Genomic DNA, 288,358 nt, shown 5'->3' with positions numbered 1-288,358 from the left:
GCATAACGACCGCCCCGTTTAACGATGAATCCGCATAGCGATGCGGATTTTGCAATCGCAAAAGCGATCGCATTGCGATGTTCCCTATGGGCCCCATTTTCACCCAGCTAACGGGTGGGTGCTTCGGAAGGACCATGGGGAGCCCTCCCCCATGCTCCTTCCGAAGGGCCCGCCGGCCAGCTGGAGGAAAATGCCAGCCGGCGCTTCGGAAGGAGTGCGGGGCAGGGCTCCCCAGCCGTCCTTCCGAAGTGCCTACCGCAAAAATGCCGGCCGGCGCTTCGGAAAGAGCGGGGGAGCCCTGCCCCGCACTCCTTCCGAAGTGCCCGCTGTGAAAATGCCAGCGGGCGCTTCAGAAGGAGTGCGGGGGAGGGCTCCCCCGCCATCCTTCCGAAGCGCCCGCCGGCCAGCTGGGGGAAAATGCCGGCAGGGGCTTTGGGAGGACCACGGGGGAGCCCTCCCCCGCGGTCCTCCCAAAGGCCCCATTTTCGCACAGCTGATCGGCGGTTCCAAAATGGCCGTCTGGTTTTCTGGATGGATTCCTCGCTTAAGAGGCACCGAAAATGGCCGCCCCTATGGAGGATCGTCACTGAACGGTGAGTTTTTGCTCCATAGGAACGCATTAAACAGGGTTTAATGCGTTCCTATGGGATTTTTCTTTCTGTTTAGCGATGTTTCCGGACAGCGACGTTAATCCTGGAACGGATTAACGTCGCTATGTGGGGCACCACTGTATGTTGAAATCTTCCCTCCATGAGCTTAGATGGTAAACCATTAAGTCTCATTAATGTGAAGGCTCTTCTGGTCTTTGTTGTCACTGTGCTAGTCAGCAAAGATGATACTGTAAAGGCATTATTAGTAACAACATTGTATTTGCCTGAATAACTCATATACTCTTGAAGTTTTATGTCCCAGGTTCTTTGTTTGTGAGCATTCAGTGCTACATGCTTAATGTGGGGGACCAGGAACCCGAGGCGTGAAAGATTATACCCAAGTATTTGTAGCTGGAAACCTGCTCTATGGGATGCCCATTAATAACCCAATTGTGTTTCACTCTTCTTCTGCTATGAGAACTTTGGTCTTCTGGTAATTAATTACTAACTGCTCTCGATTACAGTAGGAAGAAAGCTCCCTCAAGAGTATTCTCAGTCCCACACATGTTAATGAGAGTAGAACTGCATTGTCTGCATAAAGCAGCATTGATACATGATGTGAGTGCAGCTTGGGGGGATGAAATTCAGGCTTAGATAAACCTTCAACTATGTTATTAATGTAGAAGTTAAACAAGGTGGGAGCCAGTATACATCCCTGTTTGACCTTGTTGAAAACTGGGATTGGATAGAACTCCAGCTGTATTACAGAGGACTCTCAGGTGGGTATCTTCATATAGTCACCTCATTAGCAGAAGCAGCTGTCTGTCTATGTTCGTGGATTCAAATTTGGCCCAGAGTTTATTTCTTGGGATAAGATTAAAGGCGGACTTAAAACCAATAACAGCTGCATACATGGTGCCTCTTTCGGGGGAGGAGTATTTATGAGCTAGATGTTGTAGGGTAAAGTCCTGATCCAAGGTGGACTTTCCTGGCCTAAATCCTGCCTGCACATCGACCAATATATTTTCTGCTTGAAGCCAGTTCAAGGGCCTCCCCAGTAGATATCTTGCATACAACTTACTGATAGCACTGAGTAGGTTTATTGGATGGTAATCAGCAGGATCTCCTCTATTGCCTCCTTTAAATATTGGTACTATAATGCCTAATCCCCAGTCCTCCGGAATAAACATTAATCCAGGAAAATAGGGAGGCCATTACTGGGGCCCACCAGTCCAAGTTGGCCTTCAACAAGTCTACTGGTATATAATCAGCACCAGGGGCTCTATCTGATTTTGTTTGGGAAATTGAGGAGGAAATTTCACCTTGGGATACCGGGGGGCAATTTGGCTTATTTTTGTAAATTGTGGAGAAATCTGAAGCACTCTCCAGATGCATAGCATAAATGCTCTGGAAATATCATTCCAAGACTGTGGGGAGGATGCAACAATAACAATCGAGTTTGAGAGAATAGCCCCATGTATGCCCTGCCACAATCCTCTAGAAGGAGGCTGAATCCTTAAGTTCAGATGCTAATATCAGACCTTCCCATCTCTCTCTCTGGTATTTTAATCTCCTAATCAAGGCCTTATAATTTTTCTTTAGTATGAACCAGTCTGGAGGAATCTTAGCCAGCTTCTGTGTTTTGTACCACCTGTATAGGGCTATTAGATCATGCTTTCCTGTTTTACATTATGTATCGAACCAGGATTTAGAGTGGATGGCTTGGGAGGGTCTAGGCTTTAACTTCCTTTATGTCAGATAAGGTTGCAGATGATTTATCAGCCCTTTATAGGCCTCTAGGGCAGCTGAGATTGAGTTGGGTAATAGGATGGAATTACCAAATTAGGAGAAGGGCTCAGTTAAGGGTGACCATTTCTGTGGAACACTTTACTCTGACAGCTGTTATTTCAGCTGTCCATGTAAGGGCCAATTTCCTATCTGCAAATATTTTGGCAGCTCTGCAATTGATTGATATGGACAGAGAAGTGATCACTCTCAGGGCAGCATTCCACACCAAATTCACTTATTAAGTCTACCAGATCCTTGGAGACCATCATGTAATCAATGGTTGAGGTTCCCATTGTTGAGATGTACCCATTTAGTAGGTTTAAATCCAGGTTGTTGGCCATCTGAATTAAGCACAGACCTGCATAATTACATCCTAGGCCCTTAGACTGTCTTGAGTATAGATATCAGGAAGGGATACAGTCCGGGGGCGGAATCATATTAAATCGAAGATAGATAGCCTCATCATTTTCTCTAGTCCTAGCGTTAAGTTAAAATGCCCTAGCACCATTAAAGAAGCTGTTGGATATAATGAAAGCAGGCTATCATTATACTCTGTCAGTTTTGCCCAGAGGTCTTTGGACTGAGTATGGACTGCTGCAGGAGGATATAAACATTGGTGAGCAATAAGGGCTCCATAAAAAAATTTAAAATGGCTGCAGGTACTAGGTTACAGGTGGGCTATAGGTTAGCAATTGATATCTGCAGCTTCGTTGTTGTAAGAATGGCCATGCCACTTTTTAAGTGGCCCCTTTTTTCACTGGCAGCTGCTTTAAGGGTGTGAGTCACAAGACCATCTAATATTAGTTCTCTTTGGGACCATGTATCTTATAGTAATAAAATGTCAAAATTAGAGACATGCTCTATAAAGGCAGTATCCCCAACCTTGGTTTGCCACCCTGTAATATTCCAAGACAATATTTTTACAATAGACTTCCTGTGATGAATTATACCATGTTCCTGGGTTAAGTGCTGTGGAGTCTCCTTATCTATACCACATGTTGGGGTTGGCTCCTAACCAAGCACTGCATTATGCGCAACCTGGTTGTATAATCCCGCTTCATTTACAGCACTAATATCCACAGTGGTTAAAGGAGGCACCTGAAAAGGATAACATCCCTGTTAAAGTTCTGAAGTTCTGTAAAGAGATCATCACCATCGAACTGTATGAAGTCTTTTGTCTTTCCTGGAGGGAAGATGGAGTACCACAGGACATGAAGGATGCAAACATTGTCACACTGCACAAGAACAAAGGAGACAGGGGCGACGGCAATAACTACCATGGAATCTCTCTTCTTAGCATTGTAGGGAAGCTGCTTGGCCATGTTGTACTGAAGAGACTCCAGGTGCTTGCAGACAGAGTTTATCCAGAATCACAGTGTGGATTCTGAGCTAATAGATCCACCACTGACATGGTATCCTTCCTCAGACAGTTGCAGGAGAAATGCAGGGAACAACAGCCACTCTTTGTGACCTTCATAGATCTCACAAAGGCCTTTGATTTGGTTAGCAGGGATGGCCTCTTTGAAATACTCCCCAAGATTGGATGTCCACCTTGACTCCTTAACATCATCAGGTCCTTTCACAAAGGAATGAAGGGCAACGTAGATCCAAAGCAGAGTGAAACAGGGCTGTGTCCTTGCGCCGATCCTGTTTGGGATCTTTTTTGCTATCATGCTGAAGCACGCCTTTGGAACTGCAACAGAAGGCATCTATCTCCGGACTAGATAAATGGAAAGCTCTTTAACCTTTCTAAATTGAGAGCAAAGACCAAAGTCCAACTGAAATGCATGTGGGACTTCCTCTTCGCTGATGATGCAGCTATTGTTGCCCACTCAGCTGAAGACCTCCAACAACTCATGAATCATTTTAGCAAGGCCTGCCAAGACTTTGGACTAACAATCAGCCTGAAGAAAACACAAGTCATGGGCCAGGGTATGGACTCACCTCCCTTTATTACCATCTCCACGCAAGAATTGGAGGTTGTTCATGACTTTGTGTACCTTGGCTCAACAATATCTGACACTCTCTCCCTAGATGTTGAGCTAGATAAACGCATTGGCAAAGCAGCTACCATATTCTCAAGACTCACAAAGAGAGTATAGCTTAATAAGAAGCTGACAGCATATACCAAAATTTATTTATCTATTTATTTATTTATTGTACTTATATCCCACCCATCTGGTCAATCGACTACTCTGGGTGGCTAACAACAGATAAAGATAAAACAATTTAAAATATAACAATAATATACAGCTCAATATATTGCTCAAGATGAAAAAGAAAAAAGAAAAGATAAATCAAATAGTGGCTGGAGGGAAGGCCTGCTTAAACAGCCAGGTTTTCAATTGGCATTTGAAAATGCCCAGTAAAGGGGCCAGGTCTATAGAGCCTGTGTCCTGAGCACACTCCTGTACTGCAGTGAGTCCTGGACCCTTTGTGCACGGCAGGAGAGGAAGCAGAACATGTTCCATATGCGTTGTCTCCAACGCATTTTTGGTATCACCTGGCAGGACAAAGTTCCAAATAGAGTAGTCCTAGCTGGAATTTTTAGCATGTATACATTACTGAAACAGTGACTTCTACATTGGCTTGGGCATGTTGTGAGAATGGCTGATGGTCGGATTCCAAAAGATCTCCTGTATGGAGAATTAGTGCAGAGAAATTGTCTCAGAGGGAGACCACAGCTGCGATACAAGGATATCTGCAAGCGGGATCTGAAGGCCTTAGGAATGGACCTCAACAGATAGGAAACTCTGACATTGGAGCATTCAGCCTGGAGGCAAGCGGTGCATCACAGCATCTCCCAATTTGAAGAGACCCATGTCCAGCAGGCCGAGGCAAAGAGGCAGTCCCCAAAGCAGCAAAATCAGGGAGCTGGACAGGGGACAAATTGCATTTGTCTTCAGTGTGGAAGGGATTGTCACTCTTGAATTGGCCTTCTCAGCCCCACAAGATGCTGTTCCACGTCCTTCATACAGAGTACATTACCATAGTCTCTTGAGACTGAAGGATGCCTAACTTAAAGGAGGTACCTGTGGAGAGCTATCAACCCTGTGTCAAATCATTTTGTTTAGAACATAATTTCCACCACTAAATTGACACTTCCAGGCCTTATTAAAATTTGGAACTGCTTCGAAGTTTCGATCATCTATCCTCATCTGATTGGCAGTGGGTCTCCTCCTCATCTCATTGTTTCCTCTAAGCTTTCTACTTCTATTTCTTGTATACCTGCATCTGTTCCCAATAAGAACAGGGATAGGGATGCCCTATCAATAGGAATGTCCACTATGGAATCGAAATTTGGAGTGTTTGGTGTGCAGGCTCTGAGTGCACCAGCGAGAAGGGACAGGGTCAGCAGACATTAGGTGTATGTCATCCTGGCCTGTATACTTGAGCTGGTAGATGTTTCCATTTTGCTGTCTTGTGTTGTTCTTTCCTTCTCCTCTTGCCCTCACACTTGCCCTCACCAGATGTGCTGTGGACTCTCTAATCCTTTTTTGATCGTTTATCACTTTAGATGTAAATTATTGATGTCATGCTTCTTCCTTGGGGTGGACATGGTTGTTGTTGTTTAGTCATTAAGTTGTGTCCTAGGCCCTCCTGTTTTCCACTGTCTCCTGGAGTTTGGTCAAATTCATGTTGGTAGCTTAAATCACTGGTTCTTAACCTTGGGTTACTCAGGAGTTTTGGATTGCAACTCCCAGAAGCCTTCACCACCAACTGTGCTGGCTGGGGTTTCTGGGAGTTGCAGTTCAAAAACATCTGAGTAACAAAGGTTAAGAACCACTGGCTTAAATGACACTGTCCAACCATCTCGTCCTCTGTCATCCCCTTCTCCTCTTGCCCTCACACTTTCCCAACATCAGGGGTTTTTCCAGGGAGTCTTCTCTTGTCATGAGATGGCCAAAGTATTGGACCCTCAGCTTCAGGATCTGTCCTTCCAGTGAGCACTCAGGACTGATTTCCTCCAAAATGGATAGGTTTGTTGTCCTTGCAATCCAGGGCACTCTCAAGAGTCTCCTCCAGCACCACAATTCAAAAGCATAAATTCTTTGGTGGTCAGCCTTCTTTATGGCCCAGCTCTCACTTCCATACATCGCTACTGGAAAAAACATAGCTTAGACTATGTGGACCTTTGTCACCAAGGTGATGTCTTTGCTTTTTAAGATGATGTCTAGGTTTGCCATCACTTTCCTCCCAAGAAGCAGGTGTCTTTTAATTTCGTGGCTGCTGTCACCACCTGCAGAGATCATGGAGCCCAAGAAGGTAAAAATCTGTCACTGCCTCCATATCTTCCCTTTCTATTTGCCAGGAGGTGATGGGACCAGTGGTCCAGATCTTAGTTCATGGTCATGGTAGAATCTAATAATTTGAATAGGGGATTGAACTTCAGACCCCTGACTTTCTTACCCATGTGTTTCTGATCCACTTTGAAGTTTACTGTCTTTCACTTAGTTTTCCTTTCCTCTGTTATTTCAGCGGGTAAAGTTGCCCTGGGGGTGTTAGTCACCTTCTTATTACCAACTGAAGGTTCCTTCACTGTATAAGCATCAACTCCCACTATTAGGGGCCCTGTATCAACCAACAGGTTCTGATTTAAGAGCCCTGTGTTGACGGACAACACCTGATTTAAGGAGTCAGTTTGACAGTTTTAGGGGCAATGGGGCTTTTACAAACTTCTGCCAAGGGGCCTATACAGAGGAGCAGCTCCTCCAGGTGATTCTGTTTATAGTTTCTGGAGATAGACTGTAATAGTCCGTGTGCCCCAGGTCATAAGTGAAGTTGTCCTCCTTTGTCTGTCTTGCAGGACCTTGCGGAGTCATTGAGGGGTGTTCAGTTTTTGTCAGATGGCTCAACATAACAGTCATCAGTTATTTTATTTCTTGGAGAGTATTTCTAATTTCCACTAGGGATGTCTGCATCGAGCCGACATTGTTTTCCCTCGCTGCAGTTAACTTACCTTGATGTGCTTGAATAACTGTGGAGGTAGCTGTGGCGTTCAGCTCTGCTCTCACCTATCCGTCACAGCTGGGCAGGGGAACCTCAGCCAATGAGAGGACAGAGGGTGGTGCAGAAGTGGGAGGAGCTGGGTTATATAAGGTGTGCGTGATGTGTGAGAGGAGATCAGATCAGTTTGGAAGATGAGTGATTAGAGAGATTGATAGAGAGTGAGAAAGAGCCTGTCAGTGAGGAAAGTCTGTGTGAGTTAGTGTCTTATAAACAGTGATTGACAACTTGATTTTATACATGTGATTTACTCCTTTTATTTTGTGTAATCAATAAACATCTTTATTTGTTTAAAAGAAACACTTGTCCTTTTGATTTTAAGGATAGGTTGGTGGCAGCAGTTTTGAAGGCAGATAGTGAGCATTCTTGGAGGCCTGCATGGGTATAGGCTTGAGAGTGGCCCGCTACAGTAGCTACAGAGGATGCAAACCTTTGGAGGTGGGGCTTTGTTACGGTGCTGCCAGTAACTCCAGAGAAGAGCTCTCTGGAAAAAACTGGAACCGTCCGGTCTGGGATCCCCTTTTTGAAATGGGGATTGAAGGAGAGTCTAGAACAAGTCTCTCTGAAGCAGATGGTGAGCAGCAGAAGGAGAAGAATGGGAGGCAGACCCGGACTTCTTCCCTCTGAAGAAATCACCATGCATGGACCGGAGCGGGCACCATTTTTGGCACTGAGCTGTGAGGAACCCTTTACCGGGGGAGAGGAGAGCAATCAATATAAACTAATAATATATAACAAGTAAGTAAGCTGAAGCCTCTGATTTATGAAACAGCCTCATTAAGCTGAAATTAAGAATGAAAATATTTGGCTGAAAGAAGAAAAGTGGTGGTGAGTTTATCTTATCAGTCTGACTCAAAAGCGAAACCAAAGCTTCTCCAAGTGAACTCTTAAAACACCAGGCTGATTCCAAAGCCAAGAGAGGGAGACGGAAAAATAAATCTTATGTTACTGGAAAAGAATCCCAGATAGTAACACCATCTGACTGGATTTAAGAGACTTGAGTGTGGTGAATGTAGTTTGGCTGGGACAAGTTTCTCTTCACCTTTCCCTGGATTTTGTGAACTGTAAATAATAGAATTTGTTGGTTCTTGGGAGAAGAAGGGAGCTACGTGGCGTATCGAGGGGTTAATGAAGATCGCAAGATGGGCTTCAAAGACAACTACTGGACAGCTTGAGATTTGGTGATTGTTGTTTTGTCTGTCGGATTGCAGACTGCATGTGAAACTGATAATAGAGCTTGCTGACTCTGTATTTGCTGGGTTAAAAGTTAATCTTACATTATAATATTTGGATAAAGAATGGAGGGAGATCTAAGGGGAGGTTTATGAAGAGGGGTTTGGATTGTTGATAAAATTGTGGAAACTGTGGAAGGATATCTAAGGGGTGATTATTGTAGTTAAGGGTATAGTACTGTCTATACAAACCCCAAAGCCTGAGATGGACTACAGAAATTCAAGAGAACAAATGGAGACTGGCTCTGTTCAATCCCAAAGTTTTGGAACAGCGGCACAAGAAATAGAAAAGGAATGGCAGATTAATATGCATAGGATAATAATAATAGGGTTTCAGCAAGTGAATGAAAATCTTAGCAAAATAGAAGAATTGATGAAAGGGATGAAATAGGGGACAGTAGATGCCAAACAAAACTTAAATGAAGCTGTACAAACTTTAGAACCGTCTGTATTAGACATGACTCCAGGTAACATAAATGGGATAGAGAGTTAACCAGTGACCTATGCAGCTTCCAAAATTAAAAAGCATTATGTCAAAAATCTCAAGGAAACAGAGATACTGAAACCAGAGAATCTTATGGTGAAAATATGGGAAGTGAAAAAAATGGATATTCTGTCAGATGGGCTGAAAGACTGTTTAATTCAAAAGGAAACTGAACGATGGGATGTATGGTATAAATGGCAGCAGTTACCAGACAGTGTTGGAGTAACATAGAATAAAACTAAAATTAAATAAGATAAAAGCAGGAGGGTAATCAAATGGTGAAAAAGCAAAAAGTTGATTTGTATTTGTAATATGGATTAATCGGATGATGGTATATTTTATGTTCTCCTATCCCCCAAACCCTTTTTCCCTTTTCCCTATTCCCCCCTTATTTTCTGTATTCTCCATCCCTGTTCTTAAATAAATACTTAAAATGGAAAAAAGGGAAGTGGTGCAAACCTTTGACTCTGATGTAGTAGTTTTGTAAATGGGCAATTCTATAATGGAGGGCTCTGACCAGGGTGTTTGTGGGCTACCTTTGAAGTTAACAGCTGGGCCCTTCATCGGGCTCTCTGATAATATGATGGGGGGGGGGGAGACATAAAATCGGATTGACTTAGATTACCAAAATCCATATACACTCTGCTATTAAGCTGGCTTCTGTTTAAAAGCTAGCCTCCCAGAGTCTGCTCATCTTTGAGAAAACATTTTGGTAAATCTGTTTATGGTGTTTGGGATGTTTCACCATTTGCTGGGTGGTGAACACCCTTGTTCTCTGATACTGGGGCTGATGTGGGAATTAACTTGGAGGGCTCTTTGGATATCAGAAAGTCTGTAATTTGGGGTTGTCGTGCCTTCCCTGTTACCGAGTTATGTTCACCTCTATCAATTTAGTTAGTGATATATCTTTGGGGAAGTTCCAGAGGGTAGATGGAGATAATAACGCCTCTATTCCAAAGCTGCTTCTGGTACAAGGCTGGGGCCTCTCTACTTCTGTGTGCATCACAAATAGGAGTGATGGTAATCGGAGTGGTTTCCTTAATCCGACACAACATTGGAGGAGAGTCAAGTCCAATTCCAAAGATTCTGCCAGTTCCATATCAGACAAAACTCCTCTAGTCCTCAAGGTCATCTACTGACTAGCAGGACAGTCAGGGGAGTGTATCAGCCTGGTTTGTAAGCTTTAAATTTAAGGAATATCTTTATCACCCAGGCCTGGAGAGTTACAGAGCTTCTGATATTCAGGATATGACACAGCTGGCAGTTTCAGAGTTAGATTATGAGGAAGGACAACAAATGACAACAAATCCTCCTGGCTCCTGGATACATCAAGGCAGACAATGGAATAAAGTAGATAAAGTGAAGTAATTAAAGTAATTAAATTACATCCAGATAAACGCTGCAAACTGCACCCCACTGGAACTGAAAGTACCTCATAGAATTCTGTGAAGCCAGCCATCTATTCATTGCAAATCCATGTTCTCCCTTTGAAAACATATGTGCACAGCTTGGGGATGCTCCTGAATTCATCTCTCAGTCTGGATGCCCAGGTTTTGGCAGTGTCCATGAGTGCATTTGCACAACTGAAACTAGTGTACCAGCTATGTCTATTTCTTGAGAGATCTGATCTGGCCACTGTGACACACACCCTAGTTACCTTCCTGGAGAGGGCTGATCTGGCCATGGTGACACGTGCCTCAGTTACATCCCACCTGGATTACTGTAACATACTCCATGTGGGGCTGCCTTTGGAAAATATCAGGAACTTCAGTGGGTCAAAAATGTGGCAGCCAGATTGTTGACTGAGGCTGGTTAGAGGGATTGCATAACCCCCTGTAACAAAAACTGGATAGGCTGCTGATCCATTTCTGAGCACAATTCAAATTGCTGGTTCTAACCTATAAAGCTATACATAACTTAGGTCCAAGCTATTTCAAGGACTGTGTCTTCCACTATCAGTCTGCTCTGATGTGAAGATCACCATGAAGAGGCCTTTCTCTTGGTCCCACCACCTTCACTAGTGCTTTTGGTGGGGATACAGGAGAGGGACTTATTTGTTGCTGCTCTTGACTTTGGAACTGCCTTTCACAGAGGGCCATACTAGCTCCATCCTTGCTGTCCTTTCACAGGCAGGCAAATACCTTCCTTTTCAGGCAAGCTGTCCCGCAGTAACTGAGTGCCTGAGTGGGATTTTTAACTGAATTGTTATGCCTTACTGTTTTGAATGTGTTTTATGTATTGCTTTTGTTTATCATTCTCAGAGTGGTATTTGTTTGATCCCCTTAGTATCTGGATATTTATTTTTATCTTTAAATAATATATGTTAGATGCCTTGGCTCTTTTTAAGAAAAAAGGCAGGATAAAAATATTTTAAAGAAATAATAAATACATGAATAAATGACTAAACAAACAAACAAACAAACAAACAAACAAACAAATAAATGTACATATGGCCAACCTCATGGCCAAGAAATTAGATAGACTATATAACTGGAAGCAGAAGATGGAGAATTTGTATTCTCTTTGTAAAAACAAAAGCAGAAAAGGCTCTGGTACAGACCATGAACTGTTACTATCAAAAAATTAGAGTAAACTTCATGAAGAACAGTAAAATAATCATGTAAAGAACACATCTGCATTTCAAAGGTCAATCACCCATGAGCCAGAAGAACTGTGGAATGAAAACCAGTGTTGAGTTTGTGCTAGCTCCTAGACTTTCCAAGTCAAAATGAATTGCCAATAATTCTTGACTCAAGAGAGAGTTCAAATGGTTACTGTTTTTATTTAGATAAATAAAAAGCATGACGGAAGTCATGCCTCCAACACAACCATATGTTGTACAAGAAGACTAGGACTTTTATAATATTGGTTACACAAAGGAATGGGAGGAGAAAGGGAGAAATGGGTGGTTCATGACCTACTGGCAGAAAGGATAGGGTTACAGAGAAATCCAAAACTTTATGGGAGTGGGAATCACAGAAAGGATGGATTTTTCAACAGGGTGGATCAACAGGGTGGGTCTATAGACAGCAATTATGGAAATACATGGTTACATTGTTGTATTCTATTGACTTCATTATCTTGCAAAGAGGTTATAAGGTTGGAGACTTTCAAGGTGATCGGAAATAATGTTTGTATAGAAAAAGGTATTGTGCAATAAGACTGTCCAGGTGCCGGAGTTCAATTTGCATAGGATTGGTCCTATTTGCCTAGGGGAAGAGAGACAAAAGCCCAGCTGTGTCTGTTGGTGGAAGGAAAAAACCCTGCTGTGTCTGTTTGCTCCTCCAATCTAGATTGGAAGGTGAGATAACCTGCCCTGGCCAAGGAAAACCTGGCCAGCCTTATTCCTTTACAGAAACTCTTTGAGGGAACAAAAACATGTACATGTATGGATAAATCTGGCTGTGTTTTATCTTTCCAAACTGTATTCTGTGTGATCTGATTAGAGGTGTGTTCTTCTTGCATGTTTAATGTAATGCCATGGTCCCTTCACCACGAATATAATCAGGAAGAATACAGTACACAAAAGAAATGCCACAATAGATGACTACTGAAACTCTTAGAAGAAGTAGCCATTTTAGTAAAGTAAAATCCAATGAAATGAAACAAACAAAAATGGAAAAAAACATGTGACATCCTAAAGATTGAAACTCTTGACATTAATAATAATAATAGTTGATATGTGGTTGTTAACCCAATCTTACATAATACTAAAAGATATAATACAATAAAACCTTATAGAGATATATTAGTAAAAAGATACAGGGTTTACATAATAAATCACTTACAGAGTACTATGTATGACTTGCAGAACTAAAACGTCTGGGAGCCATACATCTGTGGGTGAGCATAGCAGCATTACAAAATCTGGCAACACAATTTGTGGTCTGTAAAGACCTGTCTGAAAGAAGTAGCTTCACATAGAATTCAATAGGCCTCCCCGGAAATTTGTGAATAACAGAATGAATAAATTTCTTATGTAGTTCTTGACAGAAAGTGCAGCATAGAAGGACATGGGTCACAGTTTGTACTTGGTTGTTTTTGCAGGGACATAAGCACTCTGAAAATGGGTTATTTTGTAATTTCCCATCCAAAAGTTTAGAAGGGAGCATATTCAGTCTAGCTAATGTAAAAGCTCATATTATCTTTGTGGACATTCAGCTAGAAAAATATGAAGACATTGTGAATGCACTATATGTAACCACACTGCTTGTACCCATCCGGCTCACATGATCCTGAGGTTCTATATTCCAAATCCTACATTTGACTGCTGCTTTGGCATTGGTGTACGTGGTGGCGCTGCAGGTTAAACGCAGAAGTCTCTGTGCTGCAAGGTCAGAAGACCAGCAGTCGTAAGATCGAATCCACACGACGGAGTGAGCTCCCATCGCTTGTCCCAGCTCCTGCCAACCTAGCAGTTCAAAAGCATGCAAATGCAAGTAGATAAATAGGTACCACCATGGTGGGAAGGTAACAGCCTTCCGTGTCTAGTTGCGCTGGCCACTTGACCACAGAAACTGTCTTCAGACAAACGCTGGCTCTACGGCTTGGAAATGGGGGTGGAACACTGTACCCTAGACTCGGATACGACTGGACATTTGTCAAGGGGAACCTTCACCTTTATCTTACCTTTGGCATAGCCCGTCGCTATAAGGGTATTGGGAGAGAAGCCAATTTGTTGTATTTCTTTGACTACAAAGGATTTCTAGCCTGACTGGAAAGCATCCAAAAGGGTTAATGGTGCCAGACCTTCGGAGAAAAATATAAGTTTTAACCAATAGTTAATCATAAGAACATTGACCCATGTTTTTATGGAAATTAGACTGGCCTCCAAGCAAAGGGCTACATTGGGGATACAGGAAGGCATGGCCAAAATTGATCTCAAAAAGTTGGTCTCCACAATTGACATTGTTAACTCTTGACACTGTTAACAACAGTAAAAAGGTGACAGAAATAAGATTAGAATCCTATATGTAACTTTTCATAGATTTGAACATATAGGCAAAGAGAACAATTGCAACAGTCGTTGCCAAAAAAAAAAAAAAAAAAGAAAAAGAAAAAAAAGAAGGGGAAACCCATAAAGGAAAACCAAGATATCTCCTCTGTACAATGAAGGAAATAAATGGAAATATGATCAATAGGGGAATATCTTTTTTGATCAGGATAAAATAAAGAGACAATGGAAACAATAAACTGAGTTGATGGCTGTTGTGGGTTCTTTAGGCTCTTTGGCTGTGTTCCGAAGGTTTTTCTTCCTGACGTTTCGCCAGTCTCTGTGACCGGCATCTTCAGAGGACTGAAGTAGGAACTCTGTCCATGCTCTGTTGCTGTTTGTTGGATAGTTGAGTATTTATAGCTCTGGGAACAGATTTTGTCCTTTTCAGGAGATAGGATGACCAGCGTGTTTTTGTTGTGATAAGGGGAGAGATTATCTGTCACTGTGGTTGATGGGTGTTGTTAGCTGGTCTTTTTTGTGTGCAATGATCCCCAGTCCTTGTGGCTGGATAGAGTTCATTGACCTTTTGCAGGCTGTATTATTCACTATTGGAAGCCAGGCCTTGTTTAGTTTTAGGCTTTCTTTTTTGTTGAAGTTCTGTTGATGTTTATGGGTTTCAATGGTTTCCCTGTGCAGTCTAACATAATGTTTGCTGGTGTTGTCCAGTATTTCAGTATTTTAAAATAGAATTTCATGTCCAGCTTGTTTTAGGGCATGTTCAGCTACTGCTGATTTTTCTGGTTGTTTTAGTCTGCAGTGTCTCTCATGTTTTTGATTCTGGTGTGAATGCTGTGTTTTGCGGTTCCAATATATACCTGTCCACAACTGCAAGGTATCCGGTATACTCCTGCAGTGATGAGGGGGTCCCTTTTGTCCTTTGCTGACCGTAACATTTGTTGTATTTTTGTGGTAGGTCTGAATACTGTTTGTAGTTTGTGTTTTTTCAAAAGTTTCCCCATGTGGTCCATGACCCATTTGATATATGGCAGAAATACTTTATTTGTGGGTGGCAGTTTTTCCTCTTCAGCTTGGTGTTGTTTCCTTGGTTTGATGGCTCTTTTGATTTCATTCTTGCCTTCGAGAATACAATAAACTGAGTTACTACACAGAGCAGAAAAAAACCTTTTCATGAAGAAGCTGTGGTTTTAGAAAGTGAGGTGAAAGTAACTCTTGAAGAATTCGGATGAATACATTACCAGGAACAGATTGGAATGCCAATAAAGATGTTGTATTGCACTAACAGGAAGTATTTCCTACTATTCAATTGGTTCCGGTTCTGGTCTGAGGAAGGAACAGCGTTTGTATCAAGTTCTGCTCCCTTTTTAATCTTTATTTTTTAATACTTACGAAGTATTCAACTGCTCAAGTTGATTCATTAAAAGAACTTTGCTTCTTCATCGTGGCCTCTGTGAATGCACACATATGAGTATTGTCTGTGCCTGCACTGATGATCTCTGAAGATTCTAGAGCTAAAAGTAAATTTTATGGTGTGATCTCCCATGAGGCAATGCTCCTCCCACTCACCGTTCCCCTCAGTTCTTTTTTTTCGTCGTGCTGAAAGGTTCTATGGAAGAGAGAGCGAGAGCGTGATTATTTGGCCTTTGTGCTGCTAAATACCAATTAGCTACTTCAATTTCCAATCAACAACTTTTTTGTTTGATCTCCAGTGAGTTATCCTATTTGATCGACCTTTTACTTCCTCAAGCCCTTTCCCCCCTTCCCCCAGGACTTTCAACCATCCCCCCCCCCGTTTTTCCTACCCTTTATGGCTTCAGCTCTTTTAAAGCACTGAGTCAGTTGCAATAGCAGAAATCCAAAACCCCAAAGGAACAAGCTAAGAAGAAAAAGGAAAAACCTGTTACCAAGCCTAAAAAACCTAAATCAGTTCACTTGGATCCACCCAGAGAGTGCCCCACCCTCTCCTATATTAGAAGAATCTTCTATGGAAGCTCCTGCGTCTGTGATGGAAAGGGACGAGGTGCATATTCCATTAGCACAATCTCCAGCCATGCCTGGTAGTTTCTCTTCCTCCACTGGCCATGTTGGGAATGAGCCGCCATCCAGTCCGGCCACTGCCCATTTGAGCCTGATTTCAGGGCGGGCTTTCGACACTGAGCCATCTGAACCCGAAACTCCTCCTTGATCCCCAAAGAAACATAAGAAGAGGAAGCATGTTGACCCACCAGCTCCACTATCTCAATTTGGTCAGTGTTATCAAGTTCCCATTTTTTCCAGTGTATCAACAACTTGCGTTCCAACAACTCGGCATGGACAACTTCTTTCCCTTTGCTAACCAATTCCAAATGGAAGCATATCAGGAATTTTCTCAGACAACTCCAGCGAAAAGATCCCGTTATGAATCTCCGCCACACTGTCCACAGATTCCACCATCAACGATGACATCTAAGCCTACAGAACCTCTCTCAACATTGACATCACTCTCAACATCAAAAAAAGACACTCAAAATCTTCAACTGTACTATCATCGAAGCAACCTAAACATTCTTCAAAGGATCGCCATGTTACACCAACTTCGACATCAAGAACTGCACCATCTAGAACATCTCAAGCTACTTCCCACTCAGATTATGATTCTTCATCTGCTCCACCAGCCTCAGATCACGACACTGACGAAGAATCATCACCAGAGTCTCCCGCCAATATCTCTACACCCGATTCTGATCCTACTGATACACGACCATCCTCCCCATTGAAGGATTTAACATCATACTCCAAGCTGGTTTCTCGAATGGCCATTGTACTCAAGCTCAAGGTTGAAGAACCCCCTTCCCCTGAAGCAGATATCATCTTTGATGACATCCATACTGAGAAGTCACAGCCTCTGAGCCTGGCATACGTTCCTGCCATGAAACAAATAATTAAAGATGCCTGGGACACACCTCCTACAAATTTGAAAATGACCAGATGCACTGACAACATGTACAAAACCCATGATCCTGACATGGAATTCCTAGCAAAACACCCAATTCCAAATTCCATCATAGTTGAATCCAACTTAGTAAAATCCAGAGGTAAACCATCAATTTCATCAACTAATAAAGATGGAAGAAAACTCAGTATCATAGCCAGAAGAATTTGTTCCCTGCAGTCTTTCCTACTCAGAGCAGCTATCAGGCAGCGATGGGTGCCTACCAACGGCACCTCTGGGTGAAAATCCTGCCCATCCTTGAGTCTGCACCTGAATCCATCAAAACAGACCTTATGAATGCCCATGCTGAAGCTACCTCCCTGGCAAAGCAACAGAAGATAGCTGTCAGATATGCTGCTGAAGCTGCCTCTAAATCTTTAGGCTCTTCTATAGCTATTTCTAGACACACTTGGCTCAGGTCTATATCTGTTAACGACGATGCTAAACATAGAATAGAGGAAGTTCCATTTGATGGCATTGGTCTTTTTAATCAAAAAACAGATGACACCATGGAAAGTCTTCACAAAATTTGCAAAACAGCTAAGACTTACATTAACCAATCTTCCTTTTGTTCCTACAAGCCACATTATAGATCTTCCCAATACTATCAGCATCCCTTCCAACCATTTCAAAGATACCAGTCATATTGACCCTTTGGACAGCAACAATCTGACAGACCCTTCTTGACACCGGGACCGTTGACCCCAGCCGCCCGCGCTCGGAACCAGCAACAACAGTGCAAACCCCTGGCGAAGGCACTGGGGAAGGGTAAGGGCTATTGACGATATTGATACCCCAATTAATGTTCCTCAAAGTCTTGATAACTCATTTTTCTCAAGACTGAGGCCTTTTCTCCTATTCTGGGAATACATAACAAATGACAAATGGGTGCTTAATTTTATTTCATTTGGTTACCGTATTGAGTTTCAATCTCTCCCTCCCTTGGTCTCCGTCCATTCCTCGATCTCAGGAACCTCAATACCTAAATTCGACCTCGAAAATTTTGAATGCTCACACTTGACACCATTACCCCCCATCTTTCACAGGGAGAATAGTTTGGCCTGATCAACCTCAGGGATGCATATTTTCATTTATCCATCCATCCCACCACAAGTACCTCCGCTTCCACTTCAACAATTCGGCTTACCAATTCTGCTACCTCCCATTTGGACTCTCTATGGCTCCAAGGACATTTACAAAGTGCATGGCTCCAATTGCCACTCTCCTTCATCTTCAGGGTATCCACATCTATCCTTACATCGACGATTGGCTCATTGTAGCACACTCTCATCTCGACGCCATGAGAGCCACCTGCACTACCCTACTTACACGCAAAACCTTGGTCTCCAAGTCAATCATTCCAAATCCCATCTGGAACCATCTCAAAAGGCTACCTTCATCAGAGTTGGACTCGATTCCATACAAACCAGAGCATTCATTCCACAAGAAAGAATTACAAAACTAAAGCATGCCATAGCGTCATTTCGACCTCGAGCTTTGGTCATGGCTTGGCACACCCAACATCTTCTGGGACACATGTCTTTGACAACCTCAGTCATCCAACATGCAAGACTCAAGCTCAGATCTCTTCAAGTGTGGTTCCTTGCACAATTCGATCCGCAAACAGACAACCATTCCAAACAACTACAAGTAACACCAGAACTCTCGTATCAACTTAACTGGTGGACCACACTGTCCAATCTGTTGGACACTTGTTTCGACCTCTTCAACCCACTGTGCAAATCACAACAGATGCCAGTCCCTCAGGATGGGGTGCTCATTGCCTGCAGTACAAAATCCACAGACTCTGGACGAGATCAGAATTGACACTACACATAAATCACTTGGAACTCATGGCAATCATAAAAGCCTTCCATGCCTTCTTACCACTTATTCGAGGCTGTGTAGTCCAACTGGCAACAGACAACATCACTGTCCTCTTTTACGTCAACAAACAGGGGGCACCCACTCCTCCTCCCTTTTGTACCTTGCAATGGACCTCTGGGAATGGTGCTACCAGCACCATATTTTCCCAATAGTGGTACAGATCTCCACAGAGAAGTACCTAGCAGACCATCTGAGTCGCCTGACAATGAGATCGCATGAGTGGGCCCTCAAAATGTCGATCTTCCACCTCCTCTGTCACTGATGGGGAACACCAGATGTCAATGTCTTTGCTTCAAGATCGAACACAAAATGTATGACTTATTGCACTCGAGCTGGGACCGATGCCAATTCCGTCAGCGATGCTTTCATGGTCAACTGGTCGAGAGGACTTCTTTATCTCTTTCCACTGATTCCATTGATACAATGCACTGTAATTCACACCCACCATTTCCATGCAGATGTGATTTTCATAGCTCCCTGGTGGCCGAGGCAACCATGATTCCCTTACCTCCGATTGATTGTGACAGACACGTTCCAGCTCTTTCTAAGTCCTGATCTTCTTACTTTGAACAATGGGATGGTCTACCACCCAGATCTATCATCCCTTCACTTGACGGCTTGGAGGATAATCTCGACCTTCAGTCAGTTATAGATCGAGCTCGAAAACCATCTACTAGACTCCTATACAACAACAAATGGACGTCCTTCCTTAAATACACAAAAGACAATAACTTACCTGCCATACCTGTTTCCATCAAAAAACCTACTTACTTACCTTCTTCATCTCTTCAATTTTGGCTTGTCGATTCCAGCTCTCAGAGTTTACATTGCAGTGATCGTTGCACATCAACCTGATGATTCCTCCTCTGCAAGACTTTTTTCTCATCCAGCTGTAAAGAAGTTTCTCAAAGCACTTAATAACACCCGCCCCCCACCTCAATGCATTACCCCTCAATGGTCACTACTAATCGTTCTGAATGCGCTGATGTGAACTCCCTTTGAACCCATGGCCACATTCAACCTTAAACTACTTACCTTAAAAACAGCATTTTTGGTAGCTGTCACTTCAGCCAAAAGAGCCAGTGAACTCGCTGCCCTCCAGTCAGATCCTACCTTCATTCAATTTCATCCTGAGAAGGTGACTCTCCACTTTGAAGTTTTCTTTCTCCTGAAGATTGTGACTGATTTCCATTCGACCTTCCTTTTTCAAATCCCCTCTAGAACACATGCTCCACAAAATTGACGTTCCTTTGAATAGAACTAAATACTTCAGGCCCACAAACAGATTGTTTGTCTGTTTCTATGGACCCAATAAGGGAAGTCCAGCATCGTCTCAATCTATCTCCAGATGGATAGTGCAAGCTATATCCCTTGCTTACCAGCTGTCAGGAAAACCACCATCTGACCAACTCAAGGCTCATTCCACCAGATCACTTTCCACATCAATTGCCTTCTAATGTGGCACAGACATTCCAGATATCTTCCATGCTGCAACCTGGTCCACTCCATCAACCTTTGTCAAGCACTACCGGCTAGATGTCAGAGCACGCACTGATGTTGGTTTTGGCAGAGCTGTATTAGCTTCCTTCCTACCGTGACATCCCACCTGCCGGTAAGTGAAGCTTGCTAGTCACCATATGTGTGCATTCACAGAGGCCATGATGAAGAAAAGAAGGTTACTTACCTGTAACCAAAGTTCTTTGAGTGGTCCTCTGTGAATTCACACTACCCACCCATCCTCTGTCTGTCGTGTTGCCTTAATAATTCCATAACTTTTGCCTGGCAGACATATCCTAGGAACTGAGGGGAATGATGAGTGGGAGGAGCATTGCCTCATGGGAGATCACACCATAAAATTGTTACTTTTAGCTCTAGAATCTTCAGAGATTGTCAGTGCAGGTACGGACAATACCCATATGTGTGATTCACAGAGGACCACTCAAAGAACTATGGTTACAGGTAAGTAACCTTCTTTTCTCGGTGGTGGCTGGAACCAAAGAGAGCAAGAAGCATTGAGTCTCCCCGGGGGAGTTTTCCAGCAACACAATGTTTGGAAAGGACTGAGATTGCTTCGAGGAAAATTCAAGGCCATACAAGAACTACACCGTAATACTGTGAGTTATTTAGAAGATATTTAGAAGTCAAGTCGGGAGTTGCCTGAGCTATCTGATAAGGAGACATCACATAAGGCAAGGTACTAAAGAAATAGAGAAACTGCACTATGATCTCCAGATGGCTCTAACTTTCCTGGTTGCAGGTGTGATTCAACAGCACGTATAAACACTACCAATAGTCATTACTAGAGTCCAGAAAACCTGTGCTGGAAGTAACAATGCTCCCAGAAGTAAAAGTCAAAGGGCTATAGTAGACCTCTGTGTGCCTTTAACCTCCATTAGTCAACAGGACTTTTCCAGTTCGGCTGGGTAAAGGTTTTCAAGGGAATTTGTCTCAAGTACTCCATCTATCTTAGACAATCAAGATTTGAATGTGATCACCAGAGATTTCTAAAGAAATGATGTGGCTGAATAACTTTCTGGCTACTTGATTTTCAATTGGTCAGTGGACACAGGATTGCAGGAAAGGTCATCAATTCTATCAATGGACTTGCCTGAGAAAAATCCAAATTTATCAAACACCAATCCAAACAATATATCCCTAGAACAACAAATAGACAAATCTTATGGGCCTGATAGTGAAGACATCAAAATTATCTACACTTAATTGCGTGACCAGTGGTTCCTATCTGCAAAATCAACTCAAAGCATCTTCAATAAACTGCATGCACTACATCAAGAAATATCTGACCTGAAAGCAACTTTCCAACTCATAGCCACCCTGATAAAAACAGGGATTTTGACAGCAGCACCCCCCCCCGGACATTCCCTAACTCAGACACAATCTTCCACCAACCAGGAAGTGAGACTCGTTCATTAGAAACAAACAAGAACAATCCTTGCCTAACTCAAAAAGAACAGCATCTTATACAACAGTTGGAGGACATAGAGTTGGCTGCAAACTCTGAAAAGGGTCCAGAAACCCAGGCCAAGAACTATAAGGCAAGAAAAGCTGCTGAGGACCTGAACTTAACCCTTTCAAATGTAGACTTCATAGTAATTGATGAATAGCAAATGTTATCCCAGACGTACGCCTAATTTCAAGTCAACTGCAAAGTGAAACTTACAAAGACCATTTAAAACAAACAGATAGCCGTATGCTGCAAATCACAGGGGTACTTTTGATGGGAGGGTAATGGCTGATGAATTTCAACATGATGTAAATTTAAAAAGGATTCCAAAATCACAAGAAAAATCAGATAGAACTGTTGAGCCCTCTTCTAATTATGAATATTCCAGGTGCAGGGGAAATGCCCCCAACCACGCTGGCGTTGCACCCCCTGAGCCTAACTTAAACTAGAGAGGGAAAGTATGTCCACCTTTTGTATCTGCCCCCATAATATCCTGATTAATCAACCCCATGGTTTCGTAAATATATGTAACAACCAGAGAACACAAAAAAGGAGAGGCTCCAAGGATTGGTGTCAACAAGTCTTCCAGTAGTCACAGAAGAGCAACCTACCCAGTCACTTCAGAACTTCCAGTAGGTCTAACTCTGAATGGCACTTGGAAAACAGATATGCCCCTCTAGCAGCCCTCTCCCAAGGTTGACTAACATCAGATAAGATACAATGTTAGTCTCTGAACTTTTTATCCTGGAATATTGCAGGATGGAAGAATAAATTGGTTGACTCAGATTTCATACAGTACCTTCAGTCGTTTGACATAATTTATCTGCAAGAGACCTGGCTTCTGGAGAAAGACTCTTTAAGTTTACAGTGATATAGGACATGGGAATTCCCAGCTCAAAAAAATTCAACTTCAGGCCGAGGAAGGGGGGCCCTGGCTATTTCAATTTCCTCCACTACTGGCTTGAAAGAAACAGAGATAGCTGAAGTAAACTCTAGCTATTGGCAAGCTCTAACAATACACGGCTGCAAACCAAGTTCTTTGATCTGTGTCAACGCCTATCTCCCACTGAGAACAATTGGTTCTGCTTCAGACACTTGGGCTGAATTGGAGGACCTTCTTGATACATTATTTTCTGAATATCCCAACTTTTTTTTTAATAATTTGTGGTGATTTCAATGCTAGAATAGGAAACAGTGTTTGTATGATGGAAAAAGCCATCAGCTTGGAGCTTGAAGAGGATAAAAGCACCTCCTGAACCTCCCAAGACAAGTTAATCAGCAACTATGGCAAATTCCTCTTTCAATTGACTTATAAATTACATCTTGTATGCCTAAATGGTTCTCACCTGGACATCTCAAATGGCTACTACACTTTTCTAACAGATAAGGGTGCTAGTGTGGTAGACTATGTTATAGTATCTTCTGCCGTTCTCCCTTATATATACTCCCTAGCAAATGATGACAGGCCAGAAAGTGACCATCTTCCCCTTAGAGTGTCTTTACGATTCCAACAAAATCAGTCAGGGGTATTAACAGACCACAAAATGCTGGGCCATGTTTTAGGTGAGAAAAGTTTTAAATGGTCTATTAAAACTGATGACAGTATAAGGCAGATGCTGAGCACTAATAAGTTCCAAGAGCTATGACAACATGTTCTTCTGGGGGCCCAGAAGAGGTCTACAAGGATATAATTCTTGCACTTAAACCACACCTAACCATTACACATGCAGAAAGAATGTCTGAAGCTCAATGGTCCCGGTTCGTCAGGGAATGTAAGACCAAGAAAAAAGAGCTGAGCAGAGCAACAAGACAGGTGAAACATATTGGCACTGATGAAGCTACAGCTTTCCTGCAACATCTACAGAGAGAATATAAATCTTTACTTAGAGGATAAAAGAAGGCTTTCTGTTCTGATAACTGGAATTCTTTGGGCCAGGCCCTCACTGAAATGACCCTAAATGACCCTAAATTCTGGAAGCAGAGAGAAAGAAAGCATTTGAGATTGCCAACTCCATCACGCCAGAGGTATGGGTCTCCCACTTCAATCACATTTTTGGAGATAGCATTCATACAAACATTACACATGAGACTCTAATTCCCCTGAATGGTCACCTGTTTCCCCCACAGAAATTGGGGACCTGATTCAAACTCTTTGGAATGGCAAGGCTCCCGGTGCAGATATGATCCCTGTTGAGGTTTTTGCTATCAACATTCAGTGGTGGTCTCCCATTCTAGCCAGTCTATTCACCTACATTACTAGTACAGGCAACCTTCCCACAGGCTGGCAAACAAGCATTGTTGGGCCAATTTTTAAGAAAGGCAATCCTCTAGATCCTTGCAATTTCAGACCTATCAGTCTCCTCAATGTGGCCTCTAAGCTTTATGCCAGGTACCTCTTGAATAGGCTTTTAGACTGGGACAGCAAGCATTCTATCATTTTCGAAGAACAGGCAGGCTTCAGAAAAGGCAGAAGTACAATAAAGTCTTTGACATCATGTAATTAGTAAATACACCAAGCCTCCAAACAAATATCTTTATGCTGTCTTTGTGGATTTTTCATCAGCCTTTGGTCTGATAGAGAGAGAACGCCTATGGTGTAAATTGGGAAAACCAAACAGACAAGCGGCTCCTGTGGCTCGTATGACAACTACATAAAGAAATATGACACAAGTGCGTTTAGGCTTACAGGGAGCTCTATCACAACAGGTTTGCATTAGCCGAGGGGTGAAACAAGGTTGTATTTTAGGACCTTTTCTCTTCAACTTTTATATAAACAACCTTATCCCTCAAATGGCTTCCCCCACATTCTTTTCTCCAACCATTGGCTGTAGGAAGATCTCAGTACTGTTTTATGCTGATGATCTCTTTTTGCTATTTTTGAATAAAATTGGTCTTAAAAGAATGTTGTCCAAATTTGGGCAGCTCTGTAAAGAGGAATGGCTAACAATCAACTATACCAAAACAAAGATTATGGTCTTAGGGAAGAGAGTCCCTAAGCATAACTGGTCACTGGATGGGCATGCTATTGAGCAGGTACACTCATTTAAACATTTGGGCCTTCAATTTTGTGAGAAACTCTCCTGGAGACAGCATTTGAATGCTACCATCTTATTGAGTATCAGATCAATAGGGCAATTAAAAAGATTTTTCTATGGCAGAGTAGGCCACCTGGTAAATCCTGTTCTGAAGGTGTTTGTTGTTAAAATCCTAGCACAAATGTTCTATAGGACAGAACAAATTCATGAGGCTGATACTGGGGCTCCCCCCAGGAACTTCCTTGGCTCACCTCAGAGCTGAATTAGGCCTACCCTCAATTGCTGCTAGAATTGATCTGGCTTATTTTAGATATTGGCATAGACTGAACAGTTTGGAGGACCCCTCCCTGACAAAGTGTTGCTGGTTAGAACAACTAAAGTCTGGTGGATGGGCACAACAATGTCACCAAAAATTAAAGGTCCACAACCTTCTGATGGAAAAGTTCCTTACTTTAAGCTCTCGCAACCTTAAGAATTGGATCTTTGATCTTGATGCTAGTCAGGATAGAGCAGTTATCGTTGGGTCCCGTTTTTCTACCTGGTATCTCCAACTACAGGTGACTCATGCAAAACCAAAATATTTTGCGTCATTGACTTTTCCCCAGATTCACAGAACTTAGGTTTGGACAGATGGCCTCAGCATACCTCGAAGGGAGATATAAAGGAATCCCAGTTGAGTAACGAAAATATGTTTTTGACTACAACCAGACTGAGGATCTAATTCATTATCTACTGTATTGTCCTCTCTATAAAAACCCTAGAGGAAGATTTCTGGTACCCATCATTCAGATGCATTTTAACTGTACCACCATTGAAACAGTAGTAGGATTGCTTACTGATACACAGTTGCACATTACATATACTGTAGCACAATTAGCACTAGCAGCTAAGAAGCTGAGGCTTCGATTTGTCAAGGATCGTAATACCACGTAAACATTGAATACAGTGACTGACATTATATGTTATGACAATATTCTTAGACCGGGTTTTATTGGTTTTAATGTAATTACCTGTTTTAATTGGATTTTATATGCTACAGTAGTCAGTACATTGTAAAGGTCTTTGGCCAGAAACAATAAAGTTTATATGTATGTATGTACAGTACTAGTCAATTGAAATCTGGCTTCCTGTAACTTGTGCCCATTGTTCCATGTCCTGCACTCTGGAATTACTGAGACGAGATCCTGCCTTTTCTCTGTATGACAGCCTTTCAAGTATTTGAAAAGTGTTCTCATATCACCCCCAGTCTTCTTTTTTCAAGGCTAAATACACCCAATTCTTTCAGCCTTTCCTCATAGGGTTTGGTTTCCAGTCCCCTGATCATCCTTGTTGCCCTCCTCTGAAATTGTTCCAATTTGTCACCATCCTTCCTGAAGTGTGGTGTCCAGAACTGGACACTATACTCAAGATGAGGCCTAACCAGTGCTGAATAGAGGGGACTAACACCGTGCGGGATTTGGAAACTATTCTTCTGTAAATGCAATCTAAAATAACATTTGCCTGTTTTGTAGCCATATCAGACTTTTGGCTCATATTTAGCTTGTGATCTACGACAATTCTAAGATCCTTCTTGCTTGTGGCGTTGCTGATCCAAGTATTGTTACTGTGTGTTTGGTTTCTTTTTCCGAAGTGCAATACTTTGCACTTATCCCTGTTGAATTTCATTCTGTTGTTTTCAGCCTAGTGCTGAAGCCTATCAGTTTGAATTTTGTTTCTCTCTTCCAGGGTATTAGTTATTCCACCCAATTTGGTGTCATCCACAAATCTGACAAGCATTCCCTGCACTCCCTCATCCAAGTCATTAATAAAAATGTTGAAGAGCACAGGACCCAGGACTGAGTACCCCACTTGTTACCTTCTCCCAGTCTGAGATGGAGCCATTAATCATCACCCTCTGAGTATGATTACAGAGCCAGTTGTGTATCCATCTGACACTTCATCTGTCCAGCCCACTTCTAGTTAGCTTGCTAATCAGGATACCATGGGGCACTTTGTCAAAAGCTTTGCTGAAGTCAAGATATGCTATGTCTACAGTATGCTACCAGGGAGATTACCCAATCAAAAATGTGAGATCAGATTAGTCTGGCAGGATTTGTCCTTGACAAATCCGTGTTGGCTTCTAGTTATTACTGCACTGTTTTCTAGGTGCTTGCATAGTGATGATTATATAATTTGTTTCAGAATTTTCCCTAGGATTGACATGAGGCTGACTGGCCTGTAGATCCCAGGTTCCTGTTGTTTACCCTTTTTGAAGATAGGGTCAGCATTAGCCCTCCTCCAGTCATCTGCCAACTCACCTGTTTCCCATGATTTCAAGAAAATAATGGGCCGCAGTTCTGAGAGTTCTTTGGCCAATTCATTCAGTACTCTTGGAAGAAATTCATCCAGCCTTGGAGATTTGAATGCATTCAAGGTGGTAAGGCATTACTTGGCTATTTGTTTATCAATCTCTAGCTGCAATCGTGTTCCCTCCACTTGCACTTCACAGTTGTCTGGAGGTTCATGGTCTGTGCTATGGGAAAAGACTGTGCTAAAATAGGAATTGAGCACCTCTGCCTTTTCTTTGTCCTCTGTTATCATTTTTTCATTTCCATTGAGTAGCCGTGCCACTATTTCTTTTCTTTGTCTTTTGCTTCACACATACCTGAAGAATGCTTTTCTTTTGCTTTTAGTGTCTCTAACTAATCTCAGTTCATTCTCAGCTTTTGCTCTCGTAATGCCATCTTTGCATTTCCTTGCTACCCTTAGGGAGTTTTCTATAGTTAATAATAGATTATCTGTAAATAAACTAATTTTAGTCTTATCTTTGGTCCCTATACCACAAATTAATGTATCTTTTCTGATAGAATTCACTAACATTTCTATAATGCAAATAATATTGAGGAAAGGGGGCATCCTTGTCTTGTAACCTTGCCTAGGGATATCTGCTCTGTTACACCGTCATTTACTATTACAGATGCAGCATTTCCCAAATATAACACATCTAAAGTTTTCCCAAAATTCTAATATTTCTAGTATCATTTTAAATGTTGGTCATTGCATGCAATCAAAAGTCTTAAAAGCAGTAAATATCTTATCATCTTGGTTAATTAAGGAAATAGGTCTATAGGCATCTGGATCTGTTAAATCTTTCATCCCTTCTGGAATTAATATAATTGCTGGGTGCTTCCATGATGCCCAAATCATATCTCCCTTCATTATATTGTTGTAGAGAGACTCTAGATAAGGTAAAGGTTCCCCTCGACATTTAGTCCAGTCTAAGGGGTGGTGCTCATTGTGAGCAAACACGGGTCCAAAAACACGTGTAAGCCTGGACAGAGAGCAATCAGGAGTTTGCACATGCTAAAATGGGCTGAATGAGTCCAAATTCAGCTAGCCAAGATACAACACTCCTTCTCACAGGTCTGCCCACATAAGAACACCCTAGTACTCTCAGATATTATTATGAAAAGGTCAAGTGGGCTTTGTAGTCCTTAGACTTAACTTGCACCACTGACAGGACTCTAAGTAAGCTAGGCCGAGGCAGCACTCTCAGATGACCCTATGACAAGTGTACTGTTCAGAAAACCAATTGAGTTTTATAATCTTTATTTTATTAAAGAATAAGCATGTTACTAGGTATCAAAGCCAAATTAAACCAAAACAAATAAACTAGCATTGTGCTGGTAAGTTACAAAGATGTAGTGAGGCAAAGAAAACATGAAAAATAGAAAAGTGTTCAAAAACCTTACAAAAACACAAAAAGCCATTAAAAAGAATAAAAACAGTTCCACTCCAGGAAATCATTAGTAAAAACAAAATAATCCAAGTAGGTTATAAAAAGGCTATAGTCCTCAGTGATCCTGTAGAACAAGAATCCTGTACTAAAAAGAAAAATTCAGTAAAAGTCCCATTATCCTTAGAAAAGTCAAATCCAGTAAATGTACCATAGTCCTTACAAAATTACAAGAGCATAGTCCATATGGAGTATTCCAAGAAAAGAAGTCCATAAAGAATATTCCATAGAACAGTTCATAGAAAATAGTCCATGCATAGTCCTTAGGGAAAAATCCCATAAGTCCAAGGATAATCCAGTATAGTAAAGGTTAGTCCCATGTGTCACGAATGACTGAAGGATCGGTCTTGAAAGACAATGTCCATAGGCAAAAAGTTCCTTTTTCAAGAGTAACTGGCAAGGGCCCATCGCACCTTCCCACGATGTCATCCAATCAGAGTTTGTTACTAGGCAAACAGTCCTGTTGCACCACATGACTTCTTTCCCATAAGCACCAGATGTTATTTGGGTTACGGTGGTTTATCAAAGAGTCACAACAATTCCCATCTATCTAATCACACCGAGTCCTTTCTCAGGCTCTCAGAATAACATTCTCTCTGCTCGCCTAGAAAACAACTTGTCAGCATAGCAAAGATACTTTATACAAAGAAACAAGATGGAACCTCTCTGGCTTATTTCTTAATTACAAAACCCATATGCCTTAAAAGATTTTAACTCAAAAACCCATCTCATCACACTCATGTCCATTTCCAAGCCATAGAGCCAAGGGTTGTTGTGGGTTTTTCGGGCTTCTTGGCCGTGTTCTGAAGGTGGTTCTTCCTAACGTTTCGCCAGTCTCTGTGGCCGGCATCTTCAGAGGACAGCAAACTGAGCACAGTTTGCTGTCCTCTGAAGATGCTGGCCACAGAGACTGGCGAAACGTTAGGAAGAACCACCTTCAGAACACGACCAAGAAGCCCGAAAAACCCACAACAAGCATTAGATCCCGGCCGTGAAAGCCTTCGCGAATACATAGAGCCAACGTTTGTCCGAAGACAGTTTCCGTGGTCATGTGGCCAATGTGACTAGACATGGAACGCCGTTACCTTCCCACCGTGGTGGTACCTATTTATCTACTCACATTTTTACTTGCTTTCGAAGTGCTAGGTTGACAGGAGCTGGGACAAGCGACGGGAGCTCACTCCGTCATGTGGATTCAATCTTACAATCTTATGACTGCTAGTCTTCTGACCCTGCAGCACAGAGGCTTCTGCGGTTTAACTCACAACACCACCAGGTTTAGCTACTGTATCAATATTGTTCTAAAACGTTGTCACATACAGCACTGATGGTACCTGTCTGTCATGGGTTTGGAGGGAAAGTTCCATCCTATGGGGAGTGGAAGGCGGGACATCAGGGGGGAGGAGCTGTACTGTATATATATTGGGGGGAAGTCCATCGTAGGGAAGCTGACGTGGAGAAGTGGAGTTGGAGTCTGTGGGTCAGACTGGGTACAACTATTCGTCAGACAGTACATACCTGATAGGTTCAGGTTTCTATCTAGGTAGCCAGAACTGATAGGTTCAGGGTCTGTGCGTTACCTTAAAGTGTTCCGTGAGAACCAATCTGTTGTATGTGTATGATTGGGACTACACCAAGTTCCAGTATCCTATTTACCTGATCCTTTTATTTACCCTGTTTGTTTTTTCAATAAACCTTGTTCTTTTGTTTATTAAAATCCATTCCTGGTCTGGGTGACTTGGTAGAGCGAATGGTTGGTGGCAGCCTAACTACAGGGTGGGATACTCCAGTAGGTCTGGGGTTGTTACATTTATTGGTGTCCAGCGGGTGGGATACGACGGGTCCAGTTGCCCAGTGGTCCAGCAAAGCCTTGGCTAGTGTGCCCAGAGCAAGGGGGGTCTAGTCAGGGAAAATCTGAGGGCGCGTAGGTAATCTTCTAGGCTTACCTCACGGGGAGGTAGGCTAGTGGAAGAACGTGCAAACTCAGATTGGGGGACTAGATTAGGGAGCTCTGAGGCAACCCGTTTTGGCGGGAAAGGGCTGAGGCAAAGCTGCGTGAAGTAACAGTGATCTAGCCTGTCTGCTGAGAGGCCTAGCAGAGGGGGTGGATTCTGCCTAGCAACAGTTGCAAGTTGGTGCTGGAGGGACAGCAGCAGTCTATAGAAGGCTGTTTCTGAGGCAAAAGGAAAAAAGTCGTCGTTTTATTTTGAGGCGTGACTTTTGAAGGCAGCCTGTTCTGGGGGGATTATGCCCTTGACTCGAAGCCAAATGGCAGAAATGGGGGAAGTGAGAGAACCACAGGGAGACCAAGGTTCTGAGGAGGAATTTGGCTCAGTGCAGGATGAGAGCACGGGAGAACTGACCTCAGAACTCAGAAAAATGCTCCTAGCCCAACAGCATGAACTGAGGGTGAGGGAAATGGAGGAAAGGGAAAGGGAGAAACAAAGACAATTTGAAATGGAAAGGGAAGAGAAACAGAGACAGTTGGAGTTAGAAAGAATGGCGTTTGAGCTGAAGAAGCTGGAAATAATGAGTAGAAATAGGAATAACAATAATAATGAGGGGAACCCAGGGAATGGGGAAGGCAGCTTGTCTAAAACTGACTTGAAGAAATTCCCTGTGTACAACAAGGGAGATTGCCCTGAGGTGTTCTTTTCCCTCGTGGAAAGAGCGTTTGTGGACTTCTCAGTAAGGGAAACCGAGAAGATGACCATTATGCGATCTTTAATCAGTGGCAGCCTGGCAGAAATCTATGCAGAGATGCCAGTGGAACTGCTGAAAGACTTCGCTGAGTTTAAAAAACTGGTGTTTGCCCGGCATGGGATAAATGCTGAACAGCTGAGGCAAAAATTCAGGTCACTCACAAAAAAACCAGAGCAGACTTTTACCCAAGTGGGGGCCCAACTGGTGAGGTTGCTAGAGAAATGGCTGTCTCAGGAGGGGACAGAGACCTTCCAGCAGCTCAAAGACCTGATAGCGCTGGAACAATTTTATTCAGTCCTGCATGGGGAACTAAAGTTCCATGTGAGAGAGAGGAAATCTAAAACTGTGACAGAAGCGGCAGAGATCGCAGATTTTATTTCCCAAATAAGGAAGCCCTTAGGTGCTGAGGGAAAAACTGTGGGTAAGCCCAAAGAAACCTACAGCAGGTACTCTCAGGGACCAGGGAAAAACCAGCAAGGGGGAGGGGCCCATGTTGAAGGGAAGCCCTCTGACATGAAACCACCAAGACCTCAGATTTTGGAGGGAAAACCAAAAACAGATGAGAAAGACTTCAAGTACAGCAGAAAATGTTATTTCTGTCAAGGAAAGGGCCATCTAATCTCAGGGTGTGAGAAATTAAAGCAGCTAAAGGGAAATTTGCCTCATGATTTGAGTGGAACCAAGCCAAAAGCTGTGTTCTGTGTCCAGACAGAGCAAAGCTCCTTGCCACTGAGGGAGCCTGTTGCCATGGCGACTCACTCTGGACCAGTTACATCTGCTGATCAGGCTGGGGAAAATGGTCCTCTTGTGGAGATCAAGCGCTGCTTACTAGTTAGGACAGATTCGCAATTGTTTGAGACCGCTGGGGTGGACGTAGGAATACTTGACCATCAGTATAGGGGGCTAAGGGATACTTGTTCCGAGGTGACCCTGTGCCATCCAGACATTATTCCTAGGAAGCATATAATCCCAAATGAGAGCCTGAAGGTGGCAGGGATTGAGGGGCAGGTGATCTCACTGCCAGTAGCTGAGGTACCTGTGAGCTTTCAAGGCTGGAGGGGAGTTTGGCGTCTAGCGGTTTCATCGACTCTGCCAGCAGCCGTGCTCGTGGGAAATGACCTGGCTGAACATGTGAAACGGGTGCTAGTGATTACCCGCTCACAAGCTACCACGGGGACAGTTCAGGGGGGTACTGAAGAGCCCGAGGCTGAAGCAGATGAGGGTAGTCCCGAAGCTGTGGCAGAAACCTTAACCACAGACAGCAAATTTGGCCAAGAGCAAAAGGCAGACGCCACTCTCTGAAAGTGTTTTGAAAAGGTGACAGACACCCAGTTAACACCTGAAACCCCAGTGAGATTTCACGGGAAAAAGGGAATTTTATATAGAGAGACCCTGATGAATATCTCAAAAGGGGGAGATGGGATCAGAAGTCAGCTAGTGGTACCTGAAAAGTATCGCCCCATGATCTTACAAAGGGGGCACTCTGACATGTTTGCTGCGCACTTGGGGGTGAACAAAACACAGCAGAGAATCACACAAAATTTTTACTGGCCTGAAATAGGGAAGCAGATCAAGGAGTTCTGTAGACAATGTGATGTGTGTCAGAGGCAGGGGAATAACCGTGACAGGACCAAAGCGAAGTTGTGCCCTTTGCCTGTGATTGACACCCCGTTCAAATGTATAGGAGTGGATATTGTGGGACCTTTGCCCAAGGCCACAAAGAGGGGGAACCGGTTCATTCTCACCATTGTGGACCATGCCACGAGGTACCCCGAAGCCATTCCCTTGACTAACATCGAAACTAACACAGTGGCAGATGCCTTGGTGGGGTATATGTCCAGGATGGGATTTGCCTCAGAAATAATCACAGATTTGGGCACCTCGTTTACATCAAAGCTCATGAAACGGTTATGGCAAATCTGTGGAATTAAACACAAGGAAACCACTGCCTATCACCCCGAAAGTAATGGGTTAACGGAGAAGTTCAATGGGACTCTGATGCGCATGATTAGGGCTTACTTGGCAGAGAATCCAAACAATTGGGACCAGAAGCTGCAATCCCTTTTGTTTGCTTACCGATCAGTGCCCCAAGCCAGTACCGGGTTCAGTCCGTTTGAACTTTTGTTTGGGAGAAAAGTAAAAGGTCCACTTGATTTAATCAAACAGAATTGGGAGCAGATCACCCAGGATGACCCACAAGATGTTGTGACGTATATAGACACTTTAATGAATGACCTGAAGAGAAACCTAGAGCTAGCAGCAGAAAACCTGCAAGCTCAGAAGGTCAGACAGAAAACCTGGTATGACCAGAAAGCCAGGGAGAGGCACTTTAACCCAGGGGAGGAAGTGCTTTGGCTTAGGCCCTGCAAAGAGAACAAACTGCAGCTCAAATGGGCAGGACCATACAGGGTCATTTCCAAGATGTCGGACCTGAACTACCTTATAGAACAGGAGGAACACCAAGCACGGAGGGTGGTACATGTGAATGCCCTGAAACCCTACATCTGGGGAAGACATTTTGTTCTGTGCACTGACCACTCACCACTGCAGTGGTTAAAGACAATGAAAACCCATAATAGTAAACTTATGAGGTGGGCTTTAAACCTGCAAGATTTTGACTTTGAAGTGAAGGTGGTCAGAGGGGCAATGAACTGTGTTGCTGACACCTTGTCAAGAAGACCCGACGAGTGAAGACGGCGAAGAAACCATGGACTGTGTATATTTTGGTGACCAAAAGTTAAATGTACCTGTTTATTGAACAAGCTTGGTTTGTATTAATAAAGGTAACTTAATGTATTGCAAATATTAATGTTTAAATGCATAAGTGATATGTTTGACCTAGAGTGAGTAAGTATGGGTTATGGGATTGTATTATAATGTATAACTGTTTATGTGTTTTGATCCTGGTTGTTTTGTTGGAGAAAAGCACTTTAGCTTTTCCCCCGCAAAACAACTTATAAAGGGGGAAGGTGTCACATACAGCACTGATGGTACCTGTCTGTCATGGGTTTGGAGGGAAAGTTCCATCCTATGGGGAGTGGAAGGCGGGACATCAGGGGGGAGGAGCTGTACTGTATATATATTGGGGGGAAGTCCATCGTAGGGAAGCTGACGTGGAGAAGTGGAGTTGGAGTCTGTGGGTCAGACTGGGTACAACTATTCGTCAGACAGTACATACCTGATAGGTTCAGGTTTCTATCTAGGTAGCCAGAACTGATAGGTTCAGGGTCTGTGCGTTACCTTAAAGTGTTCCGTGAGAACCAATCTGTTGTATGTGTATGATTGGGACTACACCAAGTTCCAGTATCCTATTTACCTGATCCTTTTATTTACCCTGTTTGTTTTTTCAATAAACCTTGTTCTTTTGTTTATTAAAATCCATTCCTGGTCTGGGTGACTTGGTAGAGCGAATGGTTGGTGGCAGCCTAACTACAGGGTGGGATACTCCAGTAGGTCTGGGGTTGTTACAAACGTCTTATAATATTCCATCTGTTCCAGGTTCTGTACTATCGTCTCCATTCGGTGACCACACTGATGTTTATTTCTAAGGAAGATTCAGTGGATGAAATCCAGTTGCATAGCTACAATCACACCAAAGGCAGAAATGAAATCCATGTAGCTTTTCTGCAGTTGCATTCCACAACTAGTCAAAAGAGGAACTACATAACCAATTGTGTAAATGCCTTGCACAGTTCATGTTGCTGGGGCAAAAACTTGCCATATTTATGATGGTGTAGCTTTGCGTTATTCCCTTCAGCATAAATTTCCCTTAGCACAAATCAGCCACATTTGTAGTGCAATCCTATACATATATCTGCAGAAGTAGATCTCACTGAGTTTAGTGGGCATCATTCACCAAAATTAAGTATATTTTTCTTGTGTTCCCCCCCCCCCCAGTAAGTTAAATTAAATCTTAGTGTTAAGCCACAGAAAAATGTAGCTTACATATGGTAACTCTGGCTGGATCATGCTCCATGTTTTTATGGTGCTATTTGGTTCAACATTTTGTTTCAGGGTGAGTTGCAGATTCCAAAGGATATTGGCTGTCTTGTAATTTTAGGTATACCTTAAAACCATGAAGCTTTATTCCCCTTTGGAGAATTCCTTTAGTTACAGGCTTTGATCTTTGTTCTCAAGAAACTGGTACCCAAGATGCATATAAAACAGGCATTAAAGTGGTTCTCTACCTTACTTTTCTTCATTAGCCATCTACCTTACCACCCACCACTGCTGTGGATTTGAAAGACTCCACATAATTGAGTCTGTAAATTAACAAAGACCCAGACAGCTGCAGAAACCAAGCCCTATTTAGGACATTAGCTCTAATGTTCTCATATTAGCACGTTAAAGAAGCAGAAGGGGAGTTCTTAATTATGCCTCTTTTTATGAGGGCATGATAAATTCTTTTCCTGGCCTCTTTGCAGTATCAATTGATATTTCTGTCCCAGTTTTGAATTAATACAGGTAACAACAAGAACAGGAACCAGCAAAAGTTCCTTGGGTTGAGTAATTGTTCCGTCTATCTGAAAAACAGCTGTAAGCAGTAATGAATCTAGAGCACACTTTAGCATGCTGTTCAGCATTCTAAACTACCAGTTATTCAGCATTACAAACTGACAGCTTGTAAATGTAAATTTTATTAAACACACAGTAATGAAAATTTGTAGGTTTCTGTCACTTTGAATAAAAGGCTTGCACCTTTTAAATTACAGTTTGTACAAGCACAGGACCAGAGCTAGGCAGCATTCTTAAAACAAGTCTTTTAAAAGTTTCATTATTTACACTCACTGATGCAATGTCCTTTTCAGGATGCAGATGCACATGTGGGGATGACAGCCTTGTATTCTGTGGCTTTAAAAATATTGTAGCCAGCACAGAAACATTGATCTTGTAGCCTTAGAGGAAAAGTTGGGAACAGCTTAACTTCAATGAGCCCTCAGACATTTCCAAGGAACTTCTTCCCTGTAGCCCTTCCCAATCTCTAGTTTGTAGACTGTGACCCCATAGCCATCAGACCAATGGTCAGGGATGACAGGAAACATAATGTAGTAACATCTGGAAATCTGAGGCTGGGAGACTGCCACAAGAGCTTATAATTAAAGTATCTCCATATTCCTTCAGTGTCTATTTCCCTATTTCCTGTTCCAGCAGAAATCTTCCCAGCAGATGGAACAAGGGTGTATCTTTGCTTTTTACTCTAGCAATGTTTATAGTATTATTCTGGTTACTCACTGGATTCTAGTTGAATAACAGACCTTCAGAAATGACAACACCTTAGCATTCTATTCTAAATGGTTCACATAACTTTGCTTATTCATGAGGAAGAAGTCCACCTAGATTGCTGCACATGGACTATAGGAGCTGCAGTGGACCTTGATTTTTTAAAAAAGGGTCTTCTATTGATTTATTGATTTCTGCCCCACCTTTTTCCTAAAAGAGGACACAAGATGGCTTTCACAATCCCCACGTGGTGCTCACGCTACGTGTCCCTTAGCTGCCACCAGTTGATTACATCAAGAATACCTGTTATTAATAATAGATGTCCAGGCCATCTGTCATTTTAAAAGAACCAAATAGAAATTGTTTATTGATACAGGTGTTGACAGAACAAGCAATATTGTTGATTCTTAAACATTCTCCTTTATCCACTCTCAATCACGACACTCCTGCCCAAATTCCTAAACTCCCTTGCAATCTCTCTATCTCAAAATCCTATCTAAACTCCTCCTCCTGCTGCTGAGTCTCTTATACCTCGTGACTCTGCCCCTCCAGCACTCCCATTGGTTGATGCAGATATCATATGAATATTCATGACCTAGGCGGATGCCACAGTGGCCTTCATCATTAAAACACAATATTAAAAGCTAGAAGATCAAGATCAAAATCAATTAATTGTCACCGTATACACATACAACAAAATTCACAAAGAACACTTAGAGACCAGACCAAAACACACACACACCCTCATAACAATCCCTAAGTCCCAAAACTCCATCAAAGAGCTCATAGTATCCACACAATATACAACACAACAGACCAAGTAATAGTAACACAGTCCAACAACTCACGGCTGATGATGCTTATGTTCCTCGTTAAGTGCAGTTATAGCTCTAGGATAAAAACTGTTCAAAAAGCATGTCGTTCAAGTTTTAATTGCTCTGTATCTTCTGTCAGACGGCAACAGTTCAAAAAAGTTATAAGCAGGGTGGGAAGAGTCTTTGAGACTATTAAATGACTTCCTCAAGCAGTGAGATTCAAAGATGTTATCTAAGGTTGGAAGCTGAAGTCCAATAATATTTTAGGCAATTTTAGTAATTCTTTGGGAAACTTTTTAATCCATTTCAGAGCAACCCCCATACCGTGAGATAATGCCGTATGTTAGGACATTCTCTGTGGCACTATGATAGTAGGACAGAAGTATCTCTATGTTGAGATAGATTGATTTTCCTAAGTGCTCTCAAGAAGTACAGCCTTGTGTGTGCTTTCTTTACCAGCTTATTAGCATTTATAGACCATGAGAGGTCCTGTGAAATGTAGATACCAAAAAATGTAAAACTACTAATCCTCTCCACCTCTTCAGAGATGCATATTTACCATGTACAGTGGTAAATATACATATCTTCCTAAAGCCAATTATAAGTTCTTGTTTTTTTGGTGTTAAGTACAAGATTGTTTTCTTTACACCATAGTGTTAGCCCTTGTATTTTTTTCTAGGAGCAGACTCATTGTAAACAGTACATTATTCAAATATTAAAAACTATTAATAATATTAGAATCATAGAATAATAGAATCAAGTCCAATACCCTGCTCAATGCAGGAATACAATCAAATCATATCTGCCAGGTGATTATCTAAGTTTTTCTTAAATGCCTCCAGTGTTGGGGCACTGACCAACTCCTGAGGTAACTGGTTCCACTGTTGTACTGCTTAGAAAGTTTTTCCTGATACAGTATTCAACCAAAATCTGGCTTCCCTTAACTTGGTTGCGTGTCCTGTACTCTGGGATGATTGAGAACAGATCTTGCCCCTCCTCTGTATGACAGCCTTTCAAATATTTGAAAAGTGCTATCATATCACCCCTCAGTCTTCTTTTCTCAAGGCTAAACATGCCCAATTCTTTCAGCCTTTCCTCAGAAGATTTGGTTTCCAGCCCCCCGATCATCCTTGTTGCCCTCCTCTGAAATTGTTCCAATTTGTTTGCATCCTTCTTGAAGTGTGGTGTGCAGAACTGGACACAATCCTCAAGGTGAGCCCTAACCAGTGATGAATAGAGGGGGAACTAGCACCTCGTGAGATTTAGAAACTATACTTCTATTAATGCAGCCTAAAATAACATTAGCCTTTTTTGTAGCCACATCACATTGTTGGCTCGTATTTAGCTTGTGATCTATGAGAATTCCAAAATCCTTCCCCTTTTTAGTTTTGCTGAGCCAGGTATCCCCCATCTTGGTTGGGTTTCTTTGGTTTCTTTTTCCAAGGTGCAGTACTTTGCACCTCTCCCTGTTGAATTTTATTCTATTGCTTTCGTTCCAGTGTTCCATCCTATCAAGTTCATTCTGAATTTTGTTTCTGTCTTCTAGGATATTAGCTATTGTTGAATGGAAGAAATAGAGATATCAATTTACTGCTGTTAATATTTAATACTGAAAGAAGTACACATTTTGAATCAATATGATTAATTCATTAATCAAATAGATGTGAATAAACAGTGGAATTTACGGATAAAAGCATGTGGATTGTCACCATTGCCCCTAATGGCAAAATCAGTTATAATAAATTGTGTGCCCTCAAGTTGCCTTTGAAGTTCTCTTTGACATTTTAATGCCTTCTGCAATATTCCATTTTTACTCAGATGGACTACAGATTTCAGGACACAATTGTTATCTGAGAATGGTGAACATCCTATATGGCTAAATAGGTCACAACAACCAGGTTCCTGTTGAGAGTTCTGAGAACTTGCTTAAATTCCCAGTAAAAATGTCCAGTGGAAGACCAGCTCTCTAAAGTCAGATTTAACTATAGAAGTCCTCCTTTTTCTGTTCTGCTTAAGTTCCACATTCTCCAAAGACTAGCCATTTATGAAATAAGACTAAGGAGGCTATCTTTAGGTATAAAGCATAAAAAGGTAATTTGCTCTCTTAAATTCCAGTGAATATCGTAGATTATCATGGCTCAAAATTGATAAAAGGAAATAGAAGGAAAAAGTAGTAAAAAGAAGTTTGTTTCGTCAGCCCACAAGGCTTGAGAAGATGGCTTGAGAAGATCATCAAGCTGCAGAGTTGCAGCCAGGGGTTGTTCATCTTGCAAAAGGTAAGTACTGGCTTCTAAAATACATGTGGAGGAGAAAGGGGGAAGAAGAGTGGAGTTTCTCCAGCCCCAAGAAAATGAGCCACTCTGATTAATCAGCATGCAAACAAAAACAAGCAAGTTATAGTTTGTGAAAGAGGCCCCTCCTCGCATATGTTGAAATTTGCATCAAGATTGTTAATTAGCCAACAGTTCCTTCTAGACCAACCAATTGCACAGAACAGGCTCACATCTGAAAACTATTGATGTTCACTCTCCTGTGGATAACATAGATTAAAATGATTATTTGTTATTGTTTAGTTGTTAAGACATGTCTGACTCTTTGTGACCCCATGGACCACAGCACGCCAGGCCCACCTGTCTTCACCAGCCTCCCAGAGATGGGTCAAATTAATGTTGGTAGCTTCAGTGACGCTGTCCAACCATCTCATCCTCTGCTGTCCCCTTCTCCTCTTGCCTTCACACTTTCCCAACATCAGGGTCTTTTCCAGGGAGTCTTCTCTTGTCATGAGATGGCCAAAAGTATTGGAGCCTCAGCTTCAGGATCTGTCATTCCAGTGAGCACTCAGGGTTGATTTCCTTCAATATTGACAGGTTTGTTCTCCTTGCAGTCCAGGAGACTCTCAAGAGTCTCCTCCATCACTACAATTCAAAAGCATCAATTCTTCGGTGGTCAGCCTTCTTTATGGTCCAGCTCTCACTCCCATATATCACTACTGGAAAAATCATAGCTTTGACTATGCGGACCTTTATCGGCAAGGTGATGTCTTTGCTTTTTAAGAAGCTGTCTAGGTTTGTCATTGCTTTCCTCCCAAGAAGCTGGTGTCTTTTAATTTTGTGGCTGCTGTCACCATCTGGAGCCCAAGAAAGTAAAATCTGTCACTGCCTCCATATCTTCCCCTTCTGTTTGCCAGGAGGTGATGGGACCAGTGGCCATGATCTTGGTTTTTTTGATGCTGAGCTTTTTTGCACTCTCCTCTTTTACCCTCATTAAGAGGTTCTTTAATTCCTCCTCACTTTCTGCCATCTGAGTGGTATCATCTGCATATCTGAGGTTGTTGATATGTCTTCCGGAAGTCTTAATTCCAGTTTGGGATTCCTCCAGTCCAGGCTTTCGCATGATGTAGTCTGAATATAAGTTAAATAACTAGGGAGACAATATACAGCCTTGTAAGCGAGGAATCCGTGCCAGAAAACAGCGGGTGGCCATGTTTTTCCCGCCGGCCATTTTGAAACCACCGATCAGCTGTGCGAAAATGGTCGCTTTGCGAGGATAGATCATCGCAAAGCGAAAATACCCCATAGGGAACATCGTAAAGCGATCGCAAAAGCAATCGCAAAAAGTTAGTGGCAAAGCAATTTCATCGCTAAACGGAGCACTTGCTAAGCGAGGCACCACTGTACAGCCTTTTCGTACTCCTTTCCCAATTTTGAACCAATCAGTGCTTTCATGTCCAGTTCTAACTGTTGCTTCCTGTCCCACATATAGGTTTCTCAGGAGGTAGATAAGGTGGTCAGGCACTCCCATTTCTTTCAGAACTTTCCATAGTTTGTTGTGGTCTACACAGTCAAAGGCTTTTGCATAGTCAATGAAGCAGAAGCAGATGTTTTTCTGGACCTCTTTGGCTTTCTCCATGATCCAGTGCATATTAGCAATTTGGTCCCTAGTTCCTCTGCCCCTTCGAAATCCAACTTCTGGGGGTTCTCGGTCCACATACTGCTGAAGCTTACCTTGTAGGATTTTGAACATAACTTTGCTAACGTGTGAAATGAGTGCAATTGTCCGGTAGTTGGAGCATTCTTTGGCACTGCCCTTCTTTGGGATTGGAATGTAGACTGATCTTTTCCAGTCCTCTGGCCACTGTTGCCTTTTCCAAACTTGCTGGCATATTGAATGTAGCACCTTAACAGCGTCATCTTTTAAGATTTTATGTAGTTCAACTGGAATGCCATCACTTCCATTGGCCTTGTTGTTAGCCAAGTTTTCTAAGGCCCACTTGACTTTTCTCTCCAGGATGTCTGGCTCAGGGTCAGCAACCACACTATCTGTGTTGTCTGAGATATCAAAATCTTTCTGGTATAATTCCTCTGTGTATTCTTGCCACCTCTTCTTTATATCTTCTGCATCTGTTAGGTCCCTACCATATTTGTACTTTATCATGTCCAACTTTGCACGAAATGTTCCTTTAATACAATGAACCCTTGACTTACGGAATTAATCCGTATTGGAAAGGTGGCCGCAGATTGAAAAGCCTGTAGGTCAAGGGTCCATTTCCCATAGGAATGCATTAAAAACCATTTCATCCGTCCATCTTGGGTGGCCCTGCATGGCATAGCCCATAGCTTCACTGAGTTATTCAAGCCCCTTCGCCACGCAAGGCAGCAATCCATGAAGGTGAAATGCCAAATACCTGCTTAAAATGAATATTTTGTCTGGCAACAGAAGAACAGCAAGGAGGGGGGCAAAAAAGCTTGCTGAAGAGGGGCATTCTATAATCTGGGAGCAACCACAGAAAAAGCTTTGTCTTGTGTGCTCACTAGATGAACATTGTCACGCACCCCTAGTTCTCCTGTTAGTTTTTCTACACACCCAGGTTCCCTTTCAGGCACGACATGTACTTTTCACCCTTTTTCACTGCCACCAGAGGATATGTTCCTCTCTGTACCAAATATGACTATTAGATCAGTGTTGTCAAATATAACAATGTTTATTTATGGGTTTGTAAGTAAATCATATAAAGAAAATCATGGGTGGTCTTTTATTATTCATTCAACAAACTTTGCTTTGATTACATTTATGTTTGCTTATGTAGGTTCACTTTAATTACTATATTCAACTATTTATTTATGTCTTAGCACTTTTAACTCTTTCCAGTCTTAACCACACTAACTTTCCAAGTTCTTGTTTTCACTCCTTCCGTAACTATCCCTCATAACTCTTTCAATCTCTCTCTCTATATCTCTCTCTTCTTTTCTCTAACTCTTTAACTGCCCTAACTGGCTTTAACTGTCCCAAACTGTCTTTTTTTTCTGCTAGTTCCATTTATTCTGCCCCTCCTGTCCTGTCATAGGTTCCCACACTAGAGCTCTAACCTGACTGACAGGAGTGACGTGTGAGCTGTCCATCACAAACATGCAAGGAGTGTCTAAATGCTAAGTTCTAAAATCATTTAGAAGTTAGAATGATGGCATTCATGTTGGACTGTTTAAAATCTTAAAAGATGATGCTGTTAAGGTGCTAAACTCAATATGCCAGCAGGTTTGGAAAACTCAGCAGTGGCTAGAAGACTGGAAAAGATCAGTCTACATCCCAATCCCAAAAAAAGGGCAGTGCCAAAGAATGCTCCAACTACTGTACAATTGCACTTATTCCACACGCTAGCAAAGTAGCAGTATGTGGACCAAGAACTCCCAGAAGTACAACCTGGATTTCGAAGGGGCAGAGGAACTCAAGACCAAATTTCTAACATGCGCTGGATTATAGAGAAAGCCAGAGAGTTCCAGAAAAACATCTACTTCTGCTTCATTGACTATGCAAAAGCCTTTGACTGTGTGGACTACAGCAAACTATGGCAGGTTCTTAAAGAAATTGGAATCCCTGACCACCTTCCCTATCTCCTGAGTAATCTATATGTGGGATGGGAAACAACAGTTAGAAGTGGATATGGAACAACTAATTGGTTCAAAATTGGGAAAGGAGTACAATAAGGCTGTATATTGTCTCCCTGCTTATTTAACTTATATGCAGAATACATCATGCGAAAGGCTGGACTGGATAAATCCCAAGCCGGAACTATGATTGCCCGAAGAAATATCAACAACCTCTGATATGCAGGTGATACCACTCTGATGGCAGAAAGTGAGGAGGAATTAAAGAACCTCTTAATGAAGATGAAAGAGGAGAGCACCAAAATGGTCTGAAGCAAAACTATCCATTTTGAAGGAAATCAACCCTGAGTGCTCAATGGAAGGACAGATCCTGAAGCTGAGGGTCCAATACTTTGGCCATCTCATGACAAGAGAAGACTCCCTGGAAAAGACCCTGATGTTAGGAAATGTGAAGGTAAGAGGAGAAGGGGACAACAGAGGATGAGATGGTTGGGCAGTGTCATCAAAGCTACCAACATGAATTTGACCAAACTCCGGGAGGCAGTGGAAGACAGAAGGGCCTGGTGTGCTCTGGTCCATGGGGTCATGAAGAGTCGGATGTGACTAAATGACTAAACAACAACAACAACAGTTTGGCATTTACATTCAGATACTTTACGAGATGCTAGATGGTAGTCATTGTATTTTCATATCTGTATATGCTTTTATACATTTTAATTCTTGCTTGGCAATGATGTTTATTTATTTATTTATGAAGTGTTATATTTGCTGCTTTTAAATGACACAAGTTGTTTTGAGTCCCTCGTACATAATGAAATCAGTATGAATGTATTCAATCAAACAATCAATCAATCAAACCCATACCTCATAGTGAAGATTGGGAGCAGTGATAGATTGCATTTTCCCCGTCGGTAGCACAACTTCCTGCTGTCCTGCCATAATTGTTTGTCAGCTACTGTCAGTGCCTTGCTATCAGGGGGTGAGCTGGATCAATTTTCAACAAGTTCTCTAGGTCTCTATTGAGTTGAAAATATGAATGATCATCATGTAACCTCACTTCTGGGGCAGGGAGCAACTGATAGGTGCTTATATATCCACATGATTAGTCACACTCCTGAGTGAACTGGCTCTTGTACTGATAGCACATATATATGACAAATGCTTTGTGTTTGAGTGAAAAGTGGTTACCGGTGAAAAAATGGAATCAGCTTCTTGGATTTTCTTCTGATTGCTCTTTGTGGATGGCAGTGAGTGCAAGATGGTATCTTGTGGATAATCTTAGCAGCTGAACATCAACATTCAGGATGCCTTACTATGCAAATCCTTTTTGCTGCTGGGAAAATTGGCAGAATATTGCACAGCAATATCAGGCTATTTCATGGTGTTTTGAATTGTGGATACAGAAGAACATTCATAAACCATATTCCTGGTACGGGAAGCATGAATCAGTCTGGCCCATTGTCTTAGGCACAAGTGTGTCTTTTCCCATCCAGGAGAGATTGGCAGTTCTTTTTTGACTCAAAATACAATGCGGCTAGATCAGAGGAAACCTGAGCACGTAAGCAGCGGAACATTAGACAAAAATTTTTTGGGGGAAGCCCAGTCCTTGTTAGATGCAAGCCGTCTCTAGCTAGCAATCCTTCTTCCAGGAAGCTTAGCCCATGGTCCCAAAAACCAAATCATTCTTGTCAACACCATCATCTTAGCCAGTCTTTCACCCAGAGGATCTTCCTTTCTCTTTTGATTCCTCTTCCAAGCACCGGTAGGATGGATGAAAAAGCGATATGGGCCCCAAAGTCCTTGAGTTTCCTTTCCAGAGCTTCAAAGTTAGATGTGATTTCTCGGTAGCTCCTCTTGGCTCTATAATTTGTTCCCATGTGGACAAGAAAAAAGGGATATGCATCTGTAGATTTTAGGAGTGATGGCAATCTTTCCATCACATCCCTTATCTGTCTGCAAGGGAGACAACATACCTGGTGAGCCCATGGATACTCCCAGCAAATTTCAGTCTCAATTCCACAACTACTCTCTTCTTCTTCTTTTTGTAGGGTGTGCGTTCAGTGACTATATTCTGCTGTGCTTCAGGCTTACTCATGTCCCCCTGTGGGGTCTCCTCTGAGTCCTGTCTGACAGACTCTTCTTCAAGTAACTGAAAGTAGTTTTGTAGTTCCACTGGGAAAGAGTGTCTATTTTTGCTCCCAACTGTGATTCTTTTCCATGGTGGTTCATCCACTATGTTTGTAGCCTCTACAGCATTTTCTTCCAATGCAGTGTTTTGTTTTTCTCCCATCAGCAGTGTCCCCTCTGCCAGCTGCTGCTGCTCAAGAGTTCTATCAGTGTAGGCTTCATCTTCTCCTATAGCCTTGAGTGTGGCTACCTGCTGCTCCAGGTCTCTGACTTTCTCTTCTATCAGTGTCACCAGTTTACACTTGTTACGTGTATATAGCATTTTACACTCAGGAAGAAAGACAAACATAGCACAAACTTTGCAGGTAACCACAGCTGTTTTGTCTCCACACTCCATAATCCCTTCTAGCTTTTTTACTTTCAACTGTTTATGATACATATCCCTCTTGTTTTGTTAGTTTCAATGTAGTTGTACATATACCCAAGGAACCAAAAAAATTGTTTGGGGCCTCCCCCAGTAAACTCCCTGTTTGCTCTCCTGTTCATGGGCTCTGGTCATGAGCTCCCTGGGTCTGCCTTTAGCTTTATTTGTCAGCTGTGCTCTGCCCGGAGTCAGGAATCAAAAGGCCCTCCCAGAACTCACAGCTGTTACTTCAGCAGTAGACTTCAGCAGTAATCAGGACACTCCCCTTTCTCTTAGACCAATCACATGGCTCTTCCTGTTAAGGACACACCCTTTCCTGTTCTACTGAACAAACAGCTCTTTAAAGTATGTGGCGCTTCTGTCTGGGCAATTCCTAGGGGTTACTTCAGGCCCTTTCTTGTTGTTACTCTAGAGTAAAATCCACTTACCTCTCTGTTTTTGTCTCCTTGGTCTCCTTCCTGTCTCTCCCGTGGCAAACTCCCTGATTGCTCTCCTGTTTGTGAGCTCTGGTTGCGAGCTCCCTGGGTCTGCCTTTAGCTTTATTTGTCAGATGTACTCTGCCCAGAGTCAGGAATCAAAAGGATGATACAATCTTGATGTCAACTTTGTGTCTGAGTTTATGGAGAATTTTGAAAGCCCTAGCCTCGTATAGCTCCAAAGAACAACTATTGATTAATTATGAGAAGATAAAAGATTATGATTATTAGCAGAAGATGAAACAAATACAGATGACTTTAAATGGGAACATCATAGAGCAAGTATCCTGTTACAATTGAGGTATGATATTTCATTCCTCAGGGTCATGGTCCTCCCATTTGAACCATGTAACATCAAGTGCACAGTACTGAGGTTCTTCTACACTAAGGGTAGACGGTATGTACCATCAGTGATTCAAATCTTCAAAGCTAAAATTATAGCCCAAATTCTTTATGGGGCTCAACTGTTCACATATTCTAATTTGAAGCCATTGGAAATAGTACAGACAATGATTCTGAGAGGGATCTGTGGCGATTTCCTCTGAAGCCCCTATCCCCCCAGGCCTTCACAAGGTTCTCGCTCTTCTTCCTACCTCGCTGCCATCAGGTATTACTGCCTTAATACCATTTAATCATGGAGACATGTGTGCTTTTAAAACTTAAGTCATTTATTAGATTAGGGAAGTTAATATATGATTAATATTCAAGAGAAAAATCACAGGCTGCTAATCACTTATATTTGAATCAAACTGCTATAACTTTAAACCTCTTTTAACTCTCTATTCCATTCAGCGTTCTTACAGATCTCTAACTCACTCTTAGTTCACTTTTAAGTTTCACACTGTCTCTCTCTACCAGAAACTCTCTCAGCCTACAGCCACCAGTCTTTATATCCATCTCCCTCCCCCCTTGGCTCTGCCTTCCGTCCTCTCATTGGCTCCTTCTCCACTGTTCTGCGGTGACAGACAGGTCAGGTCAGGGCTGTTCGCTACAGGATCTTTGTGCCATCTCTATGTATCTTGAATGTTACACTGTGATTGGAGGCAGGGTTAGTTTCCATCACAGCATGTGCTCTGGCCCACATGTATTATTACCGGTTGAAACTTATTTTTGCTTCAACAGGTTTGGCACCCTTGATATTAGCAAACATCTTCCAATCAACTTGGAAGAGGAATCTATCTGCTGAATTACTGAGGCTGTGCTTCTCCCAGGTGTCCTCTTAGCGATGGGCCATGCTAATGCCAAGACAGCCATCAAAAAGAGTCTCTGGGATGTCGAGTTCCAAGAACATTTAGTGGTGCTGGACAAAGGTCATCTTGGTTAAATGTACTTCCATCTAGACTACTAGAAAGTAAATATCAGGGTTTGCCAGTCACTAATCATGCATGCCTTTGCAATGAGGCGGAAATTGAAAGTGCTGATCATGTCCTCTTAAAGTACACTTTCTATCAAGATATTTGGAGTGATGTCCTCCAGCCTATATTGCAACAATTTCAAGAGAGGTCCAGAGAATTTTATGTTGTACTTTTACTCTCGGATAAGAAATCTAATATAACTAAAGCAGTGGCAATGTTTTTTGTGGCAGTGTTGCTGTTCCCTCCCTGCATTTTATCAGAAGTCATTTCAAGTCTTTGCTATTTTTTTGCCAGTAAGATAGTGTTATTTGCATATCTTAAATAACTGACCTTTCTTTCATCAATTTTCACTCCTCCATCTGAATCTAGTTAGTTTGAGAGGTGTGGTTTGCTGTCAATGAAGATGGCGACATAGAAGATTAGATCCACTCTAAACCTGAAAAAAATAAGAGTAATTAAGCCTGAAAAGTTGTAAACAGAAAAGGAAAATACTTAGACCTGCATATTTATGGGGAACCAAAGAAGATACTAAAACTAAATATGTTGGAAATCAATGCAAACTAGGAGGATCAAAGAAATTCAACTGGGTCATCGGAAGAGTTGGAGAATGAATAGGAGGCATCTGGAAAGAAAAAGGGAAAGGGGCAGAAAGAAAGAATGAAGGGGCAGAAAGAAACTAATGAAGCTAATTATGAGATGAAGCTGCTTATAAACCAATTAAGAAAAGATTTACAAAATGATAATGAAGTGTCTAATCATACCCCTAAAACAAAACCCTCTCGGAGGTTAAATCAAGCATCAAATCAAAGTAGAACAAATTGCTGGTGCTGCTTTTCAGGTGGCATAAAGTCTACAATCCGTAATGTCTTGTATATCCACAAGAGAACAGGAAGCAAAACTAACCAAGAAAAAGTTATCCAGTGTTGGATAACTTTAATATAATTTCATACAATATGAATACTCTAGACTCACCAGCTAAATGCTATAGAATTATGAAAAACTATTCACAGTCTGGGAGCAAATGTGGCATTACTACAGGAAACGCATCAGAAAAAACAAGGATTTATTTATTTATTTATTTGATTTATATCCCACCCATCTGGTCTGGTCGACCACTCTGGGCGGCTTCCAATAAAAGTATTTATAGTAAAACATAATAGTATTACAATCAATCGAAGTACATACAGTAATAGAACAAATAAGGAATGAGAAAGAGTTAAATATTATCAGGATATTATCAAACATACATTTTTAGGAGATCAATATACTGTAAATGGAACAAATAAATCAAGAATAGCCATAATTTTTATGAAGAAATCTAAATTTGAGGGATCCTGAGCATAGATATTGTGATGTGTCCCTTGCGTGCCCCAAATTATTTCACTAGCCTAAGGCCTGCCACACATTTTCTCCTTTATGTAGTCACCAGTTGATCTCTGTCAACACCCTTTAATTAGAAAGATTGAGGTCCAAGCTGAGTATAAAGTTGAACTAAACAGGTTTATTGGTTGCACTTCGCTTAAACTGATTCTTCACAGACTTTAAAGTATTCATTAGATTAATAACTCTTAACTCTCTTAACTTTCTATTAGTTCCACACTCTTAACTGCCTTCCTTAACTCCTCACTATAGGACACTCTCTAACTCCCACAGACTAACTTCTACTTCAGACTCCCATCTCTTATTCAAACTGGCTAAAGTAAACAACTCACTCCCAAAACTCCCAACAGCTTCCACTGGAACATGGAAATAATCTCCTACATGTGACAAGGCAAGGTTGAGGGAGTGAGTAAAAGAGCCAGAAGTAGTATGGGCCCAGTCCTGCAAGGCAGTGGGAATCCAAACCAAGCTCCCCCAGTAAGGCTGGCAAGTATTGTTGGGCACAGGACTTACTGCAACATCACATTCTGCCTTTAGTAGGTGTGGCTTTGCAGGTTTAGGAGAATGTCGATGTATCTAGCACTACCGAATACCTTGTTTCCCCCAAAATAAGACAGAGTCTTATACTAATTTTTGCTCCAAAAATACATTAGGGCTTATTTTCAGGGGATGTTTTATTTTTTTCGTGTACAACAATCTACATTTATTCAAATACCATCATGCCATCTTCTGGTTGCTGCACAATGAATCCCTGGTGGAGGGTGGGGTTTCACTTAACTGGGACTTATTTTTGGGATAGGGCTTATATTAGGAGCATCCTGAAAAATCATACTAGGGCTTATTTTCAGGGTAGGTCTTATTTTTGGGGAAACAGGATAGTTCAGTCCTGCCTCTGAATTCAAAGAAAGCACAATTTCTCTGCTCTAGCTCTCTTTCCTGAATCTGTTGGGAGCAATTAGTCTGTTTTAGGCGTGTTGCTGAGACAGCCTGTCAGTTTGGTGTTATTTGCTCACTCTAAGTAAACAAAACATTTTTATTCTTTGTCACTGTTACTTATTGAGACCATAAGTGCAAGTTGATGAGAAAAAGGAGTCGACTACTCTGTGGGGAACCTGAAGCTATTTCTGTTCTGTGAATCCCTGGACTTCTGCAGTAAACTAACAAGTACTGTATTATGTAATACAAGTTTTTGGATACTGCAGTTTCTTTTACTTGTCCTTTTCTGAAACATAAGTCCTTTACATTCAAAGCAACGCTCGCATCGCTTTTTCCTCCTAAGCCCCGCTCATACTGTGAATAGGAGAACATTCCTTCCTTCTTTCCCGCCACCTTTCACCCTCCATAGGCCTTAGTTACCGTGCTGCCTTTATGAAACCAGGCCACTGCGACTCTTCATTCCAGGCCTTCGGACTAAACCATTAGTTTAGAGAGAAGGGGGAATACACACTGTAGCAGAGGACAAGGAGCAATGATTTTTGTTTTTTGCTTTTCCGCAGAGCTTTTTTTTATTTTTAAGCTATCGAATTCTCTATCTTCTGCAGGAAGTGGCTCGTTTTTATGGCGCTGTTTAGCCGCCCTCCCTGGTTCCTCTCCCCTTTCCTTTTGTGTGTGATAGTTTAGTCTAATATTGATCTTAGCGAAATCAACGGGGGGAGGGCGGGAAGATGGCGGTGTCGTTTTAGGTGTTGATTGAATGATCGCGGGGGTTTTCCTCTTCGTCAGTTAGCGGCGCTATGTCGGACTCCGAGGAGGAGGAATGCTCTGACCGGCAGCTAAAGTTCGTGGTGTTGGGCGATGGCACCTCCGGCAAGGTCAGTCAGTTACCCACGGAGCAAGTGAGCATGAGGTTCACCGCGTTAATTTCAGCTTCTCTGCCATCAAATTGATATGAATTTGAGAGCCACAGTCTTCGATGTCGCCCCGGAAAATATGTAGTGCGAATCCCACACTTTCAGGGATATTTGAGGTTGGGCTAGTTATCTCCACTCGTCTCCCAATATAGAGTTACGCCTTTTTAGGGAAATGTCAAAATTATAAGAAGACGAGCTTATGTGAACTGCTTAGAACAACTTAAAAACACTTACGAACGCATAGAAGGTAGTGAAGAGGTATTGTAGTACGCCGAAGCATTACTGTATGACCCTACGTTCTCGAGGACAAGAATAATGCTATAGTGGGATCACAAACGGGGTAAGGGCTGTAATGGGCAGCTGTTCTTTACAGATGTTTATTCAGGATGAACTCGTATGTTTGCAAAAAAGCTAGTTAGATCCTTGATACCTACTTCCTTTCCCCCCCAGAGACTCCTTTGCAACTAGACTGGGCAGTTCTAGGAAGCTGTGTCTTGCTGCAGCAGAACTCTCACATAAGGTGTGGGAAGACTATGTTCTCCATGAACTTGTCTCAATTCCCACTGAATTCATTGAGATTAAAGTTTCTAATTTCAAATACAGAATTGGGTTGTATACAATAAGCATAGGTCTGAGGTCTCTGGTTGTTGACTTTTGAGTAGATATCTATTACTCTGGAGTTCAAACTCTGTTTTTCAGTACTGTATTGAAAACAATAACAATGAATATATTTGTATATTAAAACCAGTTCAATTCATAAAAGTGTAGAAGGGAAGACTAAACATAATAAATTCAGGACTTTTAATAATGCATAAAGGAGAAAGCAAATAAGATGGTAGCAAATAGGAAATAAAATGGTATATTTACAGAGATACAGAAACTCAGTTGAAATATGTCTTTGGAAAAAGGGAACATAAAGTGGGTGCAAAAGAATCCTTCACTCCCATGGAGAAACATTCCCTTCTGCTTGCAATCTGAAGTATAGTGCCAACATAAGATTACCATCTGTGCACACATTTACACTGAAATAGCACACCTTCTAAAATGACAGTGTTTTTGGTATTTTTTTAGCACTTTCCCTTTAAGTATGCTAGTTTAGGAGTAACTATTCCTTCGTTCGTTTAGTCATTTAGTCGTGCCTGACTCTTCGTGACCCCATGGACCAGAGCACGCCAAGCCCTTCTATCTTCCACTGCCTCCCGGAGTTGTGTCAGATTCATGTTGGTTTCTTCGATGACACTGTCCAACCATCTCATCCTCGGTCGTCCCCTTCTCCTCTTGCCTTCACATTTTCCCAACATCAAGGTCTTTTCCAGGGAGTCCTCTCTTCTCATGAGATGGCCAAAGTATTGGAGCCTCAGCTTCAACATCTGTCCTTCCAGTGAGCACTCGGGGTTGATTTCCTTTAGAATTGATAGGTTTGTTCTCCTTGCAGTCCAGGGGACTCTCAAGAGTCTCCTCCAGCACCACAATTCAAAGGCATCAATTCTACGGCGGTCAGCTTTCTTTATGGTCCAGCTCTCACTTGCATACATCACTACAGGAAAAACCATAGCTTTGACGATTCGGACTTTTGTTGGCAAGGTGATATCTCTGCTTTTTAAGATGCTGTCAAGGTTTTTCATCGCTTTCCTCCTAAGAAGCAGGCGTCTTTCAATTTCGTGGCTGCTGTCTCCATCTGCAGTGATTATGGAGCCCAAGAAAGTAAAATCTGTCACTGCCTCCATATCTTCCCCTTCTATTTCCCAGGAGGTGATGGGGCCAGTGGCCATGATCTTAGTTTTTTTGATGTTGAGTTTCAGACCGTTTTTTGCACTCTCCTCTTTCACCCTCATTACAAGGTTCTTTAGTTCGTCCTCACTTTCTGCCATCAAAGTGGTATCATCTGCATATCGGAGGTTGTTGATATTTCTTCCGGCGATCTTAATTCCAGCTTGGGATTCCTCCACTCCGGCCTTCCGCATGATGTATTCTGCATATAAATTGAATAAGCAGGGGAACAATATACAGCCTTGTCGTACTCCTTTCCCAGTTTTGAACCAATCAGTTGTTCCATATCCAGTTCTAACTGTTGCTTCCTGTCCCACATATAGGTTTCTCAGGAGATGGATAAGGTGGTCAGGCACTCCCATTTCTTTAAGGACTTGCCATAGTTTGCTGTGGTCCACACAGTCAAAGGCTTTTGCATAATCAATGAAGCAGAAGTAGATGTTTTTCTGGAACTCTCTGGCTTTCTCCATAATCCAGCGCATATTAGCAATTTGGTCTCGAGTTCCTCTGCCCCTTCGGAATCCTGCTTGTACTTCTGGAAGTTCTCGGTTCACATATTGCTGAAGCCTACCTTGTAGGATTTTGAGCATAACCTTGCTAGCGTGTGAAATGAGTGCAATTGTCCGGTAGTTGGAGCATTCTTTGGCACTGCCCTTCTTTGGGATTGGAATGTAGACTGATCTTTTCCAGTCCTCTGGCCACTGTTGAGTTTTCCAGACTTGCTGGCATATTGAAAGTAGCACCTTAACAGCATCATCTTTTAAGATTTTAAATAGTTCCACTGGAATGCCATCACCTCCACTGGCCTTGTTGTTAGCCAGGCTTTCTAAGGCCCACTTGACTTCACTCTCCAGGATGTCTGGCTCAAGGTCAGCAACCACACTATCTGGGTTGTCCGGGATATCCAAATCTTTCTGATATAATTCCTCTGTGTATTCTTGCCACCTCTTCTTGATGTCTTCTGCTTCTGTGAGGTCCCTTCCATTTTTGTCCTTTATCATGTCCATCTTTGCACAGAAGGTTCCTCTGATATCTCCAATTTTCCTGAACAGATCTCTGGTTTTTCCTTTTCTGTTATTTTCCTCTATTTCTTTGCATTGTTCATTTAAGCATGCCCTCTTGTCTCTCCTTGCTATTCTTTGGAAGTCTGCATTCAATTTTCTGTAACTTTCCGTATCTCCTTTGCATTTTGTTTCCCTTCTCCTCTCTGCTATTTGTAAGGCCTCGTTGGAGAGCCACTTTGCTTTCTTGCATTTCCCTTTCTTTGGTATGGTTTTTGTTGCTGTTTCCTGTACAATGTTACGAGCCTCTATCCAAAGTTCTTCAGGCACTCTGTCCACCAAATCTAGTTCCTTAAATCTGTTCTTCACTTCCACTGTGTATTCATAAGGGATTTGGTTTAGATTATACCTGAGTAGCTCAGTGGTTTTTCCTACTCTCTTCAGTTTAAGCCTGAATTTTGCTATGAGAAGCTGATGATCAGAGCCACAATCAGCTCCAGGTCTTGTTTTTGCTGACTGTATAGAGCTTCTCCATCTTTGGCTGCAGAGAATATAATCAATCTGATTTCGATGTTACCCATCTGGTGATTTCCATGTGTCTTGTGTTGTTGGAAAAGAGTGTTTGTGATGACCAGCTTGTTCTCTTGACAAAACTCTATTAGCCTTTGCCCTGCTTCATTCTGAACTCCAAGGCCAAACTTTCCCATTGTTCCTTTTATCTCTTGACTCCCTACTTTAGCATTCCAATCCCCTAGAATGAGAAGAGCATGTTTCTTTGGTGTCAGTTTTACAAGTTGTTGTAAGTTGGTCAATTTCAGTCTCCTCAGCAGTGGTGGTTGGTGCATAAACCTGGATTGTTGTGATGTTGAAAGGTCTGCCTTGGATTCGTATTGACATCATTCTATCATTTTTGAGATTGTATCCCATTACAGCTTTTCCCACTCTTTTGTTGACTATGAGGGCTACTCCATTCCTTCTACGGGATTCTTGCCCACAATAGTAGACATGATAGTCATCTGCGTTGAATTCACCCATTCCTGTCCATTTTAGTTCACTGATGCCCAGGATGTCAATGTTTATTCTTGCCATCTCCTGTTTGACCACCTCCAGCTTACCAAGGTTCATAGCTTACATTCCAGGTTCCTATGCAGTATTTTTCTTTGTAGCATTGGACTTTCCTTTCACTTCCAGGCACGTCCACAGCTGAGCGTCCTTTCGGCTTTGGCCCAACCACTTCATTAGCTCTGGAGCTACTTGTACTTGTCCTCCGCTCTTCCTCAGTAGCATGTTGGACGCCTTCTGACCTGAGGGTCCCATCTTCCAGCGTCATATCTTTTAGCCTTTTGTTTCTGGTCATGGGGCTTTCTTGGCAAAGATACTGGAGTGGAATTGCCGGTTCCTACCCCAGGTGGATTGCGTTTAGTCGGAACTCTCCACTATGACCTGTCCGTCTTGGGTGGCCCTGCACGGCATAGCCCATAGCTTCTCTGAGTTGCTCAAGCCCCTTCGCCACGACAAGGCAGCAATCCATGAAGTGGATCCCTAGTGTAGGGATATTCAACTTTGTATGCCTTTTTCTCTTTTGCCTTGGGAAAACAATTGGGTGGGGTAGGGAGAGCCTTAAAAAGCCAAAAATCACTGCCAAATTGATACCAACATTTCCAGTCCTGGCAACATTGATCTGGAGGCCATTTCTCTCCCCCAGTTTGTGGATCCTGAAGGCTTTTCCAAGGCAAAAGGAGCATTAGCGAACCTCAGCCTGAGAGGAGGCATAGGAAGCTTTCAGTGTGTGGGGTAAAGTTGCACAAAAGGATGTTGGCCACTAGTCTGTAAAACCACATTAGAGTGATGTATTAACAGAGTAAGTATTCCAGATCCACAGAATTTTATGACTGCAGAGTAAAGCAGTTTCCTTTATGATCTACCGTAATCCCAAATCTTTTCCAAACAAGGAGGTCTTTGCTGATCCTCAGAAGTTTGCGGGAGAATTTGCTAAGTGCAAAGATAAGGCATTGCTAAAGAGAAAGTGGTAAGAACAAGAGGACACAAAGTACAGGCACAATGCTGCTGATAGTTCTGATAAAGAGTAGATATTTTAAAATTAATCACTGAATGAAAAGTGAGTGCTCGTTGAGTAATTGAATCTAATCTAGCTGGGATTTGCAGTGGGATACTCTCCACTGCAGTATATAGTGAGTACAGGGTTTTTAATTCGGATGCCTTGAGAAAACATAAAAATAAAATAATAATTATTAGAGGGCACCAACACATTTTTGGGTATATCTAGAAGAGAATTTGTGCAATTGCTAGACTGATGTTTATGCATTTCTGTTTTTGAGCAAAATCTAAATTATAATGCTCTCTTGTTGCATGTATTTTTAAAAGCAGAAGCAAGGGATGGGCTGGTCACATATCTAAGAAGTCATTTTTTCATTTTGCACTTGCTGAAGGTGCCCCTTAATTTCATGGAGGGATATTGGCCAGAATCCTACTACTGTAGTGTGTAACTTCCGATGGTTAATTATGGCTAGTAGTATTATGGTAAACTCACAAATATGATCAGAAGCAATGCTAAAGCTGCTCAAAATAAGGCAGAAACTTGGAAGTTTCTTTCATGGGAATATACAATGCACAGGAAAATGGAAATCAAATTATGGCATAGCACCGGTCCTTCTCATACCTGCTGTAGCATAGACAAAAGCATCAGTAATACCAGCTAGACGTCTCTTTAATTTTTTTTATGGGGTGGAGGTAGAGGTCTCCAAATTCCATAATTCTCCATTTTGGGAATTCCATCTGCTGGACCTACACATGACTTGTGTTCACCTGGAGAACAGCCAGGTTGGAAGGCTTCAAGGTCTAGGACAGGCTAAGCTCTGGCCTACCTGATGGTTAGAAAAGGAAGTTGGCCCTGGTGCATATCCATGCTCTTAGGCATGGATATACCAGGTAGAACTCCCAGAATGGAGATGCCTGCATAAATGGCACATGCATAATACAAGGAAGATGTATTAACAGTGACACTACCAAAATGTAGCATTTGGAAGGTCTAGGAAAGGTGCTGAACCTTGAAGAAAGACAACTGTTGAGCTGAAATTATCCAGAAAACATTTTTTTTTAAAAATATTCTGACACGGCCAAAGAGCCTGAAAAACCCACAACATTATTCTGACATTCTTCATTTTACATTCCCCTAAAAATAAAAAGTTCCTTAAGTAGAATTATTTCCACAATTAATCTACTATTTTTTGTGCAGCTACCTATTTCTCCCATTACAGTGCTTGAGTGAGATGGCTTGGAATCTTGTTCCTTGTTTATTTTATTTATTTATTTATTTATTTATTTATTTATTTATTTATTTATTTATTTATTTATTAAATGTATACCCCGCCCCTCTAGACCATGTCTACTCGGGGTGTTCACCCTCGTGCCCCTTGCTTGACCGTCAAGACTCAGAGCACACGAAGGCAAACAATCCCCTCTTTTACACTGCTGCCACCAGGTGATCACTAAATCACCATTACTTCAGGAAGATGAAGAGTCAGGTCCAGACTTCAAAGTCTCTTAAATATAACTTTTGTTTATTGATTACAGAAATAGATAGTGATTCATGAATATCTTCTTTAGGTAAATTTATTATTAACGACAATCTTCTATCCACTCCTAACTCTAATCACTCCACAGATTTCCCCAAACTTCACAATTTATCTCCTTCTCCACTCTTTCACTCTATTCATACTCCCTCTGACTGACCCTCTTATCATATCTCTCTCAGCTCCGCCTGTCAGCAACATGAATGCATGAACAATTAACAGAACATGAACTAATTTATCATAGCAGGGTTCCCCAAACAGTTTATATGTGCAGGTATAACCAAATTGCAAATATCATTTTTCAACAGCTGGCTAAATTTTTTGGATTTACTTACCTTACACTTGTATTGTTATGGAACTCAGTGTTTTGTTGTTTACATGTTATCAGGTTGCTTCCAATTTAATGGCGATTCTTGGAGTGACCTTCCTAGTCTTGTCACCATTTAAAAGGGTAAATCTGGGTAGCTATCAACCAATAAGCTAGGTAAGCTAGTACCAGGAAAAGTTCTAGAACTGATGATGAAGCAGCCAGTTTCTGAGCACTTTAAAAATAAATATTATAATTTCTAAGTCCCAGTATGGTTTTCTCAAAAGCAAGTCACGACAGAGTAATCTTATGTGTCTTTTTGATAGAATCACAAGTTTGGTAGATGATCAGAGTACTGTAGAGCTAGTGTCTCTTGGTTTCTGCAAAGCTTTTGATTAGATTCCTTATGATATTTTACCAGCCATATTGGTAAAAAGCTGGCTAGGTGATGTTGCTGATCAGTGGATCTGTAGCTGGGCAATACTCAAATAATGTTCACCAGAGATTTCAAGTTACCATGAAGAGAAGTGACAAGTGGAATGCCTAAGGGTTCTATCCTGGGCCCAGTATTGTTCAACAGCTATATAAATGGTTTGGATGAGGACATGGAAGAGATGCTCATAAAACTTGCAGGTTTTATCGAAATGGGAGAGGCAGCTTATTCTTTAGAAGACAAAATCAGCCTTCAAGAAGATTGGAGAACTGGGCTAGAAAAAACAATGAGTTTCCGTAAGGAAAAATGTAAAGTTTAAATTGAGGCGGGAAAAGCCCAATGTAGAAATATGAATTGGCAGCTGGCTTTGCACTTACTGTACTGTACATGTGCTAAACATGAACCAACAGTGTGATGTAATGGAGGGAGAGAGCAAATGCAATATCTGACTGCATTAATAAAAGTATACTGTACTGTCCTAAGGAAAGTAATAGTATGAATACTCTGCTTTGATCAAACCTTCCCTGGAATAATATGCCCAGTTTTGGACACAACCGTTTAAGAAGGATTGACAAGCTGATGCATATTCAGAGAAGAGTAAGATGGTAAAAGGCTTAGGAATGAAGTCCTGTGCCAAATGCTTGAGGCAGCTCAGCATATTTAGCTTGATGAGAAGAGATATAATAAGAATAAAATATCTTTAGAACTGGGATGTATGGCCTGATAAACTGGTACACAGACAGCAGCCTAGTAATTGCCTGGATGATAATGTTAATAAGCAGCAATCAAATTTATAGCTTAAATTAGGCTGTTTTCAGGTAAAATAAAGAAATTAATATGTGGAATCTGACCAGGTTATTTGTGCTGGGTAGTATCAGAAAATAATGATGAAGAAAGATTTAAATGATATTTGTAGATCTTATGAAGAATTCAGATAACTAATTTATCATAGCAGGGTTCCCCAAACTAGCATCAACAGTTTATATGTGCAGGTATAACCAAATTGCAAATATCATTTTTCAACAGCTGGCTAAATTTTTTGGATTTACTTACCTTTTTTCATATTATGAATTATAGCCACCTGCAGTTTTAGAAAATGAAACTGCAATACTGTACTGGGACAAGCAAGTTATCAGAGATAGAAAATTTTATTTTAATAAACCAGGTATTATAATTTTGAATAAATAATAATACATTCCTTATAGAATGTCAAGTTTCATCAACAGGCAGCCTCAAAAGTAGAGAAAGTGCAAGCATTGCAAAATACCAGACATTAAGGCAAGAAATTAAAAGAATATGGAAGCAAAAATAAGTCATCCTCTTCCCTTACTAATCTCAGCTACTAGAGTCGGTCCAAAATCTTTGGTTACTAATTAAAAAAAAATCACCAGGTGCTGATTTGCTTCTTCAAAGTCAAAAGTCAGTGATTTTGAAGACATATCTCATTTGCAGATATTTAGGATTCCTAGTCTTTAGGCCTGACAGCTCAGAAATAAGAAGTACAAGATGATGATGAAAACATGCAGGGTGGGTTTGATTTAAATCATTTAAATTTAAAAATCAGGTTTTATGATTATTTAAATAAAATGATATTTTATTATTTAAATTGTTATTTAAATTGTCATTTAAATCAATTTGATTTTTAAAGAAAATAACTGGTTTTCATCTGCCCAGGTCACATTCCATTAATTTATTTTTGACTTTTGGAGATGTTTTCCATGGTTTTCTATCAGAAGTGGCTTATTGTTCCCTTTTACTTGGAGCACCCTGGCACCCTGTCTTATTTTCGGGGAAGTATGGCAGAAATGGGAAGGTTAATTCGAAGAGCATAGTTGTGAGAGCAGATGATATGGGAGTTTTCAGTTGCAGCCAGTGATTATCAGGCTAGCACAGGATAAAGTGGGCTAAATCTCAGTTCCTATAGTTGGGCCTAAGGGAAGTTGTAGTTCTTAAATATTAGAGAAGAGTGAAAATTGCATTGATGAGGGGTTCTGAGCTTCTAAGAAAGAGAACAAGGATTATGAGGATAATTATGAGGAACAAGGATTCTGTCAATGATAGAAAATGCACAGTGGCTAATCCTCGTGGTTTTAAGGGAAAGGGACAATTGGAAGACTGACTTTTCTGAACACTTACTTTGGTATATCAGATCTTGCTCATGCTCTTATCTCTGAGACTTTAAGAGTCCAGATGGCTGTCACAAAGACTCCACTGTACATTGTTGTCTTGGTAAATTACATTAATGAGTCCAAGGAAGGCAAATATGAGGTATGGCAGAAGGAAGGAGAAAACATAAACCATGTCCAAATGGAGTTTGATTGCAGTCCTTTCTACTGGTCACTAGAGAAAAGGTTCTTGAAATGACTGGTATAAAGGTAGTACTTCTTCCCATTTAAATCAGGAGTAAGCAATGTAAGCAATATATCTCCAGATATTGTGGGACTTTAGTTACCTATGTTCTGTAGCACCAACCATGTCATATAAGATTGATGGAAGAGGCAGTCAAATAGCATCTTGAGGGCTTTGCCCATCTCTGGCCAGCATAAATAGAAAAGAGAGTATGGAATAGAAATCTGTAGTTGGAAAAGGACCTTCAGAAAATAGATGAGAATTTTCAAAGATACCTTTTCTTTTATCTGATTAGAGCATTCCTAAAGAGAAGCATAAAAACTTTGGTGGTATCTGGGGAAAGGAGAAACTTCTACAATACAGAGTTCTACATCTTGGACGCCATCTTGCTGCAGCCCAGGACCCAGAGCACCTACACCATTGGTGCAAGTGTCCACCAAGAGGCCTGGAAAGCAAGAGGAGACACACAATTTCCAGGATTGTGGGACCCAAATGGAGACTCATTGAGGTGGTGGTGGAGACCTTATGGGTTGTGGATTATCTCATTCTCAGTTTCAGTAAACGCTACTGTGTTTTAATCTCCTCATCTCAAATCTGTGGAATAAGGAGTGGAGGAAGGATGCAACACCGAATATGCAAGGGTTGCCAGGGCCAAGACAGAGTAATCTAGAAAAGACCCTAGGCTCTGAAATGTAAAGTGAATTTCAATTCAGGGTAAAACTAGGCATGTGCTCTCAGTTTAGCAAACAATTTCAGTGTTTTTAGCAAAATGATAGCTGGAATGCTAGGACTTTGGCAAATGCACGAACAGTGAGCTCTAGACTTTTTATAGTCTTTTCTAAAGGGAAGAGACATGGTGACACAGAAACAGCTTTTTTATAAGTACAGATCATTGTGCAGGACAAACAGTACGCAGTTGGCTGAGCCAAGTGAGAATCAACATCAATAAGGTATTGTCCTGTACCTGTGGGACAAGGGTATTTGCAACGTAAAGGATTGTTGTTGTAGTCGTTAAGTCATGTCCAACTCTTCGTGACCCCATGGACCAGAGCACGCCAGGCCCTCCTATCTTTCACTGCCTCCCGGAGTTTGGTCAAATTCATGTTGGTAACTTCGATGACACTGTCCATCCATCTCATCTTCTATCGCCCCCTTCTCCTCTTGCCTGTGGGGGCAGGAGGCAGAGGGCAAAAGGGATGGGAGACAGGGGGCAGTGGTGGGGGCTTGAAGCCTGGGAAGCCGAAAGCCGGCAGTGGACGCAGAGCAGCTTTCGGCTTCCCAGGCTTCAAAACCCCCTCCGCTGCCCATGGGGATAGGAGGCATAGGGCAGCAGGGTCGGCTTTGAATTTCCCACCCTTCCCCCTGCCTTTTGTAGGTCGAAGCTCCGGCCGCATCGAATGAATATTTTGCGGCCGGAGCTTTTTGTATCTCAAAATTTTCGTAAGTAGGGACCTTCGTAAATCGAGGGTCCACTGTAGTTCCTTAAATCTGTTCTTCACTTCCACTGTATATTCATATGTGATTTGGTTTAGATTATTCCTGGCTAGCCCAGTGTTTTTTCCTACTTTCTTCAATTTAAGCTGGAGTTTTGCTATAAGAAGCTAATGATCAGAGCCACAGTCAGCTCCAGGTCTTGTTTTTGCCGACTGTATAGAGCTTCTCCGTCTCTGGCTGCAGAGAACATAATCAATCTGATTTTGGTATTGCCCATCTGGTAATGTCCACATGCAGAGTTGCCTCTTGTGTTGTTGGAAAAGAGTGTTTGTGATGACCAGCTTGTTCTCTTGACAAAATTCTATTAGTCTTTGCCCTGCTTTGTTTTGAATTCCAAGGCCAAAACTTACCTTTTCTTCCTTTTATCTCTTGACTCCCTACTTTAGCATTCCAATCCCCTTTAATGACAAGAACATCTTTCTTTTGTGTCAGTTCTAGCTGGTGTTGTAAGTGTAGAATTGGTCAATTTCAGCCTCTTCAGCATTGGTGGTTGGTACATAAACCTGGATTACTGTGATGTTGAAAAGCGTCCCTTGGATTCATATTAAAATCATTCTATCATTTTTGAGATTGTATCCCAGTACAGCTTTTCCCACTCTTTTGTTGACTGAGAGGGCTACTCCATTTCTTCTAAGGGATTCTTCCCCACAATCGTAGTTATGGTAATTGTCTGAATTGAATCCACCCATTCCTGTCCATTTTAGTTCACTGACGCCCAGGATGTCAATGTTTATTCTTGTCATTTCCTGTTTGATCACATCCAGCTTGCCAAGGTTCATAGATCTTACATTCCACGGTCCTATGCAGTTTGTTTATTTGCAGCATTGGACTTTCCAATCACTTCCATGCACGTCCGCAGCTGAGCGTCCTTTCGGATTTGGCCCAACCACTTCATTAGCTTTGGAGCTACTTGTACTTGTCCTCCGCTCTTCCTCAGTATCATGTTGGACGCCTTCAAACCTGAGGGGCTCATCTTCCAGCGTCATATGTTTTAGCCTTTTGTTTCTGTCCATGGAGTTTTCTTGGCAAAGATACTGGAGTGGCTTGCCATTTCCTGCTCCAGGCGGATTGCGTTTAGTCGGAACTCTCCACTATGACCTTTCCTTCTTGGGTATCCCCGTACGGCATAGCCCATAGCTTCTCTGAATTACTCAAGCCCCTTAAGTATTGTAGCCTCAGCTTCAGGATCTGTCCTTCCAGTGAGCACTCAGGCTTGGTTTCCTTTAGAATGGATAGGTTTGTTCTCCTTGCAGTCCAGGGGACTCTCAACAGCCTACTCCAACACCAGAAGTAAAAAGCATCAATTCTTCGGCAGTCAGCTTTCTTTATGGTCCAGCTCTCACTTCCGTACATCACTACAGGGAAAACCATAGCTTTGACTATTCGGACTTTTGTTGGCAAGGTGATGTCTCTGTGTTTTAAGATGCTATCGAGGTTTGTCATTGCTTTCCTCCCAAGAAGCAGGCGTCTTTTAATTTTGGGGCTGCTGTCACCATCTGCAGTGATCATGGAGCCCAAGAAAGTGAAATCTGTCATTGTCTCATATCTTCCCTTCTATTTGCCAGGAGGTGATGGGATCAGTGTCCATGATCTTAGTTTTTTTGATGTTGAACTTCAGGCTGTTTTTGGCACTGTCCTCTTTCACCCTCATTACAAGGTTCCCTAATTCCTCCTCACTTTCTGCCATTAGAGTGGTATCATCTGCATATTGGGGGTTGTTGATATTTCTTCCGGCAATCTTAATTTCGGCTTGGGATTCCCCCAGTCCGGCCTTTCGCATGATGTATTCTGCATATAAGATAAATAAGCAGGGGGACAATATACAGTGGTGCGTAATAAAAAAGCCCATAGAAACACATTAAAATGCTCAGCGGAGATCCTCCATAGCGCGGCCACTTTCGCTGCCGGCTAAGCGAGGAATCCGTGCCAGAAAACAGCGGGTGGCCATGTTTTTCCCGCCGGCCATTTTGAAACCACCGATCAGCTGTGCGAAAATGGTCGCTTTGCGATGATAGATCATCGCAAAGCGAAAATACCCCATAGGGAACATCGTAAAGCATTCGCAAAAGCAATCGCAAAAAGTTAGTGGCAAAGCAATTTCATCGCTAAACGGAGCGCTCGCTAAGCGAGGCACCACTGTACAGCTTTTTCGTACTCCTTTCCCAATTTTGAACCAATCAGTGCTTTCATATTCATTTCTAACTGTTGCTTCCTGTCCCACATATAGGTTTCTCAGGAGGTAGATAAGGTGATTAGGCACTCCCATTTCTTTAAGGACTTCCCATAGTTTGCTGTGGTCCACACAGTCAAAGGCTTTTGCATAGTTAATGAAGCAGAAGTAGATGTTTTTCTGGACCTCTCTGGCTTTCTCCATAATCCAGCGCATATTAGCAATTTGGTCCCTAGTTCCTCTGCCCTTTCTAAATCCAGGTTGTACTTCTGGTAGTTCTCGGTCCACATGCTGCTGAAGCCTACCTTGGAGTATTTTGAGCATAACCTTGCTAGCGTAGGAAATGAGTGCAATTGTCCGGTAGTTGGAGCATTCTTTGGCACTGCCCTTATTTGGGATTTGGATGTAGACTGATCTTTTCCAGTCCTCTGGCCACTGTTGAGTTTTCCAAACTTGCTGGTATATTGAATGCAGCACTTTGACAGTGTTATCTTTTAATATTTTTAATAGCTCCACTGGAATGCCATCACCTCCACTGACATTGTTGTTAGACAAGCTTTCTAAGGCCCACTTGACTTCACTCTCCAGGATGTCTGGCTCTTGGTCAGCAACCACATTATCTGGGTTGTCCGTGACATCGAAATCTTTCTGGTATAGTTCCTCTGTGTATCCTTGCCATGTCTTCTTGATGTCTTCTGCTTCTGTGAGGTCCCTTCCATTTTTGTCCTTTATCATGTTCATCTTTGCGCAAAATGTTCGTCTGATATCTCCGATTTTCCTGAACAGATCTCTGGTTTTTCCTTTTCTATTTTTTTCCTCTCTTTGCATTGTTCATTTAAGAAGGCCCTCTTGTCTCTCCTTGCTATTCTTTGGAAGTCTGCATTCAGTTTTCTGTAACTTTCCTTATCTCCCTTGCATTTTGTTTCCCTTCTCTGGTATTTGTAAGACCTCGTTGGACAGCCACTTTGGTTTCTTACATTTTGTTTTCTTTGAGATGGTTTTTGTTGCTGCCTCCTGTACAATGTTGCAATCCTCTTTGCAAGGTTCTTCAGGCACTCTGTCCACCAAATCTAGTTCCTTAAATCTGTTCTTCACTTCCACTGTGTATTCCTAAGGGATTTGGTTTAGATTATACCAGAGTAGCCCAGTGGTTTTTCCTGCTCTCTTCAGTTTAAGCTTAAATTTTGCTATGAGAAGCTGATGATCAGAGCCACAATCAGCTCCAGGTCTTGTTTTTGCTGACTGTATAGAGCTTCTCCATCTTTGGCTGCAGAGAATATAATCAATCTGATTTCGATGTTACCCATCTGGTGATTTCCATGTGTCTTGTGTTGTTGGAAAAGAGTGTTTGTGATGACCAGCTTGTTCTCTTGACAAAACTCTATTAGCCTTTGCCCTGCTTCATTCTGAACTCCAAGGCCAAACTTTCCCATTGTTCCTTTTATCTCTTGACTCCCTACTTTAGCATTCCAATCCCCTAGAATGAGAAGAGCATGTTTCTTTGGTGTCAGTTTTACAAGTTGTTGTAAGTTGGTCAATTTCAGTCTCCTCAGCAGTGGTGGTTGGTGCATAAACCTGGATTGTTGTGATGTTGAAAGGTCTGCCTTGGATTCGTATTGACATCATTCTATCATTTTAGAGATTATATCGCATTACAGCTTTTCCCACTCTTTTATTGACTATGAGGGCTACTCCCTTCCTTCTATGGGCTTCTTGCCCACAATAGTAGATATGATAATCATCTGAATTGAATTCACCCATTCCCATCCATTTTAGTTCACTGACGCCCAGGATGTCAATGTTTATTCTTGCCATCTCCTGTTTGACCACCTCCAGCTTCCCAAGGTTCATAGATCCTACATTCCAGGTTGCTATGCAGTATTTTTCTTTGCAGCATTGGACTTTCCTTTCACTTCTAGGCGTGTTCACAGCTGAGCGTCCTTTCGGCTTTAGCCCAACCACTTCATTAGCTCTGGAGTTACATGTACTTGTCCTCCGCTCTTCCTCAGTAACATGTGGGACGCCTTCCGATCTGAGGGGTCATCTTCCAGCGTCATATGTTTTAGCCTTTTGTTTCTGTCCATGGAGTTTTTTTTGGCAAAGATACTGAAGTGGCTTGCCAATTCCTGCTCCAGGTGGATTGCGTTTAGTTAGAACTGTCCACTATGAGCTGTCTTTCTTGGGTGGCCCTGCACAGCATAGCCCAAAGCTTCACTGAGTTACTCAAGCCCCTTCGCCACGACGAGGCAGCAATCCATGAAGGGGGATCAAGACCATGTCAAAGATTTATTGGAGATCATTCAAAATCACCATCTCATGATTTGAATTCAACTTTAAAAATTACATTGCACTAATAGGCAAGCCTTCTGATAAATAAACATTATTTTCTTGTGCAATTGGAGTAACAACAAAAAATTGACTACCGTACGAACTCAGGTATTTCCTTCAATTTCAAAAGAATTATCGCACTCAGGAGTATCATACTGTTGAGAATCCTGTAGAACAAAATACTGACAGTGAAAATGATACAGTAATTTAAAAAAAAAGGGGGGGAATGATTTAGGGACTCATGTTATTTCCTCTCCAGGGTCAGATGTGAAAGATAACTCACCTCTCCTTCAGAAGACATTTCTTCATATGATGATCTTGTTGAGAGAATGGCTAAATCTTTTCAGTTGCAAGTAACAAAACCAACTCCTGCTATACTGTTTTTACAAGAGTTCAAAAGAGTTCAAATATTCCCATAAAATGGCATTGGAGACATTAACAGACGTAATAACTCACTTGTAGAAGAAACAATCTACAATTTCACCCACATGTGGAATTCCAAACTCTATTGTGGAAACAACTCAGAATAAAATAGGACAGGAATGCAAAGAGTTCCCATAAATGAGGAGGGGGAAAAGCTTGATATTTGAGGCAGAAAGTTATATTCATCAGCTGTCTTGCACATGCAGATTTCAAATTATCAAGCAATGATAGGTCCTTACCATGAGTTTATTTGGGATCATTTCAAATCTCTGAGAACATTGTAAGCCGCCCAGAGACCTCTGGGTAGTGTGGGCGGCATATAAATTGAATAAACAAACAAACAAACAAACCTACCAGCAGACAAACAAAATCTTGCTTTTTTCCTGAAGCAAAAGGAAAAAAGCATTAGCAGCACATCAAATACACTCTGCAAGACACGTAGTAGATTGTGCTGCTAAAAGCATGGCTGCAGCAGTAACTTTTAAGAGAACATGCTTGGTTGCGATCATCTGGGTTAACAGAGGAATTATGATTTCATATAGAATACAACAACCAATGACTATATGTAAATCTTGAAAAAATATTATAGCAAAAAAGATGGGAATTAACACACAGCGTCCTTCATACACGAATATAACCCCTATTTATATAACAACACTTCAGATTGTAGTAAAAATTCTGGTTGGATTCCTCTGGTAGGTCCAATCCTTTTGAGTACCTGAAAGGCAGAGAAAATATCATCAGTGCACACAAAGTTGTTATAGGATTGGGTTTTATTGGCAATAACCTGCAGGCTAGGAGAGGACTGGGGCAACAGTCAAAATCATCCCAATTCGGGTGGGGGGAAGGATACCTTTATAGTGGTCCTATCCCATAAAAAGCATAGATCACTAGACCAAATGTCTAAACTTCTTGAACAGTTTGCAAACAAATTGTTCTTGTACTGATGTTTTCAGCCTTGTGACGAACTGTGATATAGTCATACAACCATCAGAAATATACTGATTACATGATTACAAATAGATGTTTGGTATTTTTGGAAAAAAGAGTTTTCTGTAAGCGCTTCCGCTAATCTCTCATGTAAGAAAATCAGTTCGTCCTACATCCCATGTTTCCCGTTGTTTGGGGACCCTTCTTATTTCTTTCTCCCTGTCTCCTTGGTTCACAGCTGAGAGAGGGGAGTAGCATCCTTGTGTTTTTGAAGAGGTCTTGTCCTGGCAGTTTTGGCATTGGGAAGATGAATGAAAATGGCCAGTGCTTGCTGGAGTTTTGCTGTTATTATGGTCTTTGTGTCAGCAACACATTCTTTAATACGAAGCTTCAACACAAGGTTTCCTGGAGACATCGAAGATCCAAGCATTGGCATCAACTCTATTTATTTATTTATTTATTTATTTGTTTGTTTGTTTGTTTGTTTGATTTATACCCCACCTATCTGGACCAGTGGACCACTCTAGGCGGCTAGAGATTTGATCCTCATTAGACGTTCCAGCCTTCCTAGTATTAAGATCACATGCAGTTACCAGAGTGCTGGTTGTGATACTGATCACTCCCTGGTGTGTAGTAGAAAAATGAAGGAAGACCATGTATTGACATCAGCAAGACTCGTGATCAAAGAAAAGTGGAGGAATTTGCCCAAGCGCTTGAGGAAACCCTTCCAGGCCCAGCTGAACCTGAACGATGGTAACATTTCAAGAATGCTGTGTATAACACTGCCTTGTCCACATTTGGCAAGAAGACCAAAAAGAGGGCCAACTGGTTCGAAGCATTCGGAGGAGTTGATGCCAGCCATCAAGGATAAGAGGAGATCTCTAGCAGCATATAAAACCTATCCTAGTGAGTACAACTTGCAGGGTCTTTGAGCTACTCATAGCCAAGTCCAACAGGCTGCCAGGAGATGTTCCAACGATTATTGGCTTCAGCTCTGCTCTCAGATACAGATGGCAGCGGACACAGGTAACATCAAAGGAATGCATGATGATATCAAGCAGGCTTTAGGTCCAATACAGAAGAAATCTGCTCCCTTGAAGTCTGCTACAGGCGTAATCATACAGGACCGAGCATGGCAGATGGACTGCTGGGTGCAGCACTACTCTGAGCAATATTCCAGAGAGAATGTAGTAACCGAAGAAGCATTAAATAACATTGAGTGTCTGCCTGTCTTGGAAGGTTTGGACAGCAAGCCAACTTTAGCAGAAGTAAAAGCGGCCTTGGATTCCCTTGCCTCTGGCAAAGTACCTGGAAAGGATAACATCCCTGTTGAAGTGCTGAAGTGCTGTAAAAAGATCATCACCATCGAACTGGATGAAGTCCTTCGTCTTTGCTGGAGGGAAGGTGGAGTACCACAGGACATGAAGGATGCAAACATCATCAGATTGTATAAGAACAATGGAGATGGGGGCGACTGCAATAACTACCATGGCATCTCTCTTCTCAGCTTTGTAGGGAAGCTGCTTGCCTGTGTTGTAAGCCGCCCTGAGTAGACTTTGTCTAGAGGGTCGGGGTATAAGTCCAAATAAAGTAAAGTAAAGGGACTCCAGGTGCTTGCAGATGGAGTTTATCCAGAATCGCAGTGTGGATTTTGAGCTAATCGACTGACATGGTATTCTTCCTCAGACAGTTGCAGGAGAAATGTAGGAAACAACAACAGCCACTCTTTGTGGCCTTCGTAGATCTCACAAAGGCCTTTGATTCGGTTAGCAGGGATTTTTAAAATACTTTCCAAGATTGAATGTCCACCTTAGCTCCTTAACATCATCAGGTCCTTTCATGAGGGAATGAAGGGCACTGTAGTTTTTGATGGCTCAACATCAGATCTCTTTGACATCCAAAGTGGAGTGAAACAGGGCTGTGTCCTTGTGCCAACCCTGTTTGGGATCTTTTTTGCTGTCACGCTGAAGCATGCCTTTGGAAGGGCAAAAGAAGGTATCTATCTCCGGACTAGATCAGATGGAAAGCTCTTTAATCTTTCTAGATTGAGAAAAAAGATCAAAGTCCAGCTGAAATGCATGCTGGACTTCCTCTTTCCCAATGATGCAGCTGCTATTGCCCATTCTGCTGAAGACTTCCAACTCCTCAATGATTCATTTTAGCAAGGCCTGCCAAGGCTTTGGATTAATTATCAGCCTGAAGAAAAGACAAGTTATGGGCCAGGGTGTGGACTCACCTCCTTCTATTACGATCTCCATGCAAGAGTTGGAGGTTGTCCATGAATTTGTGTACCTTGGCTCAACAAACTCTGACACACTCTACTAGATGTCGAGCTGGATAAACACATGGGCAAAACAGCTACCGTGTTCTCAAGACTCACAAACAGCGTATGGCTCAATAAGAAGCTGGCGGCATAGACCAAGATCCAGGTCTATAGAGCCTGTGTCCTGAGCACACTCCTGTACTGCAGTGAGTCCTGGTCCCTTTGTGCATGGCAGGAGAGGAAGCTGAACACGTTCCATATGCGTTGTCTCCGACGCATTTTTGGTATCACCTGGCAGGACAAACTTCCAAATAGAATAGTCCTATATTGAGGTGGACTTTTTAGCATGTATACATTACTGAAACAGCAATGTCTACATTGGCTTGGGCATGCTGTGAGAATGGCTGATGGTCTGATTCCAAAAGATCTCCTGTACGGAGAATTAGTGCAGTGTGATTGGGTTCATCTTCTGCTGGGTGCAGCCCCTGATTCTCCTTGATGTCCTCTGTGAATCCATACTCATGGGTTATTCTGCGGCTGAGAGGAAAAGTCGGAGGCTTCTATAGCTTTAAGAGCTCTGTGCCGGGGGACCCACGGAGATTACATCACCACCCCGGCACTGAGTACGCCAGTTCCATTTCCTGTCGCCACTGTGTGCAGCACGGTTGGAGCTTCATTTGACCTCCCGTTTACCGAACTTGGATTGGACTGACTATTCTTTCTCTTAAGGTACTGTTAATTGAAAAAGAACCTCCATTTAAGCGTTGTGTCGAATGCAATGAGAAATTCTTAGTGAAAGACGGCCATTCAAGCTGCCTCTTTTGCCTGGGGGAGGGCCATAAGCTGGCTTTGTGTGCCTCTTGCAAGGCCTTTACAAAGCCCACATTGAAACACAGGCAGAATAGGCTTACAGCCTTCCTGTGGTCCAAATCCTTGGACCCACCTGCCATGGACCCTCTGAGAGCGCCGCCGTCTGAGGCACTTCCACCGTGCTCTCCAACGAGATCCAGTAGAGCTTATTCTGGGTTGAGGTCCACTGTCTCCGCAGCCGCATTGAGACCTGCCTCAAGCCCAACAAAGACCAAGAAACAACGTTCCGCTACTCCTGCAGCTTCAGCTCTAGCCATTCCTGCTGTCGAGCTCAAAGAACTGCCTTCTGAGCTCATTCCACCATCGAGCCCGACAGCTCCGGTTTCTCCAGCTTGAAGCTATCCAGCTCAATCTCCCAGGGTCTCTCCTCGAGGTCGTTCAATGACTCCTGTACCTGAGCCTACAGAACCAGCCCGGAAAAAAGGAGGAAAACCAAGCATTTGGAGCCCCAAGAAAAGAGGTTACCTACCTGTAACTCTGGTTCTTCAAGTAGTCCTCTGTGAATTCACACTAATGGGTTAATCTGCGGTGGAGCAGAGCAGTCTTCGGTAACTTCCACAGCTTTAAGCACTTAGTGCTGGGCCCTTCCCTACACCTGGCTATATAACTCCGCCTCTGGCCCAGTGCTTCAGTTCTTAAAGAACCGACCGCCGCTGCCCAATATGCCATGGCACACATGACGGACAGCGGGGAGGAGGGCGGGACGTGCGAATTCACAGAGGACTACTCGAATAACCAGAGTTACAGGTAGGTGACTTCTTTTCTCCTTCGTGTTCTCTGTGAATACACACTAATGAGTGACTAGCAAGCTGACTAACCCGGAGGAGGGTCGTCACGAAAGTGCAGAAGCCAGAACAGCTCGCCCTACTGCAACCTGAACCTTTAAGCTGGGCAACCAGGTGATGGGACGAGATGAAGGGAGAAGGTGTGGCGTACGTGGCAGCGTGGTAGACATCCACGACGTCCACGTGACAGAGAAAGGCCATTGAGGATGCTACTACTCTAGTAGAGTGAGCTCTCACTGATCTTGGAAGAGGAGTTCATGCCAAACCAAAGGGAAGGCAGATGGACTGGACCATCCAGCTAGACATGGTCTAAGAGAAAACCGGTGCTCCGAAGGAGAGCCAGCAAAGGTGACAGAGAAACATTGTGAGGCCCAAAAAGTGGTCGTGCAAGGCACACAATATGGCAAAGCACGCTGCACGTCTAGAGTGTGCAGAGCTGTCTCCAGCAGTGAAGATGGTGTTGGGAAGAAACCAGGAAGGAAAACTGGCTGGTTCAAATGGAAGACAGAAAAATACTGTAGGCAAGGAAAAGACTGGCCGAAGGGGTACTTTGCAGAAAGGAGGGCCAGCTGCTACAGCAGCTAGTCCTCCAGCCCTGCAAGCTAAGGGTACTGCCAGGAGAAAGGCAGCCTTGAGGGTTGCCAAAGAACTATCTGGAGAGACCACTGAAGTGTCAGTAGCCCATAGGCAGGACGCATATTCTCCAGGCCACGGAGAAATAGCTTGCAGGTAGAACGGGCCAGAGCCAGGCAAAACAAGTGAAGGAGAAACTGAAGGAGACTGTCCAGAGACGGTGGCCTAGTAGGCCAATGTTGTCTTGATGCAAAGGGACAGAACACCTGCCCATATCAGGAGTAGGTCAAGGTGGTAGAAGGTATGCCAAGATGATGGCACACATCCATTACTGTTGGGGAAGACTCCCAGCCGACAGGTAGGGGAGACCGACACTCTGTTGAACCAACTGCCTGTGTCCTGAGATCATAAGTGAGGGACCATGTTCAGTGTGATGTATCCTGCAGGTCCCAGGAGCAGGATCGAGAACCAAACTAGCAACACAACCAAGCAAGACGGTTGCACACCCATGGCAGGCCCGAACAACCGACCCTGAAGAGGGGAAGGGTGAAATCAGTGTAGGGGCCCCCATGCCCCTAGGTTAGGGAGGCACCTCCTAAGGAGGTGTGGCCAACACCAGCTCAGGAGCCAAACATGGCACACTAAGAGCCTCGTGGCGCAGGGGCTAAAACGCTGTACTGCAGCCAAAACTGTGCTCACGACTCGGGGCCCAACCCCAGGCAGCGACCCAAGGCCAACCCAGCCGTCCACCCCTCCAAGGCTGGCAAAATGAGCACCCATCTCGCTGGGGGGCAATGTGCAGCCCGCATAACCAACCTGTAAACCGCCCAGAGTGCCCGAAGCACCATGGGGCGGCACACAAGCAGCATGCTCTGCTATGCTTTTGCTTTACTACTAGTTCGATCGAGATGCGAAAGCATCCTTGTCTGGAGAACCCCATCAAAGACAGAGGCAAAGAAAGATGCAACGGTCAAGAGCCCACTTGTATACAGCCATTGGATAAATGTGGCAAGCATAACAGCATTCCGAAGAAGGCGTAACTAGAGAGTGACCTGGATCATCTGACTCAGAAGCCCAAAAGGCCATAGTGAGTGCTAGGAGTTTCAGCACAATAATATACAGTCTGGTTATCATCAAGGACCAGTGGGCAAGGGCAACGTGGTGGAGTAGGCATGCCCCCCCACAGCCTAGCGGGCTAATATCAGCTACTGACTAAAGTAACTGGATCAGGAGATCAAAGGGTCTCCCTAACTGTAGTGGGGGAAGCGTCCACCAGTCCAGGTGAGCAGCGTCTTTTGGAGTCACCTGGAGCAACACGGAACGGTGGTTGCAAGGTACCTGAAAGAGAGAAAGAATTCAGGATTAAAGGGACTGCAGCCTCAGTCAAGTGAACTGTCCCACAGCTGCAGTAGGTGCCATCAGTCCAAGGAATCGCTGGACCTGTAGGGCAAGGGACCAAGCGCTTGAAGAAAAAGAAGCACAACATTCAAACATTGCCACAAGGTTTTTGTCAGGAGAAAATCCTGCTACAAGAAAGCATCCAAAGGCATATTAGTACAATTTACACCATGTGTAACGTACAAAGTCAGCTTCACTATGTTGACCTATAGTCCTCACACTGACCAAAGGGACAGTGCCCAGGATGTGTGCTCACCAGCCTGTGGTTTGGACTCCAGTGAACCAACCATGGGTAAAAAGTGATTTCCCCAACTGAAAACCTGAGAGAATGGTACAGTCCAACCAGATGCCTGCATGAAAACGAGTGTTGCGGGCCACTCTGATGCCTCTACCAACTCAGGCCTCCCAGAGTGCTCACTACTCTTCTTCTACTGCTGCCACCAAAGTTTATTCAGTAATCAAAAAGGATAAGTGTTTCTTCTAAAACAACAACTGTGTTTATTGATTTGACAAAATAAAAGGAGTGAATCACAGGTAGTAAATCAGGTTGTAAATCAAGTTTCTCATTTAATGTACCTCACACAGACTTTTCCTCACTGACTATCTCTCACAAATCTATCTCACTCTCTCAACCAATTTCTCTCATCTCCCAAACTCCAACACTCTCCCTCTTACACATCACACACACCCTTATCTAATCCAGCTCCTCCCCCTTCTGCACCACCCTCCGTCCTCTCATTGGCTGATGTTCCCCTGCCCAGCTGTGATGGACAGGTGAGGGCAGAGCTGTATGTTACAACGAGCATCTCACGATAAACCAATCCCTTGGACGTAACTAGTAGATAACAGAGTCCAAGGAAACCAAATTGGAATTGTGTAGAGTTATAAAGAATTCAGGCTCCAAAATCAGAGGCAAACTAGGGCTGTCAAATGCTGCCAGAAAGCTTTTGCCTCGGCACCTGGTTTTGGAAATAGCAGCCACCTGAAGAAGCCTTCTGATAAATCAGGTCCAATATACCCAAGGGCGTTACCCCAGACAGGCAAAGCACTGACATGCAGGACTAGCCACAGGAGCTGAAGGGGCTCATTGTATCCCCAAAGGGAAACTCAAGCCTTACCATATGTCGCTGGCACATCTACAGCCTCGGTGTGCAGCTCCCTCCAGAAGTCGCAGCTACATGAGCAGGCACACGAAGGAGGGTTGGTGTGCGGCACTCACACACAGAGGCGCTTCCCATGTCAGGAGGAATCACTGACAGTCAGGGAAGGTGACCGGGGCAACAGGAGGCCCTTCTTCTCCTAGGGACCAGGCATACAGAGCCCATACTCCTGTGCAGCAAGAGGCCCTTCTTCTCCTAGGGACAGGGCGTACAGAGCCCTAACTCCTGTGCGGTCAAACAGCTGTAAGCACGAGCCCCTTGAACCAAGAGGGCTGTTGCGTGGCAGCCTCCGAAGAGGCTGTAGCCCAATGAATGCTGGGGGCAGGAGCTAGGAGGCCCTCCTTTCAGGGATCTCCGCTCACTGCAACAGCTGTAAGAACGAGCCCCTTGAACCAAGAGGGCTGTTCTGTGCCAAACTCCAGAGAGGTTGTAGCTCAGGCAAGCTGAGAAGCTGTCCTCTTCTATCCTGCTAAGAGAGAAAATTGCAAACAGACAAAAACAAACCTGTTGCTTCCCAGCCTGGGAGTAGTTATAAAGAAGGTTAAAGAGATATTGTTTAAGAGAAAAGCCCTGAGGGCTGAAATGCTGGCTTTGTAAAGGCTTTGTAAAGCCTCAACAAAGAACAACTAATGCTGGCTAGTATTCTATCTCTCAGGCAAAAGAAACAACTTGTTAGTCCGGCTTGACGTCGCGACGAGACAGCAGCAGGAGGACAGAGCTCTGTCCCCCTGTGCTGAATTCTGACCTGTTTTGGGACTCCGTGGGGGTCGGAACCACCCTGGAGGGGTGGTGAACTGGGGGAGGAAGCCTGTTGATCACGGGGGGCGGCGGCCGCCCCGGTTCGATCCAGGAAACTCCCTAAACAGCCAAACGGGCAGAAAGAGGCAGCCTTGGCGAGCCTCCAAGTCGCTGGCAGCTGGCGGAGAGAAGCAAGGAATAGCACCTGGCATCGTTGTTTTTCCATCGGGTGAGAATTCTTTTACAACTAATTGCCTACGTACTCCTATATATGGGAAAAAAGAATAACTATCTTGTCTCAGTAACTTTTTAAAGCGGCAGAAAATCTGGTGAGAGGGATAGCTGAAGAAAGTAACTTTTTAAAAAAATTACACTTTAAGAGTATTTACTACCTGGCGTTATAAGCTTAAGAGACCTTCCTGCAAACGAAGTCTGGATATTATTTTGTCTATATAAAGCGTTTGGAACAATTCCCAAGAGGTGACCTTGGACTTTCTGTGGTGGTTTAAGGCTGAAGCACTGCTTATCGCCTCGTGAACTTCTCTTTGTATTTGGCTGGAATTAACCCTAAAGTGGACTTTCTAAAAACTGTTCCTTGGGTCAAATTTGGTTCAACTCTACATAGCTAAAGCGGAACTCCTGAAATGATTCTGGAAATTTGGAACATTTGTTTATAAGTATCTAGGTAGCAGAAACAGAATGGCACAAGGAGAATTTTGGAATGAAGTCAAATTTATGCTCCAACAAATTTTATCGGCTGTGACATCTCATTATGAAGAGGCCAAAGTATCCAACCATCAGAAAGACTATAGTCCACAAGCAACTGGAAACAATGAGGAAGGAAATGGGAGCATCACAGAGGATGTACGCCAAATCATGCAGCAGCATGAGAAAGTTAATCTAAGAGAAATATCAGTCTTGGACCAGAGGACAGTACTAGAGGAAGACAAAGGGGAAAAAACAGCAAAATTACCCAAAAAAAGTCTGGAAGACTCATCGAAGATAGACCAAATACAAAAGGAGTCAGTGGACATAAATCAGATCTACAAAATGGTTTTAGAGGACATGAAAGATGACAGCATGTTTAGAGATATAGCAGGGAATGGGAAAGGAGGAACCAGAGAGGGAATTACCTAGAAAGATGAAAAAAGGGAAAACAAGGAAGGGCCCCTTAATATTGGAAACATGTTTATATTTATCATTTGGATCTGTAAAAGGGTATATTCTATATGTCAAAAGGAGAACTAAATTGGAATAAGGGAGCCTGAATTAGGGTAATGATGTAATATGGTGATTTCTTATTTTAGGCAAACTAAACTAGATACAAAGCTGGGTCATGGATCTGGAACTACTTTCAATAAGAATGTTATTAGAAGATCTTGAGAATTCTATATAATATGAGAGCAATATTATGATAGTAGCTATACTATATACTAAAATCTGTATATGAATGGTTTGAAAGATGGTCGGAATTTTGGGGGATAATCCAGAAGACACTGGAAAAAACAAATAATTGTAAGCAAGTATGTAACACGATGTCTGATAAGCACAAACAATGTAGATAGATTGGAAAATTAGTAAAAGTAAAAAAAGAGAAACAACTTGTTACAAGTAAATAACAAGGGGAGGTGAAGGGAAAGAAAGAAAAAGGCAAGAAAAAGATTTGTTTCTACTTGCGAAGTTCCAACGAACCTGCTGCTACAGCGGCTGTCAGAAAAAGAACTGAAGCGCTGGGCCGGAGGCGGAGTTATATAGCCAGGTGTAGGGGAGGTCCCAGCACTAAGTGCTTAAAGCTGTGGAAGTTACTGAAGACTGCTCTGCTCAGCCGCAAATTAACCCATTAGTGTGTATTCTCAGAGGACACGAAGGAGAACCATCACCTCCACCGGTTCCAGCTCAGCCTCAGCCAAGCTTGATCCCGCTCGGGCTTGGTGTTACAAATTTCCCTCCTTTCAATGTGACTTCTTTCCTCGCTTTCTAGCAGTGGCAAGCCTTCTGCAAACATCTTCAATGACTGTCACAATCCTGGAGGCTCCTATCACCGTTCGCTCCTGGAGGCTTTCAAGGACCTCCAACTGTGCCTTCACAACCTCTTCCACCTCACCCACCGCAGACCCCTCTGCCTCGGTCCTCAGCTCCCCCTGCTGTCACTCACAACAGCGAGACCCGGCTCCCATGGTGGTGCAGCCTCATCATGCTTCAACTGATTTTTTGGATTACGGTTCAGGTGACGACTTCGAACAGGACTTCCCTGACCCAGGCCGCAGCCTGATACTTCAATCTTCTGACTCTGATGAAGATCAACAAGAAGACCAACCGGCATTGGACACTCCAATTCCCAGAGCGCCTACGGTTGACAACCACCCTCGGTCTCCCTCAGAGAATTATACCCCTTATACCCAGCTAATCAGACACATGGCGGAAGTTCTTGATCTGGCTGTGATGCAGCCATCTCTTCCCAAGCCAGACAAGGTGTTTGAGAATATGGTGAAGGACCAACTTGCCCCTGTCAAACTGACATTCATCCCCTCTCTCCTTACTTTAGTGAAAGAGACTTGGGCCAAGCCATCAACGTCATTCCTGGTTCCTCTGCGTGCAGAAAATCTGTGTAAAATCCATGGTGAGGACATGGATTTTCTGCAAGTGCACCCCACCCCTAACTCCTGGGTGATTGATGCAGCTCAGTTAACATCTCGAGGCAGAGCCAACCTTGCACTAACCAACAAAGAGGGCAAGAAACTTGACATGCTTGGCTGAAGACGATACTCTTTCACCACCTTTGCCCTCCGTGTCGCAAACTACCTGGCTGCGATGGGAGCGTACCATCGCCATCTTTGGAGCCTGATTCTTCCAGCTCTTAATGATGCTCCAGATGACTTGACATCAGTGGCACTTGCCAGTTATCGAGAGGCCATCTTCCTTGCTTGTCAGGAGAGAGAGGCAGCCAGGCATTTGGTAGACATCTCTGGCAAACAACTCACCACTGCTGTTGCATTGCGGAGACATGCCTGGCTTAGATGTGCTAACTTCATAGAGGAAGTCAAAGCCAAAATTGAAGATCTTCCTTTCAATGTTAAAGGGCTCTTCGACCCTACAACCGAGAATGTGCTCAAAGACCTGATTGACCATCGTAAGACGGCTAAGACTACCCCAGCACCGTCCACCTCTAACAACACGTGGGATGGTCTTCTTTCTCTAGACCATATGTCGAAGCCACACAACAGCAGGAATCTTCTTGAAATCAGTCTCGCCAGCAGACCAGCCGACTGAGACAGCGCCAACAGTCTCATCAGCAGGACCTTGAATCTAAATAATAAGCTTGATCTATTACTACTACTAGCACCCATACTGCTAAGTGCTCGTATAGCACAATTTTTCTTCTAGACCTGGAGGTCTAGCACCTCTGACTCTTGGGTTCTCACCATTATTGGCACTGTTATGCCATTGAACTTCACTCAATACCTTGCATGGTATTTGAGAGACACGGTCTCTTCTTCAATCTTATTTTCCCCAACAAAGGCCAAGCTCTAATTGTGTATTTGAACGCCTGTTTTCGAACAGTCGGTTACAGATGACGTCGGATAACATCACTGGTGTAGTCTCCCTGAACAAGCACGGTGGCACCTACCACTATCAAGCTCGCTTATGAGATAGTTCACAAGTCTCTACCTACTACTGTCAGAGCCCACTCTACCAGAGCCATGGCCTCGTCCACAGCATTTCTTCGTGGTGTCAACCTCACTACTGCATGCGGGTATGCCATGAAGTCTACACCCTGGACATTTGCAGCCCACTATCTCCTAGATGTACAACCTGAAGCAGAGGCTGCTGTTGGTAGAGCTGTCCTGGCTCCTGTCCTGTCATGACGCCCACCTCCGGGTAAGTCAGCTTGCTAGTCACCCATGAGTATGGACTCACAGAGGACGTGAAGGAGAAAAGAGGTTACCTACCTGTAACTCTGGTTCTTCGAACAGTCCTCTGTGAATTCACACGACCCACCCACCTCCCCACTGTACGTCTGGATTCTCTAGGGTTGGCACACACAGCGGTGGCAGGAAATGGAACTGGTTACTCAGTGCTGGGGTGGTGATGTAATCTCCGTGGGAGGTCCCCCGGCACAGAGCTTTTAAAGCTATAAAAGCCTCTGACTTTTCTTGCTCAGCCTCAGAATAACTCATGAGTGTGAATTTACAGAGGACTGTTCGAAGAACCAGAGTTACAGGTAGGTAACCTCTTGTTTGTGTGGGAAGGATAGTCAAAGGCAGTTCTGTATTCTTAACATTTTTCTTTTTATTATTAAACAAGTTCAACTCAACAGGTTCGAATGGGTCCATTAAACTTAACTTAGGCAAAATTCTGTAACTTCTCACTTTTACATCAGGTGTTGTCAGGTCACTCCTTATAGAGGGGCCGGACCAAACCGCTCTCGATCCGTCATTGGCCTCAGTGGGGTGCTCCTCACGGCACAGACTGTCCCACAACATGGGTATCTTGCCCAGTCCCCCTCGCGTGGTTGATGGAGTAAAGAGGGACTGGGATGGATCATCCTCCTCCCCCCACACTGATTGCGTGGTTACACAACCACAATCTATGGGTTCTAAGTCTTCTACTCTCACGCGGCAGTCCTTGGGATCGGGTAACAGTCCTCCCCCAAGCTGGAGGTTCTGAAAGTCTTTCAACAGTCAGTGCAATTCTTCTTGCCCATAGCTTAGCTCGGTCTACACAGCTCGGTCTCCTCTCTTGGGCTGCTCTCTGCCCATTACAGTTCTGAAACTTTGTGCACTTTCCCCCTCTTTTATAACATCCTCCCAGATAATCAAGTCCAGCTCCTCCCCTTTCTCATCAGCCAGGCACACCTACAGTGACCCCTTCCATTCCTCTCCCTCTTGATCTATCTCCACTAATACACCTTCTGTGCAGTCTTGATTTCCCTCTGGCTTCTGCTCAGTAGACAACGGCACACTTGCCTTCTCACCTTTACATGCAGTGAAATCACCCCAGAGGGAGACCACAGCTGCTATACAAGGATATCTGCAAGCGGGATCTGAAGGCTTTAGGAATGGACCTCAACAGATGGGAAACCTTGACATCTGAGCATTCAGCCTGGAGGCAGGTGTTGCATCATGGCCTCCCAATGTGAAGAGATCCTTGTCCGGCAGGCTGAGGCAAAGAGGCAGTCACGAAACCAGCAAAATCAGGGAGCTGAACGGGATACAGATTGTATTTGTCTTCAGTGTGGAAGGGATTGTCACTCTCGAATTGGCCTTCTCAGCCACATTAGACGCTGTTCGAAATCCTCCATACAGAACACATTACCATAGTCTCTCGAGACTGAAGGATGCCTAATCTGTAAGAGAGTGTTTGCAGCACTTATCTTGTAAGAAAGGAATGTGTTAAGGAGAATTTCTGGTGAATGGGTTTTGTCACGTTTCCGCCTGTCCCTTGGTTGTTTCACAACCACGTGTCATGTCACTGCCACCAGTTGATTACATCAACATTGTTTATTATTAATGACAGAGGTTCAGGCAATGTGTCATTTTTAAAAGAAACAAATAGAAGTTGGTTGTTGTGGGTTTTTTGGGCTCTTTGGCCGTGTTCTGAAGGTTGTTCTTCCTGACGTTTCGCCAGTCTCTGTGGCCAGCATCTTCAGAGGACAGCAAATTGTGCTCTGGTGTAGTTGGCTTGGGAGTGGAGATAGGCTGTGAGATAGGCTAGTTTGTGAAATAGGCTATTGTCCTAATCAGGAGATGGATCACTCCTGGCTCATGCGGGTGATCTGAGTAGATCTAGGTGGAAGCAGGCGTTCCGCCAAGTATCGGGTCCTAAACCGTTTAGGGCCTTATATGTAAGCATTAACAGTTTGAAGTCAATGTGGAAACGGATGGGCAGCCAGTGCAGCATGGCCAAAGTAGGAGAGATATGTTGGTATTTTCTCACTCCAGTAAGGAGTCTGGCCACCGCATTCTGCACCACCTGAAGTTTCCGTATCAGCTTCAAAGGGAGCCCCATGTAGAGCGTGTTACAGTAGTCTAAGCTAGAGATTACGAGCGCATGTACTAAGGTAGTGAGCGCCCCCGTGTCTAAGTAAGGTCGCAGCCGGGCAATCCGCCAAAGATGGAAAAAGGCGGTGCGGAGCGTCGGGTCCAGGTGTACCCCTAGGCTGCGGACCCCACTCTTTGCAGCCAAGGCCACCCCCCCAAACATGAGGGATTTTCCCAAGCCACCATACACAGGGCCACCCACCCTCAGAACTTCCGTCTTATCCGGGGTCAGCCTCAGCCCGTTCTCCTGCATCCATTGCAGTACGGCCCCCAGGCAGCGCTGGAGGGACAGGACGGCATCACTTGCAGTTGGTGAAAAGGAGATGTAGAGCTGGGTGTCATCAACATATTGATGACACAATGCTCCATACCCCCTGATGACCCCACCCAGCGGCCTCATAGAGATGTTAAACAGCATTGGGGAAATAGTCGACCCCTCTGGATCCCCACATTTGAGACTCCACGGGGCCGGAATACTCTCTCCAAGCTGCACTCTCTGGGGGCAGTCCTCCAAGAAGGAATGGAACCAGGCCAGAGCCAAGCCACTGACACCTAACTCAGAGAGCCTCCCCAGGAGGATACCGTGGTCAATGGTATTGAAGGCCGCCGAGATGTTGAGGAGGACCAACAAATATTTTACCTCTGTCCTCTGTTCTCCCCAGACAAATTCTTTCACCCTTCTTAAAAAGAACTGAAAATAGCAACATCATCAAGATAAGCACTTGCAAAAGGTAAACCTTGTAAAAGTTTGTCTATCATCCTTTGAAACGAAGCAGCAGCATTCTTCATACCAAATGGCAATCGTCGGAAACGAAAAGTTCCCACGTGCGTGATGAAAGCGGTCTTATCTCGTGAATCTTCGGCCAAATCGAGCTGCCGATAAGCATTCTTTAGATCAAGAATGCTGATAAACTTAGCCTTTGAAAGATGTTCAATTAAATCATCCATTCTAGGTAATGGGTATGGATCTGGAACAGTAACACTGTTTAACTTTCTGTAGTCAACACAAAATCTTACTTCCTCGAGAATTTCACCCAGAGCGTTATGTTTTGGCACCAGTACCACCGGAGAAGCCCAAGGGGAGAATGACGGTTCAATCATCCCCAAAGATAACATCTTTTGTATCGCTTGTTCAATCTGGATAGCATGATTACCAATTGCTCTATATGGGCTAGACCGTATGGGCTGGGTATTGTTCTCAGTAGTTATCACATGACTGATCAAATTGGTGTAACCTGGTTTATCTGAAAACACATCTTGGTATTCTAAAATTTGAAACAACCTTTCTTTCTGATCAACGGTACCTGTTAAAACAAGATTATCAGACCATGTACCTGCATCTTGCAATTCAGACAACATATCAATAGGTTCATTTGCAGCATGAAAATATTCAGCATGACATTGAAAAACCATTGCAGATCTATCTTTGTACAGTTTCAAACTATTGACATGGTAAAGAACAGGTTTCTTATTAGAATCCAACATTTTGACAAGATAATTGACATTTCCCAATTTTTGAACAATTTCACCTGGACCTTCCCAGACAACTTCTAACTTAGAAGGTCTGAGTGGGTTCAGAACAAGTACCAAATCACCCACAGAAAATTCCCTGTGTCTGGATCTCTTGTCGTGGAAGAACTTCTGACTTGCTTGAGCGTCCAACAAATTGTCTCTGGCCAACTCCTGGACAGCCAAGAGTTTCTCTTGAAGTTTTCTGACAAAATAAGCAACTGGCACAGTACTACTTTCAACCACACCTTCCCAATCAGATTTCAGGAAGTCCAATGGTCCTTGTAAATTTCTTCCAAATACCACCTCACTTGGAGAAAAGCCACCTAACGAAGAATGAGCTGAGCTACGGTAAGCAAACAAAGCAAAAGGCAAAAGTTCATCCCAAATGTTTCCATATTCTTGGGTCAATGTTTTAATCATCCTAAGCAAAGTCTGTTGACCTCTTTCCACCATACCATGAGATTGAGGATGATGGGACGTGCTAAAACTGATGGTTATTCCACTTATCTCGCAGATCTTACATATAAGTTCACTTGTAAAAGCTCCTGCTTGATCACAAATTATTTTGGATGGTACTCCAATACGTGAGCACAAGTCCACAATGATTCTAGCTATGGTGGTAGCTGTAAGGTTGCTAATAGCATAGGCTTCGATCCACCTACTGGCTGAACAGATGAAGGAAATGATGTATTTCTTCTTGGTTTTAGTAGGAACAAAAGGTCCTAGCACATCCATTTGCAAACACTGAAACACTTGGTCAGGAATCTCCATAATCTGCATTTCGGCCTTTACCTTGTCAGTTTGATGGCCTGTGCGTTGGCAATAGTCACAAGAACTGACATAGTCCTTTACAATTTTTGAAATACCAGGCCAGTAAAAATGTTGAGAAATCCTCTTTAGGGTTTTTTGTATTCCCTGGTGCCCACTACTCGGATGGTCATGAGCCATTTCTAGTGTTCTCAGTCTATATTCAGTAGGCACGACTAACTGTTGAATAGGTTGAGCATCCAAGTTGGATTTGGGGAAATATTCTCTGTACAAAAGTCCATTTTCTCCCCACAGGAAACTAGCTTGCTGATGCACAGGACGTTCAGCATAGTTGTCTGCTTGTGACCTTAAAGAAGCTAGAGTGGGATCATTAAGTTGTTTCAGTCTAAAGTCAGCTGATCCCTTTGGGGTCACATCCTCCATTTTAGTTTCAGTTGTAGCTGCATTATCAGGTTTAGTCACAAGAGGCTGCTGTTGCATAAGGTCTCCATCTGAGCTAACCTCAGTGGATCCCTGTTCCAGTTCAGGATCATGCATCTCCCTACTTTGAGAACGGGTGACTACCTGCATCGAAGCTGCATTTTGACCTTGCATGTGATCCAAAAAAGCAAGATCATTTCCAAGCAGAAAATCAGGTTTTCCCTCATGAGTTAAAATATGTTTGGACTCTGACCAATTCTTGTAAGTTACTTTTACATATGCCAAAGGAACAAACTTCTGCTCAGTCTCTTTAGACCCATAAGTTTTTACTGGACACCTCAGGTTGTTCAGGATCAAGGTGGGGTCTAGAAAATGTGTGCTTATCGAAGAAATGTCGGCACCCGAGTCACGAAAAGCACTTAAAGCCATATCACCTCCAGGTGTGTGAAGAAAAACCACCTCAGAAAATGTGTGGGTTGCCCAGTCCCTTTGTGTAGTTGGTACTATGCAGTCAGGATCCATAATGGAAAATTTCTCTTCTGATGCTGTCTCTTTTACAATTTCTGATGAAATTGCAGCAATTTGTAAGTCCAACACTCTAGGCACATAGTGGTTTACTGCTGCCTGCATTCCACTGGCTTGCGAAGGGGTTACAGTTAACTCCTTCCTGACTCTGTGAAGGCACAATGTTTGACTGGTGAGGCACAGAAACTGCATTACTGGTAGCTGGCACTTGCTGAGTTCCCGCTGGCACAGAACTTACATACGCCATCTTGGGAGTGCCTGTTTTAGATCTGCGTGGAGCTGGGACAGGTGTTTTTCTAGCTGGCTCCTTAACTTGGCTAGCTGGCACATTCAACCTTGAGCAATCTCGTCGCAGGTGAGAGCCACCACATTCAAAACATTTAAGAGGCCTTTTACTCTGGCTAGGAGCTAGGCTCCTGCGTTGCTCAAATGAACTTTGCCTGGGCTCTTGAGAAAAAGGCTTTCTAAATTCAGGCTGACTCTGTCTCTTAGGGACTACTGGTGCAGTCTTTACCCTAACAGCTGGTTCAGGCCTTTTAAAGGAGAGAATTTCATCAGTTTTTAAAGCAAGGGTTTGCAAGTCTTTGTAGTCTCTCTCCAACAAAGTACTCCTTATCTCTGAAGGCACCAAATTAAGAAAATGCTCCATGTACAACACAGTTCTTAAATCCTCAAAGGTACTAACGCCCAAGGAGCTCAACCACTGGTCACCTAGATGTTCTATCTTGTCAGCTAGTGCAGAATAACACTCATTAGGCTGCTTTTTCAGTTTTCTAAAGTTCTGCCTCAGTGTTTCAGGAGTAAAACCAAATTTTTTCTTTACCACCTCTTTAAAAACATCCCAATCTGTTTCTTCATCAGACAATTTGGCTACAATGTTGGCAAGTTGCCCAGAGCACTGCATACGCATTAATTTAGCGTACCAGGCCTCAGGTATCCTAAGGTCTCTACACGCGTTCTCATAGTTAGATAAAAAAGATAAAATATCATCGCCATCATGGTAGTAAGGTAGACTGCTTCTATCAACACTGGCTATTGAGTTCTTAAACTTCTCTTTTTCCTTCAGCTCATAAACAAAATGCTCCACCTTTTTCTCTCTGTACTGCTTCAATAACTGATCAGCAATGTTCTGATTATGAACTGATTGAGTATGACAAGCAACAAAATCAGCAAACATAAGGGTTAACTTATCCACTGGTGACAGACTCTGGTTAGGGTCTGGCCTCACAGTGCCTGCTGCTGCTGCTGTCCCATCAGAAATGTTCCTGGCTGGCACACCCTTTCGGATTGGAGTGCTGGTGTCCTCCATGTCCTCTGACTGCTCCATTTGCCTCAATTTAGACCAAGTTGGATCTATGTCAGATCCAAGTAGTTTCTGGATGTCCTCTGCTGGGAGCTTAGCCATAATGCTGCCCTTTTGTAATTCCCTTCTTAGTTGTGAAGAACCATAAGTAATCCTTTGCTTAGCTCCACTTTGAGTCAAGACGCTGTGCTCAACAGCCTCCAAAAGCTCTTGATGCAAGGCCTTCGTAGCTGTACTAACCAAAGGCAGTCTAGCAGATGCACCACCAATCTTAACTGTTCTCTGAGTCACGAAATGCTTTCCAGGTAATTCCAAGAAATCCTGGTCCTCAAACTGTTCCTCTATGCAAGCTGCGTTCAAATCATTATTAAGAAAAGCAACACACACAGAGAGAAATCCATGAATTTAGACTCAGGCTAATCTGGGCTCTGTATCAGGTAGCAAATACACATGGCCAAATCAGAAAGACTAGATCATTACTGTTTTATTTAAAAAAGGATGGTTCAGAAAAGAATTCAGATTATTGCAAAGTAATTCAGTTAGAAACATTTTCATAACAAGGCAGACAGATCACCCCCACCACTCCAGCTGGAAAAATAAAATAATTAAAAGCATTCTAAACAAGAATAATGCATAAGCATAGTCATTCTTACGTTGCTGTGATTCCATAGTCCATGATCCACCAGGAAAAGTTAGATTCCAGTTATAATCCATTTTGGGAAAAAGCACGTGTCTGTCCTTTCTCAGTCAAACTCCATCTTTTTCCAACTTCCACTCAACTTCCTTCTCCTTCCCAGGATGCTTCATAAGGAACACCCCCTCCTGGGTCTTGTTGTCCCTCCTAACTTTCTCATGGGAGCTTGAGAGTTGTTATCATGTTTTGTGGCAGAATTATTTTGACTACGAAAGTCTCTGCTCTCTACTCATCTTAGCAACGAGATAACCAGAGAGCGAAGCTTCTCTGAAACAGCATGAAAAACTTTCCTACTACAGAGCAGACTTTAAATCAAGATGGATGCTGTCAAGACAATATTATGACTACAAAACCCATTCTAGCATCTCATAAAAACACAGATCATCACAAGTCATCCCTCAACAAGTCATCGTACAGGGCGACCAATGCCGTCTCTGTACCGTGGCGCGGCCTGAAGCCCGACTGAAATAGATTCAGGGCATCTGTTTCATCCAGATGTGCCTGAAGCTGGTCAGCCACCACCCTCTCGACCACTTTGCTCATGGAAGAAATATTGGCGACGGGCCTATAGCCAATTTCGTCGACCGCCAAATTAGGTTTCTTTCTTATGGGCCTAATGAGTGTCTCCTTGAGGGCAGAGGGAAACCTGCCCTCAAGGAAAGACCCATTTATTATTGCAGTGGCCCATTCTGTTGTTATCGGCCTGACTGCTTTGATTAGCCAGGCCGGGCAAGGGTCCAAGGAGGAGGAGGAGGCTCGACAGTGGTTAAGCACTCTGGCCACAGAATCAGCATGACAGGCTAAAAGGAATCAAGGGTTACCGGGCAAGACGGAGTGCTGGACATCTCTGCTTGCCTCACTGTGTTAATAAAACATCGTACTTCATCCACCCTCAACTGCCAAGCCTCCCTGTCTACTCCTCAACTTCAAATTCACAATTCCTCCTCTTTCCTCCTCCTGCAGAGACTCTTATATCTGGTGACTGCCTCTCCAGCACTCTCGCTGGTACATGCAGATAGCTTGGTAATATTGATGACCTGGGTGGACGCCACAGGCTTCTTTATGCTAGCCTGTTTGCAGTGAGAATAACCCAAAATATAGAACACATATTTCAAAGAAAAAGGTGAAAAATTAATTTTATATCAAGAATACCAACTGACAGAGTTTTAAAAGCAAACCACATCAAAGCAATACATCAGTCAGTCAAAATACAACAGATACAAGCAATCATTTGCAGGAAAAGATATGGATAAGAAAAATAAACAGCATGTTTTACTTTCAAGAAGCTGAGAATAAAAACAGTTTGCCATGCAGCATTCCAAATATTGTAGCTTCAGAACAACATTATCCCCATATTTCAAAATCTGGTGCACCATTACCACTGATTCATGGGTGTTAAAAGATTATATCACATGGGTTTCAATAGACCATCAGTTATCCTTCTATTAGTCGCATTCGAGAAATCACACAATCTCCAGTGTTAATGGAGGATGTAGCTACTTTACTAGAAAACGATGTAAAAAACACCAGAAGTTTTTATTAAGCAATGGCTACTAGCCTCCAAACACTCTTTTCCAACAACACGAGGCGACTCTACACATGGACTGTCAGAACCTAGCATCCAATGAAGGACTGCTTGATTCCCCAACTCAGGTGACTCAGCCAGGATGTAACACAAACCCCTTATCACAAGTCTGTTCTAAAAAGGCACTTGCTTGTACTTAATTAAGTCAAGCAAGAGAAAACAAAAGAGAAGACACATGAGCTTTGGAGTCTGCAAGAACGATCAAAGCTCAGGCGAAAAGGACTGTAGCATTCTGTGGCCTAACAACTATTCTGAAAACAGGCTCAGCAGACTTGCTGTTCAAAAGACCATTCTTAAAAATTTTAAGAATAAATTTTTATTGATAAATAAAGTCTTTAAAGATATTCAGCTTGTTGCATAAGCAAAGCATAAGTTACATTTCCAAAAGACAATACAGTTGAAATCATAACAAAATTCAACTAACAAAAATATAGCTAAAGTTCTAAAAAGCTTCTTTAAGGGTAGGTAAGGGTTAGCCCCCCTCTATCTGCCTCTACTATTCTACATCTTAGCAATAAGAATACAAAATGGCTCTCAACCTGGAGACTGGAATCAGGTATCTGAAATCTGGAATCTGTCCATGTGGCACAATCCTCCATTTTCTATCTTCTTGGCACCACCCTTCTCCTTCATCCCTCGAGGTGTTGACCAATTGGCGTTAAGGACAGTCCATTCACATCATGCCTCCTTTTCTCATGCGAAGTCCAGGTGTTGTTTTCCATCTCCTCATCTCGGGTCTAGATCCAGACAACATGTTGTGTCTTTATTCCTTATCGTCTCCTAACATGGCTGATTACATGGAACTTTCCCATCTCCTCTTGGAGAAAACATTCCTATCATACAAAATAATCTTAACACAGAACCAATATGGATTCATTTTTTAATTCTCCACAACTACATAACTCATCTTTAATTCAAGTTTTAAACTTATATTCACAACCATGACATGGACATCACCAGATGGGCAGTACCGAAATCAGATTGATTATATTCTTTGCAACCAAAGATGGAGAAGCTCTATACAGTCAGCAAAAACAAGAACTGGAGCTGATTGTGGCTCTGATCATCAGCTTCTTATAGCAAAACTCAAGCTTAAACTGAAGAAAGTAGGAAAAACCACTGGGCTAGCAGGTATAATCTAAACCAGGGTTCTCAAACATGTGGCCCGGGGCCATTTGTGGCCTGCTGGATGATAGTTTGTGGACCCTGCCTTGCCTGCCCCCCTTGAAGTGCCCACGGATCCTCTGCTGTCAAGAGTAAAAAAAGCTTTGCCTCGCTTGCCGGCTCTCTCCCAAGACAGCCTGTCTGCCAGCTGATAGGCTGAAGTTCTGCGTGGAGGGTGCAAGAGGCGCTGTCTTGGGGGAGAGGTGTGCTGCCAGCTCTTTTCCCCAAGTGTCCGAGCTGCCGCAGAGCGGAGCTCACTCCTGGCCCATCCTCAAAGAGCGCCTCCAAGCCGCCAACAGCAGCTGCCATCACCGCCGCCTTTTCTAGGGAAGCAGCTCTCTGGCTCTCTTTCTCTCTCGGCACCCCCAGCACCAGCCCAGCCAGTGGCCTCCTCAGCTTAAAGGTGAGTTTTAAGCCCATAGGAACACATTGAAGGGGTTTCAATGCATTCCTATGGGCTTTTAAAAACCGCATAATGACGAAATTGCTTTTCAGTGATTTTTGTTGCACGGATTATCGTCGCTATGCGGGGCACCACTGTATCATTATAAAAAAGGAGAACGAAATGATTCAAATGGCTAAAAGGAAACTATGTTTATTTATTTATTTATGAAACTTCGATATCACCTGACTTAGAGAGATTAATACTTTGGGTGGTTTAAATGAAATTAATTAAAAATTATATAGAACGAAGAAGAATAGAATTTCCAACATCACAACTAAATCAACCAGACATTATAGCTACTGTATAATGGAACACGTAATGTTCCATGAACACATAATGGCACTTGATATGAAACTAGAAACCGTAAGTAAAATTGCAGTAAGTCAATAAACTACATAAAGAAAATACAATATGAACCTCATCTCCACGGGGGATTGGTTCCAAGGCCCTCCACTGATGCCAAGAAATGTAGGTAATAGTCAGCATCCTCCTGCCCCTCACTCTGGAAAGTGAAGGCAAGCCTTTGGGACAAAGGGGCTCACAGGAACCCGAGTCCTTCCTCTGATCTGTACAAACCCCACAGTTACCTGAAGAGAGGGCAGAGTACGTAGGCTGCTGCTGCTGGGTTGGAAGGACCACTTATCTGCATGCTGAACTGCTTGCTGTAACTCTGCACACACAAGCACTGCTAGGACACCTGCCTCAATTCAGAGCCAGTCGGCTGGCCCTAAACGCTGCCCCAGAGATGCCTGTCTGCCTTCCCACCTAGATTGCCCTTCCAGTACTGTCAAACCCTTGTATACTATACTAAGCTAGGAGGTAAAAGGAGCTGCTCCTTCCTCCAGGGAGAAAGCTTGCAAGAGGAGAGGTCTTAAGGAGCCAGAGACCATGCTATGTAGTATTCATAGAACGGTCTCTGGTTTCCTCTCGTGGCCCATTATGGCAATCCATATGAAAATGTTTTTTGTCAAATTTTTACAATTTTTTTAATACTTTGAGACTACGCATAAGTGAATCAGCAGATCCTCATGCCGTGGATGAGGGGGTCCTGCTGTATAATAAAACAATTTGGTTTTATCCATTTTTCTAAAAGTTTGGAGGGAGGAGGCCTGTGTCACTTCCAGAGGAAATCTATTCCATAAAGAGATGCCACTGCTGAAAATGCCTGATTTACGAGGCAATTTCTCTATTTCTCTTGCGGTAGTCATCTTCAGTAGAGTGAGTTGGTTTAACTGGATAGATATGATAGCATTTTTCAAATACCTGGAAGACTGTCATATAGAGGAGGAGTAAGATCTGTTCTCAATCACTCCAGAGTGCAGGACATGCAACAATGGGCTCAAACTAAAGACCTGGCTCTACAGGCAAGCCTTCCCAACAGCCCCACCCCCACTCCCAATTTTGGACTCTTGGAGTAAAATTGGCCCCGATCTTTTAATGTATTTTACGTTTACATTTATTATATCTGAATTTTTGTTTTATGTATATACTGCCCAGGGTAGACATGTTCTAGATGGGTTCAGTAAGTCAAATAAATAAAATAAAGTTACAGGAATCCAGATTTTGGTTGCATATTGTGAGGGTCCGCTATTCTTCGCCTCCCCCATCCCAAATAAAGCAGTAGACGCATTTGAACAAAACAATTTGTCTTCTTTATTTAACTGGGGTAAAGGAATAGAAATGTCAATCAGGTTGGGGATGAACTTCTCCTGTTGAAGTAACGGTTCATACAGGGGCACCCAATCTTCTTCAAATGGGTTACTGGACTTCGACGCCCATGGACCGGCCTGAACCTGGGAGGGTTCTTCGGGTTCGAAGTCTTCTCTCTCCATCGTTAGTAATGGGGTCGTCTCCTCGAGCCCTGTATATCCCCAGGGTAAGGTTGTTGCTGACCCGAGGTGTTCCCAGGGTCCGGACGATACCCCAGCCTCCTCAGCTCCTCCAGATGCCATCGGGTCTTCTCCTCTCTCTCTCTCTCTCTACCCGTTTCTTCTCCTCCACTAACTTTCGGTGCCACTCGCGGGTCTCTCTTTCTCCCTAATAAGGACGGACCCGGGCCTCATTCCTCCTTCTCTCCTCCGCTTCCTGCTTAGTCATGCACACCTGCTCCCACTTGCCTGACCAGGGGTCTTGGATGGATACCCATTCCCATCCACCTTCTTCCCCTGCTCGTCATTGACTGACCTCTCCTACAGCCCCCTCCTCAGGATCTCTCGCCCCCTTGCCCGCCCAAACCAAAGGAGTCTGGGTAGCTATGCTTAACCCCTTCATGCCCCGTTCTAAGTCAATGGTATCCACTGCCTGGTGTAGCATCCGGGGTGGAAATGGCTTGGGTGCGGTCTGGGTGCCCACGGAGGCTCTAGGGCGAGACGGCACTCCCAACATCACCTCACGACCCGGGGAACGGGTGTCACACATCCCCCCCTCCAAGAGTGCCGTCCGCTCTTCCTCGCTGCGCGCCCACGGACCCTGCCGAGAAAAATAGTCGACATTAGTATGCTCTTTGCCTTTTCTGTACCTTACTCGAAAAGAGAACGGTTGTAAAGCTAAATACCACCGAGTTAATCATGGGTTGGTCTCTTTCATTTGCTCCAACCACTGTAACGGGGCATGATCGGTGACTAAGTCAAAGGGAGCTCCTAGCAAGTAATATTTAAGACTATGGGTAGCCCACTTGATGGCTAAAGCTTCTCTCTCAATGACAGCATATTTTTGTTCTCGGGGTGACAACTTACGACTTAAATAAAACACCGGGTATTCCACCCCTTCTTTTACCTGTGATAAGACTGCCCCTATGCCCCGATCCGATGCGTCAGTAAAGAGGGTAAAGGGTATATCAAAATCAGGTGCAAACCTAACTGGTAATTCACAAATGATTTCTCTCAACGTTTCAAACGCTTTTTCTTGGGAAGGACCCCATTTTACTTTCACCGGGGCCTTTTTCCTTGTTAAATCAGTTAGTGGAGCAGCTATGGAAGCAAAGTTCGGCACAAACTAGCGGTAGTAACCTACCAGACCCAAAAATTGCTGCACTTCCTTCTTTGTCCTGGGTTGGTACCACTTAGATATTTTGGTTACTTTCTCCTCCTGGGGTTGAATTTCTCCTTGCCCGACTTTGTAACCCAGGTAATCTACTTTGGCCAGTCCTATTTTACACTTCTTAGGATTAACAGTCAAACCTGCTTCGTATAGCCTCTCCAGCACCCTCCTAAGGTGGGCTAGATGTTCTTCCCAAGAGCTGCTAAAAATTATAATGTCGTCAATATAGGCGGCTGCACAATCTTGTAGGGGTTCCAACACCCTGTCCATTAATCGTTGGAACGTAGCAGCTGCCCCATGCAGCCCGAATGGCATCTTTTTGAATTGGAATAAACCCTTAGGGGTACAGAATGCAGTTTTCTCCTTATCTTGGGGCCTTAACGGGATCTGCCAATATCCCTTGGTTAAATCGATTGAACTGAGATATTTAGCCCCCCCTAACTTATCTAACAAGTCCCCTACCTTGGGCATAGGGTAAGCATCGAACCTAGAAATGGCATTAACCTTTCTGAAGTCTATACAGAACCTGAGAGACCCATCAGGTTTAGGAACCATTACTGGGAAGCTTCTCCAAGGCCCATTGGATGGTTTTATAACCCCCAGTTTGAGCATTTCCTCAACTTCTTGGTTAATAACCCCCGTTATGTGTCGAGGCCAAGACCTTCCACTAACTCTTACGATGTTGCCAGGGGGTGTTTCTATATTGTGTTCTACCAACTGGGTACACCCGGGTATTGGAGAGAATACTCGGGGAAAGTCTTCCTTCAATTGCCCTGCTTGTTGTTTTTGTTCCTCTGACAAGAGGTCTCCTACAACTATGTCTCCTCCCGAGGTCAAGTCTTCCCTTTCAGGACCCAACTCGTCATCGACCTCCGTCCCGAACAACACTTCTCTATCTATCCACTCTTTTAACAAATTTACGTGAAACACTTGGGTCTTCTTTTTCCTATCAGGGGTCTTTATTTCATAATCTACCTCATTTATTTTCCTCAGTACTTTGTAAGGCCCATGCCACTTAGCCAAGAACTTGGAAGCCTCTCTGGGTAATAGCACTAATACCTTTTGTTGAGGTTCAAAACTCCTTGGGTGAACCCTTTTATTATAGTAGCCCCTTTGTTTAGTCTGCGTTTGCCCCAGATTCTCTTTAGCCATCTCCCATGCCATTTGTAAACTATTCCTCATCTCAACTATCTGTTGGAGCGCACCCTTGGAATGATCTTCCCCTTCTTCCCATTTTTCTCTTATTAAATCTAGTATCCCCCTGGGTCTTCGGCCGTACAACAATTCAAAGGGGGAGAAACCCGTGGATGCTTGAGGGGCCTCCCTAACCGCAAACATCAACGGGGCGAGGAAGGTATGCCACATCTTGGTGTCACATACAGCACTGATGGTACCTGTCTGTCATGGGTTTGGAGGGAAAGTTCCATCCTATGGGGAGTGGAAGGCGGGACATCAGGGGGGAGGAGCTGTACTGTATATATATTTGGAGCTGGTGTGGAGAAGTTGGAGTTGGAGTCTGTGTGTCAGACTGGGTACAACTGTTTGTCAGTTAGTACATACCTGATAGGTTCAGGTTTCTATTTAGGTAGCCAGAACTGATAGGTTCAGGGTCTGTGCGTTACCTTAAAGTGTTCTGTGGGAACCAAGCTGTTGTATGGGTGTGATTGGGACTATGCCACGTTACAGTATCCTATTTACCTGATCCTTTTGTTTACCCTGTTTGTTGTTTCAATAAACCTTGTTCTTTTGTTTATTAAAATCCATTCCTGGTCTGTGTGACTCCTTATAGGGAATGGTTGGTGGCAGCATAACTATAGGGTGGGATACTCCAGTAGGTCTGGGGTTGCCACATAGATTGGTGTCCAGCGTGTGGGATACGACTAGTCCAGTTGTCCAGTGGTCCAGCAAAGCCTTGGCAAGTGTGCCCAGAGCAAGGGGGGTCTAGTCAGGGAAAATCTGAGGGCGCGTAGGTAATCTTCTAGGCTTACCTCACAGGGAGGTAGGCTAGTGGAAGAACGTGCAAACTCAGATTGGGGGGGACTAGATTAGGGAGCTCTGAGGCAACCCGTTTTGGCGGGAAAGGGCTGAGGCAAAGCTGTGTGAAGTAACAGTGATCTAGCCTGTCTGCTGAGAGGCCTAGCAGAGGGGGTGGATTCTACCTGGCAACAGTTGCAAGTTGGTGCTGGAGGGACAGCAGCAGTCTATAGAAGGCTGTTTCTGAGGCAAAAGGAAAAAAGTCGTCATTTTATTTTGAGGCGTGACTTTTGAAGGCAGCCTGTTCTGGGGGGATTATGCCCTTGACTCGAAGCCAAATGGCAGAAATGGGGGAAGTGAGAGAACCACAGGGAGACCAAGGTTCTGAGGAGGAATTTGGCTCAGTGCAGGATGAGAGCACAGGAGAACTGACCTCAGAACTCAGAAAAATGCTCCTAGCCCAACAGCATGAACTGAGGGTGAGGGAAATGGAGGAAAAGGAAAGGGAGAAGCAAAGACAATTTGAAATGGAAAGAGAGAGAGAGAGAATGGAAAGAGAAGAAAGATTAGAGAGAGAAAGAATGGCGTTTGAAAGGGAAGAGAAACAGAGACAGTTGGAGTTAGAAAGAATGGCGTTTGAAAAGGAAGAGAAACAGAGACAGTTGGAGTTAGAAAAAATGGCGTTTGAGCTGAAGAAGCTGGAGATGATGAGTGGAAATAGGAATAACAATAATAATGAGGGGAACCCAGGGAATGGGGAAGGCAGCCTGTCTAAAACTGACCTGAAGAAATTCCCAGTGTACCACAAGGGAGATTGCCCTGAGGTGTTCTTTTCCCTCGTGGAAAGAGCGTTTGTGGACTTCTCAGTAAGGGAAACTGAGAAGATGACTATTATGCGATCTTTGATCAGTGGCAGCCTGGCAGAAGTCTATGCAGAGATGCCAGTGGAACTGCTGAAGGACTTCGCTGAGTTTAAAAAACTGGTGTTTGCCCGGCATGGGATCAATGCTGAACAGCTGAGGCAAAGATTCAGGTCACTCACAAAAAAACCAGAGCAGACTTTTACCCAAGTGGGGGCCCAACTGGTGAGGTTGCTAGAGAAATGGCTGTCTCAGGAGGGGACAGAGACCTTCCAGCAGCTCAAAGACCTGATAGCGCTGGAACAATTTTATTCAGTCCTGCATGGAGAACTAAAGTTCCATGTGAGGGAGAGGAAACCTAAATCGGTGACAGAAGCGGCAGAGATCGCAGATTTTATTTCCCAAATAAGGAAGCCCTTAGGTGCTGAGGGGAAATCTGTGGGTAAGCCCAAAGAAACCTACAGCAGGTACTCTCAGGGACCAGGGAAAAACCAGCAAGGGGGAGGGGCCCATGTTGAAGGGAAGCCCTCAGACATGAAACCACCAAGACCTCAGATTTTGGAGGGAAAACCAAAACCAGATGAGAAAGACTCCAAATACAGCAGAAAATGTTATTTCTGTCAAGGAAAGGGCCATCTAATCTCAGAGTGTGAGAAATTAAAGCAGCTAAAGGGAAATTTGCCTCATGATTTGAGTGGAACCAAGCCAAAAGCTGTGTTCTGTGTCCAGACAGAGCAAAGCTCCTTGCCATTGAGGGAGCCTGTTACCATGGCTACTCACTCTGAACCAGTTACATCTGCTGATCAGGCTGGGGAAAGTGGTCCTCTTGTGGAGGTCAAGCGCTGCTTACTAGTGAGGACAGATTCGCAATTGTTTGAGACCGCAGGGGTGGACGTAGGAATACTTGACCATCAGTATAGGGGGCTAAGGGATACTTGTTCCCAGGTGACCCTGTGCCATCCAGACATTATTCCTAGGAAGTATATAATCCCAAATGAGAGCCTGAAGGTGGCAGGGATTGAGGGGCAGGTGATCTCACTGCCAGTAGCTGAGGTACCTGTGAGCTTTCAAGGCTGGAGGGGAGTTTGGCGGCTAGCGATTTCATCGACTCTGCCAGCAGCCGTGCTCGTGGGAAATGACCTGGCTGAACATGTGAAACGGGTGCTAGTGATTACACGCTCACAAGCTACCACGGGGACAGTTCCAGGGGGTACTGAAGAGCCCGAGGTTGAAGCAGATGAGGGTAGTCCCGAAGCTGTGGCCAAAACCTTAACCACGGACAGCAAATTTGGCCAAGAGCAAAAGGCAGACGCCACTCTCCTAAAGTGTTTTGAAAAGGTGACAGACACCCAGCTAACACCTGAAACCCCAGCGAGATTTCGCGAGAAAAAGGGAATTTTATATAGAGAGACCCTGATGAATATCTCAAAAGGGGGAGATGGGATCAGAAGTCAACTAGTGGTACCTGAAAAGTATCGCCCCATGATCTTACAAAGGGGGCACTCTGACATGTTTGCTGCGCACTTGGGGGTGAACAAAACACAGCAGAGAATCACACAAAATTTTTACTGGCCTGAAATAGGGAAGCAGATCAAGGAGTTCTGCAAACAATGTGATGTGTGTCAGAGGCAGGGGAATAACCGTGACAGGACCAAAGCGAAGTTGTGCCCTTTGCCTGTGATTGACACCCCGTTCAAATGTATAGGAGTGGATATTGTGGGACCTTTGCCCAAGGCCACAAAGAGGGGGAACCGGTTCATTCTCACCATTGTGGACCATGCCACGAGGTACCCCGAAGCCATACCCTTGACCAATATCGAAACTAACACAGTGGCAGATGCCTTGGTGGGGTATATGTCCAGGATGGGATTTGCCTCAGAAATAATCACAGATTTGGGCACCTCGTTTACATCGAAGCTCATGAAACGGTTATGGCACATCTGTGGAATTAAACACAAGGAAACCACTGCCTATCACCCCGAAAGTAATGGGTTAATGGAGAAGTTCAATGGGACTCTGATGCGCATGATTAGGGCTTACTTGGCAGAGAATCCAAACAATTGGGACCAGAAGCTGCAATCCCTTTTGTTTGCTTATCGATCAGTGTCCCAAGCCAGTACCGGGTTCAGTCCGTTTGAACTTTTGTTTGGGAGGAAAGTTAAAGGTCCACTTGATTTAATCAAACAGAATTGGGAGCAGATCACCCAGGATGACCCACAAGATGTAGTGACGTATATAGACACTTTAATGAATGACCTGAAGAGAAACCTAGAGCTAGCAGCAGAAAACCTGCAAACTCAGAAGGTCAGACAGAAAACCTTGTATGACCAGAAAGCCAGGGAGAGGCACTTTAACCCAGGGGAGGAAGTGCTTTGGCTTAGGCCCTGCAAAGAGAACAAACTGCAGCTCAAATGGGCAGGACCATACAGGGTCATTTCCAAGATGTCGGACCTGAACTACCTTATAGAACAGGAGAAACACCAAGCACGGAGGGTGGTATATGTGAATGCCCTGAAACCCTACTACAGAGGGGAACAGAGGGTTCTATTTGCCATAAAAGCAGCTGAGAGTGAGGAAGCTGAATTACCCTTCTGGGAGGGTAGAGGGGAAGTGAAATACAACCCAGATGAGGTGAAGATCAGTCCTGCACTCACCCAAGACCAGCAGCAAGAACTAAAAGTGCTGCTCACTAAATATCATAAGGTTTTTTCAAATAAGCCGGGGATAGTGAAGGGAGTGATGCATCGGATCCACACAGGGGATGCACCCCCGCAAGCAGTATCCCCATACCGAGTGACGGGACCCTATAGGGACAAGGTGCGGAAGGAGCTGGACGAGATGCTTAGGGAGAACATAATCGTCCCCTCTTCTAGTCCTTGGTCCTCTCCGATAGTCCTGGTGGACAAGCCTGATGGGAGCATTAGGTTTTGTGTAGATTACCGGAAATTAAACCGCGTAACCACTCCTGATGCCTACCCAATGCCCAGGCTAGACAACCTGATTGAAACCATAGGGGGTTGTCGGTTCATTTCATCGTTGGACCTAGTAAAGGGTTACTGGCAATTAAGGATTGATCCCAGGGATCAGGAGAAGACCGCATTTTGCAGCCCTTTCGGTCTATATGAGTTTAGAGTCCTTAGTTTTGGTCTCAGAAATGCACCAGCCACATTTCAAAGGCTGATGGACCAGACCTTAGCAGGGCTCAGTGACTTTACTGTGGCCTACATTGACGATATAGGGATCTTCAGCAATACCTGGGAAGATCACCTGAAACACCTGGAGATAGTGCTGCAGAGGTTAAGTGCAGCAGGGCTAACAGTAAAGGCAAGCAAGTGTCAGCTGGGTAGCCCAGAAATAAAATACTTGGGTCACATAGTAGGGGGAGGAGTGATCAAACCCCTAGAGGCCAAGATAGAAGCCGTTCGTGATTGGCCCAGACCCAACACCAAGAAAAAAGTCAAATCATTTCTTGGGTTGGTGGGCTACTACAGAAAGTTCATCCCGAGGTTTAGCGAGATGGCGACTCCGCTGACCGATCTGACGCGGAAGAAGACTGATGACCGCATCCCGTGGACCAGCGACTGTGAGGAGGCGTTCCGGAGGTTGAAGGAGGCGCTCATCCATTATCCAGTGCTGCGTGCTCCCGACTTCGACCGGGAGTTCATCATCTACACCGATGCGTCTAACAGCGGGGTAGGAGCAGTTCTTTGCCAGGAGGATGAAAATGGTGACCAGCATCCAGTGTCCTACCTGAGTAGGAAACTCCAGAAAGGTGAGAGACATTTGGCAACCGTGGAAAAGGAGTGCCTGGCCATAGTATACGCGATTCAGAAGGCCAAACCTTACATCTGGGGAAGACATTTTGTTCTGTGCACTGACCACTCACCACTGCAGTGGTTAAAGACAATGAAAACCCATAATAGTAAACTTATGAGGTGGGCTTTAAACCTGCAAGATTTTGACTTTGAAGTGAAGGTGGTCAGAGGGTCAATGAACTGTGTTGCTGACGCCTTGTCACGAAGACCCGACGAGTGAAGACGGCGAGGAAACCATGGACTATGTATATTTTGGTGACCAAAAGTTAAATGTACCTGTTTATTGAACAGGCTTGGTTTGTATTAATAAAGGTAACTTTATGTATTGCAAATATTAATGTTTAAATGCATAAATGATATGTTTGACCTAGAGTGAGTAAGTATGGGTTATGGGATTGTGTTATAATGTATAACTGTTTTTGTGTTTTGATCCTGGTTGTTTTTTTGGAGAAAAGCACTTTAGCTTTTCCCCTGCAAAACAACTTATAAAGAGGGGAGGTGTCACATACAGCACTGATGGTACCTGTCTGTCATGGGTTTGGAGGGAAAGTTCCATCCTATGGGGAGTGGAAGGTGGGACATCAGGGGGAGGAGCTGTACTGTATATATATTTGGAGCTGGTGTGGAGAAGTTGGAGTTGGAGTCTGTGTGTCAGACTGGGTACAACTGTTTGTCAGTTAGTACATACCTGATAGGTTCAGGTTTCTATCTAGGTAGCCAGAACTGATAGGTTCAGGGTCTGTGCGTTACCTTAAAGTGTTCTGTGGGAACCAAGCTGTTGTATGGGTGTGATTGGGACTATGCCACGTTACAGTATCCTATTTACCTGATCCTTTTGTTTACCCTGTTTGTTGTTTCAATAAACCTTGTTCTTTTGTTTATTAAAATCCATTCCTGGTCTGTGTGACTCCTTATAGGGAATGGTTGGTGGCAGCATAACTATAGGGTGGGATACTCCAGTAGATCTGGGGTTGCCACACTTGGGTTTTTCCATTGACAGTTTCCTGAGCATACCCTTCAAAGTCCTGTTAAACCTCTCGACTAGCCCATTGGCTTGAGGATGATAAACAGAGGTTCTCAAAGGTTTAACCCCTAACTGGTCCCACATCTGCTTGAAGGTCAGGCTCATAAAATTAGAGCCCTGATCTGTTAAAACCTCTTTTGGAAAACCCACCTGGGAGAACATCTCTAATAATTCTTTGGCCAATACTTTAGCCGTGGTGGATCTCAGGGCCACTGCCTCAGGGTACCGAGTGGCATAATCAGTGATCACCAGTATATACTGATGTCCCCCCGCTGATTTGGTCAGTGGTCCTACAATGTCCAAAGCGATTCTGTCAAATGGCCTATCTACCAGAGGCATAGGTATGAGCTCTGTCCCTGGTCCTGACTTAGGTTGAGTTATCTGGCACTTAGCACAGGACCGACAGAACTCTTCCACGTCGTGGGCCATCCTGGGCCACCAGAACCGCTGTTTTACTCTATCCAAAGTCTTTTGAGTGGCTAAGTGTCCTGCCACCGGTAAGTCATGAGCCCAATGCATTACCCAGAACTGCAGACCCTCTGGGATTACCAGCTGGGATTCTTCTTCGTTGCACGCCTTGTTTACGTGATACAGCAAGCCTCCCCTCAATTCAAAGCCTTGCTCCCCTTCTGGGGTAGTCCCTTCAGCCATCGCTTGCTGTAAACAGCTGTTAAGTTCTGCATCATCTTGTTGGAGGCATCGTATCTGACCTCTAGACAAATTCATAACTTCTAACTCCCTGGCCTCCGTTTCTTCCTGTGCCCAGCCTATTTCCCCGGGCTCCTTAGCTAAATTGCTCAGTCCAGGCCAGTCTCTCCCTAGTAGCATTTCACGGGTCATACCGGGAACTATCCCCACTTCCATGTCTCTTTTAAGGCCGTCTACCTCGACCTCAGCCATGGTAATCGCATATTCTTTCACATCCCCATGAATGCACCGGATTACAGTAATCTCAGGTAAACGTTCTCCCTCTAGCTCTTTTACCAGCGTTTTGCTGCGTCCGGTGTCCACTAAAGCCTTCTTAGGTTGTCCATTAACTCTCGCTTCTACTACCCAACCCGGGTGATTCTCCTCAACCACCTTGGTCATCCCAGTGCAAGCCTCCGCCCACGCACACTCAGTCACGGGGCAATACTTCCGGATGTGGCCGAACTGGCCGCAGCCAAAGCAAGCGGTCATCTTCTCCTTCCCCAGGTTCCAGGTCGCTGCTTGTTTGGAGGCCGCAGGGTCGTTCGTCACTGTAGGCCTAGGTACCCGCGTTCCTACCGGGTTCGCATACTCAATTCGGTCGGGTCTGTTCTTTTTGGTCCCCGCCTGCGTTGTTCCGCGAAAGTCCGCTTGCTTGCTCGCCTCCGCCATTTTCTCCCTCTGCTTAGCTCCTTCTCCTTGTGGTGCACTTCTAATTTGCCATGTGTCCTCAGCTTCTAGGTAGTCTTCCAGCAGCGTCACAGCGTCCTCTAGGCTGGAAGGTTTGTTCTTGATGACCCAGTTCCGGGCTCCGCTGTTTAGCGTCGATATTAACTGTTCCATAATCACAATTTCTAAGACTTGTTCCTCTGTCTTCCCCTTTGGTTGTATCCACCTCGTGGCGTTGACCCTTAGCTTTTGCGCTAAGAGAAAAATAAAGTGTTAGCTGGAGGGAAGGCCTGAATGTATAGCCGTGTTTTTAGTTGACTTTTAAAAGTGCCCAGAGTGGGGGGCGCATGAATCTCAGGAGGGAGATTATTCCAGAGGCGAGGAGCCACCGCCGAGAAGGCCCGGCTTCGTGTCTTTTCCTTCCGGGCCTCTCTCGGCGTCAGGCTCCTCAGCCTCACCTCCTGACCTGCACGGGTGATCCGGGTAGATCTTGGTGGGAGTAGGCATTCTGCCTAAATATCGAGGTCCTAAACCATTTAGGGCCTTATAAGTGAACATTAAAACTTTAAAGTTGATGCGGAAACGAATGGGCAGCTGGTGCAGTATGGCCAGTGTGGGAGAAATATGCTGGTATTTTCTCACTTCACTGAGGAGTCTGGCCGGCGCATTCTGCACCACTTGAAGTTTCCGCATCATCCTCAAAGGCAGCCCCACGTAGAGCGCGTTACAGTGGTCTAATCTTGAGATTATGAGCACATGCACCAAGGTAGTGAGTGCCCCCGTGTCGAGGTAGGGTCGCAGCCAGGCAATCCGCCAAAGGTGGAAAAAGGTGGTGCGCACTACCAACGCCACCTGTGTTTCCATGGTGAGCGTCAGGTCCAGATGTACCCCCAGGCTGCGGACCCCACTCTTCGCGGCCAGGGTCACCCCCCCACCCAAATGTGAGAGAGTCACCCAAGTCGCCAGCCACAGGGCCACCCACCCTCAGAACATCCATCTTGTCCGGATTCAGTCTCAGCCCAATTTCTTGCATCCATTGCAGTACGGCCTCCAGGCAGCACTGAAGGGACAGGATGGCATCACCTGCAGTTGGTGAAAAGGAAATGTAGAGCTGGGTGGTGTGACGAACCCAGTTCCCCTGTTTGTTTCTCCCCACAACCCAGGTTCACTTTCGGGTGTGACATTTATTTTTCAACCTTTTCCGCTCTCACCAGAGGCGATATTCCTTACTATATCAAATATGACTTTTAAATCAGTGTTATTTCATTAAACAATGTTTATTAGAGTGTTCATAAGTAATCATGTAAAGTAAATCATGGATGTTCTCATTTTATTCATTCAATAAATTGTGCTTTGATAACATTTAATTTTGTTTAGTTATAATCATTTCAATCAATATATTTATTCATTTCTTATCCTGTTCTCTCTTTCTCTATTCTCTAATACCAGGCTGGTCCTAACTGCTTAAACTGCTTCTCTCTAACTGACATCTCTAACACAGACTCTCACTAACTTCAGACTCAGACTCTAACTCATTTCTCTAACTCAGTGGTCGGGGAACAGGGGTAAATTACCCCATTTGGGGTAAAAATGAAAATCCTGGGGGAATGGGGATGGTTGCGACAGCACGACTGTCCTCATTACTCCCAGGTGTTGTGGGTGGAATTGCTAGTAAGCGTCTCAAAGAATTTACCCACTTCCTGGGAAGGGAGGGGAAAGAGTAACAACTACCATAGAGTCTAAGAGCCCTAAGGGGATAGAGGAAGCCTTCACTTCTGATCCCTTGTCATTTCTCCTCCGTTCTCGGCCATTTCCTAATAAAAGGAGGAGAGGGATGGGGCTGTGTGGTCAGGAGTGGCTTTGTAATTGGTCTGGGTGGCTGCCTGCACTTTTGCTCCTTCCTTCGCGTTCCAAAGATTTTTGTGGCACTGCTGCCTTCCCTTGCCCCTTATCTGCTCCCATCCCGGTCAGGCGAAGAGGGACGGCTCATCCTGCTGCCCTCATTGAGCTTGCACGGAAGAGCGCAAAATGCAGTGGGAATGGTGATTGTGGTAGGCTGAGAAGTAACGTTTGCCCCCCTCCCCAATCCTTTCGTCCCTCATCTCCCTGCATCCCGTATGCCTCCTGTCTCCCTTTTCTGCCCATCACACCACTCCACGTAAAAACCATGGGGTGTGTGGGGAATCGGGGTACCTCCTGTGTCGGGTAGTCCCGGCTTCCCTTCCCTTCGACCTGGCAGTTAAGATCCTCTGCTTGATTTCAGAAGTGACAGTTCACACATGATGCTAAAAGTGCTTCTTTGTGTCAGTGTTGTTCATGCAAAATAGGAAAAGAAGCAGTTTCAAACCTGTAATATGGCCAAGCTAAACGGTGGCGGACAGAGCAGGTGTTTCGTCCTGTGCAGTCAGTTTGAAATAATTGTGATCGCTTAGTGGCTGAAAGTTGGCTGTGGTTCTTTTTGCCTCGTGTGGATGCTGTTAAAGTAGAGCTTGGGACAGCTCTGGCATCCTTAAAATATACAGGGGGACTGATATAGATATCTGCCTTCAAATGCTACATCAGTGTCCTGTCAAGGGGGTAATGTCGGCGTATATAATTTTTTTGGGGGGGTAAAAGGTGAGAAAGTTCCCTGACCCCTGCTCTAACTCTTAAAATCCTTTCTCTAACTGCCACCTGCTACCTAACTGTCATCCATTCTCTTAAATATCCTTAGTTCTGCCTCTTCTGTATAGCCATTGGCTCATGAGTCAGGGTTCCATTGTGATGGACAGGAGCGGTTCCTGACCTGTCTGTCACAGGTGTCATCAGCATATTGATGGCACGATACTACACACCCCCTCCACACCCAGCGGCCTCATATAGATGTTAAACAGCATTGGGGAGATAATCGACCCCTGTGGGACCCCACAATTGAGAGTCCACGGGCCTGAGACATTCTCCCCAAGCTTCACTCTCTGGGGGCGGTCCTCCAAGAAGGAACGGAGTGGAGCCAGGCAAGCGCCAAGCCACCAATTCCCAACTCAGAGAGCCTCTCCAGCAGGATACCGTGGTCAACGGTATCGAAGGCTGCCGAGATGTCGAGGAGGACCAACAGAGACATTTTGCCCCTGTCAGCCTCCCTCAACAGGTCATTGTATAGGGCAACCAATGCCGTCTCTGTACCATGGTGCGGCCTGAAGCCCGACTGAAACGGATCCAGGGCATCTCTTTCATCCAAGTAGGCCTGAAGCTGGTCGGCCACCACTATCTCGACCACTTTGCTCATGAAAGAAACATCGGCGACGGGCCTATAATTGCCAATTTTGTCCGCCGCCAAATTAGGTTTCTTATGGGCCTAATGGAGGGTCTCAAACTCAATTTACCTGGGGGCCGCTGGAGGCAGAGTCTGGGTGAGGCTGGGCCACATAAGATTTTCCGCCAAGCGGAGCAAGAGCCTAAGGAAGCCACCTAGGAGTTTCCTTTGCCCGGCTAGGGCTCCGGGGAGGAGGAGGGGCGTGCGAGCCCTCGTCGCCGGCCATGACACCCTCTGGCTCCTTCTTCACTACCACCACTAGCAGCAGCAGCAGGACAAAGAAGTGGAGAAGGGAGGGAGCACCAGCGACCGCCTAGATGGGGGGGAGGAGGCCACAACATAATTTTTTTTAAAAACCCTCACAGAATTGCCTTGCCAAAGGAGAAAAGCCCCCATCGGTACCCGCAAAATTAAATAGAATGGGGCGCGCCCCCACAGGTGCTTGCGGGCGCGCATGCACAGAAAAAAAATACACACGGAGGTCCGGCAACCTTCCTCTGAGGGCCCCTGCTACCCCCACCACGACAGAGGAGCAAACTTTGTGAGGCGAGCCCAGGCAGCCTCCAGAGCTGAGGCAGCTGAAGCAGGATGAAGAGGAGGAGGAGGAGGAGGAGGAGGAAGCACCGCTGGGTGCTGAGGCGGCCGCTGACTGGGCTGGTGCTGGGGGTGCCGAGAGAGAAAGAGAGCCAGAGAGCCACTTCCCTGGAAGTGGTGGTGGCGGCAGCTGCTGTTGGCGGCACCGTTGGAGGTGCTCTTTGAGGACAGGCTGGGAGTGAACTCCACTCTCAGGCATTGCTCGGCGGCGGCTCAGATGCTCGGGAAAAGGGCTGCCAGCAAGACAGTGCCTTTTGCACGCTCCATCTGGAACTGCAGCCTGCCAGCTGGCAGTCAGGTGGGCTGGCTGGCTGTCAGGCTGCAGTTCCGGATAGAGGGTGCAAGAGGCACTGTCTTGCAAGAGAGCCGGTGAGCACGGTGAGGCTTTTTTTTTTACTCTTGACAGCAGAGGATGCATGGGCGCTTCAGGGGGGGCAGGCAAGGCGGGGGCCACAAACTATAGTCTGGCAGGCTGCAAATGGCCCCCGGGCTGCATGTTTGAGACCCTGGCCTAATGAGTATCTCCTTGAGGGCAGATGGAAACCTGCCCTCAAGGAAAGACCCATTTATTATTGCAGTGGCCCATTCTGTTGTTATTGGCCTGGCTGGTTTGATTAGCCAGGCCGGGCAAGGTCAAGGGAGGAGGTGGTAGCTTGACAGCGGTCATGCACCTTGTCCATAGCGTCAGGCATCACCGGCTGAAAGGAATCAAAAATTCCCGGGCAAGACGGAGCACTGGACATCTCAGCTCGACTCACTGTATTCAAAAAAGGAGAGAGCTCCCAGCAGATGGCCTCCACTTTAGATTTTAAAAAGGCTCCAATTTGGCAATATAGCAACAAACAATTAAACAGACAATGAGCTACAGTGGCCCCTCGACTTACAGACGGCTCTACTTACAGACTTTTCAAGTTACACACTTCTCTGGGTGCAAAATTTAGGTTTGACTTGCAGCCTGAGAATCGACCTACAGACCAGAAAAAAACCAAAATGGAACAAAAATGTTTTGTATAGCGATGATTCCACATAGTGACGATTTTTCCGGAATGGATTATCGTCGCTATGCGGGGCACCACTGTATGCTCTTCTAGAGCTTGGAGAATTCTGTTGGGTGTGCATTTTAAAGCAAATTGGCTTCTGTGAGGGACAAGAGGCAGCTAATGCGCCGTCTCCTCCGGTTGAAAAGAACATCAAAGGGGAGGGAGAAAAGGGGGACACATTGGAGAAAGATGCCAAACAGGAGAGGGTTAAAACAGAGGTTTGCCTGTCGGAGGAGGGAAAAGTGAGGGGGAGGAGCAATGGATCGATGTGTGGGAGGAGACTATAAAGGGAGGTTTGAGCGCACGGGAGTTTCAAGTAATAATGGGCGTAAGACAAGATGAGAGGAAAAGGACCAAAGCGAGAGAAGTAAAGAGTTTATTAGAAGATTTCCCGAATCTAAAGGTTGGCGGGCTTTTACCGGACCCTACACCAAAACCAGAAGACGTTGTCATACAAGAGACCACAGAATGGACAGTGATGGTGTACCTGTGAGGGCAAGGTCCTTGGAGGAAGGTGGTAAGCCCCAATGCAGCCATCAACAAGCCTCCAGCCGAGATGGATTGGGCACGCCACCCTTGTTGTGGGACTCTATGCGTGGTGAGAAGTACCCCCCTTTGGAAGCCCACCAACAAGGAGCGTTTTGGTCCGGCTCCCTGGTTTTGAAGCAAGACTACGTAGTCAACCCATACAGGCAGGTGGAGAGAAAGTTATATGACTGGGACATGTTAGAACCCATAGAAGTTGTGATTGATACTCCTTTGTTGCAATAAAAATTATTCTGTTTTGGAAACTCAGACTCCTTGTATTCCTACTTGTATCAGTGAACCGCCAAAAACTTCTTTCGAACCTTTTGACAGCTTCATTTGTCAAAAACTGTTCCACTTGGGACAAGTAAAATCTGTGTAAGATGCTAACAACGTGCACTTTCCAGGTTGCTTTTGGTCTGTAGTTAACTTTTGCATCAGAAGATATATCAGATATGTTTTCAGTGGTTTTTGACTCAGAAAAAGTACAGGAAATGTTTATAATTTAAATGCACATTTTCCACGTATCTGCTTTTTTAAATAGCAAAAACTGAACTAGTTCAACATATGTAGCAATGTTAAGGGCTAGAAATGGATTGAACTGCCAATCTCTATATGTGGCCATGGTCAAGCTGTTATCTCTCTGCCTCAGTTCCAGTCCATTTGAATATATTTGGGTTTTTTTCTTTCAGTTTCTGGCTTTGTAATAAATTGCTTTTCTAATATAAGTTCATTTCTGAAACTCACTGGGTGCACAGCAATCCAAAGCCCAGATGGGCTCACAAATTCAGTATATAGTCCACTGGATCCTGGGTATTGTTAATGATGAGGACGTCATATTCTCAGGTCCTTTACTTGTTAAAGTGCTGAGTAATAAAGACAAGAACTAGAATGGGCCAAAGGACAGTGGTAGAACAGATGGTCTGTGTGCAAAAGGTTCCAGTTTCAATTTGCAGCAACACCAGGTAGATCTGTCTGAAGCCCTAATGAGTAGTTAGCAGTTAGTTTAATTGGTAGTGAGCTGTATAAACCATCTTTCTTACTTAGTATGAAGCAGTCTTCTGTGGACCTATAATGTAGAGATAAAGTCTGGGCAATTGGGCTTTTTGTTTGAATATGTGAGATAACCTTATCTTTGTCATACAATTATTGATTTTAAGGTATCTTTTAGGAAGTTATATTTTACTTTATGAATTAGTTTGGCCCTTAAGGTTGCTTTTCTAGCTTTTAAGGAGGACAACTAACCAGAACATTAGAATAAGTTTAAAAATTAGTTTATATTTTCTTGTATTATATTACATTGTCTCTTAAAATATTAAGTAAATTTGATATGATTCTGTTTCTAGACCTCCTTAGCCACACGTTTTGCTCAAGAAGCTTTTGGGAAGCAGTACAAACAAACCATAGGACTTGACTTCTTCTTGAAAAGAATAACTCTCCCAGGTAAAAGAAGATTTTTGTAAAGTATATTATGCATGTTAGAGGGAATTTGGAGGAACAGTAAAGTTGTGAAAAGGGATTTACTTTGCACATAGAAAGATTTAATGTCACACATTCAGAAATAAAGGCGTTAAGAGTTAATCCTTTTAGAACACCTTGTGTTTGGAGTTGAATTGTTTTGTGTGGTATACTAAATTCTTAAGAGATATTTTTTTCCTAGGTTCCTAGCTAGGATTGAAATAGAGGATTGATAAAATACTGTTAAGGATTTAAGGCGAACAATATGATAAAAGAGGAGGAGGAAGAAGAATTTAAAATGTGAAGGCAAAAGGTTTGCTTTTAAAAAAGAATATATATTTTTAAATAAGATATTCACACTTCTAGTCAAGTTGAGGGGGGTACATATTTAATGCAGCTATGGAATAGCAAGGCTGTAATATGTGAATGCTGTCTTATGCAAGGCAGCATGAAATTGCTGGCATTTAATAGACCACTAAAATTCAGAGTCCCTAGGCAATCGTAAAAATACAGTTTCAGCATTCAAGATGTTTCACTTCATGATGCAGAGAAACTATTTAGATGCCACTTGTAGCACACTGCATGGAAAACATAAATAAGCAATTAAAAAAGAACGGCAGAAATTTAAATTTTGTTTCTAAACAATTGAGGGCTTAAAATTAGTTTTTCATTTTAACATGAGTTTGTCATCATAGAAGAGATGTAATTAAAATTATTTCTGTCTTTTATGCTTCTCTCTTCAGTAAGGGGGTCAATTCTGTCAAATTTTGATAGAGTTTTGCAGGGAGAATTTTTCTCATATTCCAGTTATTGTTGTGTGTGTGTATCCCAGCATATTTAGAACAGAAGCATTCATCTGCCAGTACAGTATGTGTTATCAAATGCTACTGAATAGCTAAATTGTGAAAATTTAACTTTTACATATTAAAATATTCTGATTATCATTGTCTAAGACAATTATGTTGTACATAGTGGCCCATTTCATCCTGTTTCATGATCCAGTGTGTTGTATAGCCTGCATGCAACCACTGTGCAGATTTCAATGCTTAAAATAGTCTATCTGTTAGAGGTTTTGCGGATTGAGCTCTTTAAAACTCATAGTCAAAATACTTTCAGGAAAGTTGTGGGTAATAACCCAGTAAACAGGGTTTCACTGTGAAAAACACCTTTAAAAAGCCTTAGTAAAAGAGGTGGACAGACATGTTTTTAGTTCCATCTTGACAGTATAAAACTTTAAGTAAGGTAAACCTCAAATATACTTTTAGATGGTTGTTGTTGAATCCTGCTAGTGGCATTAATTCAAACCAAAAGAGTTTGGATATATGCCCTGACTTCTTAATATCTTAAGTTTCACTTACAATGAAACATATTTCTGGAGAGCAGGAAGAAAATAATCATACTTTCAACATAATATCTGTAGAATTTTTTAATACTAAGTTTCTGTATAAACGTTTTAATATGGAATTTTTGCTTTCAAGGGTTACAAAATACAGCACTTAGTTTTGTAAAACTTCTTAGTGTTTTGCTATTAAAATATATTTAGTATTGTGAAATTTCTACATGTGTAGTATGTAATCTCTCATTTTCATTATATTTTAATTTGAATTTAAATTAAGCATTTAGGCTTTGTTTGAAAAAAATATTTACTTGTGGTATAATTTCTGTTAAATATTTTAACTAAACATACTCGGAACATGGTCAAACTCACATGTTTACTCAGAGTAATATCTAGATTAAAAAGTTTAGGATCATAATTTTAAACATAGTTGGAGATGATTTGAATACAAACATAATGGTTTTTGTGTGTGTGCAGAGGGAGCACACATTCTTTTTTTAATTACATTTAATTTTTTTGACACATACGTACATACAAAAACAATAAAAAACCTATAAGACAATCAAAAACATGTAAGACAGACAAAACATATAGGCGGGGAGGTATTTCCCATTCAAACTTATCCATGATATAATTCTGACTACAAACAGATCTTATGCCCTATTCCCATACTACATCATATTACACATGAAGCAGGAACAAAAAATGAAAAACATTCGTCTTGAGAAGCAAGCCCATAGGAACATTTGTCTTGTGAGTCATCAACCCCCTTGCCAAAACCATTTATCTTGTGAGTTTTTTGTCCTGTGAGGCATTTGTCTTGCAAGACACCACTGTACATCCGTATACAGTGGTGCCTCGCTAGACAGTTATCCCGCATGACAGTTTTTTCGCTAGACATTGACTTTTTGCGATTGCTATAGTGATTGGCAAAACAGTGATTCTAATGGGGGAATTTCGCTGGACAGTGTTTGGTTCCTGCTTCGCAAACCAATTTTCTTAGACGACGATTTTGACAGCTCCCTCCACGCTCCCAAAACAGGTGTTTTCGGGACCTAAGCTTCGCAAGACAGTGATTTAAACAGCTGATCGGCAGTTCACAAAGCAGCTTTCCTATGGCCGATCTTCTCTAGACAACGCTGATTCTTCCCCATTGGAATGCATTAAACAGGTTCCAATGCATTCCAATGGGGAAATGCTTTTCACTAGACAATGATTTCGCTAAACAGCGATTTCAGTGGAATGGATTATCATTGTCTAGCGAGGCACCACTGCATGTTATATTTCATATCCCTTTTTCAAATATCTAATTCAGTATCTAACACCCTAAATTTATAATAATTTTTATAAATTCTTTCACTTGCATTTCCATCTATTCAATTCTCATCATAAACATTCCTGATTTCATCTTTACTTATCCACCAATAAAGTCCAAACAAGGCCAGTGCAATCATCAAAGAACTCCATTTCTAAAGACAAAAAGATATTATATATCTAATCTTATCTACATAGTCACTATTGTAGTTCAGACATATTTAATATCTCTATATATGTGCCTTAGAAATGAAAACAATATTATATTCATCATAAACATTTCTAAAGTTCATAATTACATGTGTTTGTCTACCATTAACATTCAAACCTGGCAAGAATTGCTTATGAGTATATTACCCATATTAATTTATATATAAATATGTATCTCTCAAACCAATGATTTCTATTGTTTTGTTCAGCAAGTAACCTTCTCCCGTTTCATTTGTACTTATCATCTCCAAGTGTCGTAAGTCCAAAATTAGCCTCTTGCCTCCTTTCTGCCAATTTTAAAATGCCATCTATAAAATCTCTTTAAGGCATTTTCTCTCCGGTTTACTAATTTCATCCCAATATAATCAATGTCCTGTTTGGAGCAAAGCATATCTATCCGACCTCTGATCATAAATTTCTGCCCCCATGTTTGCCCATTTCTCCCCCTTTACATTCTTTCCCATCAAGGCATTCTCAATATGTTTTTCCCCCTCATCCCCCAACCCTCCCTTTCCTCCTTTTTGAGCATTTCATCCTGCTTTCTAAGGAGAACAGTCTCTCGCTCTCTGACTATAGCAGTTCTTCAGTGATTTCAGTGGTTTCAATCGGTTTGTCTTCCATCTCCTCCTTAATATACGATCCAAGAAGTGTTGCTTTAATTTCTGCCTTGGCTTCTGAGATCTGGGCCTTGATTTGATTAATAATGTTCAGTTGGAATTCCTGAAGACAACTCTTGAAATAATCCTCCATTGTGGGTTTCAATAATGAATCTCACACTCTATCTCTAGTCCATAGCCATAAAAGTCAAACAGGCTAATTGCTCAGATTTCCCTCAAGATTTATTAGCCAGCCGGAACTCAGAGTCCTGCGAAGAGCACTCTAATCGTAAATCCAGCTGTAGTAAAGATGTTATTTTATTTATAATCCACCTTTGCAGCTTGATCCAGTCACATAGGTTAAATTGATCTGTTATTTAAAGTTCTCAAGCCTCTAGTTTATGAAAGCCCAGTTCTTGGGGAGAAGGGCTTGAGGGAGAAAAGGCAAAGTTAGTTTCATTGTCCTAATTCTCTCAGGTGTGATGCAGTAAAGAAAACACCAGCATTGCAGGGATTACCACAGTTCTATGCCACTTTGAGATCTTTCTCCTTGATCAGCCTCCCCCCTAAAAGTCTGATCTATTACTTGCCGTGAATATAGCAGTTCATTTAATCTCTGTTCATGCAATCAGATCGTAAATCTTCATACCTCCCCTTTCTCTGGGCAACTACTCACCATCATCATGGTGACCTTCACAAGTCAGTTGCGTGTAGGAAGGGAAACTTCCAAAAACAGATTGCGGTCTGAATCTCAGTGTTTCCAAGCTCTACTTGCTGCAAGACCACTCTCCTGTGGAAACTTGCCCCCCCTTTCCCTGGGGAGTCCACTGACTCAGAGTAAACCCAGGGGTTCCAGAGCCCTGGGAATTCCCCTATTCTCACTGCCCATTGCTCTGCCCCTCCAGGGAGCACACATTCTTAGAAACCCCTCTTTTTGAAAATGATAATCTTAATAAAATATTTTATATACAGTGGTGCCTCGCACAACGAGTGCACCATTTAACGACGAATCTGCATAGCGATCTATTTTTTTAGATTGCTAATGCGATCACATTGCGATGTTTTAATGGTCAAAACATCGTATTGCGATGATTGGTAAGCATTACGCTTACCGATCTTTGCATTGCAATGTTTTTCTAACAGCTGATTGGCGGTTCCAAAATGGCCGCGGGTGCCCAAAATGGTCACCACAACCATTTTTGCGCGGTTTCCTCGCTTACTGAGGGCACAAAAATGGTGGCGCTATGGAGGATCTTCACTGAACAGTGAGTTTGGGCCCCATAGGAACACATTAAATGAACTTTAATGTATTCCTATGGGTTTTTCCCTTCCGTTTAGCGATGTTTCCGCATAGCGACGATTAATCCGGAACGGATTAACGTCGCTATGTGGGGCACCACTGTACTTGTTAATTGTAGCGTGGACGTTGGTTAGTCTTCAGACTCAACAGTAGACATGAAGGTATTCGTATTTGTATATGAATATCCCCACACAGGTGGCGATAACGAGGGTTCACTCACTGATCCGCTGTTACCGTGGGCACTGTGATCCTTTCAGTGACTCCAGAGGTCATGATCGGCGAGCCACTCTTTGACCTGGCAGGGAGGCTTGTCATCCTCCCTCCTCCAAGGAGTGGCAAGCCGATCGTGACCTCTGGAGTCATGCCTGTGGCAGCAGCAGATCGGTAAGTGGACTGTCTGGCCCCGTGGGCCTGGACCGTTGTTATCGCCACCTGCACATGGATATTTGCATTCGTATACGAATACCCCATTTCTACTCATCAGCATTGACTAGTGTCCTGGCACAGTGGTTAAACTGCTATTGTTGTTGTTTAGTTGTTAAGTCATGTCTGACTCTTCATGACCTCATGAACCAGAGCACGCCAGGCCCTCCTGTCTTCCATTGCCTCCCGGAGTGGGAGGGTCTTGTGCTTCCATAAAGTGTTACTGGATACTTCCTTGTACAAATCAGTGAAACTGTCCTGCTGCTTGTGCAATGGGCAGTGCAAATGAAAGCGAGGAGGAAGATTCTGCACTATGTCTCTTGGTGTTGTCAGATGTGATCCATGAGGAAGAGGCTATTTTGCACAAGGCTGGTTGAAGTGGAGTAATTTGTGACTTATGCAGGTGAAATGTCCAATCTCACATGTTTATACAGAGGAAGAATTGCCAGACACACTGTCCATCTTGCTGTATAGCTCAGAAAAATATTTCCATACTTGCATACAGGGACTCCTCATTTAATGAACAAGTTCTGTTCTTATTATTAGGTTATTAAGTGAACTAGTCAATAAATGAGAAGCAATAACAGTGCAAAGAAATAGAGGAAAATAATAGAAAGGGAAAAACCAGATACTGTATTTGTTCAAGAAAATTGGAGCTATTAAAGGAACATTTTGTACAAAGATGGACATGACAAAGGACAAAATGGTAGGGACCTCATAGAAGCAGAAGACATCAAGACGAGGTGGCAAGAATACACAGAGGAATTATACCAGAAAGATCTGGATGTCATGGACAACCCAGATAGTGTGCTTGCTGACCTTGAGACAGACATCCTGGAGAGTGAAGTGAAGTGAAGTGGGCCTTAGAAAGCATGGCTAACAACAATGCCAGTGGAGGTGATGGCATTCCAGTGGAGCTATTAAAAATATTAAAAGATGATGCTGTTAAAGTGCTGCATTCAATATGCCACCAAGTTTGGAAAACTCAACAGTGGCCAGAGGACTGGAAAAGATCAGTCTATATCCCAATCCCAAAGAAAGGCAGTGCCAAAGAATGCTCCAACTACCGCACAATTGCACTCATTTCACACGCTAGCAAGATTATGCTCAAAATCCTCCAAGGTAGGCTTCAGCAGTATGTGGACCGAGAACTCCCAGAAGTACAACCTGGATTTCGAAAGGGCAGAGGAACTTGAGACCAAATTGCTAACATGTGCTGGATTATGGAGAAAGCCAGAGAGTTCCAGAAAAGCATCTACTTCTGCTTCATTGACTATGCAAAAGCAAACTATGGCAAGTTATTAAAGAAATGGGAGTGCCTGACCGCTTTCCCTATCTCTTGAGTAATCTATATGTGGGATCGGAAGCAGCAGTTAGAACTGGATATGGAACAACTGATTGGTTCAAAATTGGGAAAGGAGTACAACAAGGCTGTATATTGTCTCCCTGGTTATTTAACTTATATGCAGAATACATCATGCAAAAGGCTGGACTGGAGGAATCCCAAACTGGGATTAAGATTGCCGGAAGACATATCAACAACCTCCGATATGCAGGTGATACCACTCAGATGGCAGAAAGTGAGAAGGAATTAAATAACCTCTTAATGAGGGTGAAAGAGGAAAGTGCAAAAAATGGTCTGAAGCTCAACAGCACAAAAAAAAAACTAAGATCATGGCCACTGGTCCCATCACCTCCTGGGAAGTTGAAGGGGAAGATATGGAGGCAGTGACAGACTTTACTTTCTTGGGCCCCATGATCACTGCAGATGGAGACAGCAGCCACGAAATTAAGACGCCTGCTTCTTGGGAGGAAAGCGATGACAAACCTCGACAGCATCTTAAAAAGCAGAACCATCACCTTGCTGACAAAGGTCCGGATAGTCAAAGCTATGGTTTTTCCTGTCGTGATGTATGGAAGTGAGAGCTGGACTATAAAGAAGGCTGACCGCCAAAGAATGGATGCTTTTGAATTGTGGTGCTGGAAGAGACTGTTGAGAGTCCTCTGGACTGCAAAGAGAAGAAACCTATCCGTTTTGAAGGAAATCAACTCTGAGTGCTCACTGGAAGGACAGATCCTGAAGCTGAGGCTCCAGTACTTTGGTCATCTCATGAGAAGAGAAGACTCCCTGGAAAAGATGCTGCTGTTTGGAAAGTGTGAAGGCAAGAGAAGGGGACGACAGAGGAGAAGATGGTTGGACAGTGTCACTGAAGCAACCAATATGAATTTGACCCAACTCCGGGAGGCAGTGGAAAACAGGAGAGCCCGGCGTGCTCTTGTCCATGGGGTCACGAAGAGTCGGACGCGACTTAACGACTAAACAACAACACATTTTCAGAACCTTTTCCCTTTAAATTTAAACAAGCAATGTGAAGAGAAGTATTCTCATGAAAATAATGTCTTAATAAACTTTGTGTGAGTTAGAAAGTTTTATCTCTACATTAAATACTTCAATTAATAGTAGAATCCTAGAATCAGAAAAATGAAGTTGGAAGGGGCCATCAAGTTCAACCCCCTGCTCACTGCAGGAATAGAATCAAAGCATATCTGCCAGGTGATTATCTACATTTTTCTTGAATGCCTCCAGTATTGGTGCACTCACCGACTTCCAAGGTGTGGTGCACAGGTCTCCCTAAGGAGTGCGTAGCTCTCAGAGAGTTCGTCAGGTCACTTACCTACCACCTTTGCGCTGGGGCAAGTCCCAAGACCACAGCAGTGTGTAGCGTAAGCCCCTTGAACAAGTCTGACCTTAAAAGAACAGTTTAGTTTTAACCAGTAATTTGCAAGTACAGACACAATAGGTCAGTTAGGCAGGACTCTTGAAGGTCTCCCAACAGTTTGTCCATCATTCTCTGGAAAGTCAGGGTTGAATTTTTCAGTTCATATTGGAGTCTTCTGAAATGGAAAGTCCCTACGTGGCTTACAAAACCGGATTTGTCTATCGCATCTCCTTCTAGTTTTACTTGATACAGTTCAGCAGAAAGATTTATGATTGAAACATACTGAGCAGTGGATATTTTTTGAATCAGAGAGTCTATATGAGGTAAAGGGTAAAAATGAGGAACAGTTATGTCATTCAACATTTTGTAGTCCACACAAAACATGGCCTCATCCAAAATTTCTCCAGCATCATTTTTCTTTGGCACTACAATGACAGGACTGCCCCATGCGGAGCTGCTGGGTTCTATAATTTATTTATTTATTTATTTATTTATTTATTTATTTATTTATTTATTTATTTATTTATTTATTTATTTATTTATTTATCTATCTATCTATCTATCTATCTATCTATTTATTTATTTATTTATTTATTTAATTTAATTTAATTTAATTTAATTTAATTTAATTTAATTTAATTTAATTTAATTTAATTTATACCCCGCCTATCTGGCCCACTGGACCACTCTAGGCGGCTTCCAAATATAAAATCAAATAATAAAACATAGACAAATACGTAATAATCAAACAAGAACAGCAGTAAAGATAAAAAGGAAAAGTAAGAAAAAAAATCAAGAGTTGGCTGGAGGGAAGGCGTGAATAAACAGCCATGTTTTTAATTGGGTTTTAAAGGTGCCCAGCGTGGGGGCCGCACGAATCGCCGGAGGGAGATTGTTCCAGAGGCGAGGAGCCACCGCCGAGAAGGCCCGGTTTCGTGTCTTCTCCTTCCGGGCCTCTCTCGGCGTCAGGCTCCTTAGCCTCACCTCCTGACTCGCGCGGGTGATCCGGGTAGACCTTGGTGGGAGGAGGCATTCCGCCAAATATCGAGGTCCTAAACCATTTGCCTAACTCCAGCATTCTTTGAATCTCCTCCTAAATTTACACAGCATGAGCCCCTATAGTTCTATAGGTACTGGACTTCACAGGGATGCTGTCCCCTGTCTCTATAGCATAGGTGACTAAATCAGTAGAACCAGGCTTGTAAAAAAACACTTTGGTAATGCAGAATTTGAGAAAGCCACTCCTGCTCATCAGGATTACTTGAATTAACAAAGTTGTCTAGTCCATTTGTAGCATTTCCAAATCAGACAAAATGCCCATAGGTTTCTCCTCTGGTCTAACATAAGCAGCTTTACACTTCAAAACGACAGCTGCTTTGTCCTGATATTGTTTCAGGCTGTTGACATGTTAAATGGTAGTTTCCCCCCCCCAAACCAGGCATTTGAACAAGATACTTCATAGTTCCAAGTCTCTGTAAAATTTTGCCTGGGACTTCCCAGGAAATCTCTAGCTTGTTAGGTCTGAGGAGGTTCAAGGCAAGAACAGAGTCTCCCAACTCAAACTCTCTGTGCCCTCTCCTCTGACATATCTCACAAGAAAAAACAAAGTCTCTCAGAGATCTCTTCATTTTTGGCCAGTAAAAATATTTAGTGATGGACAATTATGTACCAGTTCCAGCACCTTTTTCCTGTATTGCTGAGGCAGCACGGGTTGACTAAACTGCTCTAAATCAACTCTAAAACCTTGGGCAAACTGGAGATACAGTAGACTGTTCTGGTCTCAGAAAAAATTTACTGGCTTGGTCTGAGTGCCTGAGGCTGATCAGCTTGCGCCCACAGGCCTGCTAAAGAAAGGTCATTTTCCAGATGCTTTTTGAACTCATCTGAACTCATTTCAGACACCAACTCCTCTTCTGGGCTAACAAATGTTGTCGGTGCTGCTTCAGATTTCTCAGGCAGTTGAAGCTGCTTTGCAGACACAAACGCCTCTCCTGGGTTAACTAATTTTGTGGGAGCTGTTTCTCCTTCACATCCTCTGTGAATACACACTGATGGGTTATTCTGCGCTGAGCAGGCAAAGTCGGAGGCTTCTATAGCTTTAAGAGCTCTGTGCCGGGGGACCTCCCCTGGAGATTACATCACCACCCTGGCACAGAGCAAGCCAGTTCCGTTTCCTACCGCTGCTGTGTGCAGCACGGTTGGAGCTTCTTCATGTTAATCAAAACAAACAAACTTATTTCTTGGACTGACCTCCCGGTTTTTGATTCTGGACTGAACTGACGACGTTTAAGGTACTGTGCATGGAAAAGGAACCTCCTTTCAAGTGTTGCATGGACTGCAATGCAAAGTTTTCAACAAAAAACGGCCACTCCAGCTGCCTCTTCTGTTTGGGGGATGGCCATAATCCAAGCTTGCGTGCCCATTGCAAGGCTTTTACAAAGCCTGCACTAAAACGCAGGCAGGACAGGCTTACTGCATTTCTCTGGTCAATATCGCTGAACCCGCCTGCCATGGACCCCCCAAGCGCGCCGCCGTCTGAGGCATCTTTACCGTGCTCGCCCCTGAGGCACAAAAAGGCCTCCACCGGGTTGAGGTCGACTGTCTCCGCCGCTGCGTCGAGACCTACCTCGAGCCCAATGAGAACCACAAAAAAGCGCCCAGCTGGTTCTCCACTTGTTGTTCCAGCGGTCCAGCTCATGGAGTTACCAGCTGAGCTTATACTGCCTCCAAGCCTATCTACTCCAGCCTTTCCAGCTGGTAGTCTTCCAGCTCAACCCTCGGGGATTTCTCCTCCAGCTCATCCAGCCCCTCCCGTGCCTGAGCTGACTGAACCAGCTCGAAAGAGGAGGAAGAAAATGAAGCATCTTGAGCCCGTGGCACCTGCACCACCACCAGCTCCAGCTCAACCACCTTCGAGCTCGATCCCGGTCGGGCTGGGCACGCCTTCCCTGCCTCCTTTTGACATGGCCACTTTCCAGGCTTTTCAGCAGTGGCAAACGTTTTGCCAGCATTTGCAACAGTTTCAATCTTATCCTGCAGGCACTTCTCAAGCACCATGTGCAGTCTCTGCCATTCCTGCCTCTGCTCATGCTGTTCGGCAGCCTCAATTTCTGGCTCACATGGAACACCATCCTGTTCCTAGTGAATTTATGGACATTGAGTCAGATGACAATGGAGATTCTCTCAGCAACTCTCCTATTCATAGCCCTCTCCTACCATTCTCGGAGGATTCGGAAGAAGATGACCACGCTGAACCTCCTCCTCAGGGAGCTTCAACAAAATCACCTACTATTGATAGTCATCCCCCGTCACCATCAGAAAACTATACCGCTTACACCCAGCTGGTGAAGCGTATCGCAGAGGTGTTGGACTTGTCTGTAGTGCAGCCTACACTACCTAAACCAGACAAGGTATTTGAGGATATGGTCAAGGACCAGATGGCGCCCCTTAAGCTGGCCTTTATTCCTTCACTCCTCGATTTGGCTAAAGAGACTTGGGCTAGACCGTCTGCCTCACTATCAGTCCCGAGGCGCGCCGAAAATCTCTACAAAACCCATGGAGATGACACAGAGTTTATACAAGCACATCCCACCCCCAACTCATGGGTGCTTGATGCCTCTCAATCTGCTTCACGTGCAAGAAGCGGTCTAGCCCCTTCGGACAAGGAAGGCAAGAAACTGGACACACTAGGCCGGAGGCAATATTCATTTGCCACTTTTGCCCTTCATCTTGGGAATTATTTGGCAGCCATGGGGGCTTACAATCGCCATATCTGGAACCTGGCCCTGCCAGCACTCAATGCTGCCCTGGAAGAGCTGAAAGCTGCAGCTCTGGCAGGCCACCAAGACGCGGTTGCCCTTGCGTACCAGATAAGGGAGGCCACTCGTCATCTGGTGGATATCTCCTCGAAACAACTTGCCACTGCAGTGGCTTTGAGGAGACACGCCTGGCTCAGGTCAGCCAATGTTGCTGAAGACGTCAAGGCAAAGATCAAAGATATGCCTTTTGATGGCAAAGGACTCTTTGATCCTACTACTGACGACGCGCTGAAAAACCTCATTGACCATCGCAAGACGGCCAAGAATATTGCACCACCATCTACTTCTAAAGCCTCGACGTGTAGGTCTTATTTTTCCAGGCCATACGATAGGCCCAGATATTAGCAGGGTTCTTCTCGTACCCAGCCGCGACACCAGTCCAGCCGACCGAGACAGCGATGACAGTCCCGTCGGCAGGACCCTAAGCCTAAGCAGCAAATTTAACATCTTAGAGCTACCGGCACCCTCACTGTCCAGTGCTCGTTTAGCACAATTTTTTTGATGCCTGGAGAGCTATTACCTCCGATTCTTGGGTTCTCACCATAATCGCCACCGGTTACGCTATTGAGTTTCATTCCATGCCTTGCACAGGGTTTTTGAGAGACACGGCCTCTTCTCCTATTCTATGTGAAGAGGTACAGAAACTACTCTCTAAGGATGCCATTGTATTAGTAGAGAAACTGGACATCCTTATTAGCTTTTTCTCTCGGTATTTCATTGTACCCAAGAAAGATGGTGGTCTTCAACCCATTCTTGATCTCAGGCCATTGAACTTCTACATTACGGTCAAGAAATTCCGAATGGTCTCCCTAGACGCCACCATTCAGATGCTCAGGCAAGGTGACTGGTTTACTCTCATCGATCTAAAGGATGCTTACTTCCACATTAGTATCCGCCTTGAGTTCCACCGTTTCCTCTGTTTTTTCTAGATGGCATAACCTATGAATTTAAAGCACTCCCCTTTGGGCTGTCTACGTCGCCAAGGATGTTTACAAAATGTATGGCTCCGGTGGCTGCTTACCTACGTTTACAAGGCATCACAGTTTTTCCCTACTTAGATGATTGGTTGCTGGTAGCGTCGTCTGCTGAAACTTTGTCTCAATAAGTTGACTTTACTTTATCTCTTCTCTCCAACCTTGGTTTACAGGTGAACTATGAGAAGTTCACCTTGGTGCCTACCCAAGTCGTCACCTACATAGGGGGAGTGTTGGATGCAGTCTCAGGCCGCGCCTTCATTCCAGACAATCGCATCCTAAAAATTCATCACTTGCTACCGCTTTTCACTCCGGCGCAAGGGTCCAAGCTTTGCATGTCCAGCACCTTCTAGGACTTATGGCCTCTACTACGGCGGTTATCCAACATGCCAGACTAAAGATGCGGCCTCTTCAATCTTGGTACCAGGACTTGTTCGATCCACTCCTCGATCCACCTTCGAAGCTGCTATCGGTGACACAGGAGTTGTCAGATCAACTCACTTGGTGGTCACTCCGTTCCAACCTCTTAGTGGGCCGAACTTTCGGTCCTCTACAACCCTCAGTTCAACTCACCACGGACGTGAGTCTCTTGGGTTGGGGGGCACATTGTCTAGACCTCACAGCAAATGGCCACTGGACCCTGCAAGAAGCTGCCCTCCACATCAATGTCCTGGAACTTCTGGCAGTCTTCAAGGCTCTTCGAGCATTTGAACGCCTGCTCTCGAACAACATAGTACAGGTGACTTTGGACAATACTACTGTCGTGTACTACCTCAACAAGCAGGGCGGGACCCACTCCCGTCAACTGCTTCAACTCACCGTGCAGATTTGGGACTGGTGCTGTACACGCCACATATATCTAGTAGCAGTTCATGTGGCGTTGGTCGGCAATGCACTGGCAGATCAACTCAGCAGGTCCTCGGTTGCCTCACACGAATGGTCCTTGGACCAAGAGATCTTTTCATCCATCTGCCAGAGGTGGGGTGTCCCATGCCTGGACCTGTTTGCATCTCCTGTCAATGCCAAGTGCACCAGGTACTGCTCCAGAGCGGGTGCGGGACATCCCTCGGAGGGAGATGCGTTCATGGTATCGTGAACGTGCGGTCTTGTTTACGCCTTTCCTCCGATTCCCCCTATACAGAGAACAGTAATCAAAATTCGTCAGGATCAGGCCAACGTGATTTTCATCGCCCCCTGGTGGCCCTGGCAACTTTGGTTCGCTCCTCTCTTACAGATGGCGTCGGATCACTTCCGGCTCCCCAACCTTCCACATCTGCTGTCCCTCAACGAGGGCAGGACCTTCCATCCAGACCTGGACTCTCTTCATCTCACGGCCTGGAGACGACTTTTGATAGAGGATGTGTTGAACCAAGCTCGCCGGCCCTTTACTCTGGCTACCTACGCTCGTAAGTGGAAGTCATTCTGTGACTTTGCAGAAGAACAAGGTGTGTCTCCATGCCCCACCACTCTGGACACACACCTTCAGTTTCTTCTCCTGCTCTTTCATCGTGGCTTATCTCATTCCACATTGAGAGTCTACATCTCTGCAATCGTTGCCTATCAGCCTCCTCTCTCGGATGCAGCAAAACTGTTTCAGCAGCCGGTACTGAAAAAGTTCCTTAAGAACCTTCGCAGCATACGCCCAGCTTGCAAGTCACCCACTTCTCAGTGGTCCCTTCAGCTCGTTCTCCGAAGTTGATGTCTCCACCTTTTGAGCTGCTACCATCTGCGTCCCTGTGGCTACTTACTTTCAAAACGACGTTTCTTCTAGCAGTCACTTTGGCAAGACGGGTGAGTGAGCTGGTGGCACTGCGGGCGGACGAGCCCTTCATACAATTTCATCCGGACAAAGTCACTCTTTTTCAGATGTTTCCTTTCTTCCAAAGGTTGCCACTTCTTTCCATCTGAACCAGCTGATAGTCTTACCCACATTCTTTCCGAATCCTACAACTAACATCGAGAAGGCCCTCCACTCTCTAGACGTCAAGTGGGCTTTGGCGTGCTACATTTCCCACACAGCGTCTTTTCGTAAATCTCCACGACTGTTTTTATCATTTTTGGACCGTTCCCTGGGTTCTCCAGTGTCTGCTCAAACCTTCTCCAGGTGGGTGGTGTCCACAATCAAGCTCGCTTATGAGATCGCTCACAAGCTGCTACCTACTACTGTCAGAGCCCACTCTACCAGAGCCATAGCCTCGTCTACAGCATTTCTTTGCGGTGTCGACCTTGCCGATATCTGCAAAGCTGCAACGTGGTTGTGACGTGGCTGGCCACTCTGATGTCCCTGCCAACTCAGGCCTCTCAGAATGCCCACCACATCACTTCACACTCTCGCTGTCACCAATTGTAAAGACCACTTAAGAAGGACAAAAGTTTCCTTCAAAACAAAACTGGTTTATTGATACCAAAATAAAATATGAAAATTACAAGTAGCTAATCACGGTGTCAATCACTGTATCTTATTTAATCAATCACAGACCTCCCTCACTGAACACTTTGGCACGCAGGCCTCTAAAATAAGTTCTTTCTCACACTCCAGATCTGATCTTTCATACCCTCTTCAGACCCCTTTTTATTCCATCTCCTCCCTCTCCAGCTTCCCCCTCCGTCACCCCATTGGCTGATGATCCACTGCCCAGCAGTGATGGACAGGTGAGGTTAGGGTTGCCTGTTACATTACCTCCCCCCTTAAAAGTTGTTTTATGGGGGAAAGCTAAAGTGCTTTCCTCTATAAACAACGAGGAGCAATACAAAGATACATTTAACCCAATAACAATATTACATTTAATACACCTTTTCATAAACATTAAATAAACATCTTACCTGCAAGTCATACTCATACCTTCATTAACACTTACCAAGATCACTCATACATACACTCTATATTAGAATCCAATAAGAAAATTATACTTACATTCAAATACATATGCATTTACAACAAATCACATATATCAGGGTGTACATGAACAACAAACTTTTAATTACTTTAACCAATTTAAGAGTCCATTTTCCGTCTTCCTCAGTCGTCCGGTCTTCTAGAGAGGGCATCTGCAGCACAGTTCTGAGTCCCTTTTATCACTAGAACCTTGAAATCAAAGTCCTGCAGGAGCAAAGCCCATCTCAGCTGCTTACTGTTGTTGGCCTTTATATTCCTTAGCCATACTAATGGGGAATGGTCAGTACACAGGACAAAATGTCCTCCCCAAACATAAGGTCCAAGCTTGCGAAGAGAATGAAGGATTGCAAGACACTCTCCCTCACCACTCGAAAGCTGATCTTCGCCCGCCTGTAGATTCCCGCACAGGTACGCCACAGGAAGATGTTCTCCATCGCTGTCCCTCTGGCTCAGCATGGCTCTCAACCCAGTGTTGGACGCCTCGGTAACGATGGTGAACTCGCACTGGCAATCTGGAGCTCCCGTGACCGAACTGGTCATCACTGTCCCCGACAGCTCCGCGAACACCTCCTTACAGCCGCTGGTCCACTGGATACGATCTGCACTCTTCTGGTGTGTTAGGTCAGTAGCACTACCAGGAGTAACAGCTGGGGGGGTGCATCTCCAGTTTCATTTTTGTGCACCACTCCCTGGGACAACCCTGGCTTGCTGAAAGAAACCTGCTGGAATCTCCCTAGCAAGTCCCTCAATTCGTTTTGTTGCTCAGGGTAAAGTCCAGGACTAACTCTGACAACTTCAGGGTTATCTTTTTCTTTCCCTCTACTTTCCCAGACATTGAAGTAGAAAAGCCTTTTATTTGTTTGGCTTATACAGTATGTCAGCAGCCCAGGGACTAAGAATGGTTGTTGTGTTTTGGTGGAAGTGAAAGCCTCCCGCATCCCTTTGCACTGTGCCCCAAAATAGCTGCTTCTCTGCCAGAAATCTTCCCTTGAAGCCCAACAGATTGGTTTCCCATTGTCTGCCTTCTTCATGTCAAACAGAACCCGGTTCTCTTCTCTATAGTAGGGCTTGATCCTATCTACATGGACCACTCTCCTGCCTGGTTCTCCATCCTCTTTAAAGATGTAATTAAGGTCATTTTGGCAACTACACTGAATGGTCCTGCCCAATCCAGTCGCAATTTACTCCCCTTGAGAGGTCTTAGCACCAGCATTTCATCTCCGGGGCAAAACCTCTTTCTCGGGCTTTCCTATCACACCAGAGCCCTTGTTTTACTTGCTGCTTCTGCAAACCTGCAGCAACCAGCTCTAAACTTCCCCTTAGTGTGTTCACTAGGTTGACTAAATACGAAGTCACACCTTTATGATCAGATCCTTGGATGTTCTCCCAACGAGTAAGTTAATGGATTCCCCCACTTTTCTCCCAAACAGCAACTCAAAAGGACTGAATCCTGTACTGTCTTGGGGTACTGATCTATATGCATACAACAGTAACTGTAATCTCTGGTCCCAATTGAAATTTTGTGCTATTCTTTGTTTGGTTCCATCAATTCCCAGATGAGCAGCAAACATATCCGAATGTCCTCTTTCTAATATTTTCTGGTGGTATTTTACAGGAACCACTAACTGCTTCTGAATATCTTCCCCTCCTTTCATGGGGTTTACCAGTGTCTCTCTGTACCATAATCCCTGTTCACTGTGGAACCTTTCAGGTGTTTCATGGGTTAATTGTATTTCAGACACTTTCTCAAAGCAGCATTTTATTGTGGAATCTGCTTGTTGTTCTTGAGAAAAAGTATTGTTTTGGGGAATATCAAGTGTAAATAACTCAGCTGTGTCTCTATTGTCAGTCACTCCCTTCCCCTGACTGTCACTCTTCTTCAGCTGCCTCTGCTTGCTCTTGTTGTGAATGTGTTAGAACTAGAACTCTCTTAATATGCTCAGAGAGGTCTGTGCCAATCAAAACTGCCGATGGCAACTGTGAGGAAATTCCTACGTGCCAATTTCCCTGCCATCCCCGATATCGAATTGGTAATTCAGCCACAGGCAAAATAACAGTTTCTTGTCCTATTCCTTTCACTGCCATGTGTTCTTCTTTTAAAATGTATTTCTGAGGTATGATAGCTGGGTGACATAGAGTTACCTGTGAACAAGAATCTTTCAGAGCCATGTATTTGTTATCTAAAACACAAATATTGTCCCCAGACGTTTTAAATAATTTTTGATCCGTTTAATTAGAAAGCAATGTCTAATCTCGGCAAAAGGGATATGAGATTCCATATTATCATCTGGTGTGTTGCCATGGAGACTGACTCCTCCCCTGGTGTATTAACTTGTTTCTGCTGGACACAGTAAACAGCTTTAGGCTTGCTTAAATTTACATTTTGTGGTAACAATTCTCTGTTCTCTATTTTTACCACACTGGGACGCAATATGACCTTTTTCATTACATTTAAAGCAAGTTCTAACATTCCGTTGATCATTTGCAGCACCTTTTCCTACTTTTCCCTCCAAATTTTGCCCTCTGGCTTGACTCTGTTCTGAGGACTTTCCCACAAAATGGCCACCAACCCTCTGCTGGTCTTTAAATTGTCCTCTGGGATATTTATTAGAGTCCTCCCCAGTTTTCCTCACACTTTTCCCCCCAGAAAAGCTGGTTTTTCGTATCTGGGAAATAAAATCAGCAATCTCCCCTGCCTGTTTCAAATTCTGGGGTTTCTTGTCCTTGACCAAATATTTTAGTTCACCATGTAAGAGAGAATAAAACTGTTCCAACCCCACAACATTTTTCATATCCTGAACTGTCTGGACTCCCTCCTGTAACAGCCATTTGTCTAAATACTTGGCCAAGTTTGCCCCTAATTGTGAGTAGGATTCATCAGGTTTCTTAGTTAGTGACCTGAATTTTTGCCTCAGATGTTCTGAGTTTATGCCATACCTGGCAAACACTAACTTTTTGAATTCAGTGTAATCTTTAATTAATTTGATTGGCATCTCCGTATAAATCTCAGCCAGGCCTCCACTAATTTGGGATCTCAATATAATCATCTTTTCAGATTCTCTCACTTGAAAATCCTCACACGCTCTTTCATACATCACAAGGAATGATTTTGGATCATCTCCCTTCCTAAAAATTGGGAATTTCTTCAGGTCTGCCTTAGATAACTGACTCCCCTCAGAGTTGGCTCCCCTATTGTTATTATTGTTTTGATTTTCCAACTCTAGCCTTCTGAGTTCAAAAGCCATACGTTCTGTTTCTAGGGCAGTTTTCTCCCTCTCCCTCTCTAAGGCCATTCTTTCTTTCTCCAACTTTGGCTTGTCTTTCCTCAGCTTTGGCCTTCATTTCAAGCTCCAATTTCCACTTTCTGAACTCTATTGGGTCTTCCCTTGAGGTCTCTCCCTCCTGAGCTAAGGCATATCCTTCCTCAACATCCCCATTCTCACTATCTGACCCAGCTGCCATTTCATAAGGCACCTGCTCAGCTTTCTTTCCCCTAGTCAAAGGCATTTTCTTCTTTTCAGGCTTATTATTCTCTTTAAAAAGCCTTGATTTTAAAAGTCCACTTTTTTCCTGTCAGTGAGTGTCTATGTTACAATTTAGCTTCCAGCACTCCTCCGCTGGCAAGCTAGTTACTTTTATTAGGCCTCTGACTACAGCTAGGTCTCCCGTCAAAAACTGAATTTTTCTTTCTGCCTCAGGCAACAAAATCTTAAACACACAGCTTCCCCCTGTCCCAGGTTCAGCTGTTTTGAGTCCCCTCACCTCACTGCCCTTGGCTCCGCTTTGTCCCCTCAGAGTTCTCCCTAAACTCAGGACAAGCCAGCCAATCTGCCACAGATTTTGCTTTGGGCAACTCTCCACAGAAATGGTTACCACAGAGCCTCCCTGTCTTAGTCCCCAATCTGAAGCTTCAGCGCCCTCCTACTAGACTTTCTCCCCCATGAGATAAGTCCTAGGAAGTTACCCACGCTTCCACTCAGATTCCCTAACTAAGATTCTGCTCTGGGTACCTTTTCCAGACCAAGGCTTTACTGGATCTTCGAATCCCGCCACTGGACACCAATTTTATTGTGACGTGGCTGGCCACTCTGATGTCCCTGCCAACTCAGGCCTCTCAGAATGCTCACCACATCACTTCACACTCTCGCTGCCACCAATTGTAAAGACCACTTAAGAAGGACAAAAGTTTCCTTCAAAACAAAACTGATTCATTGATACCAAAATAAAATATGAAAATCACAAGTAGCTAATCACGATGTCAATCACTGTATCTTATTTAATCAATCACAGACTTCCCTCACTGAACACTTTGGCACGCAGGCCTCTAAAATGAGTTATTTCTCTCTCACACTCCAGATCTGATCTTTCACACCTCTTCACACCCCTTTTCATTCCAGCTCCTCCCTCTCCAGCTTCCCCCTCCGTCACCCCATTGGCTGATGATCCACTGCCCAGCAGTGACGGACAGGTGAGGTTAGGGCTGTCAACAATCAAGCTCGCTAATGAGATCACTCACAAGCCGCTACCTACTACTGTCAGAGCCCACTCTATCAGAGCCATAGCCTCGTCTACAGCATTTCTTTGCGGTGTCGACCTTGCTGATATCTGCAAAGCTGCAACGTGGTCTACACCTTTCACCTTTGCAGCTCACTACCGCCTTGATGTTCGGGCCAAAGCAGAGGCTGCCCTTGGTAGAGCTGTCCTGGCTTCTGTCCTGTCGTGACGGCCACCTCCGGGTAAGTCAGCTTGCTAGTCACCCATCAGTGTGTATTCACAGAGGATGTGAAGGAGAAAAGAGGTTACCTACCTGTAACTCTGGTTCTTCGAACAGTCCTCTGTGAATTCACACGACCCACCCACCTGCCCGCTGTACGTCCCGACTATCTATGGTTGGCACATACAGTGGCATCAGTTCTTCGGAACTGGCTTGCTCTGTGCCGAGATGGTGATGTAATTTCCGTGGGAGGTCCCCCGGCACAGAGCTCTTAAAGCTATAGAAGCCTCCGACTTTGCCTGCTCAGCGCAGAATAACGCATCAGTGTGAATTCACAGAGGACTGTTCGAAGAACCAGAGTTACAGTAGGTAACCTCTTTTCTGGCTGCTCTGGCAACAGAAGTTGCTCTTTGGCTGGCAAAACCAGTCTGGCAAGTGGGGGTTGCTTAAAGGGACATTTGGTTTCAGTTGTCTTAAAGGCATAGGCAAAGATTCAGGCAGTGATTTTTCAGGCAAAACCTGCAAACCTGCAATTACATTGTTTGAAGGCATGCTAGGGAAAATGAGGGAGCTTTTTGGCTGCTCCATTAAGTCAATTAATAACTGCCGGAACTTATCTACTTGCAGGTTAAGTCCAGTCAGTAACTTAGATTTTCTAGTTAATGTAATACTTTGAGAAAACAGATTCTCACCCATTTTTCGATAAACCCACTCAGACTGCTTGGAAATCATGCACTGTATTTTCAAAGTCTCGAAGCTCAGTGACCACAGTAAAGGGTGATAAGTTTTCCTGGCCTCATCAGCATCTCCGAAATCTTCAATTGGCCAAAAGTAATCAGAGATGGGCTGTGTAGCTGGCATTCCTCTGTTTCCTGTTACCTCTTTCTCACCTGTTTGTGAATTAACCCCTCACGGCTCTGGAGTTTCTTGAAGTTTGAAACTTCCTTCAGAATCATCGGCTGTAAACTCCTAAAGTCAGAGGTTTTTGGCAATGCCTGCATCACGTCTGTTGTCAGGAGTCTGAACCAATGTTGCTTTGAGCAGGAATCCGTCTAGGGTATCATCTCTCTGGGTCTTCTCCACGCTCATGGTACCTCTTACGAAGTCATCTGGTAATGGAATGTTTCCCTCCTCGGCTTGCTTGACTCATCACAGTCTGGGAGCTAGCAAGACTGCTCTCTGGGGTGGGTAATCTCTGGAAGTGTTCTCTGTCTCTGGAGACGGAAAATCTTCTTCCTTGGCTAGCTGAGAGTTAATTTCTCTTGGTCTGGGAACTAGCAAGGCTGCTGTCTAGGGTTGAATGTTTCCTGAAGCTTCTTCTGCGTGGAAGTCCCTGTTGTGGGCATGCTGGAGCCTCGATTCTCTCAGGCCTCCAGGAGGTGCTCACTTTTATTCTCACCAAGTTGCTGCTGCCAGGTACTGCAGTTTCAATACCAATTAAACACTGAGACATGTGTTTCTTTAAAACTTAAACTTGTTTATTTGATTAATAATAAGTAATAGGTAAGCCTCAGCTTCAGGATCTGGAAGGACAGATCCTGAAACTGAGGCTCCAGTACTTTGGCCATCTCATGAGAAGATTCCTTGGAAAAGACCTTGATGTTAGGAAAATGTGAAGGCAAGAGAAGGGGACGACAGAGGATGAGATGGTTGGACAGTGTCATCAAAGCTACCAGAATGAATTTGACACAACTCTGGGAGGCAGTGGAAGATAGGAGGGCCTGGCGTGCTCTGGTCCAAGGGGTCACGAAGAGTCGGACACGACTAAACGCTAAACGAAACGAAACGAATAGGTAAATCAGAGGTTGCTAATCAATCTCTCTCACTCACTGAACTCATTAATACACAGAACCATACTCTTACTGACTCACTCGATCTCACAATCTCCCTGACTCCCCTCTCATACTCCATACACCCCCCTTTATATACAAGCCCCTCCCCCTTTAGTACCAACTTCCGTTCAGTCATTGGCTCCTTTTCCACTGCTCAGATGTGACGGACAGGTGAGGGCAGGGCTGAATGCTACATACCTCCCCCCTTAACAAGTTGTTTAATGGGGGAAAAGCTATAGTGCTTTACCCTCATGAACGAGGAGCTTACCTTATTAAATCATCACAATATTACAGTCAGACTTACCACAACATTCACACATTACACTCAAACTTACCACATTTTAACATATACAATAATTTAACATCTTACCTGCATGCTATACATTAACTTTGCAATACAGTTACTAGTTGCATTACATACTTCACTATTTCAATTGTTTATACAGGTGCATACTTACTAACATATCATGACACTTAAAGTACTTACATATAATTTCTTTTGAATACACAGCATATAACATTTAACAATGTGTACATGAACATTTTTTTGCTTTCACCATTATACTAGAGTCCTTTTACTTCTTACTTAGTCTTTGGGTCTTCTTGAGAGGGCATCTGCAGCACCATTTTGAGTACCTTTAATTACATGTACCTCAAAATCAAAGTCCTGAAGAATCAAGGCCCATCTCATCAGTTTGCTGTTGTTGACTTTTATAGTCCTTAACCATAATAATGGGGAATGGTCAGTACACAGGACAAAATGTCTCCCCCATATATATGGCTTGAGTTTCTGAAGAGCGTACACGATTGCAAGACATTCTTTTTTGATGGTAGAAAGATGTCTTTCGCCTGCCTGCAGCTTTTTGCTTAGGTATGCCATGGGATGAAGTTCTCTGCTGTCGTCCCTCTGGACTCATTGGTGAAGATGGTGAACTCACGCTGGAAATCTGGAGCTCTTAAGACTGGGTTTGTCATCAATGCCTCCTTCAGCTTCGCGAACGCCTCCTCATATCTGCTGGTCCACTGAATACTGTCTGCACTCTTCTTGCGTGTTAGGTCAGATAAGGGAGTAGCTATCTCACTAAACCTGGGTATAAACCATCTATAATAGCCAACTAACCCTAGAAAAGATCTGACCTTTTTCTTGGTGGTGCGTCTAGGTCAGTTGTTAATAACTTCAACCTTGACTTCTACCTCCCCCTACAATCTTATTGTATTGAATTTTAATTATTGTAAGCCGCCCAGAGACCTCTGGGTAGAGTGGGCGGCATATAAATAAAATAAATAAATAAATAAATAAATAAATAAATATGGCTTAAATATTTCAGTTCGGGGCTACCCAGCTGGCATTTGCTAGCTTTCACTGTTAGCCCAGCTGTTTTCACTCTGTGCAGCACTGTCTCCAGGTGATACAGGTGATCTTTCCAGGAATGACTAAAGATCCCTATATCATCAATGTAAGCCACAATGAGTCTCTGAAATGTTGCTGGTGAGTTTCTCAATCCAAAACTCAGGACACGGAACTCATATAAACCAAAAGGGCTACAGAAGGCTGTCTTCTCCTGATCTTTGGGGTCTATTCTCACTTGCCAAAACCCTTTTGGTAGATCTAGGGAGGATATGTATTGACATCCCCCTATGGTCTATTAGGTCGTCTAATCTGGGCATTGGATATGCATCCGGCTTGGTTACATGGTTCAGCTTCCTATAATCCACACAAAATCGAATGCTGCCATCCGGCTTGTCTACCAACACTATAGGAGCAGCCCATGGACTGGATGAAGGAACAATGATGTTTTCCTTCAGCATTTCGTCCAGCTCCTCGCGCACCTTATCAACATATGGCCCAGTAACTCTATAAGGAGTGACCGCTTGTGGGGGTGCATCCTCTGTATCAATCTTGTGCACCACTCCCTTGGCTAACCCTGGTTTGCTAGAGAAGACCTGTTGGTATTTCATTACCAAGGCCCTCACTTCGTTTTGTTGCTCAGGGGAAAGTAAAGGACTAACTCTGACATCTTCAGGGTTATATTTTGCTTTCCCCCTCCCTAATATGGTAAGTCATGTTTTTCATTGTCTGCTTCTTTCATGGCAAACAGAACCCTGTTCTCCTCCCTATAGTAGGGCTTGATCATATTTACATGGACCACTCTCCTGCCTGGTTCTCCATCCTCCTTGATGATATAATTAATGTCATTCATTTTGGAAATTATCCTGAATGGTCCTGTCCAATTTAGTTGTAATTTATTCCCTTTGAGAGGTCTTAGCACTAGCACCTCATCTCCAGGATTGAAATTTCTTTCTCTGGCTTTCTTATCATACCAGACTTTTTGTTTCTTTTGCTGCCCTTGTAAATTTATAGCAGCCAGCTCTAAATTTCTTTTTAGAGTGTTCATCAGGTTGTCTAAATATGAAATCACATTCTCAGGATCTGATCCTTGTGTTTTCTCCCAACTTTGTTTGAGTAAGTTAAGGGGTCCCCTCACTTTTCTCCCAAACAGTAACTCAAAAGGACTGAACCCAGTACTTTCTTGGGGTACAGACCTATAAGCATATAGCAGTAGTTGTAATTTCTGATCCCAATTGTAAGGATTCTCTGCAGAGTAGGCCCTAATCATGCGCATTAGGGTTAAAATAAATCAATTCCCCCTTTGAGTGACTCTAGGCAATGGTCCTATAATATCCAGACCAATGCGTTGGGACGGGGTAGAAATAATTGGTAAAGGGCATAGCTTTGCTTTAGTCTTATCGTTGCTGTTCCCCTGCCTTTGACACACATCACACTTTTGACAGAAATCTTTTATCTGCTTCCCCATCTCAGGCCAGTAAAAATTCTGTGATATTCTTTGTTTAGTTTTGGTAATGCCTAAATGAGCAGAAAATATGTCTGAGTGTCCTGTTTCTATTATTTTCTGATGATATTTTAAAGGAGCCACTAACTGCCTCTGAAGATTTTCCCCTCCCTTCCTGGGATTCACTAAGAACTCCCTTCTCTATAAGGAACCTTTCAGGTCTTTCAGGGGTTAACGGTTCTTCAGTAGCATTCTCAAAGTAGCGTTTCAGCATGGAATCTGCCTTTTGTTCCTGAGTAAATGTATTGTCTTGGGGATTACTAAGCTGTATTAACTCAGCTGGGTCACTATTGTCTGTCATTATCTCCACAGGTATTTCATTTTCCTCAGCTGTCCTTTCATTTTCCTTTTGGGTATGAGTCAGTACTAAAACTCTCTTCACATGTTCAGAGAGGTCAGTCCCAATCAAAACCGCTGCTGGCAATTGCGCAGATACACCAGCCCTCCATTTTCCTTCCCACCCTTGATATCTGATGGGTATTTCAGCGACTGGCAGAACAACAGCTGCTTCTCCAATCCCTTTAACAGTCATGCTTTCCCCTTTCAAAATGTATTCCTGAGGGACAATATCAGGATGACATAAGGTTACTTGAGAGCACGAGTCCTTCAGAGCCAGATATTTATTGTTATTAACATAAATACTGTCCCCAGAAGTTTTAAATAGTTCCTGGTTCGTTTTAAACAGGTAAAAATGCCGAATTTCTGCCACAGGAAGATCTGTTTCTCCAATCTCAGCTTGTGTAGGGAGCTCAGCCTGGGTTGCCATGGCGCCTAACTCCTCCCTCTGAGTGTTAACTTGGTCCTGCTGTAAACGGTATACAGCTTTAGGCTTAGGCAAATTTCCTTTTTGTGGTCCAACTTCTCTGTTTTTACCACACTGGGTTGAATTGTGGCCCTTTTCCCCACAACGAAAGCAAATTCTAAAGTTCATTTGATAATTACCAGAGCACTTAACTCCTTTTCCCTCCAAATTCTGGTTTCTGGTCTGGTTATGATCAGAGGGCTTACCTACAACATGGCCCCCCACCTTCTGTTGGTTGTTAAACTGCCCTCTGGAATTTTTATTTGTGTCCTCCCAAGCTTTCCTCACAACTTTTCCCTCAGAAAAGCTTGGTTTTCTAATCTGGGAAATAAAATCAGCAGCCTGTCCCGCCTCTTGGAGATTTCTGGGTTTCTTGTCCCTTACTAGATACCTCAGTTCTCCAGGTAGGAGTGAATAAAACTGCTCAAGACCAATGATGTTTTTAATATTCTTTACTGTCTCAACTCCCTCCTGTTGGAGCCATTTGTCCAGATATCTGGTCAAGTTTGCCCCTAACTGAGACTCTTCAGGTTTCTTTGTCAGAGCCCTGAACTTCTGTCTCAAATGCTCAGCATTGATGCCATAACGAGCAAAAATTAGCTTTTTATACTCATCATAATCTTTTATTAATTCCACTGGCATCTCTGCATAAATATCCGCAAGGCCTCCACTAATTTGAGACCTCATCACCATCATCCCCTTACTTCAGAATCCTCACACGAGCGCTCAAACATAATCATAAAAGATTCAGGGTCATCACTCTTCCTAAATACTGGGAATCTTTTAAGGTCTGCCTTGGACAGATGTCTCTCCTCAGAATTAGATCGGCCATCATTGTTGTTATTATTAGCTTGAGCTGCCAGCTCTAGCCTCCTAATTTCAAATGCCATCCTCTCCTTTTCTAGTTCTAAATCCATTTCTCTCTGTCTTTCCTCAGATTTAGCCTTAATTTCTAGCTGTCTTTCTTCAGATCTGGCCTTATTTTCCGGCTCCATTTGTTTCAACCTGAATTCCTGTGCTTGTGCTTGCTCCAACTTCCATTTTCTGAATTCTATAGAGTCCTTCCCCCTTGAGGTCTCCATCTCTTTCTCTGAGGTGATTTCTTCCTCAGATTCTACATTTTCTTGATCTGAGCCAACTGCCATCTCAGTAGGCACTTTTTCAGCCTTCTTTCCCCGTGTGGAAGGCATGTTTATTTATTTAGGCTTATCCAATTTTCAAGCCCCAAATTTAAAAAGTACACTTTTTTCCTTTCAGTGAGAGAGTCTGTGCTATAAATTTGCTTCCCCAGCACTCATCCACTGGTAAGCTACTGTGTTTAGGCCTCTGGCTTCCAGCCAGGCCTTTCACCAAAGTTTCTCTCCCTGCCTCAGGCACCAAATAACCAGAAATGTCAGCTGTAACTTTTCCCAGTTTTAGCTGATTTGAGTCACCTCAGCTTCTCTGCCCTTGGTTTCCGCTTAGTCCCCTCAGAACTTTATCCTTTGAGCTCAGGACAAGCTAGCCAACTGGTCCCAGTTTCTGCTTGAGGTAAACTCCCTCCAGAAATGGTTTCCTCAGAGCCTGTCCCTATCTCAGTCCCCAATTTGAGCCTAGAAGCCTTCCCACTAAGATTTCTCCCCTTGAGAAAGCTCTAGGAAGTTTACCCACTCCTTTCAGCTCAAATTCCCTGGCTAAAGATCTTTTTATGCTCTGGGCACCTTTCTGTTCTAAGGCTTTACTGGATCAATTCGTATCCCACATGCTGGACACCAGTTTATGTTGCGGGCATGCTGGAGCCTGTATTCTCTCAGGCCTCCAGGAGGTGCTCACTCTTCTTCTCACCAAGTTGCTGCCACCAGGTATTGCGGTTTCAATACCAATTAAACACTGAGACATGTGTTTCTTTAAAACTTAAACTTGTTTATTTGATTAATAATAAGTAATAGGTAAATCACAAGTTGCTAACCAATCTCTCTCACTCACTGAACTCATTAATACACAGAACCCTACTCTCACTGACTCACTGGCTCACTCGATCTCACAGTCTCCCTGACTCCCCTCTCATACTCCATACACCCCCCTTTATATACAAGTCCCTCCCCCTTTAGCACCACCTTCCGTTCACTCATTGGCTGCTTTTCCACTGCTCAGATGTGACGGACAGGTGAGGGCAGGGCTGAACGCTACAGTCCCTGAAGTCTTGTTGGCCCCGAATTGTGTCATCTGGTGCTAGGGGTGCTGCCTCTCCTGGCTGGTTACCTGACTGTTGTTCAGAAACAGCAAACCCTCTCTGGTTCTGGTGCTGCATCTTTTCTAGGGTGTTCCATATGCCTCTCTGCATTGCTAAGGATTCCATCAGGAATCAGATGATCACATCCACTTTAGACAAAGGCTGAGTTGAAGTTTCCCCTGCTCTTAGGCTGGGTACATCTTCAGGGCGAGTAAAGGGTCTCCTGATCTCCTGAGCTGCCCTTACTCTTGTTGCACATGGCGCTTGGTCACCGAGCTCCCGGATGCGGACCGCCATCTCTCCGGACTGCTTCCTTGTCTCTGGCCTGACCTACAGCGCCGGTTCACCGCCCCTGGCTCCTTTTGAAGCCACAACTTCAGCCGGCACCACTGCTGCTGGGTTTGTCCGTTGCACTGGGTCTCAGCTGCTGGATTCGTCGGTAGCCACAGCTCCAGCTTCTGCAACGTTAACCTCCACTACTTCTTGTAGTCGAAAGTCTTGTGAAGGCTTTCCGTGACATCTGCCTGTCATTTTGCCTAAGCAAAACTAACAGCACCCAGAACACTGTCGTCTTGCCTAAGCAAATCTAACAGCTCACAGAATACTTGTGGAATTGCTCCTTGTTACTGTTTATTCTGCCTTAGCAAAATAACAACTTAGGGAAAAGCCACTTTGTTCTGTATATCTTTGAATATGCAAAACTGATTCTAACAGAATGGTCTCAGCAGCTTGGATTGTATGTCTTGCAGCTGCCACCATGTCGTGCACAGGTCTCCCTAAGCTGGGGAAGTCCCAAGACCTCAGCATTGCATAGTGTAAGCCCCTTGAACAAGTCTGACCTTAAAAGAACACTTTACTTTTAACCAGCACTTTGCAGGTACAGACACAAGTGCTTTGTGATTCCTTAGAACTCACTCCCTGGAAAAGACCCTGATGCTGGGAAAGTGTGAGGGCAAGAGAAGGGGCCGACAGAGGACGAGATGGTTGGACAGTGTCATTGAAGCTACCAACATGAATTTGACCAAACTCTGAGAGGTAGTGGAAGACAGGAGGGCCTGGCATGCTCTGGTCCATGGGGTCATGAAGAGTAGGACATGACTTAATGACTAAACAACAACAACATGAACTCACAATAGCTCAGTTAGGTAGGACTCTTAAAGATAGCTATCCTGGCTAGTTGGTCTCTTTGTGAGTTTGGGCTAGGCCCTCTGTTCTGTTTTCTGGTCCTGGTGCACTTGCTCCCGCTGTTGAAGGCAACCATGCACAACCTGGACCCTGACACATTGATCTTAGTGTATGTATTTAACTCTCATTGAAACCAATAGGTCTAGGAAATATTTAATTTTTTTCCTGCATCGTGCCAGTATTTTACTGTTACAAACGTTGAATTAAAATCATTTGAAATTATGCAAAATTAGATTTTTTCAAAATCTCTTATTTTAGAGCAGAGTTGTTTATGCATGAGAAATTGTATATCAGGTTGAAGAGGTTTTGCTTTCATGATATTTGGTAAAGAAATATTTTGCTTGTTTGCTATCTGTAATATACTGAATTAAATTACTCAGTGCAAGTATGTTTTAGAGAACTGAGCAATACTAGCATATCAAGAAAACCAAATAAGCTGATTATTTAAAAGCAAAATCCATTTTTCTTGCAAATAATGCTACTTTTGATTATTTTGAATGCTTTACTAGATATATAATCAGTTCATAGCCCAGGATCCACAGATTGATTTATGCATGTGCAGAAAAAATAATATGCTCTACGCTACATTTTTACTTTTTGCTGTAGGTATTGTTTTCCAAACAGAAAGGCTGCTTAGCAATTTTATAATCAGTGTGTTTCTTAAGTACTGTTGGAAAAAATTAAATTCATGTTAGCTTCACACACCATTCATGTCTATCTATTCTTTGGATTTGAGTCTGCATTATTAAAAAGAGAAGTATTTTCTCCACTGGACTGTGGGAAATAGAAAATATTCCAGGTGAATATATTTTCATATTGCCAAATATAGAATTTGGTCACAAAGTAATTTGGACAAACTTCATGTTTGTTCTGCTTATAGATGGGGATCTGAAGAAGTGCTTATTTAGGGCTTTAATTTTGTTTCTTGAACGTGTCCAGAGCAAATTGGAAATTATGTCAGGGTGGGAAGTAGAAATCCTTTGAAAAATCCACAGTAAATGTTTGTAAATATGGATTAAATATATATGCATATAAGAAACCATGACTAAGTCTCTATTTGTATCTCTACTGTCTTTTCCTTACTCTGATTTTTACACATTCCAGCCAGAGGTTATGCAAGATGAATCTTTATTTCTTAACAGTTTACTTAGCATCACATTATACTGTTATTTTCTAGGCTGATGTAATTTGTGATAAAGTTTTTTAATTGTTAGTAACAATTATGTATTGTTGCTGTACCTCCAACAAAGGAGGGGCTCAGTGCCTTTGGGAAAAAAACCATAAAATTGTAGAGGCTCCCAGTTTATTTCAGCTTTCAATTTTTAAATGTTTGGTTTAAATTTTAATACATAAACAGCTTCACTTAAATATTATATTCTTCTTTTATATACCCATGTTGGCTTTTTTTGGTACATAACCACTTTAGATTTCCTTGTCTGAAAACATTAGTCAAGTAAAGGTATATAGCTTCTCAGGAGAAGATTTGTTGATTTTGGTAGCCTCATTGAAGAATAGTCTCACTGAAGAGGCTATTCTGTTGGTCCTGTCTTTATTATCTTTTCTCTGGCGTATATAAACTTTTATTTAAATGAACACCTTGTCTTTTAAGACTGCAAGCACTGTATAATATGAGTTGCTAAGGCTACTGACCTTTATTGTACTTCCCTAGAAGTTAGCGAGGCTTAACCTGGAGGGGCTTACTTCTGAGTACAGACATGTCAGTTTACACTTCTGGTTAATTGCTTTTTCTCTACCAGAAAAAAATGTTTCATGCTGTATTTTACTGTTACTTTTAAAAAGTTATTTGATATTATTTAATATTTTAATATAGTTTATTTAGTTTTACATAGTGTACAGTGACTTTGTGTTGATGGATGGTGAAATAACTGGTAGGGTAGAAATTACAGTGCTAGTATCTTAATAAAGAGATAAAGAAAAAGCCTTCAAAATCAATTGTTAAAATTTGCACCCTTGGAAATGCTGTCATTTTAATGGAATATTTTACCAATATGACACAGGGAGCTGCTGTTTGAGAAATACAGTGTTAAAACCTTTTAAATATGTCTAACAAAATCTGTGTTTCTTTGGGTTCTAGTCAAGTGTGCAGGGTAGCATTTTGCTTTGGGCAGCAATAAAGGCTACTCAGCTTTCTGTCACTTTTTACAAGACAAATAAAATACATAATAAGCAGCACATTTGACATAAGTAGAATGTATGCTGTGCTGCTTTAATGTTCTGTTGTGAAGATTATTCCCTGTTTCTGTAATCGAGCAATGTGAAATATACCAGGTTTAAGATTTTTTCCCTTCTTGCAGGAAATGTAAATGTTACTGTTCAAGTATGGGATATTGGAGGCCAAACAATAGGAGGCAAGATGCTGGATAAATATGTCTATGGTGCACAGGTATGGCTAAAGAAATGGCTGTTAATTAGTATATGTCATTGTTTTTCCTAAAAACTTTATTGCAAAAATGATAGCTTACAGCATGATTTTAAGAGAGTAGTAAAAAAGTAAACATCTCCTTAAGTGAAACTGTTTTGAATGTTAGTTCTGTGGACAGAATATTTCAGTCCAGGATTGCTTAAAAAGTATTTCCTTTTATTGAATGAAAGGTGCTAGTTTGTGTATTCCTAACAGCTTTCCAAAACAGATGTTCATGGTCCTACATTGTGGCTTAAGATGAAAACAGCAGTTTTTGTTAAGGTTATTTAGATATCCCCATGGATATCTAAATAGGCATACTGGCTGTTTTGAGTGCAGATGCTTCCTGGGGAGCAAAGGTAGAAAGAGGAAATTAAGAGCAATCCTATGCCATTAAATACATTCAGCCAGCTGAGGTTCTAGGGGGGCAAACAAAAGAAGGTAAGTAGGCAGCTCAGTATTTTTGCAGAATAGTGAAAATTAATTGTGCTTTACAAGTAGGCACATTTTATAGTTAAGGCATTCTTTTTCTTGTTGTTTTGGAAGTGAATAGCAAAAAACAGACAGATATAATTTTAGGAAGACAGTATTTGAGTTATACATATGTGATATAAACTATTAAATACTAATGAATCTATTTTTGTTTGCTGCTTTATTCCAGGATTAAGAAGGATGCTTGAGGCCTAGTTCATTCTTGTACATTTTACTTTAGTAGCGGGAAAATGTACCAGCTTGTTAAATTTTAAAGCTAGTCATTTTATAAAATGTAGTTAACAGATGTTTAACACATTTATTCAAACTGAGTCAGCATGTGGGGAGCCAAATCTTGTTCTCATATGTAAAGCAACGAACAACTGTAAAATAAAATTAAAACTCACAATAAGCTGGGAAGTTTCCTCTATGTAATCAGATGTTTACGAAGACGGTTAGATACCAGTGTTTTTTGTGTAGCCAGAGGTAAAAACATTTCTAAAATTAGCTCACATTGATTTCGATGATGTTTTGTTTCTAATTAAATATATGAATACATTGTTAGCTTATTGAGCATTCTCAGCTCCTGATAAAGTGTTCAGTAATCACTAGAACAGCCTTAGAAGAATAATTGTAACTATTCCCTTGTTGGAAATGAGAGACTGAATTTAACAGACTGTGACCTGTCTAAACTTACCAAGTAAATTAATAAGTTCAGCTAGTGAATTAATAAGAGGCAAATTCTGAACTTGTTGTTTCAGTCATAGCCACCACACTATTATTATTCTGTCAAGCAAAATTGTTGATAGCATTGTGCATATATATGTTCTTGACTGAGTGTAAGATTTACATTGTTATTTTCTTTACTTGACAGAAAATGAAATGAAGAATGAGTATAGCATACATTCCTATTAGTCTTATATTGATTGGCATCTCCAAATATCTGTTTTATCTGCAACAGATTCATTCTGTTGCTAGTATTAATACACTACTGTCTGTTTCTTCCTTGCTTCTTTGACTGTATCCTGATCTCTCAAGCAAGTGATTTTCAGTCAAGACTCATTACAAGATTATGGTAGTTGCAGTGTGGTGGGAGATTTGTAATACTTTGGTGCAATGGAATTTCAGTTAGTATTAGGAATACAAAATGCCCCTTTTGGTAAAAATTTTCTATGTTTTCAGGCAATGGCCAGCATCTAGTACTATTATTCTGCTAATGCAAATATCACAGCACTAGTTGCAATTTAGTTCCATATTATGTGCAAAGACTATTCGTCTTTGTGCAGTCTCAATACAGTTTTTCTGTTTCTATCTAATAAATTAATATGCAAACAGCTGATGAAGATTTGACCAGTTGGCAAACTGGTCCACTAGTTACATGCATGTGTTATGACTTCAACTGAAAAATCCCATGTGAACCCTCCTAGTGCACAATTCTCTTACATTTGTAGTACAGTGGATTTTAAATGATAGTTTATTTTTTAGAAATATGTTTGGGGGATTTATATGAGCCTGACATTTTATCCTGCAGTCCCATTTCTCATGTCTAGGGCCTGCATGCTGAGGATTCCATGTTCATCAGCCTTGTGTAACCATTAAGTTTGTACAACAATCATTATATTTATAGAAGAAATCATCTTGATAATTTAAACCCATCTGTGCTTTTCAAAATATTATGCTTATGTCTGTTCTCTTCAGGCTGTTCTTCTGGTATATGATATCACTAACCAACAGAGCTTTGAAAATTTAGAAGATTGGTATAATGTTGTAAAGAAGGTCAATGAAGAGTCAGAAACTGAGCCACATGTGGCCTTGGTTGGCAATAAAAGTAAGTTGTTAAATTGTTATTTAGGTGGAATAGTTTAGTGAGCTAGCTAAAATGCAAATCAGCAATGTGTTCCACATTCACAGCTCTACACTACAGCTGTGTGAGTCCCAGTCTTGTAGACATTGGTATATGTGTGGTCCCTTTCATTTTACTGGCACCATTGTGCATTGATTTTGGCAGAGTCTGGCTTGTAGAACGTAGTATTTCATGCGTTAGACCAAAGGGAAAGTGCTATATTGTGACAGCAGTTGCAGTGTTTAGTCTGCTGAGGGATATCAGCTCATGGAAATAACCTGCTTCAGTGGTTATCAGCATGACATTGTCCATAAAATCCTGGAAATGTTGCTAGTTTGCTTTCCAAATTTTTCATGTACAGAATGACTATACTATTATGTATATCCCCTTTTCATAAACCATACTTGATAAACAAAATACGGCTTGATCATTCTTTGCCATTTCTAATATTTAGGTTAGTTACTGCTCTGTTGAGAGATAACTATTGCTTGATTCATTACATCTTTAGAGTGTATGGCATAATATAACATCAGTAACAAAAGTTAACTGCCTGTCCTGAGGAAAATAGTAAACTAAATCTGACTGTGTTTCAAAACTGAGGGTAGAATAGGGAATTAGAAGTAGATACATAAGAATTATGTGCAAGAGTATTTGCATATTTTCTAAATCTGAATCCAGTCCCATGCAGGAGCTTCGTAGATCATGTGTGAGATACCATCATGGGTGGTTCTAAACTGTGGTGTTTTTCACTAGTGACGCCTTATAATTCTGTTCTGAGATGCCTGCAGTTATACTCAGCAGGACAAGCTTTGCTATGCTGCCAGTTATCTTCATTCCTACAGGTTTATAGGATGAACAGCTCCCCTAGATTTTTATCCCGATTATGTTGTTATGAAACACAGTGGCAGTATCTTGCATGCTAAAATGATTGAGGAGAGATCCTGCCCCTCTATATTGTTGTTGTTGTTGTTGTTAAGTTGTGTCTGACTTTTTGTGACCCCCATGGACCAGAGCACGCCAGGCCCTCCTGTCTTTGAGTTTGAAAGGTGCTATTATCTCACTTTGTCTTTTCTCAATGCTAAACATGCCCAGATCATCCAGTTCTTCCTCATAGGGCTTGGTTTTTAGTTCCCTGATCATCCTTATTGACCTCCTCTGAAACTGTTTCACTTTGTATGGGTCCTTCTCAAAGTGCAGTGTCTGGAACTGGACCCAGTAGTCAAGATGAAATCTAACCAGTACTGAATAGAGGGGAACTAGTACATTATGTGATTTGGAGACTATTGTAAGGGTTCAAAAGGGCCTCTTTATTGTCGGAAACAAATGCAACACGTCCAGTCTTTCGAAAATCAAAACTAGGGTTTATTGGAACATCAAACAAAGCTTCTCCCACTTTATAATCTCCAACGGCTTTATCTCTCACCGCCAACGGGTCTAGTGAGGGCATCCAAACATCTTGTAAAAATGGACTGAACATAGATTCATTCCAAGGACCCTTAGTAAAAGGGTTAGTGTCCTCTAAATCAGGTGAGTCCAAACCAGGGTCTATCAAAGGAAGGGTCTCCTCATCTCTCCCAGCCCGAAGGGGTTGTCTTCCTCTTTGAAGGGTACCCAGAGTCTGGTGAATACCTCCTCCAGCGAGCCTCCTCCAGACGTCATGCCCTTCTCTCTCTTTCTTCCCTCTCCACAGCTTCTTTCTCATCTCTCAGTCTTCTACACCATTCCCTGGCCTCTGATTCCCCCCAGTATGAGGGACGAGGAGGTAGACCTCTCCTCCACCTGTAATCCGCCTCTTCCCGAGGCACTCGGACTTTTTCACACTTCCCTGTCCAGGGATCCTGTACCCATATTCACTCCCAACCCCCCGGTATATCGTCTCTCCTCCCTTTTATATTCCCACTTCCTGCCTCTACTAACAGTAGTCCTCTTTCCTCCGTTCCCACCTTTTCAGTCCCAGTTTGGGTGGATATAGATATCTTTTCCATCCCCCGTTCTAGGTCCCGGGTGTCTACTCCCTGCTGGGCTGTCATGACGCGAGGGGCTGGTGGGTCTGTCTGCACTTCTTGTTCTCTCTTAGAGGAGGACAACACTCCAGCGAGGGCTTCAACCCCCTCGCCTCTCATCTCAGAACTATGCTTTTTAAAATGTTTCATATAAAAGCATTTACCTTTTTTGCAGCCGTATCACACTGTTGACTCATATTGAGCATGTGATCTGCAAATTTTTCAAGATCCTTCTTACATGTAGTACTGCTGAGCCAAGCATCCCTCCCCTTGTATATATGCATTTGGTTTCTTTTTCATGCATGTGGAACTTCGCATTTATTAATCTACAACAATTCTAAGATCCTTCTCACATGTAGTATTACATTACTATTGATCTGTTTTTATTCCCTAGAACTTTGCACTTATTCCTGTTAAATATCATTCTGTTCTTTTCAGTCCATTGCTCGAGACTATCAAGATTTCTTTAACTTCTTATATGAATAAAAAAAGTTTCCATCCAATTTTGAATTGTCTGCAAATTTGAAAACCATTCCCTGCACTTCCTCATCCAAGTTGTTAATAAATTATTAAAGTGCCCTGAACTCAGGACTGAACCCTGTGGTACCGCACTTGTTACCTTCTCGCAGTTTGGGAATTAGCCATCAGTAAGCATTTCATGAGTATGATTCTGTCATAACTGTGGTTCCATCTGACAACAATATTAAGCCTTCAGTTGGATAGCCCATCAGTCAATCAGACTATCAGGGAGTGCTTTGTCAAAAGCTTTGCTGAAATCAAGATATATTTCATTCACATCATTTCCACTGTTTTCCAGAGAAGCTACCCAATCAAAAAATGAGATAAGATTAGTCTGACAAGATTTATTGCTGACAAATCCATGTTGGCTTCTAGTGATCACTGCATTGTTTTCAAGGTGCTTAAAGATTGACCACTGTATTATCTGCTCCAGAATTTTTCTGGGGATCTGCGTCAGGGTAAATTCTATTTTTCTTTGCTGTTATTATTTGCTGTCAAGTCACCTTGAACTCATGGTGACCCCATGAATGAGTGATCTCTCTCCAAAACTGCCGTGCTCAGTTCTTGCAAACTCAAGCCTATGGTTTCCTTTAGGGAGTTGGTCCATCTTGTATGTGGGCTTCCTCTTCTCCTGCTGCCTTCCTCTTTTCCCAGGATTATTGTCTTTTCCAGAGAATCCTGCCTTCTCATGATGCTCCCAAAATAGGACAGCTTGAGTTTCAATATTTTTGCCTCCAGAGATAATAAAGAATTGATTTGCTCTAGGACCCACTTGTTCATTTTTTTGGCAGTTCAAGATATCTGTAATGCACCACATTTCAAATGAGTCAGTTTTTTTCTGTCAGCTTTTGTTACAGTCCAGCTTTCACACCCATACATGGTGATAAGAAATACAAGACTGTAGGTGGTCTTGGTCCCCAGTGACACATCCTTACATTTGAATATCTTTTCTAATTCCTTAATTGCTGCCCTTCCTAGTCTCAGTCCTTTTCTGATTTCTTGGCTGCAATCTCCATTTGGGTTGATGATTGAACCAAGGTATACAAACTCTCTATTTCTTTATTGTCAGCGCTAGAGTTGTGTAGTTCTTCTGTACTCATAATTTTTGTCTTAATGTTCAACTGCAGTCCTGCTTTTGCACTTTCTTTTTTACTTTCTCCAATAGTCATTCAAGTCATCTTCTGCCAATGAGATGGTGTCATCTGTGTATCTTAAATTACTGGTGTTTATTCTACTAATTCTCACTCTTCATTTAAATGAAGTCCAGCTTTTCGGATATGTTCTGCATATGTTCTAGTAGCCATTCTCAAACACAGTATAAAAGAAATATAGGCCAAATCAGGATTGTATGAGTTGTATAACAAACCTTATAAGGTATGTTATACAACTTAAAGTGAAGAATTGTTTCCAATCTGTGGCCTCCTTCAAATGTGCAGGATACCCTCGTGTGCTCACTACCATTCACACTTGTTGAAAAACATCCATGACAATTGCTTTGTGTTTACATGAGAAGTAGTTAAGTGATGAAAAAAGGAATCAACTTCTGGGATTTTCCCTTGATTGATGCCCTTTGTAAATGGTAGTGAGCACAAGAGGGTAACCTGTAGACTGTCTTGACTCTTGCAATTAGTGTTACTAACGTTCATACATTCATACTGCCTTTTGCAATGTAAAGCTTGACATCCTTTTTCCTGCTGGCAATGCAGGCATGATATTGCACAGCAATATAAAGTAATTTCTTGGCTTTCTGAATCGTGGACACATGCATCCAATATCTTGCATTTGTAAAGATTTTTGGATGAATTGAATCATATGTACACTTTTTCATATGGTTTGAGAACAGTTTGCAATTCAGATTCTGAAGCCTCAGGTTCTTCATATCAAAATATTATTGTTTGAAGGAATCTGTTGTTGAAACTCCTCTGTATAGGTCCTCAGTACAGTGGCGCCTTGACTTACGGACTTAATCCGTTCCAGAAGATGGTCGTAACTCGAAATGGTCGTACAGTGGTGCCTCGCATTGTGACGTTAATTTGTTCCGCAAAAATCGCTGTTGAACGAAAATGTCGCAATGCGAAATAAAAAAGCCCATAGAAACACATTAAAACCTGATTAATGCATTCCTATGGGCTTAAAACTCACAGTTCAGTGAAGATCCTCCATAGCGCGGCCATTTTCGGTTTCTGTAGAGTGAGGAATCCATCCTAGAAAACAGCAGGTGGCCATTTTGTTTACCCGACGGCCATTTTGAAACCGCCGATCAGCTGTTTTAAAATCGTCGCTTTGCGATGCTCGGTTCCCGAAGCAGGGAACCGATCATCGCAAAGGGAAATTCCCCCATAGGGAACATCATTTTGCGATCGCAAAAAAAGCGTCCCAAAGCGATTTCGTCGCAAAACTGAGCGCTCGCTAAGCGAGGCACCACTGTATGTTGAAGCATTATTTCCCATTGAAATGCAATTATTCTGTTCCGGCCAAAGGAAAAAATCACCAAAAAAAAAAAAATCACTGCAAGACCCATCAGAAATGGGAAAAAAGCAAAACAAAAAGCAATCGAAGCATGCAAGACACATCGGAAATGGGGAAAAAGCAAAGCAGAAAGCAAGCCAAGTGTGCAAGACAAATTGAAAATGGGGAAAAAAACAACAAAAAACAAATAATCCCCCCAAGACCCATCAGAAATGGGAAAACGAACAAACTCCCGAAGACCTATCGGAAATGGGGGGGAAAAACTCCAAAAAGCAAGCAAACTCCCCAAGACCCATTGGAAATGGGAAAAAACCCCAACAAACAAGCCCCCCAAGACCTATCACAGCACAGAAACATAACCACCCAGCCCAAAACCATGTTGCAAAACCCACTCAGAACAGTTTTTAAAAAGCAGAAAGCAGCACCTTGCTTTTCCAAGCAGTCCAAAGCCTCCTCTGATTGCACTCACTCTGTCCGCTGGGGAGAAAGAGCTACAAAGAAGCAGCCTCTTCGCCTACCAGAAGTTAGCAATTTGAATTTTCCGCCTTTTTCTGTTTATAACTGGAAGCTCCGGCCGCAAGTCGAAGCAAATTTTTGCGGCTGGATCTTGTTGTAACTCGAAATGGTCATAAGTCGGGACCTCCGTAAGTCAAGGCACCACTGTATGTAATTTCCTTTTTTTCCTTTATTTTGATTAGGTAATAAATTGTTTTGTTCTTTGTCATGATGTCCATGGAATGGAAAGTTCCAGAGCCTCAAAAATGAAAGTGCTTCTCAGCCTATACCACACTTTCTTCAGTCCTTTTTTGTCCACTGCTACAATAGCACACAAAGGACTGCTCTGCAGCCTCTGCTTCACTTACCATCATTTTGATAAGTTTTCTGCCTTTCCTTTTGCTTGTTCTTCCTTTCCTTTCTCCTTTTACCTAAAAAAAGGGGGGAGGGAAGAGATATAGTTGTTTAGGTAGAGTTAGAAGCCCCCCCCCCCCCCGTGGCTTGGCTGCTTCCTTTTCTCCAATGATTTATGGTCACTCCTTTTTCTGGAAAAGTGTGCCACTTGTGGCAAGAAGCTCCCACACTCAGACATTACATCTGTCTTTTGTTGCCTGGGAGAAATTCACTTAGCTCAATCTTGAAGCAATCCTACAGGGAAACTAGAAGACCCACATAGCGATCAATGTCACAATCTCCTCCACATCGCTACCAACCATGCTACTCGCAGTTCTCCTCAGTGGGCTCCTGGTATCATGAGGACCCTTATTATGCCCCTTTCTTCTGCCTCCCCCTTACTACATGGGATGGGCATCCCAGTCGTACAGCAGTCAATCCCGATCCTGCGACAGAAGCAGATCCTACTCTCATTCCCACACCTGCCCTTGATCTTGGGAGTCCCATGCTAACAACCCGCGGAACTGCTCCTCCTGACAACATGAGTGTTGCCACGACTCCCATTCCCATCAGGACTCTTGAAATTGATCTGAGTCTCCACACTGATACACCAATTTGTGCCTTCCATGTAGACACCGACAACCAGGATCACCCTAGTGATAATCTAGGGCTGTATCATAGTGAGTATTTTAACCTATTGCTCTTTGTAGCCCTCACCTGCCCTCACCTGTCTGTCACAGCTGAGCAGTGGAACAGCAGCCTATGAGGGGACGGAAGGTGGTGCAAAAGGGGAGGAGCTGGGATATAAATAAGGGTGTATGAGGTATGTGGAGGAGATTGTGTGCGAAGAAACTTGGGAGACAGTGTAGAGATCTGAGTGAGAAGGCAGTGTGTTAATGAGTCAGTGAAAGCAGGGTCTGTGTATTAGAAAGTTCATTGATTGAAAGAAATTGATTATCTGCTTGTGATTTACTTATTTCTTTTATGTAATCAAATAAACAAGTTTAAGTTTTAAAGTAAATACAAGTGTCAGTGAATATTTGGTATTGGATCAGCAATACCTGGTGGCAGCTACCTGAGAAGAGGAGTGAGCACATACTGGAGGCCTGAGTTGTTAGAGGCTTCAGTGTGCCCGCTATACTCTGGTATATGGTTTGCCAACTGTACAATGGCAGATAGGAACATGCTCCAGAGGATTATTACAATAGCCCAGAGGATCATTGGCTGCCCTCTTACCTCTTTGGAAGATCTCTATAATTCCTGATGTCTTAAGAAAGCCCAAAATATTCTCAAAGAAACATCACACCTGGGCCATTCCCTCTTTCAGTTGTTACCATCTGGTAGGAGGTATAGGATAATTAAAACAAAGAAATATAGGTTGAAAAACAGTTTCTATCCCAGGTAAAGGTAAAGGTTCCCCTTGACAATTTTTGTCCAGTCGTGTTTGACTCTAGGGGGCGGTTTCCAAGCCATAGAGCCAGTGTTTTGTCCGAAGACAATCTTCCGTGGTCACATGGCCAGTGCGACTTAGACACGGAACGCTGTTACCTTCCCACCATGGTGGTCCCTATTTATCTACTTGCATTTGCATGCTTTCAAACCGCTAGGTTGGCGGGAGCTGGGACAAGTGACGGGCACTCACTCCGTCGCGTGGATTCAATCTTATGACTGTTGGTCTTCTGACCCTGCAGCACAGGCTTCTGCGGTTTAGCCCACAGCGCCACCACGTCCCAGAGCTGCAGCTATATTGAATTCCACTGTATAGTGCAGTATTAATGTGTTGTGTGATGGGAAATTGAATGTGAAGGATGTGGATGTGAATGAGAGGGATGTGTTTTATGTGTAATGTGCTATGTTTTCATATTAGGGATTCTATGTTTTTGTGTGTTTTATTATTATGTGTACTGGAGATGGCATTTAATTTCGTTGTATGAAACTATAATGACAATAAAGTAAATTCAATTCAATCTAAGGCTTTGGATCTTCTATCAGTGTTGTCCTCGGCTCTTCTACATCCTTCCGATACCAATACCTCACTTACCTTGTGGTTACCACACAATTCCCATCATTTGCTGACGACACCCTCAGCTCCTTTTGAAGATCTGCATTTCAAGAACAGCTCTGCCAATTCTGAGGGAGAAGAGGGTAAGAACTCTCTTCCTGCACCCAGGTCTTCACCCCCTTCTGATGTCCAGGATGATGGTCCTCTCTCACCTTCAGAAGACCTCTCTTCTTATAATGATCTAATAGAGATAATAATGAAATCATTGGTTACCTTTCAAATTGGTACCACCAGCAAAAGATACCATCTTTGATCACGTCCATAAGAAGGCTAACATCCCTGTTGAAATGGCAAAGCTTGAGACTTTGACAGACCTCATTCGTTCATTCATTCATTCATTCATTCATTCATTCATTCATTCATTCATTCATTCATTCATTCATTCATTCATTCATTCATTCATTCATGTATTTATTTATTTATTTATTTATTTATTTATTTATTTATTTATTTATTTATTTATTTATTTATTTATTTATTAGATTTTTACCGCGCCCCTCTAGACAATGTCTACTCGTCAGCTAGTCTTGGCAAAAACTCTCTGTGATTTTGCCAACATCTCACAGAATTGAAAACTTCTATAGGGTCCAACAAGACAAGGTCCTGTTCAAACATCCCACGCCAAATTCCATAATTGTACAAACAACCCTGATAAGATCTAAGGGCTCCTTGCGTGACACCCCAAGCAACAGGGAGAGTCGCGAGCTTGACTTACTTGCTTGAAAAGTTTATTCATCAGTGATGCTCCACATGCACATTGCCAACAACCAAGCCAAAAACAAGGCCTACCACCAGTTCATATGGGAAAAGTTTCAAACCCTTATTTCAGCCTTGCCACAAATTAAGAAATCTCTGTCTATCTCGTTTCAACAGGACAACTAATTCATTCTGCCTGACAGGTAGCAAACTGCAGCTAAGAGCATGGCAGCAAGCATTACCTTATGTCACCATGCATGGCCATGCTCTACTGGTCTTCCAGGTGACTCAAAATCTTGCGTAAAAAAGACCTCCCATTTGATGGAGACAGTCTCTTTAATGACAAAACCAACCTGCACAAAAATAAGACAGATGCAAGGAAAATGGGTTCATACCGCTCAGCCACCTCTCAGGTCTACCCTCACTTGAAGAGGCCCATGCTGAACTGAAACTACAAATCTCATTCACAGTTTTCCAGGGCATCTGACTGATCCAACCAACAGGGCTTTACTCTTTCTTCCTCTTCTACTAAATACATACAGACCACTCTCCCAGAAAAAGACTGAAAGGAAGCCGAAACAACAGTTTTGACGTGTCCCAGCCCAAGCTCAACATTTTCATCCTCTATCCACCATCTCCTTCATCATCAACAACAGATGATGGTTGGCACTGTTCATCCACGCCTAGGATTCCATCACTTCAGACATATGGATTCATGATTGGGTTCTCAACACATAGCCCGTGGGTACGCCATCGAATATTCATCCCTTTTACCTACAGGTTGTATCTGCTGGACCATCTCCTTCCCCGTCCTTCAGGTGGCAATTCACATACTCTTGAGGAAAAAGCCATCTCAAGAGTGCCTTTCCATTGTGCACCAGCCACCTTCTTCTCCCAGTGCTTCACCATGCCAAAAAAAGGAGAGAGGACTATGCCCCATCTTGGATCTGCATGCCGTAAACAAATTCATCACCCCAAAATGTTTCTGGATGGTAACATTACAGTCCATTTTCCCTCTCCTCCACAAGGAGACTGGTTTGCATCCATAGACCTTTGCGACACATACTTCTGTATCTCAATTCAGCCAGTGCTTCACCATGCCAAAAAAGGAGAGAGGACTATGCCCCATCTTGGATCTGCATGCCGTAAACAAATTCATCACCCCAAAATGTTTCTGGATGGTAACATTACAGTACATTTTCCCTCTCCTCCAAAAGGAGACTGGTTTGCATCCATAGACCTTTGCGACACATACTTCCGTATCTCAATTCAGCCACAACCTTTTCTCTTCCTCAGCTTCTTAGTTGACCAATAGACCTATCACTTATGCACACTTTCCTTCAGACTCTTCACAACCCCAAGGGTATTTGCAAAATGCATAGAAACTGGGTGCGGCTTTCCTCAGGACCTGTGGTATTGTCATCTTTCCCAACATCAACCCTTTTCCTACACCAGATTGGCTTCTTGTGGCACACGGCAAGGCTACTCTACATGCCAATATTGCATTTACCAGTTGTTGTAGGTTTTTCAGGCTCTTTGGCTGTGTTCTGAAGGTTGTTCTTCCTAACGTTTTCCCAGTCTCTGTGGCCGGCATCTTCAGAGGACAGGAGTAGCACTCTGCTCTGGTGCAGTTTGTTTGGGAGTTGAGAACTCCCAAACAAACTGCACTAGAGCACAGAGTGCTTCCTCAAGCTTCTAGCCATTTTTAAGGCCCTCTGGGCTTTCAAAAATCTAATTCAAAGTCACACAGTTCAAATCAGAGACCTTTGAGTAGACTGAAACCTTTATATGCTGCTCATAGACCTTTGGGTTGAGTGGGCGGCATATAAGTTGAATAAATAAATAAATAAATAAATAAATAAATAAATAAATAAATAAATAAATAAATAAATAAATAAATAAATAAAATAAATAAATCTCCACCAACAACACCATGGCAATGTATTACTTCAACAACAAGGAGGAACCAAATCCCTGAGTCTCCGATACCTTTCAGGCCTGCTCTGGTAATGGTGCACCTCCCATCAAATTGTCCCCATGGCAACCCATGTCTCTGACACGGACAACAGCAGACTGCCTCACCTGGAAAATGACACACACAAGTGGGAATTTTCTCAAAAAACATACACCCGACTGATCTCTGTGGATTCTGTGGATGTGTTTGCCGCCACTACTAACTCCAAATGTGCTGCTCCTGCTCCTGTGCAGGCCAAGGACCAAACTCCTGGGGCTTCAACATGCCTTCACCAAGACTTGGACAGGGGATCTCCTCTACTGGTTCCCCCATTTCCACTAATTCAGCGCACAATTGTGAAAATCATGTATGATCATTCAGATGTGACTGTCCTCACATGACAACAATGGTTCACCACCCTTCTTCTTACAGTGATTGAAATATTTCAGTTGCCCCTGCACCACAACTTTTTCTCACTCCATAATGGCACAGTTCTTTACCTGGATATCTCTCACCTGAACCTCACAGCTTGGAGGATATCCCTCTCATTGCAAACATTTAGAAACAGCCTAGACACCCTTCCACTAACGGACTTTATGGATATGAATAGAAGCATTTCAGTGCTATGCGGCATCATGTAACCGGGATTCTCCTGCATCTCTACTCACAGTTCTTACCTTCCTACTTGCAGTGATCACCCTGCCTATGCATATGTATGAGTATATTGGCATGCACCAATAAGAGTTGTTGGGAGGTGGAGCCTGGGAAACATAAAGGGTGGGGTGAAGCAGATAAGAAGAGCAGATGGGGAGGAGTAGTAAAAACAAAAGAAAAACCTAGCTAGATGATGGGGCACTTAGAAAGGAGAGAAGAAAAAGTAAACATGGAGAGAAATACGTTCAAAACCCTTAATGAATTTTTTTGGAACTTGTATTTATATCTGATTTTTTTATAACACACATACATACAAAACAAACAGAAACATAAAACAAACAAAAGCATATAAAACAAACAAAAACATATAAGCGGGGAAGTATTTCACATTCAGTCTTATCCATTATATGATTCTGACTACAGTGGTGCCTCGCTTAGCGATGTTAATTTGTTCTGAAAAAATCGCTGCTAAGCGATTTCATTGCTAAGCGAAATGTGGTTTCCCATTGAAATACATTGAAAATTGGATAATCCGTTCCAATAGGAACGAATTGCCGTCCTTAAGCGAAAATCGCCATAGGAAACATTGTTAAAGCGAAACACAGTTCCCCAATTGAAATGCATTGAAACCTATTCAGTGCATCTCAATGGGGGGAAAATATAACAACAAATTAAAAAAGAGTCAGAACAAAGTCAAATTTGGTTAACAAAGGGTTTATTAAGTGCACTTTATGATTTCAAACATTTTAAACAGTAAACTTTAACTTTATAAATAACAGAAAAGCATTTAAAAAACAGCAAACATGAGGCAGGAACTTTAAGTTTATAAATTTTAACTTTATAAATACAGTACAGTAACATAGAAAACATTTAAAAAACAGCAGACATGAGGCAGGAACTTTAAGTTTATAAACTTTAACTTTATAAATACAGTACAGTAACATAGAAAAACATTTTAAAAACAGCAAACATGAAGCAGGAACATTGATAGTACAAAACTCTTTAGAAAGTGCATCAGTATACAGAAACTCTTCATAAAATGCATAAACATACAGAAACTCTTCATAAAGTGCATAAACATACAGAAACTCTTCATAAAGTGCATAAACATACAGAAACACAGAACATTTTCAGGAACTGTATAAACATACAGAAACTCTTCATAAAGTGCATAAACATACAGAAACATACAGAACATTTTCAGGAACTGCATAAACATACAGAAACCAACAGTATAGAAACTTTTTACATTTAACATTTTAAAACTGAACACGTGAGGCTGAAGTCTCTAAACCACCAGGACCAGTGTTCAATTCAGGAACCTGGAGGCACACAGAACTGTCCCCACATCACAGCAAGCAGCAGTCTTCTAGGAGTACGAGGGGGAGGAAGAAGGCAACTGGGCACCACTAGTGGAAGGAGCAGGTTCCTCTTCCTGTCTTGGCCTCTTCGTGAGGAACCTCTCCATGGTCAGCTGCTTCTGCCGCCTTTTGAGCATCCCTCTGAAAGGGGATACAACCCTTTCATTATAGGTGTTGGAACAGTGATGTGCCACAGCCGTGTCCAGGTGGTGCCGCTGCCAGCAGTGCAAGAACTTCTTCAGGTCCCTGGTGGACAGCTGTTCATCCTCTGGCTCTTCTTCCTGCTCCTCTATAGCCTCAACCTGCAGCTCGACCAGCTCCTGGGTGGACAGCTCCTGGTTGTGGCCCTCCACCAGTTCAGAAATGTCCTCCTCTGTGACCTAGAGGCCCATGTTCCTCCCCAAGGCCACAATGTCCTGCATCACTGTGGACTCTGGTGCAGGTGCAGAAACACCAGTAGCCACACAGTCTGGCCAGAGTGTGCGCCACACAGAGTTCAAGTTCCTCTGGCTGATGCCATCCCAGGCCGTGGCGATCATCTTGAGGCAGCCGACAATGTCAAAGTGCTCCTTCCAATATTCATGGAGGGTGAGGTTGGTGGTCTCGGTCACCTTGAAGCACTGCCGGAAAAGCTCCTTCGTGTAGCTCTTCTTGAAGTTTGCTATCACCTGCTGGTCCATTGGCAGGAGTACTGGGGTGGTGTTAGGCGGCAGAAACATTATTTTAATGAAACTGAACTCCTGTAACAAGTCGTCCTCAAGGCCTGGAGGATGGGCAGGAGCAGGGCTTTCAGTGGCAGGTCCTTGTCCACCAGGTAACACTTTACAGCTAGGCCAAAAGTGTGATTGACCCAGTCCACAAACAGGGTGTGTGTGACCCAAGCCTTGGCATTGGATCGCCACATCACCCTCAGCTGGGCTTTGTCCACCTTGTGCTTCTTGAAAGCCCGTGGATTCTCGGAGTGGTACACCAGCAAGGGCTTAATCTTCAGGTCCCCGCTGGCATTGGCGCAGAAGAGGAGGGTGAGGCGGTCCTTCATGGGCTTGTGGCCAGCCAGCTTGCTCTCCTCTTGGGTCAGGAAGGTCCTTTTGGGTATCCTCGTCCAAAACAGGCCGGTCTCGTTGCAGTTGAAGACCTGCTCTGGATGGTACCCCTCTGTCATCACAACCTCCAGGAACTCCGTGGCAAACTCCTCAGCCGCAGTAACATTGGAGCTGGCAGCCTCTCTGTGCCTCACCACGCTGTGGATGCCGGATCTGGTTTTGAAGCATTCAAACCAGCGCCTGCTTGCCTTGAACTCTTCTGGCTCGGCTGAGGTTCCGGGCTGTTGCTTCATGAGGTCCACATACAAGGCCCTGGCCTTCTCACAGATGACAGCCTCTGTCACTGTGTCCTCTGCAAGCTGCTTCTCTTGCATCTAGAGGACAAGGAGCTTCTCCACCTCCTCCAGGACACCTGGCCGGTGTGGTAAAAGCGTTCCTTAGAACTGCGTTTACACGAGACAGAGAGGGATCCTGAATGATCCGTCCCTATTGCCAGCAAAATCGGGTCCTGTAATTTCTCACTCCTTCACCCAAATAAACAATCTGGAAGGTCTGCTCTTCCTTTTTTATTACTTTAGGACCCTAATTTGGTAGCGTAAACGCGGCCAGATCAAATAATATATTTTTAAAGTAGCCAATTTTACCATAGTAGCTGTGGTCTAAACAAGGAGCCAACTTACAGACAAATTGTCTTTTTATCTTTTATTAAAACAAGATAACATTCAAACAAACATAAAGCATAATAACGACATTAATTATTTCCAATACCCCAGCTTTCACCACCAGATATTTCCTCTATAAAACAAAAACAATAAACAGTCTAACTATATATCTTAAATTAACATTCTTACGCAGTCTTCAAATTAAAGTTCTGCCAGCTGCATCTCTCTCCGTGTGTCGTCTCTGGCTGTCGTGCAAGCAAACTCTCCCCCATCTCTCTTCTCAGTCCTTCTTCTCTCTCTTCGCCCATCTTTCTTAAATTAAGCCGTTGTGTCCTTGTCCGTTGGAGTTTTGATAAGGGTTATCTTGTCCTTCTTTATTTTTTTCTTCTGCTAGAAAAAGAACTGACCTTGTACAATTTTTTCTTCCTAATTAACACCTGGACATCAGTCAGCTTCTAGTTGTTTCGTTGCTGTTATAACAAAATCCATCTCTATTCTACTTTTACAATTTTCATAATCAAATTCATGACACGCCCCCCCTTAAATACACAAAATACAGAAATATTAGAGTGTCACATACAGCACTGATGGTACCTGTCTGTCATGGGTTTGGAGGGAAAGTTCCATCCTATGGGGAGTGGAAGGCGGGACATCAGGGGGGAGGAGCTGTACTGTATATATATTTGGAGCTGGTGTGGAGAAGGAGAGTTGGAGTCTGTGTGTCAGACTGGGTACAACTGTTTGTCAGTTAGTACATACCTGATAGGTTCAGGGGCGGGGGAAAGATCGGATCGGCTTCAACCTTCCTTCCCCATAGCCCGGCTGTTCCCAACATCGCTAAGAGAAAATCGCCCATAGGGAACATCGTTAAACGGAGCGCAAGATCGCTCCAAAAAAGCCATCGCTAAGCGAATTCTTCATTAAATGAAGCAATTGTTAAGCAAGGCACCACTGTATTTGATAGTTTAGGGAGCATGAGAGTCAGTACAGCTGAGATGAGAAGGCAGATCTTTGAGAAATATATTAGAGAACTGGGGCCAAAATACATCACTGTCTTACACCTATTATTACCGGGTTTGGGTATGAGAGTTCTCCCTGCAGTCCACACCTAACTTGACTAGAGGTCTGATTATATAGACTTCTAATAAAGAAGAATAGACGTTTATCTATAGATGTTTTGCTGTACTTGAGCCCTAATAGTTCTCTTGGTACTAGGTCAAAGGCGGCTTTAAGATTGATAAAAGTGGTAAAGAGCTTGCCCCCCAAAAAGGAGGTATACTTTTCTATGAGATGAGTAAATGCGAAACAGTGATCCAGTGTTGAACAACCAGCTTTGATAATTTAGATAGACCTTGCTAATCTGCTTCTTAAGTGACATGCAATCCTGATTGAACCATGTCTTGTTCCTGTGGTGGTTGAAACATACTTGCTGGCTATCTATCCCTAGATTCGACTGTCAGATATAAGAACCTCATAATGGTATAACTTCTCCATGCCTTTAATAGCTAAGATGACTTGATGTATTTGAAGATAGGCAGAAGATTCCATATAGGAATTAAATATTCCATCTGTTCTGGTGTTACATTTTAAATTTTTTGCACAAGAGGACTCTGAGAGGTTCGGTAATGGGGGCCCAGGGCAAAGGTGGATCTTCCCAAGGTGCTTGATCATTGTCACAAGTGGATAGTGGTTTCTACCAGTGAAATCATCAATATAGAAGGTTTGAATTGCCCTCCTAAGACATTGGGAAACTCAGACATAGTCAATGACACTACTCCCTGTCATGGAGCTATAGGTGAACTGGCCCATCAGATCACCTGGGGTACTTCCATTAAAATAAACTTGTTATATTGAGATGCAAGTGGGGCTAGGCGTGTACCATCAAAATTTACCATTGGATCTTTCGATTGTCTGCTAGCTGATAACTGCCCAATTGTGTGATCGATTCCTTTAAGATGTTGGGATTCTATCAAAGTTTCATCATTCAGACTGATCTGAGCATTAAAATCCCCTGCCATGAGGACTAACTGTGATGGGAACCTCGCCTTGGTATTGGTGATATACTATGCAAGTGCTTCCCATTAGGCGTTCTTGGTATATTGACTTGTAGATAGGGGAAGGTAGATGTTAAAGAGTAGGATTTGGGAGAAGCTGCTTTTAATTAGGATTGTCATGGCAATGTGTCCATGGCATTGAAGTGTTAAAACTTCCACGTTAAGACGTGGAGACCAGACAAAGCAGGCCTGCTTTAGGTCTACCTCTGCTGGAGAATTTAATAGCTGCCAGGGAGGTAGCAATGTATCCATTGAACATTATCTGTTCATGGACCCAAGTCTCCTGTACCAGTATAATGTCAAATGATTGGATGTAGTTAATAAAGGAAGTGTCCCTGAACTTCCTTGTCCAACCTGCTCTGTTCCATGATAGACATTTTAGTAAATGTGGAGAAGTAGGTGTTCTGGATAGGCAGTCAATAGTTTTGAGTTCTGCTAGTTTACCTTCCTGATCTAAGAAAAAATTTCCATTTCTTATTGCGGAAGTACAGTGTTACATACAGCACTGATGTTACCTGTCTGTCATGGGTTTGGAGGGAAAGTTCCATCCTATGGGGAGTGGAAGGCGGGACATCAGGAGGAGGGGCTGTACTGTATATATATGTGGAGCCTGTGTGGAGAAGTTTAGAAGCTGGAGGAGGAGCTGAAAGGAGAGCTGAGAGAAGAAGCTTGAGTGGGAGTCTGTGTGTCAGACAGGGTACTACTGTGTGTCAGTCAGTACCAACCTGATAGGTTCAGGTGTCTGTAGGGTTAGCCAGAACTGATAGGTTCAGGGTCTGTGCTTTAGTTAAATGCGTTCTGTGTGAACCAAACTAGTGTATGTATGATTGAGACTAAGCCACGTTACTGTATCTTATTCATTTGATCATCTTATTTTCCCTGTGTGTTATGTAAATAAACCTTGTTCTTTTATTTGTTAAAAATCCATCCCTGGTCTGTGTGACTTCTTATAGGGAATGGTTGGTGGCAGCTTAGTGAGACTGTGGCATATCCCAGTAGGTCTGGGTTTGTCACATTGATTGGTGTCCAGCGTGTGGGATACGACTGGTCCAGTTGTCCAGTGGTCCAGCAAAGCCTTGGCAAGTGTGCCCAGAGCAAGGGGGGTCTAGTCAGGGACAAGCTGAGGGCGCGTAGGTAATCTTCTAGGCGTACCTCACGGGGAGGTGCGCTAGTGGAAGAACGTGCCAACTGGGGAGACTAGATTAGGGAGCTCTGAGGCAACCGGTTTTGGCGGAAAAAAAGCTGAGGCAAAACTGTGTGAAGTAGCAGTGATCTAGCCTGCCTGCTGAGAGGCCTAGCAGAGGGGGGTAGACTCCGGCTGGCAACAGTTGCAAGTTAGTGCTGAAGAACAGCAGCAATCTATAGAAAGCTGGTTCTGAGGCAAAAGAAAAAAAAAGTGGTCGCTTTATTTTGAGGCTTGACTTTTGAGAGCAGCCTGTTCTGGGGGGGGATTATGCCCTTGACTCGAAGCCAAATGGCAGAAATGGGTGAAGTGAAAGACCCCCAGGTAGACCAAGGTTCTGAGGATGAATTTGGCTCAGTGCAGGGTGAGAGCACGGGAGAACAGAACCCAGAAATCAGAAAGATGCTTCTAACCCAACAGCATGAACTGAGGGTGAGGGAAATGGAGGCAAGATTAGAGAGAGAGAGAATGGAAAGAGAAGAAAGATTGGAGAGAGAGAGGATGGCCATTGAGTTAAGAAAATTGGAAATGATGAACCAGAACAATAATAACAATAGGGATTCTGAGGGAGGCCAATTGTCTAAAACTGACCTGAAGAAATTCCCTGTGTACCACAAGGGAGATTGTCCTGAGGTGTTCTTTTCCCTCGTGGAAAGAGCGTTTGTGGACTTCTCAGTAAGGGAAACTGAGAAGATGACCATTATGCGATCTTTAATCAGTGGCAGCCTGGCAGAAGTCTATGCAGAGATGCCAGAGGAACTGCTAAAAGATTTCGCAGAGTTTAAAAAACTGGTGTTTGCCAGACATGGGATAAATGCGGAACAGCTGAGGCAAAGATTCAGGTCACTCACCAAGAAACCAGAGCAGACTTTTACCCAAGTGGGGGCCCAATTGGTGAGGCTGCTAGGGAAATGGCTATCTCAGGAGGGGACAGAGACCTTTCAGCAGCTCAAAGACTTGATAGCGCTGGAACAGTTCTATTCAGTCCTGCATGGGGAACTGAAGTTCCAGGTGAGGGAAAGGAAACTGAAATCTGTGGCGGAAGCGGCCGAGATCGCAGATTTTATTTCCCAAATAAGAAAGCCCTTAGGTGCTGAGGGGAAATCGATAGGTAAACCCAAAGAAACCTACAGCAAGTACTCTCAGGGACCAGGGAAAAACCAGCAAGGGGGAGGGGCCCATGGTGAAGGGAAGCCCTCAGACATGAAACCAAGACCTCAGATTTTGGAGGGAAAACCAAAACAAGATGAGAAAGACTCAAAATATAGCAGAAAATGTTATTTCTGTCAGGGAAAGGGCCATCTAATCTCAGAGTGTGAGAAATTAAAGCAGCTAAAAGGAATTGTGCCTCATGATTCGAGTGGAACCAAGCCAAAAGCTGTGTTCTGTGTCCAGAAAGAGCAAAGCTCCTTGTCACTGAGGGAGCCTGTTGCCATGGCTACTCAATCTGGAACAGTTACATCTGCTGATCAGGCTGAGGAAAATGGTCCTCTTGTGGAGGTCAAGCGCTGCTTACTTGTAAGAACAGATTCACAGTTGTTTGAAACAGCAGGGGTGGACGTAGGAATACTTGACCATCAGTATCGGGGGCTAAGGGATACTTGTTCCCAGGTGACCCTGTGCCATCCAGATATTATTCCTAGGGAGTATGTAATCCCAAATGAGAGCATAAAGGTGGCAGGGATTGAGGGACAGGTGATCTCGCTGCCAGTAGCTGAGGTACCTATGAACTTTCAAGGCTGGAGGGGAGTTTGGCGGCTAGCGATTTCATCGACTCTGCCAGCAGCCGTGCTCGTGGGAAATGACCTGGCTGAACATGTGAAACGGGTGCTAGTGATTACACGTTCACAAGCCACCACGGGGACAGTTCAGGGGGGTAATGATGAGCCCGAGACGGAAGCAGGTGGGGGGAGTTCAGAAGCTGAGGTGGAAACCTTGACCACAGACAGCAGATTTGGCCAAGAGCAAAAGGCAGACGCCACTCTCCAAAAGTGTTTTGAACAGGGGACAGACGCCCAGCTAACACCTGAAACCCCAGTGAGATTTTGTGAGAAAAAGGGAATTTTATATAGGGAGACCCTGAGGAATATCTCAAAAGGGGGAGATGGGATCAGAAGTCAGCTAGTGGTACCTGAAAAGTATCGCCCCATGGTCTTAAAAAGGGGGCACTCTGACATGTTTGCTGCGCACTTAGGGGTGAACAAGACACAGCAGAGAATCACACAGAATTTTTACTGGCCTGACATAGGGAAGCAGATCAGGGAGTTCTGTAAAAAATGTGATGTGTGTCAGCGGCAGGGGAATAATCGTGACAGGACCAAAGCAAAGTTGTGCCCTTTGCCTGTGATTGACACTCCGTTCAAATGCATAGGGGTGGATATTGTGGGACCTTTGCCCAAGGCCACAAAGAGGGGGAACCGGTTCATTCTCACCATTGTGGACCATGCCACGAGGTACCCTGAAGCCATACCCTTGACTAATATCGAAACTAATACAGTGGCAGATGCCTTGGTGGGGTATATGTCCAGGATGGGATTTGCCTCAGAAATAATCACAGATTTGGGAGCATCATTTACATCGAAGCTCATGAAACGGTTATGGCAAATCTGTGGAATTAAACACAAGGAAACCACTGCCTATCACCCTGAAAGTAATGGGTTAACGGAGAAGTTCAATGGAACTCTGATGCGCATGATTAGGGCTTACTTGGCAGAGAATCCAAACAATTGGGACCAGAAGCTGCAATCCCTTTTGTTTGCTTATCGATCAGTGCCACAAGCCAGTACCGGGTTCAGTCCGTTTGAACTTTTATTTGGGAGAAGGGTGAAAGGGCCCCTTGATTTGATCAAACAAAATTGGGAGCAGATCACCCAGGATGACCCACAAGACGTTGTGACATACATAGACTCTTTAAGGAATGACCTAAAGAGAAACCTAGAGCTAGCAGCAGAGACCCTGCAAGCTCAAAAGGTCAGAAAGAAAGCTTGGGATGACCAGGAAGCCAGGGAGAGGCACTTTAACCCAGGGGAGGAAGTGCTCTGCAAAGAGAACAAACTGCACCTGGGTATCCCAGAAACAAAATATTTGGGTCACATAGTAGGGGGAGGAGTGATCAAACCCCTAGAGGCCAAGATAGAAGCAGTTCGTGATTGGCCTAGACCCAACACCAAGAAAAAAGTCAAATCATTTCTTGGGTTGGTGGGCTACTACAGAAAGTTCATCCCGAGGTTTAGCGAGATTGCGGCTCCGCTGACCGATCTGACGAGGAAGAAGACTGATGACCACATCCCGTGGACCAGCGACTGTGAGGAGGCGTTCCAGAGGTTGAAGGAGGCCCTCATCAACTATCCAGTGCTGCGTGCTCCCGACTTCGACCGGGAGTTCATCATCTACACCGATGCGTCTAACAGCGGGGTAGGAGCAGTTCTTTGCCAGGAGGATGAAAATGGTGACCAGCATCCAGTGTCCTACCTGAGTAGGAAACTCCAGAAAGGTGAGAGACATTTGGCAACCGTGGAGAAGGAGTGCCTGGCCATAGTCTACGCGATCCAGAAGGCCAAGCCTTACATCTGGGGAAGACATTTTATTCTGTGCACTGACCATTCACCACTGCAATGGTTAAAGACAATGAAAACCCACAATAGTAAACTTATGAGGTGGGCTTTAAACCTGCAAGACTATGACTTTGAAGTGAAGGTGGTCAGAGGGTCAGTGAACTGTGTTGCTGACGCCTTGTCAAGAAGACCTGAAGAATGAAGACGGCGAAAGAAACATGGACTATGTATATATTTTGATGACAAAAAGTTAAATGTACCTGTTTATTAAACATGATTGGTTTGTATGAATAAAGGTAACTTGATGTATTGGAAATGGTAAATGTTTAAATGCCTAATTGACATGTTTGGAGTGTAAGTATAAGTAAGTATGGTATTGTATGTTATTATATAACTGTTTTTGTATGTTTTGGATCCAGGTTGTTTTTTGGAGAAAAGCACCTTAGCTTTCCCCCTACAAAACAACTTATAAAGAGGGGAGGTGTTACATACAGCACTGATGTTACCTGTCTGTCATGGGTTTGGAGGGAAAGTTCCATCCTATGGGGAGTGGAAGGCGGGACATCAGGAGGAGGGGCTGTACTGTATATATATGTGGAGCCTGTGTGGAGAAGTTTAGAAGCTGGAGGAGGAGCTGAAAGGAGAGCTGAGAGAAGAAGCTTGAGTGGGAGTCTGTGTGTCAGACAGGGTACTACTGTGTGTCAGTCAGTACCAACCTGATAGGTTCAGGTGTCTGTAGGGTTAGCCAGAACTGATAGGTTCAGGGTCTGTGCTTTAGTTAAATGCGTTCTGTGTGAACCAAACTAGTGTATGTATGATTGAGACTAAGCCACGTTACTGTATCTTATTCATTTGATCATCTTATTTTCCCTGTGTGTTATGTAAATAAACCTTGTTCTTTTATTTGTTAAAAATCCATCCCTGGTCTGTGTGACTTCTTATAGGGAATGGTTGGTGGCAGCTTAGTGAGACTGTGGCATATCCCAGTAGGTCTGGGTTTGTCACATACAGATATTTAGAATCCTAGGTGGAGAATTGACACTGGAAGGTGAAACCAAGCTCGTGAGGTTGCAGAACTTGAAAGCCCAACCAATCCTCATTAGTTATATGGTAATTAGACATGTCTGCCATTCTTTCCTCATGCTGTCATTCAGTATTTTGGAATTCCCCAGCCTGCTTTGATCTTTTTATAATGCAGACTGGAGAAAGCGCCTTAGAGACTCATGCTAGAGAAACTGTTAGATTCTTCTGGGGTGTGTCTTCCTTGCTATTGGTTGTGAGCATTCTCCAGAGCTTTGAGCTAATTGTCTCTCTATAATGTTAATCTGCCCAGCCTGTGGCAATGCAGAGAAGGAGCAAAAAGGTGAGACTCCTCCCAGGATCCAAGGATCCTCCCTAGTTGGAGACTGTAGCTCAGGCACAATAGGTTCATGGTCACTATCTTTTGTTTCCAGTTGGAAGAGGCTTGGGGAGATATCTCTGTCCATGGCTGTATCAGTGGGTATAACCTGGTCCCAACTGATTAAATCTGGGCATTCTTTCAGGGGAACTAAATCCTGTCATAAATTAGGTAACATACTTTGGGATGAAGAGTGTTTTGTGTCAGTTGTTGGGTTTCTTTAAGATTGTTCAAGGTTGCAGTATCTTGTGGAGCACCCTGGGTGGATTTTGTCATGTTTTTAATAACAATTAGGTGTCCCCCACTCACTTTATGTGATTAGTTCCTGATCCTCTTGTAGCATCACTATATTTCCTAGAAGGAAATAGTGGGCTAGAAGATAAATCTTTAAAAATACTTGTGCAATAGGGGTCTTTCTCTAAGTAAGCAATTGGGGATAACTGCTTTTTTAAAAACAAAGCAGAGCTCTATTGTTTGACGGCAAGGAAGGGAGCACTTCAAGAGCTCTCAGATCCATGTAGCTCACCTGCAGAAATTGTCTTAGATGGGCTTTGGCAACCTGGACTGAGTCCCAGTATGGGAGACCTCCACAAAATGGCATAATACAGTGGTGCCTCGCATGGCAATCGCTCCGCATAGCGAAGAAATCGCTTTGCAATGCTGTTTTTGCAATCGCAAAAGCGATCTTACGATGGCCCCTATGGGGAAAATTCACTTTGCAATCATTGCAGGGATCATCCCAAAGCCCCCATTTTTGGCCAGCTGATCAGCGGGGGCTTTGGGATGATCGCTTCCCCGCAATCATCGCAAAGCCCTGCCAATCAGCTGTGCAAAAATGGGGGCTTTGGGATGATCACGGGGAAGCCCCCATTTTCGGCCAGCTGATCGGCGGTTCCAAAATGGCCTCCCACTGTGTGACCCAGACCCCTCCTCCTGGATGGGCAGGGTGTTAGGGGTGACGTAAAGGGTTGGTGAGGTCACCGTGGACCTATAGGAGGGTTTCATAGACACCGGGGTCCCCTGTGACCAGAGCACGGCCTCAGGATTGGCCCCGGAAGTGACCTGTCACCCCTGCAGCCCTGTAGGCCAATGAGGAGAGGTTGGTGGGGTTTGGTGGATTATATGCTGTGGTTATAACTTTTTTTAATTTATTTATTTATTTATTATTTCAACTATCAACACATATCTAAACCTACGTTACAAACAACCCAGACCCTCCCCCCCTTTGAGGACAGGGGTCCAGACCTCATTACATTCCAGCTTTCCCAAACTTCAGAGAGTATTGAAAAAAAGAAAAAACTAAGAAGAAAACAAAACCCATCAATCATTTTACCCTATCTTCAGGTCTGACCCTGGGCCCAAGCATGTATTAAGTTCCAACTTTGTTTTGCATAGTCTCTCGGTTGATCTCGTAGCGCTTCTGATAGTGTATCCAGTTCTGTAATGTCCAGCATCTTCTTCAGGAGCTCCTCCATTGTAGGTACATCTTCACTTTTCCATTTTTGGGCCCAGAGTATCCTAGCTGCTATCAATATATGCATCAAACAATATTTGATTTTCTTGTCAGTAATTTCTGGGATAATGTTTAATAATGCTATTTCAGGTCTCAAGTTTAATTTCTTTTGAATAATTCCTCTTATCATTTCCCACACCTGTAAACAATAGCCCCTAGCTTTTTCAGATGACCACCACATATGATAGAAAGTTCCCACCTTTTTTTACATTTCCAACAGATATTGCTACCACCTTCTGACATTTTTGCCAGTTTTATAGGAGTATAATGCCATCTGTAAAACATTTTAAGGACATTTTCTCTTAGATTTACTGGCTTAATCATTTATAACAGTCTTTCCACATCATCATCCAGTGATCAATATCAATGTTATAACCGAAATCCCTTGCCCATTTTATCATTGTTTCCTTTACCCTTTCATCTTCCAATTCATATTCCAATAAATATGTTTACATTTTCTTTATTATTTTCTCATCAGAATAAATCCAGAGTTTATCTACCTGTACTTCACCTTCAAAAAAACCCAAATTTCCATCTTTTCTATATCTTGATTCTAATTTATTCAATGACCACCAATCTGATGCCACCCCTAATTCCTCTAATTCTTGCTTACTTTTTAAGTTTTGTTCTCTATTATGTAACTCTTTGTATGTTAACATCATTCCTTTTGGATTCAACATTTTCATTGTAAAGGCTTCTCTGGGGGCTACCCATAATGGGGTTCTCTTATATGTTTGTGCTCGGAATTTATACCACACTAGATTCAATGCTTTCCTTACAATATGTTCCATAAAACGTGATTGTTCCTTATCTTTCCCATACCACACATATGCGTGCCAACCCATGCTTAGGTCATGCCCTTCTAGTTTCAGTAGTCTTTGGTTTCCCAGGGTTATCCATTCTTTTATCCATGTCATTGCACACGTCTTATAATATAATAACCAATTTGGGAGTCCTACCCCTCCCCTTTCTTTCAAATCCTATAACAGCTTGAGTTTTATTCTTGGTTTCTTAGTCTTCCATGTAAATTTGGTTATCAGACGATCCAGTTCTTTAAAATATTTAAAGTTCAATAATATTGGTAGGTTTTGGAAAAGAAATAGTAATGTAGGCAAAATCATCATCTTTATCGTTGCAATCCTTCCCATTAATGATAGTTGAAGGTTACTCCAATCTTCCAAGTTCTTCTGAATTTCCTTCTGTATGCTAAGGTAGTTCTCTTTCATTAGGTTGCTAGGTTTTTTGGTGATGACGACTCCTAGATATTTAATTTTTTGTACTACTTCAAAATTAATTTCTCTCAGCAGTTTTCCAGCTTCTTCTTTATTTATGTTTTTAATCATAACTTTTGTTTTTTGATGATTGATTTGGAGATGGTTATAACTTTTAAGGAACTGGTAATACATCCACAAACCTGTAGATATTATTAGCCATGAATACCTGCACATTTTTGTTTTTAATGTTCTGTTAAACCTCTCCACGACCCTCGCTTTGACCTTGTTATTGGTGACAAAATGTTGTATTCCACATTTCTTGAATAAGCTGCTCACAGGTCTGTTGAGAAATTCACCACCATGGTCCGTCTGTATTTTGTCAGGTTTTCTTCTGTCTTGTTTGAAAATAGCGTCAAATGCTTTGGTCACTTCTTTACCTGTTTTGCCTTTGAGTACTTTTGCCCAGCTGTACTTAGAAAGGATGTCTGTTCATACCAGGATATACTTGCAACCCTTGTTGTACCAAGAAAATTGTTGCATATCAACCAAATCTGCCTGCCATTGAGCATCTACTTTGGAAACAATGGTCTTATTTCTTTTTAAATGAATTCTAGCTGGTCTATGCAATGTATAGACATCCTGATCAGAAAGCCATTGAGAAACATTCCCGACCTTCAATGTTTAGACCTGCTTTTTGGCTTCCCTAAATAGAGGCTTCAGACCACCAAAACTCCCCGCTGATAAGGGTGTATAATATATATTGTGTAGTGTTTTCCTCTGTGCATCCATCTCAGCCGTTAGCCCAAATATGAACAAGGTATGTTACAATAAAGACTCCTTTAGTAAAAGACAGTATATTACAAGGGTATTGTAAAGCAAACATCTAAACCTCAGAGATAGTAGAAACACATGGCATACAGTTTAGCTTTACAGGCTGTATAGGTAGAAGCACTCCCAGAAATCCCAGCCAGCATAGTTGGTGGTGAAGGCTTCTGGGAGTTGCTATCCAAAAACAGCTGAGTAACCCAAGGTTAAGAACCAGTGCTCTAAATCATATTCTAATGAGTATATATACAAGTTTTTAATTTTTTCATCAGTATATATCCACAGTCTATCCATCTGTACTTTGCCCTCGAAGAAACCCACAGTCCTGTCTTTTTTGTATCTTGATTCTAATTTCACCATTGACCACCAATCAACAGCCACACCCAATTTTTCTAACTTTTCTTTGTCCTTTATCTTCTGTTCTTTAGTTAACAGATTTTCATATGTGGTCAGTGCTCCATTCTGGTTCAGCACTTTTAATGTAAATGCTTCTATAGGCCCCACCCGCAATGGAATTTTTTTATAGGCTTGTGCTTGAAACTTTTGCCATACTATCCCTAGGGCCTTCCTGAGGATATGTTCTCCAAAATGTGAGTGTTCCTTATGTCTCCCATACCATACATATGCATACCATCCCATTTTTAGATTATGTCCCTCCAGTTTCATAAGTCTTTGATTTTCTAAAGTTATCCATTCTTTAATCCAAGTCATTGTGCAGGCCTTGTAATATACTAACCAATTCGGTAGACCTACTCCCTCCCTTTCTTTCAGATCTTGTAGCAATTTAAGTTTTATTCTTGGCTTCTTAGGCTTCCAGACAAAATTAGATGTTAAGTTGTCCAAGTCCTTAAAACACTTAAAGTTCAATAGTATTGGGAGATTTTGAAATAGTAATAAAAGTTTTGGTAAGATCATCATTTTTATTGTTGATATACTTCCCATAAATGAGAGTTGTACAGTGGTGCCCCGCATAGCGACGATAATCCGTGCAGCAAAAATCGCTGCAAAGCGATTTCATCGCTATGCAATTTAAAAAAACCATAGAAATGCATTGAAACCCTTTCAATGCGTTCCTATGGGCTTAAAACTCACCTTAAAGTGAAAATCCTCCATACGGCCGCCATTTTCGCTGCCCAGTAAGTGAGGAATCGGCGCGAAAACACAGCGGGCAGCCATTTTGTTTACCCAGTGGCCATTTTGGAACTGCCGATCAGGTGTTAAAAATCATCGCTTTGCGATGATCGGTAAGCGAAACAGGGTACCGATCGCCGCAAAGCGATTTTTCCCCTTTTAAAACATCGCAATGCGATCGCAAAAGGGATCACAAAATCTTTGTTGCTATGTGGTTTCTTCGTTAAACGGGGCGCCCGTTAAGCGAGACACCACTGTAATTTGCTCCATTCCTCAAGATTTTTCTGAATTTCTTTCTGTAATGCTAAATAATTTTCTTTCATTAAATTGCTTGTTTTTTTGGTGATGACAACTCCTAAGTGTTTAATTTTTTTCACCGCCTCAAAATTGGAGTTCCGTGCTAATTTTTCAATATCTTCTTTCTTTATGTTTTTGTCATAAATTTTGTTTTTTGATAATTTACTTTAAAACCGGCCACCTGTCCAAGTTCTTCTATGACTCTCTATAGCCGAGATTTTCCAAAGGATTTTCTAGTATTATCGCTAAGTCGTCCGCATAAGCTTGTAGCTTAAATTCTTTTTCTCTAATATTAAGTCCTTTAATTGCCTCATTGTCTCTAATCTGTCTGTTAAGTATTTCCAATACTAAGATGAATAATAAGGGGGATAGTGGACATCCCTGTCTTGTTCCTTGTTCAATCTGTATATTTCCAGTTAAGTTACCATTAACTTTTATCTTGGCTACTTGCTTAGTGTATCTTGCACTAAAAAGTTAATTGTTTGCAAATATGCTCCTTCAAAGCCCATTCTCTTCAGTAGTGACAGCATAAACTCCCAGTTTAATTATCAAAGGCTTTTTCTGCATCTAAGAAGATTAACATCATCTGCTTTTCCGGATGCATTTCATAGTATTCCAATATGTCTATTATCGTCCTTATGTTTGATGACAATTTCCTTTTAGGTATAAAGCCTGTTTGATCTTTATGTTTTATTGTTTCAATTCTTTTTTAATCTTGTTGTAAAATGGTTGTCAAGATCTTGTAGTCAACATTCAGAAGAGAGATCGGTCTGTAGTTCTTAGTTTGCTTTTTGTCCGTCCCTTTTTTATATATTCGAGAGAGATATTCCTCTTTCCATTAATTGGGGATTTCCCCTTTAATCTGAACATCTTCAATTAGTTTCTTAAATTGTGGGCTTAGAATTTCTTCAAATGTCTTGTAATATTCTGCTGGTAATCTGTCTGGGCAGGGGATTTACCGCTTTTTTGTTTCTTCCATGCTTCTCCAATCTCTTCTATTGTAATGGGTTCATTCAATTTCTCCAGTTATTGATGACTCAGCCTCCATTCTGGAATATTATTCAAATAGTTTTTGTCTCTCTTAGTCTCCTTCTCTTTTCCTGTAAAGTTCGGTGAAGAATCCATGAATTTCTTTTTCCATCTTTTGTTTATATACTTCATTTCCTTGCTTATCAAGTATTGCTGTGGTCATTGTTTTCTCTCCCTCCCTTTTTATTCTGTAAGCTAGCCATCTCCCCGGTTTGTTTGCATTTTCAAAGAATTTTTGCCTTTTAAATTTGATTTTCTTCTTCATCTCTTCCTGTTCTAGTAAATTAATTTTATGTTGTAACATATTTATTTTGTTAAGTAGTCCCTTTTTTGTTGGTGCCTTCTTTAGCTCCGCTTCCTCTTTTTTAGAGATGTTATTAGAGTTTGATATTGTTTATTCCTTTCCTTTTTTCTTTGTGTATTATATTCTATTGCGTAACCTCAAAAGTATGCTTTGGCTGCATCCCGTACCACTGTCATTCCTGTATCTTGTGGTTTATTGATTTTTAAAAAAATTCATCCCATTTTTAATTTTATTCAAGAAGGTCTCTTCTCTCAACAATTGCATGTTGAGTCTCCAAAAGCCACTCCTTGTCCTCTGTCCTAATGTCATCAATATTGAATTATGGTCTGCATATGTATTTGGCAATATTTCAATGTCCTCTACTTGATGTGTAGCTTCCGCTGATATCCAACAATTATCTATTCTTGACCATGATTTATGTCTATTCGAGTAAAATGTATAGTCTCTTCTGTTCAGATTTCTGAGTCTCCATAGGTCAATTAGGTTTAATTCTTCTGCCATTTCAAGGAACACCTTAGGTATCATGTTCCTTGTCTTTTTCCTCCCATTTTCAGTTTCCTTGGATGTGTCCTTCTCTTTGTAAATTATTGCATTGAAGTCTCCCATAATGCACATTTTTGATCTGACCTTTGTAATAGTTGATTCTTCAATTGGGAATAAAATTTAGCTTGGGCTTCATTCGGTGCATATATGTTAGCCAATAAGATTTTTTTCTCCTTTAGAGATTTCTACTATTAGTAATCTCCCATCCTCAGCGGTAAACACCAATTCTGGCTCTAACTCTTTTTTGATATACAAATCCACTCTTTTTTTCTTTTGTTTGCTTGGCACTATGAAGACTTTACCCAATTTTGGATTTTCTAACAGTTTTTAATCTTTTTCTCTAATATGAGTCTCCTGGATAAGTATGATATCTCCCTAAGCTTTAAGGAGTTTGGTGAATTTCCTTCTTTTTTGGGGTGAGTTAAGTCCTTTCACATTCACTGAAAGAAGTTTGGCTTGTTTACACATCTTGCTGATATTTACTACATTTTTAGCTCTGTTTCTTTCCCTTGATTCTCCTTCCTGGAGATGACTTCCTTTGACTTCCGTCTCCTCTCGCTTCTTGTTTCTCCTCCTCTTCTTCCTCTTCTGATTTTTCACTCGAGAATTATAAATCTTCTTCTTATAGTTTCAATTCCTGTTTCATTTCCCTCATGGAGTTTCTGGCTTTCATTTTATTATTGAGATTGTATCTCCTGGATTTATAATTCAGAAGCAGCCCTTCTGGGATTTGCCATTGGAATGGTATTTTTCTGTGCAGTAATATCTTAGGAAGGAATATTCTTGTCTCTCCTTTTGCATACTCCAAGGCACCTTTTTCAGTATATTAATTTTAGTTCCTCTAATTGTAAGCTCTTTTTCTCTGTTTACTTTAATCAGCTTTTCTTTCACTGTTCCTCTTAAAAATTTTATATGTATCTCTTTTGGTAGATTATTACACCTGGTGAAAGTGTTGCCCACTCGGAAATTTTTTTCCACAGATTGAATGAATTCCTGCCGATCTATCCCTGTTTGCTTGGTCAGTTCTTCGTATATTAATGTCAACAGATCATCCTTTGTCTCTCCCTCTAGTTGGGCCACGTTCTGAATTCGTAGAAAATAAGAGGCTTTTTCCATCTCTAAGGTTAAAAGACATGCTTGCATCTCATCTCTTTCACTTTTCATCTCTTGTATCTCTTGTTCTACCTTTGTCAATCTGTACTGTGTCATTTCTACCTTCTCACAGAAGGCATCTACTTATTAGTGCTTTCTATGTTTGCTTTGGCTTCTAGTCTAAATTCTTGCATCTGCTCCAACAGTTGCTTGATAATATTTGTTTGCTTTTCCTCAATTGCATTTTTAAAGTTGTCTTGACTGATTAATTTGAGTACATTTGCGCTTTGACTGGGGGAGTCATCTTTTTTGGAAGCCCTGGTATTCTCTTGATGTTTCAACTGCTTCCCTACCTATCAGCTTGCTGTTTTCCTCCCCCCAGAATATTCTCTGTTTATAATTCCCCTTTTATCAGCATAAACAGAGATATAATTGCTCACAAAATCAGATTTGAAAATAAATAGAAAACAAGAGGTTCTAGCATATATTCCAAGAAAAACCACTAGATGTCCTCAGCGTCTCAAGCTAGTCAGACGTTTCTTCTCTTCTGTTCCCTTGCCAGTCAAACGTAATAGACCTAAAAGTCTATCTGTTGAAGTACACTCTATATTCCACTAGATGTCCTGAGAGTCTTTGTAATATTCCAGCACACTTTCGAGGGCCTACTCAAGGAGGAAGAAAGAAGAGACACCCACTCTTCATCCTAAACCTGGCCGGTGATAACACCCAAAACCAGGTTAGGACCTTGAATTGTATTCCCAAAAAGAAGATGACCGTGTGTTCTTGGAGGAAAAGCAACCAGAAACACTGCTCTTTCCTTGCAGCTGAAATCTAGTCTCTAACAGGCTTTGTATTCCTTCTTTTTGATGTCCAGATTGAGATGGAAAGTGAAAGTCCTTCTCATTAAACTGCGTTGGCATGGCTTATCTCCTCTCTAAATGTTGTAAGACCAGTCGCCATCTCTGTTCCCCCCAAGTTGTTGAGCGCAGCTTCCTCTTTTGTGCATATAGCTGGGGGAGGGGGTGGCTGGAAATAAATACAGTGGTGCCTCACTTAACGAGCGCCCCGTTTAACAATGAATCTGCATAGCGATGGAGTTTTTGCGACCGCATTGTGATGTTTTAAATGGGGGGAAATCGCTTTGCAAGGATCGTGGGGAAGCGCTTCCCCACGATCATCCCAAAGGCCCTGCCGATCAGCTGTGTTGCGAGGGGTGGAGAGAGCGAGCCCCAAAGCCCAGCTGATGGGCAGGGGGTTGCAAAGATCGCGGGGAAGCCAGCTTCGCCAACCCCCACAGACCAGCTGTACTTCGGCATGCTTTCTCTCCCCTTGCAGCTCCAGCCTGGGCAAGGAGACTGAGGCACCGTGCCGACACCCTGGCTATGGCGGCGCGGTGCCTCAGTCTCCCTGCCCAGGCTGGAGCTGCAAGGGGAGAGAGAGAGAGCACCCTGGTCAGCGAGGGTTTGCGAAGCTGGCTTCCCTGCGATCTTTGCAAACCCCCACCCATCAGCTGTGCTTTGGGCTGGCTCTCTCTCCCCTCCCAGGTCAAGCACCTTTACGACTTGGAGGAAGCTTCTCCTAGCTCCCCCTGCCCCCAAATAAATTTGGGAGGTCATGATCCCACAGCAGCAACAAGTTCCTGGGAGCCCCAGATTTCCTGCTGCAATGCTGCTCCTCGCTCTGCCCCTCCTCGGGGCACAATCACCTTTTGACTTTCCCTGGATCCTTTTGGCTTTCCACCTTTGGGGACCCCCGGGTAGCAGGGATCAGATTTTCCTTGTCCTCCACTGTCTCCGAACTGCACTGGTTTCTGCAAAGAGCAGCAAGCATGTGCAGAAGGGCCCCGAAATCACAGCTGTGGCGTTTCAGCAATTGTTATGGTGTTTCAGCCCCAGGAGGCCTAAGGGCATGCCAAAGCATGATCTATGGCCAACCCTTTTTGTAGCCAAACCCCACCACCCTATGCCCATTGGCCTACAGGGCTGTGGGGGCAATATGTCACTTTGGGGGCCAATTCTGAGGCCACGCTCTGGTCACAGGGGACCCTGGTGTCTATGAACCCCTCCTATAGGTGCACGGTGGCCTCACCAATTCCTTAAGGTAAAGGTAAAGGTTCCCCCTGACAATTTTTGTCCAGTTGTGTTCGACTCTAGGGGGCGGTGCTAATCCCCGTTTCCAAGCCATAGAGCCAGCGTTTGTCCGAAGACAATCTTCCGTGGTCACATGGCCAGTGCGACTTAGACACGGAACACTGTTACCTTCCCACTGAGGTGGTCCCTATTGATCTACTTGCATTTGCATGCTTTCGAACCGCTAGGTTGGCGGGAGCTGGGACAAGCAACGGGAGCTCACTCCGTCGCATGGATTCGATCTTACGACTGCTGGTCTTCTGACCCTGCAGCACAGGCTTCTGCGGTTTAGCCCACAGCGCCACCACGTCCCTCGCACCACCACGTCCCTCACCAACCCCTTACGTCATCCCTAAAGCCCTGCCCAGCCAGAGGGAGGGGCCTGGTCGATTCTTGACCCTTTGTCCTGCCTCAAAGGGACGTAGCACCTGTCAAAATTAATTTGATGGATCCTAGGTACTTATATGAATCCTTCTTTCAAGGTGATTGCAACATTTTCTCTCTAGTTCTCATCGCAATCAATAAAAATTTAAAATGATTATTGGTTACTGTGTCTCCATATGAGACAGAGGCAGCTAAATGTTTTAACCTCTCTGGTATTTCTCTCAGTTGGGAACAGATGTTCTGTACTGTGCTGGCCACCATAAAACACTGGTTTGCCAATAGTTCTATGAGAGGAGTTGAAAAAAGGAGTCTCAGCGTTGGCGAGCCCAATTTGAGATAGATAATTGCAAATACCAGGAGTTTCCAAAGTATCTTTAGTACACTCATCTCCAATAGCCCTCCTTTTATCATTGTTAATGACACCAGATTCTGAATTAATGCCCATAACAGGGGTGATAAAGGCTGGCTCTTTAAATTGGGGATTACAGAAGGACAGAAAGTCATCCTTTCTAGACTGTTTAAGGAATGATTGTTGATTTAGGTCATTCATAGACCTGTATCCTTTCCTGCCATTAGCCCCCATGCTTCAGCTCTCTAAACTTTAGAGAGAACCCTGAACGGAATTTGCAATGTATTAAGATGGCTAAAATCTAGACAATTAGGTAACATAAACACTCACACAGACTGCCTCCACCCATTTGAAAAGGCAGAAGAATAGATGGAAAGAACACCTCTAAGTACAACTAATTCAGGATTAAAAGTTCAAGTCCACAGGAAAACACTTAAAAACACTTATAACTAGTCTTAAAAGTTTATAGGCAGCTTCCTTAAGGAACGTTCTTCATAGAGTGTAGGTAGCTGAGCTAAGCAAATGCATACAACTCACTCTTAAGGGAGCAACAAGAGGATGTTCTTTAGTCCTTCCCAGAGTATATCCTCTAAGCCCCAGGATGCATGAAATGAACAAATCCAAAAATTCAAGCAACAATTTGGAGTTGGTCTTGCACCTCTTTTCAGGGTTGCTCATAGGATGGAAAGGAGGATAGGAAAACCTCTTAATCGTACTACCTCCTTGAGTAGAGGAGGGTGCAGAATATCATCTGGCTTGCAGCTGGCTTCACTCCCCAAGATTGTAAGCAAAGAGTAGCAGGCAGCAGGCAAACATGGCAATCAAACAGGTTCTGGAGACTCCTGCAGCTCTCTAAATCCTTTCTCCCTTCTTCTTTCTTCCAAGGTCCACAGATTGACCCCCACCACTCCAAACACTGTAGTCCCGTGGGCTGTGAAAGCCTCAAAGGGAAGGTGGGGAGAGAAATGGCACGGACATGCAGGAGCCCCAGAGTATTTTATCCTGGTGTCCAGTCTGCTGAATTGTTGCTGATTTATTGCTGTAGGGCATAGAGCAGGGACCCTCTCTAGATTCCTTCTTAATTATCTTTCTTCACTCCTAGATATTACTCTCACATTAAATGTCCACTCTGCAGTTAGGTAGCAATTGCCGTTAAGTTGCAAATGCTTAGTAGGAAACGTCCTCTGAATGGAGGACTTGGAACAGTGTCTGGTGTGGCCTTAGGAATGGACCTCAGCAGATGGGAAACCTTGACATCTGAGCGTCGAGCCTGGAGGCAGGCAATGCATCATGGCCTCTCCCATTTTGAAGATAGACAAGTGTCTAGTAGAGGCAATCCTGAAACCAGCAAAATCAGGGAGCTGGACAGGGGACACTATCTATCTATCTATCTATCTATCTATCTATCTATCTATCTATCTATCTATCTATCTATCTATCTATCTATCTATCTATCTACCTACCTACCTACCTACCTACCTACCTACCTACCTACCTACCTACCTACCTACCTACCTACCTACCTACCTACCTACCTACCTACCTACCTATCGCATTCATACCACACATATCTAGTCAAACGACCACTCGTTCCAACATACATAACAATATATAAAATATAACAAAATATTTATACATTAATATACATGTTATTCAAGATGAAAAGAAGAGAAGAAAAATAAGAAGAAAAGGAAACCATGTGTTAACTGGAGGGAAGGCCTGCGTAAACAACTAAATTTTCAATTGATTTTTTTAAAAAAATCCCTTTCTTCAGTGTGAAAGAGATTGTCACTCTCTAATTGGCCTTCTCAGCCACAGTGGAGATGCTGTTTTGATTTTAGGCAAAATACAAGAGGATCGGGGGTCTGCCATGGGAACTGGATGCACTAGAGTTTCTTTCCTATTACTGGTTTTATGTTGTGACATTTCTGATTGCTTGTGTGTTTCAAAATGCAACACAAATCGCACTTTAAAAAAACAAGTTTAGCACTTGAATATTATTGCAGATAAAAGGCAAGGCTTTCTTGTCTTCACCTGGTATTGGTTTGATTTATATCCTTATCTAATTCCAAAATTGAGACTCAAAGCAGCTGATATATGTGCACCTCTATTTTTCATTTAGAATTTGAAATTAGTAAAAGGTGGTTTACTTAAACAATAGATGGAGGAACATTTTTTGATAAATGAAAATTTCACAATTACATGTTAGATTTGTTGATTATTTAATGAAATAATGACTAAACATGAAAAATGTACTGTGAAATGTGGTGTTTAAATGACACATACACAAAGGAAGATTAGATTAAAGGCCATAGGGACAGTAGTAAGTTAATGATGGAGCACTAGTAGGAGAGCACACACCAGAAAATTCACTTTTTCATGCTCTGTTGTGCATTTTGCATATATTTTGGTGGAACAAAAATGGAGAATGGATTGGGTTGTGGTTTTACAAGCATAGACATAGATCTGCTTGAATAAACTGCAAGCAGAAATGTAATGTCCTCAAGTTGCATATTATAAGTGATACAGTGTTGCCTTACCGTGTTGCTTTATTTAAATGAACTTTACAAATTTATTCATTACGTATGTTACTGATTTTTGGCTTTAAATAGTTTGGTGCAACATTATCCTTTAAAAGGAAAATATTTTACAGTCTTTTTTAAAAAGGTTGGTTACATACACCTATCACAGGGCAGAAATAGGCACTATAATTGTAGGCATGGGAATAAATTATATTTTCACAAAATATGCTTGGTTTGTTTGTGGATAATTGGCATTAACCCTGCACTGTGCTTTCCCTTTATGGATTCAAGCATTATATGTGGTTGCTTGCTGCAGCAAAGGTTAAGTATTAATGGAAAATGTTCACAGCTCTTTTACTCAAAGAAAACATGTTACTTGTAAGTTTTCGTTTGATTTTTACTTTTACAGTTGCATTGAATGTCTTCATTCATTTAGCCATCCATAAAGCAAATATTGTTGCACATGCAGTGGATAATAAGTCTTTTTAGGACTACTTGTGTGGCATGTCACAGATCATTAACTGCAAGTAACCACCTGACTTGAGGGAAGTCTGGAAGCATCATTACAGTGAAATGAGCTTTTATTTCTGTATCACTGCAGCACATTGATTGGTAGGAATGTCTCCATTAGGTACTGTGGTAATATATCCTCACCAAAAGAAGCTGATGATAGAGGATAACTAATGTTCAATTGTGAGAAATACATTAATGATCCATTTCTAGACAGGGTTTGAAAGGAAGACTAAAACATGTTGAAGAATTTATATAAACTTTGTTCATTATATACTGTACTATTAAATATTTTTACAATTGGTTCTTTCATTGAAAAGTGAACAAAATTAGCAACAGTAAAAACTTGGTAGCTCATGTATGGTGTCCTTGCTTCTAATGCAAATTCATCAAATCTGTCCGTTTTACACATATAATATTTGTTTACTGCTCAATTTGTATGACTGTGTGTGTGTTGGTAGGGTGAAGGATGGGTATAACTACTCAGGAGAGGAAAAAGAAATCTCAGCTTCTCCTGGGCAAGAAGTCAATACAGCCATATATAATGTGCCTTTGACAATTGCTTATGTTCCAGCTTCAATTAGAATGAATGGGGTTATAGACTTAGTTAGTCATATGGTTCATAGTGTTTTGAACCACAATGTAATTTTGATAACATTGTTTACTCTTACTCTGTTGCCACTTCGGTTCTAACAAAGATGACAGTGACAATCTTATGAAACAGTTGAAACAGTGGCTGAAGTCCTGTTGGTGTAAGCAGGATCGATTACACCAACAGGATGCAATGCAAGCCAGGTGATATCGTCTGGTGACAGATAAATATATTTTAATTAAATTAAACATCTCTTCCTCTTTCTGGTTTGGTACAGCTGCTGGCAATTTGGTGATATTAAAGGTTCCTTCTCCCCCATCTTGGGGCTCTCAAATGCTTTCCCAAGGCAAAAGGAATCCATAGGGAGTGCCAGACCCTGAAAAGCGACCCCTTAGCTCACCCCTGGCTGTGAAATCCATATACTACTCACATGGGGGGAATTGATGGAAGGAAGAGTTTGCACATTAATAGTTTCAACAAAGTTAAACACTCCCTTTTGCCTACCATTTTCCTCTTTAAATACCTACTGCCACTGTTTATTTGTACATGGATAGCAATACAAGATTTGGACTCCTATGTTTCCTGCTGAATATGTAAATTTATTTCATTAGTGAAATCCATTTATCAGTTTTTAAATGCTTTCTGTTATATTTCTGTTACCAAATAGTTACAAACAGAATAAGGTATCAGCATATTTCAAGCATTAGCTCTCTATTTTGAGTGGAAAGCAGATACAGGATTTTATAAACTTGGTTATGAGCATTTGAAGGATCTGATTATGAATCAATATTGTTTGTCAATACTGGCTTGACTCAGTTCATGTTAGTCTGGGGTAGAGAGATGGGCATAGTGCTTTATGCCAGTTCATTTTTCATCCAGAGAGGTATTCAGTGCTCCCCAGTCCCACCTCCTCCAGCAGATGCCCATTCAGAGGCAGTGCCATGGCTTCCCTGCCCCGCCTCTTTTGGGCAGTGCCTCTGAGAGGGTGCCTGCCAGAGGAAATGGGGCTGGGAAACTCTGAACACCTGTTCAGCTGAAAAATGAACTGGCACAAACTGCTGAAATAGTGGTTCATGCCCATATCTACTTTGGGGGTTAGAGAAATAAACTTATTCTGTCCTGAAAGGTTACCTAGGAGATACTTTCAGAGATTATGGCTTAATACTTCAAGTGAATTCTGGGGTAATAGAGTTGAAAATGAGGACAAATTGTAATTGTTAAACCAATTTCACAACTGTTATATAAGTGTCAGCGTGACATAATTGTAAAAATGCTTGTTTCTCTGATTGTGCTAATATATTTTAAAATTCATTTCCCGTTAAAAGGTATGAATGTATTTTAAAAAAAATTATTGAACTAATTCCATGAACAAATATGATCATCAAGATCGCAAAGTATAAAATATTTAAGATTATTAATAATTTCTTCAATTGGATGATTTAGAACAGGGGTGTCCAACCTTTCACCTTCCCTGGGCCACATTAGAAGCTGAAAATTTGGTTTGGGCCACACATACATTTGGTTTGGGCCGCATGGGGGGGCAGCCCTAGCCGTCCTCTGCAGCCCCGCTCCAAGCGCGCTTACCAGCAGCTGCGACCTCAGACTTCAGAGGCTGCCAGCTTCGACTCCGGTGACTTTATGGGGCCGGGAAGGGGTCCATCTATTGACGGGGACGGCGCAATGCAGTCACACAGTCCCCCTGTCCCCTCCCCTCCCACTCCTTCCTTCCTTCCCTCTCTCCCCCTCTACTGTTGTGTCATGCCCCGGCCACATTCCGGCCGCAGGCGCCGGCAGTATACTTGAAACTTTGGAATTTTTTAAAAAATAAAAAATTGCACTGGGCCGCATTACGAGCTGACCTGGGCCGCATGCGGTCCTTGGGCCGCAGGTTGGACAAGCCTGATTTAGAATAATTATATGTTCCAGATCAATTCAGCATAGAGTTTCATTTTCAGATACATTCCTTTAACATTGTCTTGTAACACACTGGTCCCCAACCTTTTCCGTTTGGGGGGGCCGTGTCCATGCATGGGGGGCAGAACACCTATGTGTGCATGTGCCGGTGGGCAGGGCACCTGTGCACGCATGCACGGGTGGGCAGGGCACCCATGCACACTGGTGGGTGGGCAGAGTGCCTATGTATGCATGTGGGGGAGCATGTGTGTGTGCGTGGAGGGGAGGAGATCTGTCTCCGTGGCCTGGTCCTGCCAAGTCCACAGCCATGAACCAGGGGTTGGGGACCCTGGTTGTAAGACATTTCAGAGATAACCTTGTCTAGGGGTGGTGAACCTTTTGCACTTCAGATGTTTTGGACTGGCAGTTCAGGCTGGGCATACTGTTGTCCAAAATGGTGGAAGTACCACCCCAACCCTCTGTTAATGCTGAAAACCCTCCCATATTTGCTAGTTAATTGACCATCTGGCCTCTAACCAAAAGAAACCCACCATCTTCGAAAGGTCTTGCAGCCCATCTCATTGGCAAAGAGCCTCCATTTTCAGGACTAGTCAACGTCTCCTTTCTTGTAATTTTGAAATGATGGCTTGGGTCCTATATTCTGGAGCAATAGAGAACAATTCTCCTGTGTCATTTATATGACTCCTGTAGTATTCATGGTTATTTCTATTGAAATTTGCTTTGTTAATTTTGGTTCTCTTCTTCATTCTATCAAGGGCTTCTTTCTGACTTTTCTTCCAGTTTGGTGTTTACAAGTAAATAAGTGAGCATGCCCTCTACTTTATGTCCAAGCCATTAATAAAGATAGAGACTGAGTTCAGGATAGAACCTTGCAGCACCTCATGTGTTTTCTGCAGGTTGACAAGGAGGCATTAGAAATCTTTGAATATAGTTTATTAGCCACCTACCCAACCAGCAGTAACATTGTCTATCCAACATCTTACAAGCTTGTCAACATGAATATTGTGGGAGATCTTCTTCACATGTATTTTGCTGCTGTGCCTTATTTTAAGAATGGTAAAACAAATGAAATAAGGAGAAAGTATCAGCTTATGGGCCTGTAGGTTACCAGAAAAAACAAGTTGTGTGGCAATTTAACTTTTTTTAAAAAGAATCAAACGTGGTTAAAAAAATTCTTTGTTAATGGAAACTATAAATGACCGGGTAGTTTTCTCATTAGAAAAGCAATAACTTTTGTAAGCTATCTTCCTGGTAAATGCATAGCTGCAAAGTCAGTGGATTCCGTTTGGTGTTTATAACTTCCAGTGTACCAACAAAACAAGGCAAAGCTTTTTTTAAGCAAGTTTGCGTAGCTACATGTTTAGGAGGTTGATCACTTGGGCAATAATGCAGGTTTCTGAACATAGCCAGTGCTTTTTCCAGCTGCTTTACAGTGATATCTTGAAGCTTAAAATGTAATCTGTATGGGTAAGCCACAAAAGCCACTTTATATTAAAGCAGTTCCAGACAGTAAATCACAGCTAAACAGCTGGCAGCACTACTTAAAGTAATAAATGTATTTATTAAAAAATCTAAACAGAAGAATTATGTGAAAGTAAGGTGTAATTTCTGCAAAGTGGTGAATATAGTTGAAAATTGGTGTTCCATATTAAGGGCCAAATTTATTTACATGTGTTCTGGCACTTTCTATACAGTTTTCCTACTCTCTACTGCAAAAGTACAAAGCATATTTCTTTCTGCCTTTTCATATTAACGGTGCTTCGCTGCAGTTCATAAACCTCTTATTTGACTTTGTATAAGTGCCTCCCTTGTATTTTTGTTAAATAATTACTCTGATATTTGCAAAGAAGAGAAAATGCTGTCATACCACCAGAGTCCTAAGGTGATGTGGGGTGTGATGAAATCCTTACATTCATTTATTTCAAGAACTGAGCAAACCTAAACTTTAAATAGTTTTTCTTTGTGATTCATTTTATCAGTATTCAAATAATGGAGCTTAGTCATTGAGCAACTATTGCTGTATTTTTATAGAAGCAATTAAAACATACCAGCTGTGATATTAACTATAATTTATCTTCCTGATCTGAGCATTAATTAAATACACACCAGTTTCTGTCAGTGGACAGATGTCAAAATCAGCTTAAATCTATCGTGAGGGTATGTTGAATGCAATACTTCAGTTGTTGGACTGGAACTTTCATTAGTGCTAGTTAGTATAGGAGAGGTGTGTTTAGGTTGTTGTCCAAGAATGCCGGGGGACAGGGTGCCAAACTTTGCTCACTTCTATATGGACAGTGCTTGCTGAAATCTTTGATACCCTAGGGATTCTGAATCCTGAAAGAAACATCTCAGTAGATTGTTTACAAATTCCTTAAACTGATATTGGTGAATTAATATGGGAGTATAGATTGAGATTTATAGAACTCTACCACAAGAACATTACTTGTGAAAGAGGAATATTTACACAGAGTTAAATTTCCATTAATTAAAATAAAACAGCTGTTTAAGGCACCTACTTAATTTTTGTGGAACAATTTTATGTGTTTTTACTCATTTCTTTCTCTGTACTTCACTGGCATCACCACAGCTGCATTACCTGTTGCCATTCCTCTTTTTACCTCTACTTTTAATTAAGTAACTTTAAATAAATTGCCTTTTAAAAACTTCTGGTACAGATTTATGAAATAAAATTTCACATCTAACCTAGAGGTACATGAACTTCTGCTTTAAGAGCCACGAGGAAAATGTTAATTGTAAAAAAGAAATATGTATGTGTTGTGTTAAAGGTAAAATGTTCACCTAAATTTCACCAATATAAAGCTTTGGCCTGGCTCCTTTTGACTTCTTTTTTCATTCAAAAACATGTGGAAATCATCTATAAGTAATAGGGACATCATGGCTCTTGCTTTTTCTTCCTTACTATATTTGTATTATCCAAGATAATAATAGCACTTCACTGACAATATAAGAAAACCTGAAGCTAATGCTGGATAGGGGGAGCTTAGCACATAAGGAAACTACAGTGGGGTCTTGACTTGAGAACTTAATCCGTATTGGAAGGCGGTTCTCAAGTCAAATCTGCATTTCCCATAGGAATGCATTGAAAACCATTTGATCCGTATCTGCTCTTTTCCGTCCATAGAAACTAATGGGAAGCTGCTATTCCGCCTTCGACCACTAGAGGGGGATATTTTGTTTCTTTTTTTCTTAGGTCAAGAAAGGTTCAGGGAAGGCAGGGAAAATACAGTCCAGGCAATACAGTACCAGGCAGTCTGAAGACTGTCTCCCAATCCACTCTCTAAACGCTGGGAGGAGTGAGGAAGCAGACAGGCACCCTTTTCACTAGCCAACAGTTAACTGAAAGTTCAAATTTTGCACTTTCCTTGCCTCCCACGTGGTTTTTTTTTCGGTTCTTAACTCAAATCTAAGTACTTAAGTCAAGTCAATATTTTCCTATGAGAGTGGTTCTTAAGTCAAAATGTTCTTAACTCAAGCCGTTCTTAAGTCAAGACCCCACTGTATATAGTTCTTCATGGCCTCTGTGAATATACACAATTGGGTTTAGTCCGCGACTGCGCTGGACTCCTTGGAATACAGTGGTGCCTTGCTTAGCGATGTTAATCCGTTCCAGGAAAAACGTCGCTAAGGGATTTCATTGTAAAATGGATTTTAAAAGACCATAGAAATGCATTAAAATGTGTTTAATGCATTCCTGTGGGCTTAAAAACTGACCTTATGCGAGGATCCTCCATTGTGGCAGCCATTTTGGGTGCCTCTAAAGCAAGGCAGAACAGTGGTCACCATTTTGTTTTTCTGGCAGCCATTTTGGAACCGCCGATCACCTGTGTGAAAACGGGGCATTGCGATGATCGCTTCCCCGCAATCATCGCAAAGCAAATTTTTCCCATAGGGGCCATCGCAAAGTGATCGCTTTTGCGATTGCAAAAACAGCGTCGCAAAGCAATTTCGACGTAAAATGGAGCGATCGCTATGAGAGGCACCACTGTATTCTAGAGCTTCAAAGAAAATAACATTAAGTGAATGTTGTCCCTATAGTGCATGCTCCGCCCGCCTCAAGCCTCAGTTCCATTTTTGCAGCCTTAGCATTCAGAACTTCTCCTACTAGAGCTGTATTCCATTTTTGATTACACGGTTTAGACTTTGGATTTTTCCTGTCTACAATTCTGTCTTATTCGATTGTTGCCCCTTGGATTTGATTTGGACTGTTGACTTTGAATTTGGACTGTTTCTTTTTTTATTTCTCGTTTGTGATTCGGATCGTCCCTTCTGCGATTTCTTTTTTTATTTATTATTTTTAAACTACTAGGAATAGGGTAGGGAATACAAAAGGTAAAAGGAAATGGAAGGGATGGGAAAAAGGTTTTAAGGATAGGAGAACACAGAATATACAATCATCCAAGTATACAAGCATCCAATCTATTCATTCATATTAAGTATACAAGCATCCAATCTATTCATTTTTCAATAAAAAAATCAACTTTCTACTTTTCTTAAACTGTTTGATTACCCTTTAGCTAGACTAATTGTAAAATACTATTTCCTTGTGTCTTAGACATACATTCAGCATGCCTGAAAAAGTATCCATTTCTGTCACTCCCCATATTTTCTCAGTACGCTTCTCTTGTTTCCATGGCTCTGTTTTCTTCCAGTTTTTGGAAGAGAAGGATGAATCCAGGACAGTAATCAGATTTTTAACATCACATCTTCTAACTGTTGTAACTAAACAGCTCACTGGGTAACTCTTTATCCCATCTGTGTTACTTGGCATTACATTCAATAAAAACAGTTCTGGAGTTAGTACAGTTTCATTTAACTGTTGTTTAACATCTGATGACTTCTCTTTCATCAAATCTTCCATCTGGCTGAGACACTCATTTACCTGATGAAATCCTGTTACAGTGGTGCCTCGCATTGCGACGTTAATTTGTTCCAGTGAAATCGCTGCTGAATGAAAACATCGCAATGCGAAAATAAAAAGCCCATAGAAATGCATTAAAATGTGATTAATGCGTTCCTATGGGCTTAAAACTCACAGTTCAGCGAAGATCCTCCATAGCGCCGCCATTTTCGCTGCCTCTAAAGTGAGGAATCCGTCCCAGAAAACAGTGGGTGGCCATGTTTTTCCCCTGGCAGCCATTTTGAAACTGCCGATCAGCTGTGCGAAAAGGGTTGCTTTGCGATGATCGCAAGGAACTGATCATCGCAAAGTGAAAATACTCCATAGAGAACATCGCAAAGCGATCGCAAAAATCGCGTTGCTAAGCGATTTTGTCACTAAACGGAGCGATCGCTAAGTGAGGCACCACTGTATTATTATCATTTGCATGGTAACCTGCAATTCTTTATCTGACAAAATGAGATAAAGTCTCCCGCGCTTTCTAACAGACTGTTTTGATGTTGGCTTATTGACCTCCGGAGTGTTTTTTGGATCTTATTTGCTCTTTCCTTGCATTTTGGTACTCTGAGTTTACAGATTGCTAACTTTGGGCTGTTTTTGACTTCTTATCTCCACCCATTTCAAACTTGGACTGGCCACGCTTCATTGCTTTTTGCCACAGTGAGTCTGTTTTCACTCTTTCTATCCAGAGTTCCACCACTTTATGTCCCCCTCAGGTTCCTTTAGATGGTGTGTTTCGTGTAGGTGACAATTACCATTCTCAGACGGTCACAAACACTGCCTTTTTGTTTAGGAGATGGACATAAGCCTCAATCTTGTAAAGACTGTAAGAAATTCACCAGACCAGCCTTGAAATTCACCAGACCAGCTTAAATTATTTCTTTGGGATAAGACCCTGTCAGCCTTTAAACCCACTGCTATGGAGGCTACCCCGAATCCTTCAGCAACCCCCTGAGCCGAAGGGACAGGTCACTCTTCACCCATTTTACCTTCGAAGCCCACGGAGAAAACCTCCAAAAAGTTGGCAAGTTTGTCGTTGAAAAAGAAATCCATCTCCACCTTGACGGTTTCGAGGGCAGCGTCAGTAGATAACCTAAAAAAGACAAAAGCTTTGGTCAAAGAGAAAAAAAGATAAACGTTCTGCTATGGCAGATCAACCCAGAGACATTCTCCCTGTCTCAGCTGCGCTACCGTCACCCATTTTGGAGGATTCTTCTTGAGACCATGAGTCTCTCTCTGAGGGTGTTGGGTCACTTCCACCCCGACAGGCTAAGGCTTTGACTCCTTTACGAAGCCACTCACCTACTCCTTGCCAGCTAGAAGACAATATTCTATCTAGCCAGGCTTCTGCCCATTCTAGCCCTGTATCTACTGGGTGGGCAACAATTAGCTGTTGCAATCTGGATTTTCGGTGCAGGGCTCTCTGCCCCGAAAGAGAACCACCAAAAGAAAGCATATCTCTCCAGATCAATGCTCCCCTTCATGTTGCGAGGTGGTTGTCCTTCCCTGACCTCGACATCGAGATAAATCTATTTACGATGACCCCATATACATAGAGGTCGATCAAAAGAGGACCCATTGTCGACTCGAGGATGCTTATGTGATCGATCCCTATTACGGCATTGAGGGATCTAATAAATAAAGGAGAATCCAATATGTTTATGCCCCCTTCTTCATCCTCCTCTTCTCCTTCACTGTCAAGGCATTAATGTCAAGTAGTTTATGAGGTCGACCATGTACCATACAAACCTAACAAATAGCATTTCCAAAGAATGTTCCCAACAATCTTCGGCTCAAGGAAAAGCTTCAAATGTGAGCCTAACAGCCTCTCAACCCCAGGCTAACCCACCGCCTGTTCAACAACCATCTAAACATTCTGTTCACAAACAGGCACACAAAATGAGGCAAACACCACCATCCCATCATCTTTGTTTCATGAAGACTCTATTTAACCCACTGACTCTGATCAGGACCAGGATGTCTTTTCAGACACATCTGAAGAAACCCCCATGGATGGTAGAATGCCAGGCTCCGACGCAGCTGACCTCCATCCCTCTTCTCCATCGGAGGATTTCTCCTCTTACGTCCAGATGGTATCTCGCATGGCCAAATCTTTAAAGGTTGATGTTGAGCAACCTCCCCCCCATGGAAGATCTAGTATTTGGGGCATTAATCAAAAATACTCTCCTCCTCTCAGCCTTGCCTCTATTCCTGTCGTCCTGGAACTCATCAAGGAATCATGGTCCATGCCTTCCACATGTCCACAGGTTGGAGAATCATTACTGAACTCATGGTAATGACACAACTTTTCTCCTTAAATACCCAGCTCCGAATTCTATCATAGTCCAGTCAAACCAGTCTAGATCAACAGGAAAGGCCAAAGTCACCCCAACCAATAGAGAAGGAAGGAAATTAGACATCCTCAGCCGTAAAATGTACTCTTTCACTACTTTTCTATTCAGGGTTGCTAACTACCAGGCAGCCATGGGAGCCTACCAGAGACAACTTTGGGATAGAGTGCTCCCCGCTCTGCAAGAACCACCTGAAGATGTTAGAGCTACCCTCCTGAATACTTATTCAGAAGCGCTCACTGTGGCCAAGCATCGACAGTTAGCCTCTTGCCATTCAGCCGACGTAGCATCCAAATCCATGACCCCAGCTATCTCATTAAGAGGACATGCTTGGCTGAAATCCTCAGGGATCACAGAAGATGCTAAGTCTCATATTGAGGACCTCTCTTTTGATGCTGTCGGTTTGTTCAATGAGAAGAGTGATGACACGATGGAAAACCTGCATAAAATCAAGAAAACTACTAAATCCTACACAATCCACCAACAACCTAGGTCTCGAAAGTACCAGTGGCGTAAACCCTATACTCAACAGCAATCCCAGCACCAATCCCAGACCTCAGGCACAGGCTAGATCTTTGCATACCTCTTCCACCACCGCTACCTTCAGTCCTCAGACCTCCTCACAGCAACGTCAATCTTTCCGTCCTCCTGCAAAGAAATCAAAGCAGTACCTTTGACTTGATTACGCCAGACCCATCCGCACCCTTTCATTAAACCTGTCTAGCTCCTTTTCTCAACAATTGGCTTCTAATTACAAAAGACAGTTGGGTACTAAACATCATCCGATTTGGCTATCTTCTGAATTTATGGAACTCCATCCTATAGGATACGTCAGGCCGACGTACACATCCGCTTTAGAGGAAGAAATATAATCTCTACTTCAAAAGCACGCAATTCAACGAGTCCCTACACAAGACATCCCAAACAGCTTCTACTCATGTTACTTCACTGTCCCCAAGAAAGATGGAGGCATCTGACCAATCTTAGACCTCAGAGACCTAAATACTTACCTCCATCTGCAATGATTTCAAATGGTCACATTAGATTCCATTATTCATCTGTTACACCAAGGAAATTGGTTCATTGTAGTAGATCTGCAAGATGCTTATTTTCATACTTCCATTCACCAAGATCATCAAAAATACCTCTGTTTCTTTTTCACAGATACTGCTTTTCAATTTTGCGCCCTTCCATTCGGTTTATCCACTACCCCTCGTACATTCACAAAGTGTATGGCGCCCGTCACACTTTATCTTCAATGCAACAACATCACAATTTTCCCATACATAGACTATTGGCTGATCGTAGCTCCCTCTCGTCAAAAGGCCATTCAAGACACCGAGTTTGTTCTCCATGCCCTGAAGGGTCTAGGCCTCAAAGTAAAGATATCTTACTCCATCCCAGGTTGTAGACTACATAGGAGCATGTCTGGACTCGATCAACACTCATTTTTTTCTGCCTCCAAAATGTATTCAAAAATTGTGTCATGCAATCTGTCGATTTCGTCCACTCACCAAAGTCTCAGCTCATCACACTCAACATCTCCTTCGCCTCATGGCCTCTACCACATCAGCTCTTCCACATGAACGTCAAAAAATGAGATCTCTGCAGGCCTGGTACTTGGCTTTTTTCGACCAAATAAAAGACAATCCGAACAAGAGTCTGTCTGTTACACCGGAACTGGCAAAACAGGGTGGTGGACATCCATACCACACCTTCTAATGAGATGTCTGTTTCGCCCGTTACAGCTGACAGTGCAAGGAACGACGGATGCCAGTCCCATTGGATGGGTGGCACATTGAGGCCCTCACGAAATATATGCTCTATGATCCACACAAGAAAAACGTCTCCACATAAATCACCTCGAAATGTGGGCGGTCAGAAAAGCCTTTTGAGCCTTCGCTCCTTTGATACATGGTTGTGGTGTTCAGGTTGTCACAGAAAACACGATGACCATGTATTATATAAACAAACAAGGAGGCACCAACTTGATGTCACTCTTCTACATGGCAGTTCACCTGTGGGAATGGTGCTACAAACGCCATGTGTTCCCCTGTAGCTATTCATGCGTCCACAAACGGCAACGAGGTGGCGGACAACCTGAGTTGATTGACCATGCAGACTCACAAATGGGAGCTCGATACACCATCATTCATGAGGATCTGCAAATGCTGGGATATCCGGTAGTGGACATGTTCGCTGTACCTCTCAATACAAAATGCAATGTGTTCTGCTCTCATGCAGACAAGGGTTATGCTTCATTGGGAGATGCGTTCATGATCCACTGGAAGGCCGACCTTTACCTCTTCCCACCTATACCACTCGTTCAGAGAACTCTAGTCAAAATCAGACAAGTAAGAGCCGATGTGATTTTAATAGCAGCATGGTGGCCTAGTCAACCCTCACTATGATGCCCTCACTATGATGGCCACTACCTCCTCTACCTCACCTCCTCACACAGAACTCGGGCAACATTTACCATCCCGATCTACGATCGTTACACCCGACTGTGTGGAGAATTCTCCCTTAATTAAAGAAGTCCTTGATAAAGCTAGGAAGCCGTCTACTAAAATCTTGTATGCCTATAAGTGGAACAATTTTGTAAAGTTTACTCATGCTAAGGGTTTGCAGTCACAACCAGTCTCGCTTGGTACTCTTCTCACCTATTTACGTCGCTTATTTGACCAAGGATTAGCCCTTTCTACACTAAAGGTTTATACATCAGCGATCATCTCCTATCAACCCAGTTACTCTGATTCAGCATGTTTGTTTGCCCATCCAACGTTGAAAGCATTCCTGAAATGCCTCTGCAACCTTTGCCCTCCTGTCCAACCCCTATTACCACAGTGGTCACTTCAAACTGTTCTGCATGCCCTTACATGTCGGCCGTTCGAACATATGGCCACCTGCGATATAAGGCTGCTATCCTTCAATATTTCATTCCTGGTAGCAATCACATCAGCAAGGAGAGCGAGTGAGTTAGCGGCCCTCAGAACAGATGCGCTGTACCTGCAGTTTTTCCAGGAAAAGGTGGTTCTCTATCCTGACATTTCCTTCTTTCCTAAAGTTGTTTCCAGTTTTCATATGAACCAACCTCTCACTTTACCAATGTTGAGCGTATGCTCCATTCCTTAGATGTATGTCTTGCTCTGGCGTATTACACGTCAAGGACAGAAGATTTTCGCATCTCTCCCAAATTATTTCTATGTTTCCATGGCCCACGGAAAGGTTCACCTGTTTCCTCTTCAATTATATCTAGATGGATTGTGTCCACTATTGCTTTAGCTTATGAGCTAGCTGGCAAGGCTCCCCCAGAGGGGCTGAAAGGGCCACATCAGGCACACTGCATTCAATCCAGCTTTGCAAGAAGAAATCCAGAAACTGCTTCAAAAAACGCAATTCAACAGGTCCATTCAGCTCTCATGGACAAGGATTTCTATTCACGCTACTTTGCGCTGGCCAAAAAAGATGGCGGCATTCAACCCATTCTAGACCTTTGAATCCTAAACTTATACCTTCACACAAGAAAATTCAGGAGGGTCACCATTGAGAGCATCCTTCACCTTCTGTGACGCGGGGACTGGTTCACAATCATAGACCTTCAGAACTCTTACTTTCATATTTCAATTCATCTGCAGCATTGAAAGTATCTACGATTCTGTTTTCAAGGTACCGCTTATCAGTTCTACGCCCTCCCCTTTGGGCTTTCCACCGCTCCCCGCACTTTTACAAAGTGCATGGCCCCCGTCGCAGCATTCTTCTGCCTCAACAACATAGCCGTCTATCCCTACATAGACGACTGGCTGATCATCGCACCCTCCTCACAACAATCCATCCAAGACACTCGGTTCGTCCTTCACACTCTCACCAGCCTCGGTCTGCAGATCAACCAAAATCCAGACTTCACCCATCTCAGGTGGTGGATTACATCGGCACCACACTCAGTTCAATCACAGCTTGCATTCACCTTCCGGTTCAGCGCATCAAGAAAATTCGGAGAGGGATACGCAAATTTTGCCCACTCAAAACAGTGTCAGCCAAACATGCGCAACATCTATTAGGGCTTATGGCCTCAACTACCACCGCACTTCAGCATGCTCAGCTAAAAATGAGGTCCCTGCAGGCCTGGTTTCTAACGCTCTTCAATCCACTATTACACAGCGAAAGGAAACGACTCAGGGTGACACCAGAACTTTGCCAGCAACTCCAATGGTGGACATTCACCCCCCCACCTCAGTGTGGATCGTCCCTTTCGCCCTCTACAGCTCAAGGCTCAAGTCACAACCAATGCCAGTACAACGGGCTGGGGTGCTCATTGCAGGGAACCCAAAATCCATGCCCTTTGGTCAGCCAAGGAAAAACGCTTACATATCAACTGTCTGGAGATGTGGAGAGTAATAAAAGCCTTCCATGCATTCCTTCCACTGCTTCAGGGACAAGCTGTTCAAGTCATAACAGACAACACAACCACGATGCACTACATAAACAGGCAAGGAGGCACGCACTCGCTCAAACTTCTTTATCTGGCAGTTCACCTGTGGCAATACTGTTACGTTCATCATATCTTCCCAGTCGCAGTCTACGTATCCATGACTGACAATTTCCTGGCCGACTCCCTCAGCAGCATGTCGACACAGACCCACGAATGGGAGCTGGATGCCTCTGTCTTCCTCCAAATATGCCACAAGTGGGGACAACCCCAGATAGATGTGTTCACTTCACAGGTCAACAAAAAGTGCAGCAACTATTGTTTGAGGGCGGGAAGGGGCCCCAACTCCCTGGGGGACGCATTGATGATCTCATGGACAGGAGCCCTCCTTTACCTGTTTCCCCCGCTACCTCTGACCCAGAGAACTATTGTCCGGATGCGCCAGATGAGGATGAATGCCATCTTGATTGCCCCTTGGTGGCCACACCAACCATGATTTACCACGCTCATGTCCATGGCCATTGACCGCCTAGAACTTCCACAACTCCCCTATCTCCTCACCCACAGCCTGGAGAATTCTTCCATGATCATGGACATATTGAGGAAGGCCAGGAAACCTTCCACAACACTATTATACTCATATAAATGGAACCGTTTTTGTAAATATGCTGCCCCAAAGGGTTTCCAATCCACCCCGGTTACCTTGGACAACCTCTTATCTTACCTCAAGCACCTATTTGACATGGGGTTAGCTGTTTTTACCATTAAGGTCTATATCTCGGCGATTATAGCTCACCAGCCACACACTTCTAGTTTGGCTTGCCTCTTCTCACACCCTACCCTGAAGTTGTTCCTCAAGGGCCTCACAAACCTTCGTCCTGTGACCAGGTCTCCACTACCTCAGTGGTCACTGCACCTTGTTCATTATGCTCTCACTGGACCAACATTTGAGCCATTGGCTTCAGCGGACTTGCAACTTTTGTCCTTTAAGACTTTGTTTTTGGTGGCTATTGTGACAACACCGCCCATATCTCCAAGGAGACTTTCGGGGGGTTCCGGAGAATGGGATGGATACGAAAGACAGACAAACCACAGTACTGCTGAGTAGAGCCCAGGGGATCTCAGTCGGGTCTTGTCTAATCCTTCTTCTCCAAAAGCCACACTCCTTTAGTAAGCCAAATAGTCAACACAGACATAACCATGAGATATACTCAGATTAATCTGTGCTCTAGAGATCTTTGGTAGCGAACATATAAGGCCAATTAATATTCCTCAGCTAGTCTGAACAAGAAACAATGCTTCTAGATAGAAATCAATCATTAATGTTTTATTAATAAAAGTTGTTAAAGTAAAGAAACCAAATGTTTAGTTGGTACATTTTCAATACAAGGCACAGATAATTCCTCCCCCACTCCAGCTAGAAAAATAAAGAAATGAAACTATGCTAACTAATATAAAGGGTAACATAGTCCATCTCACGTGTCCTGGGTTCACAAGCTGATGTAGATGCAATCCAGGTGTTTCCCCTCAGTCCATGGCAGAGGAAACTATTTGTAATCCATGATGGAACACACTCCACTTTTTCTCTCCATCGCTTCTTCTTCCCAGAGTTCCCCAAGGGCAAGAAACTTCTGGACAGGTCACGCCCCATATTCCCACGAGAGCTACAGAAATGCTTTGGCTACCAGGAATGTTTCTCCTTAGTAACTAGATAAGAGATAGCCGCTGTGGCTCATCTCAGAAACTACACAGAAATCCTAATTTAAAATGCATTCTATTGAGACAGGCTTACCCATAAAAACACATCTCATCACAGCTATTACCTCCGGCAGGAGAGCTAGCGAACTGGCTGCCCTTCGAGCCGACCCTCATTACCTGCAGTTTTCGGTAGACAAGGTGGCTCTTTACCTGGACATTTCCTTTTTACCTTTCACATCAATCAGCCTCTTGTTTTGCCTACTCTTTTCCCTAACCCGTCCACACCAATTGAAAGACTGCTACACAGTTTGGACGTGCGCCGAGTTCTTGCATATTATACCTCCAGGACCAAAGACTTCCAGAAGTCTTCCAAAATGTTTCTTTGGACATCCTGCTTCTCCCCAGGTACCATCCTGATGGTTGGTTTCCACCATCGCTCTGGCTTATGAACTAGCAGGCAAAACCCCTCCCCAGGTCTAAAAGGCCATTCCACATGGGCTATGGCAACATCTACAGCTTTGCTCCGTGGAGTAGACCTTTCAGACATTTGCAGAACTGCCACATGGTCCCAGGTCTCAACCTTCATAAAGCATTACAGAGTGGACCTTCAGGCTAAAAGGGAGGCCAGTTTTGGGAAAGCGGTCCTGACATCTTTACTCGAGTGACAACCCTCCTTCCGGTAAGGTAGCTTGCTACTGACCCTATTGTGTGCATTCACAGATGCCACGACAAAGAAGAAGAGGTTACTTACCTTTAACCATAGTTCTTCGAGTGGACCTCTGTGAATTCACACGTCCCGCCCAGCCTCCCCGCTGTCCGTCGCTGCTTAATTGACTTTTTGCATATAAAAGTTTACCACCGGCGGATAAAACGGAACTGAGGCTTAGAGTGGGCGGAGCATGCGCTATAGGGGCAACACTTAATTGAGTCTTTTTTTTCCCAAGCTCTAGAAGGTTCCGAGGAATCCGGCACAGGCGCGGATTTAACCCTATCGTGTGAATTCACAGAGGTCCACTTGAAGAACTATGGTTACAGGTAAGTACCCTCTTCTTTTTGCCCCAACTAGATTGATCCAGATGCTCTTGATGGGACAGGCACTTTACTCCTGTATTTCTGTGCAGGAATGTGTATTTTTGACATATACTGCAACTCCACCTCCTTTTTTATTTTCTGTGTTCTTTTTGTTCAAGTTATATCTCTTAATTTCGGTATTCCAATCATGAGAGTTATCCCACCAAGTTTCAGTTATTCCTATCAAATTATTTTTACCCTCCTGAGTTAAAATTTCTAGTTCTTCTTGTTTGTTTCCCATATTCCTGGCATTTGTATAGAGACACTGGAGGGTGTGTAATTTGTGGCCTGTTTGTCTTTGTACATGTTTATGAATATTATGATTATTATTATGTTTATTGTTATGTTTATTACTGTGAGTATTATGATATTATTGTTGCCCTTTTGATCAGTTTGGTCCATTCCTCCTATTGTGTGTAAGGCTTCATCTACCCTTAACTCTGTACTTGCATCTTCCTCTCCCTTCCAATTCAGTTTAAAGCCCTCCTGATGAAGTTTTTCATGCTGTGGGCACACACATTCTTCCTAGTCCTTGTTAGATGCAAGCCATCTCTTGCTAGCAGTCCTTCTTCAAGGAAGCTTAGCCCATGGTCCAAAAAAACACAAATCCCTCTCATCGACACCACCTTCATAGCCAGTCATTCACCCAGACGATCTTCCTTTCTCTTTCCATTCTTCTTCCGAGCATCAGTAGAATGGAAGGAAAAAAAAACTATCTGGGCCCCAAAGTCCTTGAGTTTCGTTCCCAGAGCTTCTAAAGTGAGACAGTAGCTCTTCTTGGCTGTGTTGTTTGTTCCCATGTGGACAAGAAGAAAGGGATAAATATTAGTGGGTTTTATGAGTGATGGCAATCATTCCATCACTTCCCTTATCCCTCCTCCAAGGAGACAGCATACCTGATGAGTCCATGGATCCTCCTGGCAAATTTTGGTCCATGGTGGTCCCTCCACTATGTTTGTAGCCTCTACAGCATTTTCCTCCACTGCAATGTTTTGGTTTTTTCCCATCAGCAGTGCCCCCTGTGAAACATGCTGCTGCTCAAGAGTTCTATCAATGTAGGCTTCATCTTCCCCTATAGCCTTGAGTGTGGCTACCTGCTGCTCCAGGTCTCTGATTTTCTCTTCCATCAGTGCCACAAGTTTACACTTGTTACATGTATATAGCATTTTGCACTCAGGAAGAAAGACAAACATATCACAAATTTTGCAGGTAACCACAACTATGTTGTCTCCACACTCCACAATCCCTTCTAGCTTTTTTTACTTTCAACTGTTTGTTTATGATACATATCCCTCTTGTTTTGTTAGTTTAAATGTAGTTGTACATATATCCAAGAAACCAAAAAGAATTGTTTGGGGCCTCCCCCTTGGCCTCCCCTGGCGAACTCCTGCAGCAGACTCCGTTTGGTCTCCTGTTCTTGGGCTCTGGTTGCGAGCTCCCTGGGTCTGCCTTTAGCTTTATTTGTCAGCTGTGCTCTGCCTGGAGTCAGGAATCAAAAGGCCTTCCCAGCACTCATAGCTGCTACTTATAGCCTTCAGCAGTAATCAGGATGCTCCCCTTTCTATTAGACCAATCACACGAATCTTCCTGTTAAGGACACACCCCTTCCTGTTCTACTGATTACACAGCTGTTTAAGTAGAGTGTGTGGTACTTCTGTCTGGGCAGTTCCTAGGGGTTACTTCTTGGTGTTACTCTAGAGAAAAATCCACTTACCTGTCTGTCTTTGTCTTCTTCCTGTCTCTTCCATGGCAAACTCCCTGTTTGCTCTCCTGTTTGTGAGCTCTGGTCATGAGCTCCCTGGGTCTGCCTTTAGCTTTATTTGGCAGCTTTGCTCTGACCAGAGTCAGGAACCAAAAGGATCTTGGCAACTTAGTCTCCATGTCTAGTGCTGACCTGTAGAGTCTCTTATACTGACCCATCAACATAACTGATATTGACACATCACTTGCACCTCTTTAAGGTGGCCCTTATTGGCCAAAAGATCTGCTAGGCAACAGCATTGGGCATTTGAGCCACTAACTACCAGGCTGCAGTTGTCACTTACCATCAGTTTATAAGGAAGAAGATCCAGCTCCTCCTTAACACCTTACAGGACACCTTAGAGGACAAACAAACCCTGGCTCTTACCTTCCAACAGAAAAGTGTTCTTCTTAGCTATAGAACAAATTTGTTTGGTCCTCCATGCCATTGACCGTACTGGGAAAAACTTGTTGGCTACTATTGTTTTTTGATGTGGCTTTGGTCCTCACAGATTTCACAGGGTTCTTGTTCTACTATTAACAACCTCTTCAGTGGAGAGAGTCTTTTGAATGAAAAAAAAATGACATAATGAGGAATTTCTCAAGAAAATATTGCAAACAAATAGCTTTTTCACCACAGTTGATGCAGCAACAACAAACAATGTAGTGATTCCTAGAGACACAACATGCCTGTTCACTCCTATAAATCTGTGGTTGAAAGACAATGGTCATTATCCCACTCTTCATCACAGTATTACACGCCATCTGCATTATGTTACAAGAACAAATCTAATGCAGTTCCAAAAGACCTGCCAAACAAACTCTTCAACTTCTCCAACAACAAGACCAACAGCAAGATATCTTGTCCATTAACCAATCACAACTCAATTTTAGTGCCATTTCTCAACACACTGTCACCACAAATGAATGAGTGTTGCCCATCATTGCCCATGGCTTTACTATATAGTTTGCCACTCTTCTTCCAACAGGTTGTATTTAGATCATACCATTGTCGGAAATTCTGAAAGAAGAGGTATCAACTTTTTCCAGAAGGAGGCTATATCAGTATTCTCTCCAGAACTCATGTAGTCAGGGTTCTATTCTTGACTATTTGCTGTTCTAAATAAAGATGGCATATTATGTCCAGTCATACATCTCAAGAATGAAATGGAATGAAATACAGTGGTGCCCCGCATAGCGACGATAATCCGTTCTGGATAAATCGTCGCTATCTGGAATCATCGCTATACGGGGCAAAAACCCCCATGGGGGATAAACTCACTGCTAAGCAGAAATCCTCCATACGGCCGCCATTTTCACCGCCTCGGTAAGCGAGGAATGGGCGGGAAAATGCTGCAGGTGGCCATTTTTTTCTTCCGGCGGCCATTTTGGAACCACCAATCAGCTGTTTCTAAAACATCACAATGTGAAGATCGGTAAGCGAAATGCTTACCGATCATCGCAATGCGATTTTCACCAGTTCTAAACATCGCAATGCGATCGCTTTTGCGATCACAAAATCCCCATTGCTATGCAGATTCGTTGTTAAATGGGGCGCTCGTTATACGAGGCACCACTGTATAGATGAACTATGAGTTTCACATTCTAAATGTTCATTGGTTACCTGCAGTAATTAGGCTTATGTTTGTTTTATGGCCCTGTTGTAAAAATACTTCAGGAAGACAGAAAACAGATACTAGTTCTGAGCAGAGATGTGGAGGGGGGAAGAGAGAAAAGAGAGAGGGAGTTGGGGAGTTTGAAGAGGCAGTTAACCTTAAGAGGGGAAAGAAAGAATGAAAGAAGTTAACAGAGGAATCATGTGTCAATGTAGTGAATGTAGACAATTTTTACCTTAGAGCCTTGTGATGAGTTATGAAGAAAACAGCAGTGGCAGTGGATAACAGTAGAAGTGTTACAGGCTTATACAGTGGGGTCTTAACTTACAAACTTAATCCGTATTGGAAGGCAGTTTGTAAGTCAAAACGTTTGTAGGTCAAATCTGCATTTCCCATAGGAATGCATTGAAAACCATTTAATCCGTATCTGCTCTTTTCCGTCCATAGAAACTAGTGGGAAGCTGCTATTCCACCTTCTGCCACTAGAGGGGGATATTTTTTTCTTAGGTCAAGAAAAGTTCAGGAAGCCAATTTTAAAGCATGTTTTAAAGCATGTTGTGCTGATTTTTTCAGCACAAAGACACACAGGCAGGCTTTTTAGGTGTTGAGCAAGGCTCCCCAAGCCTCTTCAGAGCCAGCCAGTCAGCTGTTAGGCGGGGAGAGGGGGGCAGGAGCCGAGAAAAGCACAAAATGGCTTCCAGGCTCCCTTCTGGGTGTCAGCTTTTATCTGTTTGCTGCTCTTTGTCCTGCGGTTCGTGGGCTACCAAGGCCTGGTAAGTGCCTTTCTTTTATTTATTTTTAAGTTTCTGACCTTTTTTCCCCCTCCAGAAGCCTCTAAGGGGAGGGGGGCACTTTTTTCCTGTTCGTATGTTGAGTATGTAATTTCCTATCGGGCGGGTTTGTAAGTCAAAAAGTTCATATGTAGAACTGTTCGTAAGTCGAGACCCCACTGTATTCAACCCAGGGTGTCCATCATGCGTATAAATTTTATTTCAACTTTTTCCCTTAGTATTCTTGATTTGTAACTATTCTAAAATAGCGATTTTTAACTCTTCCACAGAATGATCTGAATCATTACAAATCAAGAACAGAGAGGGAAACAGCTGAAATAAAATATCTAGCCATCACTATTTGCCCTTTATCATAGTCACACATAGGGACGTGGTGGCGCTGCGGGCTGAACTGCAGAAGCCTTTGTGTGCTGCAGGGTCAGAAGACCAGCAGTTGTAAGATCGAATCCACATGATGGAGTGAGCTCCCGTCACTTTGTCCCAGCTCCTTGCCAACCTAGCAGTTCGAAAGCATGCAAATGCGAGTAGATAAATAGGTACCATCTCGGTGGGAAGGTAAACAGCATTCTGAATCTAAGTCGCGCTGGCCACGTGACAACAGAATCTGTCTTTGGACAAACGCTGGCTCTACGGCTTGGAAACAGGGATGAGCAGACTCCCCTAGAGTCGGACACGACTGACTAAAATGTCAAGGGGAACCTTTACCTTTACCATAGTTACTCAGATCTTTTTTCTTGCCCATGTTTCCTTCTTCCAACACATGAAATTCAAAAATTGACAGTTCACTTGCTCCCTAATATATCCCACCCTGTGACAAGGTGTTATTATAATAATATAATTAATGTTGTTCACTTTACCTGTCACTGGTTTTAATGTTGTGACTGATCATTGTGTGTGAGAGAATGTGGTTTTCATTATCCTTCACATTAAGATTTTTTTCTTTTACTGCCCTAAGGTAAATTGTATTTTTATTAACTATCTATTATAAGAATGCATTCTCAAAGCCTTTCACGGCCGGGATCCGATGGTTGTTGTAAGTTTTTTGGGCTGTTTGACTGTGTTCTGAGGGCTTTTCTTCCTAACGTTTCACCAGTCTGTGTGGCTGGCATCGTCAGAGGACAGGAGTCAGAACTCTGTGCTCTGGTGCAGTTTGTGGGATAGTTGATTATTTATAGCTGTGGGATCAGCTTTTTTTCCTTTTCAGGAAGTTGGGTGATTATGTAATTGGGTGATTACACCCCCCAAAAATACAACAACCATAAGAAAGATTATTTGTGGTTTTATTTTTTATTAATAATAGTTTTCTTTGAAAATCTGCAAAAATCAGGGGGTTGTGTTCCATTACTCATTTCAATACATAATAAATATTGCTCATCACTGAAAATTTAGCCACATCTTGCAAGTAACTTTCTTGTATACTCTGATAATGGTGTAGTAAGTCGCAGTGAGAAAAGGCCCATTTGAATCAATAGAAATTAGAGAGGAGTTGACTCACCAAACCACCACTGATTCAGTGAACGTACTCTAGTGTGACTTACTGTGCTGAGCAACTGCAGTACTAAACTAGATACTTTGAGGCTCTGGTTTTTCCAATGTGTTGCTGTAACTATGTTGACAGCAACAAATATACTTGAATGATTTGATATCTGATTCATTAACAAGTCCCAACAAAATTACTTTAGCATCCAGTGGTATGTTGCTACGTAATACATCATTAAGAAAATTAGTTACAATTTGCCAGTAAAATATATTTTCAGACAAGACTAAAATACTAGCAACATATCTGCATTTTGTAGATTACATAGCCAGCATATATCCAACTATTACCTTGAATGTATAACTGCCAATTTATGAGGTGCAAGGTACCATTCCAAAAGAGTTTTGCAAAGGATTTCTCTCAGTTGCAAGACACTTACCTTTTTCTTCACACAACTTAGAGGAGTGGTATCCCGATCAAATTAGAAAGTATAAACCAGGTCTATTACTGATTTTGTTGTTGTTACTTCCTCAAGCTCTGACTTTGATCTCAATCCTCCTTAGGGCATATACCTCAGCCTGTTTATGCAGGTGATCCCCAGCTTAAAGTGGTTCATTTGCAATTTCGCCACATTTAAAATTGTTCTAGCATTATCTAAGGCTTTCCCAGTATTCACTTTTATTCATTTTTTAATTGTTTATTTAAATGACTTTAAAATATATGTCCCCACCTTTCTCTGCAGGAGAATCCAAGACAGCTTACAATATTAAAAACAAACAATATAAAAACTCAGAGGACAGGAAAAACAAACAAGAAGAAAAAAAATCTAAAACAGAAGCCTGCCACTGAGAAAAAGATTACATGAAGTCTTTGCCTATCTGTCAAAAGAAAACAAAGAAGGGGCCATCCTGGCCTCCAGAGGGAGTTCGATAGCTTTGGAGCAGCAACAGAGAAAAAGAAAGCCCTGTTTTGTGTCCTTAACAAGCACACTTGTGAAGGTGGCAGGACAGAGAAAAGGTGATGATTTTACACCCTGGGCAGGCTCCTAAAGTGAAATGCAACCTTTTGTGTAGATTGAGTCAAGTCATTTATGTAGCTTGGGTTCAAGTCATTCATAGGTCAAAAACAACACTTTGAATTGTGTCAGGAAATGGACTTGTGAGCTATTATAACAGGGGAGTTATGTGATCTCTGTCACCAGCTGCAGTTAACAATCTGGCTGTAGCATTCTGGATCCACTGAAGTTTCTGAACATTTTCCAAGGGCAACCCCACATACAGTGTGTTACAGTAATCCAAACAGGATGTGACGAAGACATGTGCAACTGTATCCAGGTCACACATTCTGTAGAAATGGGTACAGTTGGCATACTAACTGAAAAACTGCACTCCTGGCCACCGTTGAGCCCTGAGCATCCAACTGTGAACCTGTGGTTTCTGCACTTTGACTGACCTAGAGCACCTCTGTCTTCGCTGGATTGAGCTTCAGTTTATTCACTTTTGTCCAGTCCAGTACTAACACCAGACACTGATTTAGAACCAAAACAGCTTTGATGGAATTAAATGGAAGAGGGATAGAGTTGAATGTCATCTGCATATGGCTGACACTGAACTCCAAACTCCTGGACAAACATTCCCAGTGGTTTTATGTATATGTTACATGGCACGAGACACAAAACAAAATCACAGGCTGTGGCTGGAGACTCAGTCAGGAGTCCCCCAGCAACACTTTTTGAGTTCTTCCCTTCTAGAAGAACTAGAGCCACTGTAAAACAATGCCTCCAAGTTTTACTCTGAAGAGATGGCAAAGGAGGATACTATGGTCAGTGGTATCAAGAGCCTCTGAAAGGTCCAGCAGAGCCATTGGTGACACACTCCTCCCGTCCAGTTTCTGACACGTCATCCACAAAAGCAACCAAATCAACGTCTACCCTGTAGCCAGGCTTGAAGCCACAGTGAAATAAATCTAGATAATCCAGTTCATCCAGAACAAAAAAAGGGAAAGGCCGATGTGGTGAATACAGTGGTGCCCCACATAGCGACGATAATCCATTCCGAAAAAATCGTCTTTATCCAAATTCGTCGCTATGCGGAACAAAGAAGCCCATAGGAATGCATTAAAACACATTTAATGCGTTCCTATGGGCACAAAACTCACCATTATGCGAAAATCCTCCATGCGGCCGCCACTTCCGCTGCCCGGTAAGCGAGGAATGAGCGCGAAAACACAGTGGGTGGCCATTTTTTTAACCCAGTGGCCATTTTGGAACTGCGATCAGCTGTTATAAAAAACATCGCTATGCGAAAATCGGTAAGCGAAACGGTTACTGATCATCACTAAGCGATGTTTTACCATTTAAAACATCGCAATGCGATTGCAACAATGATCGCAAAAAAAACCATAGCTATGCGGATTCATCATTAAACGAAGCGCTCATTATGCGGGGCACCACTGTATTATACACATGCAAGAGTAGCTTTTATTGGTCTACCCAAAATAAAAACATATAGCTAGCTTTCATGAATGATATCCAGTTCCTCAGACTCTGAGCACACACCCTTCATGGATAGTGCCGAAAAAATGTCCAGAAATTGATGTTCATTATCTGGGAGAGATTATTAATTCTTGTGTTGCTGGGCCTCTACTGTCTGTGTAGCAAGGTTTGGAATGTTTACACCCTGGCTCTTGATACCAAAAGGCTGTGAATTATCCTGTAATTCCCACCACCTGTTGCTTGAAACAAAGTTTCTTTTTGCTCTGGGAGTGGGGACAGACAATGCAAAGGTACAGCAGCTTTCAATACAAGGCAGGGCCCACAATTTGGTTTACTCATCAGGTAGAAATAGCCAATTGTGCCAGATTGAAAATCAGATTAATGTTTTTACTTGGTGAGCATAAGTTTATACTCTGGTTCTCTCTGGTTGATATGTAGAATTAATGTGGCTGGTGTTGAGGGACTACAATGTCCTATAGGTTGTGCTGTGTCCAGCCATCATTGGTTATCTTATATAGTTCAGATTGAAAAAGGAAAGGGCTAGTGTGAGCCTAAAGATTACACAAATGCAAGAGTAGGTGATACTTTTTATTGGACCACTAAATATTAAAAACAATTAATCCAGGAACTCTTGGAACTGAAAAGCCATCACACTCCAAAAAATGGAATAGTGGAGACTGGCTGGTGTTAGGGTTGAATATAGGGTATTCAAGGAGTGATTTTTCAATAACATTCTTATTATAGCTTCCTTTAAACATGTTGGAATCTTGCCCTGCTGCAAGGACCCATTCACCACTCTTCTTACTCATTTGGCCAATTCCCTCCCACCCCCAGGGCTTTTATAAAGAGTTGCTGAGGAATGAGGAAGAAATTAGAACACAGCAAAGGTTTCATTTTTTAATTTAGAAGTTATGAAAATTATCTGGGAATCAAATGAGAAATGAAAATTCTCCAAGAAGCAAACCCCTGTTTTAACATTGAGCCTAATGGGAAAATAAGGCTTGTGTTACTTTGGCTTGCTTTATAGCTGTGTTCAGGGAACCGAGTAGGTCTTGTAATTCCTCATCTTTCCAGTGTATATCATGTATCTATGTCTCAAATTGCTGAAATTAATCAAGGAAGATATATTGTTGTTGTTTTGGTTATATAAAAAATAACAGAAGAGAGACCAAAACTTAACAAGAATCATAGAATAATAAAGTTGGAAGGGGCCAGTAAGGCAATCGAATCCAAACCCCTGCTCATATTATCTGAACTAGCAATTGCAGAGGTTGCAATGAACTGTTTGTGTTTCTTTTAAAATTATGCAGTGTAAGTGATCAGGCTCCCCTAGAGGATGCCAGACCGTTTGGACAGAGAGTAATTAGGAGTTTGCACACCCTTAAGTTGCTGGGTTGAGTCCTTGTAACTCAGCAAAGGCCTGTGCCAAACACCCTCTTACAAGTCTGCCCTAATAAGAACACCTCTGTACCTTAGGATAATTCAAAAAGTCAACCATATGAGCTTTGTAGTCCTTAGACTCAATATGCTCAACAGGTCAGGACTCAGTAGCATAAAGTGGCCCCAAGTTTCCCCTCAGGTGACCTAGGACAGCTTTACTGTTCAAGAGACCAATTGATTTTTATATCTTTGTTTTATTAAAGAAAACAGAAAATTCCATAAAGAAAAGTCAGTTTATGCCTAAGCAAGCAAAAGGTCATTTTCCAGGTTAATTACAAAATAGAAATGAAGCAAAGAATCCATGAAAAATACAAAAATACTAAAAATATTAAAAATCCCAAAAATCCATGGAAATATATAAAAAGGCAAAAAGGCAGGTGCCCCCCTTCTTCTAAAATTCCCTACATCCTATTTCAGTCTTTCACCTGCACTGAACAGCAGGCAAGCAGACGTAGAAAAACTCTATTTCTAAAATAGTTCAAAAAGGTAATCCATAAGAAAAAGCATGAGGAATAAAGTTATCCAAGAAAGTATAAATGTCCAAAGGAATGAATGGATGAATCAATCCCCGTTCCGAATCACGAATCCCGAATTCTTAATCATTGTCCTGAATCATTGTCCATAGGAAAAAAGTTCCTTTTTCAAGCTTCGCTGGCACATCCCTTATCTCCTACTTCTCACGCTGTCATCCAATCACGGCATGAAGTCAGGTAAACAGTCCCCCTTTATCTTCTTTCTTCTCTGCTTAGTCGTCTTCCCATGGGTAATAGGTGTTGTTTCTCTTAGTCATCTGCAATACGCCACAACAAAGTCCATCCTTCTTATCTTGGAATGTTCTTCTCAGGCCTACAGAAAAACATTCACCCCTCCTTCTAGAAAATTTACATTGTCAGCATTGCAGAAATCATTTATGCAGAGAACCAAAACGGAACCCTTCATGGATTGCTGCCTTGTCGTGGCGAAGGGGCTTGAGTAACTCAGAGAAGCTATGGGCTATGCCGTGCAGGGACACCCAAGACGGACAGGACATAGTGGAGAGTTCCGACTAAACACAATCCACCTGGAGTAGGAAATGGCAAGCCACTCCAGTATCTTTGCCAAGAACGCCCCATGATCAGAAACAAAAGGCTAAAAGATATGATGCTGGAAGATGGGCCCCTCAGGTCGGAAGGCGTCCAACATGCTACTGAGGAAGAGTGGAGGACAAGTACAAGTAGCTCCAGAGCTAATGAAGTGGTTGTGCCAAAGCCGAAAGGACGCTCAGCTGTGGACGTGCCTGGAAGTGAAAGGAAAATCCAATGCTGCAAAGAAGAATACTGCATAGGAACCTGGAATGTAAGATCTATGAACGTTGGGAAGCTGGAGGTGGTCAAACAGGAGATGGCAAGAATAAACATCGACATCCTGGGCATCAGTGAACTAAAATGGACAGGAATGGGCGAATTCAGCTCAGATGATTATCATATCTACTATTGTGGACAAGAATCCCGTAGAAGGAATGGAGTAGCCCTCATAGTCAACAAAAGAGTGGGAAAAGCTGTAATGGGATACAATCTCAAAAATGATAGAATGATGTCAATACGAATCCAAGGCAGACCATTCAACATCACAATAATCCAAGTTTATGCACCAACCAGCATTGCTGAGGAGACTGAAATTGAACAATTCTATGAAGATTTACAACACCTTCTAGAACTGACACCAAAGAAAGATGTTCTTCTCATTCTAGGGGACTGGAATGCTAAAGTAGGGAGCCAAGAGATAAAAGGAACAACAGGGAAGTTTGGCCTTGGAGTTCAGAATGAAGCAGGACAAAGGCTAATAGAGTTTTGTCAAGAGAATAAGCTGGTAATCACAAACACTCTTTTCCAACAACACAAGAGGCGACTCTATACATGGAAATCACCCGATGGGCAATATCGAAATCAGATTGATTATATTCTCTGCAGCCAAAGATGGAGAAGCTCTATACAGTCAGCAAAAACAAGACCTGGAGCTGACTGCAGTTCTGATCATCAGCTTCTCATAGTAAAATTCAAGCTTAGACTGAAGAGATTAGGAAAAACCACTGGGCCACTCAGGTATAATCTAAACCAAATCCCTTATGAATACACAGTGGAAGTAAAGAACAGATTTAAGGAACTAGATTTGGTGGACAGAGTGCCTGAAGAACTTTGGATAGAGGCTCGTAACATTGTCCAGGAGGCAGCAACGAAAACCATCCCAAAGAAAAGGAAATGCAAGAAAGCAAAGTGGCTGTCCAACGAGGCCTTAGAAATAGCAGAGAGGAGAAGGGAAGCAAAATGCAAGGGAGATAGGGAAAGTTACAGAAACTTGAATGCAGACTTCCAAAGAATAGCAAGGAGAGACAAGAGGGCCTTCTTAAATGAACAATGCAAAGAAATAGAGGAAGATAACAGAAAAGGAAAGACCAGAGATCTGTTCAGGAAAATTGGACATATTAGAGGAACATTTTGCGCAAAGATGAACATGATAAAAGACAAAAATGGGAAGGACCTAACAGAAGCAGAAGACGTCAAGACGAGGTGGCAAGAATACACAGAGGAATTATATCAGAAAGATTTGGATACCCCGGACAACCCAGACAATGTAGTTGCTGACCTTGAGCCAGACATCCTGGAGAGCGAAGTCAAGTGGGCCTTAGAAAGCATGGCTAACAACAAGGCCAGTGGAGGTGATGGCATTCCAGTTGAACTATTTAAAATCTTGAAAGATGATGCTGTTAAGGTGCTACATTCAATATGCCAGCAAGTTTGGAAAACTCAACAGTGGCCAGAGGATTGGAAAAGATCAGTCTACATCCCAATCCCAAAGAAAGGCAGTGCCAAAGAATGCTCCAACTACCGTACAATTGCACTCATTTCGCACGCTAGCAAGGTTATGCTCAAAATCCTACAAGTTAGGCTTCAGCAGTATGTGGACCGAGAACTCCCAGAAGTACAAGCTGGATTCCGAAGAGGCAGAGGAACTCGAGACCAAATTGCTAACTTGCGCTGGATTATGGAGAAAGCCAGAGAGTTCCAGAAAAATATCTACTTCTGCTTCATTGACTATGCGAAAGCCTTTGACTGTGTGGACCACAGCAAACTATGGCAAGTTCTTAAAGAAATGGGAGTGCCTGACCACTTTATCTGTCTCCTGAGAAACCTATATGTGGGACAGGAAGCAACAGTTAGAACTGGTCATGGAACAACTGAGTGGTTCAAAATTGGGAAAGGAGTACGGCAAGGCTGTATATTGTCCCCCAGCTTATTTAACTTATATGCAGAATACATCATGCGGAAGGCTGGACTGGAAGAAACCCAAGCCGGAATTAAGATTGCCGGAAGAAATATCAACAACCTCCGATATGCAGATGATACCACTCTGATGGCAGAAAGTGAGGAGGAATTAAAGAACCTTGTAATGAGAGTGAAAGAGGAGAGTGCAAAAAATGGTCTGAAACTCAACATCAAAAAAACTAAGATCATGGCCACTGGTCCCATCACCTCCTGGGAAATAGAAGGGGAAGATATGGAGGCAGTGTCAAATTTTATCTTCCTGGGCTCCATGATCACTGCAGATGGAGACAGCAGCCCTGAAATTAAAAGGCGCCTTCTTCTTGGGAGGAAAGCGATGACAAATCTTGACAGCATCTTGAAAAGCAGAGACATCACCTTGCCAACAAAAGTCCGAATAGTCAAAGCTATGGTTTTTCCTGTCGTGATGTATGGAAGTGAGAGCTGGACCATAAAGAAAGCAGACCGCCGAAGAATTGATGCCTTTGAATTGTGGTGCTGGAGGAGGCTCTTGAGAATCCCCTGGACTGCAAGGAGAACAAACCTATCAGTTCTAAAGGAAATCAACCCTGAATGCTCACTTGAAGGACAGATCCTGAAGCTGAGGCTCCAGTACTTTGGCCATCTCATGAGAAGAAAAGAGTCCTTGGAAAAAACCTTGATGTTAGGAAGGTGTGATGGCAAGAGGAGAAGGGGACGACCGAGGATGAGATGGCTGGACAGTGTCTGCGAAGCAACCAACATGAACCTGACACAACTCCGGGAGGCAGTAGAAGACAGGAGGGCCTGGCGTGCTCTGGTCCATGGGGTCACGAAGAGTCGGACACGACTAAACAACTAAACACACACACAAAACGGAATCCATTTTACATTGTCCACTACTACATATCCCATCTTCAGTACAAGATCTAAACCACATAAACCATTATCCTGACATGCAGCAGTGTAGTGTGTATAGGGCATGGGGCAATTACCCCAGGCACAAAAATTCTTAAAGGGTGCAACATTTGAAAAGCAGCACCAGATGGTGTCAGTGCGTAGGAGGAGTCAGAAGGCCTGGCAGACCAAGGCTAGGTTGGGCAGGTCCAGGCCTGGCAGGGAGCTGCAAACCTGCACCAGCAGTTTTGTCTGTAGCTCCAGCAGCAACAGCCAGGTCAGGGCCTGCAAGGGCAGCCCCGCCGCCTGCCTCCTCATTGCATCTTCCTCCTCCAGCTTCCTCCTTGGCTCACCTTTCTCCTTCCTCCTCCTTCTGCACCCTTTCCTCCTTCTTCTCTGGGTTGGTGCCCAGCTCACTGCTGTCTCTGGTGGAGGCTGAGCCCCTTCTGTTCCACTCCCCACTAATGTGACTTTCAACTCTGCCTCCAAAAGGCAACCCCTCTCTGTACATGCCAGACACACATGGTCGTGTTTCCTTGCTCTCTTTTTGCCTGCCAACTGACCAGGGCAGGGAATTAAATGCTGACTATGTAAGCCTGGTGCTTTTGGATCATCTCTGCTAGAATAATAAATTCCCCCTTATTCATGACCTCATTAATGAGGAGAGTGGACTTGGCCTGTATAACACACACTGGGGTGGGCAATGAGGGAGGGGCTGCCCTCTCCTAGATGTGCCCCTCCCCCTATTTATTCTATGCAGCAGCAGGACAGATTGGAGGGGTGGGTGCGTGGGGTTGCAGTTGTCCACAGGACACCATATCAGCAGGACTGATATGCTTTCCAGCATAGGTCTAGAGTGTTTGCACCTGACTCTAATCAGCCAAACCTGGATTCTAAGATTATCTGGCAAGGAATCAGGCATAGACACAACAGCTGAACCAAAGGCCCAATTTTATTTGAATAGCAGCAAAGAAAATATCAGCTGGGACTTCTCTTAAAAGCAGAGAAGACTCCGAAAATACAGTGTACATACCGTATTTTTCGCACCATAAGACGCACTTTTTCCCCACAAAACAGGGGGGTGGAAAGTCTGTGTGTCTTATGGAGCGAAGAAAACAGATTATATTTTCCTGTTTTCTTCTCCTAAAAATTGGTGCATCTTATGGAAAGGTGCGTCTTATGGAGCGAAATATACGGTATGTTTTATAATACAAAGAGTCATAAAATAATACAATTCTATTGGTCATTTGTACCCCAACTTTGGATCCAGTCCCTCATTGGGTAGTGATGCCAACTATGGTGATCTATTGGTTCCCTATAGATATGCAGATTGTGTGCTCATGTGTCCTTGGCCTATGCCCAAGATGCACCTGAATGTATGGAGAAAGAATCTTATCTGTTGGTATGTTTATGTGTAGGCTTCCTGGGCCTTGATATATGGCCTTCACTCTCCGGCTCCCTGGAGCCAGACTGGACCGCAGAGTCAGACCTCCGCCTGCACACACTTTCCTCCCCAAGCTGCTTTGCACAAGCATGTACGTGCCAGTGCCAGCATGAGTGCTCCCTGGTTCACACACATGCCTGAGTGGGTGGGGGAGCACTGATGTTGGCTCTGGCACACACACACACCCAAGAAATGGATGGGTGGGTGTGCAGGCGCTCCTGCGCATGCACAAAGGGTGGTGGAACACTCATTACAGTGCTGGCACACACACACTCCTCCCAATGCTTCATGCAGGCATCTGAGAGCACATGCACCTGAGACAGCGTACGCACGCCTGCGCGCACCCGCAGGGGGTGCCCCGCCTTTGTCAGATGCTCAGCTGGTCCACGGGCCCCCAGGGGGAAGAAGCCTGTGAAGCTGCATAGGCTAGGCACCACCACCACCTTTCCTCCTCTGGTGGCCTTGCAAAGCAGGCATGGAAGCAGAGCTTCCAGCAGAACCCAAAGATCTGCTTCTCCTCTTCTTGGAGGAATCTGAGGAGTTACAGGTTCTCAAAGATCCAGAAATCTCTCAGTCCTCAGAACTAGTAATAGCAGGTTACAACCCCACCCCCACCCCAGTTCCCAGAGTCCTCTCTTCCCTTCCCTCATGCCTCAGTGTCCCTCCCCACTCTATCCCAAGTCCAGCAGCCAATTTCTGGCCTGTATGGGCCAAAGCCTTCACTAAAGCCTCCAAGTGGCCATCTCCGGCCAAAATTTGCACTGAACACCAGCAATGTAAAAAAGAAGCATCCATGCCTCAATGTCCCTCCCCACGCTATCCCAAGAAGAATCACATTAGTTCCTGAGGTGCCTGGATCCCACCTTTGTGGCAGGCCATACCAAACCTGGAAGCCCACAGCCTTAGTGGCAGGGCCGTACCCGATCTCTAAACCCAACACCCCATATTAGATATGTAATTAGTTCTTTTTGGAGGCTTGTGTTTAGTGCCTGCTTTGGGCAAACCTTACTTTGATGCCAAATGCCTCAGTGCCATGATTTCTCCCCTACCTGCAATTCCAACAAACCTGAAAACCCACATCTATGTGGCAAATTTATTCCACTACACTGCCAATGTAAAAAGGAAGCCTGCATCCCCCATGCTATCTGAAGAATCCCACATCTTGGGAGATCTCACCTGCCATCCAGAAGCCATCACCCACTCAAACACCTCCAAGACCTCATCTTGGCCCAGATGCCAAACACTTCTGATGCTTCTGGGGGCAAACCATACCTGGATGTGAAATACCTCTGATCCTGCTTGAGATTAACCCTGCCAAGATGCCAAATGCCTCTGATCCTGCTTGGGATGGATCCTGGCAAGATGCCAAATGCCTCAGTGCCTGCTGTGGACAAACCATACCTTATTAACAAATGCCTCTCATTCTGCTATCAAGATCCTGTGATCTTGGTGCTGGGGACAAACCCTAGCTCAATGCCAAACACCTCTGATCCTGCTGGGGATGAACTCTGCTAAGATGCCAAATGCCTCTGATCCTGCTTGGGATGGATCATGCCAAGTGCCTCAGTGCCTGCTAGGCACAAACCATACCTTATTGCCAAATGCCTCAGTGCTGGCTGGGGGCAAACAGTACGTTTGTGCCAAATAGCTTGGTCCCTGCTGGTGGCCTATGCTGCCAAAATGCTAAATGCTTCAGTGCCTTCTGGAGACAAACCAAACTACCTCACTGCCAAAGATCTCTCATTCTGTTGGGGCCAAACCAAACTCCCTCAGTGCCATCCACTTTTGTGCTTTGTGGCAAACTTTGCCAGCTAGCTTTGTCACCTTCCTGAAGGGACCCACTTTGTGGGTGAATAACTCCGATGTCAAAAATCTAATCTTCACCACACTTGGAGGGCTTTTGAATGGGAAGTTTCTGTGTGATTTAGGATTCTCTAAGTGCCTGGGAGAAATTTTTCTGGGGTTGTCTTCCTTGTGGCTATATCACTCAGAGGTCCAGAACCCAAACTTCACAAAGCTTGCTGGGCTTGTAGAAAACATGCTCATGAACCTTTCCTGTGAATTTGGTGACTCTGGGCACCTGGGGGCCTGTTTATAACATTTTAATGAGATGATGAATCAACAAATTGATTCATCAATTTATCCAAGGACATACATAAATTTGTATTCGTCAGTTTGGCAACCTTGACAAATTATGAGTTGCAAAAATTTGACTTATTCGTCCCCATCTCTAGTTGTAAGTCATTCACAGGGGGTAAATTCTTCATCGCAGTAGCACAGACTTTGTGGAAGTAGCTCCCAGTGGAGTTATGCCCAGCTCTGTTAACTTTCAGAAGGCAACTTAAAGCACTGCTTCTCAGAGGCCTTCTACATTGCTCCTGCAGTCTTGCTGCTTCATGGTGAACTTGCCACTGGCACCACATGTTTTATTTGTTAACTGCTTTTAACTTTCTAATTCTGCAGTTTGTATTTGTTGTTGTTTGTATTTGTTGTATTTATTTTATTCATGACTGCTGTAAACTGCTCAGAATAGTGTAGTGTATTACTGTGGTATGATATAAACTTAACAAATTTTAGTGTGAGCTTTCATGGACGTCCACTTTTTTTAGACTATTTTAAAAGTTGAGGTGTTTTAACTGCTCCCTCTGCAGCTAATGTTACCTGCAGGATTAATGTTCTTTATATCCTGGGAAGCGGGATGAGGAGAGGAGAGAGACCCTGACCAGACTACTGATAAGAAGACCATACACCAATTTGTCAAGTTAAACACTATTCATGTAACAATTACTGCTTTCATTCATAAGACAGCAAAAGACAAATGTATCAAGAGGCCCTTCCATACTTCACATGTACACATACTCACACACACACAAAACTCTTTCCTGATCAGTCCCTTAGTAAGAGCAATGGGAGCAATGTTGCAGCACTGTTTGAAGCCCACAGTCTCTTTCTGGGTCATAGAAATCATAGAAAAGTGAAGTTGGAAGGGGCCTACAAGGCCATCAAGTCCAACCGCCTGCTAAATATGCCTAATTCTTTTAGTCTTTCCTCATAAGGCTTGGTTTCTAGCCCCCTGATCATCCTTGTAACCCTCCTCTGAACTTGTTCCAATTTGTTAGCATCCTTCTTGAAGTGTGGTGTCCAGAACTGGACACAGTCCTCAAGGTGAGGCCTAACCAGTGCTGAATAGAGGGGGACTAGTACCTTGCGATATTTGGAAACTATACTTGTGTTGATGTAGCCTTAAAACAGCATTAGCCTTTTTTGTAGCCACATCAAACTGTTGGCTCATATTTAGCTTGTGATATATGACAATTCCAATATCCTTCTCACTCATAGTTTTGCTGAGCCAGGTATTCCCCATCTTGTAACTGTGCAGTTGGTTTCTTTTTCTGAGGTGCAGAACTTTGCACTTCTCCCTGTTGAATTTCATTCTGTTGCTTTCGCCCCAGTGCTCCACCCTATCAAGATAATTTTGAATTTTGTTTCTGTCTTCTAGGGTATTACCTATTCTGCACAATTTGGTGTCATCTGCATATCTGACAACCATTCTCTGCACCCCTCATCCAAATAATTAATAAAAAAATTGAAGAGCAATGGGCCCAAGACTAAGATATTCTTACAATTGGCTTTTTAAAAATCCAGCAGAGTTGTGTGGCTACACTTTTTTGTTTCCTTTGAAATCAAGGTTTCTAGAAGGACATGGTCACTCTCACCTAGAGGTCCTTTATTGCCGCTTCCCTCACCAAGTCATCTTTGTTGCTCAGAATCAAGTCATGGATAGCAAATCTTCTAGTTTCACCACTTTTTTTGTAGGAGAAAATTATCAGTCACACAAGCCAGGAATTTCTTGGAAGGGCCATACTTGCCAGAATTTGCCTCCCAACATACATCTAGAGAATTGAAATTTCCCTTCACTACTACGTTGTGTCTCTTTGAAAACTCTGCATTTTGTTTTTCAAAAGTTTTGTCCGCTTCCCCTCTTTGGTCGGTAGTAGACTCCAACTACCAAGTTCCTTTTATTTTTGCCCCAACTAGATTGATCCAGATGCTCTTGATGGGACAGCCACTTTCCTCCTGTATTTCTGTGCAGGAATGTGTATTTTTGACATATACTGCAACTCCACCTCCCTTTTTATTCTTTCTGTTCTTTTTGATCAGTTCATATCCCCTAAGTGCTGTATTCCAGTCATGGGAGTCATCCCACCAAGTTTCAGTTATTTCCATCAAGTCATAGTTGTTAGTTAGTTAGTTAGTTAGTTAGTTAGTTAGTTAGTTAGTTAGTTAGTTAGTTAGTTAGTTAGTTAGTTAGTTAGTTAGTTAGTTAGTTAGTTAGTTAGTTAGTTAGTTAGTGTGGCAACCCCAGACCTACTGGAGTATACCACACTTTAGTTATGCTGCCACCAACCATTCCCTAAAAGGAGTCACACAGACCAGGAATGGATTTTAATAAATAAAAGAACAAGGTTTATTGAAATAACAAACAGGGTACATAAAAGAATCAGGTAAATAGGATAATGTAACGTGGCATAACCCCAATCACACACATACAACAGCTTGGTTCCCACTGAACCCTTAAGGTAACGCACAGACCCTGAACCTATCAGTTCTGGCTACCTAAATAGAAACCTGAACCTATCAGGTATGTACTAACTGACACACAGTTGTACTCAGTCTGACACACAGACTCCAACTCCTACTTCTCCACACAAGCTCCAAATATATATACAGTACAGCTCCTCCCCCCTGATGTCCCGCCTTCCACTCCCCATAGGATGGAACTTTCCCTCCAAACCCATGACAGACAGGTACCATCAGTGCTGTATGTGACACCTCCCCTCTTTATAAGTTGTTTTGCGGGGGAAAAGCTAAAGTGCTTTTCTCCAAAAAAAAAACAACCAGGATCAAAACACATAACCATTATACATTATAACACAATACCATACTTACACTCTAGGTTAAACATATCATTTATGCATTTAAACATTCATATTTACAATACATTAAGTCACCTTTATTAATACAAACCAAGCCTGTTCAATAAACAGGTACAATTAACTTTTGGTCACCAAAATATACATAGTCCATGTTTCTTCGCCGTCTTCACTCGTCGGGTCTTCTTGACAAGGCGTCAGCAACACAGTTCATTGACCCTCTGACCACCTTCACTTCAAAGTCAAAATCTTGCAGGTTTAAAGCCCACCTCATAAGTTTACTATTATGGGTTTTCATTGTCTTTAACCACTGCAGTGGTGAGTGGTCAGTGCACAGAACAAAATGTCTTCCCCAGATGTAAGGTTTGGCCTTCTGAATCGCGTATACTATGGCCAGGCACTCCTTTTCCACGGTTGCCAAATGTCTCTCACCTTTCTGGAGTTTCCTACTCAGGTAGGACACTGGATGCTGGTCACCATTTTCATCCTCCTGGCACAGAACTGCTCCTACCCCGCTGTTAGACGCATCGGTGTAGATGATGAACTCCCGGTCGAAGTCGGGAGCACGCAGCACTGGATAATGGATGAGCGCCTGCTTCAACCTCTGGAACGCCTCCTCACAGTCGCTGGTCCACGGGATGCGGTCATCAGTCTTCTTCCGCGTCAGATCGGTCAGCGGAGTCACCATCTCGCTAAACCTCGGGATGAACTTTCTGTAGTAGCCCACCAACCCAAGAAATGATTTGACTTTTTTCTTGGTGTTGGGTCTGGGCCAATCACGAACGGCTTCTATCTTGGCCTCTAGGGGTTTGATCACTCCTCCCCCTACTATGTGACCCAAGTATTTTATTTCTGGGCTACCCAGTTGACACTTGCTTGCCTTTACTGTTAGCCCTGCTGCACTTAACCTCTGCAGCACTATCTCCAGGTGTTTCAGGTGATCTTCCCAGGTATTGCTGAAGATCCCTATATCGTCGATGTAGGCCACAGTAAAGTCACTGAGCCCTGCTAAGGTCTGGTCCATCAGCCTTTGGAATGTGGCTGGTGCATTCCTGAGACCAAAACTAAGGACTCTAAACTCATACAGACCGAAAGGGCTGCAAAATGCGGTCTTTTCCTGATCCCTGGGATCAATCCTTAATTGCCAGTAACCCTTTACTAGGTCCAACGATGAAATGAACCGACAACCCCCTATGGTTTCAATCAGGTTGTCTAGCCTGGGCATTGGATAGGCATCAGGAGTGGTTACACGGTTTAATTTCCGGTAATCTACACAAAACCTAATGCTCCCATCAGGCTTGTCCACCAGGACTATCGGAGAGGACCAAGGACTAGAAGAGGGGACGATTATGTTCTCCCTAAGCATCTCGTCCAGCTCCTTCCGCACCTTGTCCCTATAGGGTCCCGTCACTCGGTATGGGGATACTGCTTGCGGGGTTGCATCCCCTGTGTGGATCCGATGCATCACTCCCTTCACTATCCCCGGCTTATTTGAAAAAACCTTATGATATTTGGTGAGCAGCACTTTTAGTTCTTGCTGCTGGTCTTGGGTGAGTGCAGGACTGATCTTCACCTCATCTGGGTTGTATTTCACTTCCCCTCTACCCTCCCAGAAAGGTAATTCAGCTTCCTCACTCTCAGCTGCTTTTATGGCAAATAAAACCCTCTGTTCCCCTCTGTAGTAGGGTTTCAGGGCATTCACATGTACCACCCTTCGTGTTTGGTGTTCCTCCTGTTCTATAAGGTAGTTCAGATCTGACATCTTGGAAATGACCCTGTATGGTCCTGCCCATTTGAGCTGCAGTTTGTTCTCTTTGCAGGGCCTAAGCCAAAGCACTTCCTCCCCTGGGTTAAAGCGCCTGTCCCTGGCTTTCTGGTCATACCAGGTTTTCTGTCTGACCTTCTGAGCTTGCAGGTTTTCTGCTGCTAGCTCTAGGTTTCTCTTCAGGTCATTCATTAAAGTGTCTATGTACGTCACAACATCTTGTGGGTCATCCTGGGTGATCTGCTCCCAATTTTGTTTGATTAAATCAAGTGGACCTTTTACTTTTCTCCCAAACAAAAGTTCAAACGGACTGAACCCGGTACTGGCTTGTGGCACTGATCGAGAAGCAAACAAAAGGGATTGCAGCTTCTGGTCCCAATTGTTTGGATTCTCTGCCAAGTAAGCCCTAATCATGCGCATCAGAGTCCCATTGAACTTCTCCGTTAACCCATTACTTTCGGGGTGATAGGCAGTGGTTTCCTTGTGTTTAATTCCACAGATTTGCCATAACCGTTTCATGAGCTTCGATGTAAACGAGGTGCCCAAATCTGTGATTATTTCTGAGGCAAATCCCATCCTGGACATATACCCCACCAAGGCATCTGCCACTGTGTTAGTTTCGATGTTAGTCAAGGGAATGGCTTCGGGGTACCTCGTGGCATGGTCCACAATGGTGAGAATGAACCGGTTCCCCCTCTTTGTGGCCTTGGGCAAAGGTCCCACAATATCCACTCCTATACATTTGAACGGGGTGTCAATCACAGGCAAAGGGCACAATTTCGCTTTGGTCCTGTCACGGTTATTCCCCTGCCTCTGACACACATCACATTGTTTACAGAACTCCTTGATCTGCTTCCCTATTTCAGGCCAGTAAAAATTTTGTGTGATTCTCTGCTGTGTTTTGTTCACCCCTAAGTGCGCAGTAAACATGTCAGAGTGCCCCCTTTGTAAGATCATGGGGCGATACTTTTCAGGTACCACTAGCTGACTTCTGATCCCATCTCCCCCTTTTGAGATATTCATCAGGGTCTCTCTATATAAAATTCCCTTTTTCTCGCGAAATCTCGCTGTGGTTTCAGGTGTTAGCTGGGTGTCTGTCACCTTTTCAAAACACTTTCGGAGTGTGGCGTCTGCCTTTTGCTCTTGGCCAAATTTGCTGTCTGTGGTTAAGGTTTCTACCACAGCTTCGGGACTACCCTCACCTGCCTCAACCTCGGGCTCTTCAGTAACCCCCTGAACTGTTCCCGTGGTAGCTTGTGAGCGTGTAATCACTAGCACCCGTTTCACATGTTCAGCCAGGTCATTTCCCACAAGCACGGCTGCTGGCAGAGTAGATGAAATCGCTAGCCGCCAAACTCCCCTCCAGCCTTGAAAGCTCACAGGTACCTCAGCTACTGGCAGTGAGATCACCTGCCCCTCAATCCCTGCCACCTTCAAGCTCTCATTTGGGATTATATACTTCCTAGGAATAATGTCTGGATGGCACAGGGTCACCTGGGAACAAGTATCCCTTAGCCCCCTATACTGATGGTCAAGTATTCCTACGTCCACCCCTGCGGTCTCAAACAATTGCGAATCTGTCCTAACTAGTAAGCAGCGCTTGATCTCCACAAGAGGACCATTTTCCCCAGCCTGATCAGCAGATGTAACTGGTTCAGAGTGAGTCGCCATGGCAACAGGCTCCCTCAGTGGCAAGGAGCTTTGCTCTGTCTGGACACAGAACACAGCTTTTGGCTTGGTTCCACTCAAATCATGAGGCACATTTCCCTTTAGCTGCTTTAATTTCTCACACTCTGAGATTAGATGGCCCTTTCCTTGACAGAAATAACATTTTCTGCTGTATTTGGAGTCTTTCTCATCTGGTTTTGGTTTTCCCTCCAAAATCTGATTCCTGGTCTGGCTCTGCCCAGAAGTTTTATCAACAAAATGGCCGCCCATTTTTGGCGGGCTCTGAACTAACCCTTTGGAGTACTTAGGGTCCCATGTTTCCCTCATGTTTTCTTCAGAATAATTCAGGTTTTGATGTTGTGCCTTAACCTGTGTGCCTTCTTTTGGTTTCTTTTCTAGTTGCAATTTCTTCTCTTTTATTCTCAAATCCAGCTGCTTTTGCTTAGCCTCAAACTCAGCCCTGATCTGTAAAATTTCTTCCTCAGCCCTAGCTTTTATCTCTTTTACTTTTTCTTCAGTCTTATCTCTGATTTCTTTTAATTTAATGTCTTTTTGCTGATTATATTTTTCAAGATCTTGCTCACTTTGTCTGACCTGAGCCTCATACTTTTCTTTCTTTGACATTTCTTCAACTGATAAATTGTTAATAAACTTATTTAGGAAATCCAATTCTAATTGTACCATTCTAATTTGGTGTTTCAGTTCCATCTCTTTTATCCTAATGGCCATTCCCCTTTTCTTGGCATCTGCCTCTGCCTGACGGATTTCAGCTCTTTCTCTGGCCTCCCTTTCCAATTGTTTCATCCTAAATTCATGCTGTTGGGCTAGGAGCATTTTTCTGAGTTCTGAGGTCAGTTCTCCCGTGCTCTCATCCTGCACTGAGCCAAATTCCTCCTCAGAACCTTGGTCTCCCTGTGGTTCTCTCACTTCCCCCATTTCTGCCATTTGGCTTCGAGTCAAGGGCATAATCCCCCCAGAACAGGCTGCCTTCAAAAGTCAAGCCTCAAAATAAAACGACGACTTTTTTCCTTTTGCCTCAGAAACAGCCTTCTATAGACTGCTGCTGTCCCTCCAGCACCAACTTGCAACTGTTGCCAGGCAGAATCCACCCCCTCTGCTAGGCCTCTCAGCAGACAGGCTAGATCCCTGTTACTTCACACAGCTTTGCCTCAGCCCTTTCCCGCCAAAACGGGTTGCCTCAGAGCTCCCTAATCTAGTCCCCCCAATCTGAGTGTGCACGTTCTTCCACTAGCGTACCTCCCCGTGAGGTAAGCCTAGAATATTACCTACGCGCCCTCAGATTTTCCCTGACTAGACCCCCCTTGCTCTGGGCACACTTGCCAAGGCTTTGCTGGACCACTGGACAACTGGACCAGTCGTATCCCACACGCTGGACACCAATCAATGTGGCAACCCCAGACCTTCTGGAGTATACCACACTTTAGTTATGCTGCCACCAACCATTCCCTAAAAGGAGTCACACAGACCAGGAATGGATTTTAATAAATAAAAGAACAAGGTTTATTGAAATAACAAACAGGGTACATAAAAGAATCAGGTAAATAGGATAATGTAACGTGGCATAACCCCAATCACACACATACAACAGCTTGGTTCCCACTGAACCCTTAAGGTAACGCACAGACCCTGAACCTATCAGTTCTGGCTACCTAAATAGAAACCTGAACCTATCAGGTATGTACTAACTGACACACAGTTGTACTCAGTCTGACACACAGACTCCAACTCCTACTTCTCCACACAAGCTCCAAATATATATACAGTACAGCTCCTCCCCCCTGATGTCCCGCCTTCCACTCCCCATAGGATGGAACTTTCCCTCCAAACCCATGACAGACAGGTACCATCAGTGCTGTATGTGACAGTTAGTTAGTTAGTTAGTTAGTTAATACCCCACCCATCTAACCAAAGTCTTCTCTGAGTGGCTAACAATAATAGTTCAAGATGGGAAAAATCATCAGGTGACGACAGGAGGAAAAACCTGCCTAAAGAGCCATTTTTTAATTTGGTCTGAAAAACACCCAGTGAGGAAGCCAGGCAGATCTCTGGGGGCAGACTGTTCCAGAGGTGAGGGGCCACTGTGGAGAAAGCAGTTCTTTCTCTCCGGTCTCTCTCGGCATTAGGCCCCTCAGCTGCCATTCTTGGCTAGAACGAGTGATTCTGGTAGATCTTACCCTCCTGAATTACCGTGTTTCCCCAAAAATAAGCCGTGCCCCCAAAAATAAGCCCCAGTTAAGTCAAACCCTGCCCTCCACCAGGGACTCACCATGATCCTCCGAAGCCCTCAAGAGAGACTTAAAACTTCTTCCCCTCCTCTCTCTTTTCCCTCGCTCGCTGAGGGGCTCATCAGCCTGGGAGGAAGGAGCTGTGCACCGCCAGGAACTTGCTCCTTGGCTGCTAAGTTCCCAATGGCTCTTCGGGCTTGTGCCTCTGCAGTGTGTGCGCTTCCCCCCTTCAAGTGTATGCCCAAGGCTAACAAAGCACAAGATTGGAGGGTGGGACCTGATTTCGGAGCTCTGGCCCCTGCTAGCCAGCCAGCCCCCGCCCTGTCTTTATTTTTCCCCTGCCCTCTTTCTCCTACTGTAACTCGTTTAACCCTCTGTTTGTTTGGTGCTGGGTGCTGCTGGCAGGGCCATGTGTTGAGGTAACTGCCACTCTTTCCTCAGTTGGGCTTGCCATCTCTGGGACTCCGCCCCTTCCACCGCAACACCTCCCCCTTCACTGCTGGCATTGTTTCCCGCAAAACAAACCCAGTGCCCACCAGCCCCAATGAGAGCCTCAGCCCAGGCACCACCACTGGAGAAACCCTAGCCACCACCATGGCACCCCCTGGCAGTGCAGTGGCATCCCTGGAAGAAGTGGCACCAGTACATTTAAAGAAAGGGACAGAGAATGGGAATAAATTAATAATAATAAATGAAATAAATGATGGTAATTGAATAAATGTAGATTGTTGTTCTTGAAAAAAATAACACGTGCCCCGAAAATAAGCCCTAGTGCATTTCTTGAGCAAAAATTAATATAAGACCCTGTCTTATTTTTGGGGAAACATGGTAAAATTTCCAGTGCTTGTTTGTTTCCCATACTGATTAGTATACAGACACCAGAGGTTGCGTGATTTGTGGCATGTTTGTCTTTGTACATGTTTATGAATGTTATTATGATTATTGTGATTATTATTGTTGTGGTGGTTGTGACTGCCCTTTTGATCAATTTGGTCCATTCCTCTCATTGTGTGTAAGGCTTCATCTACCCTTAACTCTGTGCTTGCATCTCCCTCCCCCTTCGAATTCACTTTAAAGCCCTCCAGATGAAGTTCTTCGTGCTGTGGGCACACACATTCTTCCCAGTCCTTGTTAGATGCAATTCATCTATTGCTAGCAGTCCTTTTTCCAGGAAGCTTAGCCCCTGGTCCCAAAAACCAAATCCTTCTAATCGACACCACCTTCATAGCCAGTCATTCACCCAGAGGATCTTCCTTTCTCTTTCGATTCCTCTTCTAAGGAAGAGGATGGAAGAAAAAACTGACTGGGCTCCAGAGTCCTTGATTTTCTTTCCCAGAGCTTCAAAGTCAAATATGATTTCTCAGTAGCTCCTCTTGACTGTGTTGTTTGTTCCCATGTGTGAAGGCATCTTCCATGTGGACTGTGCCTAAGGGCTGAACTTGAGTCTGCAGAGGCAAGCAGGGGGTACACCCTGATTTCCTGGGCAGGTACAGTCTGTTTCCATACAGGAAACAGTTGCACATGTCTTTTACCTCAGTCCCTGTTCCATCCAGCCTGCTTCCCCTTTCTTGCCTGGACAAGCCAGCCTTCTTTTTTCCCATCTGAACAAACAAGTCCACATTTTTTTAAAAAAATTGAAGGTAAAAGTAGTAATTAAATAAACAGCAGTCTTCCTAAGAGTCTGCATTAGAGCTCACAATGGCACAGCGGATGTCTGCAGAGTGTGAAAAAAAATTTTTTAAAACTTTTCATACTTACTAATGTTCCTAAACACACTTGCTCAGAAACATGCTGTGTTTTTGGTATTTCTAAAGCCATATTTTACATTAGCAGGATGTTGCACTGGATGTTTGTTATGACAATAATCATATACCCTGTTTCCCTGAAAATAACAGCTAGCCTGAAAATAAGACCTAGTATGATTTTTCAGGATGCTCATAATATAAGCCCTACCCCAAAAATAAACCCCAGTTAAGTGAAACCCTGCCCTCCACCATTGTGTAGCAACCAGAAGATGATGTGACTGTATTTAAATAAATATAGATTGTTGTACATGAAAAAAAATAATAAAACATCACCTGAAAAAAAAACCTAATATGTTTTTGGAGCAAAAATTAATATAAGACCCTGTCTTAATTTTGGGGGAAATACGGTTATTGATGTGCCTTTTTGGCAGTATGTGAGAAGAAATGTAATTGATTCTGCAACAGGAGTCCTTTTCCCCCCAGACATGATTCATTAGTGAAACATAATGTTTAATTATTCATATTTTTTCTTCTCCAAGGAATTAAATCATAAACTATAAGATTAAAATTTGAAGTAGCCACACTTTTATTGAAATATAATACTTATTTTTCTACAAGAACCATGCTTGGTTTGTTAAACGCTTACATTAGTCCATACCTGTACGATGTATGTTCCACAAGCTGCACATAACCTGTATCGTGTCCTCTGAAGTATTTGATTCCTCCCCCTTTCTGTTTTTGCAAAACTAGGCAGTCAGAATGAAAAAGAGATATATTGAGTAATTATCTTACATAGCTGTGATGGTTGTCCCACGTCACTCCTGTCACTCACAAAACTGGTCCTCATTTGCATGAGCCTATGAGAGGAGTGGAGGGGCGGAGTCAGCACAATATAAGAAGGTGGCAAGGAGAAATGGAATGAGCAGAAAGAAGCAGAGAGAGGTAGTCAAGGAGACCAGTGCAAGGCAGCCAGAGTGGGGGAGATATGCTGATATTTTCTCACCCCACTAAGAAGCCTGGCTGCCGCATTCTGGACCACCTGAAGTTTCCGCATCATCCTCAAAGGCAGCCCCACGTAGAGTGCATTACAATGGTCTAATCTCGAGATTACGAGCGCATGGACTAGAGTAGTGAGGGCCCCCCCATCAAGCTCTTCCAAGACCTGAAAGAGATGGAACCCCTTTACAAAAGTTGTTTTTCCTCCCACTGTTTGGCTGCCATACTACTCGCCCTACTCTTTCTACAATGTTTTGTCTATTCACCACAGCCCTTTCTGGGTTCCTGTCCTCAAGAAAATTGTCACCCTCCCTTGAGAACTCAGTTTAAAGCCCTCCTTATCAGATTAGTGATCATGTGAGCAAAAAACATTCCTTCCAGTAGTAGTAAGGTGCACCCCATCCCTTTCCAGTAGACCATCCATATGGAAATGCAAGCCATGGTCAAGAAAACCAAAACGTTCCTGATGGCGCCATCTGCGGAGCCAGATATTCACCTCCGTTATTCTTCTCTCCCTTCGTGAGCCACATCCTTCAACAGGAAGGAGAGATGAAATTCCTCCAGGTCCTTCAGTTTCCTGCCCATATACAGTGGTGCCCCTCATAGCGACTGTCACATACAGCACTGATGGTACCTGTCTGTCATGGGTTTGGAGGGAAAGTTCCATCCTATGGGGAGTGGAAGGCGGGACATCAGGGGGGAGGAGCTGTACTGTATATATATTGGGGGAAAGTCCATCGTAGAAAAGCTGACGTGGAGAAGTGGAGTTGGAGTCTGTGGGTCAGACTGGGTACAACTGTTCGTCAGACAGTACATACCTGATAGGTTCGGGTTTCTATCTAGGTAGCCAGAACTGATAGGTTCTGGGTCTGTGCGTTACCTTAAAGTGTTCCGTGAGAACCAATCTGTTGTATGTGTATGATTGGGACTATACCAAGTTCCAGTATCCTATTTACCTGATCCTTTTATTTACCCTGTTTGTTTTTTCAATAAACCTTGTTCTTTTGTTTATTAAAATCCATTCCTGGTCTGGGTGACTTGGTAGAGCGAATGGTTGGTGGCAGCCTAACTACAGGGTGGGATACTCCAGTAGGTCTGGGGTTGTTACAGCGACGTTAATCCGTTCCGGATTAATTGTTGCTATGAGGAAACATTGCTAAACGGAACAGAAAAACCCATAGGAACACATTAAACTTCGTTTAATGCGTTCCTATGGGCCCTAGACTCACAGTTCAATGAAGTTCCTCCATAGTGCTGCCGTTTTCACGCCCTCGGTAAGCGAGGGCAGGGTGCGAAAATTGTTGCAGTGGCCATTTTGGGCACTCGGCGGCCATTTTGGAACCACCAATCAGCTGTTAGAAAAGACATCGCAATGCGAAGATCGGTAAGCGAAACGCTTACCGATCATTGCAATGTGATGTTTTACCCATTAAAACATTGCAATGCGATCACATTAGTGATCTGAAAAAATAGATCGCTATGCGGATTCGTCGTTAAACGGTGCGCTCGTTAAGCGAGGCACCACTGTATTCGTAATCTTGATGCTATCCTCCTTTTGATGCAGCCTAGGACTTGTGTTGGCTTTCTTGGCAGCTGCAGCACACTACTGACTCATCCTTAGGCAGTGGTCCACCAGGACACCTACATTCCTCTCACAGGTACTACTGTAGAGCCAGGTACCACTATACTGTACCTGTGCATCTGGTTCCTCCTGCCTAAGTGCAGGACCTTACTTTTCCTGCCACTGAACTGCATCTTATTGGATAGGGGCCAATTTTCTGGTCTGTCTAGATCAGGGGTCTCAAACATGCGGCCCGGAGGCCATTTGCGGCCCGCTGGATGATAGTTTCTGGGCCCTGCCTTGCCTGCCTCTCGAAGCACCCATGCGTCCTCTGCTGTCAAGAGTCAAAAAAAGCCTCACCTCCTCTCACTTGCTGGCTCTCCCCCAAGACAGTGCCTCTTGCAGTTCTGGATGGAGGGTGCAAGAAGCGCTGTCTTGGGGGAGAGCTGGCAAGTAAGGCCCACTGCTGGCCTTTTCCCCCGAGTGCCCGAGCCACCGCCAAGTGATGCCCAGGAGCGGGTCTCACTCCGATCCTTGAAGAAGAGCACTTCCAAGCTGCCAACAGCAGCTGCCACCGCTGCCACCTCTTCCACGGAAGTGGCTCTCTGGCTCTCTTTCTCTCTTAGTACCCCTAGCACCAATGACCGCTTCAGCGCCCAGCAGTGCTCCCTCCTCCTCCTCCTCCTTCAGTCGCCTCAGCTCTGGAGGCTGCCTGGGCTCACCTCACAAAGTCTGCTCCTCAGTCATGGTGGGGGTAGCTGCTGCTGCTGAGTGTGCCTTTTTTTTGAGGGGTCCCTCAGAGTAAGGTTGCCGGACCTCTGTGTGTGTGTGCGCGCACATGTGCGTGCACATGTGCATGCGCACACCTGTGGGGAGGCCCACCATGTTCTGTTTAATTTCACAGGTACCGATGGGGTACCTTTGGGAAGGTGATTCTGTGACAGTTTTTAAAAACATTTTATGTTGTGTCCTCCTCCCCCCACCTCGGCTAGGCGGTCGCCGGCACTCTCTCCCTTCTCCCCTTCTTCGTCCTGCTGCTGCTGCTGCTGGTGGTGGTAGTGAAGAAGGAGTCAGAGGGGATTGTGCCTGGCGACAACGGCTCATGCGACTCTCCTCCTCCTCAGAGCCCCACCTGGGCTAAGGAAACTCCTGAGTGGCTTCCTTGGGCTCCTGCTTCCCTTGGCAGAAAATCTGATGGGGCCCAGCCTCACCCAGACTCTACCTACAGCGGCCCCCAGGTAAATTGAGTTTGAGACCACTGCTATAGCGTGACCCAAAAGCCTGCTTCCAGGAGAAAAGCAAAGACACAGATCCCAAACCCTGGGTGTCACTCGTTACCTGATGTGTGACATCCTAAATCACAGGACATATTTTCCCTATCAACAGCTTAATTGAAAATCAGGAGTTAATATTTTCAGGAGCATCTTTAAAGAAAATCGGTAGTTATTTATTAGTACAAAGGGGTCTTGAAGCTTTTCAGAACAAAGTTATTTTTAAGGTCCTCCTCACTCCTCTAGGTTCCTCTCTCAGGGCCTCCTGAATTCCTGCCTGACACTCTATACACTATGACACTATAGCTGTAAACAGGTCACAGAGCCCACATTCAACCCTCAACTTTACCCAACAGGAAGATCCATCCTGACCAGATGAAGGCTCAGCCTAACTGTTAACTGCCTCTCAGTTTGCAGAGATACAGACCAGATTGTGACCTCATTTTGACATCAGAGGATTCTGACCTATGGCTAGGCTGGTTAGGAAAATGTGGGAACTACAGTCAAAGAAAGCAACTTTATCAAGCCCTGATTGGCAGGTGATGAGCTTGCCCAAAGAGACACAGGCCAGCTCTTTCTCCCTAAAGGTACAGTGGGAAATCCAATTCCCAACCTCTGGCTCCACAACCATTCTTCACAACAATACCCAAATAAACCTATAGCGCAGGAGTTTCAAACATTTGCGTCCTGATGGAAGATAGTTTGTGGCCTCTGCCTTGCCTGGCCCCCCAAAGCACCCATTCGTCCTCTGCTGTCAAGAGTCAAAAAAAGCCTCGGCTCGCTCGCTGGCTCTCTCCCAAGACAGCGCCTCTTGCACTCTCCATCCAGGCTGCAGTTCCAGATGGAGGTTGCAAGAGGCGCTGTCTTGGGGGTGAGCCGGCAAGCGAGGCATGCTGCTGGCCCTTTTCCCCGAGCGCCCGAGCTGCTGCCGTGCGATACTGGTGGGGGCTTTTCTCCTTTGGCAAGGTGAATTCTGTGAGGGTTTTTTAAAATTTTATGTCGTTCCCTCCCCCCCGGCTAGGTGGCCGCCAGGACTCACTCACTTCTCCACTTCTTCATCCTGCTGGTTGTGGTGGTGGTGGTAGTGAAGGAGGACCTGGAGGGGGTCGTGGTGGGTGAAGAGGGTTCACACGCCCCTCCTTCTCCTCAGAGCCCCAGCTGGGCTAAGGAAACTCCTGGGCAGCTTCCTCGGGCTCTTGCTCCATTTGGCAGAAAATCTGATGTGGCCCAAGCCTCACCCAGACTCTGCCCCCAAGTAAATTGAGTTTGAAGGTCTAGATCCTTCTGAATGTTGAGTCTATCTTCCAAAGTATTAGCAATTCCCCACAGCTTTGTGTCATCAGCAAATTTGATGAGTGTTCATTCAATCCCTTCATCCAGGTCATTTCTGAAGATGTTGAAGAGCACTGGGCCCAAGACAGAATCTTGAGGGACCCCACTGCACACTTCCCTCTACATAGATGTGATTCCATTGAGGACCACATGTTGAGTGCAGGAGGTCAGCAATTTGCCAATACATCTGGTAGTTGTGCTGTGTATCTATCTTATGGAAAAGTAGGCTGTGGTCTATCTTATCAATGCCTTACTGAAGGCTAAGTATACTCTATCCACTGTGTTTCCTTGGCCCACTAATTAAGTCACTTAATCAAAAAAGGCAGTCTGATGGTTGTGGATTTTTCAGGCTCTTTGGCCATGTTCTGAAGGTTGTTCTTCCTAATGTTTTGCCGGTCTCTGTGGCCGACATCTTCAGAGGACAGAAGTCATAACTCTGTGCTCTGGTGCAGTTTGTTTGGATAGTTGAGCATTTACATTGGTGCCTCGACTTACAAACGTCCCTACTTATGACCATTTTGAGTTACAAGCAGCTCCGGTCACAAAGTTTTGCTTCTACTTGTGACCGGAGTGTCCATTTACGAACAGAAAACGCCAAGGAAAAAAGGCAGGAAATTCAAATTTCTAATTGTAGGTGGCAACAAGGCTGCTGCTTTGTAGCTCTTTCGCCTCAGCAGTAATAGTGTGCATTGGAGGAGTCATTGGAACTGCCTGGCTTCTGCTTCGGAGTGAGTGTGTGTTTGTTTGCAGGGAGGTAGAGTGCTGTTTTCTGCTTTTTAAAAACTTCTAAGTGTTTTTGCAGCGTGGTTTTGAGTTGGGGGGTTATGTTTCTGTGCTGTGATGGGTCTTGGGGGGTTTGTGGGTTTTTTGGATTTTTGACCTTCTTTTTTAAAACAGACTGCCTGTTCTGGGTGAGTACACTGCATTTACTGTACTGGGTTTTTGCAGCTTGGGTTTGGGCTAGGTGGGGGGTTATGTTTCTATGCTCTGATGGGTTTTGCAGTGTGGATTTAAAATGTGAAAGTTAGACTGTAATTTGAAAATGTAAAAATTATTTATTTATTTTTACATTCTGTGGCTCCTACGGCTTGTGTACTATGACCTCTCTTTTGTTTTAAAATGTGTGGGTTTAAAACGTGACTCCAAAGTCTTTTTTTTTTTTTCAAATCAGAACATTTTCTGCTAGGGTCTGTGGTGGCTGGCATGGTGTAAAATGGCGTTTAGACGCCAAAGTCTTTTTGTTTTAAAAGGTGTTTGGTTTTAAAAGGTGTTTGGTTTTAAAATGTTTTTAAGGTGCTTGGTTTGGTTTAAAATGTGTTTGGTTTAAAACGTGCTTGGTTTAAAATGTGTTTGGTTTTAAAAGTGTTTGGTTTAAAAGGTGTTTTAGACTCCAAATTCTTTCCCTGCCCCATTGTCTTCTCTCTCTCTCTTCTCTTTTTTTGTGCGTAACAGCACAAACCTTTGTCTGAGGTGTCTGTGTGCCCCAGTGATGACCTTCTTTTCTTTCTTTCTTTCCTCTTTTCCCCATTGTTCCCTCCCTCCTGCCTTTCCTACCCTTTTTTTAACCTAAGTCATCTAGTGCTAGAGGATGGATTAACCGCTTTTGCATTCATTCCCAACGCCTCTACATACAATCAAAAACAGCCAGAACCGATTAATCAGGTTTCAGTGCATTTTAATTGGAAATGCTGATTCGACTTACAACCATTTTGACTTACAACCATCTTCTGGAACGGATTATGGTCATTAAGTCGAGGCACCACTGTATAGCTGTGGGATCAGCTTTTGTCCTTTTCAAGAGATGGGTGATTGTGGTGATCAGCGTGTTTTTTGTTGCGGGTGTATTGTTGTGGTCAAGAGGGAGAGATTATCTGTCACTGTGATTGATGGATGGATTGATACCCATCAATCACAGTTACAGATAATGTCTTCCTCTTACCACAATAAACACACAACAAAAACACACATCACCACAATCACCCATCTCCTGAAAAGAACAAAAGCTGATCCCACAGCTATAAATACTCAACTATGCAAACAAACTGCACCAGAGCACAGACAGAGTTCTGACTCCTGTCCTGTGAAGATGCCAGCCACAGAGACTGGTGAAACGTTAGGAAGAACAACTTTCAGAACACGGCCAAAGAGCCCGAAAAAACCACAACAGCCATCAGATCCTGACTGTGAAAGCCTTCAGATTTGCAATCAGATTTCTTTGGCATATCCTGTCCTTAACAAACCCATTGTGACTTCTAGGAATCACCTTGTTATTTTCTAGGTGCTCACAAATCTGCTGCTTGATTCTTTTTTCCAGGATTTCCCCAGGTATTGATGTCAAGCTGATTAGTCTGTAGTGTCCTGGATCCATTTCCCCCTCCCCATTTTTGAAGACGAACCACGTCTCCTCTTTTCCAGTCCTCTTTGCTTGTGCTCCAGGACCTCTCAAAGATTTCATTTAGTGGTTCCAAAATCACATCTGCCAGTTCTTTTAGTACCCTGGGATGTAAACCATCTGGTCCAGGAAAACTGAACTCATTAAAAGCAGCTGGGTGTTCTTTTACCACTTGTTTTGACCTGCTTCCTTTTCCTGTCTCCCACAGTGCTGATTTTGACAGGGTGGACCAATTTTTCCTTTTATTCATTCATTCATTCATTCATTCATTCATTCATTCATTCTATTTGTATCCCACCCATCTAGACTATGTCTACTCTGGGCGGCTTACAGTAAAAGCATGAAAGAATTAAATGACAATTCAAATCAATAATATTAGTGCCATTCAAGATGGAAAAGCAAAATGGAAGATAGAAAAGAAAATCAAATGGTGACCTGAGGGGAGGCCTGCCTAAAGAGCCAGGTCTTAAGTTGGCTCTTAAAACTACCCAGCGAGGGTGTCAGGTGAATTTCTGACGGAGGTTTATTTCAAAGTCAAGGGGCCACTGCCGAGAAGGCCCAGTTTCTTGTTCTTTCTTTTTGGGCCTCCCTCGGTGTTGAGTTATTCAAGTAGATATAGGTGGGAGAAGGCGTTCCGCTAGGTATCACAGTCCTAAACCATGTAGGGCTTTATATGTCAACATTAACACTTTGAAATCAATGCAGAAATGAATGGGCATCCAGTGCAAGGCAGCCAGAGTGGGAGAAATATGCTGATGTCTTCTCATCCCACTAAGAAGTCTGGCCGCTGCATCCTGCACCATCTGAAGCTTCCGCATCAATGTCAAAGGTAGCCCCATGTAGAGTGCATTACAGTGGTCTAATATCGAGATTACAAATGCATGGACAAGAGTAGTGAGGGCCCCACCATCAAGATAGAGACGTAGTTGGGCAAACAGCCACAGATGGAAATAGGTGGAATGGACCACGGATGCCACCTGGGTTTCCATGGTGAGCGCCAGATCCAGATGAACCCCCAAGCTGCAAACCTCACTCTTCACGGTAAGTCACCTCCCAAAAGAGAGGGAGCTTTCCAAACCACTGATGGAGGGACCGCCCACCCTCAGGATCGCCATCTTGTCTGGGTTCAGCCTCAACCCATTCTCCAGCATCCATTGCAGTACAGCCTCCAGATACTGCTGAAGGGACAGAACAGCATCCACTGTAATAGGTGAAAAGGAGATGTAGAGCTAAGTGTCATCAGCATACTGATGGCAGGAGGCCCCACACCTCCTGATGACCCCACCCAGTGGCCTCATGTAGATATTAAACAGCATTGGGGAGATAATCGAGCCCTGTGGAACCCCACAGTTGAGACTCCACAGGGCTGAAACACTCTCCCCAAGCTGTACTCTCTGAGGACGGTCCTCCAAGAAGGAATGGAGCCAAGCCAAAGCCAGGCCTCCGACTCTCAACTCGGAGAGACTCCCCAGGAGGATACCGTGGTTGATGATATCAAAGGTGGCTGAGATATTGAGGAGGACCAACAAGGACATTTTGCCCCTGTCAGCCTCCTTCAGGAGGTCATTCAACAGTGTGACCAGTGCCATTTATGTGCCATGGTGCGGCCTGAAGCCAGGTTGGAACAGATCCAGGGCATTGGTTTCATCCAAAAGAGCCTGAAGCTGATCAGCCACTAATCTCTCCACCACTTTACTGAGGAAGGGAACATTGACGACAGGCCTGTAATTGCCACTATCGTTCGTTGCCAAATTTGCTTCCTAATGGGCCTAATGAGTGTCTCCTTGAGAGCAAGAGGAACCTTGCCCTCCTGGAGAGACCCATCAATTATTGCTGTGTCCCATTCCGTTGTTATAGGCCTGGCTGCTTTGGTTAGCCAGGCCGGGCAAGGGTCAAGAGAGGAAGTGGTGGCCCGACAGTGAACAAGTGCTTTGTCCACCATATCTGGTGTCACAGGCTGAAAGAATTCAAGTCTCACCAGGCAAGGCAGGGCGCTGGACATCTCTGCTCGAGCCATTGTATTTAAAAAAGGAGAGAGGTCCTGGAGGATGGCTTCCACTTTAGATTTGAAAAATGCTGCAAATTGGTCAGGTGAGATATTAGGAGGAGGCCCATCACCTAGACCAGTTCCGGATAGATCGCGAACTATATGGAAGAGTTCTGCCTGATTTGAAGCTTTGCTTATCCGGTTAGCGAAGTGTGATTGTCTAGCAGCCCCCACCTTAGCAAGGTATTGGTTAGTCGCAATCCTGACAGCTTTCTTATTATATTCCATCGGTTCCTGTCTACAGTTGCACTCTAGCCATCTCCTATTTCGCTTCATAGCTCACAGCTCCTGGTTAAACCAGGACCCTGGCCGAGCTCTGCGCCGGAGACGGCGTTTAGGAGCGATCATGTCTACAGCCCTAGTGGTGGCAGCAAGCCAGCCATCAACCAGAGCCTCGACAGGAGCGCTAGACAGATCAGCTATAATCCCTCTCATGGTATCCTGGAATAGTGATGGATCCAGTAACCTTTGAGGACAGACCGTTAAAATAGGTCCATGCTCCCTGTGGGGAGGGAGAGCCACACAGAGGTTACATTTTATTAGGTGGTGATCTGACCATGACAAGGGAACTGACATGATGTCAGTCACCCTCAGACCACACTCGCTCCACTCAGTGGAGAACACCAGGTCTAGTGTGTGACCGCTCACGTGGGTGGGGCCATTGTCATGTTGGGACATGTCCAAGGAAGCCATGGTTTCCAAGAACTCAAGAGCTGGACTGGAAATCTCTGCCTCTGCATGGATGTTGAAGTCAGCCAGGACCAACAAACATGGGGACTCCAGCAGTGCTGCAGAGACAAAGTCTGCCAGCTCTGGTAGGGAGGTGGCTGGGTCGCGGGGAGCACAGTGACCCAGCAAGATCTCAATACCATCCCTGGCCCCAATTGGCACATGAAGGGCCTCCAGAGCCGGCTTTACCACTATATAGCCTAGTAACCTCAAGAGTATTTCTATAAACAATGGCTGCTCCCCTTGCCCCTCCAGTCTACCCTGGTGCTGGACTGCATAACCTGGAGGACAGGCAAGGCTCCCCCTTCCCCATCCATCAAGTTTCAGTTATGTACACCAGGTCTGCATCCTCCTCTAGGATAAGATCATGAATAATCTGGGATTTGACACAGACCTGGCATTCAACAGCACCAGTTTTAGAGTGGAGGGCCAGCTGACCTGACTACCTCAAGACTGACAGGTGGTCACAGTGCTAGAACAGTGAACAGCCTTCAAACATCTGTTCACCGTTCTTCTGAAACGAGTGGGAACTGTGCCATCACCATATCTCCCTCTACCCATAATCACATGGATGTTAGAACCTCCGCTGGAGGGGCAAGCCTTCCACTTTATTTCTGTAAATACAGATGCAAAAAAAGAATTAAACAGTTCCACTTTCTCCCTATTGCCTGTCACTTTCTTGTCGTCTTCTCCCACTAGTGGATCAACCATTTCCTTGACTTTCCTCTTGCTCCTTACGTGTTAAAAGAAACTTTTAAAAAAATTGGAATTTGTTGCAAATCTTAGCTGATTCTCAGTGTTAGCCTACCTGACTCCATCCTTGCAGATTCAAGCTATTCGCCAGTATCCTGTTCTAGTTACAGTGGGGTCTTGACTTAAGAACGGCTCGAGTTAAGAACATTTTGACTTAAGAACCACTCTCACAGGAAAATATTGACTTGACTTACATACTTAGATTTGAGTTAAGAACTGGGAAAAAAACCACATGGGAGGCAGGGAAAGTGCAAAATTTGAACTTTCAGTTAATTGTTGGCCAGTGAAAAGGGTGCCTGTCTGCTTCCTCACTCCTCCCAGCGTTTAGAGAGTGGATTGGGAGACAGTCTTCAGACTGCCTGGTACTGCCTGGACTGTATTTTCCCTGCCTTCCCTGAACCTTTCTTGACCTAAGAAAAAAAGAAACAAAATATCCCCCTCTAGTGGTTGAAGGCGGTATTGCAGCTTCCCATTAGTTTCTATGGACGGAAAAGAGCAGATACGGATCAAATGGTTTTCAATGCATTCCTATGGGAAATGCAGATTTGACCTTAGAACTTTTTGACTTGAGAACCGCCTTCCAATACGGATTAAGTTCTGAAGTCAAGACCCCACTGTATGAGCCCCCTTTTCCATTTTTTATACTTATCCTTTTTGTCCCTTAGCTTGTCAGAGAGCTCTGTGTGCATCCACACCGGCCTTGTCAGATGTCTCTTGGTTTTCTTTCTCTTTGGTATTGTTTTGGTTTGGGCCTTTATTATCTCACCTTTCAGGGTTTCCCAAACATCCTGAACTGATTTTCCCTTTAGGATTTCCATCCATGGAATCCTTCCTATTACATCTCTTAATTTGTTAAAGTCAGCTCTCTTAAAATCTAGAACATTTGTCTGACTTGGTAGTTAACCTTGCCTGCATGATGGTGAATTCTAATATGACATGGTCACTTTCTCTTAAAATCCCTACAATTTCCACTCCCTCAACTATTTCCTCCCTACTAGTAAGTATTAGGTCCAGTATGGCTGACCCTCTAATTAGCTATCTAATTATAATCTGTCGGGTTCTTCCTCCACTTGCGCTCTAGCCTTCTCCTGACCTGCTTCATCGCTCAAAGGTCCTGGTTAAACCAAGGCGCTGGCCGAGCTCTGCGCTGGAGAGGGCGTTTAGGTGCGATCATGTCTACAGCCCTAGCAGCAGTGGTGGACCAGCCGTCAACCAGAGCCTTGACAGGAGCGCCAGCCAGGTCAGCCGTAACACCTCTCATGGCATTCTGGAATCCAGCCGGATCCAGTAGCCTTTGAGGGCGGACCATGGAAATAGGTCCCTGCTCCCTGCGAGGGGAGTTAGTTTCCCAGTTGATATCCGGTTAGTTAAAATCCACCATTACTACAGTAATGTGTTTCCTACACATCTCAACTAATTTTGCAAAATGTTCATCTACTTCCTCTGCTTGGTTAGGTAGCCTGTAGTACACACCTACTACTTTGTCATTCGTTTTTCCCCTAACGTTCACCCAAGGAGCTTCAGGAAAGCTTTCATCCTTGGTCTCCTATATTACAGTACAGTATTCTTCACATGCAGTGCAACTCCTCCTCTTTTGTTGCGTCTGTTTCTTTTGAACAAATTATATCCTTCTAGCAGCAAATTACAATCATGGATTTTGTCCCAACAAGTTTTGGTAATGGCAAAAACATCTTACCTGCCCTCACATACTAGGACTTCAAGTTCTCTCTGTTTGTTCCCCATACTTTGAGCATTAGTGTATATGCATCTGAGTCCTTGATGGCTGACCTTTCATTTGCTTGATGTGTCTTGTGTTTTATACTTGAGTGTGCCACTTCCTTCCTCATTGTCAAGTTCAGTGTCTAGGGGTTTGTGCTTTGGGTTTGTACTTTATTATTGTGCTGAAGCTCTTGTTGCAAGTTTTCCTATGTTGTTTCTTTACTCCCAAGAATTTTTGTTTGTGCTTTAATCTTCATTAAACCCACTTTGACAGATGGTAGAGTGCAAGTGCTCAGCTTTAGTGCTAAAGAATACGTCCTTGCGGTCTGAAGACAGACAATAACGGATGATGTCTATGGTGCACACAGCGGCTGGTATGATAGATTTTTTTTCTTGGTGTTGCTTGATTCTGGTAATTCCTTGAGTTGTGAAACAATACTTGCAGAATTTTCTACAAAGTATGGATACTCTTCTATTCCTGCTTTTAGCATGTTTCAGAAACCATTAGCATGTTGAGTCTCTTATGCCATATTGAAATACTCTCAGAAGCAAATTGTTATCTTGAGATGGGGGTGAAGCTTTCCTCTGCCAGTCAGAGGTGGCCCCCTGCAATTTCCTCCTGTCACTGTGATTTGACTTCTTTCTCTGCTCACAAAGGGGAAGTTTGCAATATCCTGTAGCATTCACAGGTATATAAGATTGCATGCTAAATATAAGAAATCTTATTTACCATTTGAAAGTTCAAGGACACATCTTATGCATGTCCAAGGTTAATCTAGCTTCTGCTTCAGAGTCACAGTTTGATGTGTGAAATTAGTGTGCAGTGGTGGTAAAAATTTTCAAACATTCCCTAAAAATGAGACTGTCTTCCTTTGACAATGGTATTTTTCTGGAATAATTTATATTCTCCACTCACTGTACTTTGAAAAGTCACATCCATGCTCATAACATACCCCAAATACTTTCTGTTTCTTGGTTTCATGAAAAGCAATATGAAAAGTTAGATAGAAAAAGAAGCTTATCCACCTGAGGGTAATTTCAAGCGCTCTGCATTCTTACGTACAGAGCTACAGTGACATTTTAACGAATTAATAGATTTTCTGCCCTTTTTATTTTCCAATATTTTGGCCCAGAGATACAGTACTAGGAAAGCATTTTCATGAACATTTCATTTCTGGGGTATCACCTAGAAGTCAAACCATATGATAAAACGACCTGTTAAACAAGAATTGGGCCCTTGAAAATTAATGTTTAAGACCTTTTATTGCTAAAGCCAAAATTATATTAACCAGAGTATAAAATATAAATGGACTGTAGAAACCTTCTTAGAACTAAAAATCTCACAGTGCAGTTTTCTAGAGCCTACAAATTAAATACCTCCAGTATCATTTTTAAGTAAGTATTTTATGTGACTTTTTTCAGTTGATAATCAAATGCTATTATTCACTATTCAGACTTACTAGATTTGCAAATTTACAAGTTTTCTCAAGTCAGTAGGGTCCCTTCCTCAGGAAATCAGTTGAAGTTTTTTCCTGCTATACTGACATAAAGAACTTGGTTGTCCTTAAATCCCTGTGAATGTATTTCCCTTACAATTTGACATTGAATCAACACCCTTATGGGGACTGTAATGCAATAAAGGGAAAAACTGTTCAATATAGATTCCAGTGACTTCAAGATTACATTTGAAGAGACTGCAGTAAAGCCAATGCAAGATTTAAGTCTCATGTTGTGCATGCTTTTGTGGAGTTAAACAATTTCTCTATTTCCAGTGGTTAGATAATGGTATAAAATGAAAATATTTCAAATGCACTTGGTCTTTATAGTGTCAAATTATGACGCATGGGTTTATAAATATGACATTTGTATATTTGCAATAATAATTTTTAATTATGAGTTAATTTCTTTCATATTTCCCCTGAATGAATATTTTGCACTTCTGATAGGTACAGAATAAACTGAAATAGGGTATAAAATCAGTTGAAAAAGCTCTGTTTTTAAGATCTGAACTAAATATGAACATTCTTTGAAAACAAAAACAAAACAAAAAAAGAAACTTGATAGCAAACTTTCCTTGCTGTTATTGTTCTGATATCCCAATATGTTCAGCCCCAGTTGTTCAAATACCTGTCCTTTAAACAATTGTTTTACATACCCGATTTTACATACCCGTTTTAATTGCTTTTGTGTGGTTTTCACTTTCACTAAGGCATTCTGGCATTCTTCAAAAGATAGTAATTCTCTTTCCCCCCCCCCCAAGCTTAAACTTGATAAGCTTCTAGAAACTCTGTATTATGCTAATTCTTTTACTTCCTTCAGATTCCTCCTTAATACATACTTTTTGTAGGGAAGCATTTGATTCAGGCCATGCTCAATTGCAACTAAACTTGTAAGTCTGGAAATAGAAATTGCCAGTGTGATTGAATTTCTAAAATTCTGCCTGTATTGTTGTTTCATCCTGTTCATGTAATTGGGAAGTAACCCAATTGCAAGATGTAATTTCCCCCATATAGAGATGTGTCCATATTTAGTATAGATCACACAAACGTTGTGTACATGTTTGTAATGTATACATTTTCATATGCATTTTTAGATGAGCTTTCTGGGGACATCCTCCGGTTCTTTAATAGACATAATACCAGAATTTTAGGAGATGGTCAGTATTCTATGGTACCCATGATACTATGTTTATAGATTACTATCTTCTAATTTTTCATTAATTTTCCATTTCTTTGTGGTCTATGTGATGAGTTTTCTACATCCAGATAGAAAACTACTCAGAACATTCTACAGCTGAATTGAAAGTGGGAAGCCCATCCCAACCTCCAATGTGCATGTCCTAGAGCACCCAGGATCAAATCAAATGACATGAACTGGACACCAAAAGAAAAGTTTATGTAAATTCGTAGATGAACTTCAAAGAACCACTGTTATAGAAGTACTAACTCATTATTGGTGCCCGGGCGGACACCAATAGAGGTGCCTCAAACAAAAAATAATTACTTAGAGTGGTCGAGTAGACCAGATAGGCGGGGTATAAATCAAATAAATAAATAAATAAATAAATAAATAAATAAATAAATAAATAAATAAATAAATAAATAAATAAATAAATACTTTGAAACTGGACATCAGATCAGCGCCAAATTTGTCACAGATATAGCAGACAGTCTGCTCTTGTTTTGTGAGATTTGGAGATGTTTCAGCAAGATGTTTTCAATGTATGAATCTAAAAACAGTAACACTGTTTTACCCAATGTAGAAATAAGCAACCTGGAGCTCTGGCTGATTTAAAATAGATCGAATACATGAATAAGATAAAATCTGCATGGCAGAGAAGAAAATATTCCCTGCCTCTCCTGCTTTTGGTAGGAGAAAATTATCAGCCAAACAAGCCAGGAATTTCTTAGATTGTCCATATTTGGCAAAAATTGTCTCCCAACACATAGGATAATTAAAGTCTCCCATTACTATTACATTGTGTTTCTTTGAAATTCTTGCAGTTTGTTTTTCAAAAGTTTCATATGCATCTTCTTGATTGGCTGGTCAGTAGTAGATACCAGCTACCATGTTCCTTTTCTTTTTTTGTCCCAACTACATTGATCCAGTCTCAATAGGACAGCCAATCCCCTCCTCCTGTATTTCTGTGCAGGAATGTGTATTTTTTTTTTTACATATACTGCAACTCCAACTCCCTTTCTATTCTTTCTGTTCTTTTTGAACAATTTATATCCTTCAATTGCTGTATTCCAGATGTGATAATCATCTCACCAAGTTTCAGTTAACCCTATGAAATCATATTTACCCTCCTGGACTATGATTTTCAGTTCTTGTTTGTTTCCTTTAGTCCTGGTATTTTTGTATACACATCAGAGAGTGTGATTTGAGGTCTGCTTTATTTCCTACATTTTTGGAAGATTATTATTGGCCCTCATTACAGGTGCTCAGTCTGCTCCTTTTAGCTCAGAGGTGAAGCCTTCATATGTCTTTACCTCAGCATGTGTCTCCCTTCCCCTTGCAATTCAGTTCAAAGCCCTGCTGATGAAGTTCTTCATTCTTCCCAGCTTTTGTGAGATGCAAACCATCACTTGCCAGCAGTCCATCTTCCAGAAGACTTAGCCTGTAATTCCAAACATCAAATCCCTCACATCCTTGTAGCCAGTCATTCACACGAAGTATTTTCCTTTCCCTTTCTTTTCCTTTTCTGAGTACTGGTAGAGTGATAGGAATAAATAATAAATTAATAAATAATAATATTATCTGGACCACAAAGGCATTGAGTTTCCTTCCAAGAACTTCAAAATCTGACATGATTTCTTCATAGCTCCTCTTGGCTGTGTCATTTGTTCCCACGTGGATGAGAAAAAGGGATATACATCTCTGGGTTTTATGAGTAACGACTATCATTCCATCACATCCCTAATCTATCCTCCAGGGAGACAGCATGTCTGGCGGATCGATAGATAATCTAGACATATTTCACTTTTAAGCCTATGCAGTAGGGGTCTCCTGCTACAACTACTCTTTATCTTTTTTTAGGGTGTGGGTTGAGTGACTGTGTTTTGCTGAGCTTCAGCCCTTCTCTTGTCTGGCGGAATCCCCTTCAAGAATCTGAAAGCAGCTTTGTAGTTCCTCCTTTTTTTTGCTCCTAACTGTGACACTTTACCATGGTGCTTCCTGCACTTTTTTTTAACTTTCCTTAGCATTGTCCTCCACTACTTTGTCTTGAAACCAAACACAGTTACAAAATGGGGGATACCTAGCTCAGCAATACTGCAAACAAGAAGGATCTTTAAGTTGTTGTAGATCACAAACTGAATATGAGCCAACAGTGTGATGTGACTACGAAAAAGGCTAATGCTATTTTAGGCTTCATAAACAGAAGTATAGTCTCCAAATCTTATGAATCCACTTAAATACTAGTTAGGCCTCATCTTGAATAATGTGTCCAGTTCAGGATATCATGTTTTAAGATGGATGCTGACAAACAAGTTCAGAAGAGGGCAACAAGGACAATCTGGGGACTGGAAACAAAGTCCTGTGAAGAAAGACTGAAAGAACTGGACATGTTTAGCCACAGGAAAATAAGACTGAGGGTATATATGATAGCTTTTTTCAAATACTTGAGATTGCCATATAGAGGAGAGGCAGGATCTGTTCTTGATCATCCCAGAGTTCAGAACTTTTAATAATGGGTCAAAGGAGAGATCAGAAGAGGTCTCTCTGAAGAGCTGGTGAGCATCAGGAAGAAGGAAAATTGGGCAGCAACCCGGTATTTCTTCCTTTGGAAAGTCACCTGATCACAGATCGGCGCAGGAGCCATTTTGGCAGAATATCTGTGAGCATCTCCACCACGACCCGCACTCCCTGAGGAAAGGAGAACAAATAACATGGAATTGGAAACATACAGTAATAAAGTAAGTGGAAACCGCCTAGAGTGGTCCTAACCGACCAGATAGGTGGGATATAAAATAAATAAATAAATAAATACATGAATAAATATAAATAAATAAATAAATAAATAAATAAATAAATAAATAAATAAATTTCTGAACTATGAATAAATACTATTAATACTAAATACTTAATACTAATAAATACTATGAAGATGAAGAGAAATTAGTGGCTGAAAGAAGAATAGTAGCGGCAAGCTTTACTTACCAGCTTGCTTTATCAAAAGTGAAATGGTTTCTTAATTAGCAAGCTGACTTATGGCCAAGAGAGAGACACTGAGATGAAAAAAATCTCTTGTTTCTGGAAAAAAAATTCCAAAGTGAAATATCGCTGGGCAGGCTTTTAGACACAGAAGGTTGTGAGTGTTGTTTAACCTGGAATTTACTTCTTGGATTGTCTGAGACTTTGAGAATAAAAAACTTTTGGGAGTAAGAAAATGGACAGCGATTCTGCAGTGAGATGATACAGAGTAGTCAGTAAAATCAGGACTGGAGTCTAACGGATCATAAGGATTTTTATCGGAGAGACTGGTTTCTTGTGTTTGGTGCTAGAGTGGTGCCCTGCATGACGACAATAATCCATTCCAGGAAAATTGCTGTTTAGCTAAATTGTCATCATGCGAAATCAGTTTCCCCATTGGAATGCACTGAAACCCGTTTGATGCGTTCCAATGGGGAAAATACCTCATTGTGCAGCAAAGATTGCCCATAGGAAAGCCATTTTGCGAGCACCGATCACCTGTAAAAATGGTTGCCCTGCGAAGCATGGGTCCGGAAAACACAGGGCAGCCATTTTGTGCAGCCGGAAAAATCATTGTCTTGCGAACAAACAGTTCGCGAAGCATGGACCTAATCGACGTCCAGCGAAAATCCCCCATTGGAATGACTGTTTTGCGAATCGCTATAGCGATCACAAAAAGTCATAATGCGGATTCGTCATTCATCTTAGGGATGGATAAGACTTGGTAAACAGAAGATTGTTGGTTTTGGAGAAGGAACAATAAGTTTTTGGAAGCAAAAAAATGGACTGTGAACCATCAACGAGAGACGCAATCAAGACAGAAGAGCTAATAAAATCAGGACTGGAGCTGGACGGATTATAAGGATTCTATTGAAGAGATTGATCCCTCGTATGTGCTGTTTAACGTAGACTCCTTTTGGTTGGATTATGAGAGACTGATAAGTTTGCCATGGTTGTAATTTAAACTGTGGGGCTAAAAATTGGTTTATAGACTATAATGCCTGTGGATGGGAGGGAGTATTTAGAGGAAGTTTATGATTGGGGGATCAGTTGGTTGATAAAATAGTGGAAATTGAAAGATTGAAATGATTTCTGAAAACTTAAAATATAAAAGATTGAGGACCTTGTCTGTCCAAACCCAAACTATGGGAATAGGGGAACAAAATTCTGATATAGAATGGAAGGTTAACATGCAGGATTCCAGCAGGTAAATGAACATCTCAGACAGTTGGAAGATCTGATGAAAGAGGAATTATCAGAGACTAAACAGCAGTTAAATGAAACTGTATTAAGTCCAGAATTGTTGGTATTGACTGCCACACCAGATAAAATAGATGGGAAGAACAATAACCCAGTGTGCTATTCAGACATCATAGTCAGAAATGGTTATGTTAAAAACTGGATTAGAGTCTGGGATCTGTGTTTTTCTTCTAAGGAGAGTATCGAAAAAATATGGGAAGTGACAGAAATGGATATATTTGTAGATCTGCTGGAAGATTACCTAAGGCAGAAGGAACTTGAATGACAGGATTTATTTTATAAATGGTCTCAATATCCTGATAGTGTTGGAGTAACATAGACTTAAATTTAAATATAATTATGTCAATATCTGGAGGGCAATCAAATGGGGAAAAAAGTAGAGTTGATTTTCTTATGGAAATATGAAAAGATTGGATGGTTGTATACTTTGTGCTCTCCTATCCTCTAATTTCCCCCCTCCCCTCCCAATTCCTTTATCTTTTATAATCCCTACCCTATCACTTGTAGTTAAAAAATTAAAAGTTAAGGAACAAAAAAAAACAAACAATGACATAAACCAGGAAGGTTCCATACCTCTGAGCTTAGTGTTCAACAAATCTATCCTCAAGCTTATTAAGGACACTTGGGATAAGCCTCCTTCCATGATGCAGATCTCATACCATACTGATAACCTTTACAAAACCAACGGCACCAATACAGACTTTCTTAACAAGCATCCACTACCTAATTCCATTATCGTTGAATCCAGTCAGTCACGAGAACACAACAAATATAAAGCCACTGCTGTGAATAAGGAGGGTAGGGAGACAGATATTTTAGGGAGACGAATCTATTCTTTACAGTCATTTTTACTTAGAAATATAAACTACCAGACGGCTATGGGTACATATCAGTGCCATCTATGGAATAAAGTACTCCCTCTTCTTGAATCAACGCCAGAATCTATCAAGACCGATCTTATCAATATTTATTCTGAGGCAGTCGCTCTTCCTAAACAACAAAGGATTGCAGCCAGACACTCTGCTGAAGCTGCTTCCAAGACTCTTGTTACTTCCATTTCGATTCGATGTCATGCCTGGCTTAGATCATCCATAATCTCTGATGACACCAAGGCCAGAATCGAAGATCTCCCGTTTGATGGTACCGGCCTTTTTAACCAAAAGATGGATGACACCATGGAGGACTTCCATAAGAAACAGAAAACAACACGATTGTATTTGAGCCAGCTGCCTACCACCTTTCAACAACCATATTGCCGCCAGAACCAATTCTATCCCAGACAGTACCAATACCAAAGGTTTTAACCTTATAAGCAATATAGTCCTCAGCAAACTGGGAGGTCTCTTCCAACCCCTCAGCCCTTGATGTCATCATTTCAGCCTCAAAATCAGCCTCGACAGCAGCAACCCTTTCGTAAAGGACAGTGAAAGGGTAAGCAATATTGACAATCATTTTGACCTATTTACCCTATCCTCTTTTCCTTGATGCCATGTCACACCAGGTTGGCTCCATTCCTCCACCACTGGCAGGCTATCATGACAGACAAGTGGGTCCTCTCCATTGTCACATTTGGCTATCTTGTAGAGTTTTCTAGGTTACCTCCCTTGGGACTTATTTGTTCGACCCCTTACTCCTCCACCCTACAGAATGAGATCACTAGCCTTTTCCAGAAACACGCCATTTTTCCTGTCCTGCCCTCAGACTGGTACAGTATAACGTTTGCTATTCAAAATACTTCACTGTTCCTAAAAAAGATGGAGGACTCTGTCCCATCTTTGATTTGAGACACGTCAATCGTTTCATCCATCCCCACAAATTCCAGATGCTCACACTGAACACTATTATTACCTTGGTTTCACAGGGAGACTGGTTCATCATCATTGACTTACAGGATGCCTATTTCCATATCTCTACCCACCCGGACCACCAAAAATTCCTCAGATTCCACTTCGATGATGCCATCTTCCAGTTCTGTGCCCTCCCTTTTGGACTTTCTACCACTCCAAGAACCTTCACCAAGTGTATGGCCCCGATCGCAGCCTTCCTTTGCCTCCAGGGAATAAACATCTATTCCTACAGTATATCAACAATTGGCTCATTGTGGCGGCATCGTACCATGACACTATACAAACACGAGACAGAACACTTCACGAACTTCAAAATCTCAGGCTCAAGGTCAACCTCTCGAAATCCCAGCTGTTACCAAGACAAACGGCCAAATTCATTGGCATCGAGATCGACTCACTCCGTGCCAGAGCATCTCTGCCCACAGAACGAATCATGAAAATACAGCAAGCTATCCTCCCTTTCCAATCTCAACACTCAGTGTCAGCTCATCACGCACAACACCTACTCAGACTCCTGGCCTCGACAACTTCAGTGGTCCAACATGCCAGACTCAAAATGAGATCCTTACAGGCATGGTTTCTGTCCCTCTTCAATCCAACAACAGACTCCCCCCATCCTCACAACTTGCTATGACACCGGAGCTGGACACCCAGCTCGTGTGGTGGGCTTGCCCGCCAAACCTTCTCATCAGGAGACCATTTTCTACTCTGCAACCAATGATACAGGTCACAACGGATGCGAGTCCCTCAGGAGCTCACTGCCTCCACGGACTCTGGTCAAAATAGGCGCTAATCCTGCACATAAACCATCTTGAATTGCTAGCGACCATCAGGGCATTTCATGCCTTCCTTCTTCTCATCAAGGGACAAGTTGTGTAGTTGACAACAGACAACACCACTGCACTCTACTATGTCAACAAACAGGGTGGTACCCATTCACTTTATCTCCTTTACCTATCTGTAGACCTATAGGAATGGTGTTTTTCCAACCACATCTTCCTAATAGCTGTCCATATCTCCACCAAAGAAAACTGTCTAGCAGATCACTTCAGCCGACTACCGACAAGGACTCACGAATGGTCTCTGAAGAACATCATGTTTCAACAACTATGCCATCACTGGGGCACACCTTCTGTAGACATTTTTGCATCCAAAGTCAATAGCAAATGCAAACAATTTTGCTCCCGAGCCAGAATAGACAGCACCTCCCTGGGAGATGCATTCATGATCAGTTGGTCCCATGACTTTCTTTACCTGTTTCCACCTATACCTCTCATCCAGAGAGTAATCATCCATGTACAACAAGACAGAGCAAATGCAATCCTCATAGCCCCATATTGGCCCCGACAGCCATGGTTCACTCACCTGGTTTTGATGTCAACGGACATGTTCAGGCTTCCTCTCAGACCAGATCTCCTCACGCTCTACCACCCCGACCTCTCCTCTCTCAGTTTTGCACCCTGGAGGATCCTTCCGAAGTGATAAATGCTCTCTTTCGAGCCCGTAAACCATCCACTAGACTCCTATATGAAAATAAATGGAAATCATTCTTAAAATATACTAAAGATAACACCTTACCCGCCATACCTGTCTCTTTGAAGACTCTACTCACTTAGCTTCTTCATCTGTTCAACTTTGGCCTGTCCCTTTCTACATTGAAGGTTCACTTATCTGCTATTGTGGCTCACCAACCAGATGATTCCCCTTCTTCCAAACTGTTCTTGCATCCAACTGTCAAAAGGTTTCTCAAAGGATTCAATAACATTCGTCCTCCACTGCAGCACGTTGTCCCACAATGGTCCCTACAATGGTTCTTAATGTTCTGATGCGCCCCCCCTTTGAACCAATGGCGTCTATCAACTTAAAACTACTCACTCTAAAAATAGTTTTCCTGGTGGCTCTCACTCCAGCCAAGAGCTTTCAGCCCTCCGAGCTGATCCACCCTTTACCCAGTTTCATCCTGATAAAGTGACTCTTTACTTTGATGTTTCATTTTTGCCTAAGGTTGTTTCTGACTTTCATTTGAACCAGCCCGTCATATTACCATCCTTTTTCAGATCTCCATTTTCTCCGTTGGAACATATGCTCCACAATGTTGATGTCAGGTGTGCTTTAGCCTTCTATCTGGAAAGGAGAAAAGCCTTCAGGAAAACTAATAAATTTTTTGTCTGTTTTCATGGGCCCAACAAAGGAGCACCAGCTTCTTCTCAATCCATCACACGACGGATAGTACAGACCATCTCTTTCGCTTATCAACTTCCAGGAGAATCTCCACCTCAACGTCTGACAGCTCACTCCACCAGAGCTCTATCCATCTCCATTGCCCTTCACCGTGGCACAGAGCTTCCTGACATGTGCCGTGCTGCTACCTGGTCTACACCATCCACATTCGTGAAGCATATTGACTGGACGTCAGAGCATGCCTTGATGGTGCATTTGGCAGAGCTGTCCTGTCCTCCTTCTTATTGTGACGTCCCACCAACCAGTAAGTGCAGCTTGCTAGTCACCCATATGTGTGGATTCACAGAGGCCCCAAAGAAGAAGAAGAGGTTATTTACCTGTAACTACAGTTCTTCAAGTGGTCCTCTGTGAATTCACACAACCCACACATCTTTCCCTCAATCCATCACAGGTTAATTATACTATATTTCTCTATCCAGTGGATAAAAGTTTGGAACAGGGGAAGATGGTAGGTGGGAGGAGCATATACCTCATGTGAGATCACACCCTAAAGTTGTTACTTTTAGCTCTAGAATCTTCCGAGAAAGTCAGCGCAGGTGCAGACAAGACCCATATGTGTGAATTCACAGAGGACCACTCAAAGAATTATGGTTACAGGTAATGTCTTTATTGCTATCTGAAATTTGGGGTTCCCCAACCCTCCTACACAGCAAGGCTTACTCTCCTGCAAGACCTTGCCCCCTTTCATTTCTGAGGGTCTGCAAACCAGAGATTACAGAGGTTTTTCCCGGAGCCCTGGGTTTCCCTGTGCTCTCGCTGCTATTGCTCCGCCCTCTCTCACTCAGGTCCTATCTTGAAGGTATTCAAACAGGAGCACATAGATCATGAGGAGAACTGTGTGCCAAACAAAGGCAAAAGTGTATATTTTTATGCAGGCATGATTGTTGTTGAGAGCAGGAAATGTCAGAGAGCTGGCAAATGGAATATATAAGAAAATAAAGAACTGCTACTGTGTTATGAGTTGTGAGACATGGAACAGTGGATCAGTATGGAAAACACAGAGTTTTATACTTGTCCTATGAAAACTGCTCATGACCTGAGTTCAATCCTGATGGATTCAGGTAGCCAGCTCAAGGTTGACTCAGCCGTACATCATTAGGTAAGTAAAATGCTCAACTCACTGGGAGACAAAATGTTCGTTGCATAATTATATTGTGAACCATCCAGAGAGTGCTTTTGCACAGAAGAGGATATCCTGCAGACCCTAGGTTCCCAACCTTTGTTACTCGGATGGCTTTGAACTGCAACTCCCAGAAAACCCAGCCAGTACAGTTGGTGGTGAAGGCTTCTGGGAGTTGCAGTCCACAACTCCTGAGTAAGCCAAGGTTGAGAACCAGTGCTGTAGACCACTGGTTCTTAACCTTGGGTTACTCAGGAGTTTTGGACTGCAGCTCCCAGAAGCCTTCACCACCAACTGTGTTGGCTGGGGTTTCTGGGAGTTGCAGTTCAAAAACATCCGAGTAACAAAGGTTAAGAACCACTGCTGTAGACCATTGTGACTGCTGCCATTGGTGTTGGCAACATTCAGGCTGCCATTTGCCATGTAAAGTTTGGCATCTTTTTTCCTGGTGGCAATGCGGGAACAATATTGTGCAGCATTACTGAGCTGTTTCCTGGGTTTTTGATTCATAGCTAGAGATGCACAATAACCCACATTCATAAACTGATTTTTTAAAAAGAATTGAATAATAAATTTATGTAAAAAAGCAGACAAATGTATAGATGGAGATCCAATATGACATTAGTGGGATGAACCCCACCACCAAAGACACACATACATGTTTAACAGGAATTTTAACAGGAGCATCCAGCAGTGGTTGGAATAGCACTGAGTGACTGCTATACAGTTTCTAACAGTCTGCTCCCTGGCCCATGCAGTAGTTGAATCATGGCTTGTGGGAAAAGAGGCAGAGCCACACTGAAACAGCAAGGAACATGGGGAATCATTCCCACAAGGAGATATGATGTCTCCTTATACATGCTTAAAGAAGCTACAAATGTTTGTATACCTGAGAGTAGTGCAGAAATACTGACATTGTCATTTATGAATCATGTAGCTGTATCAAACTACTTTTTAAAAAAGGTTTGTTACTGTTTAATTTTAAATATATTCTTAATTTTAAGAGTATTTTAGGGTTTTTTTCTCTTTTATATGTCTTTTGTATAACTAAAAATTAAAGCAAAGTAAAACAAATTTAAACTTGAAAATAAAAGGCATGTTCAATTTTAATGGAAGAAAACAGTAAGTACAGCCATTATTTCTGCTGCCAGGAGAGTTTTGCTCTTGCAGCCCTCTCTTGTCCCACACTGCATGCCTGAGAAAGGAGCCAAGTGTAATGAATTCTCTTCCTCCCACCCCCACTTGGCCAGGAATAAACAGAAACCATTCTATTCGCGAAGGCTTTCACAGCGGGGGTCCGATGGTTGTTGTAGTTTTTTCGGGCTGTCTGGCCATATTTTTGAGTTTTTTCTTCCTAGGATTTTGCCAGTCTCTGTGGCTGGCATCTTCAGAGGACAGGAGTCAGAACTCTGTCTGTGCTCTGGTGCAGTTTTGTGGGATAGTAACCATTTGGTTTATGAAAGGATCAAGCCTATTGTGCCAAAGTTAAAGTCTCCCTCTTTTGTGGTTTGCACATTAGGATTTGTAGTAATCAGTTTGTTCATTCTGCTATGGCTGAATCAGGAGGGGAAGAAAGGCAAAGTCGAGAAAGGAAAGCATTATGGGAGAACCATGGTTGGATGTAGAAACTACAAGCATTAGCAGTTGTGGACTGGAATGTGAAAAAAGTGGAACTGGTTACCTTGGGAGTTGGTGAGGTAACCAGTTCCATTGGAGGCTTTCAAGAGAAACTTGGATAATCACCTGGCAGATATGTTTTGATTGTATTCCTGAATTGGTCAGGGGGTTGGACTCGATGGCATTGTAGACCCCTTCCAACTTCAGTTTTCTGTGATTCTATGAAAACAAGTAAAGCAAAGTCATATTCTTGACTGAATGAGCCTTTGCTGAATCATTCTTTTAATAATTCTAGTTTTCAAAGAAATAGATGGTTAGTCTATGCAATCATATCAGACAAAAAAATAAAAACAAAAAATAAAAAAACCAAGAGACAAAAATGTAAATAAAATAGCAGTCAGTCCCTAAAATGTCATTATGTTTTTGCCTCTTTTGTTTTTAGGGTTTTTGTCTGATATTTTGTCTTTTAATTTAGATGTTTATTTATTGATTGATTGATTGATTGATTGATTGATTGATTGATTGATTGATTTATTTATTTATTTATTTATTTATTTATTTATTTATTTATGTATTTATGTATTTATGTATTTATGTATTTATGTATTTATGTATTTATTTAATTTATATGCCTCCCACTCTACCCAAAGGTCTCTGGGCCGCTTACAACAATTATTCATTAGAAATCTTCAAATATTTTGGCAAGGATTGAAATATACATTTAAGTGTACATGAGACTGATTGATTTTGTTTGAATGGCAAGTATTATATGTGGGATATTACTTTGGAAAATCTCAATTTAAAAGGTTGTTCTATTGGAACATGCGGAGGATTGCTGCTTTAGAAGCACAAAAGCAAAACCTGTATGGTCAAGATTCAAGTAACTTATGTGTTACTTGCGTCCTGAACATAACAGCTTTAATCAGCCATTAAACCTGAAAATGTATCAGGATAAGTGTACAGTGGTGACGGGAGAATGAAAATAAGCCCTGCCCCCATGTCTCCATCCACCTGAAAGCATGGCACACCATTCCTTGCTTACTATAAAGATTTGTAGAGGTACTCTATAAGTGCATTCAGCTCAGTACACTTAATAGCATTTCTGTGATCAGGAACTCCAGTAGTTATTTATAATAAGATTGTAAGCTAAACTAACAAGTTCCTTTGCAGACTGCTTGATGTCCAGATTGGGTAGGGAGTTGTATGGTCCTGTTGGCCACTTATTTCCAGGCTTAATGCTTGAATAATGTTACTTTAAAAGCAAAATACCCTCTTTCTCTGAAAATAAGACCTAACCTGAAGATAAGCCCTTGTATGATTTTTCAGGATGCTCGCAATATAAGCCCTATGCCAAAAATAAGCCTCAGTTAAGTGAAACCCTGCCCTCCACTATTGTGCAGCAACCAGAAGAAGATGACGTGACTGTACCTGAATAAATGTAGATTGTTGTACATGAAAAAATTCCCTGAAAATAAGTCCTCATGCTTTTTTTGAGCAAAAACTAATATAAGACCCTGTCTTATCTTCGGGGAAACACGGTAGTTACTCAATAGTGTTGTATAAACCCTTGAGGTTTTCACTTTTTAATGTAAGTCTGCAAGTCATGACCCACCCACCCCTTTTAACTACTATTGATCTGTGCCTTTCCCCCTCTTTCTCTGTGGAAACCAGACACAAAGGAGGACAGTTCTCCTGTGTTCTTCTGCTATGGTCCACTTGTTATGGAAGGATGGGAAAATCTAAATCTGCTGAAATTGACTCATTGCAGACAATTGCCTAGCATTGTTTTCCTTTCTGACTGCTTTCACTTTCATTTCTATTCCATCTTGTGTTTTTCTCCTTCTCTTTCCTCTTTCATTGTTTCCAAAGAAGAAATAAAAGAGCAGTAGTGAGCTGGATATGACTAACATTCAGTCACAGTATGACCTATCATTGATGATTCATGGAAAATAAATTTCAAGATTTCTGAGTAAGCATTCTGACATGATTTTTTCTTTTCTTCCCTCCAATTTTTTAAAGTTGATTTAGAGCATCTGCGTGCAGTAAAAGTTGATAAACATCTTCGATTTTGCCAAGAAAACCATTTTAGCAGCCATTTTGTGTCAGCCAAGACAGGTGATTCTGTAAGTATTGCTGCAATGATAATATTGTGTGGCAGAGCAAATCAACATTCTACAAGGCAATTCTAAAAATTGGGGTAGCTCAAACAAAAATTTGTAACTTTTAAACTGGGCTTTGAATCAGAACTAAATTTGACACACTTGTAACAGACTGCTCTTCATCTGTACCAAATTTGGGGACATTTGGGCAAAAGGTTTTCACATTATGATTTTTTAAAGTAAAATTGCTTTCCCCATCCTGTAGAAATAGGCAACCCCAAGCTATGTGATATTTAAAATAGTTCATGTAACTTGAAAATATCAGTCTTGCTTATCTAGAAAGAGAATTGTTGGCCCACACACCTTCCTTTATTTGGAAAAAATCAAGGCTGTAGTAGGAGCTGAAATATTGATCCTCAGGAAAAGCCTCTAAAATAGGAGAAACAGCAATTTCTTGTAGCACTAAGAATTTGTGGTACAGACTTGCCAGGAAGTACTTTAGGAAAGGATAGACTGTGTCTTAGTGAATGGGGAAAATTATAGGTCAATTAAAGTTCACAGCTATTACGAAAGAAGTAAAAATGAATTTGTTTATAACTGAGTGACAGTACTTCAGAAAGGGAGACATTTTGCTATGTATCTTCCAGGAATTATCATACAATTTTAAGGCACATGCAAAGTACTCCCCCCTACATTACAAAAGTCCATAACAATTGTGTCTTATCCTAGTAATATCAGCAAACATTGTCTCAGAATTTCTGAGACCAGTGTCCTACATAAGTCTTCAAAGGGAGAATTGATGCCACATCAGGGGCAATCTGAATTGTAACATCTGTCAGTCAGGATCCAGTTAGCTGACTCTCAGGATGAGAACTTTTTAACTCCTTCCTGGCCTGACAAGCTTTTGGGGATTCATGTTTGCAAAGGGATTCTGCTTCTGTCAGATGACTTTGCCCCAAAGTTGTTCATCTTTCTACCTCCCAAGGTTAGTGTGAGGATTCCTTTCACAGCTTGGAGGGAAAATGGAATATAAAATGAACTAAAAAGTAAACATGACTTCATTTCCTTTATTTTATTTTAGTTTGTTTTATTGAAATTTCTGCCATTATACCAGTGTAGCAGGGTGGAAAATTCAGTGCCTTTCTACAAGGGTAGATGAGGAGGACAGCTAGAAAAGTAGGCCAGCCAAGGTCACTATGGAATCCCAAAGGCTGTTTGGCCTTCCTGCTCAGGACCCCAGAGATCCATACACAATAACTTCAAACCCATCATCTGGCTTTGGGATGGCAGAGGCATATGGCAAAGTAGTGGCAAGCCAGCCACTGTACCTGCTGGTAATGTCCAGGAGTCCTTTGATCAAACTATCCTGTCACCTAGTGGTTGTTCTGTGGAGTGGTTTGTGGGAGAAGGGTGTCTAGGGTGAGATCTGGAGTTGTTACCAGCCAAATCTGCGTACTAAAATTCTCTGGCAAAGAATCAGGCATAGATGCAAACAGCTGAAACAAACACCCAATTTTATTTGAATAGCAGCAAAAAGAAGGTCAGCTGGGACTTCTTTTAAAAGCAGAGAAGATCCTGAAAATACAGTGTACACATGTTTTATAATGATAGACAAAGAGCAGTAAAAGTACTACAATTCTATTGGTCATTTGTATCCCAACTTTGGATTCCTCATTGAGTTCCTCATTGAGTAGTGATGGCAATTAAATTAACTGATTGGCTACCAGATTGTGTGCTCATGTGTTCTTTGCTTATGCTCAGGAAGCATCTAAATGTCTGGGGGGGAATCTTATCTTTTGATATGTCTATGTGTAGACTTTCCTGGGCTCCCCTGCTAGTAATGTTCTGACTATTATTGTCTGGTTCCTCCTTGGCCACATTCCTTAGCTGCCCATCTGCTAGATCAATAGTGAAGGGGTGCAGGGAAGAGTAACTAAAGGAAAATCATATACTATCTGAATGTTTCTCTGCTAACTATTATACCAAAATCTAGTTTGATTCTGCTCTGGCATCAGAGTGTGCATCTGCAGTATGATGCATTTAACACGGGCAGAGGAGCATGGAACCCTCTTTTCAACAGAAGTGGTTTCATACTTCTACCATTGATTCACTGGCTGGCCTTGGACGTAGCATTTAATTTCTTGGTTCTTGGAGTAATATATGACTTTGCCCCAAAATTGTAAATGGAAGATGTCTATAGGTAGCCTATCCAACAGTCTTCTTATGAGGACTCTAAAAGGCTTTAGCAGCTTTTGAGGAAAAGTGGAATATGAAATGAACTAAAAAGTAAATGTCATTTTATGCTAATTTGTTTAGTTTAGTTTTGCTTTGCTTTCTTTTATATTATGGCAGTTGCTACTATGCATGTTAAGGAGCTGGAGTCTACATCTACATTTTGAGGCAGTGTGGGGAGACAGAAACACTTTTTTAGCAGAGGTGGCATTACACTTCTACCATGGATTCAGTTGCTGGCATTAGATATAGCAGTTTTCTTGTTCCTATGAAGACCATTAGCTGATTTTGGCCCCAAAGTTGTGAACTGGGGATCTCTCCAGTGAAGAGTATTAGATGAGCTTGCACCTACAATTGTAAATTGGAGATCTCCCTACATAACCAGGCTTGTTGTGAGGATCATGGGTGTTGTCTTCAACAGCTTAGAGGAGAAGTAGAATATAAAATGAATGCAAATAGAATTTTCATGTCATGTCTTTGTATTGTATTTCAGATAGACTGAGTGAGGCAATCCCATATGCTCATAGGTCCCAGGGAAAGGGGAAGATATCCAGGCCAGAATTAGCCCTGCAAACCAATGGGTTGGATTTGGTTGAGGCTGGGGGAGCCCTCATGTCCACAGGGGGAGCCCTCATGTCCACAACTCCCAGGAGGAACCCTCATGTCCACAGCTCTATTTTGAGGCATTCATCATGAGTCAAGAGCAGTTAGAGGGGCATGGGGAGAAGTGCTGGCCAGGCACTGCCTTGTTACTCAGTGGTTACTCTCCCTGCATGTTTAGGGTGAAGCCTAAGTGAGACTTAGTTTTTGGTTCTGCCTCTTGTTCAAGTTGCTGAAGACAGCACCCATGGTGCTCATGACAACCCTGTGAGGTATGTTATGCGGAGAGACCTCCTATAATGCAAATAAAAAATCAAACAAATATCAAACTGAAAAACAGTAAACAAATCATAGAGTTGGAAAGAGCCTATAAGGCCATTGAGTCGAACCCCCTGCTCAATGCAGAAATCCAAGTTGAAGTAGATTTTACAGATCGTTGTCTCTTGAATGCCTCCAGTGTTGGAGCACTCACCACTAGAGATGGAGTATTTGTATATGAATATCCCCACACAGGTGGAAATAATGAGGGTCCGGCCCCATGGGGCCAGACTGTCCACTCACCATTCTGCTACTGACGCGAGATCAACAGAGCCTTCCTATCACGCCGTTGTCCGCAATGGCCACTCTGCGACCTGGAAGAGGGGTTTGTCTTCCTGCCTCCTGCCAGGAGTGGCTAATCTATTGCACGATATGAAGGTTCCATCAAGCTCGAGTCAGTGGCGGAATGGTGAGTGGACAGTCCAGCCCCATGGGGCCGGATCCTCGTTATTTCCACCTGTGGGGGATATTCGTATACGATTATTAATACCCCCAACTCTACTCACCACATCCTGAGGTAATTTGAGTCCATTGTCCTATTGGCCCAACAGTTAAGAGGTTTTTCCTAATATTCAGCCTAAATCTGGATTCCTATAATTTGAGCCCATTATTATGTGTGCTGCACTCTGGGATGACTGAGAACAGATCCTGCCCCTCCTCTGTATGACTACTTTTCAAGTACTTGAAAATTGCTATCATAAATCCCTTCAGTCTTCTGTTCTCAAGGCCAAACATGCCTAGTTTTTTTAAATTCTTTCCTCACAGGGCTCAGTTTCCAGCCCCCTGACCATCCCTGTTGCCCTCCTCTGAACTTGTTCCAATTTGTCAGAATCCTTCTTGAAGTGTGGTGTTCAGAAATGGACACAGTGCTCTAGAGGAGACCTAACCAGTGCTGAATAGATGGGAACTAGTACCTCCCGGGATTTGGAGACTATACTTCTGTTAATGCATCCTTAAATAGTATTTGCCTTTTTTGTAGCTGGATCACACTGTTGGCTTATAGTCAATTTTTGATATACAACAACTCCAAGACCCTTCTCACTTGTAATATTACTGAGCCAAATATCCCCCATCTTATAACTGCATTTGGTTTTCCCCCTAGGTGTAGAACTTTGCACTTATCTCTATTAAATTTAATTCTGTGGTTTTCAGCCCAGTCCTCAAGCCTATCAAGATTTTTTGAATTTTTTCCACTCTTCCACGGTATTAGCCATTCCACCCAATTTTGTGTCATCTGCAAATTTGATCAGTATTCCCTTATCAACACCAAAACACATTCAGAGCAGGAAAGTGCAACAATCCATTTAAAAACCTCACTCAGGCAACCAGTCACTCAGGGAAAGATCTTCACCTGCTTGCAGAAGGACAGTAAAGATTGGTCTAGCCTGGTATCCTTTCTGAAGGAGTTCCAAAATCTGAGAGCAGCAACAGAGAAGGCCCTTTCCCTTGTATCCATCAAATGCACCCATGAAGGTGGTGGGACCAAGAAAAAGCTTCTGATATAACTGAAGACAAATGCAAAAGTTATTGTAAAGTGTGTCTTAAAATTTTGAACACAAATGATACATTAATTAGATCTGTGGAGTCTGATGGACGAAAGCTATTACATTAAAAGAACATGAAAATTAAATCAACTGTTCACTGTAGTGTGTTTAGGATCAAAGTCAAGTACAGCTTCAGATAAAAGCAGAGACTCTGAAGATACACCCCCTGCAAAAACTGGAAAACTTGTTCAGAGTGTTGAAAATCACAGAGAACCACATACCACACAGACTAGTATGGCTGTCCATCTAATCAAGGATTTATGTTAGGATAGCAGAATGCCTTTGGATCTTAAGACATAAGACATAAGACATAAGAAATTTATTTGTCATTGCGCTCACAAGTGGGTGCAACGAAATGAGGTGCTCTTCCCCAAGGTAAAACTGGACAACACTACAAAAAAAAGTTAAAATATACACAACTTTCACCATCCAAATATAGATACCCCGTTTTCTCTCAGCAATTAAAATTCCACCAAAAACCTATGGCCCCGCATTTAAACTCAATACTGCACTTGGGTAAAAACTGTTCTTGAATCTGCTTGTCCTTGCTTTCAATACCCTGAATCTCCTTCCTGATGGTAATAGTTTAAAGAGCTGATATCCCGGATGAGAGGAGTCTTTCAGTATGTTAGATATCTTCCTCTTACATCTGTTCTTATGCAATTCTTCCAAAGAGGGGAGTGAACAGCCAATGATGTTTTGGGCCGTCTTAATCACCCTTTGAATTGCCTTTTTCTCTGCCACTGTGCAGCTCGTGAACCATACACAAAGACAATAGGATAATATGCTCTCAATCAAACTCCGATAGAAGGTGATTAACAAACTCTCAGTCAATTGTTGCTTTCTAAGAATCCTTAGAAAATACAACCGTTGTTGTGCCTTCCTGATTAACGCAGCGGTGTTTGCACTCCAAGTCAGGTCATTTGTTACGATAGTCCCAAGAAACTTACATTCAACCACCTGTTCCACACAAACTCCATCTATATACAGTGGCTGAATGTCTGCTCTTTTTTTCCTATAGTCCACTATGAATTCCTTGGTTTTTTGGATGTTAAATAAAAGATTGTTTTTTTTGCACCAGCGGGATAGCTGTAATACCTCGTCCCGATACGCAGACTCATCATCCCCAGAGATAAGTCCTACTAGTGTAGTATCGTCTGCAAATTTGATAATCCTATTACTGGGATGGTTATTGGTGCAATGAATAATGGAGAACAGTAGTGGACTAAGGACACAGCCTTGTGGAGTGCCAGTGCTGAGTATCTTGTCAGTAGAGATGTAGTCATTCAGTTTAACCCTTTGTGGACGATTTGTTAAAAAATCCAAAATCCACAGACAGATAGAATCTGGAAAAGCAAGATCTTTAAGTTTGTCTATTAATCTGTGGGGTATAATGGTGTTAAAAGCAGAGCTAAAGTCCGCGAACAGCATTCTTACATAATTCCCTTGTGTTTCCAAGTGGGATAAAGCCATATAAAGCACAGTATTGATCGCATCCTCAGTTGATCTATTTTCTTTATAAGCAAACTGAAGCCCATCAAAGGGATCAGGAAGGCAGGAGATAATATATTTCCGAACTAACTGCTCAAAGCACTTCATTAAGATTGAAGTTAGTGCCACCGGCCTGTAGTCATTCAGACTGTTTGTAGGCAACTTTTTAGGCAGTGGAACGATGACGGAAGCCTTGAGACAGACGGGAACTGCGCATAGTGTCAGGGATCGATTAAAAATTACAGTCCATATCCCGGCTAGCTGATCAGCACAGTCTTTTACCACCCGACCAGGAATTAAGTCGGGTCCAGCTGCTTTTCTGGAGTTAACCACTTTCATAGTCTGTCTCACATCCTGCTCATTCACAATGAAGGGGGGACTCTGCTGAGTAAATGATGGCAAACGAACAGTTTCAGTTTGATCGATCTCGAATCGAGCAAAAAAGTTGTTCAACTCCTCAGCCACCTCCACACCTCTGCCCGAGGAAACCTTTTTTGCTTTGTAGTTTGTTAGTTGTTGAACCCCCTGCCAAACTTGCCTCATGTTATTGCTGAGAAAGCAGTCTTCAATTCTCCTCTTGTATTCAGCCTTAGCTTGCTTAATGCCTCTCCTCAAATTCGTTCTTGCTGCACTGTAGTCTAGATCATCCCCAGACTTAAAAGCCTTATTTCTAGCATACAACAGACGTCTAACCTTCCCGGTCATCCAAGGTTTTTTATTGGGATAAACCCGGATACGTTTATCCACTGTGACCGTGTCAATACAGTGTGCCATATACCCTAACATTGCAGCTGTATGTTCTTCCAGATCAGGATGGTCAAAAACTTCCCAATTCGTTTGTTCAAAACAGTCCTTTAACTGCTCCATTGCTCCCTCCGGCCAGCTTTTCACTGTCTTGACTACTGGCCCTGACTGTTTTTTCAGAGGAATATACTCCGGAGCAAAAAACAGGGACATATGGTCAGACTGGCCCAAGTGTGGCAATTGTAATATCCTGTATCCATTTGCAATATTCGTGTAGACCTTATCTAAGGTGTTCAGCCCCCTAGTAGCACACCTTACATGTTGATGGAATTTGGGGAGGACTGCACGTAGATCTACATGATTGAAGTCTCCTGCAATAATGTATACAGCATCCGGAAATTTACTTTGCAAGTTGCCAATTTCATCGCCCAGATGACCCAGCGCCAAATCCGCATTTGCATCCGGCGGAATATTAACAACAAGAATAATAACAACATCTTGCAACTGATGATGATATTTAAGTGTTGTAACATCAATAAGTTGGTTCAAGTGAATGTCCTCAGATAGCTGAATAATGCAGCAGTTTCACCCTGGAAATATAATGTATTTTGTTGCCTTTGTCTTGGCACCGTACTTCATTTTTTTGCTGAAACAGCTGAGACAATGTGAAACATTGGTTGTATGTTTTGATGAGCAAGATGGTTTGGAAAGGACAGATGGATTTAGTGATTTGTTGTGGGTGAATGTTGTTATAAAGTTACCACATGCTGTTTAACCTTTGTTCTTTTTTTCCAAACTGCTACAGCTGAAAACAATCTTCTGAAGCTTCTGAAAAGTGTGTCTTTGTTATAACTTGTAAAATAATTATAAGTTTCTATGGCCAGGCTAAATGTAAATTACCTTTTTCATAAAACAAAAACTAAAAGAAATGACTTGACTGGAAAAGCGAAGAAAAAGTATTGAATATCTTTGGAATGTAGTCGTCATGTTGTACATGGGTCTTTTAAAGCAGGATTGTAAGCAGTGAATTGGAACTTGAATTCAGTATTGTACAATATGTATTATCTGTTCAAAGATTCCCCAGCTAGGAGAAGGAGAGCATCATATATTGCTTCAATTGGAAGCAATTTCCCCAGAACACGCAATTTCTCTAGAGGTTTTACTGCACTAGATGGTTGAAAAAGGTTTAGTACCTTGAAATGGCTTTTACAGTTTGTGATATCAAAAAATAGCCAAAACATGGAAGGCTAATGTAATATTATCTACCAGTGTTTGGTATGAGAAAGTATGGAGGGTACCCCTTGCTGAAGAGTTAACACATGAAGTAAGAGCTGGTAGGAACTCAACATATAGCAACAAGTTTATAAATACTTGGAGTGCTTTTATTCAGTCCAGTGTATTCTCTTTTGTTTGAAGCGTAGGAATTTATCTTGGAGATGAGGTTTTGCACTCAGATGGATAGATTGTGAAAGTAGGAGGGTGGTATTAAGGGGCAGGTGGTCATTATCCAGCCTTTGGCCTACAGAAATTTCCAGTACCTCTCTAGATAAAGAATGGGAGATTAGCACAAAATTCACAGCACTGCTTCCATGTCCTGATACATAGGTGAATTCAGGGCATTTGTCATAGCGTGGGTTCCCATTTAATATTATAAAACCAAGACGAGTCATCATTTGGATCATACAGATGCCACCATAATTCACCTTTGTATCTTTGGACATTCTATCATAGCTAGGGTCAAAGATCTCATTGTAAACTGCCCCCCAAAGACTAGAAGAAAAGAGTGCACTGTTATTTGAGCCTAATCTTGCATTAAAGTCCCCCATTATAAGTAACTGGGCTTTAGGGAGTTTGCATTCTAGTCCTATTATATAATTTTCCAGGTCTTCCCAAGCTTGTTTTGTGCTTTTCTGAGGTGAGTAGGGTGGGATATAAATATTGACCAAAAGAAGGGTCTCAGGTCCATAGACTGTATGCCCGGCCATTGCTATTTTCCCACAAATGGAGAGCCAGTTGACAAATGCCTGGAGAGCAGTAGATATCAATATTGCTAAACCTGCTTTAGGTCTACATTTCCTTTTGGTGGTCTCAGCTGGCATATCATGTGAACCATGTTTCCTGAATAGAAATTATATCATGAGCCCTCAGATGTTCCAGAAAGTTGGAATCATTTTACTTCGAGGTCCACCCTGCTATGTTCCATGAGATTTGATCATGTGATGCATTCAAGATCTCCCCTTTATCCCTTACATAGCTATCAGGTTGTGTGGAACAGATTCTAGCTGTGTTATCATGCTGCAGGGTTTGTCAATTTATCTTAGTAGTATCAGGGAAGTTTCTCTGGGCTTCATCTAGGGGTGCCCTCGGCTATCAGGGACAGCTTGGGATGGTTCGCAGGCACTGTCAAGTTAGAATTGGGTGTCCTTTTGTTTATTGTTATCATGGGCTCCAGAGGGGGTTTATCCTTTGTCTGTGTCACTACTGGGGCACCAGGTACGGGAATTGATCGTTTGCTAGGTCATTGGTATTTGGGGGCTGTCCCAAATTCCTCAAAGTTGCAACCAGACATTCCAATCGGTGTACTATAGACATCTGCTCACAAATTTGCAGTCTGCTAAAGGAGGCGATAAGATGAGTCACCGCCTCCTCTTCTGGCCAAGCAAGACCTGGAATGGTCTTTTTTGTTGTATGGCTATCATCCTTGCATTTTTCTGTGGTATAACCATAAGTGTTTTGCCAATCATTTGAATGGTCTTCTAAAATTTGAATAATATCTTCCTCAGTGTGCTTCTCCTGGGGATAGACTGGTTTCTCCCTTTCTGTTTCCCTTGCAAACTCACTTATCAGGGGTAGTGGGTGTACTAAATTTTGGAAGTACCTAATGACTGTTATAACTCTCGCAGCTAGATCCTACTGGTAATTACACTGTCCTGAAATTCTACAATTGCCCTGCGTGGGTATAATTATGGAACAAATATTCCACATTAAGAATTTGGGATGTGGAAGTTAATTCAGGTATTTTGGTTTCTAAGATATTTACCAGATTCCATTTGCGCTCAATCAGTGTAAGTATCCCTTTAGGTTTTGGGTATCCACAAAAAGCTAGAGTGTGAGTCATTAGTCTCAGCTTCCATGTTACATTGCTCTCAGGCTTTGTCAGATGGATTATTGATTGAGTATTCTTCTCTATATTGCTCTTTAGCACATCAATCCAGGGGTCATTTCCCACTTCATCTATACCATCCTCACTAATACCCTGTATGGTACAGGTGATTGCTGATTGATGCATATTTGTCAAAGCTACACCAGTACCTAACTTTTCAGAGTTTCTTTTACATCTGGAAGATGTTTCCTCTTTATTTGAGTTCATCTCAAGATGTTTAAATAAGTTATGATAGTTAATTTTGGGGGGTGGTTTTCTTGATTTGTTTGTGTTCTTAATATTCCTGGGCTTTTAAATTAACGATGATGTGGTCTTATTTCTTGTGCCCTCTTCTTGGTTTCCTGTTTGGAGTTTTTACCCTCTTTGGAAGAACCGTCCTGTAACAATGCAATATCTTGATCAGTTTGTTTGTTGTTAGGTACCTTTTTAAACTCAGTTTAGTCAGAGTAGTTAATAGCTCATAAGATTTGTAGAGGAAAAATTTAATTAACTTCATCTCCTCTTAAATATCTTTTACCCACTGTAATAGTGTATTGGTGTCAGACTCTCCACTTGCCTTAGCTGGCTTTGGAAAGGGCTCTTTTTCTATTTGGATGCATCCTTGTGCAAATTCATCTATTTCTTTTAACATAAGATCGTCTACCTCCTTTTCCCCCTTATTTTCCACCCTACTGGAATTTAAAGCATTTTCTGCAACTGCTAACTCTGTCACCAGGTCAGGAGCATAATCTTCCTTATTTGTTTCTATTGTTGAAGATCGATACTCAACTGACCAGTCAAGATTAGGGGCTGGTGATGATATCTTTGTAATTTCATTGGTATTTTTAGTGCCCTCCTCTTTGGGAGAGAATAAATTTGTAATTTTCTTTTGTCTCCCTTTCCTCTCTGCTAATAAGTTTCCATGTAATGGAGAAACCCCATGTTCCTTGTAACCCTGTCTAGTAAAAACTATTATCCGACAAGAGCTGGTTATTCCTGTACTAGACCATTATATACATATAGTAAAAATGTATATTACTTGTAGTAAGCATATAAATATACCCTACCAGTAATGAAAGAAGATCTCCAGAATTGGTTCAACTTAACAATATTAGCAGTTCCAGAAGCAGAAAAAATCAAATATACAGTGGTGCCTTGCTCGATGATTACCTCATTATTTGAAGAAATCGCTTAATGATTAGTTTTTTGCTATTGCGATCGCTAAACGATGATTTAATAGGGTTTTTCTGTTTTACGATGATCGGTTCCCTGCTTCGGGAAACAATTTTTCACTTAATGACGATCAAAAACAGCTGATCATCAGGTTTCAAAATGGCCACCCGCTGTGCAAAATGGCTCCCCACTCTCCTTTAGGACTGATTCCTCGCATTACAGGCACCGGAAAATGGCTGCTCTATGGAGGATCTTCTTTGGACGCTGAGGTATTTCGCCCATTGGAACACACTGAACTGGTTTTTAATGCATTTCAATGGGCTTTTTCATTTCGCTTGACGAGGATTTCGCTTAACACCGATTTGAACGGAACGAATTATCCTCGTCAAGCGAGGCACCACCGTATATAATGGCAAGCATATATTATGGAATGTACTAATATTGTACTAATATCATGTGTCCTCTGGTGAGATAGTTCAGTCAGAAGGTCTGGCTTCTTTGATCTTCTAGCAGCTTGCTGGAGCAGGTTTAAAAGTTGGGAAATGGATTATGCTCTCAGGTACAGGTCTTTTAGTTTGATTATCCTGTCGCGACTTCATTTAAACCCAGAGGTAAGTGTACAGATGCAAGCGCAAAACAGGCGGGCCCTCGGTTACTTTGGAGTACTTCAAGATTCCACAGTCAAGTGTCTGCCTTAGGCCTCATTCATCCAGAAATAAAGCAAATCTGTCTTAGTCTTAGACTGCTTTAGACTTTCAGCAATACTTTTAAAAAGTTAGGGGAGGGGGGAGCAGAAATTCCATTTGCTTACCGAGCCAGATGATCTTGCACTGTGGATTTGCTGCTTGATTGTGAGTATTTGCTTAGCAATGAGGCCGTAAGGTTGTAAGGCTTTCACCCAAAGTTGTAAAGGCAAGTACGCTTCCACTAGCTTCTAGAGGCTTGGGAGATCACCAGAATGCAAACTAAATCTCTGGCCATGTTTCGCACTGCTCTAGTAGGAATGAGGAACCTGCTTCGCCTGGCTTGCCTTCATTGGTGGCCTCGACCAACCTTTGCCTGATGATAACTTCTGTTGACTCGAGGGAGGATAGGTAGGAGTATCACAATTCAGAGCGGTAGGTCAGCAGTTCAGCTGTTTCTTCTTCCACTTTCCTTGTCATTTTGATAAAAACAGCAGGAATTTCCAAAGGTTGTTTTTGCTCCTTAAATGCTTGGCTTCAAAAGCTTCTTCAAAAGCTATTTAGAAACTATTTAGAGGGAGTTAAGTGTAGTTAAAAACAAAACAAGAACTATGTATATATAAAAGTTTAAAGGGTTGAATAAAAACAATAGAACAGGAACACAAGGGAGAGAATGCTGCTGCCGCACCCTAGCAGGACTGGAGATACAGTAATTTATAATGTGTGTGAGTGGCCTCAGCTGTGGACTAAAAGTGACAACTAGTGGTGTTTGATCATTTTCTCTTCTGAGTCTCTCCTGCAGTATGTTACTTCTGGACATCTGTCTTGCTTTGTTAATTTATTCCTTAATCATATTGGGTAGTTGTTGTAGTTTAAGGAATGCATTTTGTAGGTCCTTGAGTTTGGAGTCTCCATCTCATAGGTCCAAACAGATGTGATCGTATCTGCTTAGCTGTAAACAATGGATGTTGTATGTTCAGGATAGATGCTGGAAGCATGCAAACAAGTGTATTGGTGGGGTTTCGGTATAACATGGTGCTAAGATGTCCATGTTATAGTTTTTCAGTGGTGTTTAGAAAATGTACCTGTTTTGTAGATTGTTCCAGGATGAGTCTGATGTTTGGATTAAAGTTATTGAAATCCTGATGGAATTTCTCTAAGGATCCCTTCCCATTCCTCCAGATCAGAAAACATGTCATCAGTATACCTCAATAAGAGGAGTAGGTTTTGGGTGCCACAGTTAAGAAAGTGTTGTTCTAGGTCAGCAGTGAATACGTTTGGATATTGTGGGGCCATGCAAATACCCATCACAGTTCTGTTGATCTGGAGGTCAGTTTTATTGTCAAAGGTGAAATAATGGTGTGTAGGTACAAAGTCATAAGGTCACTAATAATTGATTAGAAACTAAAAGAGTTGTTAAAGATCCAACCATCAATCCAAACGGTGAATGCAGAAATGAAATCAGAAGAAAACAGGTTCGGAAGGACAGTAATGAAAAAATTAGAAAAGATCATCAAGTGTAAGAATGTGTTACTGGAGACCAAGACCAGGATCATCCCCACTCTTGTATTCTTGATCATTATGTACAGGTGTGAAAGCTGGACAGGAAAGAAAGATGACAGGGGGAAAACTGATTCATTTGAAATATGGTGCCGGAGGAGAGCTTTGCAGATACCCTGGATTGCTAGAAAGATGAACAAATGGGACCTAGAGAATATCAAGCCTGAATTATCTCTGGAGGCAAACATTATGAAGCTGGCTTACTTTGGGCACATCTTGAGAATTCAAGCTTCTCTAGAAAAAACAGCAATGCTGGGAAAAGTTGAAGGTAGCAGGAAAAAAATTAAATATCAGATGAGTTGACTCCTTAAAGCAGGGGTCAGGGAACTTTTTTACCTTTTACCCCCTAAAAAATTTATATACGCCAACATTACCCCCTTCATTTGAAAGGAAGGTTCTCGGTCATATGCAACCCGTTGAGCACCGCCTCCTCCTCCTCACCACCCACGCCCAGTCCTCCTCCTCCTCCTCTGCCTGGTGGCGCATGCTCAGTCCTTGGCCCCACGGGGGTGGCTCCCTTTCTCCGCCAGTGGGTGACTCCTGGGCAGATGTCGAAGAGCAGCAGGTGGCTCACCTGCCGGGGGTGCCCAATGCTGCCTCCTGTTCCGGCACCAGTGGCTGCTCGCTGGGGCGGCTGCATCAGGCCTCGGCATCAGGGCTCTCACGGGCCTCACTGTCAAAGTGCCACGACAGTTGCCACATGGAGGGCGAGAGGCTCTGCCAGGGCTGACTGCTTGGCATGAAGGTGCTGCCGAAGGAAGCTGTGCACCGCTGCTGCCCAACGGGCTCCTCTGGGAACAGGGATAGGGCATGGGGCAGCGGCAGTGTCCCAGTGCCAGGAGGCTGAGCCTGGCCCAGGCTGCTGTTATGGCCGTGCCCACCCCCCTTCGCTGCAACCCACTTCTCCAGGCACTGGAAGGAGAGGCACCTCCTGGCTGGGGTGCTCCAGCCACTCGCCCTAGCCTCACCCTCTGCCATGGCCGGCCCTGCTGCTGCCACCTTGGCTGCTGTATGCTGCTGGCCGGGGCCTATTGGCGCCTGCCATCTGCTGTGGCTCAGTAGCAGCCGGGCCGGAGAAGAGGGTGGGAAGGGGGCGATCAGGCAGCTGGGAACCCCCCCTCTGGGCAGAAGAGGAGGAGGAGGGAAGGGGGTCACGTCCTCATTACCCCCAGGATTTTCATTTTTACCCCATTTGGGGTAATTTACCCCTGTTCCCTGACCACTGCCTTAAAGGAAGCCACAGCCTTGAGTTTACAAGAGTTGATCCCAGCTGTTGAGGACATTTGTCTTCATGAGTTAGAGGCAATATGATGGGACATAACAACACCAAAATGGAGAACATGCATGTTCATAAACTGTTATCTGTGAACATCAGGTTTATAGTACTATCTTGAATTCTGGAGGACCTGAATCTGTTGTAGATGACAGGAAGCTGCAGCAGTTGATCAGGTGTGCTCACTCATACAACTCGGAGTACCATAAGCAACAAAAAGAAACTCTGAAGAAAGAAGAAACTTCAGAGAAAATTAAACATTATAAAATGCTTTTTAAAAATGAGGGAAGAAGCTAAAATAGAAAAAGAAATGATTGATTAGAAATAAAAGAATTTCAAAAGAAAAAAGGAATACAGAAGAAGTTATAGTTGCACATCTTAAATCTTTATTTTTAAAAAAAGGATATTTGATCTTTGATTTCTAACTTGATTTTTATTATAATTTCAAATTTTATAATATGTCTTTTGTTACCATTTTCAATCAATCATTCATTGAAATTTGTTTCTGTGTAATTTTTATTCCACCTTAAAGTAACAACAAAATGATCTGTCATTTGTTGTTGCTTGGAGATTACTTGAAGTTTATACTTGGTGTTCTTTTTAGTTCAATTTCAAACCAAGTGTTTCTGATGCTAATATTTAAAGAAGCTCACATCAACTCTCTTACTTGACACATATTTCTGCATTTGAGACTTTTTGTAATTTTTGAGTAGAAAATTCCATAAAGCAGTGCAGTGTGACCTATTAATTTTTAAATTTAGGATTATATTTGAATGGTGGCTAGGGCAGTTGGCAAAGGTTGGTCAAGGAAAGCAGTGGAAATGGAAAACAATGTTTTGATGTCACCTCTGTTATAGTTCTGAATTTAGTTTTTTAAAACTCTTTTATTTAAAGTAACTTTTGAAATAACCTACTCATTTATACTTTTCCTTTTTTTAAAAAATAGGTCTTCCTGTGTTTTCAAAGAATTGCAGCTGATCTACTTGATGTCAAATTAAACAAAGCTGAAATGGAACAATCTCAGGTGATATTCCTTAGTATTGTTACTTTAGCTGAAATATATATAGATATAGATAATGTGAATTAATATTACCTGAGAGTTGTCATTTTTATTTTTTTTGCAGCATTTGGAAATTTTACTACCACTTTAACATATAGCATCATGTCTTTGAGAGATAAGGTCACTTTGGATACATTTTCTATGTTCTAAACAAGGGACAACTTGCCTTAGGGCTACAGGCCCTCAGATAGGGAAGTGGAGAGAAAAGAGGATGGTGGACACAGTAAAATGTGTGGGCTCATTTATATTTTGCTCTGGCCTCATTCACCATGAATTTCAGCCATGCCTCCTGTTGAATTAGGTCATGACAAATTGCCCCTGGAAAGCGTTGCATCAGTAGAAAAAGTTGTTCGCTGATCCAGTGATAACAGCACACAAAGCTGCTAAATGTATATGCAAATTGCTCTGCATTCTGTCCAATATGTGATTGTTTTTATTTACTGTTCCTGTTCATTTTTGTTCTTTGTTTCTTTTTTTCTAATAGTTGATGCTTTTCTTTTTCTTCTTTGTCCCACCCTCATCCCACCTCAAAACTCATCTGCTTACTATGCCTTCTGTTTGACACATGACTGCAGCATGTTGTCAGGGCAGAACTAGTGAAATATCCTGAAGAAGATAATCAACAAAACAGGACTGCCAATTGCCAGAGTAAAGTCTGCTCAGTGCAGTAGTTCAGGTAGTATAGTGGAATAATTTAGTGCTTTCAAAAATATAGTGATGAAACTGTATGCTATTTACATGTGTAGACTTGCAAGGAAATGCAATTCTAATACAGTACTCTAATCCTGTAAGAGTTAGGGTCATTAACACCAAATACTTCATTTCAGTAGGACACAGGTTGGATGAACACATAGTATTTCTGCTATAGCATCTCTGTAGTAGATTGGAAGCCCCTTTGGTATTCTATAGTGTCATAGATAGCTTTCACAGGGAGACAGTTTTGGAACGAGGGGCTGAAAAAACAATCTTCTTATGAAAAGCTTGTTTGTTTTAAAGCTAGAGCAAAATGTTCAAATGACAGTAATCCACTGGTGTAGCTTATTGAGGGGAAGGGAATCATTACATTCTGTGCAAAGCATTTTTGCTGATGCATCCTGAGACAAGTCCACATCTTTTAATGCTTGCATAATCATGTATGAGCTAGGTCACAGATAGTTCCCTTTCACTTTTAGAAGGGAACCTTCTAAATGGAGATGGCAATGGTCACTTGTATTTAGCTGTGCTCAAACAGACTGTTGTCATCTGCTTCTGCCACAGTATTTAGAGAAAATAATTTTATAGTGTTTTGTATCTTCGAATGATGTACTGTCTACAAGATCTTCTACAATGTCATTTTCTGAAGTGTAAAGAAAGGTGTGGTTTTCTGAGAATTTGACAAAGCAAGCATTGCTGTTCCAACATAACAATAGTCTTTGAATCTATTTTGTGGCCTTCGAGGAATAAATCATGTTAGATACAAGTACTTGACCTTTTAGACCTCTGGGCACATAAAATGTTCCTATGTACTTTTATTCTGTTTTCTACCATCGAACTTTAGAGAACAATGAACAGAGTTTGCTTCAGATTCTCCTGCAATTATCTCTAATATCTCTCTTTCTTTTTCACAGAGTGTAGTGAAGGCGGATATTGTAAACTATAACCAGGAGCCCATGACAAGAACAATTAACTCTCCTAGAAGCTCAATGTGTACAATTCAGTGAGCAGTGAACCCTCTCCCCTTTTTTGTATTGATCTCCCTTAGGCAGCCATGATATCTTTGCATGGGCATAAGGGTTGGAATGTTGTTTTAACAGTGAACATTACTGTACTGCATCAAGACATATGTTTTCTACCTATTCATACATCAAAACTTACATACACACATACTTTATTGTTACAGCATTGAGCCATACATTAAAACCTAGCCAGCAGGGTTTTTTCCTAGCCAAATCCAAATATTAGGACTATACATTTAGAAAAAATATGCTTTGCATTAATATTATTCTGAATAATATTTCAGTAAAGAAGTGTGACTGTTTAGACACATGTCTGTGTGCGCGCATGTGTGTGCATGCATACTTGAGGGCATAAATACAAAATTGAGCAATTATATAGGGTTAAATGTGAGACTTGAAATAAAGTTGTGGAGACCAAATAAAGGTGTGGATGTAACTATGGCTGCAGCTTGTCCTGTTTTAATGGATACATTTCAGTTGGTGCAGCCTGATGATGTCTAAAGGATTCTTGGAGAGGTGAATGCCACCACATGTGTGCTGGACCCTTGCCTGGCTCATCACAGCAACCAGAGGAGAAATGGCCAATTGGGTACCAGGATTGGTAAATACCTCCTTGCAGCGGGGTAGGATCCCTGCTTGCTTTAAGGAGGCAGTAATAATACCACTATTGAAGAAGCCCTCCCTGGATCCCAGTGTACTGGATGACTACTGGCCAGTCTCAAACATCCCATTCCTGGGCAAAGTACTAGAGTGTCTGGTGGTTTCTCAGTTCCAGAGATTCCTGGAGGAAGCGGATTATCTAGACCCATTTCAATCTAGCTTCAGGCCTGGCTATGGGACAGAGACAGCTTTTGGTCATCTACACCGGGAACTGGACAAGGGGAGTGTGTTCCTGTTCAGTCTGCTAGACCTCTCTGCAGCTTTCAATACCATCAACCATGGTATCCTTCTGTGCCATCTCTGGGATGGGACTCAGAGGCACTGTTTTAGAGTAGCTCCAGTCCTTCCTGGAGTGGAGATCTCAGAAGGTGGTGTTCAGTAACTCCTACTCAATGCCCTGTGCCGTTCATCAGGGTTCTGCTTTGTCACTCATGCTTTTTAACATCTACATGAAACTGCTAGGAGAGGTCTGGAGTTTGGGGATTTGGTGTCACCAGTATGCAGATGACACCCAACTCTATCCTTTCCACCTATTTCCAGAAAAGGTGTCGTGACTCTAAACCAGTGTTTGACTCTAAACCAGTAATTGGCTGGATGAGGACAAAAAACCTGAAACTTAATCCAGATAAGAGAAAGGTGCTCCTGGTTAGTCAGAAGGCAGATGAGGGAATAGGGATACTACCTGTGCTGGATGGGGTTACACTTCCCCTGAAAACTCAGGTCCGCAGCTTCGGTGTATGCTTGGATTCATCCCTAAGCTTGGATGCCCAGGTCTCGGCAGCGGCCAGGAGTGCATTTGCACAGCTAAAGCTGGTGCACCAGCTGCACCTGTTCCCTGAGATGTTGGATTTGGCTGCAGTGACACATGCCTTAGTTACATCCCGTTTGGATTACTGTAATTCGTTCTGTGTGGGGCTGCCTTTGAAGATAGTTTGGAAAGTTTAGCTGGTGCAGCCAGATTACTGACGGGCCAGCTACAGGGAGCATATAATGCACCTGTTAGAAGAACTGCACTGGCTAACAGTCCATTTCCAGGCCCAATTCAAAGTGCTGGTCGTTACCTATAAAGCCCTCTAGAGTTTGGGTCCAGGCTACCTGAAGGACCGTTTCTCCCTATATGTGCCTTCTTGGCGATTAAGATCAGCAGAGGAGGCCCTCCTCTCAGTCCCATTGGCAGCACAAACACAGCTGATGGGGAAATGGGAGAGGGCCTTCTCTGTGGCAGCTCTCAGGCTATGGAATGCTCTTCCTTGGGAGATCAGGATGGCCCTTTCCCTGTTATCCTTCCAAAAAATGCTAAAGACCCATCTCTTCAGACAGGCTTTTAATAATTACAACTGAGTCCTGTTTTAACAGATAATTTCAATCTTTTCCATGTTTTCATGTTTTAATCTTAATTTAATTTTAACCATATATTGTTTAATTTGTCTTTTAATATATAAATTATTGTGTTTTTAATTGTGTGAATGTTAATGTTGTGAGCCACTTTGGGTCCCTTGTTGGGGGAAATTCAGCCGCAGCAGCAGCAGCAGCAACAGAAGAAGAAGAAGAAGAAGAAGAGTGCTGTTTCTACTGCTATAAACAAACAAAATCTTGCTAAAGAACCAAAATCATTTTGAATTACTTATAGTCCTTTCTTTAGCAAAAGATCTCAAAGTGAGATTAAAGGTTTTTATGATTATACAATTATTAACATAAATGAAGACATTATTTTTCTTTGTGAAAAAAAGTATGGCAGGAGGTTCCTTCCTCCTCTGAATACTTAAATCCTGATTCTTAAAATGTTTGTTGGGAATTTCATCAAACAGAAAATACTAAGTGTTAAGTTTTTATATTGTTTCTTCCATAGAGTGTAGCCTTTTCAATCTGCTCACTTTCATTTTTATTTACTTTGACACTTACTATATTTTTAAAGAATTTTTTCAAATATGAAGATTTATTTTAAGCTGTTTAACAGAAATATTCTAAATAAATGCTGATAGCCCTGTATTAATTCCTCTTGGACCTCCACTTGCTTTGAGAAAAAGAGCAAGTATGAACCAATGCAGGCAGTAATGGATTGCCTGTAGCAGTACTTTCCATGTAGTTTATAACAATGTAACAGATGAATTATTTGTAAATTTACTGAGTACTGAATAAATTAGAAAAGAAATTAGATGAATTTAAAGATTGATTTACTCAAGCAAGAAATGACTTCTGTGCCATTTGGGGTACCAAATTTGTTAATAGTCTGGATAGTTCCCTGAGGGTTCAATCAAATGTGAGATAAGAACTACAGTTATACCATTTTTTTTATACTTCTGTTGTACCAATACATTTTTTCTCCTCCCCCTTTCCCTTCCCTCCTTTACTCACTCATCACCTTTTGCTTAATTCCGTGCATATTTCTCACTCTCAGTTCTTGGCTTTCATTTTTCTTTTCCTTTTTGCACCGTGTTGAAAGGAGGAAGTGGTTTTAAAAGACTTGCAAAGTATTGTGAAGAGCAGGATTTTTAAAAATGCAATGTTCCTTTACAATTCAGAGCAGGAAATCTCAAGCCCTCTTTCCACCTACAAGGGAGAGAGAGAAGGCTTTCTCCTTCTGAGCAATGAATTCATGTTGGTTTTCTTGCCACAGTGGTGGTGGCCACTAGCAATTTATCAATATCTCTTTAAAAATTGTTTTTAAGGGAACAAGTGTAGTGGCTATGCAGTGGCCATAGCACCTAGAAACCTGACCCCTTCACAAAAGAAATAAATTTACAGCAGTGTCCCTACATACTGAAATGATAATGAATGAAGTGATACATCATTGATACAATTTGAAAAGCCTTCCTGGCAAGGGGGAAATAAACATTGTTGGGGTAAATGAATTGATGTTGTGACTGTGAAATTATGAAATTATCTAAACAAACAGCCAAATTGGTATAACGTGTTCTTTTGGCAGGTGTGTCCTTAGATAGGTTATGGTCTGAGGTTTGGAGTTCAGTTCCTGGCTGTATCTTCCAAGAGAAGAGCCTGTGGAGCCTTGGGCAAGCTGCATAGTCCAATATACAGTGGTGCCTCACATGACAACGTTAATTCATTCCAGCGAAATCGCTGTAGAATGAAAATGTCAATGCGAAATTTAAAAGCCCATAAAAACTCATTAAAACCCAATTAATGCATTCCTAGGGGCTTGAAACTCACCGTCCAACGAAGATCCTCCAAACGAGGAATCCGTCCCAGAAAAGAGTGGGGAGCCATGTTTTTTACCCGGCAGCTATTTTGACACCGCCAATCAGCTGGCCAAAAATCATTGCTTTGCAAGAATCGGTTCCCAAAGCAGGGAACTGATCATTGCAACGTGAAATTCCCCCATAGGAAACATTGTTTTGCGATCGCAAAACCTTCAACGTAAAGCAATTTCGTCGTAAAACAGAGCGCTCGTAATGCGAGACACCACTGTACTCCCCAGAAAAAGGGAGCAGCAAACCACATCTGAATACGCTATACGCAGAAAATCCTGGAAATGATCACCATAAGTTGTATTTGGCTTGACAGCATACAGTTATTATTATCTTATTCATATGTAAGTGTCAGCCCCCCCCCAGAACCAGCCCTGCCCACTCACTGGGCTCCTTGCAGTGTGTTCATCAGACAGCGGGGATACTGTGCTAATCGCAGACATAATCCCACTGGCACTGCCCTGCCTCTCCCCTCAGCCAACCACAGACTATAATCCACAAAAGTTCACATGGAAATAAGCTTTTCTGTCTTTAAGGTTACACGATTCTTTTTGAAATATGCATGCTGAAACAGTACCACAACTACCTCTTTGGAGACTGTGCAAAATTAAGTACCTGTTTTTCCAGACTCTAAAGTATCGTTTGGAGGAAGAGAAATTGCAGTAAGTATCCAATGGGTCAATAAATGCTCACAGTGGCCTTGTATGGCAAAATGTGTGGTGCTTGCAAGAAATGTCACAAATTTTTTATTACCTGAGCCTGTAAAAGATATACCTAAATGATATATTTAATCAGCTAGAGATTCCAGTCAAACAAAATTGGAAACTTAGGCATATTCAGTATAAACTAGTTTTTTCAAACTTTTCTTGACTTCAGCAAAGCTTTTTGACAAAGTGCCCCATGATCTCCAGATTAGTAAGATAACTAGGTGTGGGCTTGATTGATTAAGTGTCAGGTGGATACACAAGTGGCTATAGAATCATACTCAGAGAGTGATGATTAATGGGTCCTTCTCTAACTAGGAAGAGGTAATGGGGGGTACCCCAAGGTTTAGCCTTGGGCCCATTGCTCTTCAATTTTTTTATTAATTATTTGGATGAGGAGTGCAGAGAATGGTTGTCAGATTTGCGGATGATACCAAATTGTACAGAATAGCTAATACCCTAGAAGACAGAAACAAAATTCAAAATTATCTTGATAGGATGGAGCACTGGGCTGAAAGCAACAGAATGAAATTCAACGGAGAAGTGCAAAGAACTGCACCTCAGAAAAAGAAACCATTTGCACAGTTACAAGATGGGGGATATCTGGCTCAGCAAAACTACAAGCAAGAAGGATCTTGCAATTATCGTAGAAAACAAGCTAAATATGATCCAACAGTGTGATGTGACTACAAAAAAGGCTAATGCTGTTTTAGGCCGCATTAATAGAAGTAATAAAATAGGGCTGACCACCGCAAAATTGATGCTTTTGCATTCTGGTGCTGGAGAAGACTCTTGAGAGTGCCCTGGACTGCAAGGTGATCAAACCTATCCATTCTGAAGGAAATCAACCCTGAGTGCTCACTGGAAGGACAGATCCTGAAGCTGAGGCTCCAATACTTAGGCCATCTCAAGAGAAGAGAAGACTCCCTGGAAAAGACCCTGACGTTGGGAAAGTGTGAAGGCAAGAGGAGAAGGGGACAACAGAGGAGATGGTTGGACAGTGTCATTGAACCTACCAACATGAATTTGACCCAACTCCAGGGTCAGTGGGAGACAGGAAGGCCTGGCGTGCTCTGGTCCCTGGGGTTGTGAAGAGTCAGACATGACTTAACGACTAAACAACAACAAATAGAAGTAGATTTTCCAAATGCCAATAGGTGCTAGTCCCTGTGACAGCCTCCTCACACGTCACCAAGGAGGTGCCACGTCACTCTCACACACTCACTTTATTCACGCTGCCACCAACCATTCCCTCAAAAGACTCTTCAGACTAATAAATGATTTTGAAAATAAAAACTTGTGTTTATTGGTAATAACAAAAGGAATGGTAAATCACTTTAATCACTCAAATAATAAGGCAATAACTAATAAAGTACCACACACTCACACACTCTCACAGACCCTCACTATATAGCACAGTTCTTCACAATAGGAACAAGCCCTAACTCCCTAACCGGTCCCTATCTGTCCCTATCTGAAGCACTCACACCCATTCACTCCCCTTATATACACTGGCTCCACCCCTTATGTCCCACCTTCCGTCACGCTATTGGCAGATGACATGCTGCTACAGCAATGACGGACAGGTGGCTTCCAAGCTACCGTAACATTACCTCCCCCCTTATAAAAGTTGTTTTGTGGGAGAAAGCTAAGGTGCTTTTCACCCCAAACAACTGAACACAGCATTAAACAATACATTTCCCATATTATAACACCAATAAAATATTATACAAGGTTACACAACTATATCATTTTAAATATACTTACAATTATGTAATTAATTGCATACACATACACAAAAACATTACTTTAATAACTATATGCTTTTAAAACCATATTAAACTTTATAAATTTCATGAGTCCAAATTAGATCATCCATCGTCTTCTGGTCTTTGGGATAAGGCATCAGCGACACAGTTCATAGTCCCTTTGACTACCTTAACCTCAAAATCATAGTCCTGCAAAAGAAGAGCCCACCTCATTAGTTTACTGTTCTGGGCTTTCATTGTCTTTAGCCACATTAGAGGTGAGTGGTCCGTACAAAAAATGAAGTGTCTTCCCCAGATGTAAGGCTTCAGTTTCTGGATTGTGTACATGATGGCCCAACACTCTTTTTCGATGGTAGATATGTATTTCTCACCCTTTTGGAGTTTCTTGCTCAGGTAGGACACGGGATGCTGGTCTCCGTAGTCATCACACTGGCACAGCACGGCTCCTATCCCAGCGTTAGATGCATCGGTGTAGATGATGAATTCTCTGTTGAAGTCTGGAGCATGCAACACAGGGTGGTTGGTTAAAGCTTCTTTTAGCTTCCCAAAAGCCACCTTGCAGTCCTCGGGCCATGGGATGCGGTCATCACTCCTTTTCTTAGTCAGCTCGGTTAAACGCGCTGCAATTTCACTAAATCTGGGGATAAATTTTCTATAATATCCCCCTAAACCCAGAAAGGATCTTATCTTCTTTTTAGTATTGGGTCTAGGCCACTTAAGTATGGCTTCTACTTTGGCCTCTAGGGGTTTGATTATACCTCCCCAACCATATGACCCAAATACTTCATCTCGGGGCTACCTAGTTGACATTTACTGGCCTTTACAGTTAACCCCGCATCTTTCAACCTCTGCAATACTATTTCCAAGTGACATAGGTGATCCTGCCAGGTGTTGCTAAAGATCCCTATATCATCGATATAGGCCACAGTAAATGCACTGAGCCCTTGCAGAGTTTTGTCCATTAGCCTTTGAAATGTAGCTGGTGAATTTCGAAGGCCAAAACTGAGGACCCGGAACTCATACAAGCCGAAAGGGCTACAGAAAGCAGTTTTTTCTTGGTCTCTGGGGTCTATTCTTACTTGCCAAAAACCCTTAGTTAGGTCCAAACAGGAAATGAATTTGCAACCCCCAATAGTCTCAATCAGGTTGTCAAGCCTGGGCATGGGATAAGCATCTGGTTTAGTCACTAGATTTAGTTTTCTGTAATCAACACAGAACCTGACGCTCCCATCTGGTTTGTCCACTAGAACTATAGGAGCTGACCAAGTGCTAGACGAGGGCACAATAATTTGATCTTTCAGCATTTCATCTAGCTCCTTGCGTACTTTTTCAACATAAGGACCAGTTACTCTGTAAGGAGTTACAGCCTGCGGGGTTGCGCTACCTGTATCAATACGATGTAACACTCCCTTGGCTACACCAGGTTTGCTGGAGAAAACCTGTTGATACTTATTAACCAATGTTTTCAGATCACTCTGCTGTTCTATGGATAAGGCAGGGCTGATCTTCACCTCCTCTGGGTTGAACTTTGGCTGACCCCTCCCTTCCCAGAAGGGTAACTCATGGTCTTCTTTATCAGCTGCTTTCATTGCAAACAGCACATTTTTCTCTTCTCTATAATATGGCTTAAGGGCATTTACATGAAGTACCCTTCGGCCTAAGTGTTCATCTCCCTCAATAATGTAATTGAGGTCACTCATTTTATGAATGACTCTATATGGTCCATTCCAACTCAGCTGTAGCTTGTTCCCCTTGATGGGCCTCAACATAAGGACCTCATCTGCAGGATTAAACTGACGTTCCCTAGCATTTTTGTCATACCACAATTTCTGTTTGACTTTTTGTGCTTTTAGATTTTCAGCAGCCAAATCTAGATTTCTTTTGAGGCTGTTCATTAAGGAGTCTATATATGTGACTACATTTTGGGGGTCTTCTTCAATAATCTGTTCCCAATTTTGCTTAATTAGATCAAGCGGACCCCTCACTTGTCTCCCAAATAATAGCTCAAAAGGGCTGAACCCAGTACTCTCTTGTGGGACTGATCTGTAGGCATATAAAAGTAACTGTAATTTTTGGTCCCAGTTATTAGGGTTCTCAGCTAAATAGGCTTTAATCATCCTCATGAGGGTCCCATTGAATTTCTCTGTTAACCCATTACTTTGAGGATGATAGGGGGAGGTTTCTAGGTGTTTTACTCCACAAATCTGCCACAATCTCTTCATAAGTTTGGAGGTAAATGATGTTCCCAAATCCATTATAATCTCTGAAGGAAAACCCATTCTACTCATATAGTTCACCAGCGCATCAGCTACTGTATGGCTCTCAATGTTTCTCAAAGGAATTGCCTCAAGGTATCTAGTGGCATGATCTATAATGGTTAGAATAAATTTGTTTCCTCTCTTCGTGACTGTGGGTAATGGTCCTATAATGTCTACTCCTATACATTTAAAAGGTGTTGAAATTACTGGTAATGGGCACAGCTTTGCTTTAGTTTTGTCGCAGTTATGACCCTGTTTCTGGCACACATCACATCTCTGACAGAAATTTCTAATCTGTTCATCAATTTCAGGCCAATAAAAATTCTGGGTTATTCTCTGTTTGGTTTTATTTATACCCAAATGTGCAGCGAATATGTCTGAATGTCCCCTTTCCAAAATCATTGAATGATATTTATCTGGTACAACTAAATGGCTTCTAATCTCAGGTCCCCCTTTTGAAATATTTATCAGTTTTTCTCTGTATAGTAACCCTTGTCTGATAAGGAATCGTTCAGGGAATTCAGGGGATAATTCTCTGCTAGCCACTTTATCAAAACAACATTTTAAAGTGGGATCTGCTTGCTGCTCTTGGGAAAATATATTTTTCTGTGGTATTTCTAGTGAAAATGCCTCAGCTTGGGGTATATTTTCATCTCCCCCTTGGCAGTCAGTAACGCTTTCAGCTGCCTCAGTTTGTTTTTTATGTGATCGAGTAATTACTAATGCACTCTTAACGTGTTTTGAGAGGTCTGTCCCTATAAGTACTGCTGCAGGTATTTGTGAGGAAATTCCAACGCGCCAATTTCCTTGCCATCCTCGATAACGAATTAAAACTTCTGCTACAGGCAAAACTACCAATTCTTTCCCAATCCCTTTGATTGTCATATGTTCATTAGGAATAATGTGCCTCTGAGGTATAATATCAGGGTGACAAAGGGTAACCTGTGAGCACATGTCTCTTAATGCTAAATAGTTGTGTTCCAATATTCCTATTTTATCACCAGCTGATTCAAATAATTGGGAATCAGTTCTTATATATAGACAGTGTCTTATTTCAGTAATAGGAAGATTATCATCATAACTTGAGACCTCTCCAATAAAAGTATCAATTGTAGAGCCCTCTGCTGGTGTTTCCATGACAAAAGGCTCCTCTCTAGGGGAAGCTATCTGATCATTCTGAATACAGTAAACAGATTTGGCCTTGTTTAAATTCATTTTCTGAGGTAAAATTTCTTTATTTTCTTTTGTTTTATGACATTGGGAAGCAATATGGCCCTTCTCATGGCAGTGGAAGCAAATTCGGTCGCTCCATGAGCTTTTTCCAGCTAATTTTTCTTTTCCCTCCAAAATCTGGCTTTTGGCTTGGCCCTGTTCTGAAGGCTTTCCAACAAAATGGCCGCCCAATTTCTGCTGGCTCTTAACTTGCCCTTTGAAATATTTAGTGTTGTCCTCCCATGTCTTCCTCATGTTTTTTCCCTCAGAATACATAGGCTTTCTAATTTGGGAAATGAAATCTGCAATCTCAGCTGTCTGTTTAACATCTGACGGTCGTTTGTCTTTCACCAAGTATTTAATTTCACCATGTAAAAGGGAATAGAACTGTTCCAATCCTATAATATTTTTAAATTGTTGAACTGTCTGCACACCCTCTTGCGCTAACCACTTATCTAAACATTTAACTACATTGGCACCAAGCTGTGTGTAAGATTCATCTGGTTTCTTTGACAGTGTTCTGAATTTCTGTCTCAGCTGTTCTGCATTTATGCCAAACCTAGCAAACACCATCTTTTTAAATTCTGAATAATTTTTAATCATATCGATTGGCATGTCAGCATAGACTTCAGCTAGACACCCACTAATATGAGATCTTAAAATTATCATTTTCTCTGACTCTCTGACAGAGAAATCTGCACGTGCCCTTTCAAAAAGAGTTAGAAATGCTTCTGGACAGTTTCCTTGTTTAAATGTAGGAAATTCCTTTAAATCTGCTTTTGACAACTGCCCCTCTTCAGAGTTGGAATTTCTGTTATTGTTGTTATTGTTCTGGTTCATTAGTTCCAATCTCCTAATTTCAAAAGACATTCTCTCTCTCTAGGGCAATTTTCTCTCTTTCTAATCTTTCATCCTTCTCCAGTTCTAATTGCCTAATTCTGAATTCATGTGCTTGTGCTAATTCCAATTTCCTGAGATCTGATGAACCTCTTCTGGAGGACTCTTCCTCTTGCGCTGAGGAAAATCTTTCCTCTTCCCCATTAAACTCTTCATCTGAACTAGCTGCCATCTCAGCCAATCTTGGTTCAACTTCAGTTTTTCTACTACGGGTTAAGGGCATTTTATTCACACAAAAGGCTCTTCTCTCTATTTTCAAACCTCTGTTTAAAGTGACTTTTTTTCCTTTCTGTGCTATGGTCTGTGATATTTAGTTGCCGTGTTCACCAGCACACAGCTAGTAACAATAACTAAGATTCTTTGGCTTCTGCCCTTTTACACTGGGCCCCTTGCCAAACTAAGGATACTTTATTATTTTGCCTTTGGTACCACTCTAAATTTAATACAGCTCTACCCACATCTAGGTTCTGCTGTTTTAAATGGAGATCCCTCAGCTTTTAGCTGCCTTTGGTCTTCGCTATGTCCCCTCAGAGGTTCCCTAAACTCTGGACACGCTGACCAAACCACCACAGCCTTTGCCTTGGGTCACTCTCCCTCACAAAATGGACTCTACAGAGCTGGAAGGTAACCTAGAAGGTAACCCACACTTTCCACTTCAGGTGCCCCTAACTGAAACCTTTGCTCTTGTCACTTTGGCCAAGGCTTTACTGGACAACTCGTATCCCGCCGCTGGACACCAGTTTTATTGTGACAGCCTCCTCACATGTCACCAAGGAGGTGCCACGTCACTCTCACACACTCACTTTATTCACGCTGCCACCAACCATTCCCTCAAAAGACTCTTCAGACTAATAAATGATTTTGAATATAAAAACTTGTGTTTATTGGTAATAACAAAAGGAATGGTAAATCACTTTAATCACTCAAAGAATAAGGCAGTAACTAATAAAGTACCACACACTCACACACTCTCTCACAGACCCTCACTATATAGCACAGTTCTTCACAATAGGAACAAGCCCTAACCCTAACCAGTCCCTAACCAGTCCCTATCAGGTCCCTATCTGTCCCTATCTAAAGCACTCACACCCATTCACTCCCCTTATATACACTGGCTCCACCCCTTATGTCCCACCTTCCGTCATGCTATTGGCAGATGACATGCCGCTACAGCAATGACGGACAGGTGGCTTCCAAGCTACCGTAACAGTCCCCCTCTATTCGGCACTGATTAGGCCTCACCTTGAGGATTGTGTCCAGTTCTGGACACCATACGTCATAAAGGATGCTAACAAACCGGAATAAGTTCAGGGGAGGGCAACAAGGATGATCAGGGGCTGGAAACCAAGCCTTATGAGGAAAGGCTGAATGAACTGGGCATGTTTGCCTTTAGAAAAGAAGACTGAGGGGTGACATGATAGCACCTTTCAAATATTTGAAAGGCTGTCATACAGAGGAGGGGCAAGATCTTGATCTTTCCAGAGTGCAGGACTCTTAACTCAAGTTAAAGGAAGCCATATTTCAGTTGAATATCTGGAAAAACTTCCTAACTGTTAGAGCAATACAGCAGTGGAACCAGCTATCTTGGGTAGTGCTCCAACACTGGAGGCATTCAAAAATACTTAGGTAATCACCTGGCAGATACGCTTTGACTGTATTCCTGCATTGAGCAGGGGTTTGGACTTGATGGCCTTGTAGGCTCCTTCCAACTTCAATTTTCTATGATTCAAAACAAGGGAATATTATCACAGATTCAACATAAGCTTCATGTAATACAATTGTTCTAAGTAATTTGGAACCTGGAGAAGGTTCTTTAAGAAATTCTACCTCTATTGTATAATTTTTAATTGTAGAAATGCTCAGGTGATTATTCATTTCCAGAAAAGTTAAATGGCTAGAAAATTGTAGCACAAAGTGCTACTCCTGTCCTCTGAAGATGCCAGCCACAGAGACTAGCGAAATGTTAGGAAGAACAACCTTCAGAACACGGCCAAAGAGCCCGAAAAACCCACAACCTTTAAAAAGTCAAGATTTCCTAAAAATGGGATTAAATACCCCTAAAATTTTCAGACTACAGCCCCTCTTTTGACCATGTTAAAGGAGAAATTAAGAGAGAAACAATATGGAAAACATTAATAAAAAATACAATCTCCGCAGGGAAGATCTTATGCAGTGGGAAGTCTTAGAAACTGGCTATATATCTCCTGATTGTCATGATGGAAAGATCCCAAGTAATCCAGGCGAGAGCGAAGCTGAACCAAAGAGCCTGAGATAGGAATAGGAGATCATGAGAAAGATCTTCTTCCTAAATAGAAGTGTTAACCAACTCAAGAGCAAAACAACAACAAAAAACCCCTAAGGAAATGGGCCCTCCTATTCATGAGGAGATAGTTGTGATAGACTCCTTTTGTGCATTTTCATCATTTGCACAAAATGAAATTCATTGCTATATTAGAGTTTTCAAAATGCTCTTATTAAACAACAACTAGACCCATGGAGTCAAATAGGAAAAGAGGGTCTACAAGAGACAGCAACAGATTTATAGGAAAATAGGCTAATGATGGGTTGGGAGGAAGCCAAAGTATTCATTGAAGTGATGGCAGTTAAACAGATCTGATTAGTTTCTGCTGAGATATTTCCTGGGCATTCTGAAAACAGAATGGCATGTACATTATTAAATGTATATATAAAACTTCCAAACTGGACTTCATATCAGTGCCAAATCTAGCACACATGTAACAGACATATGGGCAAATGGTTTTTTAGTTACTGTTTTTAAAAGTAAAACTGCCCCCCATGAACCCTTATATCTGCAGATTTAAAATAGATCAAGTACATTGAAAAGTCCAGAATTCCACATCTTGAAAGAGAATGGTTAGTTCCAGTCCCCTTTTCTTAATTTGCAAGGAATCCAAGCTTTGAGAGAGCGTTAAACTGAGAAAAGTGACTTCAAAGGGGAGGGGACTCTGACTTTTTGCCTTTTTTATTAGTACAAATCTTCTAAATACAAACATTCTTGCATGTTTGACAGCAAGGGAGGGATGGTCACAACTTTTGACCCGGCCAGTCAGGACTAAATTAAACAACTCTCAAGGGATGTTTTAACCCCTTCCTGGTCAAACAGACATTTTTAAAAGTTTCTATTTCTGTTGTAAAAATATTAAGCTGTGGAATTACTGTTCTTTGCTTTGTGGCTAGAGATGGTCTTAATAGAGCTTCTGTGCTTATTTCAACCATCCTGTCACTATACCATTGTTTGGTAATTAAGAAAAACCTCCAGAGATGCTATGTGCCATCAAGCTTCTGCTGCTCTGTAGTGACTATATGAGCTACTGACTTCCAAAATGTGCCATCATTAACAGCTCAGCTTGTATCTTGCAAACCAATAGCATTTATGTGTGTTTCTTCATTGTACCTATTCACACCGTTGCTTCACCATTTCATTAATTCTGAAACAGCCGTTCAGAGTATTTCGTCACATTGGGACTACAGCCACATACAAGCTGTTCTTGCTTCTGATCATGTGCTCATCTTATGGGATCTTCTAGCACTGGGTAATTATACATAAGTGAAGTTTCAGAATTTGTGTGTTGTGTATTTAAACTTCCATTTAAAAAAGCCACAAAATTAAATTCTTCCACAAACTTCTGGTTTAAAAACGTAGGATATTGTGCCGCTGTACATCCTATTCAAAAAGCCATGAAATGGTCAGATATTGCTGCATAATATTGTGCCCATGTTACTAGCAGGAAAAAGGATGCCAAGCTTTACATAGCAAAAGGTGATCTGAATGTTGACAACATCAATGTCAGCAATCAAGATCTACAGTACACCCTCTTCTACTCACTGCTATTCACACTTGCTGAAAAACAGCCCTGGGAATTGCTTTGTGTTTGGATGTGATGTGGTTAACTGATGAAGAAAGAGTCAACTTCTGGGATTTTCCCTTGCATGGTGTCCTTTTGAAAAGGGTAGTGAGCTGATTATGTTTGTGTCTCAAGAGGAAAAGCACACCGGCTTTATGGTATAACAGTATATGCAATGAGAGATAGTGATTACATTGAAAATAATAGCTGAATACAACATGGGAAAATCATCCTTTTCAGACCATCCTTTTCAGACTAGTAGAGAATTTGGAAGCATGTGGAGAAATTAAATTGAAATGGCAAAAAACTGAAAAGTAAAAAATATAGATTTTTGTACAAAATTAGGAAATATAATTTTATCTTCATATTCTAATATAAATTTAGTATTGTAAGCATAACCGCATATCTATCAGAACAATGTTCTCATTTCCAACAAAGCAGATAGAATGTAAAAAATCCCCATGGTTTGAGAAAGAATGTGGAATATTGAGAAAGAAGTTGAGAAGTGATATGCAGTGCCTGATCAGGATGCACATAACACCATGTTAAGTCTTACACGTGACTATAAATAATTAATTACAGCAAAAAGAGCACCTTTCAGAAATTTATTTGAGTGGAGCTTGAAGTATTAGTATCGTAGTCAAACCACTCTAAGAGAAATAAGTATAAGCACTCTAAAAGAAAGGAATATATGTATACCTCAACCTATGAGGGTGTGTGCACGCACTACTGTTCTAAAAAGTCAAACAAAGTTCAAAGAGAAGGACTTACCAAAGCAATTGGAGAAAAAAGATGCAAATTTATCTGCAAAGATACCTATATTTCCAAATGGTACAGCATAAGTTCATAGTCACATATTACCATGCAACAAACTGCATGATAATATATAAGCAAACAGACCTCAAGAGACAGGAATGTCCCCTTTCACCAATATTATTTTTGTCGGTCATAGAATTATTAGTGAATGGTATTAGAAAAGAATGTAATAAGAGGTATAGTTTTAAAGAAAAAAGATTAGTTTATTTGTTGATGGTACATTATTAACAATAGAGGATCTGCTTAAGGTTGGATTTGGTTAAATTGCATTTGAAAGAATTTGGGTAGAAAATGGGTTTAGAGATAAATTGGCATGAATCAGATTAATTGTGTTTAATTGTGATAAAAGAAAGGATTAGGATTAAAATTGAGGTTAGATATGCAGTAGTACAAAGTGTTTAGGTTATATTACATTACAAAAATATTACAGTGTTTAGAAAAGGAAAAATTGATAAACAGGAAGAGCTGTGTCATTGGCCTAATAGAAAGGGGAGTGTCCTGATTTATTTATTTATTTGATTTATACCCCGCCTATCTGGACTACCAGACCACTCTAGGCAGCTTCCAATATAAAATCAGACAATAAAATACAGGTAAGTACATGATAATACATGATACCACGCTGGGTACTTTCAAATGCCAACTGAAAACATGGATGTACATCCAGGCCTTCCCTCCTGTCAACTACTGATTGCTTTGCTATTTATTATTTATTTATTCCTGCACTATTTGTTATTGCTCTATGCTAATGGTTTTATGTTTTTAAATTGTTTTTTATATTCTGTAAGCCACCCAGAGTGGTAGAATATACCAGATGGGCGGGATATAAATCGAACAAACAAACAAACAAACAAACAAATAAATAAATAAATAAATAAATAATTCAGTAATAGCTATAATGAAAAAAAGGATAGGGAAAAGTAAGAAAAAATAAAAAATCAAGAGTTGGCTGGAGGGAAGGCCTGAATGAACAGCCATGTTTTCAATTGGGTTTTAAAGATGCCCAGCATAGGGGCCACGCGAATCTCTGGAGGGAGATTGTTCCAGAGGCGAGGAGCCACCGCTGAGAAGGCCTGGTTTCATGTCTTCTCCTTCTGGGCCCCTCTCGGTGTCAGGCTCCTCAGCCTCCCCTCCTGATTCATTCGGGTGATCTGGGTAGACCTTGGTGGATGCATGCGTTCCGTCAAATATCAAGGTCCTAAATTGTTTAGGGCCTTGTAATTAAGCATTAAAACTTTGAAGTTGACACAGAAACAAATGGGCAGCCCCTGTCGGCCTCCCTCAGCAGGTCATCGTACAGGGCAACCAATGCTGTCTCTGTACCGTGGCACAGCCTGAAGCCCGACTGAAATGGATCCAGGGCATCTGTGTCATCCAAGTGGGCTTGGAGCTGATCGGCCACCATCCTCTCGACCACTTTGCTCATGAAAGAAAAATTGGCAACGGGCCTATAATTGCCAATTTTGTCTGCCGCCAAACTAGGTTTCTTCTGGGCCTAATGAATGTCTCCTTGAGGGCAGATGGAAATCTGCCCTCAAGGAAAGACCCATTTGTTATTACTGTGGCCCAATCTGTTGTTATCGGCCTGGCTGCTTTGATTAGCCAGGCCGGGCAAGGGGCAAGGGAGGAGGAGGTGGCTCGACAGCGATCAAGCACCCTGGCCACAGAGTCAGGCATTACAGGCTGAAAGGAGTCAAAAATCACCAGGCAAGACAGAGCACTGGACATCTCTGCTTGACTCACTGTCTTCAAAAAAGGAGAGAGCTCCCGGCGGATGGCCTCCACTTTAGATTTAAAGAAGACTGCAAACTGGTCAGGTGAAAAACTAGGGGGAGGCCTATCACCTAAACCAGTTCCAGATAGGCCGTGCACTATACAGAATAACTCTGCCTGCTGGTTCGACGCTTCATTTATCCGGTTAGTGAAGAATGATCTACATGCAGCCTTTATCTTAGTCAGGTAAAGGTTAGTTGTGACCTTAACAGCTATCCAATTATAATCCATCGGGTTCTTCCTCCACCTACGCTCTAGCCTTCTCATACACTTCATCACTTGAAGCTCCTGGTTGAACCAGGGAGCAGGCCGAGCTCTGAGCAGTAGAGGGTGTTTAGGCGCAATCGTGTCTATAGCCCTAGTGGCAGCGATGGACCAACTGTCAACCAGAGCCTCGACAGGAGCGCCAGCCAGGTCAGCTGAAACACCTCTCATGGCCTCCTGGAATCCAACAGGATCCAGTAGCCTTCGAGGGTGGACCATAGAAATAGACCCCTGCTCCCTGGAAGGGGGGAGTGCCACTGAGAGGTTACATTTTACTAGGTGGTGATCTGACCATGACAAGGGGACCAACACGAGGTCAGTCACCACCAGACCACACTCACTCCAATTGGTGGAAAAAACCAGGTCCAACGTATGGCCACCCACGTGGGTGGAGCCGATGACATGTTAGGACATGTTCAAGGAAGCCATGGTTTCCAAGAACTCAAGAGCTGGCCCTGTAGTATCTGCCCCTGCATGCATGTTGAAATCACCCAAGATGAGAAGCCTCGGGGATCCGAACAATGCTGTGAAGACAAAGTCAGCCAGCTCTGGTAGGGAAGTGGCTGGGTCGCGGGAAGCACGGTAATCCAGCAAAATCCCAATACCATCCCTGGCCTCTATTGACACGTGGAGTGCCTCTAGACCTGGCTTTACCACCGAGGAGTGCCTAGTAACCTCCAAGCTGGATTTATAAACAATGGCTACTCCCCCTGCCCCTCCAGTCTACCCTGGTGCTGGACAGCATAACCGGGCAGACAGATGAGAGATAGGGGAGGACCCCTCCGCCAATCCACGTCTTGGTTATGCATGCCAGGTCTGCATCCTCCTCCAGGATAAGGTCGTGAATCACCTGGGTTTTATTGGATACAGACCTGGCATTCAACAATACCAGGGTTAGAGTGGAGGGCTGGCTGGGCTGGCTACCTTGATAGTGAGGGTTGGTCACAGTCTCAGAACAATGAACAGCCGTCAGACATCTGTTCATCATTCTTCTGACACAAGCCGGGACT

At 42.9% G+C, this 288,358-nt stretch overlaps 1 protein-coding gene across 2 annotated transcripts; it reads left to right on the top strand.

Annotated features, from left to right (window-relative positions):
* Positions 1-46,353: 46,353 nt before the first annotated feature.
* RAB28 (RAB28, member RAS oncogene family) lies at positions 46,354-270,364 on the top strand. Of its 2 annotated transcripts, XM_073001048.2 has the most exons (8): positions 46,354-50,881; positions 108,828-108,924; positions 140,439-140,527; positions 142,715-142,844; positions 252,309-252,412; positions 268,095-268,172; positions 268,784-268,884; positions 269,816-270,364. In XM_073001048.2, exons 1-7 carry the CDS (start codon positions 50,804-50,806, stop codon positions 268,877-268,879), a joined length of 672 nt encoding a protein of 223 aa, XP_072857149.2. In that variant the 5' UTR covers positions 46,354-50,803; the 3' UTR covers positions 268,880-268,884; positions 269,816-270,364. The 2 variants fall into 2 exon arrangements, with proteins under 2 accessions (XP_072857149.2, XP_020666230.3); XM_020810571.3 differs by lacking the exon at positions 268,784-268,884.
* Positions 270,365-288,358: the final 17,994 nt, after the last annotated feature.

This window comes from Pogona vitticeps, chromosome 5 (genome assembly GCF_051106095.1).
Source record: "Pogona vitticeps strain Pit_001003342236 chromosome 5, PviZW2.1, whole genome shotgun sequence".
NCBI lineage: Eukaryota > Metazoa > Chordata > Lepidosauria > Squamata > Agamidae > Pogona > Pogona vitticeps.
The sequence above is the reverse complement of the archived record's forward strand: the minus strand, read 5'-3'. Positions and strand labels throughout refer to the sequence as shown.

Excerpts from the sequence above, each read along its gene's own strand:
- RAB28 (XM_073001048.2), top strand. The coding sequence starts at position 50,804 with ATGTCGGACTCCGAGGAGGAGGAATGCTCTGACCGGCAGCTAAAGTTC. Across the intron at positions 50,882-108,827 it reads GCGATGGCACCTCCGGCAAG|ACCTCCTTAGCCACACGTTT; the intron begins GTCAGTCAGTTA and ends TTCTGTTTCTAG. Across the intron at positions 142,845-252,308 it reads GGCCTTGGTTGGCAATAAAA|TTGATTTAGAGCATCTGCGT; the intron begins GTAAGTTGTTAA and ends AATTTTTTAAAG.